This window comes from Mirounga angustirostris, unplaced genomic scaffold (genome assembly GCF_029215605.1).
Source record: "Mirounga angustirostris isolate CCGP_5_RB_7025 unplaced genomic scaffold, mMirAng1.0.hap1 SCAF_5, whole genome shotgun sequence".
Taxonomy (NCBI): Eukaryota; Metazoa; Chordata; class Mammalia; order Carnivora; family Phocidae; genus Mirounga; species Mirounga angustirostris.
The window spans coordinates 123,486,904-123,709,996 of record NW_026991713.1 but is presented as its reverse complement, the minus strand read 5'-3'; the positions used below and the strand labels follow the sequence as shown (position 1 = coordinate 123,709,996).

General features: G+C 40.7%; 1 protein-coding gene across 3 annotated transcripts; it reads right to left on the bottom strand.

Annotated features, from left to right (window-relative positions):
• Nucleotides 1-33,974: 33,974 nt before the first annotated feature.
• Nucleotides 33,975-205,683, bottom strand: ST8SIA6 (ST8 alpha-N-acetyl-neuraminide alpha-2,8-sialyltransferase 6). 3 transcript variants are annotated; one of them, XM_064592006.1, is made up of 9 exons: nucleotides 205,631-205,683; nucleotides 181,105-181,247; nucleotides 110,810-110,925; nucleotides 107,817-107,906; nucleotides 76,967-77,053; nucleotides 45,780-45,924; nucleotides 41,736-41,848; nucleotides 38,418-38,510; nucleotides 33,977-36,747 (listed from the first exon to the last, which is right to left on the bottom strand). In XM_064592006.1, the coding sequence occupies exons 2-9, from the start codon at nucleotides 181,141-181,143 to the stop codon at nucleotides 36,279-36,281; spliced, it is 1,152 nt and encodes a 383-aa protein (XP_064448076.1). In that variant the 5' UTR covers nucleotides 181,144-181,247; nucleotides 205,631-205,683; the 3' UTR covers nucleotides 33,977-36,278. The 3 variants fall into 3 exon arrangements, with proteins under 3 accessions (XP_045726148.1, XP_064448076.1, XP_064448077.1); XM_045870192.3 differs by lacking the exons at nucleotides 110,810-110,925; nucleotides 181,105-181,247; nucleotides 205,631-205,683 and adding exons at nucleotides 170,202-170,300; nucleotides 170,789-171,710 and having other exon boundaries at nucleotides 33,975-36,747; XM_064592007.1 differs by lacking the exon at nucleotides 110,810-110,925.
• Nucleotides 205,684-223,093: the final 17,410 nt, after the last annotated feature.

The following is a 223,093-nucleotide window of genomic DNA, read 5'->3' as shown; positions in this document are numbered from 1 at the left end:
GATTGTTCTCTAGTTTAAGATTATACCCTCTACCTTGCAATGAAGCTGTAAACTCAAGCAGGCATTTTGCACCCTGGTTATTCCAAGTCATCCTTCTTTGCTCTCGCCTTTAAACCTCTTTCTTCTTCGCTTGAAAGATAAATGCGTATGAAAGCATTCAGCCCAGGGCCAGTCTCAAGTGAGACCTGAAGAAATGGGATTCCCTACCCCTCTTCTTTCACTTAACACGCGGAGTAAATGCTGTGACTATGATCTAAGGGTTAAAAAAAGTTCATCTCTGGATTTCATGAATGTGACAGATCTTATACATGTCTTATGTGGTTCCTGGAAATGGATTTTGCCAGAGGGGAATGATTAGTTTGAAAAAAAAAATTCTGCTCAAGATTTTCAGAAAGAATAATAAGATAAAAAAATATTGGTTTTTCTATCTCTGGCAAACTAGCAAACTGTTCTTCATCCGATTTCTTTTCCTTCCTTTCTGCTTTAATTTAGAACCCTAGGAAATATAAGCATCTAATTGTCAAGAGTTCAGCTTCAGAGCATCCAGGCATCAGAAAAGTTCAGTTGGTTTTTTGCATGATGGTTTATGCTGATGGATTCTTCAAGAAACTCTTTAATCAGTTACCTCCATTTTTTGTTTGTTTGTTTGTTTTGCTCTGTGGAAGCTGGGGTATAAGTAAGCTCAGAGCTACTATTTCCTAGAAATTAATGTCAAGATGTTAATTCTGTAAGATGTGCTTTCACAAGTAAAAAAAAAAAAACCAAAACAAAACATCAAGGAGAGTCTCTAATGGATGCATGCTTTGTTGTAAGAACACTCATGGCTAAGTAAACAAATCATCCTTTTGGAAGAAGAGAGCAGTTTGAACGAGCCTCTCTTGACCTGACTTTTGTAGACTGCAGAGTTGATTTCAGAGTGCTCCCTCTAAATCTCTGAAACTTTTCTTAAATTGGTGCTTGCCACGAGGAACTGGAAAGTCTTAGATTAATTGCCACTAGACCATATTTCTTACACATACCATACATGAAAAGCAACAGAAGAGTGTGGGGAACTTGACAACAGTGATGCACGTTTTCAAAAAATGCACAGTTTAACATAGGCAAAGTGTGCTGTATCACAGCTAATGAGAAAGAGATAGATTAGTGGCAGGGGACAGGGTATCTCTTTAATGGGACTATCAAACACAGAAGGGCACAGCATTAGCCAGCTGCATTCCCAGAGGAAATGGTTCATCCCTGCATTGGGAGAAATGGCAGACTCTTGAAGCAGGAGAATAGAGATTAGCCAACTGGTGAGGGACTCGGTCTCTAATGGTCCACCACTGGAGGCTTAACTAGCTTACCACCTGTGGTAGTTAAAAGGTCAGCAAATTGTGCCCTTATCTGTCCCCATCAAGCTAATCTCTCGGGCTTAAAGAATTTAAGATCTTCTGGAGAATCTCTGGTGTGAAGACTTCTAGTTCCCAGACCACACTGGAAGATGAAATAGAACCCTCTTGTATGATATAGCAGTACTCCTTTAGAGCAAATGCTTCTAGAAAGTTGAAGCTTTAGTCTTACAGCTATGGTAATGAACATAGATTATCATTGCTGGCATTTTAAATGGATAGCCATTGTAAATGTAAAAACCCAATATGTGGAATAAAATAACTCTATGAGCCTCAAGGTCAGAAGTCTATACTGGTCTTGGCTCTGCCATTCACCAGCTGTGGGGCTGACGTGGGGGTCACTGAACCTCATTGAGCTCCAGCTTACCCCTCTATAACATGGAGAAGGGCACCCCAGTGGGCTATATGAGGCAGTGATATATGTAAAAACCACTATGAAAACAACAACACTCCACCCACCGAGCAATGTCTCACTTATTATTGATGACCAATAAATTGGAAAGAACAGACTCTGATATATGATCTACTGAAGAGTGAAAACTCAGAGGGAAATTAATGGGGAATAAAGTTTTAAATAATCAAGAATGGAGAGATTTGCCAGTGCAGGCAAACTTTTATATTCCTTTCAAGTTCAATGTGATTGCAATATATAAAGCACACCAGAAATGAGATAAAATCCATTTCGCTGAGGTGGTATGTAGGAAGGGCAATATTTCCTATCAAATGCATATGACAAAACTGAGCAGGCTCATTTCCAATCAGAACACACTGCTGCTCTATTAGCTGGATTAATTAAAAAGAATTCTATATCAAGACACTCCTAATACAAAAAAATGAAGCAAGCATGTTTTATTATGATGGTGCAGGGCTAATGGCATGCGTAAAGAAGAACCAATATGAATTCTCCTTTCCTGAGGAATAAAAGAGTTTCATTTTAACCTGAGAAATAAAAACCATGTTACCATATAATCTATAGTTAGCATATCAAGAACTCCATAAAAACATTCAATGTTTTGAAAAAATCTTTAAAGCATACTGCCTAATAAACATCATTGCCAGAAGATTAAATCCAAATTATAGCATTATTCAGAAACTACCTCAGTCAAAATAGCTATTTCCTGCCTATCCTCCAAACCCTCTAATTGCTCCCTTAACCTTGAGCTCCGTTCGATTTACGATGATTTTTTTTTTGTTTGTAAAAAATGAATTTTGAAGTTTGAATCAGATGATCTTACAATTCCTTGCAACTCTTCATTTTGCAGAAGGAGAAAGCCCAGTATCTTGATAGGATTCAAATTCCCACTCTATTTTGGAATTTTTTTTAAAGATTTTGTTTATTTATTTGAGAGAGAGAGAGAGCATGAGCTGGGGGGGGGTGAAGAGGGGAGGGGCAGAGGGAGTGGGAGAAGCAGATTCCCCATTGAGTGTGGATCCTGAAGCAGGGCTTGATCCCAGGACCCTGAGATCATGACCCGAGCCAAAGACAGATGTTTAACCGAGGTGCCCCAGTTCCCACTCTATTTTGATACCCCAAAAAGAGCTGAGTTGCAGATGATCAAATAGAAACAAAGTAAAATGAGTTAACCTTGTTTACTTAGAAATGTAATCATTTTATAACTTTTTTATTCAAGGAAATGAACATTTTTATCCTGTTCTTTAAAATTTATCCTAAAATTAATCCCATTTGTCTCCAATTTAATGTTGAAACCGTATTTTATTCTTATTTTTGTTGACTTCCTAATCTGAGGTCATACCCACTCATTGATCTAAAAATAAGACACAGCGGGGGCGCCTGGGTTAGCTTAGTCAGTTAGGCATCTGACTCTTGATCTCAGCTCAGGTCTTGATCTCAGGGTCATGAGTTCAAGCCCTGTATTGGGCTCCATGATGGTCATGGAGCCTACTTAAAAAAATAAATAAAAATAAGACACAACCATCCCATTCTTGTTCCTTCTAGCTATCCTGAGCCGCAAATATAAAGATCTCAGGTTGATAGGTGTCTCGGATTTGGAGGTAAATTAGCACTGCATGTGACTGAAATAATTTTGCTTCTGCATGCTCGGCCATGGTACACATCATTTCTCCAACAGAACCCTAAAATACCTATGACTGTAGTAGATCAAAGTTATGCAGTCCATTTACATTCTTGCATTTACTTCAAATCCATTCAAAACAACTTTAAAAATATGAAAGGTTGCCCTATTTCACTTACCAGACAGGATCACAATACTTCTAATATGCTAACCTCATTATAGGTTCCACTTTTATATACTTACTTCCTATTAGAGAAAAATGAGTCATGGGGAAGATTCCTTGGAAGCTTGAAAAAAGTTACTTTCAGGACCTCATTCCTGAAACTTCTATATATGCCCTCAAGGGTGTTACTTACTCTATTTTTATACCAGATTCTTCCTGTGTAAATTAAGGAATATGTTGTAGTTGTTGTTGCTTATTTTTCCCTAACTAAGCAGTAACTACTCAAACCTCATGGGCTCTCCTGTGAAAATAAACACTGGAAATGGTATCTTTGAACTGATAAAGCAAAATGAATACAAATAAGATGAAACATAATAAAGAAAGGGAAGTAAATGAAAGCTTTATTGAGACATCAGATATATAGCGTCTCCTCCCTTCTTGTTTTATTAGCATCTGAAACTTGATATGCATATTAATATGCAGCAAGGAGTTCTCTGTGGTTGCAGGAAAACATTAGAAAATCAGAATATATGACTCAAAATGTTAAAGTTATAGCAAGAAAATCACAAGAAAACAGAATCCATGACTAAAAATAAAAAAATACTTCATCCCCATCATGTGCCTGACAGTATTTTAAGTGCTAGGGACACACAGTGAGCAAGACAAAGACCCTGCCTGCTACGCTTACATAATATTGCTAATATAGGGGCGCCTGGGTGGCTCAGTTGGTTGGGCAACTGCCTTCGGCTCAGGTCATGATCCTGGAGTCCCTGGATCGAGTCCTGCATTGGGCTCCCTGCTCGGCGAGGGGCCCGCTTCTCCCTCTAACCCTCCCCCCCTCATCTACTCTCTCTCTCTCTCTCTCTCATTCTCGCTCTCTCAAATAAATAAATCTTTAAAAAAATATATTGCTAATATAAACTTAAAAAATTATTTTATTCTTACTTTTTCCTTTCTTAGACTATAGGCTTAAGGGAAATTTTGGAAAAATACATTTATGGACGTGGACAGAAAAAAATATTCCAGTTCTCACAAATGAAGTACTAATCTCCTTCCTCTCTGGTATTGAAATCTTTTCTCTATATTAACCACCTGCACCGGCATTACTCACTTTGGTTAAATGCTCATCTGTGAGGCTTCTGTGATTAATTGCAATTAACCAGTTCATCGAGTGCCATACGAAAGATGCCGTCAGATGTTAAAGCAGATGCATTCAACATGAGACAGGACAGAATCCCCAGTTTTTAAGGCACTTGGAATTTACATGTATGAAAAACAAACAAGTCTAGAGCAGATCAAGATATAAACCCCGAGTATCTTTCAGAATCATGTGAAGCAGATGGTCTGCTTTGTGGATGAAGGATATATTTTGACTTAAAGTTTCTGTTTGCCTGGTCCAGTTGAAGGTAAACATGCCACGCTTCATAAAATTATATCTCCAAAACTTCCCTCCCTGGACCCCATCTCTGTCTTCAGCCCCTTCCTGTTTCTGCCTTGAGAAAACTCTGTGACGTTCTACTTTTCAGGCACCCAGAATGCTGTTGTTTTTTTCATTCCCTCCCCACTACCCAAATGGGGAAGGTTTCAACTCAAAGTAGAGACTCAGGCAGAGAGCAATTCATTCTAAGATGTTCGCTCAACCCAATACTGCATTTTTCTTTAATTTTCTCATCTCCTATGTCTCCCCCAGCCCATATCTCCCTTCCATTCTCCCCACCCAAACTTCCAACAAAAAAGATAGAACATTTTAAGGATCTAAGGGACTCCTGAAATCACATCAAGGCCTTTTCAGGGGGTCTCTAGAAAAACCTGATGTCAGCTTTTTGACCAATTCTCAGAAGAAGAGAGAGCCCAACGGGCAACCTCAGGATGTGTCCCCATCAGAGCTGAAGGAGGCTAGCTTGTGTTGCTAAAAGAGAAAGGTGCTGGGTCTCTTCATCACTGACACCTTTAAAACCCTAAAAAAAAAAAAAAAAAAAAAAAAAATTCCCCAAACCCTTAGCACAGCCTTCTCTAGGTAAGCAGTTTTCAAATTTGTCTTTTCAACTGATCCTCATGATGGACATGAGCTGTATCCATAACCCACCTCACTCTCAGGGTTACTTGGGAAACACAAATTCTGCTTGATAGCCATAACCATCTCTTTCCCCAAGAAAGCATGCCAGACCTCTTCCTGGGAATGGTCTTGAATCCACTCCATTTTATTTTTGAGAAAGTAAATCATTTGTGAACTTGGGCAATTTAACTGGTATGAGTTACAACTGAATCAGAATGTACCTCACAGCTAATCTCAATATTTCTATTGAGAGCTGCTACCTCTAATCAAGGGTTCAGCAAACTTCTGTAAAGGGCTAGATTGTAAATACTTTCACCTTTGTGGATCATACAGTTTTGGGGGCAACTATTCAACTCTGCCATTGAAGCATAAAATGCCCATAGATGATACCTAAATGAATGAGCGTGCAGTGTTCGAGTAAGACTTTATTTACAATAACAAGCAGGCTGGACTGGGCCCGGGGGCCAGAGTTTGCTGGCCCTGCCCTATCCAGCCCTGCCCCCAGTATAGGCCCCAACAGGACCCTGCCCCAGAGTCTTGGCCCATCTCTGGTGACCTTAATGTGATACATTATCCTCTCCCCTCCCAACAAGACTTCTCAATACATATTTTATTCTTTCTTGAACAATTGATGTGATTTTACTTACATTTCTTAAACAGCTGTGTTCCTTCCATCTGATATCCTGAAACATATTCCCATGCTTTCTATTTTATTTCTGCCCAGCTAATACATAGTTTTGACAGGGAGGTACATTTCTTTCATTAAATGAAAGTGCATTTCCTCCATTAAAAAAAAAAAGAGCACTACTGCATTTATAAATTTCCCAGTCAGCAATAATTATTGCCAAAGAGAGCAAGGCTTCTAATTAACAAACAAATTCCAAATTCTAAATGGTGTGTCAGATTACTCAATTTTATCTGTTGCCTTTTGATGCCCTCACTGGAAGTCTCAGGCTTGGCTTTATCCCCATCGTCACTTCTTGTCTTTAGCCTAATCTCGGTTGTACTCTAGGTCATGTTAATCATCTCCGATAATTTGTGTGTTTACCTCAGGTAAAGGACCTCATAGCGCATGGAGTTCAGGAAATGTCAGAATTTCTGTGACCCACAGTTCTACTAGTGTTACCTCCCAGGCAACAAACAACACCTGACTATGGTTTCGTTTGTTTTTCTGGTTTCATTCTTTTCCCTCTCCCTCTCTCTCGGCCTGCAATCTCTACATTTATAACCCAGTAGAACACTAAAATTCAAACACAGAAGAATAGTAAGTACCACAGTATTATTAGAGAATGAAGTCCAGACAGAAGGTGAAGGTATTGTGCTAGAGAATAGTAGGTACAAGGTTGAAAAGGTAAGTGATGAGTTTAGCAAGATGGTGCCTTGAGTGCCTTCCTGATGTCCTCACCTCTTGACTCCATCTTCCAGCTGTTTCTGCACAGCCTGGCACTGTTAGCTTTGAGCAGACCTGGAAGACATGTGCAAAGTCTCTGTGCAGGCCAATAAGAGAAAGCTTAAGTAGGACTTTTCTTTTCTGGATGCCAGATCAACTGTATTAGTTTCTTGTTATTGCTGTAACAAATTATCACAAACTTAGTGATTATAGCAGCATAAATGTATTATCTTACAATTCCAGAAGTCAGAAGTCCCAAATGGGTGTCACTGGGCAAAAATCAAGTGGTCAACAGAGCTGAATTCCTTTGGGAGGCTTTAGGGGAGAATGTGTTTCCATGTCTTCTCCAGCTTCTAGAGCCCACCAGCATTCTTTGGCTCGTGGCCCCTTCCTCCATTTTCAGAACATCACAATAGCATCTTTAATCTTTATCTGACTCTGACCTTCTTGCCTCCCTCTTTCACATATGAGAACCTTTGTGATAACACTGGGCCCACTCAGATAATCCCGAATAATCTCCCCATCTCAAGGAAAATTGATTAGTAGCCTTAATTCCATCCACAGTCTAATCCTCCCTTTGTGTAATAGCATAACATATTCATAGGTTTGAGGGATTAAGACATCTTTGACTGTTCAGTGTTCTGCTTGACGCATTAGCGGAGTCTGGAGTTCAACAAATGAGAATTCTGGATGCATCCCTGTGTGTATCCTGTCAAATTTTCTGAATCTAAAACTAAAAATAAATTTTGACAAGATTTCAGACAGAAAATATAGTAATTTACATACACACCCCTATCAGACTGGCATTAAGTTCATCTGTTGAGTGAACATGGGAGATGATGGACATCTGCAGACTTCTGGGGTAAAGAACACCCGTGCAATCCAAGAAACATGTATCAATCTAACATATCATTCACTCCTCCAGGAAGGTAAAGATATTTGTTTATGAATATGCAAGGATTCCAAAAATATATTCCACGAGCCTCACCCAAGGACAATATTATTCAAAGCAAAAACTTTTAGTCAAACAACAAAATACTCACAACAGAGCTCAGAAGATAAAGATGGAAAGAGAAAACAGTGGTCAGTAAGGAGCCCTGAAATTTACAAATCATTAAATCTAAGTGAAGAATGGTCATATCTGAAGATTAGAAATCAGAGGCTTGAGGTGTCTAGGTGGTGTAGTTGATTAAGGATCTGCCTTCGGCTCAGGTCATGATACTGGGGTCCTGGGATTGAACCTCACATCAGTCTCCTTGCTCAGAAGGGAGTCTGCTTGACCCTCTTCCTCTCCCTCTGCCCCTCCCCTGTTTGTTATTTTTCTCTCTCTCAAATAAATAAATAAGTAAAATCTTTAAAAAAAAGAAATTAAAGGCTTAATATATTTGACTGGCCTTAGTGACAAAAATATAATTTACAGTTTTAATTGATGAGAAGCCTTGAGAGAAAAACTAATCTTGATGACATAGGTCTTCAAGGGTTGTGTTGATATTGCTTTTCTTAGCTTGCTAAGAAAATATTTCCATCCTGGTGACTACTACAGTATCCTAAACAAACAAACAAATAAACAAACAGTGCTGGAAACTACCTACAAGGGTCCACAGTATTTGAGATTTGAGATTAAACTAACTCAGACATACTGTCCTTAAATTTACTGATAGTTTTAAGAAAAAGCAAGACTTGTTGAGAAATATAAGTATTTGACAATCAGGCCTGTAAATATAATGGTTTAACCACAAAGCTTGAAAACATTGTTATGGGAAATTGATTTTGTTCACTTCAGCTGTAAATTAACTCATCAGACTTGTGATAAATAACCTACCACTCAGAATGTGAACTTTCTGGTCTTGTGAAAATGAATCCACCACACTGCACACTCTATTTTCTTTTTAACCAGTTCTCTTCCCAACAGCTATTCAATAGAAGAGAACTAATTCAAGCTGCCTCTGGTAGATCTGATCAGGCATTCACAAAAAAATCACACTGTTAGCCTAAAGTATCTGATTAAGCTGGTAACACATGGCCCAAGGCCTCAGGCATGCAAAAATACTCTGATCAGGCAGAATACTCTAAGGGCTGAAAGCTCATGTCCCAGGAGTCAGCAGAGGGCCAATCCTAAAGACAGGTCTTCCCTGGCAATGAGTAGCTTGAGCAGCCAGACCTGCTGAGTTAGCATTTCCTGCACATACACCATCATGATTATAGAAAACAAAATTGAAAAATGTCATGCTAGTTTTAAGAAATTAGAAACAAAATTAAAAAGACAAAACAGCAGAAAAAGGAACTAAAATAGCAAAAAGAAATAGAAAAAAACCCTACAAAAATAGATGGGATGTATCCCAAAGCCAATTTCTTCCAACAGACTAATAAAACAGACAAACTCTCATTAGCACAATCAAGAAAGAGAACATACATTATAACTGATGTCACAAAAATAAAAAGGATCATGGGACTATCATGAACAATTATATGCCAACAAATTGGATAACATCGAAGAAATGGATAAATTCCTAGAAACATACAACCTATACCAAAACTGAATCATGAAGAAATAGAAAACTAACAGACCAATAATCAGTAAGGAGACTGAATCAGTAATAAAAAACAACCTCCCAACAAAGAAAAGACCAGATGGCTTCCTTGGTGAATTCTACTAAAGAAGAATTTCTTCTTCTTTAAATAGAATAAATACCAATACTTCTTAAATTCTTCCCAAAAAATTGAAGAAGAGGGAACATTTCCAAACTCATTTTATGAGGCCAGCATTACTCTGTCACCAAAACCACACAAAGACACTACAAGGAAAGAAAACTACAGGCCAATATTCCTGATGATGAACATAGATGCAAAAATCCTCAAAAAAAAAAAATACTAGCAAAATGAATTCAACAGCACATTAATAGGATCATACACCATGACCAATTGGGATTTATCTCTGAGATGCAAAGATGGTTCAACATATGCAAATCATTTAACAGATTGAAAGATAAAAATCACATGATCATCCACTGAGATATGCAGGAAAAGCATCTGACAAAATTCAACATCCTTTAATGATAAAAACTCTCAATAAACTAGGTGTAGAAAGAATGCACCTCAACACAATAAAGGCCATGTGAACAGCCTAAAGCTATTATCATACTCATCAGAGAAAAACTGAAAGCTTTCCCTCTAAGATCTGGAACAAGTTGAGAATGCCCACTCTTGCTACTTCTATTCAACATACTATTGAAGTCCTAACCACAACAGTTGGGGGGGAAAAAAAGGACTAAAAGGCATTGAAGTTGGAAAGAAGAAGTAAAATTATTTCTGTTTGTAGATGACATGATCATATATAGGGAGAAAATCCTAAAGATTCCACCAAAATATAAATAACTAAAACTTAGAACTAAATATACAAATATAGTAAAGTTTCAGGATACAAAATCAACATACAAAAACACACCAACAACCAACTATCTGAAAAGGAAAATAAGAAAACAATCCCATCTACAACAGCATCAAAAGTAATAAAATACTTAGGAATAAACTTAACAAAGGAGGTGAAAGTTTTAAACCAGAAACTGCAAATCAGTGATGAAAGAAATTAAAGAAGACAAGTAAGTGGAGAGACAGCCTGTGTTTTGGACTAAAGACTTAATATTGTTAAAATGTCCATACCATGCAAAGTGATCTACAGATTCAATGCAATCCCTATTAAAATACCCCTGGCATTTTTTACCAGAAAAAGCAATCCCAAAATTCCTATGCAACCACAAAAGACTCCAACTAGCCAAAGCAATCTTGAGAAAGAACAAAACTGGAGGCATCACACTTCCTGATTTCAAAATATATACTACAAAGCTATAGTAATTAAAGCAGTATGACCAGAAACTAATATAACACTATATGTTAACTATACTGAAATTAAAAGAAAAAATAAAGAAAAAAAAAATAAAAACGGTATGTTACTGGCATAAAAATAGACATAGACACCAATGGAACAGAATTTAGAGCCCAGAAAAAAAAAGCCATGCATATTCAGTCAACTGATCTTTAACAAGGGTGCCAAGAATACACAACAGAGAAGGCCAGTGTTCTCAACCAATGGTGCTGGGATAATTGGAAAGTCACGTGCAAAAGAATGAAATTGGATCCTTATCTTACACTATACACAAATATCAGCACAAAATGGATTAAAGACATAAATGTAAGACCTAAAACTCTAAAATTCCTAGAAGAAAACAGGTGAAAAACTTCATGAATTTGGTCTTCGCAATGATTTCTTGGATATGACACTAAAGCATAAAGCAACAAAAGCAAAACCAGGCATGTGGGACTACATCAAATTAAGACCTCTGCACAGCACAGGAAACAATCACCAGAGTGAAAAGACAACCTATGGAATGGGAAAAAAATATTTGCAAACCTTATATCTGATGAGATTAACATCCAAAATATACGAGGACTTCCTATAAACTCAATAGCAAAAAACTAAATAGCCCACTTAAAAAAAATGGGCAAAGGAACGAATAGACATTTCTCCAAAGGAGACATACATTTGGCCAAAAGGTATCTGAAAAGATGCTCAACATCACTACTCATCAGGGAAATGTAAATCAAAACCGTAATAAGCAATCACCTCACACCTGTTAGGATGGCTATTATTTAAAAAAGATAACAAATGCTGGTGAGAATGAGAGGAAATTGGAACCCCTGTAACATTCTCATTGGGAATATAAAGTGGTATTGCTGCTATGGCAAACAGTATGGTAGTTAAATTAAAAATACAACTATATCAAATCCAGCAATCCCAATTTTGGGGTAGTTATTCAAAAGAATTGAAATCAGTACCTCAAATAGATATTAGCACTCTCATGTTCATTGCAGCACTGATTCACACAAGGGCAAGATATGGAAACAAACTAAATGTCCAGTGATGGATGAATGGATAAAGAAGATGTGGTATATACATACAATGGAATATTATTCAGCCTTCAAAAGAAGGAGATCCTGCCACATGCAACAACATGGATGGACCTGGAGGACATTATGCTAAGGGAAATAGGCCAGTCATGGAAAGGCAAGTGCTACACGATCTAAAACAGTCAAACTCACACAAGCAGAAAGTAGATTGGTGGTTACCAGGGGCTTGGCGGGCGGGGGGATGGGTAGTTGTTCAATTGGTAGAAAGTTTCAGTTATGCAAGATGAATAAGTTCTAGAGATCTGCGGCACAACCTAGTGTCTATAGTTAACAATGTTATATTGTACACTGGAAAGTTTAAGAGAGTAGTTCTCAAGTGGTTTTATCACAAAAAAGATGAGGTGGGGGTAAAAGGAAATTTGTGGATGTGATGAAGATGTTTATTACCTTGACAGTGGTGATGGTTTCAGAGGTGTATGTATATGTTCAAACTCATTAAATGTATACATTAAATATGTGCATTTTTTTGGTAAGTCAATTATACCACCATAAAGCTGTTTTAAAAATCAAATCAAGAGCTTCCAAGAAAAAGAAAGAGAACAAAAATGTACAAAATTAGGACTAAGAAAGAAAATATGAAAAACAGATAACAAAGATGAAGTAATTTTAAGAAAATGCTAGATATAATTCACAGCAATCAAGTTCAAAACCTAAAGAAAATGTGTATGTTTTGAGTCAATGTAAACTGACAACACTGATCCCAGAAGATGTGAATAGCATAGATAAACAAATTTCTATAGAAGAGATTGCAAAGATGATTAAAGATTTAACATAGAAGAGAGAACAGCACCAGATATTGTCCCAACTGAGTTCCAGAAAGAAAAAGTTTAATTTTGGTGTTAAACAATTCTAGACCAGAAGGAAATATTAAAAGCTTCCAAAATCATTTTATGAACCTATCCTAATCATTATTTAAAAACTGATGGTGATATAAAAAGAAAAAGAAATATCTTTCATAAATATAACCAATCTTACATAAATATAAATGCAAAACATTCTACTAGAAAAAATAATCGAGCAAACTTTTCAAAGGAATAATACATTATAATCAAGCCAGATTTGTTTCATAAATTCATGGATGTTTTACTATTATAATATCTGTCAACATAATTCATTATATTAACAAATTAGAGGAGAAAAAGCATCTTTCATGACAATGGATGATGAAAAGTCGGTTGATAAAACTACTTAGTCTAATAAAATTCTAAATAATGTAGGAATAGAAGAGAACTATATAAGTAAGATAAATTCTTTTTACAAAAAGCAAAATGAAACATCATCCTAAATGATGTAGTGCTAAGGCCATTTTCATTAAAATCAGGAATAATGTGAGGATACCCATTATTCATATTAATATGGAATGTTGCTGTAGGAGTCCTGATAAATAGAAAAATACTAGAAAAACAAATTGGTAATGTATCTGAAAACAAGAGAGAAAAGTTTTTGCTGTTGACAACACTGCATACCTAGAAAACCCAAAACCCCTAGTTGAAAAAAAAAATCTGTTGGATTAATAAGGAAATTGGGGAAGGTGTATAGATAGAAGAAAAATATACAAAAATTCCTATAGTACTAATTATGTCTAGATCATAGTAACAGCTAGAAATTGAGATAGGGAAAACTGCATTCACAATCGTATCAAAAATTGAAAATATATAGAATAAATTTATTCTAACAAAGAATCTATAATAAAAACTATGAAGTTTTATTGAAAGATGTAAAGCTAAAACACAAACTGAAGATATCAGAAGACATGAAAATGTCACCTCTCAATTAATTTATAATTACAATTCTCATGAGTATATTTTATATTTAATTTAGATAAATAACCTAAAGTTTATATGAAAGAACAAGTGTTTGAGACTAGTAGAAAGATTATTAAATAGAAGAGATGAAACTCGACGAAGTATTTTAAAGTTGCAATCAAAACGTTATTTGCATCTGATGAGACAGATCCGTGAAACAGATTTCCCAGATAGATATATATCTCATGGGGTAGGATATGTGGGAGTTTACTATAACATTCAATTCACTGGAGGGAAAATATGAGTTAATAAATAGGACTAACATAACTGGCTCTCCATAATTTTGGCCATGTGTCAGTTCTGGGTCGGTTTGGTCTCAGATTCATTCCTTGTCTTTCGGCTACTCTGCTTTGATTAGCAGGGGCTGAGACCTGCAGCCTGCATTTTCCTGTCTCCCTTGACAAATGGTCTGGCTGGGTTCCAGTCTGTGGTAGACTTATCTGGAAATCGGGGGGCATTTGGAAATCAAGATGAAAGGAAAAGACAAGGCATTTCTCTGCCCCCCTGTGGCAACCCCAGGAGCAGCTGTGTCTTTTCCTCTTTGATAGTTTCAGCTCCTGTATGACAGGTCTTCTGGGGAATCCAGCTTCAATCAAGAAAATGTATCAACAGACAACTCCTAGAAGACAATACAAATGACTACCTTTTAGGCCAGGTTCCCTTAGACACAGACTCTGAGACAAAGACTGAAGTACAAATGGCTTATTTGGGAGTGGGAAAGTAAGACAGGGAAGTTAAGGAGCCAAAAAAGGGTACACAATTAAGTAAATCACCATTTTTAGAAGCTGGAGTTTAATGTTGCTGGGGAACTCTGGCGAAACATCGTCGACATGGACTTCAGAGTTATCCTGCTCCAGTTATCTCATCAGTCACTGGTGGAGGATGGCTTCCAGTGAGCATTAATTCCCCAGCTTTTGGGTTTGTCTTGTGTATGGGCTTTGTGGATCCTAGCAGCCCAACAAAGCCCTTTCTCAAAGAAATGCAGTTGTTGGCAGCTGAAGGTCCAGCTGGCGTGCCCAGAGAAGGCAAAGAGTGAGGAGATAGGTCAGGACACGAATATTATCTGCTACAACTATGAAACAAAAATCTGTCCGATTGTCCTGGTAGACAAGAAAATGCAAATTAAAACAATAGATATCATTGGGCCCCATAATATGGGCAACTACAAGGAGGAATAACAGACCCCTACGGCTGGTGGCCCACAGGGGAAAAAGTTTTCTTATGCTTGGTAGTGAGAAATACGAATTGTCACAATCTTTTGAAAAGCAATCTATAGTATCCATTAAAATTCAAAGTGTGTGTGTATAAATTTGTGTGTATACATAATTTATATGTATATAAATAGTTTTGGCATTCCCAATCCTGGACTCCATCTTGGCCGCCTTGTAAAAATAAGTGCCATAGTCTAGAAGAATATATGTTCAGAATTATTATTTAAGACTTTTTAAAAGATTTTATTTATTTATTTGAGAGAGAGCTCGCACGAGAGCATGAGCAGGGGGAGGGGCAGAGGGAGAGGGAGAAGCAGACTCCCCCCTGAGCTGGGAGCCCAACATGGGGCTGGATCCCAAGATACTGAGATACTGAGATCATGACCTGAGCCAAAGCCAGACACTTAACCGACTGAGCCACCCAGGTGCCCCATATGTTCAGAATTATTTTAAAGCAATCAAAGAGGTTTAAAAAAAGTAGTGTCCATCAAAAGGGAAATGGTTAAAGAAATATTGACACCTCCATGCCATCTACCCTTTGCAGCCATTTAAAAATGGTAGCCCGAGGATCAACCCAGAAGGAGTCTCTCAATGTGTTCAGTGTGAAAGGTGAGATCTGGAGAAGCATGTATGATATCATTCTCCATTTAGTAAAAAGCAAATTTAAACATTTGTGTATGTTTATACAAAAGTATGGAGAAAGGTACAGAAGATTATATAGCAGGTTGTTATGATAGTTACCCGTGAGCTGGTAGTGGGGAGAAATGGGAACAACGCCAATATTTGGGAGGGAGGAAAGACAGAGAGAGAGAGAGAAGGAGGTGCCCATGATTTAACATTTAACTTTATTTAAACGTGTGACATTTATGTATTGATCTATAAATGTATGGGTATAAATGGACCTTTGAAAGGAAAGTCTCCGAAATTAAATGGTGTAAGTTGATTTTAAGAGAGGGCTCTCCCTTACATTGTTCAGTATAAATTCTAATTAATGTGTATACATTGTATACATGTTGTATGATTAGAATAAAACAAAAATGTTTTAGAAATAAAGGAAAAACAGATATATACATCTATGTATTTCTATATAGGGCTATGCAGTAAATTTCACCTTCTTCTCTAAGCCAGAATTTCTCAAAAAAGACTAATTCTGTGAGGCATTTATTAGGTGTAGCTGAATTAAGAACTCCCTGATCAAGGACGTTTAGGAAACACCAAAATAAATGAAGTTGAATGTCTTTCTTTGGCACTTTCAAAGCCTTCCACGTGCTAATGCGCATGGTAAGTCCCCAGTGTAGGAGAAGGTGCAAAATGTTTGCTGATCTTGTTTAACCACACAACTCCCTGCCATTTTGGGAGTAAGGAGCACTTTGAGACTTTAGTATTCCCTGGACCTTCTCTAGACAAGGGAAAGCCATGGAAGTTTTTTGAACAAGTGAGTAAATGTTTCAGGAAAATTAATGTAGAGTGATGTGCTAGACATTAATGGTTTCTCTTCTCAAAGACATAAATCCCAGCCTGGTAGCTGAATATTTCACAGGCTGAGATCATTACTGGAACATTTTTTTCTTCACTTTGTCACTTGGCTGCCCCTAGTAATTTATGTAACTTCACAACCTTGTAGTTTCCTTATCTGTGGAATAGGGAGAGGAGGAGGAAAGAGGTTAATATAAACTAGCTGCTAGAATACCTGGAGGGAAGGAGACATCCTGGAATCTCACTGATGAATTTTGCTATAAATGGTGTTGAAATAAATGGAGCATCGCTAGAGCAGTCTTAATGAATGATAGTAGCATTCATTATTATAAACCATTCATACTTTTAAAAAAAAGATTTATTTATTTATTTTAGAGAGAGAGAGCAGGGGAGGGCCGAGGCAGAGAGAGAATCTCAAGTACACTCTGCACTGAGCACGGAGCCTGATGTGGGGTTCGATCTCACTACCCTGAGATCATGACCTGAGCCGAAACAAGAGCTGGACACTTAACCAACTGAGCCGCCCAGGCACCCCATTCATAACTTAATTTTAATTATGCAGAAGACTTTATTATTACTAATCTCTATCTCATAGAGGCCCAATGCAAAAGGTCCTTTATCTCTGTAAGGGATTCCCTAATCCCTACAAATGAATGGACTGATCTCTTTTCTGAAACTTCAAAGTACTTTAGCTTTAGATTATCAGTTCTGGCCCTCCAGGAAAGATAAAATTAGAAATGCAAACGATTTAGAAGGAGAATCACCTGTGAAAGGTAAGGAGGTGGGGCCAGGGGTCGGCAGAGACTTCAGAGGGCCATGTGAGTCTGGTATCTGTAAAAGGATAGGCAGGAGGACTGGATAGAAGAACCTCAGCCTCCAGAGCAGCTCTGTGAAAGTGTCACCAGGCAGGCGAGCCCTAGAACAAAGATGGTCTGTTAGAGTCCTGCAATGGGCAGGACAGGCTTTGCTCTAGGATCCCATCCCTCTGGTGGCACGCTGGCCAGGGAGGGCATGGCCTCAGTGAGAAGTCTGCAGTGGGTCCCGGAAGGCATGGCAGCTGCAGCTGCAGCCCATTAGCTAACTGCATTCCCCTGCCGCAGATTCCTTCCAGAAGGAAGAGCTCTGCAGCACGCAATGGCCAACGCACTCCATATTTCACATGGCATGTCTCACTTCCAGTCTTTGTTCAAGTTATTAACTATGTATCTCACTTCCCTAACTAGCTTGTTAGGTTCTTGAGCATAAGGTCCCCATCTGATTTATTCTTGGAAATGTGCCAAACTATGGCGTGCTTGGAAGGGCCGGGAGACTTGTAACAGGAGACAAATCATCACTAATTTATTTCTGTAGTAGTATCATTTGTCTAATACATAATGCCTCATGGCGTGAAGTCAAGGCTTCCCTATTCAATTGGTTGCCCTTGGCACATTTTGAGTCTAACAGTTTACTATCCTGACAGCACTCTCTTATTTATTCAGGAGTTAAAGTTTTCACCTGTTTCCCAAATACCTTTCCTTCTTTGAGAGCGGCGGGAGGTTAAGCTAGTCCAATAATCTGTAGTAGTGTGGACTTAGTCCACACCACATTTCTAATCCACTCAGCACAGTGCTCCATCTGACGCCATGCTTGTATAACATTCATTTTATATATTTACCAAATTTATCGTGCACCTGGTACGAGTTCAAGTTTGATGTACAGTTGGCACCGACTATAGAAGGCACTCGATAAATATTTCTGCTTTGAATAAACCAAATTCAACTCTTCCTTCTATCATGGCAGGGGCATTATACAAATTGGCAAAAAGAGACTGATAGGCAGGTCCAAATTCTCTTCCTCTTCAACAATGCTTTTGAAAAAAACAACAACAACAAAAAAAATGGGATCAGTACTGCTGGGGTGTGTCGTTGGTTTTTCCCTTTTAAATCAAAATATAAACATTATTCTTTAATGACTGATTAAGAGCCTCCACCTTGAAGACATCATAGAAAAAATGAAAAGGGTAAGAAGTCTTAATTCTTTTTTATATATTACTCACTCTGGTCAAATGGCTCTTTGTAACACTTCTCTTACTGTTTTGCTAGTAACAGACTCAGCTAAAAAGTAACAGGAGGCTTACATACATCCAAACGTACATATAAGCAGACAAAGAAAGATTTCCTTTGAGCTACTATATTTCGGAATGACAGGAGCACCACTGGGATTAACGTCTAGCCTGAGAAAGGACAGAAGAACTACCTGCTTCCTGAGCGCTATTTTATTTAAAAAGAAACACTCTTTCCTTTCCCCCAGTTGCTTGCATCACATTATGAAATTATGAATCAGTAAATATTTTTTAGTTCCCACTAAATCATTTATAACACAGAGGACCCACTTCATAAAGGAGATCCAGGCTCGAATTTTTTAAATTGCCTCCAATAAAGATCCCAGAGCTAAAATTTATGAATACTGGAGGCTTTACAAGCCAAAGCCGGAGCAAGGGAGTCGAAGAATCTCTTCCATTGCACATTTATTTGAGGGTGTAAAATTCCCCCACATCGAGGAGGTGAGAATTTCATTCCCCTACGAAACAAAAAGGAGGATGGAGCCCTGAGCCAACCAATGGATCCCCAGAAAGCTTTGAAAGTTAGAAGCGGCGGATTCCCACTCCCCCCCAAGTCACCATGTAGCCATCGGAGAGCTTGGTTTAATCCTTCATGAGTCCCTTTATGGCGATTTCAGGAGACACGGCACCAATTCTGAGACCGCCCAGAGTTTATGGCTCATGAGAGGCATTCTGGGTGAGAGAAGGGAGGAGAGGCCAGAGCAGAGCTGTCAGCATTTGGCTTTCCACTGGACACCTCTGCATGTGTCCCCACCGTGCCCGCCGCTCTCACCTCTTGGAAACTGCAGGGAAGAGAAGCTCCTCGCAAATTGCCATTGCGGCACCTGCAATTCTACCAATCCTTCATTTCAGGAGAAGAGCAGATCTGATTTAGCCATGGTACAAGTCATTAGGGCAGAGTGGTGATTATAGAAACTTCGGTCCCCTGAGAGTGACCCTCAGCTTAAACAAAACAAAAACAAAAACAAGAAAATATGACTGTGCCTCCTTCCTTCATCCCCCAAGTGTTTGTTCTGCACCTAGTGAATGAAGTCAAATAACATATTAGAGAAAATCTCTTGACGGCAAGATTGAGCTGTAGACCTACGTGGCCTGAGACATTATCATTTCACCTCTCGTTCTGGGGTCTGATTGAAATGAGCTTTGGAGATTGCCGTGCGGTCCCTAGAGGGCCCTACAGGACAGTAAATCTATATCACAAAGCCATTGCATGTATGAGTTCGTGCTGATTTTATGGGCCAGCCTGTTTCCATTTAGACGGGTTCAAGCACCACAGAGCAGAATGACTTCTTTCCTCCTTGTCAGATCACGAGTAGAACCATTTTTGAATACAGTCCTCCACTGGTATACCCCTTATTCCTTTTGTTTTCCCAAAATTATAAAATCTTTGTTTCCTGATGACAGCAAACATTTCACTCTCTATTCACCTTCACTTCTCCTTGCAGCAAAGAAGTGTCTTAGCTAAGTAAGCAGCTGGCTCAAAGCACATTCCTTCATTTTGGTTATAAAGGAGAATTACAAGCCTCCAACAATGAATAACCAGCCTCCAGAGTGTCATCTCATGAGGAACTGTATCATCTACTCAATGGGCCTCACGTTTCTGCCCATCAATGAATTAAACATTTTTTTGTATTTAATTTCTGGGAAATCCAAATGGATTTAATGGGAAAATAAATGAAAAGAAAGGCTTTGAAGTCTTACTTATTTCTTTGGTGTGTGTTAGTGTGGGAGAAATCCTAAAGGAGAAGATCAGTTTGTTGGAAATTTATTAAAATCTCTAATAACAATTATTATGACAACAGTTATGGCAGTAAGGGCCTAACTATTCATTTAGGGCTTATACACACCTGAACCCAGGTAGTGAAAGTAGAAGGCGGTGATTCAAGGAACTGCTAATTGGTACTCTCAACAGTAGGCTGGGCAGCAAAATTCAACGTTATGGGTTTGGGATCCACATAGACCAGAGTCAAAATCCTTCTGGCTTCTCCTCTTATTAAGAGTTTGGCTACATTATTTACCTTCTCAATGTGTCTCCTTATTTTTAGAATGATGGCTGAGGTATATATCTTTTAGGGTGTCTGTTGAGCCCACAGTAGTGCCCTTTCTCTGAGTATTCTCCTCCTCGGATTAGGGTGGAAGTGGGCGTGCTTTGGGTGATCGCCTGGAATGGACGCTTGACCCAAACCAGGATCATCAGATTTCCTCCCTGAAAGTTATCACTGAGATGGAGTAGTAGATGCAGGGTCTCTGCTTGTGGCTGGAACTGGAGAATGTAGAATGGGATGGGTAGCATGCGTAAAGAGAGATGGAGAAAGACAGCAAAGAGAAAGGACTCTAGGAGCCAGATGTGGAAATAAAAGCCAGTGTGGTTTGGAAACATAGAGCAGTGACTGAAGAAGCGGCTGTCTTGGTTCTGAGGGCTTTCCATTCCTCACCTGAGCTCACCTATGAGGCCAAATTGCGCTTACATTTAGTAAATTTCCTTTTTTGTTTTACAGGGTGAATTTCCTGCAAATAGAAATCAAAATAACCAGAGTGCCTGGGTGGCTCTGTGGGTTAAGCCTCAGACTCTTGATCTTAGCTCAGGTCTTGATCTCAGGGTTGTGAGTTCAAGCCCCGCCTTGGGCTCCATGCTGGGCATAGAGCCTACTTGAAAAAAAAAAAAAATCTAATCATGCTGGAGCCCTGGGTGGCTCAGTTGGTTAAGCATCTGATTCTTAGTTTTGGCTCAGTTAGTGATCTCATGGGTGGTGGGATTGAGCCCCACACTGGGCTCCATGCTTAGCAGGGAGTCTGCTTGAAGATTGTCTCCCTCTGCTCCTTCTCCTACTCACAGGCTCACTCTCTCTCTCTCTCACAAGTAAATAAATAAATCTTTAAAAAACCCCAAAATAACCATGCCAACGACAGAAATAATTGTACCTGATGCTAAATATGATAGCAGATGGTAGCTCAGTTACATTCAGTAAATGGGAGCTATTGTTATGAAGTCGCTCTTCCTATGAGTACAATGAGAACACACAATGAAGCCCAATAGTACAGAGAGATTTTAAAGTATGTTAATGGAGAAAAACAGTAAGTTGGTAGAAAATGTAATTGTTATAATTTATGCTAACATACTTCCCCAGTAACCCAGACAGGAAGTTTCTGTCCTCTTTCTCAGTGGCCCTGCTAATGGGCCACAGGGTTCTTCCTTGTGTGTGTGTGTGTGTGTGTGTGTGTTTGCTTGTAAACGTGCACGTACTGGGTATGCACACACATGTGTGTATTTGTAGACAAAGATAATGTATCTTCATCACATATTGAATTCATGATTAGTATTACAGGGGCATTGAATATCAACTAATGACAATTACATTAGACTCCATTACATGCTTATTCTATTTATACAATCATTAAATAAACTGTCAAGCTATATTTATGAGTACTAAAAGTGTCAAGAAACACTAAATTGTAGCATTTAATACTTTTAAATCCTGTTTGGTCAGTGACAGTCTTAGAAGAAACATTTTTTTGGTCTTACCTCTTCTAGCCTAGGGTCCAAAAGGAGGAACTTTTCCACATTTTGAGTCACCAGATTTATGATCTCACTCAACTCCCTTCCATCTCTGTCTCAAACGGGCCCATTCTTGCCTGAGCTCATCTCTTTCTTGTAATACTTTCCTAAATATAAGTGATAACAACTAACATTTCCTAATGGGTTCCCCAAATTCTTGCCTTCAAGCTAGAGTTTCAGTGGTCAGCTTTCCTCTGCCAAATTTTATTACATATATTTGGCAAGAAAAAAACCTCCTAGAAGGCTGAATTAGGGGTCATTAACAAGAGAATTCTTCAACAAGTTGCATCACAGATTAACATAGAAATTCACCTCTTTCCAAGAGAAGGACCTCTCTGCCTGCCCAATGCCAGTAAGATTTCATCACTGCTCTGGAGCAGTGACTCTTCTGTGTGTCTCCTTCTTCTTTTTTCTCTTTCAGAGATTTCAGAGATTCAGAGATTCAGAGATTTCAGAGATTCAGAGATTCAGAGATTCTTCTTTTTTCTCTTTCAGAGATTTCAGAGATTCAGAGATTCAGAGATTCATTACTTTTATTCTGACCCTAAGGATGGGGGGGTGCAGATAACTCGCCTTTTAATTCATAGATCCCCAAAATGCTAAGAGCCACATCTGAGCCTTCGGGAGAAGACTGCTGATCACCCAGAAACTCTGGTCTCTAAGCTCTGTTCGGTGACTGGATGAGATTTTGGATTGTCCTTCTGTGGGGTGAGAATATGTTCTATGTGTGGAGAAAGCATGCAAAAGAGATGTCTTATTTCAAGAGATCTCCTGCTGTTCATCCAAACCTGTTTCCTCTCCTTTCTCTACACACAGATGACATTTCTTACCCTTCTGTGCTGTAGGTATGGCCACAGGACTCTGCCAATGACATGTGAGTACAAGCGTGAGGCACCATATTCAGATCTGGCCCATAGAAAGCACTCAGATCTGTACTCCACCATGTTTGTTCTCTTTCTGTTGGATAGATGTAAATGGACAAATTTTAGAAATCACATGTCAAAGACAGCAGAATACGAAGTACATGTCAGAGCCTCAGAATGACTGCTTGGAGGTTGACTCCCAATCAGAAACTCCTACTGAATTTACAAAACTTAGAAAAAAACATCAACACCATTTGAAACACTACATCTTGAGGTCTGTTGGCTATGCTTGCTAGCCCTACACTAAGCCACGCTTTAATATTTCCAATTCATTGAACATCTTGATAAAACTTCCTGATAAAAGTAAATGTGCTGCCTTTCAGAAATTTCCTGAAATGCAAATGGTGTGAGAGTTAAGTGTATCCTGCCTAGCAACAGCCCATGAAATTCAATATCTGAAGACATTCATTAGATAAACACTCTGTTTTAGAATTTACATTAATGAAAGCACAGAAGCATGTTCAGCATGTTTTTATTATTCTGAAACATAAATACTAAAATATCAATAATAGGTACACTGTCCTAAGGAAATGATCAATAATGAACCAAATGCATTTTTATAGCTCTTCAAGGATTTGAGCACAAAGCATAGTCACTGAAATATCTTAATACTATACTTATACTTTAATGGCAAGCATGAATGCATTAATTTTGCCTTTTTTGAATATTAATATTTTAAGAACCTAGCCATTCTAGTCTATTTTGAAGCCAGCTACTATTAATTTACTTTGAAAAATAAGATTCAAGTATAGATTTCTAAAACTATGGGAAGTTACTATTAAAGAGTCCATTGCACTGTAACAAAAAATGATGTAGAAACACAGGGGACCAACTAAAATCCCTCCTTCAGAAATAAAAAAGACAATCATTTATATGCCCCCCAAAGTATAAGACACTTTACAATGTTGTCTTGATTAACTGCAATATATACAGCAGAGAAAGTCTCTTTAAATATATAATACTGACTTTATTTCATTAGAAGTTACATTTGCTTATCAGTTTCCAGGATTTTCTGACATTGAAAAGATACAAATGGAATTTATATGAGATAATCATCATCCTCATCCTCGTCCTCACCCTCATCATCATAAGAGCAATGGCCCCAAGCACTGAATCCTTACGTACTTACCACTTTACGTGGAGCTTCAATCTTCTGCATAGCCCTATGGGCAGGTACTGTTAATAATGGCTGCACAACGCCAGGGGGCGCCACTCATATATTGGTCTATATAAATGGTGCCTCTCGGAGTCGTGTAGTGCACAGGCTCCAAGGCCATTTGTGGCGGTCTTGGATTTTATTATTCTCACATTAGAGACGAGAAAACTGAGGGTCATAAGGAGAGAGGAGAAAAAAAACGAAAGAAAATGAAATCCATACCAGAGGCTTTCTTTGCTTTAGGAGTAGGATTAAAATTAATTCATTTTGAAAAGACAACACTTGTGCGGCTAATAAGTATTAGAGCAATGAAATTAAGTTTGGCAAGAGTCTATAATCCCTGCCTATTCCTGGGCCTCTGCCCTTAAATGAATGGCAAAACCGTCTAGTAACCAGCAACCAGGCAGAGTTAGGGCCCGTCTTCTGCGTTCCTCTAGCTCTCTGTGGATTTCTCTCTGATCACATCAGTGCATTGTACTGTTACTCTTTAACATACTAGTTCTCTCCCTGGAATCGGGGTTCCTTATGAGTAAACTGTCCCGCGTTTGTATCTCTAGAAACAAGTGCATGATAGACATTCTATTGGTTTTTGGAGAATTAACGAAAGGGACATTAGTTTTCATATACAACTGAATGCTAGATTTTTACAATTGGTTTTCTATCCATCACATCTGAGAATGAAAACCTCAACACATTTCAGCAATCAAGCTGAAAGGAAATGGAGGAAAATGTTATCTGACACTCAAAGGCAGCTTTTTAAAAGAATTTCCTTATTGTGAAATCCCAGGAGTTGAACTATGGATGGTATTTGGCAAAAAAAAATCACGTCTTGTATGAAGACAATTTTTTTAAAGATTTTATTTGAAAGTGAGCAAGAGAGAGAGGGGGCACGAGCAGGGGGAGGGGGAGAGGGAGAGGAAGAGAGAGAAGCAGACTCCCCCCTGAGCATGGAGCCCAACGCGGGGCTTGATCCCAGGACCCTGGGATCATGACCTGAGCCAAAGGCAGATGCTTAACTGACTGAGCCACTCAGGTGCCCTCATATGAAGACAGTTTTAACAGTAAAAAAAATAATATGTTCTCTTCTAGAGTTTCAATTGTTCATTTCCTCAAGTTTGGGCTAATTCGAGCTCTTAGATTATTTAATGTTGAAGAAAAAAAAATATTTATTTACAGTTTAGAGTCACCTACTTCCAAAAGTGTTTCAGGCAACTTGAAGAAATTAGTGTATTTAAAATATTTCAAGTGCTATTTTGCTGCTAGGGTGTCCTTTTTCTGGTTCCTTTGTTCTTATCTTGGACAAAATACTTTCCACTGGTTTGTTGATTTTTTGTAATGAAGTAACGAACTTCAGGGATGAGGACAATACACGCCAAAAACACAACAAAACAAAACAAAACCATGCATCCCTGACACCTCTTCTAAGATACCTGGCAGATGGTGAAACAGAGGGAGTGAGTCATTCTCAGAAATTTGGTGGATCGGATACAGAGAGGAGACTCTGGAAACTTAAAAGAATAGGACAGCTTTAAGCTTTGAGATCTTAGATGAAAAACAAAGCTAGAATATCACTGTCTACTCAGGAATCTATTATATGAAGTGTCTGAGGCAAGACAGCGGCGATGTTTAGTGTCAAAAATGTCATTTCCCACTGCTCATGATTAAACAAAAGTGCAATCTCATGTCTCGGAGATTGACAAGTCGTACCTCCAAATGTCTACTATTATACGCACACTGTTACTGTCTATCTACTGAGGAACATGAATTAAAAGTCAAATTTGTCACTTGTGATGGATAATAATAATGCAGAGAGGTTGGTTTGTTTTTATCTCACCTTGCAAAGGTGCCCGTGGTGAGAGATCACAAAATGCTAGCAGGTGCGTGGCTGAACTCAGGATATTTTATGAAGTCAGGAAGGTCAGAATTCACTGGTTCCAACACATGTTACGAAGAGGAAAGGAAAACTTCCTTAGAATATGTGCTTAGGAGCTTCCAGAGTTCCCTGCTCAAGGAAAATATTTAAGTCTCGACATTGTGTTGGAAGGCCGGGGCGTGAAGATGGGGGAACCATAAAGATTCTGGTCTTTAGTCATAACCCTTAGAACGTTTGCAACAAAACATACAACCTTAAGGTTTTCCTAAGGCATACGGAAATCGGAGACTTTGGAAGACCCAAGGATTCTGTTTTGTTTGAGTCACCGCAGTAACTCATTGAATAAGAGTGTGGAAGAGGAGACCTGCTGACTATCATTTCTTACTCATTTTCCTAATTTCTATCCAGAGGCCATCGAGGCTGTTACAAAGCTGGCTCAAAATGAGTTATAATAATGAGAATTTCGTGAACTGTTTTCAGACAGCATTCACCGACAACTCAAAATAGCACGTGCTGGTTGATTACAAATATGCCAAAGTACAGCTAGAAAACAATATTCTCAGGAACAAAATCAATGCACAGACTCAAGGGTTATATATGTAACTAACAGTCTTGCTCTTCATCTAGATTAGGGAAACAATCTAGCATATCTGTTGAGAAGAAAATTTGCCTCCTGAAATCCCTTACTAATTATATTGTGCTTGTGTAAGAGAATAACCTTGTTCTTAACACAGTACAAGCTGATTTAGGGTAAAGGACCATGATACCTTCATTGTACCCTCGATGGTTGATTCTACATAGTCATAGATCAGGTACTCATTATACTTTTCTTGCTAATTTTCCTTAAGTTTGAAACATTTAAAAATAAAAAAGTTTTAAAAAATGCAATTTCTCCCATCTTTCATTTCTCAGCTGTATAATCTGGTTCAAGTTCCTTGCTGTTTGGAAATTTCAATGTTCTCTACAAAATGAGAATAATACTGGTGATGACCTCAACGAATTCAATGAAATAATCCATAACTCAAAAGAAGCTAGTAATAATTTACTACAAATCTGAAAAAGTATTTTCTACTTATGCTTGATTATGCATTTTGGTTTGGGCCAATTAGAAATAGCTTAGTACCTACAGGATATCCACTATGATAATAAAATATGCTGATATGATCTTTATTAAATGACCATCAGTGCTTAATGATATTCCCATTTTGTAAATGCAAACCTTCTAAAGCAGCCTATTATTAAAGTGCTCTGTTTAATTATAAGACAAGTATATACATCCAAGGAATTTACCTGAAGTTACACTTTCTTTAGAAACAGTGTGGAATTTTGAGCAGTTTCTCAAAAAACAGAAGACAAAAATACAGGAAACAAATGTTTCCTTCAGTTTTTCTAAAGGCAGTCAAAATGTTAATCATTATTTTTTTCATCTAGAGACAATGAAGTCACTTGCTGTTATCAATGTGTCATGGTAGTAGGAGAAATATTTTATCAACGGAGAAAATAAATATCAACACCTCCTCTTGAGTAAGTTGGATACCAGCTTTATAATTAGGACCAATGCTGTTTTTCACACAATGGACTATGTTTCTGATCCTGAGAGCTATAATTACCCTAACAACTCCAATGTCTAAATTTAATTCTACTTAGAAATATTTTGACAAACTGACAATAGTTAAATATGTTACAACAGTGAATATGATAGGTTGCTTTTGCCTTTGTTATGCTGAATGTATTACTCTGTGAAGACATTCTGTGGGCCAGGCACCTCTACCATATTTCTTAGCATAGGAAAAGGAGATTAAATATATTCACAGCCCCAAAAGGAAGCTAGTAATAGAACAGGCTAGGGGAGGACTGGAGCTGACCACACAGCCTTCTAATCTGTGCCCTTTCGAGAGCTACACATTCAGAAAATAAAATCCATTCACTGTGGAGATAGAGGACATTCAAAATCCAAGCCAATCCTCATAATTTATTCTCCAGTGAGACTAGGTACTATTGTTCTCTTGACTCTCAAAAGAGGTGGGAATAGTACATCTCAGGCTAAGAGTGTTTAAAGCCCAAACTTCAAGCTTTTGACTGAGTTGTATGGGACAGCCCCACTGAATCCTGTTTACGAAATTCTAATTTCAAAGAAACTGGAGGATCACACATGTTTGGACTGGATATTTCTGAGAATAAAAGGGGATAAACTAGGACTGTGTGGGTAAAACAGGACATAAATATTTGATAAACTATTGCCTTGCTGATGCAAAATGGAAGGAAGCATTCTCTTCAGAAATGTTTATTACTAGAGGACCAACCATTCCTCTATGACCAGAACTAGCATGGTGCAGCTCATATATAGGGAGTTTTATGATTCTCAGAAGAGCAACTTGGGTAAATACCTAATGAGAAGGGTACCATTCTGGGAAGCCATCAGCACTGGGTACTTAAGACAAAGTTGTTAAAATATCACTGTGTTTATTCAAAGATCAGTAAGCTCAGAAAGTCTACTATAAGGTAAAAGTCTTAATAGCTTATTTCTAAGACTTCACACATGAGTGAACATTTCATTCACATATTTGATGAAAATTAATCAAGGCACTGTCTTACAAGTAAAACAAATAAGAGTATGGGATCCTACATATCACATTTTGATTAATACCAAAGAAGGATCAGTGCCCAAAATGAAAATGTAAAAGGCATCATTTCTATAAGAACTGCTTCTGGGGTTAATGCATTTAATACCTAGTAACTAATTTTATGGGAAAAAAATTAAAGGCCACATAGTATATCTTCTCCATAATCAACAGGACAGCATACTGAAAAGCTTCAGGGTTTTCAAGAAAGACCATGAAATTTGGAGTCAGAACTACTTGGGTTCAAACTCTACTTCAATCACTTAGTAGGTGAGTGACATGGAAAATGACTTGTAGCAGTTATGGTCGGATATCCACCCAAAGTCTCTTCTTCCCTTCCTCCTTCTCAACAGAAACCTAAATTTGTACAGGTACACAATAATTCCCCTTGAAGCCTATTATCCCAGGGGTAGGATTAATTGTAAAAGTCGGCTCCATATTCCCTTTGCCAATGATTGGTTTAGGAATGTTCATGTGACCAATGTGAACCAATGAGAAAGAATGAAAGATTTGATGGAGCTTTGGGGAAAGCTCTTTCTCCTTCTTCTGGGATAGCATCAGAAGTGGCTCTCTCCTCTTCTCTGGATATGTACCGATGCACATTTATGAGGCCTGCATGTGCTGCTTTTGTTCAACAACAAGTCTTAGGATGAAGTCAACACACCGAGTAAAACCTAACTAGGACTCTTGCAGGGAAATGAAGTCAGAACAAAAGTTCTTAGGATGCCCTGTTTGGGACTTCTAGATCTGTGGCCAAGAATTCTACACAATTTAAGCCAGTTTGATGGAGATTTCTGATATTTCAGCTGAAGGTACTCTGACCCTCCTGAGTCATTTTCTCATCTAAGAAAATCAAATTGACCACTACATTGCAATCTTTCAAGAATTCATGATAATATACATAAAGTATTATGCATAGTCCTTGGTGCAAAGGAACTTTCAATAAATGGTATCAGGTTTGCTGGTTGCCTGGCACACTGAGTACTTGCTATTAACTTGGCTCAAAATGATCTTTGGCAAATCTTTAACAGATTTCTGATTGCTCACATTTCCATATCAGATGAGACTGGTGATATTAGTCTCCAAAGAATACTCTGTAATAGCTGAAGCAAGGATTTCGAATCTCTTTGAGGTCTTCAAAAGGCAAGGGATACGATAATGTGTTGGTATTTTATTGAATATCACACACACACACACACACACACACACACAACACCTTAAAACAAATAAAATAGTATCAGGCTAAGAAAAGAAATTAATCTATCCCATTAAATGCTCATTTCAAAAGAACTCAGGAGAATACAACATATTAGAAACTTCCAAAATTAATTAAAATTTAGAGTGAATATAGTAAGATATATAAAAATGTATTGTGCAAGCTTGAATCATCGTTCCTTAATTTAGAAAAGTTAAAATTTGGAACTTACCAAGAGGACTAAGGCAACTAAAGAAATAAAAACCCAAAGTGATGTGGATGTAATTCTAAAATTTAAACATTTTAGATGACATTATTTTCCTACACAAAGCAACACACACAACGATAACACTAAAGAGAGAATAAAATATTGATGAAGCACACCAGCTTTAGGCATACAACCTGAATTTGAAACCTGATTTTGACACTTATATGCTATATAAACTTGGGCAAGTTTTTTAGCCTCTCTTAGCTGGTTTTCTCATATATAAAAATAGAGATAATCAAATTTACCCCTTAGACTCAGGTTTAAATAAGATAAAATAATGTAAGCCAAGTTCTTGTACAGGTGCCAAGTGTATAGCAAACACTTAATAAAATATTTTTACTATGTTCTTATAACAAAATGAGTCCCATGGGATCCCACTGACTTCTGGTAGTCTATCATAGAACCTGGGGTTAAAACAAAACAAAACAAAAAAAACAGGCCAAATTTCAGATGGGCAAAGGAAATTTCTAGAAGATATTTCCAGCAACCCCAAAAAAAGACAGGTGACAAACACTACAAAAATCAAATCATAGGGGAATTTCTCCTTCTGGATAAGGTAGAGTAGCAGGGACTAGGTTTTACCTCCTGCCCCAAACAACTAAAAACTAACAGACAAAATACATGAAACAGTGGTTTGCAGACATTGGACATTAGGCAACTCAAGAAGGTAATCCTTGAGAAAAAGCACCCAGGCTAGTGGAGTCCCACAGTTGCCCTAGCTTACTGCTTAGATGGTTGCTAGGCCACAGCACAGGAGCAGAAGCTCAAGCAGAGTCCTGTGGTCTCTCCGAGTAGACATTATAGAATTAGTCAGGGATGCCCATGTAGATCCAGAGTGGAGAGGGCCATCTAGAGAGAAATCTCCTCTAGCCTTCAGCTGAGTATTGACCAGCACATGTGAGGAAAATGCCTAAATCTGGGAAAAGAATCACCCAGATGAAACAACTCCTCAAAGTTAAAAAGGATAGAAAAATTCACATTCTTCCCAGATAGAAAAGAAAATCTTGGGGCTCTTAGTAGGACACTCATAAGGGTATTGTCTCAGTGTGAGAAAAAATTTACCCTAGAATAAGCACTGCTATGGTTTTAAATAACACAGACTAAAAGTAAGCCTCAAAAACTGTTTACAAGTCACTTAATTTCACCCAGAACAAATCTTCACATATTTTTAGGAACACCAAAATATTCAACAGCCACCAAAGTAAAATTCACAGTATCTGGCATTCAATAAAAAACTCTCAGACTTTCAAAGAAGCAGGAAAATACAACTCATATTGAGGAGAAAAATCTATCAATGGTAACAGATCCAGGAATTACACAGATGATAGAATTAATAAAAAAGGACACTGAAAGGGTAACAAGTCTATTCCATATGTTCAAGAAGGTAGAGGAGTGAACAAGCATGTTAAATGCAGACATGGAAGATATAAAAAGGCACAAATTGAACATCTACAATGTTTGAAATGAAAAACATATTGGATGGGATTGACACCAGATTAGACACTGGAAAAGAAAATATTAGTCAAGTTGAAGATACAGGGATAGGAACTATCCAAAACGAAAGACAAAAAAAAAAAAAAAAAAAGGAAGAATGAACAGATGACAGAGAGTCTGTGAGCTAAAGAACAAATTTCAAGAAGTTTCATGTATATTAACAGGTGTCCCTAAAAAGGGAGAAGGAAAAGGGACAGAAAGAATATGTGAAAATAACATCTTTTCTCCATATGTAAGCAATGTATCTTTATAATATATCACTTGCATCTTTCTTAAAAGAAGAATGCTCTTAGAAGACTGATGACCCAGTAAGAGAAGATGGGCAAAAGAACTATTCCTGTTCATCCATCTTCAGGAAAGGAATTGTGAGTTTCACTATGGAGTCAGCCTTCTGAAGTCATATGCAAATAGGAAACCTTGAAATTACCCAGGAGAGTTAAAAATCAAAAATAAAGTAAGAAATAATCTTATTAGGTCAAGTGCTTCAGATACTTCATGTGACTCTCTGAAATTCCTTCAGTGTTTACTGGCATAACAATATATTTTCATGTCCTGTTACAAAAATAAAATGTTTTGAATGTCATAACTATACTACACATTGCATCTTAACAGTACTTCTAAGGTAGCTATTTAGGATGTGAGCAGATCTGTTATCTCTAAGATTTTCCAATTTTCCCAAAGCTTCCTGAAATTCATGGAATGATTTAGGGTGCATGACATGATGTAGTATTGAACTGGTACATTTTTTTGTAAGAAGAAACCTAGCCTCAAACAAGTCTGATTTATGGCTTAATTCAGTATTCTATACACAGAAAGTCCTCCAAAAAAAAAAAAAAAAAAAAGTCCTTGGCTGATTACCTGGCTGAGAGCCCACATATTTACATGCAAAAGGAAATCTTCTTTCATGAGAATCATGATCTATTTGCCTTTCCTTTTTGTTAGGAGAAAAAAATCAGAGACTTCAAGGACTATTATACTGTGTAATGTTAAACTCTATGTGATTGTTCAAAGACTCCTTTCCAGAGATGACACAGCAGCAAGTACTATGTGCTTACATGAACATTTTTGCCTAACCCTCAGATTTAGATGAAAATTCTTTTAGAATTTTGCTATTTGGTTACATTGCCCAGGGATGCTGAACAACAAGTAAAAAATAGAATCAAGCAAACTAGTATTTCCCCTAGAAACTGGTGATATGTGGTACTATGAGCTGGAGTCCCCATTAAAGTTTCATACTGTCTAGCAGCAGTACTCAGACTTTCTATATTCAATGCCCATGGATGTACTTCAAGTTTAAGAGCAGAAGATCAAATCCAATCCATCAACATTTAAGCAATGCTCATTATGCCCACAGATTATTGAGAGTGTCACAGTCAGACTTGGTGGATAATCTATAAATCTATACAATGGAGTTCATATTTTTCTTTTTGTTTTGATCTTAGTGTGAAACTTGTAATAATTTACCATTATAGAACAAAAAGAACTGTGGCTCATGATTTATAACTCACATAGCTGATATGTTATATTATCAAAATGTACGTTCTGTTGTATTTTAGAAAGTTCAAAAAATTCTCCTTTGGAACAAAACATTATTGACACATCATTAATGGGACATGGGGAAGGTCATCCTCTGCCAAAGAGGAAACGTTAGGATATGAAATGAGGCCTCCCACAGATTTCACAACAGTCATGGATCAACTCGGGAAAGAGACACAAAGAAAGCACATGTTCTTTTCGACCAAAGACTTTTGGTTAACAGGTGACCCTAGCTGGGAATGCTGCAAAATTTCAACATGCTTTTAGGATGGCAGTACAAGTGTTTAGCAGAAAACCAACTTTAGTTATGTCTCTTGTAGAAAGGCCTACCATTTTCTCCATTTTTTTTTTCTACTGAACTTTTAGTGGAACATGGGTATCATTAGGACACTGCTTCTTGATCTCACAGTGTCAGGAGAGGTCATCGAGAGAATATGACAGCCAGTTGATCCATGAGCTGGACCCTAGCAACTGGAGGCTCCTTTTCCCTCCCCCGTCCCTGGCATGTGCATTCTATTTGCCTTCCCTGACCCCAGAAGCTGCCCAAGGACATAGCCTTGAGACAGCAATGTGGTGTTGAGACCATCTGGACAGTATACATATCTGAACCTAGTTAAGGCCTCTCCACAAACTTTAAAGTTTACCAGACAAATGTGGAGATCTACTAGTCTTGCAGCCACCCAAGATGGTCCCATACGCAAGGTCCCCTGCTTATTAAAATTACCATCTACCAAATCTGGAGTGGCCTTCCTCTTTCTTTGGTCTCTCGCTGTGTTCGGTGTATAGGGACTAGTTTTAGATTACACCTGCGAAGCCCCCAAGAAGTTTGTGAACTTCTGAAATTTGTATCGGTGACATTAAAGATTCTATTTTGATATTATAGAGAAAATCTCCCAAGTTAAAAGAGGAAGTTATATGGGAAAAAACTTAAGTTCTGTGTTAATCATATGTAATTTTTATTAAACCATAGTATAAAATCTCCATATTGTATATTTAATGATTGATTTCAATATATTCTATTACTTTTACTCCTTAATCATCTATTTCCAATATCATCAAAAAGAAAAGTTTAAGGTTCTACTCCCCAGAAAACATTTTAAGAGAAGCATTTTGCTAACTATAAAATATTAGAATGTTCTATTTTTAATAATCACCGTTAGTAACATGATAGACATTACTTATACTGCCAGCAGAGTTTTAAAAACAAATTAAATCCATTAGAAGCAATAGAAAAGAACCACTTACTCATTTGCACAGAAAGAAAGATAAATAAATTAGACTTCATGTAACTAAAAGCATGCTCCTTTTGGAAAATATTTATATATGAATTTTTAAGCAATTTATGGAGCTAATAGGTTTCATCTGCTATAGAAGAATAAAATGTGAACAAAGAATGGCATAAAAAAAATGTCAACAACAATGAAAGGAACGAGGTACTTTGCCAAAATAAGTGACTGACAGCAGAATGGTCTTAAAAGGGAACATTTAGTAAAACAATCATCTGGCTAAGATAAGAATTCAGAATTTTATTTGTAATTAATTCAGCATGCTGACAAGTCGGCTCCACCCCAATTTCTGCCCTCCTCATGATGGTACAAAGACAAACAGGCAAAGTAGAAATGTAGTCACTTAGTTAAGTCATCAAAGAACTTATTCAGTAGATGAAGGGATGACCTACATTAACAGGTATCATCATAATGTAGGGAGTGGTGTGAAAATGGTAATAATCAATACAACTTAAGCTTTATTTGATACTGATGTTTAAATTATTTGTCCTATTTCTCATGTAAATATATACCTTTCTTTATGAGAATTAAGTTTTGGTGTATTTTAATCCTTACCGTTTTCCTGTGAAATCTATCAGGTCACAATGACTCCCGTTTCAGAGGTGGGCCCAAGCCACCATCCTCATATGCTACAACCTCTCTTCAAGTGATAGTTCTTGGGGCAAAGACCATGATTTACCTTCAAATATCCTCATTTTGGTGAATCAGAATCAAGGGGACTGCTTTTTCCCCCATCATATTCCCTCTACCTAGAATCTTCTTCATTTATTAAAACCTTACTCACTTTCTAGGTTTTATTCAGCAATTACCTCTTCTCCGAAACAGAGTCCACTGAAATAGACTGAATTACTCCTGCCTCTGTTCCTCATAGTACTTTCTTCATAGCTGTCATAACAACAGTTGGTCATATGCATGTCCGTTTCCTCCTACAGGACTTGGTCACCTTTAGGTCCCTCTCACAGAGCTTGCTACAGGGCCTGGCATGAAATAGCTGTTGGATAATTTGTTTATAAAATAAACTGAATATATGACTCCACAGACACCAGGTAAGAAAAACTGGCTATTGTAACTCTTCATGCTCTTAAAACAGTTCCTGTGAGTGGGAGTGGAAAAGGCTTAAGAGGAAGGCAGGAAATTAATATAAACTATGAAGAGTGATTTAAAAATGTAAATAAAGGAGGAAAACAATTGGCCTAAATCCAGCCGGACACATCATTGCAGCTAATGACCCTAGTGAAGGTAATCAGAAGCAGGCACATTACTACCCAAAGAGGAGGATTTCATTCCTGAATCATCAAGGGTTTGCTGTAATTTCTTAGATGCACTCTTTAGGACAGGAAGGAGGATGAGAAGGATATTATTAATAGAGAGGCCTGCTTGAGAAAGAACCCCAGTGAAAACTGGCAATTCAGCAGTTCTCTCCAGGAAGGGTCTTCAAAACAGCATGCCTTTTATTATCACTCTGCTGAGCGTGGAACCGGTAGTTCTAGAGAGCAACAAGGAAATATTCATGGAGTCCCTACCTCACACCAATCCTTTGCCAAGAGTTTTCATAGATTATTAGATAGAGTTAGATATCATGGTCCCCATTTTACAGGGAGGGAAACTGAAGATCAGGACAACTGCATGAGCTGCTGGGTTGCAAGCTTAGTGGGGAGCTTTGCTCAAACCAAGTTTTGGGGCTCTTCCTATTAGCCCTACACCCAATGCTTTTAGCATTGGGAAACACCATTACTCACCTATGGCACTCTATTAAAACTATTACCATTTAAAGCACTATGCTTAGGCTATTTCACATTTGCTAAATTGTAATTTGAGGATTCCTTTCAAGTGAAGTTGGAGAATTCGTCTATATTCCTTAGGCATCTCATGAAAACCACGTTTAGGTAAGTTATTGTCATAGTAGTGATGGCTGACAGGTGTGTCTTTAACCGTTCTAGAGAAGGGCCAAAATCCATACAGCTTCACGTGCTCACACAGTTCAACTGCCACACTTGTGATCATCAAGCCAGAGGACAGGCGAAACTCCGTCACACCTTCAGTTCTCCAGAAAAGGGCAAGATTTCTCAGGTACTTGGGATGGAAAAATAGAACCTTCTGTCTTGCTTGAGACTCCTTTAGGGTGTCGTACACTTTGAAAGAGGCAATCGTGTTGGCCCTGAAAGAAAATGCTGGCAGAAGAAGGAACGCATCTCCATAGGTTGCAATGTCCTCCAGAAATGTTTCTTTCTTTTTCCTTAAGTTCCCATATCTGACAAATTAAAAAAAAAAACAAAAAACAAAACAAACAAACAAAAAAACCACATCATCATCATTATAATCAAAGTAGCAGTTTGGGTTACATAAGGCTGAATTTACCACTGGCTGGGCCATTGAACTATTTATATCATGGTTGTGTGTAAGAGATAGGCAGTGGACTCAAGAGTTCAAGTACAAGTAAGCCTCCTATAAATATCAAAGGCTAGGTCTTCATCGATCTTTCATGGTGTCCCAAGGCTTTCATTTATATTTTCTTACTGGGCTATATCCTTACTGGACACCTATTTCTTAGATTATTTTATCTTCCAACTCAGTAAACTTTTTCTCTAAGGTAGCTTTTTGATACAGAAATACCTTCCAATTTAATAATGACTGACTTTTTCTCAAACATAGGACACTCTTTATTTTTTTTTAAATTTTATTTATTTATTTGACAGAGAGAGACACAGCGAGAGCAGGAACACAAGCAGGGAGAGTGGGAGAGGGAGAAGCAGACTCCCCGCTGAGCAGGGAGCCCGATGTGGGACTCTATCCCAGAACTCTGGGATCATGACCTGAACCAAAGGCAGCCGCTTAACGACTGAGCCACCCAGGCAACCCCTCAAACATAGGACACTCTTAAAATGTATATACATTAAAAAAATTCACTGAGCTGTACACTGGTGATCTGTGTATCTTTTTGTATATGTGATCATAAAATAAAAGTTTCCTATAAAGAACCTAAAATATCTATATTCACACACACACACACACACACACACACATTTTAAATTTCCCTTATGTATCGTGATAGTTCTGTGTGTTTGATTTAAATAATACCTTAGTAAATATAAGAGTATGCATGATTGTGTCTAGAAAGTAAATTTTTGGGATGCAGGTACAATATTTCACATGATCTTAAGAGATACTAGAACTATATGAGTATATCGTGTATTTTATTAGTAATGATTATTAGTCAATTTTGATGAAAACAATGGAGTAAAGCTATGGATGGGATTTTTATTAACCAGGAACATTTTGTAGTGGCTACACTGTGAAAAATGAAATATGAGAATTATTTTTTGTTAATAAATTATCCATAGTAAAAACTTTTTTTTTCTTTTTTTGGCCAAGTTCTCCTAAGACTCATTCTCTGAAGTTTCTAAATAAACTGTTCTATCAAGAAACTGCTCCCAAGATAAAAGAGTAATGCTAAAATTCTGAAAGAAAATTCTCAAAAGTAACTTCACTATTGTTAAAAAAGATGAAGAAATAAATGAGTTCTCACTTGATTAGTAATGTTCAGCTTACGACATTAGAAGTACAATTGGTTGGTATGCCTGGCTAGCTCAGTGGTAGAGCGTACAACTCTTGATTTCAGAGCTGTAAGTTCGAGCCCCACACTGGGTGTAGAGATTACTTTAAAAAATAAAGAATGAGGTCTTTAAAATAAAATAAAATGGTTTTCTTTAAAAAAAAAAAAAAAAGAGAGGTCATACCTCTTATAACCTACAACCTTGAGAGAAAGTAAAAAATTATGAATATATTCTTCTATCTTTTTCCCAAATGCCTTTCTAGTTGTGTTGCAAGTCATTCCAGCAACAAGGTAGTGTTCAAACTAAGAAACATGTTAAATAATAAAACAAATGTTCTCAAACAGCTATGTAAGTTGGAGGTACTTACTTTAGTTTTATGATACTGGGATTTACAGTCACAACATTGGTTTTACTGCCAACATCTTTACTAACATTTCCTGTGATTGGGGGGAGGTTACACCTGAAATTTGAAGAAAAAAGTATTTTCAAAATGCAACTTATAAAAAAAAGCACATACATGTACACATATAATTACTGTTATTTTATCGAAGAAAATCATGGTTGTTAAGGAGTTCTAAATTGATCTGATTTCCATTTAAAACTTCAATGAGTACTGAGCCCTTAATTGGCACTTCAACATTGCATGAAATATACAAATTTGATAAATGCTTTCAATATTAAGACCCTAAGTATATCAAAATGAGAAATGATAATTACCTTGCCTAGCTTCTGAAGAGTTCATAATCCTTTTATTAAAATTATTATTTCTATTGATTATATTCCCACAGTGGTATGATCATCAATTTACAGATTTAAAAAAAAATGAGGCATTGCAACTAAGGTTATAGAGTCTGCCAGAAGCAAAGACAAAAAAAAAAACAACAACAAAAAAACCACCTGAAATTCCCTGATTCCCATACGGATAGTTTTTCTAGCAAATTATGTTGTTAATAAATAAAACCCTAATGTTCCTATAATGATGTTTTCATATAAATGTTCTCTTCCTCTTTTGAGTACTAATTTGTTTTTAGTACTCAAAACAAATTAAGAATTGTAATTTTGAGTAATTATATTCCTTTCACAAAAAAGGGAAAGTTGGTTATGACTCCCTAAATATTGTTTACAGAATTTCAAGGAGGCCATTGCTTTAAAGCTATACATGCAAAGGGAGCTTCTCTGGGTGTGTCCTAAGGAAAGCTGTTTCACGGTAATGTGTTCTGCAGGGACTGAAGTTGAAACAGCATGCCACACTCTATGAAACATAAAATCAAATGGACCACGTACATCTCTCATTGATAAAAAAGACATGTCAGAAAATAATTAAATACGTCACCTTGCAAAAAATAAATATCAATCACAGACAATACAGAAATGCCTGCATTAATGGACATCCTGTGATAACAAATCTACCTTCTAGTACAGTCCCAAATTCTTTTTAAAATTAAAGGTGAAGGGACAAATGAAGGGGGGGAAATCGGAGTGGGAGACGAACCATGAGAGACTGTGGACGCTGAGAAACAAACCGAGGGTTCTAGAGGGGAGGGGGTGGGGGGATGGGTTAGCCCGGTGATGGGTATTAAAGAGGGCACGTATTGAATGGAGCACTGGGTGTTATACACAAACAATGAATCATGGAATAGTATAAATAAATAAATAAATAAATAAATAAATAATCAAAGTTGATTTCCAATAGAGTATCGTAGGAGACTCCAAGGGGAAATATGGAGTACTGTATACATACAATAGTTGTGGTAGTTGGTAAAACCACTCGTCACCTCTTTTTGTGCCTTACCCACTTAACTAGTAGCTCCCAAACTTTTGAAATGAAAAACAAACAATAATAAGCAGTTTCCAGACTGCTATTATCAAACTCTGAACACGTGTATTCAAAATAAGTACGGGCTTAACATTTAAATAAATTTTAATGACCATGCCCACATCTAAGCCCTCATTTGGCCTTTCAGTCTGGAAGGCTCACTTCACAGAGAACTGTCTCGGAAACATCCCCACATCCCCAGCAGCAAAGGTAGGATCTAGAAATATGCATACTTACTGTAGAGTTCAAAATTAGGTAGTTGCTGAGTTGCTGTTTGTTTTTCTTTTTTAAACTTCAGCTTTTTTTAAAAAAAATATTTTATTTATTTGACAGAGAGAGACACAGCGAGAACAGGAACACAAGCAGGGGGAGTGGGAGAGAGAGAAGCAGGTTCCCCACGGAGCAGGGAGCCTGATGCGGGGCTCCATCCCAGGACCCTGGGATCATGACCTGAGCCGAAGGCAGACGCTTAACCTACTGAGCCACCCAGGCGCCCCTAAACCTCAACTTGTATTTCGTGTGTCTGCCATAAGGTAAAATGGATGGGTAGCCATAACACTCCCCACAGATGTTTTGAGAATTTTAAGTCTATAAGAAGTCTATTATAAGAACAATTATTTAGCTTCATTATGGCTTTTTCACAGCGAGTGCTTTAACTAAATGGCCAAATCATTCAGGTATTGGTCATTTTATCATGAATCATGAGGAGCACATTCAATGACCTGCTGGACTGTCAGGTCTACTGTTCTGTCGTTACCTGTAGCAATAAAAACTTTAAATGAGATTCAAGTAAAGCAGTGGGTGGGGGAGGGGAGCTACTGACTGAAAATCCTGCTTCCTTTTCAGTTGCTATAAAGGGCAGCATTAAATCAATAAGGATCAAAGGCTCTCCTCCGATGTATGAAATCAGTGCCCCTGAAATAGGAAGAAACAGATTTCGAACTTACTTTTTAAAAAGGTGCATTTCAATTGAAATCCATCCTCACAGGGATGAATCACCTTTCCATCATATTCTGAAAGCGCGGGAACTCTGCGGCTTGGCTTATTATTAGCACAGGCCCCCAGAGAAACAAACCACTTTGGCTTCCATGTTTGCCAGCTAGCTGCTACTGAGATATAAACAATTTAAAAGACCAGAATTTAGAAGCTCCACAATTTCTTTTTTTAATTTCAAGCCTGAAAACTAAACAATGATGTTGCATGGCAATACAAGGCTTAGGTCAGCATTTTCTCGAGTAGTATCTGAGAACAAAAGTTCCTTGAAATGCTCTGTTAATATATATATATATATATATTTTTTTTTTTTTAAAGATTTTATTTATTTATTTGAGACAGAGGATGAGAGGAGAGAGCACATGAGAGGGGGGAGGGTCAGAGGGAGAAGCAGACTCCCTGCTGAGCAGGGAGCCCGATGCGGGACTCGATCCTGGGACTCCAGGATCATGACCTGAGCCGAAGGCAGTCGCTCAACCAACTGAGCCACCCAGGCGCCCCAATATATATATATATATTTTTTTTCTTTCTTTTTTCCAGGTGAACCTGAGAAATGTTGTTCTCCAGAGTCCTTCTGAAGGAGCCATGATATCAATATACTGAAGGCTCTGACAAGTCCTGCAGTGAAGACCCTCTTTCACCATGATTTCAAGCGGAGTTTCTGCAATGTGGCCATCACACAGTTTTATCCTTCTGGTATTAACATTCTGAGGAACTCGTGATCCATTTAACACTTCAGGAAAGGCTACCTAGATAATTTGTAGACTTAAGCAACACAGCTCAAAGGTCGAAATTTACATGGAGTATCTTTACAGCATCTCTTTAAAATATCCAACTGACCTTTGGTTTCAAGGAAACCAATCTGACAGGGCTTACCTAAAAACGAAGTCGGATTTGTCTATTTCAGCTCCACAAAGAGACTTATTCAGAATTCCCCCGTTTCCAACCACTGCACACTGATTGTAGGGGTACTCCATGAAAGGCTGAGACTAGCAGGAGGAAGTGAAAAACTATCACAAAATAGCTTTAGTTTCAGAACCACAAACATCACCAGCTTAATTTGAGCAGCTACATTTTTTATACATCCTAAGGAAAGAAAAACGGCAAGGAAAAAAAGCAGAAGTAATGATGCCATAGCGTGTTGATCCATTTATGACTTACAATAAAAAAATCCTGTAATCCTGCCTTTCATTTCTCTTGAGAAGAATATACAGTGTATCACATACCCTATCATGTAATAATCTAAAATATAATGCATTTGTTTATAAAATGTAACTTAATGTATCTTACATCACATAATTAAGTACATAACATTAGACTGGCAAATCCCACATTGGACCCTTCCAACAAACAGGAACGTTTTCAGCAAAATAGAGGAAATAAAGCAATTAGAAAGTATCATGAAATCCTCTATTCTTGGGCATAAAATGAATAGGTAATTTAGTGGAAGCTTCCTGTGCTTCTTAAATAGTTAGACCTGCAGGCTCAGTGATGACACGAGATTTATGCCTGTCATCTCTGCAAATGACCAGCCACAGAGCTGCAGGGATGCCTACTAACTCCGCGCTGACATATTTCAAATGAATTTCCAAGGCCTGAATCTTTTATATTTCCTCCAAGGACCCGACTTGTCTACCCCCAAAAGATTTCCCCCTTTTCCCAAGTCCTTCCCAGTCTGAAACATAACTTCTCAATTCAATGGTGCACTTCTTTGCTGGTCTCTTTCCCTGATGTAATGACAGGAACCTGAGCAGCACCAAGAAGGTCCAGCTCAGACTCCACAGTGACATCGTCCTGAGTCACCTCTTTTGTCTTCAGAATTCAAGTGGAGGTCCTCAAGGGCAGAGAGTGTGTTTATGACTTTTAGCTTCCCCTCATCTTTCACCATAGACCTTGCATGTTGTAATGTACACAGTGGCGTTTCAATAAAGGCTTGCTGGCCCAAAGGCCTGCCCTGGAAAAAACCTCCAGTGTTGAGCTGGGACCCACTTGGACCAGGGTGTGGGAGCCAGCGGGTAAATATTCAGGAATTTTGTGAACTGTCGGGAAGCCACTGGTAAATTTAAATCGGCCACCCCAGGGGTGGCTCAGTTGGTTAAGCGACTGCCTTCGGCTCAGGTCATGATCCTGGAGTCCCGGGATCGAGTCCCGCATTGGGCTCCCTGCTCGGCAGGGAGTCTGCTTCTCCCTCTGACCCTCCTCCCTCTCATGCTCTCTGTCTCTCATTGTCTCTCTCGCAAATAAATAAATAAAATCTTAAAAAAAAAATTTTTTTTAAATCGGCCACCCCAGGGGTACGCACACCACTAAAATTGGCCAACACTACAAATCAGGGCAGCCTACTGCCCAAAGCCAGTTTACCAGTACCAACGGCAATACCGCAGGGCCAGTGTGGTTCTGAGAAGCCCAAAGAACTGCTGAATCCCTATGACTGTTAGGTGCTCCATCTGGGAGATGCCAAACAAGCAGAGAGAACTCTGGTTCAGCACGTCTAGGTTTGTCTCTAACCATTAAGAATCATACTGTGCTTATTATACGAGAGACGCTGTTCCAAGTGCCTGACTTATTAACACATGTGATCCATATGAGCATTTTACAGACGGGAAATAAAAGCATGGGTTTAAGTAATGGCTAGCAAGTGTCAGAGCTGGGATTCAAACCCCTGAAGGAGGCCATGCTCTTATTCACTACAGTTACACAGCTTCTCACATTCAATGAATACAATGTTAATTATGTACCTTTTTCTCTTTGTATCTGCAATGCCTAGCAGAGGACCTGGCTCTGAAGTTAATGGTTCCCAAATACCTCAGGTGATTTCAAGTCTGCTGTACTTCTAGCTCAAGATGTCTTCAACCTGTGTTTACTAGATGGTGCCACGATAAATTCTGAATTTTACAGATTGGGTAGAATGCAAATATACTCTTAATGGTACAGCAGAAAAGATGACTGAAGGAAACTTGTCTCCTATTAAAATAGCACTCAAAATAACGCATGTTTTCTCTAGTTTCTTGGTCAACTGGGAGGAAAAGCCCATATGCTTTGGGATCTCATGTTCAGTAAGAGTAACCTCTGAATTACAAACTCCAATGTTTCTTAAAATAAAGCTCCTAAGAAAGTGGAAAATTTGTGCTATGTTGAGCAAGGCCTGCTCATTACTCACTCTGGTGGAAAACCAACCTTGTTTTCTTTTCAAGTAACTTAGCAAAGTGTTTGGAGGAAATGACTTCACAACATTCATCAAAAATATCTATTGTGATCTGCTTGCTGCTTGCCCCACAGTTTTCTAGCAGAACAGAACAAGGGAATGCAGGAAGCAGGGCGGGAAGGAGGCCAGCTCCCTTAGATGTCTCCTCCAGAGAAACGGGAGTGTTGAAACAACACAGAAAAGTGGCCTAGCTCTGCAACTGTTACTGAAGCCAGAATTACCTCCCCGCCCCCACCCCAATTTTGAAAAATTAGTGCAAATTTGGGAGATGGATGCTGTTGTTAATTGCGTATAAAATTATCAAACCTAGGTTATTCTTTTCAAGGTGCCAATTAGAAGCCTAAAAAATCTCGGCTGCTCCTCTGTTCTGATCAGTCTAAAGCAAGGAAAACACTAGAAAAAATTGCAAGGGTGAGAGTTGTTCATTGTAAAACTCTCCCAGGACTTCTTTGATTGGGAATATAAATATTCTGTACTTATTATCTTTTCGATTATTGGTAATTTCAATGTATCATGAGGGCATTTTTAGAATGCTTTATGAGTCATTTTACGTCTCCCTTTCCTTCCAGAAAATTTGTAATATTTTTTCTCTATCATTTTCTATTCATTTTGCCATCATTCTCAGCCAATTAGTCTTCCTTTGAATTATAACAGTAAAAGAAAAACCGTAACAACTTACATGACCAATAAATTACTTAAAAGAAGTCAAAGGTCCAACAAAAGGGAATTAATTTCAAGAACTGAATAGTCTACAGTTGGTAAACTGCATATATAAGGTCATCCCATTTTTTACCATATTGACTTAGCTTAATTGCTTTTAATCAAATCATGAAAAGATGACTGAGAGTGTATATTTATAAGTGATAGGCTGTTCTTCATGACAAAAATTCTCCCCAAGTTTAGATTTATATTAAAGAAGTTTCTTCTTGTAATGACACTGTATCATTACTCATTAGTTTATTTAATGACTATGTAATGAATGCATATATGCACTGGGGAATGTTCTGGAGCTTGGGATACATCAATAAACACACTGCACAGAAATCCCTGAACGTGAGGTTATGTTCACTGACCACAAATTCTTTTTTTTTTTCTTTTTAAGATTTATGTATTTATTTTAGAGAGACAGAGCACGGGGGTGTGGTAGAGGGAGAGGGAGAGAGAATCTGAAGCAGACTCTGCACTGAGCCCCCGATGTGGGGCTCAATCTCATGACCCTGAGATCATGACCTGAGCTGAAACCAAGAGTCGGATGCTTAACCAACTGCACCACCCAGGCGCCCCCACGAATTCTTAACAAATTTACTTCCCAAAGATTAGCCACATAAACCCACAGCTCTTTGTGAAGGAATTGATTCAGTCACCAAAACTGACAACTGGAAGAATCTTATTCCAGGTGAAAAATGGTCCTCTTCCCAAGCCCCAGTAATTACTATGCAGAAAGCCCAAGTAGCTCATCTCATGCAAGGATGAGTCATGAAGACTCAAGGACTTGGAGAGCTTATCATGTAAGATATAAATACCATTACCTGCAGAGCCACTTGCATTCAAAATTGTCTTTTTAAAAGGGACCACTACCACCATCTTTTACATCAAAACAACTATGGTATTTTAATTCTAAGTTAATTCCTCCATTAGTGTAAGTTACAGTGTAACGTGGGAGAAAAGTCACCTGCAATGGCAACACAAATCAACCACAACAAATCTTTACTCACCACTGGAAACATATTAAAAATGTTCTCTCTAATTAGGATTTCGTTTTTGCTTTCCACCTCATAACTCATGTTGGTCCCAGCCGGAGTGTTATTCTGAGAAACAATGAAGTTTTGAGCAGCATCACAACAGGAAGCAAGTTTTGCTCTGTGAAGGAGAAGAATAAAAGTGAACCACGCAACGAGATTAAGAAACCAGAAATAGAGGATACAGTGGAAAATGCAAGAGGATTTTTGCCATATTGACTTTCAGAAAGAAGAGAAATCGTTCACCAAGATGACATTTTTATCTCTTTCCACCCTAACTGGTCTGGATGATGGAATGACAACCCGGCAGGATCAAAAAGCGAAGAATGTGAAACATACTTACGCTCAGATAGAGACCTGCTCGCCGACAGAAAACACTCATGAACATAATGGTTCACATTTAAAAATGTCCTCCTAATGATAATGTTGTAACATTAAAGAGAAAAATGACAGGATATACTGTAATTATTTTATAATAATTATAAAGTAGAGAAACTAAATTAAGAACAGTGTTACAAACTGTCACCAAAGCAACACGTAGTGATTTACTAGGAGACAAGTCTAATGAAAAGAAGAATCATTCAATACAGGGATTTGTTTCTAGCTTTACTGATCTAATTCACGAACATAAATGATTTATATTTAAGGTGTTCAACTTCATGTTTTGCTAATATTTCTACATTGTGGAATAATCACCACCACAATCAAGCTAATTGACATATCCATTACCTCACATAATCATTGATTTCTTTTCTTTTTGTGTGTGTGTGTGGTGAGAACAGTTGATATTTACCCCTTTAGCAAATTTCAAGTATACAATATGGTATTGCTATCCACAGTCACGGCTGCTGTAAATTAACATGGGGAATTTCTGAGTGAAGTGAATTTAAAGTTGCCATTCCTTATAGAAAGAATATAATTTAGTATCAAGCTGTTTCAAAACTCTTACTGTGGAGTGAAACATTATTAATAGAATGTAGCCCCAGTTAGGTCCTCCCAGGGATCATCAGGGCTTGCCCCCAACCTCTGGCAGGTCAATCTAGATCCACTCAGAATTTATATTTTGTTTATATAATTTTCCAGGGATGCAGAATCCACAGCATCACTTGATAATTATTCCTGAGTTTAATCAACCTTGAGGTCAAGAGATCCTTCCATTTGTACAACTCAACTATCTCAACTTAAATCCATTTCCCTTGTTTGCTTTTCATAGAATCTCTCCATAAAAATACCTCATGTAATTGAAAATGGTAATAAACAAAGGGAACTTGAACCTTTTCAATCTGGAAGCATTTAGAGAAATTCCTCTTCTCTCAGATTTTCCTCCTAGGACCAGTTTTTCATTATTTTAGTCATCTTGTTCCTCTTTAAACCTTTACTTATTTCTCCATATTACTTAAAAATACCTATCAAACAGACTCTTTGCTGCAAGGGACGTGGGTGGGGGGATGGGTTAAATGGGTGATGCGGATTAAGGAGGGCACTTGTGATGAGCACTGGGTGTTGTATCTAAGTGGTAAATCACAAAATTCTACTACTGAAATTAATACTACACTATACATTAACTAACTGGAATTTACATAAAAACTTAGAAAAAAAATATGTACCAAAGCTGGATCCAATCATAGCACAGAGGACAGTGAGTATTCAGTGAACAAGGCTGACATGGTCATTGCTGACATCCTAGATTCATAACTGGTCCTTCCCCATTTATTGGTTTTGGTCCTGAAGGGTATACTTTTGTACAAGTTCCCATTGAATTTTGTCCTTTTGACAAAAATAAAATGCTCTAATCTGTCAGGGTCATTTTGAATTATATTCCAGTCTTTCCAAATTTCAGTAATTCTCAGGGTATGAAAAGGCAATGCTGTGATGTTACTTGTACCCTAAAAATCAATATTTTCAATAATACTTATTAGTTAATTTATATCATTAAAATAGTACCTTCTTCTTAATTGAATTCTATCACCTGCTTATTATCCCTCTTTGGATTTCAGAACCTACCATGTCTTAAAGATAGTTCATGGAGGTTAACAAAAGGAAAAATTGAAAATGAAATGACGTGTATTCAAAAACATGATACTAAGTAGCTTTTTAATTATAAATTTAATCTCATAACAATTCAATGTGGCATATTTCAAATTCAGAAACCCTTGTGTGTTTATCATTTTAAATGTCTCTTTTATGCAACATTTTGAGCAAAGGTAATGGAATAAATTCTCATTTACCGGGGCGCCTGGGTGGCTCAGTTGGTTAAGCGACTGCCTTCGGCTCAGGTCATGATCCTGGAGTCCTGGGATGGAGTCCCGCATCAGGCTCCCTGCTCAGCAGGGAGTCTGCTTCTCCCTCTGACCCTCCCCCCTCTCATGCTCGCTCTATCTCATTCTCTCTCTCAAATAAATAAATAAAATCTTTAAAAAAGAAAATTTTTTTTTAAAAAAATAAAAAATAAATAAAAAAAAAATTCTCATTTACCTTTGACAAGTAGCTCGATTTCTCTAAGGATATTCAGTGTTTAAGAGAATATTGCATCACCAAAAAACACTAACCATTGTGCCCTTTGTGTTTTTTTATATTAATAGTTATTTTCTGAAATTACATTTTTTTTAAAGTTTTATTTATCTGACAGAGAGACAGCGAGAGAGGGAACACAAGCACGGGGAGAGGGAGTGGGAGAAGCAGGCTTCCCGTGGAGCAGGGAGCCCGATGTGGGGCTCGATCCCAGGACCTTGGGATCATGACCTGAGCCTAAGGCAGATGTTTAACGACTGAGCCATCCAGGTGCCCCTGAAATTACATTCTTAACATTGTATTATAACATTCTCAAACCTACAGGAAAATGCGAAGAATTGGACAATGAGTACTTGAATAACTACCAGCTAGATTCTACAATTAAGGTTTTACATTTGCCTTATTATGCATCCATCAATCCTTTTTCATTGTAGTGGTGATTACAAGTCAAAGTCAATACAGAGATCAGTACACTTCAGTCCTAAACACCTCAACATGTATATCATCATTTTGTTTATATTTTTGGGTAAAATTTACATAAAATAAAATCATAAGCACATTTGAGGAGTGTTGAAAAATGTGCACACCCTTGTACCCCAATCTCCTAACGAGAATTCCCTCATATCCCTTCCCAGCCTGTCTCCAGCCCTCCCTACTTTTGTGATTAGTTTTTATCAAAGATCAGTTTTGCCTGTTCTAGAATCCATATAAACAGAATCATATAGTACATATGCTTTTGTGTAAGACAATTTTGTCTCAGCATAAATGCTCTTACGATTCATCTATGTGTATTAGTAGTTTGCTTTTTTTCATTGCTGGAGTAGTATTTCACTGTATGGATGTGTCGGAATCTGTTTAGACATGGCCTTTGCACTTAAAAAAATCACTATCAAAAATCAACGTGAAACACCTAATCACTCATAATAACCTCCCAGAAAAAATATCAGAAAAATTATCCAAAATTTCATTTCTGGAGCTTGTCTTTACTGACCAATGGGACTTTTTAAGGCTTTCTATTAAGTGGCAGAATTATAAATTTATGTTGCCACTTCCCAGCTGATCCATGTGGTAGACACCCCTGTAACAGCCAGTGTCCGTATAAAGCTGAGGTGCGTAATTCAAACAGAACAAAATGTAATTTTTTCTCTGCTATCCCATTTCCCATCATCCTAAACAGTCACTTCTGATCTTTGATGACTCTAAAGTCAACTCGGTATGTTCACAATAATGGGCACACAGCACTTTTCCCCTTCTTGTATAGAAAGAGCAGGAAACGTTAAAATAAAAATGGACACTATTGGTATATGATGGTTAACTTTACATGTCAATTTGGGCCAAGTCAATGCCAAGGTCTGATCAAACACTATTTCTGGGTCTGTGAGGGTGTTTCCAGAAGAGATGAGCATTTGAATTGCTGAACTGAGTAAAGAAGATCGTCCTGCCCAGTGCAGGTGGACATCATACAATCTACTGATGGCCTAAGTACAAGAAAAGGTGGACGAAGGCAAATTGGCTCTCTGTTGGAGCTGGAACATCCAACTTGTCTTGTTGTTAGACACTGGTGATCCTGGTTCTCAGACCTTTAGACTCAGATGAGAACTTACACCCTCACACCCTCTCCCCCAGTTCTTGGGCCTTGAAACTCAGACTGGAACCCACCCCATTGGCTTCTATGGTTCTCAGGCCTTCAGGTTTGGACTGGAACAATACCATCATCTTTTCTGGGTCTCCAGCTTGCAGACAGCAGACAATGGGACTTCTCAGCCTCCATAACTGTGTGAGCCAATCCCTCAAAATAAATCTCTTTCTACATCTCTAGATATATCCTATTGGTTCTGTGTCTCTAGAAAACCCCAGTACAGATACTGGTACCAAGAAGGTGGGGGGCGAAGTACTCCTGTAACAAATACCTTGTATTTTTACAAATAAAAATGTACAAATGGCTTAGGACCTGGATAATGGGAAGTGTTTTAAGCTCATGCTAGAAGAGGCTTAGAGTTCCATGAAGAGAATTTTAAAGGCAACTCTGTTAAGAGCTCAGGAAGAAAAGAGGAGAGCTATAGACAAAGCTTCCATCTTCTTAGAGAATAGCTAAGTAATCACGAGCAGAATACTGGTAGATAATATAGAAGTTACATAAAAGCCATTCTGATGAGCTCTCAGATAGAAAGGAGGGACATGTTACTATGAAAGGACAATGGAGAAAAGGCAATCCTTGTTATAAAGTGGCAAAGAACTTGGCTCTGAATTGTGTTTGAGCTCTAGCGTTTTGTGGAATGTAGGTGCTGAAACTGGGTATTTAACTGAGGAGATTTCTAAGCAAAATATTGAAGGAGCGGCTTAGTTCCTCCTGACTGCTTCTCATAAAATGCAAGAAGAGAGAGATAACTTGAAGACAGAATTATAGTCAAAAGAGAAGCAGGACTTACAGATCTGGAAAATTCTCAGCCTATCCACAATGCAAAAAAAAAAACAAAACGGAGAAAGCATGTTCAGGAGAGAACACTAGGAGTGAGGCCAAGCATCTGTTTGATAAGGAGATTAGTGTGGGTGTGAGCCACAGACTTAATCAGCCACCCAGCAGGAAAACTACGAGTCTGACTGAAGAAGAAGGAGACAGCAAGGAGCAAAGGAAGGCTGTTGGACTGAGATTTTACAGGATGGGACCACAAGTGCTGCAAATATGCACTATTCTTCTAGATAAGGGAAGGATGACCCCAAAGGTGATTCAGGCTAGCAGGGATGTGTCCTTGGTTTCAAAAAGGGAAGACTAATTTCAACCGGCCAAATGGCCTCTGCTCAAAGCTGTGGGGGTCACCTGGGGACACAGTCCCTGCCCACAGAGCCTGGGGGCAGGACCCCACCCCAGTGGGCCTGGCGGGCAGCTCCTTCAGGATTATCTTGAACCTGAGAGCTCATGAAGTTTGTCTTGCTAAGCTTTGTACTTGCTTGGGAACTGTCATTCTCTCCTTTCCTAGTTCTCCCTTTTGGAACGGGAATGTCTATCCTCTGCCTGTCCCACCAGGGTATTCTGGAGGCAATTGACTTGTCTGGTTTCACAGGTTCACAGCTGGAGAGAAATTTTGCTTCAGGATGAAATGTACCTCGAGCTCACCCATATCTGATATAGAGGATATTTAGAGGAGACTTTGGACTTTAGAGTTGACGCTGGAACCAGTAAAGACTTTGGGGGCTGTTGGGACGGAATGGATTCATTTTGCATATGAGGAGGACATGAATTTGGGGGGACAGTGGGCAGAATATCATGGATTGAACATTTGTGTCCTCTCCAAACTCCTGCACAGACATCCTACCCCCCATGTGCTGGTGTTAGGATATGGGGACTTTGGGAGGTGGTTAGGGTTTAAATGAGGTCATGAGGGTGGAGCCCTCGTGATAGATGAGTGCCCTTCCACGGGTCCTCGGAGAGCCTGCTTCTACTCTGCACTCCACCACATGAAGACACAACAAGAAGGCTCTCAGTGTGCAAGCAGGAAGAGGCTCTTCACCAGAACTCAACCTTGCTGGCACCCTGATCTCAGACTTCCAACCTCCAGAACTGGGAGAAATAAATGTCTGGTGTTTATTAGCCACGTGGTCTATGGTACTTTGTTAGAACAGTCAAAACTAGACACTAGAAAGCATGCTCTTACCAGGACACCTACATTGTCTGTAATGGGTCATTCCACATTCCGCAATAGTAAATGTCCCACCAGTTCAGCATGCATAAACCACACACGTGTCAAGTCAGGACACATCCCAGAACATTTTCATACCCGGATGTCCTCTGATTCCCATGACCATCAGACAGCCAGAAAAGATTATTCCCACTTCAGAGATGAGAAAACAAGAGTCGAGAGAAGTGACCTGACCAAGACGCCCAGGTTGTAAGTGACGCCAACCTATGTCTTTTGACATTCAATTCTCTGCGACTGACACTAGAGTAGGTTGTAATTGGAGGGTAGTACTCTCATTTGAGCTTCTTCCTTCAGGATGTTTTCTATGATGGCACCACCACAACACAGTGCTTCCCACAATAATGTTGGTAGCACCCCACTGAAAACCTGCCCATTCACCACTCCAAGGTGGCAAGAAATCTACAGATGCATGCTTCAAACCCTACATATAACTGAGATGTTCAAAGCTCTTGTTTTATGTGACATCCAGGGTCCCCCATGGAATCAAGGTTCAAGTGGTTCAGCCAATGTGCCCCAGTGTCAAAGAGAAAAGAAAGCCAGAGCTTGATGATGATTTCATACTTGCTGTATCATGCCTTCAGCAAGTTCCTCCACACAATCCGGTTTCCAAAAGCAAAGGTGCTCCCCTCCCTGCCCAGGAAAGAACAGGGACCCTTTGCACCACAGAAAGTTCCAGAACTGAAAAGAATTTACACACTTTCAAAAGTGCTTAGCTCTCAAGAAGCAGGTTGGTCCTGAAAGCATCGGGCTTACCACTTTTAGCCTTAACGGTATAAAGACGGTATTGGAAAATGTGCAAATCACCTTTGCATCACAGCTGGTCCAGCAGATATACTTCTGAGAAAGGGATTTTTCTTAAAATTGCAGAAATTCCTTTTTCTTTCACAGTGCAGGTGCTGAGTGTCCCTTGGATTTTTTTTATTATTATTATTGTTTTGTTTTGTTTCTCCTATTCGTTTTAGGTCTCAGGTCAAAATTCTTCTTCAGTTCTAAATGGGACATTTCTTGGATTTCCATGAAATGTTAATGAGTGCTTCAGGCCGACTGCGTGCTAGGCTTTAGAGTCCACTCTGAATACTAATGACCTAACTGCCCTAGCTCAGAGCTCCCGGGCAGCTCTTTTGTTTATCAAACTACCAAAAATTCTTTAATAAGATGTGGGACAGGTAGGGTGAGACAGAGGGTACAGGCCCTTTCTAAGTATTAATAAAGAGTTACCTTCTTCTGAGATCCATTCTCTGAGATTCTAATGAGGGTCTGAGGAAAAGGAGTTTTAAAACCTAAGTGTCTGTACCACTTGCAGGGACTTATTTATTACCATCCTGATCAGTTCTCAAATAGTCACATTTCTTTTCCATCTCCAAAGCCACAAGATGCTTGGGCCAAGCAATATGCCAACTGCCTCTCTCTTGTTGCTATCCCCTTTTTTTTGACCTTTCTTCTGTTCCTACCCTACATCATATAACTCACTGATTGACCACTAATAATAATATCAGACATTTAGTGCATTCTCACTATGTGCTAAGTGTTTCAGATACTATCTCAGCAAGCCCTACAATAACCCTGCAAGATAGGTAGAGTTGATTCATTTTACCGTTGAGGACAATCCAGGCTTATAAAAGGTAAGTAGGTCACATATCACATATTCATTCATATTTACTTAGCACCTAGGTAGTTATTAAGATGCATTGTCTACACACTGGTGAAGAAAACAAACATTGCCTCTGTCTTAATGGTATGTATGATCTAGGAAGGAAGAAAATAAAAAAGGCTTACGAGGATACATTTGAAGGGTAGCAGGTTATGACACCTACCCCCAAATAGGCTGCTTTGGTACATTGTTTTGAGATGCAGGCACTTGATAAACAGCAAATGCAGGAAGTTTTCTTTGAACTCCCCTTATCTGCCCGAAGGAGCTCAATGGTCATAAATCTCCTGCTGGACAGTTCCACCAAGGAGGGAAGATGGATTCTTACCACAGGAGAGGAAGCTAGACCACACTCAGAAAGACTTTGTCCTAAACGATCCCACCTTCCAACCAGTGTTCTACAAGCTCTCAACTTTCCTAAAAATCATTTACTCTCCCCTAAGAGGACTACCTCCCCCTGACCCTTCCCCATGAGGCCCAGCCTCCACACACATCGTCATGCCCTAGTGGCCACACTGGACTCTGTGAGTCTGGGTGTTTGTGTGTGGGCCTGTGCATGCAGCACTGTGGTGTGGTGGCACAGGGAAGGTGAGAGAGAAAGAACAATTTGGTATGAGAGGGTCAGAATAAGTCACCCCTGGTCAGAAGCCTTTGGGGAATGAGTAAGATTTGCAGGTTTTGTTTTTTGGGTTTTTTTTAACTATAAAGATTTATTTATTTATTTTAGAAAGAAAGAGTGTGAGCAGGGAGAGGGGCAGAGGGGGGAGAGAGAGAGAGAGAGAGAAGCAGACTCCCTGCTGAGCACAGAACCCAACAAGGGGCTTGATCCCAGGACTCCAAGATCATGACCTGAGCCGAAATCAAGAGTAAGACACCTAACCGACTCAGTCGCCCAGGCGCCCCTAAGATTTGCAGGTTTTAGACTAACTTGTGAGAACAACAGTGTGTAGCAGCTTACTAAAATTCAAATGTGATGTGAACAACATAATTACAAGAACAGTGGCTAGAAAAAGAGGGGAGAAACGCACTGCACTCGTGATGCTCAAAGCATACTCAGTGTGCTTGGGTCTGTTGCATAATCTTTGCTTTCAAAGGCACACTGAGAAGCCAGGGCCTGGCTGGAGGGAGCAGCTCTGCTGATGGAGGAACTGAAATTCATGACAGGTGAGAAACTAACAATGTCCAGTTAGAGAAGGACAGATGTGGGGGATTTAATAGCTGCCTGCCCATATTCTGTGGACTCAGAAGGAATCAGATTTAATTTGTGCAAGTGTACAATCCAGAATTAGGACCCACACACAGAACAATCCAGTGCATATTCACCAGGTGCTCATCAGGTGACGGTCATGAGGATTACAACGTATAAATCATTAAGTACAAATAGGAATAAAGCATGTATGGGCCCTCCCTCTGGGACCTTACTTACATTAGGAGGGACAGACACAAAACATAACTGGTATTTTGACATCATTTCAATATCATACAGGTTGACATAAGGTGAGGTTATGATAAGTGCACAGAGGGAGGACTGCGGCTAAGCTGGGGGAAAGGGGAAGATGGTGTGAAGGTGTTAGGACAGCACCCAGCGCATGGGCGACCCAGGGAACAGAGCTGTTCAATGAATGAATAAATCTGTGTTTGTGAGGATGGATGGCAGGGCCAGGAGGCCAGAGTGGAAGGCCAACTGGAGGTAACAGGGGTCTATGACTAGAGTTTGCTTAACTAGAGATTAAAAGGACCTCCCCTGAGCAAGTGATTTTAGAGTGCAAAGGGCAGGAGTGGGGTGGGGGAAGATGTGAGATCTACTTACTGGGTGAGAGGACATGGGTGATGGATAGACCAAGGCGGCCAGGAGACAAGACAGTGGTTCCACAAGAAATTGTGCCAAATTCAATGTCATGAAGATTTTTCCCTGTTTTCATCTAAGAATTTTATGGGTTTTGTCCTTAAGTTTAGGTCTTTGATCCATGGTGTGTTAATTTTTGTGTATGACATGAGGAAAGAGGTCTAACCTTTTTTCTATGTACAAGGATATTCAGTTTTTTCTCCATCGTTTTTTGAACACATTGTCCTTCTCCCATTGAATGGTCTTGGCACCCTTGTCTGAAATCAACTGGCCATATATGTGAGGTTTATTTCTGGCTCTCTATTCTGTTTGTCTATATGGCTGCCCTCATGCTAGGAACACAGTAAATGCATTTTATACATTACATGTAATCCTCACAATATTCTTTTGAAGTAGAGATTCTTACTTTCATTTCATAATTGAGGAAACGACCTCAGAAAAATTAATTCCCCGAAGGAATCACAGCTAGTAACTGGGAGACAAAGGATTGAAACCCATCTAATTCCAAACACTGGAAAGAAAATCAGTTCCTAGAAAGACATTTCTCCCTGGGGAATTGAACCCAGACAGTTAAAAAGCACTCAAACAAAATAAACTGACAACTCTGCAGAGTTGGAAATCATTAAATAAAAAGAAAAAAAAGAGTGGCTCCATGACCTGGTGCTCATCTAAGTCTTCCTGAACTCTTGACATTCCCTCATGGAATTCCTTCATCTCCCAAATATTTGCCAAGAACATCCTGTGTTCCTGGCACCATGCTGGACCCTGGGAACATGTCAAGGAATAAAAGAGACTCTGTCCTTTCCCTTGTCTTGTACCCGGGGACGGTACAGTTTAGAAGAGAGGCAGAAAATGGAAGAAGGCTTCCGAGCAAAGCAATAAAAGCGACTAACAGTTTGCCCACTATGTTCCAGAAGCAAAAAAAGCCCACCAAAAAAAGCCCACAAAACCCCAGGAATCTCTTTTGTAGAAAGCATCACTGTACCACGAGGGAAGAAAATCCAGAGAAGGTTGTAGAAGCAAAGAACAAGAGAAATATTGTATTCATAAGCTGCTAAAGTTCTCAAGAAGAGGAAATAAATTAATTCAGAAAATATTTTTCAATTTTCAGTTTGTACATGACGGGTAATGGCAGAGGACAAGAGAAAGTCAAGAGAGAAAGCACAGACCAAAACTGGAGAGAAACCAAGAAAATTAAACGAGACACACAAGGGTGCCCCGGTGGCGCAGTCAGTTAAGCGTCTGACTCTTTAGCTCCGATCATGATCTCAGGGCCGTAGGATCGAGTCCCACATCAGGCTCCACACTGGGCGGCGAGTCTGTTTAAGATTCTCTCTCTCTCCCTGTGCTTCTGCCCCGCCCCCTGCTTGTGCTCCCCGCCCCCCCCCGCCAAATAAAAATAAAAGAGACACATTAAAGTGAAACAAAGAGTTAGAAAACCCTCAAAAAAGCAGAACTAAGAGACAGTCACACAAACGACCAGGACAGAGAGACCCAGACCCATCAATTATCCAGACAGAAATTCAAATATTCACATGATCTCATGGAAACACAGGCTTAGGCAGGCACAACATTTGACAGAAAGGGGCCAGAAAGAGAGCCGTGACAGAGGTCCCTCTAGGGACATTAAAATCAAAACATGTGAGTTTGGGGCTCAGCCATGTTCGAATCCTAACAGTCAACTCCTATGTGGCTCCTACGAGGTCCCAGACATTTTTCCAAGCCCTGTACCAGAGAAACTTAATCCATTCTCATTACAGCCCTATGAGGGCAACACTATTATCATCCCAATTGTTCTCCCCATTTTCCAGATGTGGAAACTGAGACACAGAAAGGCTAAGTTTCTTATCTGAGGTCGCACAACAAGGACTCAGATTTGAGCCCTAGTCAACATCTGTGTGCTCTTTACCACTGCCCTACCCTTCCTCTAAATACTGCTTTACGCAACACAAATCAACCATTAAGAGACATGCAGAGGGAAAGAGTCACTGATCCAGCCCACAGAGCCACTGTTGTAAGACCTGCAGATAAAAGCTCTGACCATCAGGAAAATATCTGCATCTTGAGACGTTTTGTAAATTGTGATTAAATATTCAAACTGTGCTGAATCTTCATGACTATATGCAGAAGAGAGCAAAATAAGGGAGCAAAACAGTATCCAAATCCTTCCCTTGGGGGACCAGACCAAATGGATACAGGTTACAAGGCTGAGGGTGGCAAACTGGTGTTCACAGGATCAAGGCCAAGGCTGAAAATTTTTGTCCTGGCAACCAATTTCCTGGGGCTGGGTATGAAGACAGAGCTCTTAACAAGAAGAAAGGGTCTGACACCGAGGAGAACAAATATGAACAGCCAGCACCAAGAGGGCAGAGGCAGGAATCAAGTTTAGGGATATGGAGCAGTGTTCAGGGTAAACTTATTTATTCATTCAATTATGTGTACATTTACTCAGCAAATCAAGATCATAGTACTGTTCTCAGTACCAGGGATATATTAAAAAAAAAAAAAAAAGTGAATGTCAATGGAAAGCTTGTGGTCTAATGGGAGAGAGCCCATGGCAAAAACTTACATCACGCCCTCAGCCCTATGCACAGGGGCTGGGTGAGGCTGTGCCAGGCCTGCTACATACCACTAATGTGGAAGAACCTGGAAGGGGGACCCAGCAGTCCAAAGGGAACTTCCTTTTGTGACAACGGGGTGGATTTTTGAGACTGACATGTTGCCAGTGTGAGGTATGGAGTCCACCATTTGGGGTCTGGGCTCCTTCCTACCCCGCAACACTCCATAAACCACAGAAAACTTAGGTGCTGCTCTGAGTGGAATAATCCATTTGCTTGAGTCCTTAATCTTGTGTTGACGTTTTGCTGGGTCAGTAATAAAGCAAAGCAAAAGCAAGTTTAACAGAGCCCAACTGCACCTGCACATAAACCCAAGGACCTGGGCCAGCCCTTGAACAGGAGCACATAGGAAGGTATCCGATCCGAAGCTGGGGTGCCAGGGCTCAGGACCCCAGAAGAAGCAGAGCTTAAGCTGAAAGTCAAAAGATGAGCAGAAGTCAGCCAGGCAGGGCAAGAGAAAGAGATGGAGGGGCAAAGAATGTTTGAGAAACAGCAAATAGGGAGTGTGAGAGCCTGCAGGAGAGAAAGAGAGAGCATGGAACATGCAAAATCCTGAACGAAATTCCATCTGGCTTGGGAGACAGGGTACTAGGTGGGGAACACTGCAGAACTATATCATGAGACATCTTATAAAAGAGACAAGGTGAACAATTTGGCCTTCTATGGGAAAGGGCAAATCACGGCAGGCCTTACGTAAGGCAGTGATGCTAGGACAAGCATTTTCAGAGTCCTTGAGGAGGACAGATTGGAGGTCTGGACAAAGGTGATGGGATCAGGCAGGAGGATATGGCAGTGGCCAGTACTGTGGGTAGTCTCCAAGGATGGCCACCGTTGGCTCGGCCTTGTGCTATACGGACATGTTGCTCCTCACATCAGGAAGTGGAACCTAAGCTCCTCCCTTGAATCTGGGCTGGACTTCTGATTACTCTGACCAAGAGAATGCTGCAGATGTGGCGTTCTGGGACTCCTGAAGCTAGGTCCTAAACAGTCTTGTGGCTTCTGCCGGAGTCTCTTGGAACGTCCACTCTCTGAACACTTCCTGAGGGAACCCAGCCATCACGTTGTAAGAAGCTCAAGTCACATGCCGGGGCTCCTTGAAGGTGGTAGAGATAGCGGGCCTCGCTTGAACTCTTATGAAAGCCCGTATCAAGCACCAGCTGTGGGAGTGAGCCAGCTCCGATGACTCCAGCACTAGCCACCTCGAGACAGAGAGCCTATGGCCTTTGACCGAGAGCCCCCCAGCTGAGACCAGACAGCCCGTGAAACTGAAACCAGGAGAGACTATCAAGTCACAGTTTCCAGCCATCCCAAGTTCTGGAGCAGTTGATGATGCAACAACAGATAACCAGAACAGCAGGTAAGAGATAACTGGACAAAGGTTAAAAGATAATTAGAGTAGCTATATCAGTCAGGGCTCTCCAGAGAAACAGAACCACTCATCTGTCTGTCCATCCATGTATCTACCCATGTACGGACATATGTATGTATGTACGTATGTATGTATGTATCTAAAGAAGTTTATTTTAAGGAATTGGCCCACACAGTTGTGGGGGCTGGCAAGTCTATAATCTGTAGGGCAGGACCCAGACTGGTGATTCAGGCAAGAGTGGGGACTGCAGTCTTGAAGGAGAATCTCTTCTTTCCTGGGAAACCTGTTTTTGCTCTTCGGGACCGAGTGAGGCCTGCCTGCATCATCGAGGGTACTCTTTACTTGAAGTCAACGGATCGTAGGTGTTAACCACATCCACGAGCTACCCTCGCAGCAACACCCAGACTAGCATTTGATTAAACAGCTGAACCATGAAGCCTAGCCAAGTGGACACACAAAAGGAACCACTGCGGTAACTCAGATCAGAGTGAGGGTGGGGAACAGAGAAAAGCAGATCGGTTTGACACACGTCGGAGGTGAAACTGTTGAAGTTGGCTGATTGACTAGAAAGGAGCCGGGAAGGACAAGACATCAAGGGTAGCACGCAGGTTGCTGATGCAGGCCGCTGGGAGAAGCATGGCGCTCTCCCCGACACGGGGAGGGCCCCAGCCTTTTCCTAGTGAAGCGGCGACCTTTCATCATGTTCATTCACCGTCAGGCTCATTAAGGGAAGATGGGATCACACTGCAGCCGTAGAACTGGTAGAACGAATCTAGAAGTTAGATCGTGAAAAAGCAGGGTTGTGAAGTCTGTGGAAACAGGAGAGACCTTCGAGCATCCGGCTGGCTGCCCTTCGGGAGGAGGTCTAAGCAGCGACCCAACTGACCTTTCAAGGCCCCTGCTAGGGTGCTAGTGGCATGACTAGTCCCTGCCTTTTATAAATCATCAGGTTTAAAGTCAATTGCGAATTACATAAGCACGGAGAACACAAGTTCTAAAAGTATGAAATCAACTGTTAAGACGAATGTTAAGATTTCTGAATATATTTTACTTTGTAGCCAAAAAAGAATAAAAAAGAAATCCAGGTCACTGCCCTTATGGTTCCGTGCGTGAGGAGAATATAAAGAAGTCTTAATTTAACCCAAACCATTGGTGACAGAATTTATACTTCTCCTTGGTCAGATATGTTGAAGGGGAGAAAAAGGGAGGATAAGAAACCATTTTCTTCTTTCTTTTTTCTGGCAACATAGTTAAGATCCTGAATGAATACTCTGAGCTCTGTGAAAACCGAGTTTTATCATCATAATGGGAATCAGTGTTACGTGTAAGAGCACTAACGTGCTACTATTCTGTGAAGGACTTCCTCAGGAAAGCATTGTCAGTCTGTTCTGTTTATACCACTTTCTTTCCTAAAAGGTCTCATGATTTCATAATCTTTAACTTTTTTTTTTAAAGATTTTTTATTTATTTATTTGAGAGAGAGAGACTGAGAGAGAGAGCACATGAGAGGGGGAGGGTCGGGAGGGTCAGAGGGAGAAGCAGACTCCCCGCCGAGCAGGGAGCCCGATGTGGGACTTGATCCCGGGACTCCAGGATCATGACCTGAGCCGAAGGCAGTCACTTAACCAACTGAGTCCAATAATCTTTAACTTTGAAGCCAAATCCTAATTGTATGATTCAGTGAAAAGCAATGCACATGTGTCCCAAAGGGCTCCTTCTGGGCGCAGGACGGAGATGGAAGGAGAGGTAAGAGGCCTAAGAGGCCGGCTCAGCTCACAGTCCTGTAATGAGCCTGATCCAGATGCACAAATGGGCCCTAAGTGCTCCTGGAGAGCCACTAAAGGTCAACCCACATCTCAGGCGCCCCTCCAGGATAGCACTCAGGGCTCACGGTGGAATCCATCCCCTTCCGCTTTCTGTCTTCAGCCCCCAACTCAGCTTCTGTTTCTGCCCGGCCTCGGGGGAACTGTGCACTCATTTTCTTGCTTTTTTGCGGCTTTTCCCCACGTTCTGACTTTTCATCTCTGCCCTCTGGCTTCACCCAACAGATAAGAATTATGCAGCCCCACCCTGAGCTCATTACCCTTATTCAGTCCCAATCGGGGGGCTAAGTAATCTGGAGGAAGGGCATAATGTGTAACTCTGCTCTATCATCAGGCTGATTAATTCTCAGGCAACTCAGTCATTCCTGGTGAGACATCAGAGGATGTTACCATGTTACCAGAGAGAGGGAGACAAGCCACGGACTGTTCATTCAAAAGTAAGTCCTTTTCTGCTGCAAATAATGCACAGGAAGATTATAACCTAGAAAGTTGAAGCTTAGTATTTTCTGCTCTGTGTGACCTATTTTCCATCATGAAAAAATCAAAGAAAGTTCAAATAGAATAAACTAAATAGGAAATGCTGGTCCTTATCAAATGCATGGGAAATCCACATGAAATGCATCACAAGAGCGAAACTGAGGCTTAGAAATGTTTACATGTCTCCGTAGGCAGAGGATTGGGACTGGGACTGTTCCAGTTTTATTGCCACTCGTGGACTTGTTGTAGGTATTACAAATGGCAAGAGCTTAAGCTATTTTTAGTAGAATATTAATTGCAAGCTAGACAGATATTAAACTGAAAATAATAATAGCTATCACGTACTGAGACTTTAACATACCACAGACTCTGTATTTTGCATGCTGAATATTCATAAAAACTCACAGAGGAAGGTATTTTCTCCATTTTACTGATAGAGAGACTGGCTGGAAGAAGTGGCTTAGCCTAAGAGTGATAGTGCTGATATTACAAATAGCATTCTGCTCTAATAGCCCCTGCCAAAGGCGCCTTTAAGATATTCTAGTGGGGACTCAGCATTCACAGAGGAGACCGGATTTAAACTAAAATGAAAGGCTGTGGGAAACAAACAGGAAAGGTCAGTGATAAGATGCATGGAGCCAGCCTGAAGCGGAGCATGGGCTTCTGAGCTCAGAAACCTGACGATGCTTTCCAACCCCTACTTCCTATACTGAGCCTTGACCCAGTTTTAGAACCATCTAGAAAGCCTCTTGGTTCCTCCTGATGAAAATATTTTCCAAGATGATTACTTTGCACTTTATAAAACACATGGGTGACGGATTAGCCAGGTCTACAAAGTAATCACACACACACACACACACACACACACACACACAAAATGGAAACTCTTACTTGGGATCAAGGCTACGGAGGAGAATGCATTATAGGACGGACAGCAACAATGACCTCATCAGCTTGTTCAGGGAAGGAGCTTCCTGAGGAAGGGATGATTGACGGGGGATCTGAAAGATGAGTACGCATGAACTGGGGGAGGCGGGGGAGGCAGAAGGGATGGCGCTGGAAGGGCTCTGTGGCTGAAGGTACGTGTGAGTTAGTAAAAGGCCAACAAGATGGGTGAGAAGAAATGCGGTGAGCAGAGAGGCTGGAGGAGTGGGTAATGGTCCTACAACACAGGGCCTTGAGGGAGCTCAGTTTTGGTTCTGAAAGTAATAAAAAAAAAATCACCAACAGATTCCAAACTGGGGAGGGGAGTGGTGAGCATGGCAGAAGCAAGATGTGACCATAGACCCTAGTCCCATTCAGAAGACTCCATCTGGCTCTGTGTAGAGAGCGGTCCTCAGGAGGGGCAATGATGAAGCCCCAAGAGCGCACCCAGCCACGGTCAGTGCTGCAATGCCTGCCATGGGCCAGTAGGGGGGGTCCACGTTCTAGAGCGAGATTCCTAAAATACAATGGGGACTTGAGGGTGGATGGGTAAGGGGATGAGGAAGAGGGAGTCGAGAGAACAAAAGGAGTGGCACAGAAGTCAAGTATGAGACTCTTTCAAGGAATGAGGAATGGTCTAGAATGTCAGAAGATTGGTAAGAGGTGAGAGGTCAAGCAAAACGGGAATGGAAAATGCCTTCTGGGTTTGGCAGTGTGGGGTTGCTGCTGACCACAGGTGAAATGGGGTGGTTAAGGAGGTGGGTGGAAGGCAGAGCGAGTACAGCTCACGCTTTCCAGGGTTTGGAGGAGAAAGAGTCTTTGTGTGAGAAGGGAAATGAAAAACAAAATCGAGATGGCCCGCAAAAATACTGAACAGTACATCAAAAACTAATGATGTACTGTATGGTGACTAACATAACATAATAAAAATAAAAGAAAAAGAAAAAAAAACTAATGATGTACTATACAGGAACTAACTGAAGATAATAAAATAAAATAAAGTAAAATACTGTGATTTTAGAATCAATTGGCTCACAATGAATGTCAGTTTTAAACTGAAAGAATAGTTTGTATCATTAAAAATACAATGATCTAAGAATTCCAGTGATTCGCAGGGCTTCCAAAGGCCTTAAAACATTCCATTTCAGGGCTCCTGGGTGGCTCAGTTGGTTAAGTGACTGCCTTCAGCTCAGGTCATGATCCCAGGGTCCTGGGATCGAGTCCCGCATCGGGCTCCCTGCTCTGAGGGGAGCCTGCTTCTCCCTCTCCCACTCCCCCTGCTTGTGTTCCCTCTCTCGCTGTGTCTCTCTCTGTCAAATAAATAAATAAAATCTTAAAAAAAAAAAAATTCCATTTCAGCCCCAGCAGATCAGAAGAATTAAGGGCTTCAAACAGTCCTTCTTTCTAGCAACATGTCTATATGTGAATTAAAATAGAGCTGTCCATGAGATTGAACTCGCTGCCCAGAGCACTAGGAGAAATTCCAGAAGCCCAGAGGGTATCTGCGGTTAGTCAGTGTGGTTATCAGACTGAAAGGTACGTTGAGGGTATTGATAGTTACCCCTGGTTCGGACTGACACTGATCACACAGAGGAGTTTTGTCTTCAAATCCCCAGCTCTCTTATACAATTAAAAAGGTGCAGTGGACTCTACATTTGGAATTAGAAAATCAGACATGGGTGGTCGTCCTTAATGAATCCAGTTAGATACAGAATAGAAGGCAAGGGGTTCAGAAAAGCCCATCCACTAATCATTCACACCTTAGCATGAATTAGTGCATGACATTTCAGTGGCGATCTCGCACAGAGAAACTGGAGTTTTGAGGAAGGACGAGGGAGACAAGATTTGGGGACGTGGAAACTTGATACTGCGGGGTGCATCTGAACCCCGGAGGCTTTGCTCTGAAAAGTAAGAGAGAAGCAAAGAAGCTTTACAGAATATCAGAAAAGGGAGGTAGGGGGAAACCCAGGCCCCTGACGCAGAGGGGAGGTTCAATACATTCTGAAATATATATGAAATGTAAAATGAATGAACGCTTCCCATACTTGGCCATTTTGCTGAAGGTTCATCCTAGCTCTACCTCAGCCCTCTCAAAGTGCTGCTTCATAACCTGGCAGCTGGAGAAAAAGCCAATAGGATATGGGATCCAATGTTCAATATGGGATCAATATGAGTCTCAGGCTAAGGAAGAGAATAAATAAAGACGAAATTCAGTCGGCAACTCAGATGACTGAGTTTTTCTCTTACTAGCTAATGTGTGCACTGATATGTTTAAGCTGATGAAAGACCAGCCCATCTATCTGAGTAGAATATAAGAACCAAATATAAAAGAATAAGATTACCAAAGCCCATGACAGGAAGACAACTGAAACTCGGAAGTAAAGGAGTGCTGTTGGAACACTGGAGAAATATCTATTTACTGGGACATCATACTAGAGTTTAAACAATGTAAAGAACCAACAAAGACAGTGTAAGCAGTGTAATAAGGAACAGAGGGTTTGAAAGGTGGGGCAGCCTAAAAGGATGCTTATCTGACTCGGGTTCAGAAAGCAATACGGTTGATACTGAGTAAAACTTGAAAGGTAAGTTTTGAAGCAAAATTTAGAAGATCGGTGAATCTTATGTGGGTTTGATGACTTTTTACGGCAAGGTTTATATTCTGAAAACTAAGACAGGAACTACGCCCTAAATGTACAAGAGCCAGTTTCTATTGTTAAATACAGCAGGTGTAATGACACGGTGTGGTTTTTGTTGCTTCTCTAAATGCACGGGCATGCTGTATGGCATGACAAATAGAAGATGATATGACAGGATATTAACGGTGAAAAATGTTCCCGATTCAGAGGAAACGAGAAAAAAGAAGCTTTTTCAATCTGACAACTGACCCAAAACACCTATCACAAAGTGCACACATCTTAACTTAAAAAAAAAAAAAAATATGTATTGCTTTGAGCTGTCCTCACAGTCACCCTGTATGAATCAGAAACAGCATGCCTTTGAGGGGCATGAGGAGGAGGGGAACAGTGGCTCAGAAAAATGAACATGGTTTTGTATAATCAAAAGAACCCCCTAATAGAGAAGGCTCCTGGTTCTCTCCACGAAATCTGTGCTACAAAACAAAATGCCTGGGATAGACTAGCATTCAGTAAATGAAGAAAAAAAAAAAGACTACATGGAAAAAAAAAAGTGTAAGCTTGTGACATACAGACCAAAATCAAACCATAACCATTGCTTTTGGAGAAATATTTCAGAAATTAGTTGGAAGCTTTGTTGGTTAAACTAAGTCTGGTTGCTCAGTCCTATGATTTCTCGAAAAACATTGATTAATTTATCCATCTATTCATATGAAGAATTTATATCCTTTCACAAAACTAAATCTTTAAATGGCACTGTTTCAGCCATGTAATTATCATGTAGTAAGAAAATAATATTAACATATGTGATATAAGGTAAGTTGATTTTGTTCATTGCTCTATTTTGTCCAAGGAGCTCTAATAAAAATGAAAGTAACACATTGGCTGATATTTTAGAAAACTCAATAAATCTACTGATACAACATCGGAACCTTTTCTTATATATCCCACACAAGAAAAACAAAGGAGTAACTTTCAAGAAATTTTAATCTAATCAAACCCAGAGGGGATAATTCCAGATTTAAGAATATTGCTACCAGGCGATAATTGTCTGTAACAAAGTAATCAGACACAAAATACCTGTTTTACAAGTAATTTGAAAGGCATCTCATTTGCATGAGTCTTAAAATAAATGTGTGCATTTACATAATAGCACTGTTTTCTGCCACTAAACTTTCAGTAAATATGTGACTGATAATATTCAGTCATTTTGGTTTCAAACTCACATCCACAAAGCCCAGGGACATTTAAAGAAATCAAAGGGCATTAGAGGATCTGAAAGAAACTAAAAACAAAATAATAACAAATAATAGCATGAGTATTTACGGGGTGGGGGAGGGAAGTAAAATGAAAATTCAGCACTGTTGCTTTGTGTACCTATTAGTTTTCCATAATTGATTATACAAATGAATACAGATCTTTTAAGTAAGAAGACAGTTCATGAAAGCTAATGCAGTAATGGCCACACCAGTTCCCAGGGAATCTAGTACTATTTACTGAAGCTCAAAGGTCTTCTGCTGGGATAAAACCTGCCTACCAAAAGTTCCCAGAGCTTCGCAAAGGAGTTTTCAAGGGTGAAGTGGAGGAAGTAAAGAAAGAGAAGTAGGGAGCATTTCATATTATCATGTTTAATTTGGATTTAAGCATGTTGGTATGATTCTCAAATATGTGAGTATCCTGCTGAAGCACAGGATTATCCATCAGTTTCTAAAAATGCCAGGGAGAGAATGTGAAGAGCAGTAATTCCTCAAACTGAAATCCAGGTTTGATTTTCCACAAATTTATTATATGTGTATCAACTCATGCTTGGGGGAAAAAATGTAAGAGGAAGATCAATTGATTTTAAAAGCAGAAGGCAGACAGCTCAACATTCTTAACTCTGTACAGCTCTATGTAAATGAAATTAGATGCCAAGAGAAAGATAGAAGGTAGGACATTTTCAACTCTTGCTTATGAAATCCCTCTTTAGGTTCAACTAGGATCTTGCAGAAATGCAATTCATAACTGAAACTGAGCTTGTCCAGATGACAGGGAGGGATACATCTGCGTTAGGGCCACACCGAAGCTTATGGTCATCACATTTACAGGGAAGATGAAACAAGCAATATAATCCCGAAGCAAACAGAGCCTCAGGTCTGGAAGTGTTCTTAGAAATACTGTAGTCCATTCTGGGGGTCCTAGACTCCTTGAGAAGCAGATGGAAATCAGGGATCTTTTTTCCTGGAAACATGTACAAAATTTCAGATACAGCTTCAAGAACTTCAAGGAACCACTCACATGGACCTCAGATGTTTTTCTAAGGCAGAGAGAAGCCAGGGACTTGAACCCGAGGCTACAAGTTCTTAGACTCATGATGAAGTGCTGAGTGAAAAAAGGCTTAGAAATCGGTAAAAGGAGGACAAACACTGGCAAGTGGGGAAGGGGGGAATGCTGAGAAGATAGGCTTTTCGAGGGCCACATTTTTAATTAAGTTTTTAAATCTACTATAGTTAACATAGTGTTATATTTGTTTCGGGTGTACAACATATTGATTCAATAATTCTATACATTACTCACTGCTCCTCAAAATAAATATACTCCTTAATCCTCATCACCTACTGCCCCCCCTCTTGCCTCCCCTCTGGTAACCATCAGTTTATTCTCTATAGTTAAGAGTCTGTTTTAAGGGTTGTCTTTCTTCCCCTTTCTTTGTTTTGTTTCTTAAATTCCACATATGAGTGAAATCATATGGTACTTGTCCTTCTCTGACTGACTTATTTCACTTAGCATTATACTCTCTAGCTCCATCCATGTTGTTGCAAATGGCAAGATTCCATTTTTCTTTATAGATGAATAATATTCCATTGTATATATATGTATACCACTTCTTTATCAATTCATCAGTTGACGGAGACTTTGGTTGCTTCCATCATTTGGCTATTGTAAAGAATGCTGCAATAAACATAGGGTTGTATATATCCTTTTGAACTAATGTTTTCATATTCTTTGGTGTGATTACTGGATCACAAGGTAGTTCTATTTTTAACTTTTTGAGGAACCTCCTTACTGTATTCCACAGAGGCTGCACCAGTTTGGATTCCCACCAATGATTCATAAGAGTTCCTTTTTCTCCACATCCTCTTGTGTTTTTTATTTTAGCCATTCTGACAGGTGTGAGGTGATATCTCTGTAGTTCTGATTTGCATTTTCCTTGATGGTGTGTGATGCTGAGCATCTTTTCATGTGTCTGTTGGCCATCTGGATGTCTTCTTTGGAGAAAGGCCTATTCATGTCTTCTGCCCATTTTTTAATTGGATTATTCATTTTTTGGGTGTTAAGTTGTATCAGTTCCTTAAATATTTTGGATACCAACCCTTTATTGAATATGTCATTTGCAAATATCTTCTCCCATTCTGTAGGTTGCCTTTTAGTTTTGTTGATTATTTACTTTGATATGCACAAGCTTTTTATTTTGATGAAGTCCCAATAGTTTATTTTTTACTTTGTTTCCTTTGCTTCAGGAGACATTATCTAAAAAGAAGTTGTGAGGTTGTTACCACCACTGTCAAACAGGTTACTGCCTGTGTTCTCCTCTAGGATTTTTATGGTTTCAGGACTCACATTTAGGTCTTTAGTCCATTTTCAGTTTATTTTTGTGTATGGTGTTAAGAAAGTGGTTCAGTTCATTCTTTTGCATGTAGCTGTCCCATTTTCCCAAAACCATCTGTTAAAGAGACCTTTTCCCATTGCGTATTCTTGCCCCTTTTGTCAAAGATTAACTGACCATATAGTTGTGGGTTCATTTCTGGGCTTTCTATCTTGTTCCACTGATGTGTGTGTCTATTTTTATGCCAATACCATACTGTTTTGTTTGCTACAGCTTCGTAGTATACCTTAAAATCTGGGATCATGATACCTCCAGCTTTGTTTTTCTTTTTCAAGACTGTTTTGGCTAGGGGTGCCTGGGTGGCTCAGTCATTAAGCGTCTGCCTTCGGCTCAGGTCATGATCCTGGTGTCCTGGGATTGAGCCCCACATCGGGCTCCCTGCTCAGTGGGAAGCCTGCTTCTCCCTCTCCCACTCCCCCTGCTTGTGTTCCCTCTCTCGCTGTGTCTCTCTCTGTCAAATAAATAAAATCTTAATAAAAAAAAAAAAAGATTGTTTTGGCTATTTAGGGTCTTTTGTGATTCCATATAAATTTTAGAATTATTTGTCCTAGCTTTGGTGCAACTGTAAATGGAACCTTCCTAATTTCTCTTTCTGTTGCTTATTAGTGTATAGAAATGCAATGGATTTCTATACATTGATTTTGTATCCTGTGACCTTACTGAACTTACTAGTTCTAGTAGTTTTTGGTAAAGTCTTTAGCATTTTCCATATGTAGTATCATGTCATCTGCATATAGTGAAAGTTTTACCTCTTCCAAATCAGTAAATCTGGATGCCTTTTATTTCTTTTTGTTGTCTGATTGCTGTGGCTAGGACTTCTAGTACTATGTCAAATGCCAAATAAATTTGGTGAGAGTGGACATCCTTGTCTTGTTCCTGACCTCGGAGGAAAAGCTCTGTTTTTTTACCATTGAGTATGATGTCTGCTGTGGGTTTTTCATACATGGCCTTTATTATGTTGAGGTATGTTCTCTCTAAACCTACATTGTTGAGGTTTTTATCATGAATGGATGTACTTTGTCAAATACTTTTTCTGCATCTATTGAAACGATCATATGGTTTTTATACTTTCTCTTATTGATGTGATATATCATATCACATTAACTGATTTGCAAATATTGAACATCCTTGTAACCCAGGAATAAGTCCCACTTGATCATGATGAACGATTTTTTTTTTTAAATGTATTGTTGGATTCGGTTTTAGTATTTTGTTGAGGTTTTTTGCATCTACGTTCCTCAGGGATATTGGTCTGTAGTTCTCTCTCTCTTTTTTAGTGTTTCTATCTGATTTTGGTATCAGGGTAATGCTGGCCTCATAGAGTCAATTTGGAAGTTTTCCTTCCTCTTCTATTTTTTAGAATACCTTGAGAAGAATAGGTATTAACTCTTCTTTAAATGTTTGGTAGAATTCGCCTGTGAAGCCATCTGGTCTTGGACTTTGTTTATTGGAAGTTTTTTGATTACTGATTCAATTTCATTGCTGGTAATTGGTCTGTTCAAATTTTCTATTTCTTCTGATTCCATTTTGGGAGGTTATATGTTTCTAGAAATTTATCCAATTGTTCTAGGTTGTCTAATTTCTTGGCATATAATTTTTCATAATACTCCCTTACAATTCTTCGTATATCTGTGGTGTGGTAGTTATTTCTCTTCTTTCATTTCTGATTTTGTCTATTTGATTCCTCTTCGTTTGTTTGTTTGTTTTATGAGTCTGGCTAAAAGTTTATCAGTTTTGCTGATCTTTTCAAAGAATCAGCTCCTGGTTTTATTGATCTGTTCTATTGTGTGTGTGTGGTTTTTTGTTTTGTTTTGTTTCTACTTCATTTATTTCTGCTCTATTTTTATTATTTCCTTCCTTCTTCTACTGCTTTTGGGTTTTGTTTGTTGTTCCTTTTCTAGCTCCTTTAGGTGTATGGTTAGATAGTTTGAGATTTCTCTTGCTTCTTAAAGTAGGCCTACAGTGCTCTAAACTTCCCTCTTAGAACAGCTTTTGCTGCATCCCAAAGATTTTGGACTGTTGTGTTTTCATTTTCATTTGTCTCCATGTATTTTTTTATTTCCTTTTTGATTTCTTGGTTGACCCATTCATTGTTTAGTAGCATGTTATTTAGCCTCCATGTACATGTTCTCTTTCCAGATTTATTCTTGTAGTTGATTTCTAGTTTCATAGCAGTGTGCTCAGAAAAGATGCACAGTGTGACTTCAGTCTTTTTTGAATTTGTTGAGACTTGTTTTGTGGCCTAATATGTGATCTCTTCTGGAGAATATTCCATGTGCACTTGAAAAGAATGTGTATTCTACTGTTTTAGGATGGCATGCTCTGAATATATCTGTTAAATCCATCTGGTCCAGTGTGTGATTCAAAGCCACTCTTTCCTTATTCATTTTCTGTTTGGATTATCTGTCCATTGATGTAAGTGGGGTGTTAAAGTTCCCTACTTTTATTTTATTACTATCAATTACTTCCTCTATGTTTGTTACTAACTGCTTTAAGTATTTGTGTTCTCCCATGTTGAGTTCCTACATATTTACAACTGTTACATTTTCTTGTTGGATTGTCTGTCCCCTTAATGATTATATGGTGTCCTTCTTGGTCTCTTGTTATAGTCTTTGTTTTAAAATCATCTTATCTGGGGGCGCCTGGGTGGCTCAGTTGTTAAGTGCCTGCCTTCGGCTCAGGTCATGATCCTAGGGTCCTGGGATCGAGCCCCGCATCGGACTCTCTGCTCCATGGGAAGCCTGCTTCTCCCTCTCCCATTCCCCCTGCTTGTGTTCCCTTTCTCACTGTGTCTCTTTCTCTGTCAAATAAATAAATAAATAGATAGATAGATAGATAGATAGATAGATAGATAGATAGATAGATAGATAAAATCATCTTATCTGATATAAGTATCGGTACCCTGGCTTTCTTTTCAAATCCATTTGCATGATAAATGCTTCCCCATCCCTTCACTTACAATGTGCATGTGTGTCTTTAGGTCTGAAATGAGTCTCTATTTATAGGCAGCATATAGATAGGTCTTGTTTTTCTATTTAGTTACCCTTTGCCTTTTGATTGGAGCATTTAGTCCATTTATATTCAAAGTAATTATTGATAGGTATGTATTATTGCCATTTTGTTACTTGCTTTATGGTTGACTTTCTTTAATGATATACTTGGATCCCTTTCTCTTTATTTTTTTGCATATCTATTACTTGTTTTTGATTTCTGATTACCGTTCGGTTTGCATATAACATGTTCTCTATATAGCATATTAAGTTGATGGTCTCTTATGTTTGAACCCATCATTTACTCCTCTCTCCCCACACTAGGTCTATGATGTCATACTTCACATCCTTTTATTGTGTGAGTCCTTTGACTGATCTTTATGGATATAATTTTTCTTACTGTTTTTATGCTTCTTACTTCCCTTACTCTTGCTTGTGGTCTTTCCTTTCCACTCAAAGGGTCCCCTTTAACATTTCTTGTAGGGCTACTTTAGTGGTTATGAATTCCTTTAACTTTAGTTTGTCTGGGAAACTCTATCTCTCCTTCTATTCTGACTGATAGCTTTGCTGGATAGAATATTCTTGGTTTCAGATTTTTTCCTGTCAGCACTTTGAATACATCATGCCACTCCCTTCCATACAGGGCCATAGTTCTTACAGAAGCCAGCTCTAGGCTACACTCACCTTTTTTTCTTCAGGAAAGTCCAATTTCTCTTAATTATAGTAAGGAAATGTCTTCCACATCTGGCTGTCCCGGTGTCTGCTTGACCGCAGCCTGCTCAACGTGGACTTATCTTCTCAAAAGCTATCTCCCTTTGAAGTCTGTCTGCTTTTCACTAGCACTACTATTATCCCAATCAAACAGACTCAAAATCTCACATTTGTCTTCAATTCTCTTTTTCTTCTTCCATTTGAAACCTAGGAATCAAAAAGCAACCAAGTCCTGCCAATGCTTCTGTCATGTCTACTGCATCCATTTATTGGGTTCCCTCTTTCTGATGGGCACTGGAGATACAAAAATAAGGAAGACACACCATGCTTCCAAAGAGCTCACTGTCAAGTGTCCCTTCCTTGATATTTTTATAGCTACCACTGATGTTCTAGATGTTCATCATTCTACAGTATCTTTCTACAGCCAGCCCCTGACCACTCTGGCTTTCTTCAGTCTATTCACTCCCTCCTAAGACTCCAATTCACATAACATTTTTCTGACCAGACACATTCCCTGAAATGATAAATTCATCATGTAATACCCTTGCGAGGAATATCTCCATGAGGTTCTGGTATCTACAGGAAATCTGTCGTCTCTACTCAGATCATCAGAGCTCTGTGTGTCCTGGGCTCACCCCTATCTACCTGCACGTCTTCCCTTTAACCCAAGTACCCTTCAGTACAGGTCCCTGCTCCAGTGAAGCTGGTCCTGAAACTGACTGATGTGTACTCTGGACCCCATCACCCCTCCCTTTACACTCATCCTCCAAGTCACGGTTCAAGTCCTGTCTCTTTCCACAGAATGTTTCAAGAAATGTTATATCCCACACTGACCATGCATTGATATATTACAGTATTTATATAAATCACTCATTTTGACACTAAATCATAAGTATTCATAGTTTTATTTTTTGTCTTTCCAAACGCTACAATTTCTTTGAGGTTGGTAAGAAAACTTTGTGTTTTTCTTATGTACTTTCAGATGTCCATTCATTTGAAATATATTTACTGAGGTCCTACTTTTGTGCCCTGCACTATACCAGGCTGAGAGGGTCTACTGTGCTTTAATGTAGTAAAGCCCTAAATAGATATTTGTTGATAAACAAAATTCATCCCCTCTGCTAGCAAGTGGCATATTTATTTAAGAAAAATAACTCTTAAAAGCTGTCTTATTTTTAGATCATGTGGCCAAAGAAGTCCCATAATTTCCCACTAGCCCCTCAGTGTCAATTGTTGGTAGTTAAAACAATCAGGCTGGAGGAGGATTTAGAATATACTCACTTGCTCATATTCGTCAGAATTTAATGCACCTTTTGTAATTCCTGTTAAAAGGATATGATCACATTTTTAAGGGTCACATTTTGCTCTTCTTTAACTTGGCATAAGAAGTTCACATAAAGAAAGTGGAGAATTTGCCATCTTTAATAACAGGAGATGTTTCTATACTGCCAGTTTTAAAAATAAGCCAGAAACTCCCCAGATTTAGCCAGCTGTATTAGTAAAAATTTAGGAAAGTAGGCAGTTTATTATTATTTAATTGCACAGACTTCTGTTGAGGGTGTATATAATTTAGTTTACAAATATGACCATAAAAAGAACATTCCAATATAATAAATATTCAAGTCAATAAATAAATGTCACCGTGACTGTTCTCTTCCATGACAACAAACAATAAGTGCTATAGTCCCAGATGTGTACTTAAATTGGCCCTGGAGGGATAGATAGGCCATGGGTAATCATCATGGTTACTGATGTACTTTTTATACCAACATGGTACTAAGGAGAAAATGGCCATTCTGTCTACATATCATCCATGTCTACGGCTTCTAGGCAGCATAATTTGCAGCAGTGACTCTCAAGCAGCTTTGTATTTGAAGAGACTCCTGACTTTTATCACAAAAAAAGAAAGAAAAAAGGGAAAAAAAACTTTAAAGAGAATTATTTTTTTTTTAATTGAACCAGACCCTGTGTAAAAATCTGCAGAGATCATGTAAGGCTGAGAATGAGGTTACCTTCTTCAAGAAAGGATTTGCTTTTGCTTCTATCAGACATCTGGGCTTAGGGTAGATCTGAATCCAATTGAGAATGGAAATGATTCAAATCTGGGCTTCACTCATTGAGAAAATTCATCTTTTCTAGGGATTGCTGGAAGCTCTGCTCAGCCTCTCTGCCTGTCAGCCATGCTTTTGCATTCAGCAAGTTCCTTGTGAGAAAAAGCAGCCTTAAATGCAGGGCTCACCTCCCTTGGCTTCCTTCTTCTTCTGGATTTTAGTCCTGAAAATTCTCCCTGCCTTGGTAGCTTGCCAGTGCCCTCAAACAGTGCACTTCGCTTAGTATACTTTGCTTATTTAGTATACTTTATTTTCCTTGTATTATTTGCAGGAGGTCTGAGCTAAGGTGGTTTCACAGCTGGAAGGAGAAGCTCCTTTGGTGATTGGTATCACCCTACTTTGGTGATTGGTGTCACTACTCATTACACTTTCTAGCTGATTATCTTGGACTAATCTTTAATAGCTCAATACTTCAATATCTCCCTCTTCCTCTTTTGTCTCTTCTGTGCATGTAGAAAAGTCTCTCTAAACCAGACTCTTTGGCCACTTGTTGACCCTGTGATCATTTAAGTTACAACTGCCCATGAACTTTCTACCCAGTCTCCTGGTCACGTGGATCTCTCAAGTCTAGTCTTGAGTAGGACTATGTCTTAGTCCATCTGAGCTGCCATAATAGAACAGTATCAATGGGGATTGTTACAAACAACAATTTATTTTCACAGTTCTGCAGGCTGGGAAGTCCAAGATCAAGGGACCGGCAGATTAGTTGTCTGGTGAGAGGCCACCTTCTGGTTCTTAGATGGCCATCTCTTAATGTGTCCTCACATAGTGGAAGGGGCACAAGGACAATCTGGGATGTCTTACAAGGTCATCAGTCCCATTCATGAGGGCTCAGCCCTCATAACCTACTCACCTCCCAAAGGCTCCATCTCCAAACACCATCCCATTAGGAATTAGGTTTTGAATTTATGACTTTTGAGGGGACACATTCTGTCTATATCAGACTATGTAGCATAAAATATCCTGGAAATTAAATACACAAGGATCTCTAACTGAAAGGTCAGTTAGGAAAGATGCTTAATGGTATCCTACAGGAAGTCAACCCATCCATGAGTCTACCCGACAGAAGAAAAATACTCACTTTGAGCTCTAACCCAGTCAGGAAGTTCCTCTTTCACTCACTGGGAGCTGGCCCGAACCCTTCTCAAACTGGCAGCAGAATTAAAAGGCAGCTGGTCCAGTGACCGGAGCATAAAGTGACTGAAGGTGAGACAAGCAGAGCCATAGCACTGTGTAAATAAGAGCTGCCCTCCCACAGTAAAGAAAGACAAGGAGCAGATACTTCTTAGAGAATCTCCAGGGAAAGCAGGCTCTTTAAGAAGGTCTTCAAAAGTCTTAAGGCTTAAAGTCTGAAAATCTGAACCAGTAAAGATAAAAATATATTTCCGGACTGTAATATCATAAAATAATTTGGCACCGGACAAAACACGTGTTGAATGCCTAGCAAAGAATGAGAATGCAGGCCAAGAGAAGCAGAGCAGTGTGGACCACACAAGCACAGAGACAACTGGCCCGCTGTACGATACGACTGGGAGTAAGAGGTCCCAGAGAAGTTTCCATGCACCCCTGAAGAACAGTGTTGGGACACAATTTCTTTCTGTCCAGGTGGGCTCCACGTTATGCAAGGACAGGACATCTCTATAATCATCAACTGATAACCTGGTCTTGTCAGGTTGACGGCTCCTCCCCAGGTTATTAGCTGTAGCAACTCACACTTCTGAAGGTGGCTGGGGTTTAAGAGCTAACAAGAAACACTGGAAGGGAAAACACAGGAAGGAACACAGTTTTTGTTTGGAAGTGATGGGACCTTGGATGAGATTTTCCCTCTATGTTTTCCAAACATTCCAGAACGCGACCGTATTTTATTTACAAACTAAATAAATAGCAAATATAAATGGTATAAAGAAGCAGCAATGTCCTCTAAAATTTCTTTTTTCAACTCAAGATTTTCTGTAATGAATCCCAATAACAGAATTAAGTTTCTATATAAGAGATGGGGAGGGAGCATCATGTGCCTCAGGAGGGGGTGTGAAGATTAAGTCAATCCGATTGTCAGCTGGCCCCTTCTACTTTCCTTCAAACAACACGTTATTTCCCATACAAAGCAAATACACAAGACATTTTTAAATCTCGTAATATTTATGAAGAAATTCTTTACCTAAAATTCTCATATTCTTCTTCTTGTCGTTTCCATGGACAGCTCTGTATATTTCTGATAATCTGAAGATAGTCACTCTCTAAATACCTAAAAGTCAAATGTCAATAAAATTAGAAAACAGAGATCCCACATATTGCTAAACATACATATTAAGTGTCCTAGAGGGCACTTTGAGAATCTGCTCATTTTAGCTAAGTCTTTTCTGAAATAAGGTAATGTAGGAATAAGTTAATATCATACCCATTTCCAAACCACTAGGAACATAAATTTGGAAAGAATTATTATGTTGATTTAGGAACGTGTAATTTGCATATATCATAAGTCAAGTCTAATATTACAGATAAACCATGACAGCACCTCAATTCACATTCATATCTTATAGCCATTTCATTTTGCTATAACTCACTGACAAACATATTTTATAGATGTTTACCATAAATATATAATTTATCATTTTTTATATTCTAAGTTGACTTATTTACCTTGGAAAATATATATAAAATTTCCCTAAAATAACCATCTTAAATTTTAATTCTGAATGGTACACTAAAAAAAAACAGATTAAGTTAAGAGAGATGCTTATATATTGGCATATAAAAATCTATAGGCTCAGCAGTACAATTTTGTGGGATCCCAGTCCCCAGTAAATCTCCTTCTACCTGAAATTTCATCAGTAAGTATTAATTCCTTTAATCATAGAATAGCCTTTAGTCTTTAAGGGTTATCATTTCAAATGCAAGTACTGGGGCCCCTGGATGGCTTAGTTGGTTAAGCATCTGCCTTCAGCTCAGGTCATGATCCCAGGGTCCTGGGATCGAGCCCCACATCGGGCTCCCTGCTCCACGGGGAGCCTGCTTCTCCCTCTGCCCCACCCAGGTGCCCCCTCCCTCTTCCCCACCCACCCCCCACAGCTTGTGCTTTCTCTCTGTTTCTCTCAAATAAATAAAATCTTTTAAAAAATTAAAAAATAATAAAATAAAATAAAGTGCAAGTACCCCTTTGTGTGAATTAAAAAAAAACCTTAAATTTTCTTTCAATTAATATCTTAGTCATTAGTTGCCTACCACTTGAGATGAAGGCTCTGCACTAAGGAGATGGAGTATGTGCAGTGGGTGGGTGGAGAAGGGAGAGGGCCATGAAAAATCCTGTCAGAAACCACTCCCGCATCTCCATCCAGCAAAATGAAGAGCCTCCAAAGCTTAGCTCTGAAAGAGCTATTTGTTATAAGTAGGATAAGGTCATCAACCAAGTAACTCCTCTCCCTCTGAAGTTTACCTTTTGGGTATCTTTGTCTTCAATATGCCACCACAAATAAATATATATATATATATATATATATATATATATATATATATATATATATATATATATATATATATATATATATATATATTTTTCCCCTTGGCTGCTGTTGGCCCAGCTAAGAAAATTCTGAAAATCTTGAAAGACTGTTATATACTAAAGGAGAAGCAAAGCAAAAAGCTATCACAGGAGAGGTTAAAAATAGTTTTACTTGTATACAGGCTTCCAACCTTAACAGATTTACCTCATTCCCATGGGTACTAAGACTTGTCCAAGTATGCCAAGGAGCCTGAGAAATCTATATCCTCTACCTCCAAAGTGTTGTCTAAACGTGATACTCCCCAGCTGGAGTAAATATTACCTGTCTCCACATGGTAGGGGAAACCCAGAGACTCTGCAAGTATTAAGCTCAAAAAAAAAAAAAAAAAGAAAGAAAAAGAAAGAAGGAAGGGAGGAAGGAAGGAAAGAAAGGAAGGAAGGAAGGAAGGAAGGAAGGAAGGAAGGAAGGAAGGAAGAAAGAAAGAAAGAAAGAAAGAAAGAAAGAAAGAAAGAAAGAAAGAAGAAAGAGAGAAAGAAAGAAAGAGAGAGAGAGAGAAAGCAAGCAAGCAAGCAAGCACATTCAGCAACCTACCCAAGGCTCTCTCAATTTCTGGCTCTTCAGGAGAGACATGACATGGTGCCTATGCTCTCATGTCTGGAGAGTCTTGTCTACCACCATGGCATGGTTTTTAGTCATTTCATCATATTCAAAACAGGACACTATGTGTACCAGGGTTTCTCAGGCAAAGTAACAAAAGAATTGCTATCTCGTAGGAAGGGAAAAATGAAGGGGGGGAAATCAGAGGGGGAGATGAACCATGAGAGACTATGGACTCTGAAAAACAAACTGAGGGTTTTAGAGGGGAGGGGGTGGGGGGATGGGTTAGCCTGGTGATGGGTATTAAAGAGGGCACTTATTGAATGGAACACTGGGTGTTATATGCAAACAATGAATCATGGAACACTACATCAAAAACTAATGATGTAATGTATGGTGATTAACATAACAGTAAAATTAAAAAAAAAACTAAAGATGTAATGTATGACTAACATAACATAATAAAATTAAATTATAAAAAAGAATTGCTATCTCACAAAGCTCATTGAAAGAGAAAATGAAAAGAGAGAAGCCAAATACAAATATCTTCTCTTTAAATCAATGACAATGGCAACTGTATGTGAAGTCATCAAGATAAAGCATAACATAAAAAGTAGAGGAAGTATGAAATTACTATCCTCTCCTAAAAACTAAATGTGTCAGAGTTTGAAGTTTTCTTTAAATGCCATTTGTTGGGTGAAAAAGAAATTAAATTTCTCATGATGTACAGCTAAGACAGACTAGTGAACTTGAAGACAGAGCAGTAGAAACTATTGAAAATGAGACATAAAAGGCAACAAAAGATTGAGTGAAAAAGTTACAATCACACAGCTGTGAGACAACCCTGAATGGCTAATATATGGGAAATTATGACCCAGAAAGACAGAAAAGACAATTTTTTTCAAAAAATTATGGTGGCAAAATTTCCAAATGAGAAGTATAAACCCACAGATCCAAAAAGCTCGACAAACTGAAAATACAAGAGACATTTAAAAAAAACCCCAAAAACTAGAGGTTCCTGGGTGGCTCAATCAGTTAAGCACCCGACTTAGGATTTCTGCTTAGGTCATAATCTCAGGGTCAGGAGATTGAGCCCAGAGTAGAACTCCATGCTCAGTGGGGAGTCTGCTTGAGGATTTCTCTCTCTCTCCCTCTTCCTCTGTCCCCTCACTTGTGCAAGTCTGCTCTCTAAACGCATAAATAAATAAACAAATCTTAAAAAAAAACTACACAAAACACACAATAATAAAATTTCTTTAAACCAGTGATAAAGAGAAAATCTTAAAAGTAGTTAGAGAAAAGACAGGTGCCTGGGTGGCTCAGTCAGTTAAGCAACTGCCTTCGGCTCAGGCCATGATCCCGTGGTCCTGTGATTGAGCCCCATGTAGGGCTCCGTGCTCAGCGGGGAGTCTGCTTCTCCCTCTCCCTCTGCCCTCCCCTCCCCCACCCGCTCAAGTTCACTCTCTCTCTCAAATAAGAAATAATCTTTTTTTAAAAAGTAGAGAAAAGAAACATACATACATAGAAACAAACTAAGATTACAGCAGACTTGTCAGAAACAATGCAAATCAGAAGGCATGGAACAAACCATTAAAATAAAGAACATCATTTAGGGGGACTATCAACCTAGATTTCTACAGTCAGCAAACCATTCAAAAAATGAAGGCAAAACAGGGACTTTCTCAGACATACAAAGGCTGAAAGAATTCATACTGGCAAACCTGCAGGAGAAGGAATGCTAACGGAGTCCTTCAGGCAGAAGAAAAAGGAAACCGGAGTAAATCTGGCTCGATACAAAGTAACGAAGAACACTAGAAATGGTAAATATGTAAATATTTACAAAAGACTTTCTTCTTTTTCTACATCTCTTTAAAAAATAATTGACAGTTTAAAGTAAATATAATAATAATATATTGGGGAGTTTATAACATATGTAGAAATCAATGCCTGATAACTACAGAACAAAGACCAGAAAGGGGGATGATATAAATCACTTTGAAAGCAGACTGTGATGACAAAAAGATGTATGCAGTTGACCTTTAAATAACACAGGGGTTAGTGGTCTTGACCCCCTGTGCAGTCAAAAATCCACATATAACTTTTGACTCTGAAAAAATGTAATTACCAATAGTCTACTATTGACCAGGAGCCTTACCAATAACATAAACAGCCAATTAACACATATTTTGTGTGTTAATTTGTATGTATTATATACTATATTCTTACAATAAGGTAAGCTACAGAAAAGACAAAGTTATTCAGAAAGTCATAAGGAAGAGAAAATACATTTATAGTACGATACTATAAAAACTCCACATGTAAGTGGACCCATGCAGTTCAAACCTATTTTGTTTAAGGGAAAACTATACTGTTCACTAAAAGCAATGAGTAAAAACAAAGCCATAAAGAGTGAGGATGTAATCATAAAATACTCAACCAAAAGAAGGCAGGAAAAGGAAAAGGAAAAGGAACAAAGAGCAGGCAAATAGAAAACAAACAACATGATGGTAGATTTAAACCCAACCATATGAATAATCCCAGTAAGTGTAAATAATATAAACATACCAATTAAAAGGCAGAGAATGTCATCTTGGATTTTAAATAAGCAAGAACCAATCACATGTTACTTACAAAATAAGCATTTCATATAAGTAAAGAGGTTAAAATTAAAAAGGTGAGAAAAGATATACCATAGTAGAACTAATTAAAACAAAGCTAGAGTGGCTATACTCATATCAGACAAAGTAGTTTTCTGAGCAAGAAATATTACCATGAAAAAAATAAGAGCAGAACTTGGTAAGAGAAAGAAATGAATGAAATCAAAAGCTGTTTTGTTTTGAAAATAAAGTCGATAAACTTATGGTCACATTGCTCAGGTGAAGAACAGACACAAATGACCGAGATGAGACCCATGTTGGAGACTGCAGCACTAACAGTCCTACAGACATAAAAGTATAATAACTTTATGCCAAAAATTTGACAACTTGGACACAATGGACATATTTGTTGAAAGACACAAACTACAAAAGCTCTCTCAAGAAGAAAGAGAGGTCAGAATCAGAGGGAGATGTAACCACAGAAAAGTGTTCAGAGAGATGCAACATTGCTAGCTTTGAAGGTGGAGTTCAAACAGAGAACAGTTCTGGTTCAAGATGGTGACACAGAAAGATCCTGAACTCACCTCACGCACAGAGTCTACAGCTACATATGCAACAATTTCCTCTTAAAACAAAAAAATACAAAACTAAAGCCTGGCTGAGTAACAACTACACATTGTGGGGCACCTGGGTGACTCAGTTGCTTGGGTGTCTGCCTTCAGCTAGGGTCATGATTCCAGGGGATCGAGCCCCGCATCAGGCTCCCTGCTCAGTGGGAAGCCCGCTTCTCCCTCTGCCCCTCCCCCTGCTCGTGCTTTCTCTCTCTCTCTCTCTCTCAAAGAGATGGATGGAATCTTTAAAACAACAACAACTACACATTGAAGGAAACCATGTCAAAGCAGGGAGAAAAGGCTGGGATGCAATCTCACCATAAACCCCATCCCCAAAGCAGTGACCCACAACTAGCAACTAGCTAGCAGGGAACTCAAAACCCAGAGATTCTCCCTGAGGAGCAAAGGGTTTGAATCCCATGTTGTGCATTTCAACTTTCAAGACATCCCCTTGACAGATGAGCCCTCAAAACACCTAACTTTAAAAACCAGTGGGGCTCACGTCCCAAGACCCAAAAAATGGGAGCAATCTGAGAAACTGCTCTTCAAGTGCTTATGTGCTTCGACTCACCCACCCCAGGATCCAGCTCAATGACAGCTGATTGCCCCAGACTTAAAGTGAAGGAGGCTCACCTACTTATATAAAAGCACTGGACTAAGGAGGCAGGCATCTAATTTAACACACGCATCTAGGAGCCTACAGGACCATTCTCCAGGGATGGAGATTGATGCATGCCATCTTCATGCTCCTTCTGCTGTGCTCCAGAGCAGCAGTATATTCCAGACGGAGCTTTCATACATCTGGTGCCCTGATTTCTGCCGCCGCCACCTTGACTGCCCAGCTCTAGAAGCCAGGGGAGCTTACAGTCCTGGTTCCATGGGACTGTAATAACAAGTGTCAGCCAGAAAGGAGCTCATATCCCTGCCTGGCACCCCAATGTTTGTGACTGCTGTTAGGGGATACCTCTACATGACCTGGCTCTGGTGACCAGTAGGGTCACTCATGGATCCCACAGGACTGTAACCAACAGAAAAAGAACTCGTAAGCAGTGACTATCCTCAGGACACAGCAAGAGGCAACAGGCCCAGGAACTTGGACTTTAGTAAAGGAGACCTATTAGCTAATCATCATAACTGTGGCCTTAGAGGCAGGCTTCTAACTGAACATGCAGCTGGGGGCTGACTATAATCCTTTCCAGAGTCCTTGAGGGGAGGTACTGTCTTCACACTCATACTTTGCTGTGCTCCAGAGTGCCAGCATCTTTTGGAGGGGAACTTTCCATGTCTGGTACCCTGGTTAATATGGCTGGTACCCCCGGTATTTGTGGCTGCCACTCAGGTGACACCTCTTAATCACCTGGCTCTGGTGCCTGTAGGGGCTTGCCTTTCTGGGTCTCATGGGATTGTGGCAATAGTCAGACACTTCTTGGCAGGTTACCACCAGCAGGACATTGCACAGACAGTGAACTGAAGCACACCACCCAGTCCTTCTGTGAAGGAGGCCTCTATGCTTGTCCTGGGACTATGGTCTGAGGGGCAGGTTTTGGACTTGGCACACATTTATGGCCTATGGAGATGCTTTCAAAGAATGCAGGCTGTGGACGTCATCTTGGCTTGCTCTCTCTCTGCTTTGATCTAGCTTGCCAGTGTCATCCAGAAAAGAGGTTTACATTCATCTGAGGCTTTGATTTTTGCTACCGCCATCCATGGGTCACCTCCAGATCATCTGATTCTGGTGGCTGGCAGGGATTAGGCTTAAAGTCCCAAGGACCATATATATTGGTATACTTTAAAGAGATGATGCCTGAGGTTCTGGCCTCCAGTGAGAATCTAGGTGTTGAGATCCTCCCCTTTGGGATACTGACAAGTACTGGCACATACTTAACTACTGGAGGTGATGAAAACTATAATAGTCTGCTTGGACAAGCACAATGGTTTGAGATACAATGAAGAGCTGGGGCAGGGTTGAGTCACAAGGTTCATATCCTACATGAGGCCACTCCTTAAAACTGGGCGAGGTGGTTGTTTCATCTACTTTACAGAAACCAACATGGAGTCAAACAAAACTAAGAAACAGAGGAATGGGTTCCACATGAAAGAACAAAACCTCAGAAAAAAATCTTAATGAAATGGAGCTAAGTAATTTACATGATAAAGAGTTGAAAGTAATGGGTCATAAAGATGCTCAAAGAACTGGGGAGATGAATGGACAGGCATAGCAAGAACTTCAAAAAAGAGAGAAAATATAAGAAAGTACTAAGTGGAGGTCACAGAGCTGTAGAATACAATAACTGGATGAACAATATACTAGATGGGTTCAACAATAGACTAGATGAAGCAGAAGAAAGGATCATTCAACTCAGAGACAGGCAGTGGAACTCACCCAATCAGAGCAGCAAAAAGAATACAGGATAAAAAAAAAGAAAAGTGAACACCAGCTTAAGGGAATGATGCAACAACATCAAATGGACTACCGTTCATATCATTTGGCTCCCAGAAGGAAAAGAGAGAAAGGGTCAGAAAAAAATATTGGCTAAAAACTTATTATTCAAAAAAATAATGACTATAAACTTCCCTAACCCAGGGAACAACACAAATATACAGATCCAGGATGCCTGTAGACTTCCAAAAAAGAGGAACCTAATGAAATCCATATTGAGACATATTATAATTAAAGTGTCAAAAGTTAAAGACAAGGAAAGAATATTAAAAGTAGCAAGAAAGGAACAATTTTTATGTACAAGGGAACCCACGTAAGACTATAAGCAGAATTTTTAGCATAAACTTTGCAGACCAGAAGAAGGTGGCGTGATACCAAGTGCTGAAAGACAAAGAACTTCCAACCAAGAATATGCTACCCAGAAAAGTTATCATTCAAACTTGAAAAAAAAGAGTTTTACAGAAAAGCAAAAGCTAAAGAAGTTCACCACCATTAAATCAGTGTCAAAAGAAATGTTAGAGGGACTAAACATTGAAAAAAGGAGCATGAATTAGTAATAAGAACAAATAATAATAATAAACCTCACTGGAAAGGTAAATATATAGTAAAGGTAGTAGATTAATCACATATGAAGCTGGTATGAAAGTTAAAAGAGAAAAAAACTATGATTACAATAATTAAAGTATATATAATATAAAAGATAAAAAGACATAAAATGTACATAAGAAACATAAAATATGGATGGGGAGAAAAACAATATTGAGCTTTATAATAGGATAAAACTTAAGTTGTTATCAATTTAAAATAGACTTACAGATATAAGTTTTTATATATAAGCCTCATGGTAACCATAAAGCAAAAATCTACAGTAAATATACAAAAGAGAAAGAACTAAAGCATACCACTAAAGAAAGCCATCAAACCACAAAGGAAGAGAGCAAAAGAAACAGAGAGAAGCTATTAAAAACAACCAGAAAATAATGAACAAAATGGCAATAAGTACATACCTGCAAATAAATACTTTAAATGTAAATGGAATAAATTCTCTATTTAAAAGACATAGAGTGGCTGAATGTTTAAAAAAACAAGAGGTAGCTATATGCTGTCTACAAAAGACTCACTTTAGAGGTAAGGAACCACACAGACTGAAAGTGAAAGGATGGAAAAAGGTATTCCATGCAAATGTAAACCAAAAGAAAGGTGGAATAGCTATGCTTATATCAGACAAAGTGGACTTTAAAACAAAGACTGTAGTAAGAGACAAACAAGAGCACTGAATAACAATAAAGGGGTGAATCCAAAAGAAGATAAAACATTTCTAAATATTTATACATCCAACATAGAAGCACCTAAATATATAAAGCAAATATTAACATACCTAATGGGAGAAATAAACAGCAATACAATAATAGTAGGGGACTTTAATAATGGATAGATCAATGGATAGATCATCCAGATAGAAAATCATTAAGGAAACATAAGCGTTAAATGACACATTAGACCAGATGGTCTTAACAGAAATTTACAGAACATTCCATCCCAAAGCAGCAGATTATACATTCTTCTCAAGTACATTTTGAACATTTTCCAAGATACATAATGTTAGGCTGAAAAACAAGTCTGAATAAATTTGATTTCTTCTTTGACCCATTGGTTGTTCAAGTAGCATACTGATTAATATTCACATATCTGTGAATTTTCCAGGTTTCTTCATGCAATCAATGTCAAGTTTTATACTATCATGGTCAGAAAAGATGCTTAATATGATCAAATTTTTTAATTTGTTAAACCAGTGGTAGCTTGAAATTGGCCAAGGTTGGAGTATTTACACCACAGGCATTGGCAAATGTGACAAATCAGGGCTTCCTCTCCCCTGAGCAAGTTGTTGAAGTTGTATACTTCACCACAATTAGACAACCTATTGGCCTGGCTCAAAACTTTTCACTCCCTCACCACCCCAGTTTGAAGTTTACTGAGGCCTGTCGAGAAGGCCAAATGAGACTGTGCTTCCACACCTGACTCTTTAAGCAAGACTGATCCACAATGGTCCCAAGCTTCAGGGAAATAAAACTATCACATTCGATCAAATAGCAACTGCTTCCTTGGAAATTAAAGTTGATTTTATCCCCACCAAGATTTTGAGCAAATTCTTATGAAAGAAAAAATACATTATACTTTTACTTTGACTTCCTTGAAAAACAGAGTTTGTGTCATTTTGAAATCATTCTTGCCTTTCTATCAAGCTTAAGTTAGAACACTAAAATTACCATCCATTGCCAATTAGGATAAAGGTGCATTATAAAATAGATAGTAGAGTGCCTTTAAAACATTTTTGTTTTAGTGACATACATCCCCCAACAAATTGTAGCTGGCTCCAATTTAACTTAGTATTGAAAGATGTCAATCATAATGTATCTAATTTTACTAGGAAGTTAGCTGCATAGAAAGGCTTCTGACTTTATAGTCATTGATATTTAAAACTAAGTAAACACATTATAGCAGACCTCCTTATTACAAAGGAAATGTTCCTGGCCATTTTATAATCAGAAGACAGTACTCAAGCTATTTACTTCCTGAGGCTGCTGTGTTTAGGGAATCTTTTGCATATTGACTCTAGAAATGAAGCATCATCGTCTAACATTACAAAGGGAAGACTAAAGAATAAGGAATATCAAAAGAAGCATTTTTTTCTACATACTTGCCCTTTCTTACTGAAAAATAAATCACCAACCAGATTTTTTAGAAAATTAAAATTACTATTACAATTTATAAAATGGGAGCCGGGTTGGAGCAGACAACCATCTGAGAAGGTAAATTCACACGTATGCCACAAATGTGGGCTAATTTATGGGAGAAATGCATCTCTGTAAACCTTGTTAAGTAAAATGCTCTAAATCACATCATACTTTCTGCAAATTTACATTTATACTTGGTTTTCAGTTACAAAGGACAGCCCCCACCCCACAAAGACACCCCACCCTTGAAAGATAGCTGTCCCTATGATATTACTCCATTTTAATGGATGGCACAACTAAAAATTCTGAGAAGATGAACAGCTTGCTCAATATTGTATTGTAAGTGGATGAGCTAAGAATTAAACACATGACTTTTGATTCACAGTCTGGCTCTCTTTCCAATGTATCACACTGCATCTCATTTATTTTCATAATGAAGTTGAAATTAATCCCATCAGAAACATTAGCTGGTCCCAGGACATATAATAAATCATACTAAATAATGCAGCAAGTTATTTTCAAAAGAATAAATAATGTCTATTTAAATCATTATCAATAATACTCAAAATACAAATTATAAATAACATTTGAAATGACACTGAGTAAATATATTAAAATTGAAAATATTCTTCTAGAAACTTCTCTTTGGAGATAAAGACCCACATGCTATGATTAGTTTTATCTCAATTAAGATATAAATAGAGCTGGGGTGCCTGGGTGGCTCAGTCGTTAAGCATCTGCCTTCGGCTCAGGTCATGATCCCAGGGTCCTGGGATTGAGCCCCACATCGGGCTCCCTGCTCCGCGGGAAGCCTGCTTCTCCCTCTCCCACTCCCCCTGCTTGTGTTCCCTCTCTCGCTGTGTCTCTCTCTGTCGAATAAATAAAATAAAAATCTTTAAAAAAAAAGATATAAATAAGGCTTCTTAAAAGCCCTATATAACTTCCAGTTAATTGTAATCATTAAATACTTATTGGGTACTTATTAGACACCTAGAAGTTATCTTGAAGATATTCATCTATTAATCCCATTTAAGCTGCTGAGATACTGATTTAGTTTCCTATAACATCACTTCATTGTGAAAGCCAACCTTTTTGTCTGTGGAAATGCGTGGGGAAACCCCAATAATATTAAGTCAGTAGGTTTCTTTCTTTTTTTTTTTTTAAAGATTTTATTTAGTTATTTTAGAGATAGAGAAAGAGAGTGCACACGCAAGTAGGGATAGGGACAGAGGGAGAGAGAGAATCTCAAGCAGACTCCCCACTGTGCAGGGAGCCCAACGCATGAAACATCCCTGATTTCATGACCCTGAAATCATGACCTGAGTTGAAATCAAGAGTCAGTCACTTAACCAACTGGCCACCCAGGCACCCTTAAGTCAGTAGGTTTCTAAGTGGTGTTCCGTACAGATCAGTTTTTTGTAGCTAGTTTCTACCAAACCCTTGAAGAGCTCAGGTCTACAAGAAACCAAATGCTGCAAATAAGTATAATGCTATAAGATTTTCAGTTAATACAGCTAATCATTTTTACAGGGCAAAGCTTTTTAAAGAAATGGATGATGAATGTATGACAGATAACAAAAAAAAAAGTATACAGAATGTAGACTGAGTTGAGCTATGAGTAATACAGATATATTATAATGACATTTCATCCACTAAAGGTAGAAGAATTCAATTTACATTGTTTTCAACTCTATGTGATAGTAGCTTCAATTTAGAATGCTGTGGCTATTGTCAATTGGCATAGGAGAAAGGGATCTTAAACTTTTATTTTCTACACTCCATACACAGACAAGTTAAATATTCTAAAAAGCCTCCAGAATTAATTCCTAAAAATGCCAATGTTCTTCTTCATGGCCCCAGTGAAATCTCCAAACTGCCATATGTGAAAAAGTCAGATATTAATTTTTTAGAAAAGGATACTTTCTCTGCCCTAGGCAATTAACTTTTGGAGCTTCGATATTAATTACATGTGTAAGACACATGTTAGGAAAGTCTTCAACAGTGACTGACGTTAGACAACCAAGAGGGAATGGGGTGTCTATTTACAAAAGGGTGGGGCGTGGCATAGGAAAAGGGACTCAGATTGGTGAAGCCCACTCTAAGGCCAGCAACAGGGATGGAGTAGGAAAGCTGTCACCACCCAAAGTCTATAGGCTACCCGGAAAGAGCTGTAGCTGGAGGTACAGAAGAGGGCCACTGGACAAGAGTGATGGCCTTTGACAGAGGATGTGTCATCTCTAAACCAAGCCCACAGAGAGCATCTGGGAGAATAAATACTCCAAATTTTCTCTCCTCCCACTTTCCACTCTCCTGCCAGTGATTTGCAGAGACTAACCCTAACCAGAAGCCAAAGGTTATGAGAGTCCAACTAATGCAGCCTGAGGAAGTCAGCCTTGTGGAGCATGCAGCAAGAATAAAAGAGTAGAGAGTAGATCTGGAAGGTTAAAAAGGAATTTTATAGCACAAACGAAAATTCATTCATGATGCTATTTTCAGAATTATTTTGGGGTAAGTGAATTTACTTTGCTGCTCTAGTTTGATATAATGCCCAAATCAAGCAGTACCTCATAGAAAAACAAAAACCATAATTTTCAGTACCTCCTTTATGAACATCAGCAGCATGCAAACACAGCACCAGGACAGAAAGAATGAATAAACAAAGAAGGAAACTGCTCTTTAAGATTTTCCTATTTCCTCTCAAAACAAAATCACAAGACTTTTGAAGATGAAAAAATGATGATCTACTTTCCAAATTCATAGAAAGAAATCTCCAGACACATATGCGAATTGCCAAAGATGAAAATAACAGTTCAGTGATTTTATACTACCAATTTTTAGAACTAGGATTCCATATATTGCAAGGGATCTAAGAGAACCAATAAATTCAGTGTCTCCATCTCATAAGAGTTCCATTCTATAGTTAGAGTGAGTTACAACAGTGAAGGAGCTAACATGGGTAGTATACCTGGTAAGATTTTTAAGCATATATGAATGACTATTAACATTTTGCCTTTAAATTCTTCCGACTCACATAAGCAACCACCTTGTATCTAGTATATATCTCTACAGCACTTCTTTTATTTTCATATATTTACTCAGTAAATACCTATTGGGAATCTTCTATCCCTGAGGTACTGTTCTGGGGACCAATAATACAATAGTGAACAAAATAAGATAGTTTTTAAAAAAATCTATGTTCTCAGGAAATTTATATTGTAATAGGAGATGACAGACAATAAACCAAATGTATGAGCTGAATTATGTTCCCCATTATCCATATGTTGAAACCCTAACACCCAGTACCTTAGAATTGGATTGTATCTGGAGATAAAGCCTTTACATGGGGGATTAAATTAAAACGAGGCTATTAGGGTGGCTCTAATCCAATCTGACTGGTGTTCTTACCACAAAAGGAAAGTTGTATATACAGAGAGACACCAGGAGTGGGGCATGCATAGCAAAAAGACCACATGAGGACACAGCAAGAAGGTAATTGCCTGCTAGCCAGGAAGAGAGGCCTCAGGAAAAAACCAAACCTGCTGACACCTTGATCTTGGACTTCCAGCCTCCAGAACTGTGCAAAAATTCATTTCTGTTGTAAATTGAAGCCCCAGTCTATGACAACTTGTTATGGCAGCCCTAGCAAACTAACACACCAAATAATATGTAAATTAATAGCATGTCGAAGAACTATGTACTCAGTACCATGAGGAAAAATACTGTAGGAAAGGAGGGAAAGTGTGTGAAACAGGGTTGCAATTTAGGTAGGGTGGTCAGGGAAGACCTCACTAGAAGATAAGAGTTGGGCAAAGACTTCAAGAAGTGATAAGGGAAGCCATGCACATACATGGGTTGGAAATAGGAAGAACATTCTAGGCAAAGGGAACGACAAGTGCAAAGGCCAGAGGGAGAGGCAGGCATGGTATGTTTGAGGAACAAGATGTACAGGGTGGCTGGAAATCATCCATGAGTCATGCAGGAATCCACTCATGGGTGGCAAGAGATGAGGTCAGAAAGGTAACAAGAAATCTGCTCGTAGAGGCCTTACTATTCAAAGTATGGACCTCAGACTAGCAGTACTGGCATTACATGGTTAAGACTGTTAGAAATGTAGAATCTGAGGCCCTATCCCAGACCTACAGAATCAGAATATGTATTAAAATAAAATTCACAAGAGATCTGTAGGCACATTAAAATTTTTAACAGCTTTATGAGGTACACAGTTGACCCCTGAACAACACAGGTTTGAACTGTGCAGATCCACCTATATGTGGACTTTTTTTCAATACAGAACAATACTGTAGGTGTATTTTCTCTTTCTTATGGTTTCTTAACATTTTCTTTTGTCTAGCTTATTGTATTGTAAGAATACAGTATATTATATATATAACATAATATAAGTGTTAACCAACTGTTTATGGTATCAGTAAGGCTTCTGGTCAATGGTAGCCTATTAGTAGCTAAGTTTTTGGGGAATCAAAAGTTATCCATGGATTTTCAACTACACAGGGAGGGGGATCAGTGCTCCTAATCCCATGTTGTTCAAGGGTCAACTGTAATTCATATACCATATAATTCACCCACTTCAAGGGTACAAACCATTGGTTTTTAAAGAGTATTCACAGACACATACAACCATCACTACAGTCAATTTTAGAACATATTATCACCTCAGAATGAAATTTGGTACACTCTGGTTATCACCCCCAGCAACTCATAAATTTTTATTTACTGTGTCTTTATTTTCATTCATCTTGAAATATTTTCTGATTTTGCTTTATATTACCTTGTGGACCCACTGCATAGTTAGGAGAATTATCTAATTACCACATATTTATGAGTTTCTCTCACATTTTTCCTGAATATTGATTTCAAATTTCATTACAATGTAGTCGGAAAACATACTTTGTATTAATTCTACCCTTTTAAATTTATTTGAGGTTTGTTTTATAGCCTACCATATGATTTATCCTGGAGAATATTTTATGTTGAGAAGAATGTACATTCTGTTGTTGTTGGGTGGTGTATTCAACAGAAGTTTGTTAGGTCTCGTTTGGTGTATAGTGTCATTCAAGTCTTCCATTTCCTTGTTGATATTCTGTCTGGTTGTTCTACTGACTATTAGAAATAGGGAAAATAGGGTACTGAAGTCACCAATTATTACTGAATTGTTTATTTCTCCCTTTATTTCTGTCAGTTTTTGCTCTGTGTATTTTGGTGCTCTGTTATTAAGTTTATAATTATTAAATCTTCTTGCCGAATTGCTCTTTTTAGGATTATAGAGTCTTCTTTATTTCTATTAATATTTTTTCTTTTAAAAGTCTATTTTGTCAGTTTAGCCACTCCAGCTTTCTTGTGGCTGCTCTTTGCATGCTATATATTTCTCCAACCTTTTACTTTCAGTCTATTTGTAAATTTGAATCCAACGTGTATCTTCTGTAGATAGTACATGGTTGAATCCTATTTTTTAATCTAGTCTGATAATCTCTGCCTTTTGATTACATGATTTAACCCATTTATACTTAATGTTATTGTTGATATAGTTAGACATACCGCTGTTATTTAACTCTTTGTTTTTATGTTTCATGTATTTTTTGTTCCTCTACTTCTTCTTTATAGCATTCTTCTGCCTTAAGTGAATATTTTATAAAATGTTTTAATAAGTTTTAATTTTATCTTTTAGTGGTTGCTCTAGGGCTTACCATACACATCTTACCTTGTCAGAATCAGCTTCTAATTTATACTTACCTTAACTGAACTGATATATAAAATATCACTTATAGTTTATAGCTCTATTCCCTTTCCCCACCTTTTGTGGAAATTTTGTTATACAATATTACATCTATTCACATTATAAACCCACCTGCACATTGTTATAATTATTACTTTACCATCTGTAATCATTTCCTTGGCCCAATAACAGCTTTGCTCTCCCTGACCTCCTTTGTGCTGTTACTGGCAAATATAATACATGTCTGTGTGAGAAGTGCTTTTAAGGGCCTTGAAGGCTACTGTAATAGTTTTGCCTTTAATTCTGAGTGAAGTGGGAAGACACTGGGATAGAGAAGTGACTTGATTGGACTTATATTTTAAAAAGGTTTCTTCTGTATACTTTGTTGAGAAAAGCCTCTTAGAGAGTGAGCAGGAGACCAATTAAGAGATGCTTGCCACAATCCAGGAGTGGAATAAAGATGGCTTGGACCAGGGTGGAATTGGCAGAATTAGTAAGAAATGATCAGCTTCTACAAATGATTTGAAGGTAGCCAATGATATTTAATGACAGATAATGAGAGGACTCGAGAATAACTCTGAGCATTTAGGTCTGAGCACTGGAAGAATAGACCTGGCATTAACTGAAGTTGAGAAAAGTGCTGGAGTACAAAGTATTTCCCTTTGGGAGAAAGTCCAGGAGATCCTGCAAGATGTCTAAGGTTTGAAATACCTTATAGACATCTCAGGGAAGTGTTGACTGGGCAAAGGAACATTCAAATCTGGGAAGAGGTTCAGACAGGAAATAGAAACTTGCAAATCATCAGTATGTACACGGCATTTAAATCCAAGAGACTAAACATGGTCTTTGAGGATTGAGCATGAAGAGAAATGAGCCTAAGGACTGAGTTCTGGGGCACTCCAGTGTCAAAAGTGAGAGGAGATGAGGAATCTGCAAAGAAGAATGAGAAGCCAGTGTATTCTGACTTTCTTAATATGTCGGACTTTCTTAATATACTGTGAGCTGCTATTATCATCATGTTTCTTGTGCAAGAGTTCTCAACCACACATCCTTTGAAAATGTTCACCTCTAGGTTGAGAAAAACTATCACTGTGCCTGTCCAGTGCTGAGCACAAAGAAGCTGTTGTGTGTGTGTGTGTGTTTTTTAATTTTTTATTATTATGTTAATCACCATACATTACATCATTAGTTTTTGATGTAGTGTTCCATGATTCATTGTTTGTGCATAACACCCAGTGCTCCATGCAGAGCGTGCCCTCTTTAATACCCATCACCAGGCTAACGCATCCTCCCACCTCCCCTCCCCTCTAGAACCATCAGTTTTTTTTTCAGAGTCCATCGTCTCTCATGGTTCATCTCCCCCACCGATTCCCCCCCTAAAGAAGCTGTCGTTTGTTTCTGAAACTGAAATTTAATATGTGATTAGAACACAGAAACACCCAAAGGTTTCAGATATTCATTCTGAACTATGCCAATAATTAACCATCAGCCATGCTCTCACCAAGAGAAGCCAGACTGCTTCCAAACTTGCAATTAGGGTACCTGCTGTGCAAGATAATGCCACATTAACACTATTTACATTTCAGAAGCTTAAGTAAAATAAGTATCAAAAAGTGAAGAAAGTGTATAGTATTTTCGAGATGGATTGCTTTTGAGGAGCTGCTCATTATAAAGTCAAATGTTTTATATTATAAAATCTTATATTTGTGACTGTCAATCCTGCTCTCATTAAGAGTAGTACCATAGAGTACTGAAAACAAAGTAGTCAAAATTTCATCCAAATCCTAGTTCTGCCATTTGTAACTGTCTGATGTGCTGTAAGCCCTTTAAACCCTCTGGGCTCATTTCTTTCACTTGTGTAATTAGAATAATGAAACCTACTCTGAAAAAAATACTGCAAGGACTGTGGATGCATTTAAGTTACCTTGCATATAGAAGGCTCACAAAAGTCGTGGTTGTTAAATTATCACTATTTAATAACTTTGGCAATAACAATAGTCATTATCATAAAATATAATCATGCAAAGGATTACGAATTGAATAGTACATTAGTTATCTGTGGACATATAATAAGTTACTCCTAAACTTACTGACTTAAAAAAATAATCAACATTTATTATTAAACAGTTTCTGAAGGTCAGGAATTCATCAGAAGCTTAGCTGAGTGGTTTTGGCCCAGCAGTCCTCATTAAGCTGCAAAGTCAAGAGGCTGGTCAGGGCTGAAGGATCTACTTCTAAAAAAGCTCACCTCACATGACTGACAAGCTGGGGCTAGCTGTGGGCAGACCTTAGTTCCTTGACACGTGGACTTCTCCATATCCTCATGACACAGTAGCTGGCTTCCCCCAGAGCAAACAATCTTAGATGGTAAGGCAGAACTATCAAAATTTTTTATGACCTGTCCTTGAAAGTCAGACTCTGTTACTTCTGCTGTACTGTTACACTGTTAACTGGTTACACAGGGCAGCCCCCTTCAGTGAGGTAGGGGAAAGTGTGTGCACCGCTGGGTACCATCTTGGGAGTTTGGCTACTGTAAATAGTAAATAAACTATACTTTTAACATTACCTGCTATATTTTTGAAAATGTTGGACAAAAGTAATAGATTTGCTTTCTTTCTCTGACCACTTCTAAAATTAGAAATAATTTCAATTAGTTCTTAATAACCTTAAAAAAGTTTGATTATTTTTATTGTCATTGTCTATTAAAGGTTCCTTTCAAATGACTAGTTATTTGAGCAAGTATAATGAAGCCTTCTGATGTGAATACGTAATCAACATTGTAGCATAACTAGAAAGTCAGCATTTTAATTTCCCTCTGAGGGCAAATTCAGCTTTGTTTCCACTGATAAATACTTACAATAAAACAACACACTATTTCAATCTTCAGCATGGCAAAAAAGATTTACTAAGCAACTCTTACCAAGTATTAATTAAGGAATTCAGATTAGCATTATGCTAATTATTTTCCAGCATCAACACCCCCCACCCCCACACACAATCTTTTATTTTCCCGCCCTTTCATTAACTGGTTGCCTAACATTAAACAAGTCATTGTCCCACTGTTTAATCTTTAAACCGAGACAATAGATTTTGTAGAGAAATAAAAGTCATACATGTTTTTGGTAAGAACAGAAAAAAGTATACGGATTTGAAGAATTTGAGACTATTCCCTCAATTTCTTAAACTGTATGATTGTTACTTCTTACATACTCTCTGAGGTACAGAATGATGGTTAAATCACCTTCTAATAGACCTGGCATAATTGTTTGGCATAAATGTAAAAAAAGTTTCACAGACTTCTTTCAAAGCCTCGATATTAGCTCATCTGCCCCAACTTAAAATCTTATATCAACAAACACAGCACTGCTTTAGTTACCAAGAGAAATTTCCTAAGATATTAAGAATGTACCATGTTGGTACAAATGGCTGTTTTGTGTTAACTTCTTTCTGATCTTCATACCAACGAAAGAAAACAGTGCTAGATTTTGGAGCCCTTAAATCTGATCTAAAAAGGCAAGTTAAAGGGTCAGAGGTGAAAAGACAAAAGTGTGGGTATCATTTTAAGAAGCAATGAAAGCACCACAGATTTAAAGCTGAGTAGAAACCAGTCATACATCATCCCATGCCAAGAAAATCTTGCACATGACCAAAAATAATTTTTCCTGATAGACAACATGAAACTTAGGAATACTTGCTTTGTTAGCAAGCTGTCAGTGATATGCTCACATTAGGGTTTTTTGAGGTTTGATCTACCATAATTTTCACCTCTTCTTTTCAAACTGCAATTCAGGTCATGTTGTACTCTCCAAGGTAATAAATAGTGAAGAACATTCTGGGCCAGTCTTCAACTCACTTTGCCATTCACCCTGCAAAACGGTGCTTTCTAACTAGCATCTTTACAGTGCCCCATTCAGATGATACCTTTCAGAAAACTCTCTTGTCAGTTATTTTAAATGGTACTGCACGATATAGCTCATCAAACATACACACTCACCAAGTAGTGAAGTGTTTAAGCCATGCTTAGCCTATGCAAGTAAGTGTTGTTCCAAATCTTAATTCTGAGAGTTTGAATCTTACCCCCAAAAAAGCTCTGAATGCAAGTGAATATTTCATGCCTATGATGGCACAGGAAGTTGCAAGGCAATGGCTTACCTTCAGTTCCTGAAAAGATCTCTAAATCTCTCCTTTAAACAGAGACCTTATATAAACTACTCAAGTTCAAGAGATATAAGAGACTGCTGTCGTTTTTAAAAAAATGTTTTCTTCCAACTTTAAGAAACACCTTAGAGGCCAAGAGTCAAGAGAATGATGAGAATAATAGAACCATTTAATATATATGTGGCAGAAACATCTGACCGTGGTTGACCACCACGGATTGGTATTTCCCTTCTACAGCATATAATTGGTGCTGCAAGTAGGTTCCCAGCCAGGTAGTACAGATCTGATGCCTACCATGTGCCAACACCACTCACGGGTCAAAACTAGTTGCATGACCTCAAACACGGAGGTGGGCCCAGTTCCAGCCGATAAGATGTTACTAGAAGTGACGTCTGTCCCCTCCAAATCATGGGTACTTTCTCCATAGCATCTTCTTCAACAGCAAGCCTGGGATCATCTATTGAAGATGGCTACATCATAAGATGGAAGGAGCCAGAATCCCTGAGTCAATACTCAAAGGAAAAGTTGCCTGATCAAGAAGGAGTACCTACATTGAACACTGTATAAAAAAGAATAAAATTTTGTGTTACAGTGTTGCGTTTTGGGAGGTTCTGTTAGAACAGTTCATCTACCCTAACTGAAAAACCCAGAGAAATATTCAAGGGAAAAGGATGAGGTAAGGAAAAATGGAGAAACATAGAGATTCAAATTAAGAGAAAGAAAAATAACTATTGGTTTCAAAAGGAGTTGAAGTTATGGATCTATAGCTAATTTTTTCAGAACTAGAAATTAGAGGTGGTAGACAAAATATATTTCTTTGAAGACCTAAGAAATATATTCATTCATTCATTCATTCATTTATTCACCAAATATTCACTGAGCAACTACTATGTGCTGAGGCCTGTGATAGGCACTAGAGACAAAACTGTGAACAAGCTCTCTGGAGCGGTCTTTTTTTAATTGAGGTATAAATTACATTCAATATTATGTCAGTTTCAGGTGTACAACATAGTGATTCAACACTTGGATACGCTGGGAAATGATCACTACAATAAGTCTAGATATCATCTATCACCAAAATTAATATAATATTATTTACTGTATTCCACATACCATACACTATACCCTGTGTCTTATTTATTTTATAACTGAAACTTTGTACTTCTTGACCCCTTCACCCATTTCAACCACTTCCCTAACCCCCCTGCCCTCTGACAACCGCCAATCTGTTCTCTATATCTATGTCTCTGGGTTTTCTTCTGTTTTGCTTTTCATACACAAGTGAAATCATGTGGCATTTGTCTTTTTCTGACTTATTTTAGAGCATAATACCCTCAAGGCCCATCCATGTTGTTGCAAATGGCAATGTTTCATTCCTTTTTACGTCTGTGTAGTATCCAGTGTGAGGGTGTATGTGTGCACACACGTGTGTGTGTGTGTAGCACACTTTATCCATTCACCCACTGATGGACACTTAGGTTGTTTCCATGTCTTGCCTACTAGAAATAATGCTGTGAAGTACATAGGTGTGCATGTATCTTTTAGAATCAGTGTTTTCATTTTCTTCAGATACATACCCAATAGTGTAACTGCTCAATCATATGGTCGTTCTCTTTTTCATTTTTTGAGCAATCTCCATACTGTTTTCCAGAGCTGCTGGATCAATATACGTTCCCACCAATTGTGCACAAGGGTTCCCTTTTCTACATATGTGGCCAATGCTTCTTTCTTGTCTTTTTGATAATAGCCATTCTGACAGGTGTAAGGTAATATCTCACTGTGGCTTTGATTTGCATTTTTCTGATTAGTGATGTTGAGCATCTTTTCCTGTACCTATTAGCCATCCAGATGTCTTTTTTGGAAAAATGTCTATTCAGATCCTGACCATTTTTAAATTGGATTTTCTTTTTGTTATTGAGCAGTATGAGTTCTTTATTTACTTTGGATATTAATCCTTCTTGGATATATGATTTGCAAATATCTTCTCCTGTTCAATAGGTTACCTTTTTATTTTGATGAGGACTTCCTCTGCTACACAGAAGCTTAATGTAGCCCCATTTGTTCATTGTTGCTTTTGTTTTTGTTGCTTTTATAGAGTCAGATTAAAAAAAACATTGCAAAGACTAATTTCAAAGAGCTTACCGCTTGTTTTCCTGTAGCAGTTTTGTGGTTTCGGGTCTTATATTCAAAACTTCAATCCATTTGAGTTCATTTTTGTGTGTGATGTAACATAGTATCCGGCTTCATTCTTGTATGTAAGCTGTCCAGTCTTCTCAACACCATTTGTTGAAGAGACAGTCCTTTCCCCATTGTATATTCTGGCCTTCTTTGTGGAAATTGATTGACTACATATACACGGATTTATTTCTGGGCTCTCTATTTTATTCCATCGATCTACATGTCTGTTTTTATGCCAAAACCATAATATTTTAATTACTAAAGCTCTGTAGTATAGTTTGAAATCAGGGAGCATGATACCTCTGGCTTTATTCTTTCCCTAGATTGTTTTGGCTATTTGTGGTCTTTTGTACTTCCATAGAAATTCTAGAATTATTTGTTCTAGTTCTGTGAAAAATGCCATTGGAACTTTGATAAAGATTATGATGAATCTATACATTAGTTTGAGTAGTATGGACATTTTAAATATTAACTTCCAATTCAGGGACACAAAATATCTTCCCACTTATTTTTGTCTTCAATTTCTTTCATCAATGTCTTATAGTTTTCAGAATATAGGTCATTCACCTCCGTAGTTAAATTTATTTATATGTATTTCACTCTTTTTGATGCAGTTGTAAATGGGATTGTTTTCTTGGTATCTCTTTCTGATTGTTCATTATTAGTGTATAGAAACACAACAAATTTTTGTGTATTAATCTTGTATCCTGCAACTTTACTGGATTTATTTATTAGTTCTAATAGCTTTTTGGTGAAGTCCTTAGGGTTTTCTACATATAGTATCATGTCATCTGCAAACAGTGACTGTTTTAATTACCTCTTCCTTCCAATTTAGATGTCTTCTATTTCTTTTTCTTGCCTAATTGCTGTGGCTAAAACTCCCAAGACTATGCTGAATAGAAGTGGGGAGAGTGGGCATCCTTGTCTTATTACTGATCTTAGAGGAAAAGCTTTCAGGTTTTCACTCTTGAGTATGATAATAGCTGTGGGCTTGTCATATATGGCCTTGTTATATTGAGGTACATTTTCTCTATATCCTCTCTGAGTTTTTAACATAAATGGATGTTGAATTTTGTTAAAAGCTTTTCTCATATTTATTGAGATATCATGTGATTTTCATTGTTCATTTTGTTAATGTAGTGTATCACATTGGTTGATTTGCAGATATTGAACAATTCTTGCATCCCTGGAATAAATCCCACTTGATCATGGTGTATAATCCTCTTAATGTATTTCTGAATTTGGTTTGCTAACATTTTGTTGAGGATTTTTGCATCCAAGTTCATCAGGAATATTGCCTGTAATTTTCTTTCTTCTGTTTTGGGGTTGTCCTTGCCTGGTCTGGTATTAAGGTCTCAAAAAATGAGTGTGGAAGTGTTCCCTCCTCTTTAATTTTTGGGAAGAATCCAAAAAGAATAGGTATTAAATCTTCTTCAAATGTTTGGTAGAATTCACCCAGTGAAGCTGTCTGGCCCTGGACTTTGCTGCAAGGTTTTTGTTTACCAATTCCATCTCCTTACTAGTGATTAGTGTATGCAGATTTTCTATTTTTCTCATGATGCACTCTTGGAAGACTGTAAGCTTCTAGGAATTTAGCCATTTCTTCTAGATTGTCCTGTTTGTTGGCATATAATCTTTCACAGTAGTCTCTTAAAATCCTGTGTATTTCTATGGTATCAGTTGTAACTTCTCTTTAATTTCTGATCTTATTAGAGCCTTCTCTCTTTGTTCTTGATGAGACTAGCTAAAGGCTTGTCTTTTTTTATCTTTTCAAAGAACCAGCTCTTGGTTTCATTGATCTTTTCTGTCTTTTTAGTCTCTATTTCATTTGTTTCCAGTTTGATCTTTAATCATTTCCATCCTTCTATTAAATTTGGGCTTCATTTGTTCTTCTTTTTCTAGCTCCTTTACATGTAAAATTCGTTTGAAATTTCTCTTGTTTCTTGAGGTAGGCCTATTTTGCTTATGAACGTCCCTCTTAGAACCACTTTTACTGCATCCCATAGGATTTTGTATGTCATAATTCTGTTTTTATTTGATTCCAGGTATTTTTAAAATCTCTTCTTTGATTTCTTCTATGACCCAACAGTTGTTTAGTAACATGATTATCTCCATGTATTTGTAGTTTTTGCAGTTTTCTTCTTGTTAATTGATTCCTAGTTTCATACCACTGTGGTCAAAAAAGATGCTTGATATTATTTCAGTCTTCTTGAGTTTATTGAGACTTGTCTTGTGTCCTAATATGTAATCCATCCTGAAGAATGTTCCCGGTGCATCTGAGAAGAATGTGTTTATTGCTGGTTTTGGATGGGATGTTCCGTATATATCTATTAAGTTCATTTAGTGTAATGTGTCATTTAAGGCCACTGTTTTCTTATCGATTTTCTGTCTGGATGATCTATCCATTGATGTACATGGGGTGCTAACATCCCATATTATTATTGTATTACTGTCAATTTCTCCATTTAGGTTTGTTAATATTTGCTTTATATATTTTGGTGCTCCTATGTTGGGTGTATATATATATTTATATATGTTATATCTTGCTGGATTGACCCCTTTAGCATTATGTAGTGCCTATGTTTTTTAATACAGCCTTTGTTGTAAAGTCTACTTTGTCTGATATGAATATAGTTATACCAGACTTCTTTTCATTTCTATTTGCATGAAATACCTTTTCCATCCCTTCATTTTAAGTTTATGTGCATCCTTGCTTCTAAAGTGAGTCTCTTGTAGGCACTATATACATGTGTCTTTTTCTTTTTTTATCCCTTCGGCCAGGGGCACCTGGGTGGCTCATTAAGCCTCATTAAGACTCATTAAGTGTCTGCCTTCAGCTCAGGTCATGATCCCAGGGTCCTGGGATCGAGTTCCGCATCAGGCTCCCTGCTCCGTGGGAAGCCTGCTTCTCCCTCCCCCACTCTCCCTGCTTGTGTTCCCTCTCTCGCTGTCTCTCTCTCTGTCAAATAAATAAATAAAATCTTTATCCCTTCGGCCACTCTGTGTCTTTTGATTGGTGATTTTAAACCATTTACATTTAAAGTAAATATTGGTAGGTTGTACTTATTGTCATTTTGTTCATTGTTTTCTGGTTGTTTTTGTGGTTCCTCTCTGTTCCTTTCTCCTTCTCTTTCTCTCTTCCCCTGTGGTTTGATGACTTTCTTTAGTGTTACCTTTAAATTCCTTTCTCATTTTCTTTTATATATTTACTATAATTTTTGCTTTGTGATCACCATTAGGTTCATATATATCTCATATATATCATCTTATGTATATAACATCTTATGTAGGTATCATCTTATGTATTTGTTTTAAAGTTAACAGCAGCTTAAATTTGAACACATTCTAAAACTCGATATATTTACTCCATCACCACCATGTTTTATGTTTTTGATGTCACATTTTACTTTTTTATTTTATGTATCCCTTAACTAATTATTGTAGTTTGAATTTTTACTACGTTTGTCTTTTAACCTTCATAGTGGTTTTTTAAGTGATTAACCCACTACCTTCACTGTATATCTACTTTTTCCAGTGAGATTTTTACTTTCATGTATTCTTGTTATTAATTAGTGCCATTTCTTTTCAGCTTAAAAAAGTCCCTTTAATGGGGAGCCTGGTGGCTCAGTTGGTTAAGTGACTGCCTTCGGCTCAGGTCATGATCCTGGAGTCCCAGGATCAAGTCCCACATTGGGCTCCCTGCTCAGCAGGGAGTCCGCTTCTCCCTCTGACCCTCCCCCTTCTCATGCTCTTTCACTCATTCTCTCTCTCAAATAAATAAATAAAATCTTAAAAAAAAAAAAAAGTCCCTTTAACATTTCTTACAAGGCTGCTTTAATAGTAGTAGGCCTTTAGCTTCTGTGTTCTAGAAAACTCTACCTCTCCTTCAATTCTGAATGATAACCTTGTTAGGTAGACTATTCTTGGTTGGAAGATTTTTTTCCTTTCAGCACTTTGAATATGTCCTGCCACTTTCTTCTGGCCCAGCATAATTTCTGCTGAGAAATCTGTTGATAGCCTTATGGGGTTTCCCTTGTATGTAACAATGGGAAATTGCTTTTCTCTTGCTTCCTTTAAGATTTTCTCTTTAACTTTTGACATTTTAATTATAATGTGTCTTGGTGTGGATCTCTTTGGACTCATCTTATTTTGGAATTTCTGGGTTCTTAAACCTGGATGTCTGTTTCCTTCACCAGGTTAGGAAAATTATCGGCCATTATTTCTTCAAATAAGTCTTCTGCCCCTTTCTCTCTCTCTTCTCCTTCTGGTACCCATATAATGTAAATGCTATTCCACTGGATGTTGTCCCATTGGTCTCTTAAGTTTTCTTCATTTCTTTCTGCTGCTCTGTCGGGGTGAACTCCATTGCTGATCCATTCTTCCGCTTCATTCCTCTACTGTTGAACCCCTCTAGTGTATTTTTCAGTTCAGTTATTGTATTTTTCAGCTCCATGACTACTGTTTGGTACTTTCTCATATTTTCAGACTCTTTGTTAGACTTCACACTGTGTTCGTCCCAAGTTCAGTGAGAAACTTTATGACCATGACTTTGAGTTCTGTACCAGGTAAATTACTTATCTGCATATCACTAAGGCCTTTTCTGAGGTTTTGTCTTGTTCATTCATTAGGAACATACTTCTTTGTTTCCTCAGTTTGTTTGACTGTCTGTGTTTGTTTCTGTGTATTAGGTGAAGCAACTACCTCTCTGTCTTAAGAAGTGGCCTTGTGTAGGTGATGAACATTCTTGTTTGACCTTTTCCTAGCTCTTGATTGTCTCTTGAGCCTTTGTGATTGTCTAACCCACACACTTTATTCTTGATATGTCCCTGTCTTTAAAAGTGTACCAAGAACTGTGAATATTCCAAGGGGAGGAATCTCATTTAGCACTACTTTCAGGCTGATTGAAAAACAGGCCCTCAGGCAGCAGCTTCTAAAGTATGCAAATATATACACCCCTGTGTGGCCACAATCATAATCCCTGCTGGCCTCCAGAACAGGGGCTCCAGAGGTGTCCTGTGGACAAGACTGCAAAAACTGGGGCTCCAGACAAGTATATAACCTCTTCTCTGGGAGGTGTCATCAAACTGTAGTGAGGTCAGGGTGGTGCTCAAGGATAGTGTCTCCCTGCTTACATTCCCTGGGAGTACCTCTTCAGCCTCCAGAAGTGTGGGAAATCGAAAGCCTGTCCCTCAGGCTGAAGCCCCAGGCTAAGTATATAGGCCTGTTTCAGAGGAAGACAGGTTGTGTTTCAGTCTGCTGTCTGTGAACTGCCCTAGGTGTAGCGGCCTGTCAATAACTGTTCTTTGAACTGTTGCCTTTCCAGGACGTTTAGGAACTCCAGCCCCCATGGCTACCTTGACCAGGCAATTAAAGGGTGTTCCCTATGTGGACTGCACATGCCCACTGGACAGCTAGTGCAGGGGGTGGGCATACTCACTGACTTCAGAAAGGCAGCAGGAGAATGTTTTGACAATGTGTGCCCACAAGTTTCAGAAATAGTGGGACAGTGCCTTGTCTGTGAGTGCATGCTGGCTTTTGGCTGGGTGCAAGAGAATATGGTGACCACTCATGCTCACCTGCTCCAGCCAGGGAACAGGAGAGTGCTGCAACCACCCACACTCTCTGGCTTCAGCAAGGCAATGGGATAGGGCCACGTCCATGGAGCTCATAGTCTTAGACAATAAATTGTGATCCCAGAACCCTATCCTGCTGTCCTCCAAATGGCAATGGTTTAATTTTCTTTTATTTAAAAATGTACTAAAGACCAATGGAGAAAAAGAGCAGTTCCCTCCACTATAACTGTGTCTTCCTAGATACTATTTTAGCAAACCGAAAGGGACAAATTGGCTGAAGAAAGAGAAAATTCGAAGTCTTTATCAGACCATGACAAAAACAGAGCTAAATAATTATTTCTAAGAAAATGAAATTACTTTTTATCACCACGTACTGAATGGCTTTCCCGACGGTCCCCTGTAAGTCTATAATAGCACTGAGTCACAGAACACACAACTCCTGACAATAGACTATACAACTGAAAAAATTAATCTCCTGTCAAAATAACACTTTCATAACAATGGACAATTCATGCTTGCTCTCTCCAGACCTTTGCCAAACAGAATACCAGCGCAGGTTAATTATGTGAGCTAGTTGAAAATCGTGTGCATAATGGAAATGCATCCCCCTAAAGAACAGCTAAGAAGAGGTCTCAGCATCAAATCCAAAACAACAGAAAAGAAGTGCGAGAGTAAACATGAGGGCGTAGACACAGACATTCTCATTAGCACATGGCAGCTAACCATTTTTGTTGATGCCTGTAATAAAGTTGTTAAATTCTGTTCTTGGGAAAAAAAAACCAAAAACCACTTTCCACGATTAAAGAATTCTCCCCCATGCTGACTCAAGGGCTTTGCTCCAAAGTATAGCTATGGATCATCCTTACATTGAAGATCTTTGTCACTTCGGGGAGCAAAAATAGTTCATGTCAGGGAGAACGCTGAAGGTTGTTTTCACGTGCGGAGTCTCACATCAGGCAAGGAGTCCCACCAGCTTGTCACAGGGTATGTGGAAGAAGGATCAATTTTGCCAAGTTTTATTTTTCACAGGTCATTGTGCCATGTCTGATACAGGGAACCTGCAGTAGGTTTGGGATTCGAGATCCCTGGGAAAAGTTTCTGAGAAAGACCCGTAGCCCCCACACCCAACAAACAAAACAACAGCTACCCCATGATCAAAGTAGATGTGTTGCACCATCTGTAACGTGTGAACTACTTTAAGTCCACCCCAAAGTTCAGTGAACTTATCATGCAAGGACAGACGCATTTGCAAGAGTTTCTTCTAGCCAATCTATGGTAAGCGGGGGTCCTGGCAGGAACGATATCTCACTCAATTGTGTCTTTTAAGAAGAGCTTCACAAAGGGACTTTTTCAAAAGGCCTGGGCTGGATGTAGTGGAATCCAAGTTCAACGTCAGGGGACTGTTAACAGCTTATTCCTGAGCTGAAGGGTCCAAGGAGAGAATGAAGGCAGAGGGAAGGAGAGAAAGAGATGCCGAACAAAAGTCATGACCTTCATTTAAGATGCAGCACTTTCCTTTGGTCAAGGAGGTAGTTAACCTACAGCACCACCACAAAGAAAGATCCTTTGCCTTCCCCCTCTTTCTGTTCTCCTGGTGTTCCCCTCTGGCTCAAATCCAAACAAAACTAGATGACAAAAGAGCAAGGAGGGTACTGATGAAGTCCTCGTGGGTCCACATTCCAGGGCAAGGCAAGGCACAGACTAAACTGTAGTGAAGGGAGAGAAGTAGATCAGGTGTGGCAGACGGAAGGCACACAGCACAGTGGATTTCTCTGAGAAGCATAAGCGTCCTTCATTTGGAATTTAAGGAAAAGAAAACCAAAATTTTATTAGGGCTATCCTTTTGTAATAAACTGGGCTAACATACAGGATTGGATGGTCAAAGCAGATGAACTCAAATCAGAGATCGTATGCAGTATCAGGCTTCCTTAATAATTTCAAGGAGCCAGGCAGTCAAGAGGCTCAGACAAAGCAGAGGTGCCCAGGACGTCAGGGGTGGTCACCCTGGTACTGTCTTCCTGCACTGGACATGCTTCTCTGGCCCAGAATAGCAGCTGAGGTCTCCAAGTGAGAGCCGTAGGGCTCCTTACACAGTAGGAACATTTACACTGTAAGACATTTCCCTTTTACGCCCCAAAAGTTGGATAATCTATGTGCTCCTCTCTCGGGAGACCTGCCTCACAGATCCTGGGTTACAGGTCTGAGTAGAATTCATACTAAATGCAACTCAGCTTAGTTCCTTTGAGGAAGATGACAAGTGTAAGCACAGCCCCGCCCCACAGGCACACCCTTCATCCAGCACTGTCAGACTCCGCTCTCCCAGGTAAGTCAAGGCAGTACCACTCCCATCAGACTCTTAGGCCACCAGGGGCTCTTCCATGTGTGAAGCCTGGAGCTTTTAGATCTCCCTTCCTAGTATGAAGAAGATGGTACAGGGATCTCTCTAAAATACAGGATTGGAAGTTGGTGGGGGCGGGGGAGGGGAGTGGAAGGTGAGCCACAGCTAGAACTAGGAGTAAATCTGCTACCCTTCCAGAATTATAAGCAATTCAGTACAAGTGTACATTTTTCTAGGATAGCATCAAGAATGCCTCCAGGCTCCTCAAAAAGACCAAAGGCCTATAAACGTCTAGCCAGTAAAACTACACAGAGTTTTCAGTGAATGGGGATCCGAGGACAGATAAATTGAGTCCCTACTACCAAGGTCTGACCCTGGTCTGCACTGTCCACCCCTCGTCCACCCTCCTCACCAGAGAAAGCTTCTCAGAGCCCAAGGTGAAACCTGAGCATGAACACAGTCTCATTTTCCAAAAGGTTTCAAAGTAAAATATTTCAAATGCAAAACACTTCTTTTAAAAATTAAATTAAATGTAAAAAGTAGCACTTACCTTTTTAGTTTGCTAGATAAAGTCTGAAAGCCGTCTTGCAGTCTTTTGCATGTTTCTGTCAGCTGGAGCGACTTCTCAAACAGGTATGTGCTGTTCCATGAAAGAGATTTTTAAAAAGATTGATTTAAAATGAGAGGTATAAGATAACATTAACAACATTCAGATTTAATTGATAAAGCGTGCCCAAATGAAGTCTGATTTTCATTCCATTATTGGATTTCTCCATGGACAAGGAAATTGATATTTTCACCTCTGACAGGTCTAAATTTAAAAAAAAAAAAAGTTTGCACTGTAAAGTCAAACAGGAAAGAACTCTCGAAGGAAGACTTCATATTTTCAGGTTTTCATATTTTGTTAGTATTTACAATGAACACATCACTGAACAGCTGTAATCATTCCATACGTAAGCGCTTCATTTTTAAGAGATGCTGTCTCTGGCAGGAAGCATGCAGACACAAGAGATCAATATGTCTCTCCAAAAAGAAAGCAAGGTAAGTCTGGCCCTTGATTATTATAACAGCTATGATATAAGAGCTTGTTGCTGTTGTTTCATGAACTTGGAAAACTGGAGTTGGAAAGAAACCAAATTAAAAAGCAAGTTAAGGAAATGGATCATGGAGTCGGGCAGCCTCCTAAGCCTCGAAGACACACATGGGCTTCTTCATCTCACTCCAGACATCAGCTTCCACATCTCCAGTGTGACCTCATACTGTATTGTCGTGATATATACATGATAGAGAAAACAATGTGAAGCACCTGGCCCCTTGGCTGACCCCATAAATACTCAAAACAATATCCACTGTCACTTTCCTTAGACTCCAAAAATATGCACATAATCTTGACTTAACGCTAAATGCATTTATTTAATCATCCTGAAGGTATTTGCTGAGAACCTAGTATGGGCTGGGGGTCAGGCCCAGGATGCTTAGGTAGATAAAACAGACATGGGGTCCTTTCCCTGGTGAAGCGTGCAGTCTGGTGGGGGAGAAAGCTATTCCTCAAACAAAGAACCACGCAAATGAATACAGAATGATGAACTGTGATTGGGATCATTGAAACAGCAGTGGGCGCCACAGTGGAGTGTGTAACAGGGAGACCTCTGCATCCTGAGGGGGCCTCTGAGCCAGTGCTGAGCAGGTCGGAGACCGCAAGGATAATCTGGGGGAGCTAGGTGAACTCTGGGAATTGGGGGAAGGTCCCAGGCAGAGGAAAAAGCAGGTGCAAAGGCCCCAGAAGGGGAGCAGCCCAGAGTGTCTGAGGAACTGAAAGAAGGAGTAGCAAGTAGGGGCCTGAGCACACAGGCCTGCTAAAGCATGTCGAGAATCCATCCTAATAACAAGGGGAAGCAGGAGAGTCATGTGACTTTTATGTACATTTTAAGAGCTTTGCTTTGCTGAGAAATGAAATGAAGGGAGGCAGGGCTGCTGAAAAGGTGGGCCGGTTCGGAGAGAGAGGAAGGCTGTGTGTTTTCCTAACCAGGTGATAATGGAACATGATGTGACGACACCACCCCGTCGGCAGGTGCTTTACAGAACAGGGTCTGCACCCTCTTCGGGAGACGCCCCCTGCACAGCTGGCTGGCTTTCCTGGGCAGCTGTGCTCCCTGCAATTTAGGGATCCAGACAGCTTCGGTCTCATGGCACCTTCATTCCGACAACCTGCTTCCGTACCTGCCTGGTAGGAGAAGGAAGCGCGGGAAAGCGCGACCCTCTATCTGCATGTGTCAGCCCGGCCAGAACCAGGCACAGGCCCAACCCGATTGCAAAGTGGGAGTCAGAAGCTGACAGACAGTGAGATGTGTTCTGCAGGTAAGACTCACAGGACTTCATAATAAATTGGGTACAGGAAGCGAGGGAGCAAGAGGTGTGAAGGTAAAGATAGACACAAGACAGCTTCGTAATTAGTTCTCCGATATTTCTCAGAAACGCTTTCTGAAAACACTGTCCACGGAGCACCTACAGGCTCACAAAAATCCCTCTTTATCCTGATCGGATTGTTCTCCTCCCTCCCCACCATCTCCTTCCTCCTTCTCCCTCCTCTGCCTTCAGGCCTGACCTTCTGTGTATTCTGAATATATTATTGCACCTTCCAAGGATTTGTTTATTTCTAATTTGCTGTGTATTTTATTCAGGCAGCACCGTTAATAAAGTGAATTACCAAGCCAACAGTGCTTTGAATTATGATGGCTTTGCAATACTGAATTGTGCAACTGGGGCAAGCAGGCACCAATAGGATTTAGTACCCCACAACTTTCCTGAAATTGAAGAGTATCTTTGTTAATAAAAAGTCAGAACCATTTTGCCCAACTGAAATCACAGAAGAGACACAGAAAGCAAACGAGAGTATCTGGTGTAAAGTGAAGATGAGAGCCTGAAGTCATGGGGAAAAACAGGGTCTGAGGTTTCAGCAGGGCCAACCTTTAGAGTTTCCTTTTTAAAAATCTTTACTTGATAAAGTAGTTATAGGGATGCTATAGATTGAATGTTTATGCACCCATAGAAGTCGTATGTTGAAATTCTGACCTCCAAGGTGATGGCATGAGAAGGTGGGATGCTTGGGAGGTAATGAAGACATGACCAGGGGGAGGGGGGGAGGGAGGTTCATGAATGAAATTAGTGCCTTATAAAATCGGCCTGAGAGTCCCCATCCCCTTCTGCTGTGTGAGGTTACAGCAAGAGAGGGCCTTCTCTGAGGAAGTGGGCCCATACCAGATCTGAAGGTACCATGATCTTGGACTCCCAGCCTCCAGAACAGAGAAATGCACTTTTGGTTGTTTATAAACCACTTGATCTATGGTATTCTGTTCCAGCAGGCTGAACGGACTAAGACAAGGGGATACACAGGATGTGTACAAAAACACTTAGCACACAGAAGTCACCAAACCCATGTTAGGTTTTTATTCTCCTGATGCGTCATAGTATTCCTTCCTCAAACCAGTCATGGTCATTAACACAGGGGTCAAAAACTTGTCCCACCCCTAGAAGCTACTTCACCGTGAAAGGGACAGAAAGAGAAGCCCCTTGGCTTCTCTTTGCTTTCTGTTTCTCTCCCGTCTCCTTTCATTCCGAGTCTTCATACTTTTCTTCCTTTTTTCTAATGTCCTTAAAACCTGCCAAGGAAAATAGTAAGATACTCACACGCAGAATCCGTAAACTTCAGACGTTTTTCTACATTAGGCATCTGATCAATATAGACCCTTTCACTGCCCTCCAGAGAAGTCTCTCCATTCATGCTGTTTTCAACTATGCTTGTTATTCAAAGTGACAAAAGTACATCTTAACAATGTAATTGCTATGTTTTTTTAATAAGTCTTTTTCTTTTTACATTATTTATTTATTTGTGAGAGAGAGAGAGAGCACAAGCAGGGGGAGTGGCAGACAGAGGCAGAGGGAGAAGCAGGCTCCCCACTGAGCAGGGAGCCCGATGCAGGACTTGATCCACCCTGGGATCATGACCTGAGCCGAAGGCAGACGCTTAACTGACTGAGCCACCCAGGCGCCCCTGTAACAGGCATGTTTTATTTTTTTTTTTTTTAAGATTTTATTTATTTATTTGAGAGAGAGAGACTGAGAGAGAGAGCACATGAGAGGAGGGAGGGTCAGGAGGGTCAGAGGGAGAAGCAGACTCCCTGCCAAGCAGGGAGCCCGATGCGGGACTCGATCCAGGGACTCCAGGATCATGACCTGAGCCGAAGGCAGTCGCTTAACCAACTGAGCCACCCAGGCGCCCCAACAGCCATGTTTTAAAATGCTTGAATACCTGAGACTCTGAGAGACACCAGGAGTCCTGGGAGACACAGAGAGCATTAGGCCTTGGGGGGAGAAGGTGAGATGGCTTGGTTAGGTTAGCTTGTCAGACCTCTCTGCTGTGCAAGTAAGTGAGAATTAGATGTTGCTTGGATCGGAGCGCTCTTAGAGGACCACGAAGGAGTTACTTGCTCTTGGAAGAGAAAAAGAAGAAACCCTGTCAGTTCTGATTTGAGAGAAGACATGATCCATGGACAGATCCTATTTGAGAATCTGGCACCCACCGCCAATGAAGATGTTCGAGTCCTCCCTAACTTCTGATTTGGGGACATCTCCCAGACAGGTCAAAAGAGAGAAAGTAGGAAATAATGAAGGTGCAAGTAGGAATTCTAAAGACCCAGAGTTAGAGGCAAGCTGGTGGAACAAGAGATTGCCACCAGGCAAGCGTGGGCTGATTTGTAACCCAGAAAGGATTCTTGGGGATCGGTTGCAATGGCTCATCAGAAAGGACCAGGGGGCAGGGAGAACTTGAAATGGTAAAAGCAGCTACAGAGGTGTCTCACGGTCAGATGGAAGTCCACGATATCAATGGGGACCCCCCTAAAACTAACTCAAGTTGGTGGTCTGAACAGTTGGGTCTATGGAGAGAAAAAGCACAGGACTCAGAAGGGCTGCCAGATATGCTCTAATAACCAAATATTGCAGGACCAGACTTTCTTGGGCTTAAAATAAGAATTCTGTTTCTGTCAACTGAGACTTTTTTTTTTTTTAATGTTTTATTTATTTATTCATGAGAGTCAGAGAGAGAGAGGCAGAGGCAGAGGGAGAAGCAGGCTCCCCGCCGAGCAGGGAGCCCGATGCGGGACTCGATCCCAGGACCCTAGGATCATGACCTGAGCCGAAGGCAGACGCTTAACCCATCTGAGCCACCCAGGCGCCCCAACTGAGACTTTCTTTTTAATTTTCATTTCAATTTTCTAGTGAAGGCCCTTCTGAAATACTTTTACCAGAATTAGGTAAAGAAAAGGATCGGGTGACATACGATCAACCAAGCTACACAACTGAGGATGCCCTCAAGACGAGTCATGGAAGAGACAGTGGCCATCCTCTTGGAGATGCACAAGACCTTGGACCAACATAGAACTTGAAGCGTCCCAGACCAGAATGCAGAGATGGCTCTAACTACCCAGCGGATGCCTCTTTAATCACCCCATTATAAGAGCACGACCTCTGCTCATGGGTCGCTGTTTAAGACTGCCCACCTGCTCATGTGTGACGTTCATGGCATCTTCAGAGTGCTCCCAATTCCCTGCTCCCTTTGCAAAGCTGCAGTAATGGAGAAAGACAGCTCCCGGCACCATACATTGCTATACCTGACCCCTGGGGACCACACAGGCAGGTGGTTGGTGCCTGGATACATTCATGGTGCCCAATTTGCTTGGTCTTTGGTCCACCTTGATGATTCCATTACATGTCGCCAGCTAACCTCCCCCTCCTGTTTTCCTCAGTGACTACCTACCCATTCACCGGTATCTGCCCTCCAAACTTCTCACGTAATCATGTGTCCTATCTCAGAGGAAAACAACGCTGCCAGGTGTGAACTGATCTTTCGGGATCAGCCATCCTTACTTTCCATCTCAGAGGAAAAAAGTCTCTCTGCCCAACGAAAGGATAATGTACCTGCCATCCTATCCATGCCCATCTCTTTTGAGATCTGGGCCCATCCCTTCATTTTGTTCCCTTGCCCTCCCACCGTCCCCTCCTCCTCCTCATGCTCAATTCTCTCCCAACTCAAAGTCAAAACCAAACAAAGCTCATTCTGCTATTCTCCTTTACCTACTGCCTTGTCTCTCAGATGGCACCCTGCTACTGTCACTTCTCTTTTTCTACAAATCCACTCAACCATTCTTGGAAAGCGTCACCAAAGCTGGGGGGTGCTTTAGTCCTCCTACTTTACCTCCCAGTAGCTGAACTGCAGACCCCCCACTCTGCACCTGGTCCCCACGACAGTCCTCTCTCCCTGGTCTTCTATCCTGCTCCCCAGGGGTCTTCTTGTTTTGCCTGTTAATTTTATGCACCTGGCTGGTGTTCGGCGACAGCGTTCCCCAGGACTTCCTCCAGATCTCTTGTCTTCTCAGCCTGCCTGTTTTCTCAAAACATCTCCACCAACCTCCCTTCCTTTCCGCTCCATGCTCACTGCCCCCTGGGGGGTGGGTGCACATGTACATTTGATCCTGTCATTTCCCTGTGCAAAGCCCTTCCATGACCCCCACCACGCTCAGGACACGCTCCCCCCTCCTTGGCTGGACATACAGAGCCCTATAGGACCCGGCCCCTAAGATTCCACTCTCATCTTTCACTGACAGTTTGCTAACTGCTCAGTGGTACAAATTCCTCTTTCTCCATTCCTTGCAAATCTTGTATTATGGATTCTGACTGCTTTTATTATTTAATTATAGAATTTATTTGTTTGGTGCTGGCAAGCAAGGCTTCAGGCACATTTTCATCACTTCACTGTGTCGGGGGAAAAAATCTTTAATAAGATTTGGGGGAAAACATACACAAAAACAAGCATTTCTGCTATCATTATCTGTGTGGCTGATCTGCTTTTTAGAAATGCTGTCTTTTTAAGTCAGTCTTGAGTTGAAAGCGATCACTTTACAAAGCCACCTGGCAAAATTTTGCAGAACAGCTAGAAGCTTGAGGACTACACAGCTCCTGCAAAAGGATAAAAATTAAGCCTCTGATGGTGCAAAGAATATCTCTTTAAAAAAAAAACAAGTGATTCAATCCCTACAAGAGAATGTCACCAGTACTTAGTGGGCATCCACAAGGGCCTCTAAAACAGACTTTACGTCACCTTCTAAGCTTGACTTGTAATTCATGCCATCACGCAATCGGTCCCCTGGAGAAAAGTAATCTGACTACAGGTGACTGAGGACTTTCTAGAACATCCAAATTCTATTTACGGTGGCCATAAAGGGGACAAAACTGCAGTGTGAATCTAAATGAAAAGCTTAAAACCTAATCAATTGTAGTCTCCCTGAAGAAACAATGTTTTAACAGATGGAGAATGCAGCCTAATAATGGAAAACCCAAGACTAAGGTTTCTTCCATTGACTTTTTATGCTTCTTCCCCACTCCTGGAAAGAGGAGCCGAATGAGTCAACAGGACCTCCTGACCACCTGCAGAAACCCCCCTGCAGAGAGGGGTTAAGAGGTGATAGTGACCACCTGGGCTCTGACTTGTTGAAGTCATCAAGCAAAATTCTCCTTACAATGTACCCCCCTCCCCCCGACCCCACAGTTTCCCTGAAGGACAAAGGCAAGTACCCAACCCACTGTAGAGTTTGATTGTTCTCTGAGTTTGGTTAACCCAAGTCTGCCTTTGAAACACCAATCATACACAGGAACTGACAAAACCAGGTCTTGGTGCCTACAGAGATGAGGGGCAGGCCCTGGCCTGCCTGTCCATTCAGTCGTTTGCCATGGGATCAATGGAGCCCAAAGCTTGTGCCACTGAGGATGGTGGCTACTGGAGAAAGGACAGTGAACAGGACAGTGTCCCTGCCGCCTTTGAGCAAGGAATCCCATGAGGACAGACAGGTTAAGCGCACGCTTGCCAGACCAACTTTGCAGAACAAATGCTGGCTATTTTCTATAATCATATTAATTTCAAGGAACCGTCAATCTGTGTTTTGGTGGATGTCATTTAATTCAAAGTAACAACAAGTGCTTTTCAAACGACCACACAGACCTTCACTCTTTTATCCATGAACACGGCATCCAACTGAGATTGCAGAAATTTCTGCAAACAAACCCTGCTGACTTGCTTTTACCGTAATGCTTGCCTGTCTTTGGTTACCCTTGGCAAAGATTAATTAGGTAGCTCTCTACACTACTAAATCAGGAACCATAATGTATTCTGGCCCCCTACCCAGCTGAAAGATAGTTTGCAAAAACATGCAATCATAAATCTCATACAGATAGAACATGAACACGTGTTAAAGATTTTATTCATAATGAGAAAATCAGTTCAAAGAAGAATCCACAGTACAGACACATTTATAGATCAGGAATACTGAGATGAATGCACTACTGGGGGCCAAACAGGTGGAGAGGGGCGGGGAAGTCAATTGGACCTCTATCAGGTAGGACATAACTTGCGTATTTATAGACAAGACTGATTTTGTATTGCTGAGTTAACTACAACTTACAGAGTTGTAAAATTGCTCCCAAGGGATCGGAATCAGATAACTCGGAGGTGTGTGATCTGAACAAGGCAAACTTATCCAATGAAGCACAAAATTTTCCCTAGAGCATTAACAGTATCGCTGCCCATCACTATAATGTTGAAGGAAAGATCCATAGGAATGAACCTAATAGACTCCTGCTTCTGCTAAATTTTCAGCCCTTCTACTCCCACCGCTTGCTCCAAGGGGAAGAGGTGGGCCAGGCTCAGGTGTGAGGCCTTTGGGACAGACAGGGAAACATGGACTCACCTGCAAAGGTTGAAGTGATTTAGCAAAAGGACAAGTGTGATATGCAGATTAATTAAAACTTCAAATCCAAAAAAAAAAAAAAAAACTTCAAATCCAGATGAACAACAGGAGGGAACAAAACAGAGATGAGAGAAAATAGCACAATGGGAACAAATGGGCAAAGACAAGTGACAAGCGCTGGAGCATCCATGTCTCATCTCGCTGTCCTCTAGTGGGCGATCCTTGGGGATTTGAGAGAAACTCAAACATGCAGGGTTGGGGTGGACTTTGTCCACAGTGAAGTGTTTCTAAGTATTTTTTTAACCCACGTCCAACAATATTTTCTTGCTCAATATGGCCAAAATTGTTTTGACTTTTCTTGAATGTGCTTTGAGTTTGAAATTCTTGGAGAAACCCAGTATACTTTTAATACTAATATCCATATTCCTTGAGGCAAAAATTCTGAACTGTCCTCCTGGTTAAGCATGAAGATCGTAAAAGCAGCATCTACTGCATGGTCACTAGGTGCCAGGTGCTATTTGAAACACTTTATACATGTGTCACCTCATTTATCCCTTGCAATGAATATACAAAGTAGGCCCTGTGTCCATTTTACAGATGAGGAAAACAGAGCCCAGGAAGATTGAAGAATAGACCTAAAATCTTTCTGCTAGTTAGAACTGGAGTGGGTTCGCTATGGTTTGAGTCCAGATGCTATGGTTCTGTGTTCTTAACCACTATACTATTCTACCTCCACTAATAGGAGGGAAAATCTGTCCTTCAATGGAAAGCTACTCACTGTCTATGGCAACAGCTGTCCCGACCTCCAGGTGACCTGATTCTGAATCTACGGGGGCTGACAAAGACCCTCTCCTTGACCAAACTCTAGTCAGGCTCCTCTGAGCTTTTTCAACTAGACCCCATCCTTGGGCATGTCCTTAGGAATTCAATTTTAGCAAGAATTCTGCTAGGTCAGTTCAGCAAGAAACCTTCATCCTCCACATGTGATCATCCTGAATATCTGACCAAATTCCTCATCCCTCACTGTCCTGCAGGTGGTATCTGACCACCCTGGCCTGCCTTCAGTGAGAATCCTGCCAGGCCGGTTCAGCCAGAATGCCCCCTTACCCTGATGCCTCCTCTTAGTAATTTTCCATCCACTAACCCCCTGCCCTCTCATGCTCCTTGGCTATAAATTCCCCCATTTCCTTGTGGTCCTCAGAGTTGAGCCCAATCTCTCTCCCCTACTTAAACACTCCACTGCAGTGGTCCCCATACCTATCTCAATTGAACTGAATACAATCTGTCTTCCCATAAGTTTTTCTCTAACAGAGCTATTTTGCAATTCTATAAATCGTAGCTAGCTGACAGCAACGCAAAATAATTCTTGTCGATAGGCGTACAAATGAATTATGTCCAATGGAGAGACAACTCTCCCCCACAGTGGGAAAATTAGGTTTGCCTCCATTTGCACATTCATCTCAATATTCCTGATCTAGAAGTGTGTTTGTTCCTTTGAACTGGTTGTTAACACCTTACCATTTTCTTTACGGGTGAGATAAACAAAATATTTCAAAAATGTTCATTTTCATATCTGTATGAGAGGCATGCTTTTACCTTTTTAATAAAACTATCTTATTTTTTTTTTAAACTATCTTTCAGCACTCTGAATGAGAGTGCTGAAAACATTTCCGAACTGAATAAACAGATTACCCTGATCAAGAAGATAAACACTATTGGCAAGCTAACCATAGTTCGGATCTGCTGCACACTAGATGCTTAGTTCCAAGAAAGTTATTTAACGCCTCTGTGCTTTCAGCTTTGTGTGCAAAATGGGGTTAATACTACCTCTTTGACAGATTTGATGCCGTTTGTAAGAGATAATGCATGGACACACTCAGCACAGTGGCTGGAACAGAAAGCTCACTTAAGAAGGGCTCAGCATGGGCGCCTGGGTGGCTCAGTTGGTTAAGCGACTGCCTTCGGCTCAGGTCATGGTCCCGGAGTCCTGGGATCGAGTCCCACATCAGGCTCCCGGCTCAGTGGGGAGCCTGCTTCTCCCTCTGACCCTCTCCCCTCTCATGCTGTTTCTCTCTCTCTCTCTCTCTCTCAAATAAATAAATAAATAAAATCTTTTTTTTTAAAAAAAGAAGGGCTCAGCAGGAGTCCTCAAGGTGCTGGTCACTATGGAGGGTGCCTCTCGAAGCAATGCTTCTCAAATTACAATGTGCTTCTGAATCACCTATGAGATTTATTAAGATGCAGATTCTGGGTCAGGAGGTCTGGGATCGGGCCTAATAGTCTGCATTTCCAACAAGCTCCCAGGTGATGCCAATCCTACCGGACTGAGCATCACGCTTTGAGTGAAGTCTTAAAAGAACTTGATCACTGGTCAACCTGATCATCAATCATCTACCCTGATAGCTTTTCATAATAGCCTAGAGTAAGACTTTCAAGAAATGTAGGACTGTCTTACAGCCAGAAGCATTAGTGGGAAAAACAGTGAAACAATTAGAAAAATTACCAGAGTAAAATGAGTTAAGTGACCATGTCATTATCAAGAGTTTGTTGCTGTTTTTAGATTTTCAGATGAAAAGCTCAACACAGGAAATAATATAAGAGGAGACTTATGGTATTGAGAACATTTAACATAATTGCTTTCCTGAGTCAAGATGTAGGGCTCATCTTCCCGGGAGCTCTGCTATAGAGAACACACAACTAGCCTCCAGGGTCACTAAAACCTCTACTCAGCCTCACCAGCCTATCAAACACAACCCTCCAATGGGGATTGTTCCAGCAAACTGGATGGTAATTGAAGGATATGGCCTTTTCTCAGAAAGGACATGAGTTGGAAATGTCTCTAAAATGTCAGTTAAAATCCATGTTTAAGTGTCCCTATTAGCTATGCAATCCCTATCAAAGTTCTTCATCCCAACTCCCCCAAAAAGAAGAAAAAAAAAAGAAATTTCTCTGTCAGTTAAGTATTTCCTCAATAAAACATAGAGAAGTGAATTCTGAGATAAAAATTTAAATGAGAAAATAACTTTTATCTGTATTCCATGCTGAGCCTATAGTGGAGTCTGAGGTAGCCCTATAGCCACTGGATAACATTTAAGAATTTTTCGAGACAGAGAGACAGTGCTCCCTTGCAAGCAGAGGTGGAGGGTGGGGTATAAGGGGAGGGGCAAGGGGGAGAGAGAGAATCTTAAGCAGGCTCCATGCCCAGCAGCAGAGCCCAACTCAGGGCTCCATCCCACGACCCTGAGATGATGAGCTGAGCCAAAATCAAGAGTCTTAACGTTTAACTGACTGAGCCACCCAGGTACCCCGGGATAACACTTAAGAATTTAAAACTATGTAAATATTTGAACCATAGCTACAATTTTAAAATAAGCTTAGTCATCAAAGAGTGAAAATAAAAATAGTCTTATAACCTGGAAGTCCACAGTGCATTTTTATATAATCATATTTCATACTCATTTTCAGGAAAACATTAGGGTCAAACACTGGGAAGACGATTTCATGCAATCTTCTTTCAAAAACAAAACGAACAAAGTTAAACAGGGTGGTGCAATAATTTCTGATCATCAGAGCAAGGAAAAGTCAAAGCAATGCAAACTGCTGCCAAGACTGGGAGCCAGTGTGGAAAAGCTGCCTAATCAATGTGGAAGCTCCAGGGAAATTATATGCTATTAAAACATAAACAATCCAGGAGCTAGGCATTGAACACATTTGAGCAGTGAGCAAAATCCTAATTTACTGGCTTACCATTCCTAATTAGTGGATGGTGATCTATCCTGTAAAGGCTACTTGCGTTTACTTGTGGAATTAAAGGTTAGCGTCTCCAGAACAAAAATCAGGGCAAAAAATCGTTCACGAATCATGTCTGAACATTTGGGGGGCACCTTAAGTATGAAATAAAATGATATGTCATAATAAAGTAAAAGTAGCCAGTGGAACATTTCCTCTCACTGTGGCAATTTTATAAATGTGAAATGAGGCAAGCTCTTCACAGAATGATGATGATTTTCAAAATTTTGAGACTACTTCATTCAATTTAATAGGAAGTATCCCAGAAGCTCCCTATCTGTGAAGCTTTTTTTTCTATGACTCATGTTTTGTAAGACAGTGATGAAAAACAATTTGTTCAAAAAGCAACTTCTAGAATTTGCCCTTGTTTCGCTGTTAAACATTTCTACACCTGCCTTGACATGACTGTGTCTTCCTCATCTCTTAGGGGCCCCTTTAATAAATCTGAACAAGTGAGCAAATGGATAAATGATAACCAAACCTAAGCTACTGCAAGACTGTAACTCACTGAGCAGGGGGAAAAAAAGATTTTGGAGTCATTCAGCCTGAAAAGTCAGAGAAAATGCTAGGAAAAAAAATTAACAGGAAGAATTAGAACAAAAAGGGTATTCTGATTAACCCACAGCTGATTATAAGATTTAATTACCCAGGGGATGCCTGGGTGGCTCAGTCAGTTGGGCCTCTGCCTTCGGGTCAGGTCATGATCCCAGGGTCCTGGGATGGAGTCCCACTTTGGGCTCCTTGGTCAGCGGGGAGTCTGCTTCTCCCTCTCCCTCTGCCCGCAGTTCCCCCTGCTTGTGCTCTCTCTCTCTCTCTCACGAAAAATAATAAAACCTCCTTGTGTTCCTGCTCTCGCTATGTCTCTCTCTGTCAAAAAAATAAATAAAATCTTTAAAAAAAAAAAAGATTTAATTACCCAGAAGAACCCACTCCCTGTTCATTTTATTTGATATTTTACTGTACTTAAAATGATGTTGTCCAAACATCCTTATTCATATTGAATGAAAGTGTAAGAGAATTGGCTAACTGAATTGACTGAACTTAGGTAAACCGTAATTAGGAAGCATGAGGAGAGTATCCTCAGAGACCTATCCATCTCAAAATGGAGCGATATAATTACAGATGAAATTCAACAAGGAAACCGCACAACATAATAATCCTTGAAAAGATGAAACACAATTACTAGAATGTGGTGTTGGGTTCTGAGCAGCACAATCACATCTCATTTCAAGCCAACTCCAGAGCAATAACCCTACTCAACACAACTCAACTCCCGATTACATTAAAGGCTATTAATCTCCCAACTGCCAGTCACAATTTCCTATCTGATCAAATGTCCTGCTGTTATTTCACTTAAAATTTGGAATAATCTGACTCTAGTTCAATCAGAGCTCCTGTGTCTGGTTATGGATTTTATTTTTTTTTGGTTTGGATGTTTGCTTTTCACTTTGCTCCGTCGTGTTGGAACTTGGCAAAACCCCACATGATCTGTCTCCTTTTGGGACAAGACCTCTTTTCCTTGATGGCTCAGGTTCTCCTTGTAAGTGCCTTTCCTCTGGAGGATATCCCTTCTTGCTCTTTAGCTAATTCCTAGTCTCATTTCCTGCTCATCTGAGAAACTAGTCTCTGGGAGTGGGATCATACACAGTAATGAGTTCTAATGAGTTTTTAATGTATTGCACTTCACAGGAACATATTTGCATTAAAAAATAGGCTTTTAAGGATGTTTTTCTGTCCTCCTGTATAGCCCCATTTGCAAAGAAAGCTCCCCTCTGGTCTAGGCTGAGTACTGCAATCACTTTGAGCCTCCGAGGGTGCTCCTGCCCTCAGGCCTTCGCAGCGCCTGCCTACCTCTACCCAAGTCTCAACTTCCTGCCCTGCTCCCATTGGATAGATTTGCCTTTTCCGGTTTTCACCTTGGGGATCTCTCTCCGCCATGGGCAGCAATCACTGTGACCACCCTCACATCACTGACATCTGGCTCCCGCTGCCCTGGACAACACCTGCCCTCACCCTACCCCCAGCTCTGGCCTCCCAGAGCCTCACCCCAACCCACCAACCCAACACTGACTGGCCAAACCAGCCTCAGCTCCTCTTGACTGAGGCTCAGAGAAATTAGTAATCCAATCAAAGGCCCTAAAGTAGGGATTCAGACTCCGAAACAGCCCCAAACGATGGACAAATGTTGGGCAGAGAGGAGCTCAAGCCATACCATGGGAGCCCCCATACCTACATTAAGTGTCAAGCAACAGGCCTGACAGGGTCATGACCCTGAGCGGAGACCAATTTGCTATGAATCCCTCCCGTGAGCCTAGGGGATCGATCCATCCACAGCTCCATCAAATGGCTGCATCAGTCTGAAAATGCATGTTCCTGAGACACAGGCCTTTTAGGTACTTTGTCTACAAGAACTTTACAGGAATGGGTCTGTAATCAATGTAAGTGCATATTAATATAAGAGAATCAAGGAGAAGTTGAGATAAAGGTACACATAGTGCTAGCATTTCGTTATCTAACACGCCTCTTTTTTCAGTTCTACCAAAAATGGAATCTATCTATTCTATTCATTGAATGCATTTTTTAAATTCAGAAATACAATATTCAGAATGATTTCTTTTATTATAGCTGTGGGTTTTTCCTTAGGCAATGAATGATTCCATCTAATTTAACTGCTTATTATCTTTCTTTTCTCAACCCTTATATTTCTTTCCCAGTAATAACATATATTTTCTCAACTTTTAAAATCTCTTTATTAGACACAATTGAATGTAATTTGGGATTTACAAGTCTTATCACACTCTGATCCTGCCTGAGCAATTCTGAACACAAAAAGTACAGACTGCATATAATTTCTTCAGAGTTCCTGTAACATTCTGCTTGAGATTCGTGAAATAAAAATTATGGTTCTTTGACATCTTTTCCATCTAGTCATTGCTGGAATCTGGAAAACACCAGAAGCCTTACTTGTCCAATGTCCCACTCTGAAACTTCTCACTTACGGGGTTGTTTGGAACGGAAGTAATGACCATTTTCCCAAGGGGGTTGGCCAAACAGCTAAAACTAAGCAAAACCAGTCCTTTTTGATGCAATTATCCAGCCATTCATAAATCTATTTTATGTGCTATCATCTACATATTACGATTTTGTTCCTGGGTGTGACAGCTATGGTAGAATGCCTTAAGGAAATCAAAAGATATTATATCTTACTGCATTACTTTAGTTTACTGGGCTGATACTCAACTTAAAGTTTACCAAGTATCTCTATTTGATACTCGGAATAATCCTGTGAAGTGAGTCCTTCTATCACCAGTCTCATATACCAAATATAATTTCTTACTGCTAATTTAGACGTTCTACGTGTCCAGTTCACTGAAGCTAGTATTCTCCCTGCAGTAATTCCTCAATTGTACGGAGACTTCCCTCCAATACACACACCTGCCTTCATTTCTTTCCGTTCCCAACGCATGCCCCCCAAAATATGAATCCCCTTGCCTGGAAAATTCAGAGCTCTGAAAATACCCAACCCCTGGCCATCCAGGCCTACCCCCAACCGGCCAAATACTGCTGGAGAAAAAGCGCGCACTTCTGCTGAATGACTGCGCTTTAAATTCGGCTCTACAAACTTCAAATGGGCATTTAATGATACCTGGCAATCCTCCCGTTTCCCGCAGAAAGTTTAATCTCCAAATCATTCCTTCATTTCTTCTCTTCTCTGCTCCCACCTCCTCCACCTCTACCCTCCCTTCAGTGGATGGCCTTACCTCGTACTCTACTGAGCGAACAGAAGCCCACAGAGGGCAACGCGTTCGTACGCCTTCTGCTACATCTAAAACCTCTGGGTCTCCTGTGCCTCTCTTGGTCGCTTGGCCTGCCAGCACAGAATACCACATCCTGGGTGGCTTAACCCAGGCATTTTGTTTTCTCCCAGTTCCAGAAGCTGAAAATCCAAAATCAAAGTGTCGTCAGGGTTGGTTTCTTCTATACAACAAGTGTCCCTCTCTTCCCCGGGTTATTCTTGCAAGCATTCAAAGGTGCTCCTCCCTCACTCCACAATCCTCCTCCGCCTCCCTTCAAAACAGTTCTCTAAAGCACTACGTCACTGCCTCCCCCTTAACAATTTTTTTCATTCATCAGATCACTCAAATCTGCTTGCCTCCAAAGCTCCTCAACATCCCAACATGCTCCAAATTCAATGGGTGCTTCTTCTAATTTTACTCAATTTTTCTGCAACATTTGATCCAGTGCACCACTCTCTTCCCTGAAAATTCTCCTGTTACTGGAGCCATGATGGCATATTCTCCTGGGTCTTTCTGCTTGCTTCTACTCCTCTTTCAAACCTCTAGATCTTGGAATGCCCTAGAACTTGCTCCTGTATCTTCTGGAATCATTTTCTCTTCTCTGGCTGTTTCCAATGCTAAGTGATCTCACCCTATTTCCTGGCTTTGCCTGTCCCTCTGGCGGTGACACCCAAATTAATATGTGCAGCTCTGACCTCCCCCCTGATCTCCAGACTCATTTATACAGTCCAAGCGCCTGACAGCTCCTCTTGGATGTCTAATAGTCTTGTCAAATGTAGTGTATCCAAAACATAACCCTTGACTTCCTCTCCCTCTTCCAGACTTTCCCATCTCAGTGGATGGCAGTGAACTGCTCAAACCAAAACTTTCATCATCCTTGACTTCCCCCCTTCTCTTATCTCCTACACCCAGTCCTTTAGCAAGTCTGCGTCAAATGCATCTTCATCTCTACTTCTAGCTCTCCAGGCCAAGGCACCTCATCTCTCCCCTGGACTGCTACCATGGCGTCCTCAACCAGTCTTTCTGCTTTCATTGTTGCCCCACTGCCATCCATTCTCTATGTAGCTACTGGAAGAATCTTTTAAAAACTTAAATCACATATTTTGTCTTTGCCTTACACAAAACCCCTCCGTGATTTCACCTATCATTAGAACGAGACTCAGAATCATCTCCAAGGCTTGCATCCTGTATTATCTGACTGACCAGACCTCTCTTCCTACTCTGGCCCCTGCCCCCCCTCAGCCCCCCACTCTCTATGCTTCATTCTTTCTGTTTCTCAGACAGGCCAAGTGCAGGGTCTATGTACCCACTGCTCCCTCTGCCTTGAAAATTCTTTCTCCTCATTCAGGTCTTCACTCAAATGTCAGCCCCTCACTTTTCCTACTCCCTGTGTAAAGCAGACCCTCACCGGTCCTCAGCACTGACTTTCTATTTTCTTCACATTGCTTATCATGGTGAACTCCTAGAGGGCTGAGCTTTGGTCTGCCATGCTCTGCTCCCTGCTCTCTCTCCAGAAGCGAGGACACACCTGGCACACAATGAAAACTCAATGAGAGAATAAAATTGGTCACACACTCTCCCTCCTCCAGGATGCCAAAGGAAGCCCACAATTGCCTACCCCAGTCCTCCATTTGTCCCCATACCATCTATCTAAGGAGAGCTGTCTCAGCCAGACTGGTCCTGGGCTCTTCGTATATCAGAGTCAGAGAGTTGACAGAGAATTAATAGGAGAAGATAGAACCTGAAAAGCTTAGGAAGGGAAAGACTTGGAGAAATCAGCTGTCAGTCAAAAATAATAAAGAACAGAGGTCTGAGTGAGGAGGCCAGGGCAGGGGGCAGGGAGTGCAGGGGGAGAGCACCGGGAAGGGGAAAAAAAAAAAAATCCATGTGATCTAGACGTAAGCGTGAGAGTTCTTTCCGCACTTGTCCAATCTGAGTCTCTGGAGGGGGGGTGGGAGAGAAAAAACAGAGAAGAGAGCTGAGGATTCTGAATTGAATCCCTTTTTATGTATTTCAAGAGAAAGGAAAATAAGAACGTAATTTTTTTTTCCCATGTTGAGTTGTGCTTCCTCAAACACCAGCCTGGAGTTGAACCACAAGGGCCCATGATTTCCATGAACTGCACGACTGATCATGTGACATGACCACAGCCATTCAGTTAACAGGGGTGAAGTGAGGAAGCCAGGGCTTCTGCCTCCGGGGCCGGGGTTCCTGTGCCTGGGTCAACTCGATCTTTCCCAAATCCCAAGAGACGCGGTTAACTGCCTACGTCTTGCTCCTCATCCACAACGTGGCCTCCTTTTGTTACCATTTTCCCTTCTCAATGCTCCCCATAATTCGTCATGCTCTCCAATTCATGGTTTCTATGACATCTTTATCCCCCTTCCAAATATTGAAATAGCATTTGTTCCTTTTTTCTCTCTCTCTCTATCACCTCTCCTCTTCTCTGTGATTCCTGGACCATTACCAGTAGCAGGTACCCAATTCCACGTTTTACGAACACTCAGTTCCTGGTAGATAAGCTGTCTACATCCGGAGAGGGGGATTATTTAAAGCAACAAGGTGATCTCAGACCAGCTCTTCACCTGACCTGGGCTCCTGCTCGTCTTTTCCGTGAGATATTTCTTATTGGAAGATCATTGCTCTTGAAAGAAGTGGGAAATAACAGTGGAATAAGGAAGTTCTTATTTCCCAAACTTCAGGGAATAGTATGCAGTCGGCCCCAAGCACGGAGTATATCCCTTCCTCATTTTTGCTGGGAATATGGCTGTGGAAACACATCAGAGGTCATTAGACGTCACCGTCCTCCAGCCTTCTCACAACCTTGCCCCGGCGCATCCTTGCGGGATGAATGCCCTGACTTCATCCTCCCACCCAGCCTTCCCGTAACTGATGCCATGCACACCTCCCAATTCTGTCGTTTGCATTTACATCTTCAGAATGTTATTTTTTTAGTAGCTTTCCCACATGGCAATCCTAGACACAGGCATGAGGTGGTAACATGATAACTATGATATAATTTTTAAAAATTACTATGCCAAAGACCGAGAACCCTGAAAGGCTTTGTAAAAGAGAGAGCATACTTTTCTATGATGGTGAATTCATGGGAATGTCGATGCCACTGGTGATAATCCCCAGAACCCTCTCTGAGGGTCACCCCAAGAACACGTGTACTCTGATGAATGCCTCTCTGAGCCATTAAGTGCTTCCACAGTCAAGTGCCATGAAATTAGTGCTCAGGCAGGTAGAGGATGCTATGGATGACACACAATCCTTCCTTTGGGATGGCAACATTCATCTCTCCAGCTGGTGGGACTGGTGTCTGGTGGATCCTTCCCCAGGAGCCACACTCAGGGAAAGAAGCTGCTCCTGTAAGGTCACATGCCCTGGAAGGCAGATGTCTCCTAGGACTGATCAATGCCCTGCTCTGAACCTCAATGCAGAGGGGCCAGCTTGTGGCCAAGGCTTCCGTGGCAACTGCATTAGAATCCAACTCCTCCCACAGCTCCATTCTGCTTCCCTCAGGCCCTCACCAGCGGGGTTCCTGAGAGCCCTTCCTAATAAACTCCCTGCACACAAATCTCCATCCCAGAGTCTACTTTTTGGGGAACCCAATGTCCAACAATCCTGAATACAATAGAAATCATGGAGTATGTACTTTAATTCACATGTGCTTCTAATTGGTATGCAAAAAAAATCATATATATAAACTCTCCAATTAACTCTATGAGCAAGATCCAAGAATTAAAAAGATGCATAACAAAGTTAAACAAGTCTTTTTTTTTTTTTTAAAGATTTCATTTATTTATTTGAGAGAGAGAGAGCACTAGAGTGGGGGAGGGACAGAGGCAGAGGGAGATGGACAAGTAGACTCCCCACTGAGCGCAGAGCCCAATGTGGGGCTCAATCCCAGGACCCTGAGACCATGACCTGAGCCGAAGGCAGACAATTTACTGACTGAATCATCCAGGTGCCCAAAGTTAGAACAAGTCTTAAACTGAATTGTATTTCCCTTCTGGGATATTTTCCATAGGTATAACTGCCAGAAAGTAAAAAAAAACAAAAACCACTTTGGAAGAAAGCTTACATTTATAATGGTCAACTATTCTAGGGGCGCCTGAGTGGCTCAGTCAGCTAAGCGTCTGACTCTTGATTTCAGCTTAGGTCATGATCTCAGGGTTGTGAGATCGAGCCCCATGTCAGGCTCCACACTCAGCACAGTCTGCTTGAGATTCTCTCTCTCCCTCTCCTTCAGCCCGTTCCCCGACTCATGCTCACACACGTTCTCTCTCTCAAATAAATAAATAAATCTTAAAAAAAAAAAAAAAAAAAAGAAATGGTCCACTATTGTAAAACTTTTGCGAATTATCCTTTTTAACCTCCAGTCTGTGCTCTGGGTTATCATTTTGCCCTATAAGTAGTGACTAAGAGTTTTTTACGGGCCAGAATTTAGACAGGAGCAATTACCTAGATTCGGAAAGACAAAATTTAGATATCACTTTTTGTCTTCCTACAACACTGGTCTCTTCTTTACCAAATGGTAGCCAACAGCGACTTTCACCATTAACTGCAGAGACTGTACCACTCCATGGCAAACACAGCCTTCCGTAATTCTGTTCCTCCCTTGCCGCCATCCCCAGGCTCAAGTGAAAAATGCATTGATGTCGTTATGGCTCTCGACACATTGATTAATCAGGTAATACACATTCTAAACACTTAGTGAAATGGACTGTAAAAAAACTATTTTACTGACTCTCGGGGGCAACGATTTATCTTCTCTCACTTTAATGACAGTGCTGTATCTATGTCTTTGCAGTCTGGTGGTACTTAAAAATCATCTGAAAATGCCTGGGCTTTGTGGATTCAGCATCATTTAAAGCTTGGCTAAAATTTTCAAAACAATTAAACAAACAATATGGAGCGTGCTAAGACACAGAGACAGGAATGATAGGAAATATTAGAAGCTGCTTCAGGCTATGGACCAGCCAGGGCAATGGACGGCGTTAATTTCCCTTTGAACAGAGCCAACTGGAAAAATGATGAAAATCCCTTTCAACACAACAGGAAATAAACACGCATGGAAGCAATTCTTAATAGTATACTGTTGCCATTCATTTGGCAGTACCAGAGCCAGCAAGACACTCGGAGAGCGTCTGGTAACAAAAAAATATGTGCCTGATATATTATGCAGCCAAATTAGCAAGTAATTAGATAGAAATATTGAAACTACCCCAGAAGCAGCAGCGACCCCACAAATTCCGACTGTATGAAACAAGTAAGCAGAAGCTTGTGAACTGTACTGAATTTACAATGGTTCGTTCCTGTTTTCCAACTCCTAATAATAATCTCCCCGGGGAAACCTTTTCAAATCTTACAGAAAGCGTCCCCTCTTTATATGTTTGCACAGCACCCTATTTCTTTTTTCTTCATAAAACTTGATATTGTCGGGTTTTGTGATTAATGTTTCCCTCCCCCCCAACTACAGTGGCAGCTCTGTGAGGGCCAGAGACCCCAGGACTGGTTCCCTGAGTGCCTAATGCTGTGTATGATCCATGACAGGGACACCAAGTATCCTTTTTGAATGAATAAATGAGATTGTTGACACATCCGTGATTTTCTCCATTCTCCAGTCTCCTTTTGGTTGTTACATGCATTTCTCTAGACGCTGTGACTTCCTCTTCTGTTACCATTCTAATGAGAATACAAGAGCAGACAACATCCCTAGGACAATGGGACATTTACAGGAGAAGGACACATCCCTCCTACCCCTTTGTTCTAGGCACACTAGAACAGATCACTTGTTCAAGTGCATTTAGGTACCCACGATGGGTCCCGAAATGTAGGAGCAATAGTCTCAAGGGAAATTTTACATCTTGGTCTGAAGACATCTTCAGAACAATACTCCGTATCTTCTACTAAGTCCTTTATAAGATAAGCAGAAATCACAGGTATTGAGTATTATATTATAATCTCAGGTACTAATTAACTCACGCCATGTACCAGTTATTTAAAAATTATGCAACATCAAGAACATCAAGAACCACCTAGCACAGGATTTTGTCCAGCTGTGGTTATTCCCACACTTTTCAGCTTCGGGCTTTGCAGCAACATTCCCTCCAACTGCCCCACCTTGAACAACTTTGACAGCATTATTCCCAAGCTCTGCTTTTGCCGACTCGTCACTGTGACAGACACCACATTTCAACCCTGCCTGCACTCCCCAAATAGTGTGTACGTGTGAAGCCTATCATCTTTTAATGTATTTAAGATTTTGACCTTATTGTCAATTATAGAAGCAGAAAAATTGCATTTTGGTTAGATATGTCACTAGACATTTCAACAGGTCTTAAGAGACTTCCTCTCATTCCACTTATTCATAGTTATTTCAGTATCTCCAGTTTTTAACTACGGGTTTGTATTCATCGAACACTGATCAAAATTTTTTCTGCTTTTCTTTTAGAAAGAAATAATATCTAAACATCACCAGGGTGGGGATCTAAAGAACTCCCTCTCCTTGCCACCAGTTATTTGAGATTCCAAACGAGGGTGACCACCTGGAAATGAAAACAGAATGACTCTCAGAAATTACATGAGTTACAGATCTGCGCGGAAATGCACCGGTGGCGGCCTGGCCTGTGTGACTAGCAAATGTGCTTGGTTGGTGGTCTTAGCTCAGGTTCCCCCGGAAGCAGACCGTGAGACAAGGATTCAGATGTGAAAAGCCTGCTGGAAAGAGGGCCTCGGGCAAGATGGGAGGGGAGTGAGATACTGTGGCGTAAGGCCCACGATTAAGGCCTCATGTTATGCGGGCCTTGATATCTGGGGGAAACCAGGAACGCCTTGAATGGCCAAAGCTTAAGTTCCCCTCCCCGCTCCGCTCCCACAGATCAGGCCCCCCCTGACCAAAGAGTCCTCCTGGTTCCAGGACCAGACGCAGTCCCTGTCTATCCCTCAGTAGTGGGCTTCAATCCTCCACCAGCCCACAGAATTATGCAAACAAACAAATCACATCCTCCTGCAAGAAACAACGGGCACCTCACCCTCTTGAATCTACAAAGTGTGCCACCCACAGCCCTGCACTTCTTTTCCCAGGTGTGATCTCGGCATGGCTCCGTGAGGCAGGCAGTGTCCCACTCCAATGTCCTGAGTCTATGTACCTAATGAACTGCTGTTGGTCTTGATTATCCATGTCGGCGTCACGTGTCTGGGCATCTCCAGAACCCTGTGGCAGAAATCCCTCTCTCACCGGTGGGGCAAAGAGGAGAAAATTTAAAAAGATACAGAAGGAAATGTATCTAATAAAACGTGCGTTATCAAGCAGGTTACTACTACAACTCCTGGGTAACTGAGCTAAGATCCTCTGGAGAGTTCTCTGGGCCAGTGTGGAAATACTGTTCCCATATGGTAAAAGAGCTGATGGTCGTCAGGCATCAGCTGGGGGGTGCGTCTGGGAGCATTCATTCTCCCACACGTCAAACATGCTGTAAGTGGGCAATGAGGCTCAGCCAGCCAGAGAGAGCCCTCAGCCAGAAATGCAGAAGCAAGCAGATGGGGCTGGTCTGCAAGCAGTACAGCTGTGAGGCCTGAGGGCACATGGGCAGAGCCCCCCTGCCACCATAGGAAAGAGCAATGGTCCATCTTGCCAAAATCCTGCTAGTTCCCAAGTTTCCCCCCAAAATTCACCAATCCGCTCATGAAAAGACTCCATCTTCCAGTACCGATAAAGCTCTATGGATGAAGAGGATTGTCTGCTTGTTTTTAAAGATTATTTACTTATTTGAGAGAGAGCATGCACGTGCACACACACATGAGCAAGGACGGGCAGAGGGACAGAATATCCAGCAGACTCCATGCTGAGCACAGAGCCTGACGCGGGACTTGATATCATGACTCTAAGATCATGACCTGAGCCAAAATCAAGAGTCGGATGCCTCATTGACTGAGCCACCCAGATGCTCCTGAAAAGAGGACTGTTAACGGGAAAAAAAGAAAAATGTTGATGGTTTGATAAAGTAGAGTTGCTAATTCATTTCTCTACCCTCTAGCATTTAGGAATGAGCTATTATTCTTGGTTGGTGGGTTCTCAGACTTCAGCACATATCAAGATCACATGGGAAGGCTTGGGTCTCAACTCCAGAGTCTCTCATAATTAGTGATACAGACTCGAGAGAGTCAAAATGGCAGAGTGCCGAGCTCCTCAGCAGAGGGATGGACCAGCAAAGCATAAGGTTAAATAAAAGAAGAAAAATCAGTAGCTTTGTCTTTGCAGTACTGTAATTTGAGCAGACAAGATTTCCTTGATAGAGATCAAGGTTAAGGAGACAGTCCAAGTAAGAGCAAGTAAGAATGGGAGCCACACCTGCATTCATCCCAGGTGCTGGTGCACATGGACCTTTTCTCCATGACACGGTGACAGGGGGTTCCCAGAGGAGAGGGCATTGAGATCTGGAGTCAGGATCATTCTTCCCTGGGCAACAAGTGGGAAATTACCTGTTGATAAGGGAACGTCTTGCCTATGCTTTTATCCCTTTATCCCTTTAGTCCAACAAGAGTCTGGTTTTGCCCTTGGAAACAGTCCAGTGTCTTGATCTCATGGAAATCCACTTGCTCGTGAAAAGAGAACCACCCTGACTAGCCCTTTACCTTCTGCCTCTGAATTCAAGTGTTCCTGATGCTATGACCAGAGCAATTATTACTTGGAAAGAAAGAGGAGGAAAACCCCGACATCACACCGTCAGGTGACTTAGGAAAGCCCATCACAGAGTTCTCACCGAGATGTGAGAGAGCATACTGATACAAGGCAGAAGGAAGTCTTTCCTCCCCGAAGTCCCTACTGAAATGCAGCATCCACCCCCAAAAGAAGTTCCCCTCAGCATTCCCCAGCCATTATCACAAGGGCCAGGCTCATCAACCAATACAATTTTCATTTTCACATGTTTATTGAGTGCCTTCTGTGTGATACGTTAACGTGCATTCTACAAGAGCATCTTCATAACGCAGTCTGACAGGTGTAAGAGGCTCTCACGAAGGCCTAGGTATCCAAGTAGATCCATCCCACGTTTGAAATCCCACAATATCAGATCCTTTCCTTCCTAGTGAGGCACAGGGTCTAGAAGAGACTTCCGAAGACCTATAATACACCTGGTGAGTACCCCACTACTGACCTAGAATCCTACAGAAGCATGTCAGTGGAAACTAACACAGGATCCTGCTGGCCAAATGATGGACGGCTCCTCATGGAACCAAATGGGTATGACGTGGAAAAGGAAATCTGGTGGTGAGGAGCATGGGGTATAAAATATGAGAAGCAGAGATGAATCAGCATGAGGGGAGGTGCTTCCCTGCAGAACCTGAAAAGCCAGTGGGAAACAGTAAAACCGAGAGGTGGTGGGCGACCCACAGAGCCCTGGGTGCTCGAGGCAAGAAAGGAAGGCTCTGGACAGTCTATTTCACAATTCTGCTTATAAATCTAGGGTGAGGCTGCATGCCCACGTGTGCATCTTCCTGCTGCCCATCCCTTTGGAGGCACAGCCAGACATCTTCTAGGAGGTCAGTCTAAAGGAAAGACAGACCCAAAGAGGAAAGGAATGAACAGGAAGGGTTTTCTCTATACCTTTTACGAGGAGAAGAAACAAGGTCATTTTGTTTATTGTCAGTGTTTCGAGGCATTGTTTTGACTTGATTTTCAGCTCTATTAACTTTTAGGATTATCCCTACAAGTTTTTCTCACTTCCTCACTGAGTGACTAAACCTCTCTGAATGCCCATTTCTTTAAATACTCTAACACCAACACTCCAGCAGGTATTCCAGAGAAGGTTGTGTTGACAGAGCAAACAGTACCCATTAACTGTCGAGCCGGGCCCGTCTCCCTGTGGCTGAGTGTGAGCTGCCATCATCCCTGTCCTTCCCCTCCCACGCTGTCCCCCTCATTAGCAGTCATGATAACTGTTTTCTCTCTGGAGTCCAGAGAGCATTATAAATCCTAATACTTCCATTCATTCATTCCACAAATATTTGTTTTTATTTGTGATACGACACTCGGTAAATGCCGCAGATACAAAAATGACAGGCAGTGCCTGCTCACGCAGAGCTCTCTGTCTCCCCAGGGGATGGCAAATAAAGAGTCAATTTGCCAGCGTGCGATAATGAGCTATTCCAGAAACACGCAGAGGCAGGGAGTTAGAATCAGGAGGCGAGGCGGTTGGGAGCAGCCCCAGGGGAGAGGCAGCTGAGCTAGATCTCCAGGGAAGAGCTAAGGCATCAGACAGGTAGACAAGGGAGCGAAAGAAACAGCAAATGTGAGGGGCTGGAGAGGCAACAGTGAATGACAGGAGCAGAAGGACAGCCTAAACACTGGCATCATGGGAGTCAAGGGAGACAACCACTCAGAGAAGAACGGAGTAGTTCGATCTGAGGAAGCAAGGAATATGGGGACCAAGTGTTCATTGGCTATGTTGCAGATAATCTCAGCATGAAGAGTGGGAGAGCCACAGGGGCAGAAGTCAGTCCGCGATAACTTGGGGAGGGACACGGAGTTGAACGTAAACACACCACAGGGCTTTTGTGGCCAGAGCTGCAAACACCTCCCCCCACCACCTGCTTGCTGTGGTGGGGGCATCATGGTTCCACCAAAGTAGCAAGCAGAGGGGTGTGTCCCTACTGGCTTAGAGCCAGTGTCTGCAAACAATAAAAGTCTCTCTCCATCCATATTTCATATTCTGAAGTACATCTATTGCCCCTCTGGTTTAGGACCCCTCACACATTTATACAGCCGGTCTTTTTCCTTGAGAGATCTTTACATCATTACCACCGCTGACCCCACTACCGATACCTCCATATACTCCTGCGTGCTCACTCCACTATAATCTGGACCTCACATTTTATGGTGTGGGGCTTCATTTAGCATCTTGTACTTGATTCTGGTACATCCGCCCCTCCTCTTCCAGGGATCCATATTCTTTATAACAGGGTTACACAGAACACTTGCTCAATGTGACTGAGGGCTCCCCCTTGTGGCAGAGAGTGGACCGACAGCCCCAAAGCCATTGGCAAAGCCCCTTTTCATTCCTCTAGTACTCAGGTGGGAAAGCTAGAACGGTTTATCTTTCTAGACTTCCTTGCAACCAGGCTGGGCATGCGACAGTTATGGCCCAAAAGATTTAGGCAGAAATGTCTGGGTAGGGATTTTCTTTCCAAGTGTACAGGCAACGCCTCATTAGGAAAAAGCTCTTTGCCCTCGACCCTTCCCTCTTCCTCCCGATGGCCATTTGCAGACAGGAGGATGAGAACCACACATACTGGGAATGATGGAGAGGACAGATTAAGGAACCTGGGATTCTGATGACATTGGGGAACTGCTACACCAGTCTGGTCTGCTACCTAAAGACTCTTGGTAAGCAAGAAGCATAAACCTCTGTTGCTTATTGCTAAAGATGATTTACTTCTAGGTGAGTCACTAGTGGAAGCATCCGAAGCAGGCACTTGGTTGGTGGCCACTGTTCTGTGTGGCTCCTTGAAACTGGAGAGCCCTCCCACCTCCATGCTACTCTGGAATGATCCATTGTTTGGCAGCTCCATGTATAAACAAATGAAACTTCTCCTCCTCGCTTGCTGCCTCTAGTACACCCACAGCTTCTGCCTGGAAGACCTCCTATTGGATACCCTGAAGTCTGATTTGGAGGGTTTCTGGATATTCTTGAACTCTGGACCAAAAAAAAAAAAAAAAAAAAGAAGGACCCAGAAACTTGCCTGGGTAAGAAAGTATAAAGAAGCATGGATCACACCTACAAAAGTGGGCATAAGCCCCCAGCCCAGTAATATAACATTAGTGAAGGAGGGGACAAGTGGGGCAGCAGGAAGGGACAAGGAAAAGAAGGTCTAACAGTGGACAGTGAAGAGCAGGCGGGGTCCTGAGGCCTGATCACAGGGGAGCAGCCTGAGAGTGCATGAGGGCGGTGTATATTAAGACCAGGACATACAAGGGTGGATGAGATGCCACAAGGTTCCTTTAGAAATGCATATTCTGGGCGCCTGGGTGGCTCAGTTGGTTAAGCGACTGCCTTCGGCTCAGGTCATGATCCTGGAGTCCCTGGATCGAGTCCCGCATCGGGCTCCCTGCTCGTCAGGGAGTCTGCTTCTCCCTCTGGCCCTTCCCCCTCTCATGTGCTCTCTCTCATTCTCTCTCTCTCAAATAAATAAATAAAATCTTTAAAAAAAAAAAAAAAAAAAAGAAATGCATATCCTGCGACCCAGCCTCAAGGAATCTGATGCCACAGGTCCGAAGTGGGACCCAGGAATTCTCATTTTCAATGAGCACCTCAAGTGGTAATCATGCATGTGGTTCTCAATTTTGAAACTCTGCTAAAGGCTCTAAAACCATGAGCCAGGGAAGGGAAGCCTGGACTAAGAGTTAGAGAAACTTGTTGAGTAAGTAGCTTCTCTGGGCCTCAGCTGTAAAATGACTAAACAAATGGTTCTCAAACTCTTGCCATGGAACCCCCCCTTTTTATTACTACCGAGATTTAATACGAAAGCTGAATATATCAAATTCATGAAACAGATGCATCTCTGACTGAAGCACAGCGGGAAACCCCCCTCACCCTGTCACGTTCCTCTGAGGAAGCCTGAGGCTCTCGGCATCACTGGGCCAAGATGGCCTCCTGAGTTCACTCCAGTGAAGACATGTGACTTAATAGAATGTCACATAAATCAGGGGAACTCTTTGTGGTCCTTGTTTTGAAGGTCAAGTAGATTCCATCCTGAGATGGAGGATAAAGAAAAGAAAGTCAAAAAAAAAAAAAAAAAAAAAAAAAAAGAAAAGAAAGTCAGGAGCAACTATCTTAAACCACATTTATAACCTTTACATAAAAGGATTTCTTCCCAGTGCTGTTTTAAAGGTATTTTAAGCACATCACTTCAAGATGTGACCAGAATAACGACACACTCATTTGAAAGTGGTCCTTTTAGGAAAGCAATGAAAGTTTAAAGGCCGGAGGGCACTGGTAATTGTGATTTGTTTCGATTTTTGAAAAAGATAGGCTATCCAGGGTGCGGTGAAGAAAGCATAACAGAAACCACAAGAACAGCAGAGCCCACGGTAAAAACAGAGGAGGAATTCAGAAAGCCAGCACTGAGACCCTTTCTGCCATAAAATCATCCCCGGAGGAAGGAGTCCTGGCTCAAGTCCCAAGTCTTAACACCTGCTACCTGTGTGTCAGGCAAATCATTTCAATTCTTTGTGCCACATTTTCTTCATTTATAAAACAGGAATGAACTTGTTTACTCTGTTTCCACTCTGTAGGAGGTATTGTTCCAGCCATAAGGGCAACAGGCAAAGATCCCTACCCACGTGAAGCTGACTTCCGAGCAAGGCGGCGTGGGCCGGGCAAGAATGGTGGGTGTGAAACAGACGTTGGGTTATAAGGAGAATAGTGGTACAGAAAACAATTGGGCAGGGAGAAGGTAACCAGATAGGATAGAAAGTGGGGTGAAGAGGGACACCTCAGTGACCTGACAACTTGGAAAAAGGCCTCCATGAAAGAAGGAACAGGTGGATATTTGGGGGCAAGGGCTGGGGATCAGTGGTCTGAGAAAGGCACCAGAGCATAGCATGTTCCAGAAACACGTAGACCCTGTGGGCAGCTGGAGAACAGGGAGCAAGGAGGAGACTTGAATGGGATGAAGTCATCCAGAGTTTATAATGACTCATAGGCCATTGAAAGGACTCTGGTTTTTGCTCCCAGCGAGACAGGAAGTTGCTAGAGACAGTGATGTGATGGGGTTTACGTTTAGAAGGACCATTCAGCCTCATTTTGAGGCTCCCCTCTAGAAGGACACCAGTTTGGAGGCCATTATAAGAGTCCAGGCGGGCGGGTGGATACGTGCCTTTTCTGCCCCACCGACAAGCCACGATGTCATGTGTATAAAGATAAGCTTCAAAACACTGCATGCATTTAAGGCTTATGATTTTTGTCATTTTACGACCTTTACGCTAAAAAACATGCTAGAGGGAAAAAATACAGCCAACAAATACAGTTTTGTATGATGAGCTTGCAGGCGATGATGAAGATGCACTTTTCAGCTTGTCAAGGAATCACCACCAGATTGGTGTCCTATTTAGAGCCTGTGTAATGGCCCAAAGAAGCAGATGTGTGAGACTGCGGACGGAACACATCCCAACCTGTCTGGCTTCACAGGACTCAAGAAACTAACAAACATTCAACATCTGGAAACAAATAAAATCCTCTAACTTTCCTCAGTGGGACAACAACACATTCCACATCAATTTGTCAAACACATGTGCACACACACCCTTGTTTTACTACTAATTGCTAAACACCAAAGCAAAAATATCATCAGGCATCATTAACTCATGTGTGGGTTAGATGAAGTTCTAAGATACAGCTGTAATACTCAACTACTAATAATCAAAGAGATTCTAATTAAAGAGATGCCATTTTCACCCATCAGATACATGTCATTATACATTGGTCCAAACCTACAGAGTATACAACACCAAGAGGAAACCCTAATGTAAACTATGGACTTTGCGGGATGATAATGTGTCCATGTAGGTTCATCAAATGATTCAAATGTCCTGCTCTGATGGGGGATGTTGACAATGGAGAGGCTGTGCCTTCCTCTCAATTTTGCTATGAATCTAAAACTGCTCTTAAAAAAAAAGGAAATATTCAAGAAAAAAAAAAACACAAGGAGAACAAAAAGGAGATATAATCACAATCCAGGATAAAGCTCAGCTGTGAGCAACATTTACAAACTGTTGATAATGTGAACTTAATATAGAATTAATTTAAAAATTAATAGAACTATATTAGGAAAGTGGGGGGAATGAGGTGTGAAGAAGTGTGTCTGTCTTTTGGGGTGGGGGATAGAGAATAAGGGAACTAATTCTATTTCTGTCATAAACAGACTTCAATATAAAATTAAATTTAAAAATTCAATTATAAAACTAAATTAAATAAACTTTATAAATTAATTAAATTTTATAAATCAAGAAGCAGAAGCACATTATTAAGAAATATGGAGGTAAATAGAAAAATAGCTAATGGGGTTGGAAGTTATCACTGCATGGGTGGGGGACAAAAAGGCAGGAATTGCTAATTTTCATTATGTCTTTTAGTCCTAATTAATGACATTTACAGAGCTACCAGGTTCTAACATGGATCTAAGCCACAAAGATAACTTTTCTAGAAGAAAATATTTAATAAAACTCTTTGGCTTTTTAACTATTTAATACACTACTTAGAAAACAACAAAAATTGACTTAAAAATAGGGCACAGTGACTCTCAAATGATGTAGTTTAATTACAGGACTTACGTGCTTCTAAATTATAAAGTTCAATGCTTATTGAGTTTACACCATTCGTGATCTGCTACACCACAGACAGACAGACAGCATGGCACGAGGCAAGCATTTGCTTTGGGAGTTCTACGGTGATGGGAGATTACTGTGGGCCTCACAGATTGGTATCTCCTCCCTGCCAAGCTCTGACCAAACACAGAAGAATAAATGCATGAACGAGTGCATTACAATATCTCACGTCACACTCCCACCACTTGGAGAGGCAGACATCGACAGCCAGCGAGAAAGTGCACAAAGGTCCCAAGGGCACAGTTAGGATGGTGCTATGGACTGAATGTCTGTGTCCCCCCAAAACTCATATGCTGAAGCCCTAACCCCCAATGTGATGGTCTTTGGAGACCGGCCTTTGGGAGATAATTCGGTTTAGATGAGGTCATGCCAGTGGGGCCCTGATCTGATGGGATTAGTGCCCTTATAAAAGACACCAGAGAGCTCTCTGTCTCTGTACCTCTATCTCTAGTTCTGTCTCTGTCTCTAGCTCTATCTCTGTCTGTCTCTGTCTGTACCTCCCTCTCTTTCTCTCTCTGCCGTGAGAGCACATGGCAAGAAGGCAGCCATCTACAAGCCAGGAAGACAGCCTTGACCAGAACCCAACCATGCTGGCACCCTGATCTTGGACTTCCAGTCTCCAGAACGTTAAGAAATAAATATTCATTGTGTAAACCACCCAGTCTGTGGTATTTTGTTATGGCAACCTAACCACAGACCAATGGACTGAGCCATGATGAGAATTTAGGTTCATCTGACCCCACCCTACCTCATAAGCCGCTTCATCTCCTTGTTCAAAATAATCCTTCTCACACACACACACACACACACACACACACACACATCATTCAGAGCTCCAACCTCTAGGCAGTGACCACTCCAACACTCCAGAAATACCCTACGGAAACCCACTGACACTTAGCTAGTCTCTCTCAGACATCAGCTACGAGAAGCCAAAGGAACTGCACCCACCTTGAGAAAATGTGAATCTCCAGAACTCTGTTAAGATCTGCCGCCTCAACCTAGTTGGTGGGATTTCTTCCCGTGAAAGTTGCCCTGCCACCTTACAAATAACACATCAATTCAGGCAAATCTCATTAGATGATTCCTCAGAATGATCAGCTTTAACTGGCTCACCGATTTTGTTGATGTCTCCATGTTATGGGCAGAACTGTGTCCCCACCCTTCACCCCCCAAAATTCCCATGCTGAAGTCCTAACCCCCAGTACCTCAGAATGTTGCCTGACTTGGGGATAAAGCCTTTAAAGAGATCATTAAGTTAAAATGAGGGAACGGGGTCACAGATATGCACACAGGGAGAAGGCAGCTATCTACAAGCCCAGGAGACAGGCCTCAAACAGACCCTTCCCTCCCAGCCTCAGAAGGAACCAACCCTGCCCACACCTTAGTTCAGATGTCTTGCCTCCAGAACTAAATTCAATAAAAATAAACGAGGAAATAAATTTCTGCTGTTTAAGCTCGCCAACCTGGGGTACTTTGTTACAACAGGTACAGCAGACGAATACAGTCCGTTGGTGCACACACCCGTGACCTCGCTCAGGCTCTTTCCACCCCCCCAATTCCACTCAATCACAAAGACTCGAGGATTCAGACTCCTCATGTTCCTCCTTACACTCCCATCCACTCCCATCACGTGGGTTTTAACTCAGGCCCAGCCTAGTTTCTGGCCGTAATGACCTCCTAACTGGTTTCACAGCTCTTTCCCTTTCTTTCTTTTTTAAAGATTTATTTATCTATTTTGAGAGAGAGACAGAGACAGCACAAGCAGGAGGGACAGAAGGAGAGGGAGAGAAAATCTCAAGCAGACTCCCCATTGAGCACAGAGCCCGACATGGAGCTTGATCCCAGGACCCTGACATCATGACCTGAGCTAAAACCAAGAGTCGGGTGCTTAACTGACTGAGCCACCCAGGTGCACCCTTTCCCCTTTCAATCCATCATCTGCACAGGGCGGATGTTCACAACAGACCCCATCCGCACAGAAACAGACACCGGGCACATGGCACCAAGCAAGGTACCCATCATGCAGGCCCCTGCTCAACCAGGTCACCGCCTCTGGTGTCCCTAGGAGGAGGGGCAGGGGCCAAGGCAGCCACTCTCCCACTACTGTCCTAGCGGGTATGGCCATCCAGGCTGAACCTCAGTCCTGCCCTACATCCACTCCAGAATCGGCTTTCCAAATTACAAAGCTTAGCACATCGCTCCTCCTGAAAGCCCTTCAGTGGGTCCCCCCCTACCGTGTTACCTGGTGAGGAGCATACCTTCGCTCAGCAGTCACCTGTCCAGCATCCTCCACTCCCCCCACCCCGCCAATCCCCCGGGGCTCCGGCCACTCTGAACAGAGTCTGGGCTTCACTAGGTCATCTTGTTCATACGTTTCTAAGCCTTTGTACACGTCAAGAATGTCTGCCTCCTTCTCCCTATCTCGGAATTTCTACTTCTGCACCATCCCCTGTCCGGCCTCCCCTGGGCTGCCCACCCCTGTCCTGGACACGTTTCCATGACAACACTTGCACTGGACGGTCACCATAGGCGTCTGGTGCTCCCTCTCTAGGCTGGGGACTCCTCGGGAGCAGTGACAGATGCTTATTCCGGGCTGTCACCGATCCAGGACCTCTGGCTGACAACAGTGGGGCCTCAGAAAATGCCTGGAGACTACAGATTGATGTGCTTGGCCGCAAACACTGAGCTGGACTTCGCAACTGCCTCCCTAAGGAAAGAAGGCTGTTTTTACCCAAATCAAATTAGGCTCCACCTGCATATCCACCCTCCTGGCGCCCAGCTCGAAGGTAAGAGCACAGGTTTCCCGCAGCATAAATATCCACTGAATGGATGAATGAAGCCATTAATAACCTTTGACTATGTACCGGGATCGGTACTGCCGGGAAGAATATTTGCAAAAGAAAAGAAAATCGCCTTTTTGAGTGAATCGTTTAGATACAGATATATTTCTTTCTTGGGGGACTTGCTCTCAGTGACATTCTTGGTGAGTGTGGTGGATGTGTGTTTGTGTTTCTTGGGCCTTCCCCAACACACAGTACGATTTCCCCAAACCTGGGGTGCTTGGGTGGCTCAGATGGTTAAGCGACTGCCTTCGGCTCAGGTCATGATCCCAGCGTCCTGGGATCGAGTCCCGCATCGGGCTCCCTCTCTCTCTCTGTCTCTCATGAATAAATAAATAAAATCTTTAAAAAAAAAAAAAAAAAAAAGAGTCAATCACAATTTCCCCAAACCTGGCCCGCGGAGTGGGAATGAAGAGAGAACGCAGGGCTCGGGGGGCGGGGGGCCGGCACACGCATGCGCACACACGCGCGCGTTCAATAAGCGGTGCGCGCTGGTGAGTTCCAGCTCGGGTAAAGGAAATAATGGGGTCTCGGTGCACTTCCTCGGGCACGGTCTGTGGTTTGCCTGTAACCTGAGAGGGCTATTTCTGGAGGTGGGCATCAGACCACCGGCCCACATAGACTGGGGCAGCTCTACTCCAGCCCCACCGCAAGCTCGGCGGGGGCGGGGGGGGGGTGCTGGGGAGCCACCTGAGGCCTCCCTCTCCAGGCGTGTTCTCCTCTGCATCCTCCTTGCTGCTGCACACCTGACGTCACCTAGTCTCACTCTGTAGTCTGAAGCAATTCAGAGCTCTCCCCTGGGCTGGTCCCCTGCCTTCCGGGGCTAAGTAGGCTTCGGGGCTCTCACCCCCACGTGTCCATCCTACCAGCAAGTCTCAGTCATTCGTAACCGCTCCCTGCCATTCTCTCCCACTGACCCCGAAATGACCGGAAAGATCACCTGCATTAACAGGGCCACAGTGTGACTTACCCCTGTTTCTCCATCTGGAGGACAGCCTTGGAAGTGAGTCAGCTGCCCCTTTCAGCTGTGCGGCCTGGGACACCTGACTAAACCCTCAGGGTCTTGGTTTCTCCTTTTGTACAATGGGAATAGTAATAGTCCTGCAGAACAGTGTTGCTGGGAGAAGTAAGTGAAGTCAGACTCAAAGCTGCTAAGTCTGGCGCATGGTAACAGCCCCGTAACTGCTAAAGCTCCTGGATTTTGTCCAGCTGACACTGCGCCCTATGCATCATAGGCACCCACATCTGGGGGATTATTCTCTATCTTAAATAAACAGCATTTCAAACCTGACTTGAACTGTGTAGAAAACAGGAAAAAAAATGTAGGAAATCTGCGTGTTAAGGGGGAACCTGACACATTTTGTCTATTCCTCCCCTCACAATATTGTCCCCTCAAAATATTTTAGGAGACTACCTAAAAAGACTTTTTAAATTTGGTGTTTTTCAGAAATACTTAAATCCTCTGCATATCCCAGTAACACAGCATTTACACAGTTTGGCCTTGTATATTTAACCCCCCCCCCATATGCACACACATGACATAAAGCTTACACAGTTCACAGAGGCCACACACATATTTCCTCACAAAATTTCCTGCACATAAAAAATTCAAGTGCACAATTCAATGATATTTAGTGACTTTATAGAGTTATCCAACCACCAGTTGCATCACAACCAAATTTTAGAGTATTTTCTATCACCCAGAAGAGATCCTCCCTCCTAATTTCTACCCCACCCCACTCCCTCAGGCAACCACTCATCTGTGGTTTACCTCTGTCTCCTACAGTATTTTGTGTCTGGCTTCTCTCACTCAGCATAATGTTTTCTTTGGTGTTGCAGGGTGTTCCTATTTCATGCTTTTTTGATACTAAATAGCACTTCATGTCTAGATACACCACATTTTGTTTATCCACTCACTAGCTGATGAATGTCTGGATTGTTTCCATTGTCTGGATATTACAAAGAATGTTGCTATAAACATTCACATACAAGTCATTTGCATGGACACATGTTTTTATTTATCTTGGGGTAGATATCTAGAAAATGCCTCTGGGTCGTATGACAAGTTTCCGTTCCACTCTAAGAAAACTTCAAACACTTTTTCCAAAGTGCTTACACTTGAACTTCCGTTGATGATTGATTGAGTGCCAGCAACCTCTCAGACTCTCACCTGTGTCTTGCACAATCCTAACAGCTTCCTCCCACACCACCTTCACTCCAGTGTGTCCACGGAGGTGCCAAGTGAATAGTGAAGTGGAGCTATCTCCATGTGAGCTGAAGCTCGCCTCCTGAGGGAGGATGGTTAATTAGAACACAGAGAGCACCAAATATCTCAGCAGCTCCTCCTGCCCTTGCGTTGCTATAAAGATCCTGGTCTTTAGGGTTACAGAGGGACTCACACTTGGCGCCCGGAAGCTAAAGCCCAAATGCTCACCAGCCCTAAATGCTTTATCTCCTCACCTCCTAAGGATCACGAGGATACTAATGAGCTCTTGAGCCAATATAAAGGTCATCAGCAAAGATTACAAATCCTCCTTAGTTCTCCAGCATTTTAACAAATGCCCAAGAGCGACAAATCCCAGCAAGTGAGACTGAGACTCCTTAGGCATGAAAGCTTATAAATATCATCAAGGGGATGATACATTTCCAGAGGTAGACCCTTGGAGTGACTGATCGAGTTAATATATTTGATTCTGTCCCCGTTTCTCCAGCATCACAGCCACCTTTGCATTCACCTTTGAGGTGTCCCAACGTCCCTTCACTAAATTACCTACGGGGTAGGCCGCCTCCTCACCATTTATGCAGACAGCATCTTCACAGGCTTGCTCTGTTCTGAAGCACCCAGGTCTGGCCTTACACTGACAACATCCTACTGAGGGGAGAGACTCATGAAGCTATTGCACAAGACATATGAAATGTGGTCCACACTCAGACTCACTGCATCCCCAAAGATGCAAGATTCCACTACCTCAGTTAGATTTAGGGGCATCATTTGGCCCCCAGAAGACCACTCCATACCAGATCCAGTCAATAACCCTATCCCAGCACTCTCAAACAAGCCCAACATCCACTTGCCTACTTAGCTTCTAGAAGCAATAGCTTCCCCACCTACACTTTTCATTAAAACCTATTAAGGTGATCACAAGAAAATCAGCTGAATTTGAATGGCGGCCACCCCAACAACTGGCCCTGGAAGCCACCCCAAATGCCATCCAACTAAGAACGCCACTAGCCGCATCTGGTGGTTCCTTTCCTGTGGAAGCCCTAGCCTCTAATTCTCATGTTTTCTGGAATCTCCTTGCCCAGGTCCATGCATCCAAGAAAGATCGCCCCTTTCCTCATCTTCTTGGCCATTTGCAGGGTCTTGAGTCCAGGAGAAAGAGAATCCATTTATTTTATGGACCACAGCACCACCATCGCGTGTGATGGAACCCACTGGAGACCTGCTTCTTTCCATCCCATTGCCAAGACACAGCTGATAAAGGATGGGACCCAATCGTTGGGCCACTTTGGCACTAGAGGATTCCCTCAATAAAGGTGTGTTCATTATCCATATTTTTACAGACTCTTGGGTAGTAGCTAATGGCCCCACTGTTTGGTCTCATCAACAGGCACAAAGTAGATTTCACAATCAGGATTGTTCCCTATGGGGCCTTCTGCATTGGGAACATACTTCTCCTCACACCTCACATGTTACAGTTAAAGTCTCCCACATCTCAGCTAATACTAAAGGTCCCATGGAGAAGGCTCCTTATAATGCTATAGCTGACCAGCTAGCTCACATTTTTTCCAGAAATTCATATAGCACCCCCCTTACCTTGGCCTAAAGTCCCAGTCAGTGTGGCTTTTCAACTCTTTTTTTTTTTTTTTTTTAAGATTTTATTTATTTACTTGACAAAGAGAGAGAGTTAGTGAGAGCAGGAACACAAGCGGGGGAGTGGGAGAGGGAGAAGCAGGCTTCCCGCCGAGCAGGGAGCCCAATGCGGGGCTTGATCCCAGGACCCTGGGGTCATGACCTGAGCCGAAGGCAGACGCTTAATTACTGAGCCACCCAGGCGCCCCTGCAAATAGCTTTTTATATGGACCTGTCCTCTAGATGGCTTGGAAGTACACTGTATCAGATTAAGGAAGAAATGGGGAATTCTTTTTTAAAATCTTTTACCTATTCAGCTAAGTGACCTCAGCATAGTTTCTTGTCCATCAAAGGACTTTTTTTTTTTTTTTAAGATTTTATTTATTTATTTGACAGAGAGAGAACACAAGCAGGGGGAGTGGGAGAGGGAGAAGGAGGCTTCCCGCCGAGCAGGGAGCCCGATGCGGGGCTCGATGTGGGGCTCGATCCCAGGACCCTGGGATCATGACCTGAGCCGAAGGCAGACACTTAACGACTGAGCCACCCAGGCGCCCCGGCTTTTCAACTCTTAAACATGAGGTTGAATGCCATGGCATTTCCATGTCACTAGGTTGGTTTAGCTGAACCCCTAGCCTCCCAATGTGCTTTTTGTGCCCTGTTCTGTCCTGGCATCGTGGCCGATGAGGATTATACCAAGAACCAAATGCCCCTCCGCTCATTAGCAAATTGATTTTATTGGGCTTTTGCCCCAATCTGCAGGCATAAATCACTATGCCCTCACAGTGACCAACAGTTATGTGGGCTTACGTTGGGCTTATTCTTTCTAGCATGCCACTGCTGACACCACTGTTGTAAGTCTCACCCAAACCCTGTTAGTTCCCTTTGGGTCCCCACATAGGGTCCAATCTGATTGGGATACACACAATTCATTCAATGTAGGCATGGGTCTTAGAACAAGGCATTATTGGGAATTTCCTTTTTCCTACTGCCCACAGGCAAGAGCCCCAATAAAAGTCCTAATAAGGAGACAAAATAGCCTACTCAAAGATACTCTGAAAATTACAAAATGGACAGCGTTTCCAAATGGATCTCTCTTTTGCCCTCTGCCTTAGTTACCTTCAACTCCTGACTTTTAGGTCTTAAGACATGCTACCAGACTGCAAGTAGGGTCCCTCTACTCCTCATTCTAGCCACAAAAGGGACCACTTCCCACCTACAGATCTACAATACCCAAATAGAATTCCCCTTCCCAGTGAACAACTCCCCATTCTGCCATCCATTCTCAAACCTGGTGCCCACACTAGGACTGATGATACAATGGGATCCACTGAAAATGCAGGCCCTAATGCTCAAACAGGCTACCTATATGCCAAATTGTGTTGCCCCCACAATGACAGTTTTAAAGGTCTTGACTAACTAGAGGACCATCTCTGGAGTAAACAGAAGTCCTGGCACCCTCTTTTCAACTCTAACTGTGGGTCTCATCACAATCTTTGGTATAACAGACACATATTTAGTTATTTTCAATTGTGTAACACAGACTCACTATCCCCTACAACTATGTGGACCTCTCAATGAAGAAAGAAAAACCTTAAATTAGTTCTCAGTGTTAACATTCTTAAGTAGGTTGCCCACTGTGGCTCCACCCCATTATGGCAGTCAGAATGAGGGCTTACCACAAGATTCAGGATTGCAATGCCCATGGCTTTCATAGTAAGAGAAAATAAGAAATGACTCCACAACTCCCAGAGCCAAAAAGATACTACATTTCAGTCATTCTTGTCATAATTTCTTAAATATAAAACTTCGCCTCATGGTCTTAGGGTTCCCCACAGACTCATAAGGCGTCTACAAAACTCCTGTGTCCTCACCACTCATACTCTTTGTTCCAGACCTTTTCCCGGAGAGCCATTCTCCCCTCCTCCAACTTGGGACTACCCTGCTTCTGTGATTAATAAATGTTTCTTTGGTCATACCAAATGACTGCCATCATAAGCTTCAATGGCAGAACCTAACCCTGGGAGGGAAGGGAGCTGTACCCCATGCTGTGGGGGCATTGTTACAAAAGCCATTATAGAAGGTGTGGATGGTTATCTCATTCGGATTTTCCCTAATGACTAATGATGTCAAACATTTTTTTTTTCAAATGCTTATTAGCCATCTCTGTATCTTGTTTGATAAAATGTCTATTCTAATCTTCTGCCCATTTTTAAGTTGGGTTGTTTGTCTTCTTGTTATTGAGTATATATTCTGAATACAACTCTTTTACCAAATAGATAATTCACAAATATTCTCTCCCAGTCTGTGACTCATCTTTTCCTATCTCAATGGTGTATGTGGAAGCAAAAAAGTTTTTAATTTTGATAAAGTATAATTTACCAATTTTTCCTCTTGATTACACATTTCGTGTTGTAACATGTAATCACATTTTTGCTGATCCAAGGCCATGAAAATTTTCTGTTTCCTTCTAGAAGGCTTATAGTTTTACCTATTAGGTCTATGACCCATGGTGAGATAATTTTTTTTGTATGGTGTGAGGCAAGACTCTAAACTTATCTTTTTACATGTAGAGATCTAATTACACATAGAAACTATCCTCACTTTACCATCTGGAAGCCCCACCTCCAAATCTGTAAATTAAGTAAGTTTCATTTTACATAATTTGTCATGCTGAATAGAACTACATTTATTTAAAAACAAACTTACCTGAAAGTTCCACACTTGCAACTATCCCCAAACAGCAGCTCTATTCTGATTTTTATTCTTTTTAGAGAAAAGGTGATATAAAACAATCTTTTAAATGTGATACATGTCTTATTGTCAACCGCTCTTATGGAAAATGGAGGAAATTTTACCCTGTTCAAAATTTTGTAAAATCCAGATTTTTTTTGATTGCTAGAACTTTTTCTAAGAAACCAGCCCACAGTTTACATTCATTTGTAATTAACATATAATCAAATTTCTTATGTGGAAACTTCCTAGTTTAGAATCTTGGCTTAAAAGGATCTTCCAGCAGAAGCCCAGTATAAACCTGAGTAATGCTGAATTTTTGATTTGAACATGCATTTTTTTAAATCATTATGTATTGAAATGTACATTTCTATAAAAAGTTTCCAGTGCTCTGTGGCTTTACAAAAGTTTTCAAAACCCCACAAAAGCAGGGGTTCTAAGATAGACTATAGAAATATGTGGTTATTGATGTCTAAATTTCTATTAGAAAAATTCTTCTAAGTATAAATATCATAAGGCAATGTCTGTTTATTAAAATTCTGTTAATATAAGTTTTCCCTTTAAGAAATGTTTATAGATCTGAGTTTTCAATCCTCCAGGCTCAATCCATCCTTCTCTAATCACAAAATTTTATTTTATCTACTTACACACAAGGACACAACTATAAAATTAGGTTTTATCACTGATATTTTACCATGTAAAACTCACTATGCATCTCACAATGCAGTATGATAAAGTATACGCCCCAAAACCTAGTGCTGTTATTTAGACAGGGCAAGAAGACTCAAACCCCAATATGCTGGGCTTCCAGATTATGGTGGGGATACCATGGTGAAAGAAACAGACAAGACACAGACCTCAATGAATTTCAATCCATTGTGTGAGTAATATTCCCAGACAAGAAAACGAGTACTTTGGTAACCCCAAAATGAATGGGGAGTGTCGGATGGATTGCCAAATCAAAAACACAAAAATCTGTCCACAAACTTAATGCACAAATAGTAAAACTATGCTGACAAATATAGACATATAAAATATGGGTGGTTTCCCTGAAATAATAAAGTAGCAAATATATTATAAAATACATACCAAAGCATTAAAAGATACATTCCAAACACAAAGCATTAGGATCACACATTATATCCTACAGAGTAAGGAAATGATGAGATATAATCTCTTAAAGAAACGCTGACCCTTGAACTAAACAAAGGTTAGGGCCACCAACCCGTGTACTCAAAAATCCATGTATAACTTTTGACTCTCCAAAAACATAACTACTCATAGCCCAGTGTTGACCAGAAGTCTTACGGATAACAGTCGAGTAACAGATATAATTTGTACTGTGCAAAAATTAACAAAGGGAAACCACATTAGAATGGAGATGGGAGGTGGGCAGTGGGAGCTCTCATGCCCAACAACTCCCGGTCAATTGCGGCCGCACAGGAAGAGATGGACCTTGCACTTGGATACCACTTCACCAGCGCTCCGGGAAAAGAAAGGCTTAACTCCTCCCACTGGCAATGAGAGACCATCACAATTTAGCCAATGAAAAGCCACTATACTTCCAGCTCCCAGTTTACTCCTAGGGGCTACCCTCTCCTCTACAAAAGCACATTCTTCTCCTTTGTTCAGTGCACTCACCTAAGCTTTGCCATGGCTTGCTTGTCCTTGACTGCAATTTTCTGCTATTCCTGAATAAACCCATTTTTGCTGATAAAATAACTGACAGTTTTATTTTTAAGGTTACCAACTGTATTCTTACAGTACAGCAAGCTAGAGAGAAGAAAATGTTAAGAAAATAATAAGGAAGAGAAAATATACTTACAGTACTATACTGTATTTATCGGGGAAAAAATCTGCATATAAGGGGACCCAGACAGTTCAAATCCATGCTATTCAAGGATCAACTGACTGTATATGGCACATTGAATATATCCTCCAAAGGCAGTGTGTAAAGGTACCACTTCGTTCCAACTGACATTCCCATGAGAGAATTTAACCATTTTCAAAATGAATTGTCTTTGCAACGTACAACTCCAATTTTCTGGAATACTAGTTTAAAAATTATATGTTCGAGAATCCTAGTGCTTTTACAATAACTTATAACAATAACAAGATAATGGAAATGATTTTACAATAATTTCAAAAGCACAGGTTATGCCCTATAAAATTGCCTTTAGAAATAATTATGCCCACGGATATGAATGTTCTCAACAATTACTGGCTGATTATCTTTAGCATGCACAAATCATTCTTCATACTTTGTGACACAAAGTTTTTCAAATCTGTGAATGGGAGCAAATTTTGCCACTCCAAGATATGCTTCTTTCGCATATTGATTATTTTAAGCTGGTTATTTTTAAGAAATGGCAGACTCAGGGGAAGCTCTGAAAACTGAATACAAGTTACCTGTTTGCAAAAGACATTTACATTTATAAGGGAAATCTCCCTTTTTAAGGGTGTCTCCCTCCCTGTAGCAGGAAAAGAGGGATAACTCAATCCCTAGAAACTCTTACCAATGAAGAAGGCAGCAACTTAAATCTCCACAACCATACCCTTGTTTAAGGTGCATCTCCTGGTACCCTCCCATAACCGACTCCTCACCCCCAACATCTTTTGTCTTTAGTTGAAGACGGTATTTGAAAGTATTGGTATTTAAAGTGGCTCTGGCCACTTTGGAGGGTTACTCAGTCTTTCTGGGCCTCTGCCATATACATGCTACCAAACTTTTGCTTTTATCCTATTAACCTGTTGTATATCGACTTAATTATATGACCAACCAAAAAACCTAGAAGGGAAGAAAGGAGAACTTTTCCACTACTCCCTTTGAGAATACAGACAAGATAGATCTAAGTGTCCTTACAGAGAGCAAGATGGAGTCACTCCTGTTGAGCAGTGACGTAAGCTGCCAAGGGCATTACAGCTAAGACCAGATATCACGAAACCAACACAGGTTGACAACACCCAGAACTGATAACCAGCAGAACCAGAAGAGGCCTGCAAAGGCCCAAGATTGATTAAACTCCTTTAAAAGGGGAGGACTTTTGCAGCCCACCGTCAGGCTCTCCAGACACTGACCCTTTCAAGTCTGACCACATTGAAAAGGCAACTGCCACCGAGAGCTCAATCCATTGATCTCTGAACATAACAGAGATCGTCCACTGCTTGAACACAATAAGCAGGAAGCTCCGAGAGCTGACCCGGACCACACCAAGTCCTATCCAACTGCACGCTCATGGACTGACTCCGTGTCTGGTTTGTGAAATTCTTACCCCTTGTTGTACCTTCTTTGTTGTGTGCCGCAGAACTGTGCTTTGCTTTGTGTGACGTGGATGAAGCCAAGTTACATGCATAGTTAAATGGAATCCTGAACCTGTTTTACGATTATGTTAGCCTTGCTTTATGGCTGAATAAAGCTGACACTGTGGAAAGACACAACTCATGCAGGGCCTTCATAGCCTACAACTAGTGTCAGACCTGGACTAGCTAACTTCCAAAGTGTGTACAGCTAAATCTAACAGAGCAATAATCGCCTTCTTAATGGTAAAAGCAGCTGTAAATCCGGACATCACTGGGACGCAAGAACACTTTTCTCAAGTTTACTCATGGCATTCATTAGCTCTTTCAAGGGGTTCTTTTTCTGCCCCCCAAAGAGAGGCTGCAGAACCTTTGCACCCTGAAACTACAGAGCAGCTAATATTAGTGACTCTAAAAAGAATCCGTGCACCTGGCCAAGGAGGAGATATATTTATTTCCTTTTCTTCTCTTTATGTCCTTTCTGCTGTGTGCAGGCCTCTCCTCCCTCTATTCCTCTGTTAGCGCCTCATCTCTCAAAATGTTTGGGCTTCTCTGTAACTCCTGAAAAAAAGCTTCATTCCTACGACCAGGCAGTCAGAGGACTTCTGTTTCACTTTCACCCCGATGCCTGTCGGCTCAAGAAAACTGTCTATTAAGGGCACACCGAATTAGTACACAAGGCCAGGCAGTGCTCAGGCAGCCCTGCCTGGTGTCGCAACGGAACCACCTCCGCTGTGACACCCACGCGAGAACAGTCCTGTCTGCGGCATGTCACTTTTCCAGCCATGAGAAGGAGCGCCCAGCCTCCTTGGGGAGAGAGGCCTGCAAAGGAAGTCGTGGAGTCATAGGAGCCTCTAATAGAACATAAAAGTCCACCCCCGACCACCTCTAAGGCGACAGGTGGACAGTGAGACACCATTTCTTCCCGAACGCCGGATCTCCTCATCCACCTACTCCACAAAGCCGGGGAATGGGCAGGACATTTCTGCGTGTCCCTCAGGCCCGGCCTGGCTTGCCCGCCTACGTGTCCGTGAGCCCACGGAACCCCAGCAGCGCCTGCAGCCCCGGTCTGGGCCCGCTCCACCCTCCCCCCACCCCCGGCCCGGACAAGGGTGTCCTGCAGCTCACCCAGACCACAGGAAAACCAGGACCCAGGTGATCCCCATCACAGTGGATGCGGAGAACTCCCTGCAAGCCTGAAAAAAGGAAGGCTCCAATGAAGACACAGGATGGGAAGCGGAAAAAAAGAGGCAGAATGCAAGATTTAAAGCCTCTTTTCAAATTATTTCAGAAACCAGTGCTCAAAGCAACTTGAAAGCATACTGAATGTTGAAAATCAAGGCACGTATGGTATTCTTACTCCTAAAAAGCAAAGGAGTAAAGATACCAAATGAAATATATTGCTCTCAAAAATACAGTTTGATGGCCTTCATGTATTTGGAGGGTGGAGTGGAGAGGAAAGGGGTCAAAGAGTGTGAAAAACAGCTGTGGCAGAGTTATGCTTAGCTATGTGGCCCTTTTACAAGCTCTAGTTCACACTCGTCTTGAAATTCCGAAGCTCACAATTATGATCCCAGTGTGAATATAGACAACAAGAAAATGTCAAATGAAACATGATTACAACTTTCAGTGTAACAGCGCCTGGTTCTCTCCCTTCCAGACTATCCATATTCTTACAAAAGTACACAGGTCTAACGCAAGATGACAACCACACATTAGGATGGCAACAGATGAGTGCTTCAGAAATGTGTCAGATGCAGGGAAGAAATGCTGTTACCAAGAGGGCATATGGAACCCCGCGGAGAAATCACCCGCAGCTGATGAAGCAGCAGGTCCAGGGAGAAAAAAATTAGGGGGGCTTTGACCGTCCTCCCACTGTCTGCCTTTCTTTTTTTTTTTATTTTATTATGTTATGTTAATCACCATATAGTACATCATTAACTTCTGATGTAGTGTTCCATGATTCATTGTTTGCATATAACACCCAGTGCTCCATGCAGAACGTGACCTCCTTAATACCCATCACCAGGCTGACCCATCCTCCCACCCCCTCCCCTCTAGAACCCTCCGTTTGTTTCTCAGAGTCCATAGTCTCTCATGGTTCGTCTCCCCCTCCGATTTCCCCCCTTTCATTCTTCCCTTCCTGCTATCATCTTCTTCTTCTTTTTTAACATATAATTTATTATTTGTTTCAGAGGTACAGGTCTGTGATTCAACAGTCTTACACAATTCACAGCACTCACCATAGCACATACCCTCCCCAATGTCTATCGCCCAGCCACCCCATCCCTCCCACCCCCCACCACTCCAGCAACCCCCAGTTTGTTTCCTGAGATTAAGAATTCCTCATATCAGTGAGATCATATGATACATATCTTTCTCTGATTGACTTATTTCTCTCAGCATAATACCTGTCTGCCTTTCTTTACCTGAGCAGAGAGAACCTGCCCCAACCAGAAGGTCAGGTGGCTATTCCCACACAGGAGGGACCGGCACCCCAAGGCAGTTGCTGTGCCAGGTCCTCATTTATGGCTCCCTTTCTGCACTCTCCTGAGTCTCTGTCTATGCAGAGTGTATTATATTATATTACATTATATCATAAAACAAGACTGAAGGAACGGAAGGGGACGGGACAGGGCTTCGGCCTTCCCGCCCTGGGATGTAAAGGGGGTGGCAGCTATGCGGAGAGCCCCAGGGCCCCAGCCCCGGGGTTTCAGGTGACATTTGTCATGCACCACTGCTGGCAGCAACCGAAGTCTAGGCCGATTAGGACAACCGAGCGATACGTGTCCAGTCTGGCACTCCTGAGATCAACATGTGGGAGCAAGAGACAGATTTGAGGTCTGGTCTTTAAAAACGTAAATTAGTAAATTTTATGTTACCTGTAATTCACCACAATTTTGTTTTAAATTCGGATTTTAAAAATTCAAGTATTTGTTGATGGGCTCTATGGCTCAGTGTGTCCCCCCTCCCCCGTACCACCCGGTGTGTGCTCTGAGAAGGGGAACATTTTGGCCCCTGCTGGGAGCCACAAGGAATGTCTGAGGTGCACAAGGCTAGAGAGAGGCCTCCTCCTGTAGAGGTGTCTACATTTAAAAGAAGCTAAAAACAAAACCCCACATAAAACGTGTTAAAAGATTCTCTAACTGGATCCCTCTGTGTTACAGGATCTTTGTCCCCTTAGTGCCCCACAGTTCTGGGTCACGCTGCTTCGAAGAATGAAAAGGTAGACCAGACGAAGAGTGGTGAGCAGCAAGGCAAAGTTGACTGAGCAAGAGTACAAAGCTCCTGGAGAGGGAGGGGGGCCCGAGAAGGTTGCCTTTAGGGTGTCTAAGTTTAGAAGATTTTATGAGCTCTTTCACGGAACTATCTTAAGCAATCAGGGTGTGCTGAGTGCTAATCAGGGCTTTGGTCATGTGTCTGTCTACCTATTAGGTTAATATCTCTGTGCTGATGGTCTTTTTTTGCTAACATCTGGGGGCTTTTGTCTTAACTGCCCCTGCCTGTGATATTGACAAATGTTTTGTGGTTCATTGTCTTATTTGAGGATGTTTTACAGAAGTCATTTCTGCAAGGGCTGCAAAGCAGAATGCTAGTGCGGTCCTGTCTATGCTCCAGAACAGGATGTCAGTGCTGTTTTATTTTAGCTGTCCTGACTCCGTATTTTCTTGTTGGGGACCCTGGCCCTACTATCTAAATGTCCAACTCACTCCTAACATCTGGAAGATGGGGGCAGAGTACAAAGACCCTAGGCTCGCCTTGTCCCATGAACACAACCAGATAACTATCAAGGCATTCTGAACACCCTAGAAATCGGCTTGAAGTCTGACAGAACAAAGTCCACCACTAAAGGGAGAGAAGAGGCCACATGAAGAAGGTAGGAAGTGTGGAGACATGGTTTAGGAGAGAAACGGATAGTGAGTTCTGCAGAGGGGAGGGAGCCATTGTGGAGAAGGGAAAGAGAGAGAGAGAGACGCACAAAGGGGAACTCACAAGGAGAATGTTTCCCCAAAGCCGCAAGTGGGGGAGAAAATGAGAAGGACTGAATTTCATGAGTTCCTGCAACCAGTGCGGCTTAAAGCCTGGGGTTGTAAAAGGTCAGCGGGCTAGGCTGGGATAGAGCCTGGAGGACACTGCACTGCTCCTGGGGAGAAGACAGGCAAACAAGGCTGGAGGGGTGGGGGGGTGGGCAGATGGCATGGAAACAGTGATCTGAAAGAACACAGTGGGAAGCTTATACACTAGTCTCAGAGAGTGTCCCTGGGAGGCAACAACGGAGCTAGCTGGCACCATTTCCCTCCCCTGCCCCTCAGCAGAAACACAGAGCCACCTGCAGGAAACAGCACAGCACCAACACAGGCTGCCTAACTTGCTTAATCCGAATCCCACACCCTCGCACTTTGGCGGGACTGCCCTTCTCAGTCAAGCTTGCCTCAGTCCCAGTGTGGCAGGCCCCTTCTCCAGAAAAGCAGCAGAAACCCCTGCCCACACCACGTCTCCCAACCAGAGAGGTCTGCAGGGCCTCAGCTCTAGTGGAAGTAGCATCAGGTCTCATTTCACAAGCAGACCAGAGCACGCCTCATCAAAACTCACCACACTCAGGCCTAGGACCCAACACTGCCCACGGCCGGCCAGGAGAGCCTCTGCAGACCACTGGCCTGAAGGATAGAGCAGCCAGAACACAACAGCAGAGCACGGAGAACACACCAGAGACACTCCCTGAAGTGTCAGGCCCTGTGTACTTTATGACCCCTTCTTCATAAAGTTACTTTCAGGAACAGAAAACATAACTGGCTTTTCTAACACAGAGAAGAAGGCAGAGACTTAGACAAAACGCCAAGACAGAGGAATTCATCTCAAATGAAAGAACAAGATAAGGCCACAGTCAGAGATCTAAGTGAAACAGATAGAAGTAACACGCCTGATGGAGAACTTAAAGCAGCAATCATAAGGATACTCACTGGGCTTGAGAAAACAATAGAAAACATCAGGAAGACCCTTCCCACAGATATAAAAGAGTTAAAAAAGAATCAATCAGAAATGAAGTATGCAATAAATGAGACTGGAAACAGAGCTGATGCAATGAATAGCAGATGGAAGAAGCAGAGTGATGAATTTGTGACCTAGAAAACAAAATGATGGAAAATAATGAAGCTGAATAAAAGAGAGAAAGATGATGGAACATGAGAAAAGACTTAGGGAACTCAGTGACTCCATCAAGCATAATAACATTCATATCATAGGAGGACCAGAAGAAGATGAAGAGAGAGAAAAGGGGACAGAAAATTTACTTGAGGAAATGATAGCTGAAAACTTCCCTAATCTGGGGAAGAAAACAGACATCCAGATCCAGGAGACACAGAGAACACTCAAAAGTGAGCCAATGCCAAGACATATTATAATTAAATTTGCAAAATATCGTGATAAAGAAAAAATCTTAAAAGCAGCAAGACAGGGGCACCTGGGTGGTGCAGTCAGTTAAGCAGCCAACTCTTGATTTCTGCTCACGTCATGATCTCAGGGTCCTGGGACTGAGTCCTATGTCAGGCTCCCTGCTCAGCAGGGAATCTGCTTCAGGATATTGTCTCTATCTGACCCTCCCCCTGCTTGTGCATACTCTCTCTCTCTCTCAAATAAATAAATAAATCTTAAAAAAAAAAAGCAGCAGGACAAAAGAAGTCCTTAACTTACAAGGGAAAATCCATAAGGCTAGCTGGAGATTTCTCAGCACAAACTTGGCAAGCATGATATAATCAAAGTGCTGAATGGGAAAAATCTGCAGCCAAGAATACTCTATCCAGCAAGGCTATGATTCAGAATAGGAGAGATAAAGAGTTTCCCAGACAAAAACTAAAGGAGTTCATGACAACTAAATCAGCCCCATAAGAAATATTAAATAGGACTCTGAGTGGAATGGAAAGACCAAAAGTGACAAAGACAAGAAAGGATCAGGGAAAATCTCCAGAAACAACAACAAAACAAGAAATAAAATGGCAAGAAATACATCTGTCAATAATTACTCTGAATGTAAGTTGACAAAATACTCCAATCAAAAGACACAGGGTATCAGAATGCATAAAAAACAAGACCCATCTACATGCTACCTGCAAGAGATTCGTTTTAGACCTAAAGATACCTGCAGATTGAAAGTGAAGGGATGGAGAAACATTTATCATGCAAATGGATTTGAAAAGAAAGCCAGGGTAGCAAGACTTATATCAGACAAAAATGGACTTTAAAACAAAGACTGTAACAAGAAACAAAGAAGGACACTATCTTATAATACAGGAAACAATCCAACAAGATCTAACAGTTGTAATAATTTATGTACCCAACATAGGAGCACATGAATATATAAAATAACAATAAACATAAAGAAACTAATTGATTATAATACAACAATGGTAGGGGACTTTAACATCCCACTTACATCAACAGATACACCATCTAAACAGAAAATGATGTACTATACAGTGGCCCACTGAACATAATAAAAAAAATATAAATAAATAAACAGAAAATCAACAAGGAAACACTGGCTTTGAATGATACACTGGACCAGATGGACTTAACAGATATATTCAGAACATTCCATCCTAAAACAGCAGACTACACATTCTTTTCAAGTGCACATGGGACATTTTCCAGAACAGATCACATATTAGGTCACGATCAAGCCTCAACAAATACAAAAAGACTGAGATCATACCATGCATCTTTTCTGATCACAAAGCTATGAAACCTGAAGTCAACCAGAAGAAAAAATTTGGAAAGACCACAAATACATGGAGGTTAAATAACACGCCACTAAAGAATGAATGGGTCAAGCAAGAAATCAAAGAAGAAATTAAAAAATACATGGAGGGGCGCCTGGGTGGCTCAGTAGGTTAAGCATCTGACTCTTGATTTCAGCTCAGGTCATGAGCTCAGGTCATGAGATTGAGCCCCATGTTGGGCTCACTCTGGGTATGGAGCCTGCATAAGAGTTTCTCTCTCTCCCTCTCCTTCCCCCAGCCCTGCTGCCTCGAATGCACTCTCTCTCTTAAAAGAATAATAAAAAAAAATTTTTAAATACATGACAACAAAAGAAAAAATAAAACAGTTCAAAACCTTTGGGATGCAGCAAAAGTGGTCCTAAGAAAGAATATATAGCAATACAGGCCTACCTCAAGAAGCAAGAAAAATCTCAAACAACCTAACTTTACACCTAAAGGAACTAAAAAAACAAAAACCAAAACAAAAAAAGCAAGCAAAGCCTAAAGCCAGAAGAAGGAAATAATAAAGATCAGAGCAGAAATAAATGATATAGAAACTAAAAAAACAATAGAACAGATCAATGAAATCAGGAGCTGGTTCTTTGAAAAAATTAATAAAATTGATAAATCCCTAACTAGACTTATCAAAAAGAAAAGAGATCACAGCAACTGGGTGGCTCAGTTGGTTAAGCATCTGACTCTTAGTTTCAGCTCAAGTCATGATCACAGGGCAGTGATTGAGCCCCACATCAGGCTCCACACTGGGCAGGAAGCCTGCTTAAGATTCTCTCTCTCCCTCTCTTCTCTCCCTTGCTCTCTGCCCCTCTCCCACTCACATTCTCTCTCTCAAAAAAAAAAAAAAAAAAAAGAAAGAAAGAAAGAAAGAAAAGAAAAGAAAAAAGAGCCCAAATAAATAAAATCACAAATGAGAGAGGAGAAATAATACCAACAGCACAGAAATACAAACAATTATCAGAGATTGTGAAAAACTATATGCCAACAAATTGGACAAACTGGAAGAAATGGATAAATTCCCAGAAACATACAAACTACCAAAACTGAAATAAGAAGAAATAGAACAGACTGATAACCAGCAAAGAAACTGAATCAGTAATAAAAAAAATCTCCCAAGAAACAAAAGTCCAGGGTCTGATGTCTTCACAGGAAAATTCTACCAAATATTTAAAGAAGAGTTAATACTTATTCTTCTCAAGCTATTCCAAAAAATGGAAAAGGGAGGAAAACGTCCAAATTCATTCTATGAGGTCAGCATTACCCTGATACCAAAACCAAACAAAGACTCCACTAAAAAAAGAAAACTACAAGCCAATATCCCTGATAAAAATGGATGTAAAAATTCTCAATAAAATACTAGCAAACCGAATCCAGTAAAACATTAAAAGAATCATTCAGGGGCATCTGGGTGGCTCAATCACTGAGCATCTACCTTCAGCTTGGGTCGTGGTCCCAGGGTCCTGGGATTGAGCCCCTCATTGGGCTCCCTGCTCGGCGGGAGGCCTGCTTCTCTTTCTCCCACTCCCCCTGCTTGTGTTCACTCGCTCACTGTGTCTCTCTTTGTCAAATAAACAAATAAAATCTTAAAAAAAAAAAAAAAGAAGAATTACTCACCACAGTCAAGAGGGATTTATTCCTGGGTTGCAAGTATGATTCAATAGTCACAAATTAATCAACATGATACACCACATTAAAAAAAGAAAGGATAAGAACCACAGGATCCTCTCAATAAATGCAGAAAAAGCATCTGACAAAGTGCAACATTCACTCATGATAAGAAACCTCAACCAAGTCAGTTTAGACGGAACATACCTCAATATAATCAATATAAGAAAAACCCACAGCTAATATCATCCTCAATGGGAAAAAACTGAGAGCTTTTCCTCTATGGTCAGAAACAAGACAGGAATGTCCACTCTCACCCATTATTCAAGTCCTAGCCACACAATCAGACAACAAAAAAAAAGGAATAAAAGGCATCCAAATTGGCAAGGAAGAAGTAAAATTTTTACTATTTGCAGGTAACATACTGTGTAGAAAACCTGAAAGACTCCACCAAAAATTTGCTGGAACGGATACATAAATTCAGTAAAGTTGCAGGATACAAGATCAATGTACAGAAATCTATTTCACTTCTGTACACCAATTATGAAGCAGCGGAAAGATAAATTAAGGAATTGATCCCATTTACAACTGCACCAAAAACCACAAGATACCTAGCAATAAACCTAACCAAAGAGGTAAAAGACCTGTACTCTGAAAACCATAAAACACTGATGAAAGAAACTGAAGAGAATGCAAAGAAATGGAAAGACATTCCATGCTAATGGATCAGAACAAATATTGTTAAAATACTATACTACCCAAAGCAATCTACACATTTAATGCACTCCCTATCAAAATGCTAACAGCATTTTTCACAGAGCTAGAACAAAATTTGTATGTACAAAAACCCTGAATAGCCAAAGCAACCTTGAAAAAGAAAAGCGACATTGGAGACATCACAATTCCAGACATCAAGTTATATTACAAAGCTGTAGTGATCAAAACAGTATGTATTGGCATAAAAAATAGACACACAGATCAACAGAATAGAAAGCCCAGAAATGACAGTCAATTAATCTTTGACAAAGCAGAAAAGAATACTCAATGGGAAAAAGACAGTCTCTTCAACAAATGGTGTTGAGAAAACTGGACAGCAACATGCAAAAGAATGAAACTGGACTACTTTCTTACACCATACACAAAAATAAACTCAAAATAAAGACATAAATGTGAGACATGAAACCATTAAAATCCTAAAGGAGAACACAGGCAGTAACCTCTCTAATATTGGCTGTAGCAAATTCTTACTTGATACATCTCCCGAGGCAAGGGAAGCAAAATCAAAAATAAACTATTAGAACTACATCAAAATAAAAAGCTTCTACACAATGAAGGAAATAATCACCAAAACTAAAAGGCAACCCATGGAATGAGAGAAATATTTGCAAATGACATAATTGATCAAGGGTTAATATCCAAAATATATAAAGAACTTATAAAACTAAACACTCTGGGCCCCTGGGTGGCTCAGTCGGCTAAGCAACTGCCTTGGGCTCAGGTCATGATCCCAGCATCCCGGGATCAAGCCCCACACAGGCTCTCTGCTCAGCGGGAAGCCTGCTTCTCCCTTTCTCTCTGCCTGCCACCCTCCCCTGCTTGTGTGCTTGCTCTCTCTCTCTGTCAAATAAATAAATAAAATCTTTAAAAACAACTCAATACCCCCAAAACCAATAAAAAATGGACAGAAGCCATGAATAGACATTTTTTCAAAGAAGACATACAGATGGCCAGCAGGCACATGAAAAGATGCTCAACATCATTGGTCATCAGGTGATGTATGGAAGTGCTGAATCACTAAATTGTACACCTTAAGCTAATATTACACTGTATGTTACCTAACTGGAATTTAAATAAAAATTAAAAAAAAAAAAGATTCTCTAACTTGGGAGAACACTGTTCTCAAGGTGTAAGGAAAAATTATACTTTTGAACAATATTTATTATAAGAAACAAAAGAAATCTTTTTTTTAAAGATTTTATTTATTTATTTGAGAGAGAGAGAGCATGAGAGGGGGGAGGGTCAGAGAGAGAGAGAGCATGAGAGGGGGGAGGGTCAGAGGGGGGAGGGTCAGCAGGGAGCCTGCTACGGGACTCCATCCTAGGACTCCAGGATCATGACCTGAGCCAAAGGCAGTCACTTAATCAACTGAGCCACCCAGGTGCCCAGAAACAGGAGAAATCTTTTGAAAGAATTTGGTTTGCGTTCTCAATAAAATACAAGAAAACCTGAAGTAAGAAATGAAGGGTGAGGTGTTAAAATTAGATGCTTCCTAAGATGTAAACTGACGTGATAAGGTACAGGCTGAGACAAGAAAAAAATTGTAAGGAATAAAAATGGAATAGATGTACTATTTTAGACAGGGCAAAACAGAGAACTGACACTACAGAAAAACCATTCAGAAATGTAGAGGACAGATCTGAGAGGCTATCCAGAGGGCAGAGGGAAAAGACAAAGAGAAAACTGAAGTCAGAAAAAGAAATAAAATTGTTTTCATGGAAAGGCAATGGTGGGGAAGAGGTTCAGCACTGGAAGACAGAAAATGAAGAATCACTTCACAGAATAGAACCAGAATGTGCAGAACACATCACATAATCCATGATAGGATACCAAGTAGAATAAATAGAAACAAAATAGAGTAACTGGGCCAGTGGATTTAAAAGGCTTACAGACAAAGTTAACCAAAAGAGGTCACTGAAAAGACATACTGCTGTAAATTCAACAGCAAGAAAGAAAGGAGAGAACATTCCTCTCAGGATCAATAACACAAAAAACCAAACAGGTTATTTTTGAAAAAATAAAAGTTAAGATTACTCTTATTTGTTTTTCAGGGCCCTAAAAGGCAGAAAATAGAAGAACAGAAATCTTACAAAAATTTTAAGACCAAAAAAAAGTGGAGTCATGAGGCAGTAATTCAGCACTCAAACGTGAAAAATAAGAATTGCACCCTTAAATATGTGAAGTTTCAGAAACACCTTCATCCACGTTCCAAGGCTAAAATGTTCCAAGATTTATGCCAGCTGACCAAGAAAGCAATGGAAACAAAGACCTGAAGAAGTGGGGAGGGGCTCATTTACAATGGCATTGAGCATTGAATGTTTACAATGGCATTGAGCACTGAACAACAGAAAAGAGAATCTAAACAGTATTTCGAGATTTGTTGGGGTTTTTTTAAGATTTTATTTATTTATTTGAGAGACAGAGGGTGAACGTGAGAGAGAGAGCAGGAGGCGGGGGGACAGGCAGAGGAAGAGGGAGAAGCCTACTCCCCGCTGAACTGAGCAGGGAGCCAGACAGGGGCTCAATCCCAGGACCCCGAGACCATGACCTGAGCCAAAAGCAGATGCTTAACTGACTGAGCCACCCAGATGCCCTAGTATTTCTAGATTTGTAAGCAAGAGCTTAATTCAAATTAAAAAAAAAAAGAATTCTTAAAGGCAAAATAACTGATAGAATAATAAGTTAAAAGTCCACCCTTTTTGCCCCATGCTAAAAGAAGTTCTAGAAGGGGTAAAGGTTTAAAAATGCACTTAAAATGTACACTTATCTCAGCATAGCAAATACATCAATAAATGAACTGTACGTTTATCAATTCAGAAGCAGAATGGGGAAAGAAAAGTAGATATAAATGATAGAATAAAGAAAGGTTGAAAACTTGCACAGATTAAATAACCACAGACATAAATAAACGTTAACTAAATTAGAAAATCTATTTAAATGCATGGTAAAGAAAAGTTTTACACTTTTGATATTTGTAAACCTCTTGTAAATCTGTAAGAAAATAGAGTATTTTTTTTTAAGATTTTATTTATTTATTTTAGAGGGAGAGAGAAATAGCACATGCACATGGGCAAGCAGGGGGAGGGGCACAGGGAGAGAATCTCAAGCAGAGATTCTCTCTGCTCCTAGCAGGGCATTTGGAGCCTGAAGTAGGACTCAATCTCAGGACCCTGAGATGACAACCTGAGCAGAAACCAAGAGTCGGACACTTAACCGACTGAGCCACCCAGATGCCCCAGAAAACAGAGTATCTTGAGAGAAAAATAAGAGTATGAAGAGCCAACTTAGAAAGTAAAATTTAAAAATATCTTAAAAATTAAACACACCAGTGAACAAACAAATACAAATTAAGACATCAATAAAATATTATCTCTTGAGAATGAAACTAAAAAAATGAAAAGAAATTCTAATACACAGAACTGTCAGGAGTTTGAGTCAATGATCACTCTCATACTAACAGGAGTATAAAATGAAACAACTATTGTTGTTGGACAAGTCACAGCAACATTTTAAAATTTCCTATATTCTTTGATCTAGCCCCTCCACTTCTATGAATTTATCTGAATAATCAAGAATATGTGCAAGGGTGGGGCACCCGGGTGGCTCAGTCATTAAGCGGCTGCCTTAGGCTCAGGTCGTGGTCCCAGGGTCCTGGGATCGAGCCCCGCATCAGGCTCCCTGCTCCGCGGAGAGCCTGCTTCTCCCTCTCCCTCTCTCTGCTGCTCTGCCTACTTGTGCTCTCTCTCTCTGTGTTAAACAAATAAATAAAAATCTTAAAAAAAAAAAAAAAAGAATATGTGCAAGGGTATAAAGTTGTTCATATTAAAGTATAAACCAAAATAAAAAATAATAAATAACAGAAGTGTAAAAAAGGCAAGAATAAATTATGGTATGTGCACACATTTAAACACCATGTTCTAAAAATTATGTTGGGGCACCTGGGTGGCTCAGATCGTTAAGTGTCTGCCTTCGGCTCAGGTCATGATCTCAGGGTCCTGGGATCGAGTCCCACATCCAGCTCCTTACTTAGCAAGGAGCCTGCTTCTCCCTCTGCCTGCCACTCCCCCTGCTTGTACTCTCCCTCTCTCTCTCTCTCTCCGGCAAATAAATAAATAAAATCTTTAAAAATTATGTTGCAGAAAGAAGACTAATGACATGAAGAAAAGTTCAGATGCTGTTAAAAAAGTTTTACTAACCCATACCAAAATATGCATAGCAAAATTGCCAGATATGTGCACACAAAGTTATTGAAAATACGAATAGTACCCATCTTTTCGACACTGAAATGACAGGCAGTTTTCTTTCTCTTTGTGTTCATCTAAAAAACACACGGTAAAGTCTCCGCAGTAGCACTCACTACTATAATGAGTTGGGATGTAACACAACTGACTCTTGATGTCTGCCCTCCGTGGAAGCCCAGGTCTCAAACAGAGAAAAGTCAAACTTGTACTGCAGGGAGAAAGGGTCACAGGGAGCAGAAAGACAGCCCACTCCGGAAAACAGCAGGTAAACCTCTCTAGGGAAGAAGAGAAGAGGAAGTACGGTCCCCACATCTCTGGAAAACTCAGTCCAGTCATCCCAGATGGAGCAATGAAATGGGCAACCACTACGAGGACATTCAAAGCACAGCTGCTGCTAGCTGGGAAATCCCAGCCGGCCACAGATCCTGAATCATCACCATAGATGTTAAAGCCAGAATGGACGCTGCCACTAATAGGTGCCAAGCCACAACCAGGACCTGGACGCTTCCATGGAAGGACCCTGGAATTCCAAGCCAGTTAGTTACACAGACTTGCTCCGGCCACATGATTAACATCACTGATAGCCCAATCTCTCATTTCTAATGATTGAATATTTGAGAACTAACTTATGACATTATAGCAGATTTTACTGATTTCTTTTATAATCAAAAATGAAATTAATAGAAAGAATATTCAATTAGTTTTTTTTTTTTAATTCCAACCACCTGGAAATTTAAAAGTACTCTCCTAAATCACTATGGAGATAAAAATTATTTAAAATTTTAATGTAATTATAAGGGCACCTGGCTGGCTCAGTCAGTGGAGCATGCAACTCTTGATCTCAGGGTTGTGAGTTTGAGTCCCACATTGGGTGTACTTAAAAAAAAAATCTTTTAAAAATTAATGTAATTATAAACAGTTTAGAATATATTTTTAAAAATCAGAACACTATGTATCCAAACTTAAGGAATAGATTCAAAGCTGCATTCAAAGGAAAATTCATAGTAGTAAACATTCTCTTACAAAGAAAAACAGAAAAATAAAGCATTCACTTCAAGGAATTAAGTTGGAGAAAAGGAATGATTTTTAAAAGATAAAGGTAACACAAAGGAAATAATGTGAAAAACATATCAGAATTGAGAAATATCTCCAAGAGCTGGTTTATGAAAAACAAACCCATGACAGACTTTGACAAAGCTTATTAGAAAGAGAAAGCATCCATTGTAATGGGGTTATATTTTGAAAATTATTGAATTTTTCTCTTTTGTCTTTCTGACCTTGACATGAATTTTCCTGCTGTCATTTTAAAGCATCCTTTGGGGGATCCTGGAGAGAGAAAGACTTGTTACTGAAAAAATGCAAAGAGAAAGGATAAGGTGATACTCAGCTTTAGCCAAGCAAAACAAGATATGCTACGGCCCCAAGAAGAGATTTCCAAATTCTTCTCATTCTCCCTCTTTAGCACATTAACCACCTTACTTGGGAGACACAGCTCCTGGAGCTTTCTCAATCTTTTCACTCCTGGTCCCCACGAATTACCATTAAAGCTTAGGTTTGAATTAGGCCTGGAGGTTTGAGTCAGGACAGAAGAAAATATGAGGGACAGGGGTAGCCTGCCCATTCCCAGCTGGGAGCAGAGGTGGAAAGAAGACAGAGAAAGGAAGAGGAGAACTCTGGCTTGGGGACAGGAAGGTAAGGGTAACCACAAGAGTAGAGGGACGTTGGCCTCCTCCCTCAGCTAGGACTCTGAAAAGAGATCACCTCTTGGACAGTCTCCCATCCTGAAATTACCTTAGAGCAGGGTCACATGTACTTCATGGGCAAGTAGAGGGAGGCCCTATATTTAATTTCCTGAACCAGCCTCAGTTCTCATATGTTTAGATGGGTCCCAGAAATAGCTGGGAGACTGGCTGTGGAGCTAGCTAGCCAGAGCTGGGCGAGACAGCATCAGAGCAAATGTTGCAGAGTGACAACACAGGAGATGACTAAAAGAAAATCTTCACCAGATCCCAGACAGGTAGCACCAGGTGGGAGCTCAGTGAGGAAGATAGGGTGGGGGCACCAATAAGGTAGAATACCCGAGGAAAAAGAATGAGCAACAAACTGCAATTTCCTAACTGGCTATCAGCAGGGTAGTACCCAGCCATCAGGTGGAAAATGGACAACATCCCTCTGGAGATTAGAGGAGTCAAAGGATACCATGATCATGAACCCCAACTCTTAACTCTACCAACACATCATCTAAGCTCACCTCCCCCTTGTATCTGGGTGTCATCTTTAAGTAAGAAGAAATGGTGAAAACAATATGAAAGATGGAGCATTTGCTCCCGGAAAGAATAAATATTACCAGAAGGAGTTGCTTAAATTGTCCCATCTGACTAAGCTTTAACCTCACACACACACACACACACACACACACACACACACACACCCCATCTTGCCCAGCACCTAAGAAAGGCTACACAGCAGGGACATTAAGAGTGTGGGATTCTGGATCCACATGGCCTGGGTCTGACTCCGGGATCCACAATTTGCCAACCCTGTGACTCTGGACAATTTACTTCATCTCTCTGTGCCTCAGTTTCCTCAACTATGAAATGAAGATAATCATAGTTTCTCTTAGTAGTTTTTAAGGATTAAGTGAACTAGTAAATGTAAAGTGCCTAGATCAATGTCTGGCCCATAAAAACATTCACTAAGTGTTGTCTATCTTTATTACTATTAGCATCATTATTACTTTTACCTATTACCTACAGTATGGGGCTCATGAAGGAAAGATCAGATCAGCTACAGAAAAATTAAGAAATTATAATTTCTTGGGGTGCCTGGGGGGTGGTACAGTCACTTAAGTGTCCAACTCCTGGTTTTGGCTCAGGTCCTGATCTCAGGGTCATGGGATCGAGCCCCACTTAGAGCTCTGAGCTCAGTGGGGAGTTCTGCTTGAGAATCTTTCTCCCTCTCCCTCTGCCACTCATGCCTCTCTCTCTCTCTCAAATAAATAAATCTTTAAAAGAAATTATAATCTCTCCCCATAATCAAGTAGTATAGATTAAAATTTGTACCCTGTTACATAAATAATTAAAATCATAAATGATAAAGGGGATATAAAATAAATCAGACAGGTTTTAAAAAACATACCAGAATGGTATAAAAAAATATTTAAATCAGATTCAGAAAAACACATGAATTACCTATATTAGCTCAAGAAGTATGCAAAGTAGAAAAGAAGTATGCCAAAAGAAACTGAAAAATTCATCAAAGAATTACCTCAAAAAGGCCTAGGACCAGGTAATTCAATTAGTGCATTCTTTCAAAATTTCCCCAAGTGGCAATGCCAAAATGAATAACAAACAGTACCAAGGCCAGGAAAAAAATGGAATGCTCCCCAGGTCACTGGAAAGCTATGCTATCTATAGTATACAAACCTGCATCACATAAAACTAGAGGCCACTATTTTTCTCAAAAGCTTTGTTACTCTAGGATTTCTTAGTGCCTCTAACAGGCTGTAAAATCCTAATAGGAGGACTGTGGGAGATTATTCCTACACTTCAAGATTTCTTCCAGGCTCCCCCAGACCTTTCTTAGGACTATGCCATACAGAAGCCTGGGATCGTGCAATCGGTAGATTAAGAAGGTCCAAGAGCCAAGAGGATACAGAAGGAAGCATAGAAAAAAGGATTCGCAAGAGATGAGCAGAGGAAAAGAGACAGTACACAAAATTGCAGTAATAATAGCATTGCTGAGGCATGAAACGGTACATTCTTCTGGTGAAAATGTAAATTCAATCAACTCTTCCAGGATGTAATTGGCCCTATGTGTTTGGAACCTATAATGTATATACTCTTCAACCTAATAATACGACTTCTATCACTCCATCCTGGAGAATTCATTTAATAGGAAGATAAGGATTTACATACAAGGATGCACTTAATAGAATTATTAACAGGGGCACCTGGGGGGCTCAGTTGGTTAAGTGTCTGCCTTCGGCTCAGGTCATGATCCCAGGGTCCTGGGATCGAGCCCCGGGTCGGGCTCCCTGCTCTGCGGGAAGCCTGCTTCTCCCTCTCCCACTCCCCCTGTTTGTGTTCCCTTCTCTCACTGTGTCTCACTCTGTCAAATAAATAAAATCTTAAAAAAAAAAAAAAGAATTATTAACAGCAAATAAAACAAAAACCAAACAGGAAACAGTCTAAATGTCTAGGGCTACAGTTAAATAGATGGCACATTCATATGATGAATTATCCAACAATTAAAAACAATGTTTGGGAGAGGGGTTAATGACATGTGTTTGTCTAATTTTTTAGGAAAAAAAAGGGTAGACCACAAACTACAAAGTATAATCTTAAAATATATGTAGGTAGGAAAAACTATTGGAAGAATATAGACCAAAGCCTTAATATGATCTGTGGGTGGTAGAGCTCTGAGTGAATATTTTTTAATACATTATCTAACTTTCTGCAACAAGCACGTATTACTTTTATAATTCGCAAGAAAGATAAAAACCAAGTAATTATTGCACATGGATAAATACTCCTATGAGTGAAAAAGAACAGTTTTTAAGTCTCCATTCACTAAGGACAAAAAGAGTCTCAACGTTGTGCACAGAATTCTGCCAAACGTGAATCTTACACGGGTGCACTGTAAAGCATAAAGACAAAAAGCAAACCAACCGAATCCCTCTGCAGACAGGCTGAGCTGCCTCTCTCAAGGGTTTTCAACACACGGTTACCGAGAAGGGGCCTCGGCACCCATTTTTTTTGCAAAGTGCAGCTGTTTGAGTATCTCCCTTGGCTCGAAGAACCTCTACGTGGAGGTACGGGCTTTACAAAGGAGGTTGAGGCAGTGTGAGGAGTTGCACACACACACACAGTGTTACACACACACACACACACACACACTTCAGACACCCAAGCGCACTCAACCGTGCGGTCCCAGCCAGACAGCTCAAGCGAGCCCTGCGGAGCCACCCGCGCCGCAGCCGCGCCCCATCCGCGCCCGGCAGCCGCCGAGCCCCCTCCCGCCGGCCGCCCGGCGCCGCAGGTACCTGTTCGTGGGGCGCGGTAGCTGGGTCGCGGGGCTCCGGAGCGTCCTCAGCGCGGCGGGAGTGCCGCGCGCTGTGTCCCTGCTCTCCTCCACCAGGAGCCTGCGCCGCCAGGAAGAAAACTAAGTTGTTAGACCTGGCTGGCAGGCTCGGCAGTCGCAGCGCGCTCGCACCTGGCCGGGGCGTCCGCGCGCGCCCCGGCGCCCCCGGCAGCTCCCAAACCCCGGAGTCTGAAGCCGCTTAGGGCGGGAAGGAAGGGAAAGCACGGGCCAGAACGGCGAGCCCGGGAGACCGCCGGGGGCCCGACGGCGGGTCCCGCTCCGCAGCCACGCCCGCCGGAGCCCTCACAACCCCTCTCCGCCGCAGCCGCTGCCCACCCGGTCCCAGCGTCGCCCCTCGGTCACCCCCGCCCCGGCCAGTCCTGCCTCCTGGACGCCCCCTTCCCGGCCCGCCTCGCGCGACCGCCGCCCGTCGGCTTCCCTTCGCCGCGGCCCCAAAGTCGGCGCCCGGAGTGGGGCGGCCGGGCGGCGGGGGCGCCCCGGGGCGCGCGCGGAAGGCGGGGGGCGGCCCGGGCGCGGCGGGTGGGTTACCTGGAGCGGGCGGGCGCGTCGGTGGAGCACCAGAGCAGGCGCAGCAGCAGCAGCAGCAGCAGGCTGGCGAGCAGAGCGAGCAGCGCGCCCCCCGGCCGCATCCTGAGCCCCACGCACGGCCGCCGCCGCCCCGGCGAAGCGCAGCCCGGCGGCCCGACTCGCCGCTCCCGCCGCCGCCGCAGCCACGCACACCTCCAGTGTTCAAAGGCGGCGGGGAGGGGCGACGACGGTGCGCGGCGCGGGCCCGCACTCCCGGGCGCCCCGGGCCAGCCTTGCACGGTGTGCGGCGGCCAAAGGGAGAAGGCGTGGGCCGGCTCTCGCCTTCTCGCGCCCGGCCCCGGACCGCTGAGCTCGGCGCTCGGGTCGGCCGTGACGATTCGCCGAGCTCGCCTCTTCTCCTCCCGGAGGCGCTCCGAGCTGCTGCGGGCTCTGGTCGCCGCCGCCGCCGCCGCCGCCGCCGCGCGGGGTCACCTGAAGGTTGGGACTCGCGAGCTGGACTCGGTGCTGATTGGGCTCCAACTTTTGTGCGCCCTCGCCTTCCCCGGAGTGCCCGCGGGCTCTTCCCCGAGCCCACGCAGCTCACCCACGCACACCACAACTCCTTCCGCGTCCCTGCCGTGGAGAGCAAGGACTCAGACGGGTGGAAGAGGAGAGAAGAAAGGGCCCACTTCAAAACTTTTTTAAAACTGTGTAGTCGCTCGGCTGGATCGCTCCACGCAAAGGCTGCTAGGGACTCGGTTTTGTTGGATAGATCCTGGTCCCCAAGAGAAGGAGTAACCGTCCGTTACTTGAGCGCAGATGCAGAGGCACAGAGAATGGATTTCCAGGAGCCAGGGAGTCTTTAGGGGGTGGCATACCGCGTGAAGGCCGAATTCGGCCCCAGCCTGGTTTTGTAAATAGTGTCTGGAACACCTACATGCCCGTTCCTTTGTATTATCAATGGCTGTATGTAGCTGTGTCACCTGGGGCTGCTTTTGCGTTACGAGGGCAGGGTTGGGTGGTGGTGACAAAGATCATATGGCCCACAAAGCCCAAAGTATTTGTCTATCCCTTTCCAGAAAAACTTAGCGGCTCCCTGGTCTTAATCATGTTGGTCTAGATCATATTGGTTAGATACCGGAAAATGATCCTATGACAGTGTGATAACGGTCTGGCTCTCCTCTTTCAGCCCCAAGCTATTCTGCCCTCGTACCTCCGTGCACGTCTCCTGCCGTGCAACGTCAGTTTTGCTCCTGACTCAACCCTTGAGGAACCTCAGTAAACCATAAACCCCATAACTGTTATATGGGGCTCATTTGACCATTCACTCTACTTTTGTACAGATTTCAGATTTTTCCAAAAGCAACACCTGGAGTCTACCATCTCACAAATACCTTGATAAGGTACTTTGGAAAGGCTTAAACTTTGAAAAGGCTTTGATGGGTTAGGTTTCCCAAGTGACAAAAATATTTGTATTTCAGTTGGAGTCTCCTAGAGGCATAAGGTCTTAACCTGAAAGACCCACGCCAGAGCCTTTGGGGGAGCAAGTTGGCCAAACAACAATAAAGCTGTTGCCAGGGATTTTGTCACTGAAAAAATAACATATTAAGAAGAGAAATATGGGCTGCCTACTTCCTTTCTGCTAACCCTGCATTTACTCTAATTAAAACTAGTTGAAAACAAACCAGAACTTTGCACATAGTAGTCGATCAATTAATGTTTGATCGATGAATAAAACACCGAGGAACTAATACTTTTCTTAAAGAGAAAAAGGAGAGGGGCGCCTGGGTGGCTCAGTTGGTTAAGCGACTGCCTTCCACTCAGGTCATGATCCTGGAGTCCCGGGATCAAGTCCCACATTGGGCTCCCTGCTCAGCAGGGAGTCTGCTTCTCCCTCTGACCCTCCCCCCTCTCATGCTCTCTCTCTCTCATTCTCTCTCTCAAATAAATAAATAAAATCTTTTAAAAAAAAGGGAGAGAGAAAGGAGGAAAAAAACTGAAAATAGGTGTGACTGGAAATATGATTTCCTTCCATAGCTCACTCCTGCTGTTAAAATATGTACTAATCAATAAAGAGAAAGTTGCTCCTTTTACATAAGGCCAACATTTTTAGGAATACGGCTGCTTATCTGAGTAGGGCATAAAAAAGTAATACTATATTCAGGTGGTGCTAAAATAAAGCAACCCAGTTCTACATGTTTGAAAGTTAAGCATTCTGTTAGACAAGTAGGATGTGGCACAATTATCTTGAAAATGAAAAGTTGTCTGGATTTGGGAGATAGTCTGAATTTTATTTCTCTTAGAGCAGAATTGTGCAGACAACTCATACTGGCGATGGTTTGCAGAAAAAGAAAAGGGCATTATTGTATCAGCCAGGAAGCTGCAATTTTACCTAATTTACTAAGGTTTAATATTTCAGCACAGCTGGGCTCAAGGCAACAGCAGAAGAGTCAGCCTTGCACTGGGCTCCCTAAACACCCTTGCTGTAAATTAAGTTACTTTTTATCAAGCCAATGGCTATCAGCAGGGGACTCACAAAAGCCCATTTTAATTGGAAAACCAAGTGTAAATTTGCAACGGGAATTCTGAACCCAGTGTTAAAATTTGACAGTAGAGAACTTTACCACCAGTTTTGTAAATGAAGACTTGGGTTGGTAAAATATGAATTATCCTACTTATCCTTGAGAGATTAAAAAAAAAAAACACCTAACAAAAACATGAGTCCTTATATATTATCAGCCACAGAACCCAAACTGGACTACTGTGTATTTGGTAATTTAAGATTAGCAGGTTTGACCAACAACCTCAAAGATCCATTTTGGTCATTCAAGTAATCAACAGAGGCCCAGAATCTAAACAGAAACTCGGGGTGCTGTGCAGAAGTCTGAGCTGGTGTGTGAACCTATCTCACTCACCCAGTCTGTCCAGCATTTGCCGCTCATTTGCCTTTTATTATTCTTTAGTTATCACCATGAATGCCCTTACCTTCAGAGGATCAGCATTAAAACCTGGTTGGGAAGTACTGATGCATAAAAAATGTCCAAATAATTGAAAATCTTCCTGGAAGTTGGGGTTTCTCATTTTTGGTGTAAGGTTTTAAACATTTCCATGTGCATGGATTTGGGGAGTCATAAAGAAGAATCCCAAATATCAAGTGGCTATTGTATCCATTTGTATACATGAGTACAAACTCTCAATATAGAGAAATGCAGAAAATTAATACACCCAAGAATCTTTTCCTTCATTTGGGTGACATTTTTATCTCCCTGATAGAAAGGGTGGTTCCTGATGTCTTCAGGCTGCTTGATTGGTTTTAGTAATATTAGAGATTTGTGAAGACTATAGAACAATAGCACATCCAGGGGCGCCTGGGTGGCTCAGTCGTTAAGTGTCTGCCTTTGGCTCAAGTCATGATCCCAGGGTCCTGGGATTGAGCCCCGCATCGGGCTCCCTGCTCCATGGGAAGCCTGCTTCTCCCTCTCCCATTCCCCCTGCTTGTATTCCCTCTCTCGCTGTGTTTCTCTCTGTCAAATAAATAAATAAAATCTTAAAAAAAAAAAAAAAAAGAACAATAGCACATTCATAAATATTAAACTATTCCTTGGGGGAGAAAATTCATGAGGATAGTATAACCAAGGCCACATATTTTCAATAAATCATAAGGTATAAATAAAAGTAGAAATAACTTCCAGAAATCAACAACCTTGTATGAGATGGTGCTATGTTTCCAAATACGTTTTATTACAGATTTCTCCCACTGCTAACTGAATATTTAAAAAATTGATGCAATTCCCTGCATAACATAGTTTTAACTTTAAAGATAGAACACCTAAGATGATACATAAATTTCACATAGGTCTTACGTTTGTAAGAAATCCAATTTGTGGTATAACTAAAATTACAGAACAAAAAAAAATAAGAGTTATTATTCACAGTGCAAAATAGATTTTTAATGTATGAAACATTCAAACTTCAAAAATTCCTCTCTCTGAAATCCACTTAAAAGTCCATCAAGGACCAAAAAGAGAAATGGAAATTATTTATCCTGAAACTATAAAATGGCCACAATCCCATTCCACAAATTCCCAAGAATATCTGCAAAAGGTGAACCCATTGGACAAGAATACCAAGTTCAAGACTCATTGCCCCTATTTATGAACTTAAATTTGTAGGGTGGGGGGAATGGAAAAGTTTCTGAAGGTCCTACTAATGCACAATTTGGAAGAACAAAGTCTGGGAGTAGGTCACATCAAAAATGAGCAGTGACTACTATAAATGGCCAGGGTTACAGAGTTAAAAGAGAGATGGTGACCAATAGTTCTGTTTCCAGTGAATTCAGCTTTCTAGCCAGAGGAATGATGACCTAGACATAATGCTATTCTTAAAAGAGAGATGCTACCAAAAAATTGTGTAGCTACTGATTAAAATCAATTTACCAAAGAAAAATTAGTACCTAGTCTATGTATTCAATAAACAAAAGGCCCTCACGCCATTGGTTTTTATACTGAATTGGCTTCTCCCAGACTATCCTTGCTGATTCCAGAGTCTGCAAGATCAGGCAGAACTCCAGCTGTTTCAACAGATTGGGGGTGGGGGTTGCATATGCAAAGATAATGTACCCAAACCTGCCATGTTCTCTTCTCAACTTCTCTTCCTCACCACTTCATTGTGTACAACCTACACTATAAGCAGATAAATAACTAAATAAAAAAAAATCCAATAGCAAGCCCTTAATGCAAAACTAAGTTTCAACAAGTAGGAAGATGAAAAGGAAGCACTGCCAAAAATTTTCCATTCACAGTATTTCTGGCAAGTAACAGGAAAAATAAAAACAGGCATGATTTATTTCAGAGATGAGTAAGCAAAAGAAAAAAAAGATGGAAAAGTTCTGCAAAATATAAAAGGAAAGGAATGTAACCAATAAAAAGGAAAATGAAGACTATAGGTTGGAACAAGATTTCCCCCAGGAAACAGCAGAAAATGTAAGCAACAGTCACTTCATACTGCCCAGGAAATGAAACACAAACACTGTGATAGAAAAACCCAAAGAAGAAATAAGAACTGAAAGAAGAGATAGCAAAGCAATAGTATGAAAAGTGAGCTGATGACAATAGAAAAACACACAAGCAGAAACCATTACAGAACTTAAACCTTAGAAGTCTGAGCAGAATTTAGGTGGCAAAAATCTGAATCAGTGTTATGGAGATTAGGCTAATGAAAATTACAGAAAACACAAAGGAAAGGGACAAGGAAAATACAATCATTAGAAAAACAATTATATATATCAAAGACAGATATTACATATCTACCATGTAAGTATTAGGGGTTCGTTTTTAAAAGCAAAGGAATGAAATATTAAAAATAATTAAGGATATAGTAGAAGAAAACTTTACTGAAAAAATATGTAAATCTGCAAATATTTTATGTTCTCATTGTCTGAACCCATTATGTGCACTTATGATGTTCTAGAGAAATTTATAGAGAACAACTAACGTCGTGATTTATTCTCCTCCAGAGACTATTCAAAAACAAAGAATCCTAAGAGCCCAAAAGACAGAAGAAAGAGGTAGAAATTAATCTTGTTTCTGACTTCGCCTCAGCAACCGACTCAAAAGGAACAAAACTAGGAGCGCCTGGGTGGCTCAGTTGGTTGAGCAGCTGACTCTTGATTTTGGCTCAGGTCATGATCTCAGGGTCCTGGAATTGAGCCCTGCACTGGGCTCCATGCTCACCTGGGAGTCTGTCTGAGAATTCTCCTTCCCTCTCCCCTGGCCCCCTCCCCTGCTTATACACACACACACTCTCTCTCTCTCTCTTTCTCAAATAAATAAATGAATCTTTAAAAAAAGAAACAAAACTATATTTATAGGGTTTTGAACAGAAAAGGTGTAACCCCGAAATTCTATATCCAGCTAAGATAGTTTTTATAAATAAAAGCAAATATTTTTACATACAATGTTTTCAAATATTTGAGAAAATAGAATATGTATTACTTAAGTACGTATCCTGGAATAAAATCAACTAGATTTATAATCCAACCATAAAACATGAATCAAAATAAAGAATTCACAATGAAGAAGTGTTGATCATAAGGAACTCGGTTGAGCCATACATCATTTTAAAAACAGAACTGAATCTAAATAATAGAATCTCACAATCGAAGTGTTACATTTTCTGTAAAAACCACTACATAAATATAAAATTAAAAGCTGATGTAATAAATCTGGGAAGGAAAATCTCTAGCTCACAGTAAATAGTGGGAAATATGAAATAAGAATACTAATGAAGGATGGAGTGCAAGCGCATTATTTTCCTTATCTTTCAGGGCAAATATATATAATCAAATCATCAAAAGGCAGCTATTTTTTAAAAAGTAATAATTGTTTTATTACAAAAAAAGGATAAAAAATATATACGTATTTTCTAAAGAATGGGGGAGGAAGAAAGAAATTCAGACTCTTTAAACTAAAGATAGAAAGAATACCTATTGGAGCAATATATGGATCTGCTACAAACACTTAGAAATGTTTTATAAAATATAACAATAAAAAAAGAATGCATCACTGACCTCTCATTAAAGAAAGGAAAAGCCCCAAGTACCAGAAATGAGGAAAGAACTGAAAAAAAGAAAGAGCAGTAAGTGTGCAATGTGACCAGCAGCTTACCTGATCATCCTGGTAACCTGGAGATTTACTTTTAACATCTATTCAGGGGATGAAAGAGGAGGACTGGGTTGTCCAGTGAGAAAGAGTTAGAATTGAAATTCCTGTGTAAAGCTTTTTTTCTTGTTAAAAACAAAATATGTGAACTAGGAAAACAAAGATCCACATACCTTCCAATGACATCTGTTTGTCTCCATCTAAGCTCTGGGTGAAAGAATTTTATTTTATTCTAAAACTTTTGCTTCATTTGAGTTTGAGGCCTAATTTTATCAAACCCAAGTTTGTTCTGAAGTTAACATAAAGATTCGCCCCTGCCTAATGATGTTCTGAGGTATATGGTAGGAAAGTGCTAACTACTCTGGTTCCATAAAAAATCTCAAAGAAAAGGAATCTCACTAAAACTAAGCTCAAAAGATAAAAATATTTTTTAATATTACTATTACAAAACACTTAAGGAATTCACCCATGAATATGTCTCAGCAGGGGGGACGTCTGGGTGGCTCAGTCAGTTAAGCATCCAACTCTGGATCTTGGCTCAGGTCACGATTGCGGGGAATCATGGGATCAAGCCCTGCATCAGATGTGCACTCAGTGGGGAGTCTGCTTGTGATTTTCTCTGTCCCTTTCCCCCTGCCTTCCCCTCCCCTCTAAAATAAATAAATAAACCTTTTAAAAAGTATGTCTCTGCAGATATCACTAATGAAAGGATCATCAACCGGTAATCAGAAAACAATGAAGTTTAAAACCATTAAGAACATGGAAAGGTGAATCAACACACTGGGGAAAGAAGAATAATAAAAGATATTTCCTAAAGAACCAACAGAACTGTGAGAAACAAATATATAGTCATTGATACCAAAATAGTCGATGATGACTCAAGACAGAATCAGTGATCTAGAATACCAATCTGAGAAAATTATCCAGTGAGAGATAAAGAGATGGAAAAATGAAAACATGACTAAACCTGTAGAAAAGTAGATCTATCCTATTATCAGCTGCTGCATAACAAAGTACCCCAACACCCACTGGTTTAAAACAATAACATTTTATTATACCTAAAGATTTTGTAGGTCAGGAATTCAGAAAGTACCCAGCTGGGTGATACTGATACATCACACAGTGTCGAATGTGATCTGGAGGGTTTGATATGGTTTCACTTATGTCTTGCCCTTTGAGGGATGGTTGAAAGGATAAGTTTAGCTGAGACTATCTGCTGGAGTGCACAAACATGAACTCTCCACCATAGTCATCTCAGGGAACCCAGACTTCTTACACAGAGGCTCAGGGTTCCCAGCATAACGGTTCTGACAGGCCTGGACAGAAACTGCACAATTTTTATGAGCTAGTGTTAGAAATTCCAGGACATTACTTCTGCTCTATCCTATTGGTCAAACAAGTCCCCAAGTCTAGCATATATTCAAGAGGAGAGGAATTAGACTCCATCTCTAAGAGAAATAACAAATAATGTGTGGCTATCTTAATTGACCACAATCTAATATTTGTGTAATAGGAATTCCAGAAGGAGAGAATAGAAAGAATGGGGAAGAGGTAATATTTGAAGAGCTAATGTCTGTAAAGTTTCCAGAGAAATGATTTGAAATCTCATTTAAAAATAACAATAAGTCCTGACCAGGATGAATAAAAATACATCCAAATCTAGATACACTGCACTAAAACTATAGAACCCCAAAGAGGAAAGAAAGGTAACTTCCAAAGAAATGGTAATTAGATTACAGCATTATTTCTCATCAGCAAAAGTAGAGCCCTAAAGTTAATTAAATCTTCCAAGAGCCAGGGGAAATAATTATCATTCTGAGATTTTATACCTAGCTAAATGTGAGGGTAAACTAAAAAGTGTTTACATAGACTGAAAACGTTTACCACCCACCCACAGACCCTTGTTGAAAAGAAAGTCTATAAGTGGTACATTCCAGGAGAAAACAAGTTGATCTCAGCAGAAAGGAGTGAGATGCAAGAAAAAAGGAGAAGAAGGAAAATGGCAAACTAGCAATGCCTAGATAACACAAAATAATGACTGATCTATGAAGGGAACTGCAAAGCAAGATTGAACTAAAATAATAGTAATAACAAGAAAGAGAATAGTAGCTATCAGAGTGAAAGCACACAAAGATCGCTGTTCTATATCAGGAAGTCAGTAGCAATAGTAATTACCTTTATACATTGTTAAGTCAAATATGCACTTTTTAAAATATTAAGACATCCACTATAATATGTGAGGTGATGAGTATGCCAACGAACTCAGTTGTGGGAATTGTTTCACAATACATATGTTTATCAAATCATCACACTATACACTTCAATTATCTTATAATTTTCTTTGTCAATTATACCTTAAGAAAGTCAGGGGAAGAAAGGAGACATCCACCATAACACAAAAACATGGTAACTCCTGGGGATACCTGGGTGGCTCAGTCAGTTGAGTGACTGACTCTTGATTTGGGCTCAGGTCATGATCTCAGGGTCCTGGGATCAAACCCCATCTTGGGCGCTGCACTCAGCAAGGAGTCTGCTTGTGGATTCTCCCTCTCCTTCTCCCTCTGCCCCTCCCCCTGCTTATGCTCCCTCTCTCTCTGTAAAATAAATGAATGGTAAATCTTAAAAAAAAGAAAGAAATATTCTTCTCAAGCAAACCTGAAACACCTCTGAAAACTGGCCGTATTCTACTCCACACAGCCAGTTGCAACAAATCCTACAAAACATTATAGAGCTCATATTCTCTGATCACAAAACAGGAAATTAGAAACAAATAACAGAAAGATTAATAAAACCATTCCCATACTTAAACACACTTTCGAATAATTCATAGGTCAGAGGCCATCTTATTTAAATTTAGAAAATATTTAAGACAAAACCAATAATGAAAAGACAACATATCAAATTGTGGGCTGTAGTAAGAGCAGGAAAATGTATATATTATGTATATATTAAAAATGTAAATATTGCAAATCAATGAGTTATGCATCCGACTCAAGATGCTGGGGAAATAAAGCCAAGTAAAGCAAAAGACTCTGAAATACACAAAAATTATAAGATAAGGAAAATGGGATCAGTCCAAGGAACTTACCCAAATAGCCCCAGTCTTCCTGCTCAATCTCAGAAAGCAAAGTTGAACTGGGGCTTTTGTGCAGGTAGTTTATTTAAAAATAAATCCCCCAGAGCAAGAATGTGAAACTGAAGAAAGTAAAGCAGAGATGAGAAAGCGTGTAAATGCACATCACTGAACTGGATGTTCCTGTGGATGCTGAGTTTCATCACCCCCGGGAATCTCGGACGAACCTCACAGAATGTGCGTGGGTCCCATCTGCCTGAAGGAAGACTGGAGTTTCTCCATCTCCGCTATTGCACTGTGCATTTTTCAGGTTGCACAAGAATGAGTGGCAGGTGTCCTAGCAGCGGTCTTCCTGGTAAGCAATTCAGTTCCAGAACTGTATCCTGAGGCTCTGCTTTCTAGGGCTACTTACGGTACCAACTCTTGACCTGCCCACCACTCACCCATCCCCAAGCAAAGCTGAGGCAAAAGCTTGCAGGTAGAAAGCTTATTTGAGAAGTGATCCCCAGAAGTAGGACTGAGGGAGGTGGGAAAGAGAAATCATTCCATTGGAATCAGGCGCCCAATCCCAGTAGGTGCCCCCTAAGGAACCATGTGGAATGTACCTCAGCATTTTTCATCTGATGGCCAGTCGGGAGGAGCATTTATCCACCAGCTTGTATCCCCATCTGTCGAGGGTTGTCTTCTGAGCTGCGAACTCCCTCACGCTTTCAGGTTGCCCATGAGTGAGCAAGGAGCAGGTGGGTTCCTGCAGAAATAGGACCATCACATTGTGATATCAGAAAAGCCCCAGGAAGAAAGCAGGAGATACACCTAGCAACTGAAGGTTATACCTGCACAACTAGAGAAATCTCAGCAGTGGATACCAGATTAAAAAACAGGTCATGCATGAAGGATCAGGAATCAAACTGTCGTGAGAGGTGGGATAATCTAATGGTTGAAAAGGAATTCACAAAGCACTCGGCTTGGATTCATACGCAGGCCTTCCCACTGACCTGCTACAGAATTTGGGGTAAGGGAGGTAGGCTGTCTGTGCCTCAATTTCCTCTTATTTATTTATTTATTTATTTATTTAGAGTGTGAGTGGGGAGAGGAGGAACAGAGGGAGAGGGTGAGAGAGAATCTTAAGGCCACACCCAGTATGAAGCCCAACTCAGGGCTCAATCTCACGATCCTGAGATCATTGACCCATGCTGAAATCAAAAGTTGGGCACTTAACCCGCTGAGCCACCCAGGTGCCCCTCCTCGTATTTAAAATGAGGATACTAATAATAGTATCTACCTCCTAACGCTTTTACCCTTATTAAATGAGCTATTTTATATAAAGAGGTTAGGACAATGTCAACATATAAACACCATATAGACGTCTACTGCCACATTCTCAACAACAACAATGGAAGCTGGAAGGCAATGGAGCAGCAGCTTCAAAATTCCGAGGCAAAATTATTTCCAGTCTAGAATTTTATACCAAGGAACAAAGTAGGAACTACCTAATTGCCCTTCAGTAGGAGAATGATCAATATTTTGTCACTTACTCATTCAGCAATTAAAATGAATGAACAAGGCTACATGCCATAAATCTCAAAAACTACATTAAAAGAACCATTAGCACTTTATGATTCCAACTATATGACATTCTGGAAAAAGAAAAACTATGGAGACATAAAAAAAGATCACTGATTGCCAGGGGTTGGGGGATGGGGAGGAAGGCAGAGCACAAGGGATTTTTAGGGCAATGAAACTGCTTTGTATGATATTGTTATGGCGGATCTGTGTCACATTTGTCCAAACCCATAGAATGTACAAAACCAAGAGGGAAACCTAATGTAAACCAAGGACTCTGGGTGATAATGAAATGTCAACGTAGGTTCCTCAATTGTAACAAATGTCTCACCCTGTTGGGAGATGTTGGTAGTCCGAGAGGTTCTGCACATGTTGGGGGAGGGGGGGGTCTATGGGAATTCTGTATTTTTTGGTCAGTTTTGCTGTGAACCTAAAACTGCTCTAAAAAATAAAGTTTTTTAAATATAAAGTCTTTTTTTTAAAAAAAGAACCACTAGCATTTATTCTCATGATGCAAAGATAGTTCAACATGAGAACATCTAATTTTATTTATCTTATTACTTGATTTATTGCAGGAAATCCACAATCATCCTAGGAAAAGAAAAAGGGGCATTTAATCAAATTTAGCAATATTTCCTGGATTTAAAATATCTTTAATAAAACAGGATTTGATAGCAGTTTCTTTTAAAAAAGTGATAGAAAGATAATAAACATCTCAAATCAAAAGGCTTCTCATGTTTAATTAAAAAATTTCTTTCTATCAGGAATGAGACCAGTTCTCAATAAATATTTGTTACATGAAGTGTAACCATGGTCTTGAGCAGGTTCTTGACATGGCATGTGACTGCTTAACACACTAAAAATAAGTTCCAAATTTTTTTTTTTTTTTTTTTTTTTTGAGAGAGAGGAAGGGGGAGGAGCAGAGGGAGAGGGACAAGCTGAATGCAGAGCCCCATGCAGGGCTCCATCTCAGGACTCTGAAATCATGACCTAAGCTGAAACTGAGAGTCGAACGCTTAACCGACCAAGCCACCCAGGCGCCCCAAGTTTCAAAACTTTAAACTCAAATGGAACCATGTAAAAATACTCACTGCTTTCATCCATAGCTTAAGAACCAGTATAATTGCAAGTTGTCAATTGTCCTATTTCTAGATCTAAGACTCAACATTAGGTGATTTTATAGCTATCTCTAAAACTGGAGAAGAGAAAATTAGAAAAGATGTCTGATTTTACAGTCGGTAACAATTACCCCGACTGTTATTCCTCACCACTCGTTTGTGGGACCGATTTGATCCCCACCTGAAAGCACACAGATTTTAGACCTAGTAGAAAGTTTCTAGCTCTGTTAGCACAAGTAATCCAACTTCTGTTGTCACTGGCCATTCAGAATCCCTAAAGGCATCTTTCTTCCAGACATGTCTCCAGAACACGATCTCATAATTCAAAAGCGAAGAAAAATATTTTAGAAATATTTTGGAATCAGGGATAAATTTGAGATCATTTTCTTCTTGCCTCCTTTCTCACTCTTTTGTCCTATGCTATGAGGAAGGGAATATACAACACATGTGTGAAACATGAGGTCAAACTATTTTGTCACAGTGCTTTGCACTTGCAGTTCTGTTCTCTCTGCCAGAAAAACTCTTGCTCCAGATATGTCCAGGGTTTATTCCCTCTTCTTCAGTATGATCAAATATTACCTTAATAAAATAAGAACTGCCCCTCAACTCTGGGTTCCCAGCATTTCTCACCTCCTTACCTTGCTGTATGTTTTCCATAGCACTTATCAGCACCAAATACATTATATATTTATTTGTACATTTCAGTCTCTCCCAGTTACAATAGAAACTTTCTGAAGGCACAGACTTTGCCTATTTTGCTCTATTCCTGCATTCCCAATGCCTAGAACACCCAGAATTTACAAAATAAATATTTGTTAAGTAAATAATGCATGTAAATTCTACAATATGTGGGATATACAACTACTATTTTTCCATAGCTAACCTAAATACTACTTTTCCTCTGAAAATTCTAATGGCCTTTAGACATGCTGGGCACAGTAACAGTAATAATAAAATGCAAATATAAGAAGTGTTAGTCACTAAACAATGCAGAAGAAAGTATAATGAAAGACCAAGAAATTGTACTAACCACAAACTAGAAAATTCCAGCAAGCTGTTTCCCTATGAAAATATTTTTCCCATTAAAAATGCCAACTTTTCTTTGGAAAAGATGACATGTGTAAATAGAGAACTAAGATTTGAATAGATTACTCCCCGATGTTCCTATTCTGATACTCAGAGCATTTTGTTGTAAGAGAAAGAGCAAGAGGTTTTCATTCAAACAGATCTGCTGTGTATCCTGGTTCTGCCACTCACGGTGGGGCGGGGGGGTGGGTCACTGGAAGCATGATATTTAACCTCCGAGTTTTTCATCTGCAACACAGGGGTAAAATGAACCTAATCAGGACTCTATTTCTCCTCCTGCGTTCTCTAAGGAGAGAACATCAGCAGTCAGCAAGTTGCCCAGGCCAGAAAAATTAGTGCTATCCTTCACGCTTTCTCTTCCCCTCATCTACCTGATCAATAAACCATCTCAGTTCTACATCATTAAGGCATCTTGAATCCACTCATTGCTCTCTATCACCCCTCTTTATGTGAATTATTGCAACAACTTCTTAGTTGATTTGATAGCAAGCAGTTTCCCCTCTACCATGACCATGTCCCCCCAGTGCCCCAGACAACAGAAGGAATGATCACTCTAGAACATGAACATGAGAATAAGAAGCAGACATTTGCCTCTTTTGCTGGCAGTCTAATATTCTAATCCCTCTTTCCATTGTGTCATGGGAGAATTCCACATTCTATGAGTTTGGGTAGGAAGAAAGCCAACCTTCCACTATCAAAGTCAATAGGAGTCAGACATTCTATCTCCTAACCCTCTGGCAGCTAAGTTATGGGCCTGTGATCCAGGCGTGGCTACACACACTCACCTCCAAAACTCTATTGAGGAAGTGATACCAAATGGCAGGGACAGTTAGGAAACCACCCATCATGGCAGCAGCGGCATCCACGAGGATTGTGTGGCTCTGTGGTGGTGTTCATCCATGGAGCGGCGTAGATGACAGAGCCCTGACAGGCTTGTCCCTGTTGCCTAGCCTCCTTTCATCCAAATCCATTTTCCAAGCTCTCTTCTCTAGGCCTCCTGATATTTCCAGAACTAGCCAATAACTACCCTTCCCCTAAATTCCACTCCTGCCCATGTCAATTACCTATGCTGGCACCCAAGAGCAACACCTGGCACATCATGAAACATCCACCCGCTCCAACTCCTACCACTTCCAGTGGCCTCGTATGAACACCCACCATCCTTAGAATGGCTTCTGGGCTCAAGTACCGCTCACCTCTCATACTTCCTCTTATCATTTTACACCCCGGCCACACATCCCTTCCTACAGTTGAGCTAGCCTGGCATGTTCTCTCTTGCTTCTGGACATGCTTTCTTTTCTCTGCCTAAAAGCCTCCCCATTTGCATGTAAGCTTCCTTCTCTCCTTTTGCTAGAGGACTCTTCAACTAGCAGGGAACACAGCGAGAGGCAGAACTGCGTTTACACTAGCTGCAGTTAGAAAAATCCCAAAGCAGGGCCTGGGTTGGGTCATGAGCTTACCTTTCTCATCATATGGATAAGGAGTTGGGGCAGTCTAAGGAACGTTCCGCATGTGCCCACCTGCGTGGCCCGGAGGCTGTCTTTGACTGTCCTCCCTCTGCCCCCTAGTGGCGTACTTTCCCCAAATAGATTGCCTGGTATCTAGCCATTTTATTTAGAAAAGAATTTCTGATTTCTGATTGAGGGAGAGGTATAAAGCAGAGAGAATGCATTAGGCATTTCTGGAGAACACAACAAGGATAGAGCTTTATAATAAGAACAAAGCTAAAGTGGAGTGTTGTCAGTTGTCTGAAGGCAACAGAAGCTCAGGGCTGAGAGGAAATTCCAGGAGTAGGGAGAAGAACGCATGAAGAGAGAGGAGAGGACAGAATTTGCAGGTGTTTTATAAATTTGCCCAGGTTTGGTGGCAGTCACCACCATTTATAGATGGAAAATCACCCCCATGCTTTAAGTGACGAGAAGAAGTACAATGAACTTGAGATTTAAAGTCAGGCAGACATGAATTCTCAGTTCCGGCAATTGCAAGGTCAGTCAGCTTAACCTCTTCGAGACTCCATTTCCTCATTTGTAAAATAAGGATCAAATACCATTCTCAATATTAAATGTCCAAAGCAAGGTGCAGAGCTATGTGTATAGTATGGCCCCACCTGTCTTTTTTAGAAAGGGTGGTATATTCATCAAATATCAGTATGTATGGGGCGCCTGGGTGGCTCAGTTGGTTAAGCGACTGCCTTCGGCTCAGGTCATGATCCTGGAGTCCCTGGATCGAGTCCCGCATCGGGCTCCCTGCTCGGCAGGGAGTCTGCTTCTCCCTCTGACCCTCCCCCCTCTCATGTACTCGCTCTCTCTCATTCTCTCTCTCTCAAATAAATAAATAAAATCTTAAAAAAAAAATATCAGTATGTATGCATGAAGTGGAAACAGTGGTTACTTCTGGGAGAGGAAGTGGAGTGAGAGATTCCATTATAGTATATTCTTTTGTCTTTCTTGAGCTGAATACTAGGTATGCAATTTAACTATTCTCAACAATTAAATAATTGCATAAAAATATCTATTTCCCAGGGTGCCTGGGTGGCTCAGTGGGTTAAACATTCAACTCTTGATTTTGGGTCAGGCCATGATCTCGGGGTCATGAGATCGAGCCCCATATGCAGCTCCTCGCTGGGCATGGAGCCTGCTTAGAATTTTCTCTCTTCCTCTCCCTTTGCCCCTCCCCTGGCTGGCGCTCTCTCTCTCTCTCTCTTTCTCTCTCTCTCAAAAAAAAATCTATTTCACAAAGTTGCTGCCAAGAAAACCCACCATATATGGGTTTCTAGTCAATACTCGGGTTCTCTTCCTCTTTGCGAGAGTTCATAAATCACTCATCTGGATTAACATATGAAAGCTGGAGACCTTCTAGTGTAAACCCCACTGGTCCATGTGAGGGAGCTCACACATGTGCCTTAGTATGAGTGCATGTGTGTGTGTGTGTGTGTGTGTGTTAAATCTTGCATGTAGACAGTAAATGGGAATCGGACAACTTGAACCCATATCCCGTCAAGTTGAGACTGATGTCTTGTCAAGTTGAGACTGATGTCTCACCAAGTTATCTTCAAAAAAAAAATTACGAAGTTTGAAGATTCTTAGTTCACATCTCAATCCATAACAGTTTAATTTTTAATAGGTACAAAAATAAACATGAAACATTGAACAGGCAACTTTGACACTTTCCATTTCTGAACATTGATGTACAAGGGGAAGGTGGTCCAGTCTGAGCGAATAATTCTGAAAACTGGAGGAAATGTTTTAGTACTTCTAGAATAACCCTCATTTCTACACCTCAGGAAACAGCTATCTGGGACAGCTTCTCTAACTCATTAACCGTCACCTGCTAAGGTCTGCCCACTCTTCTGCACACGTTGCTCCCACGAGCCATTCATTTCACCAACCCAACCTCTAAATCAATAGCATATTTGTCCACCTGTCCATTTCACACTACCAAAGTATGAACAGAAAAATGGAACACATGGTGGAAAGCCAGGGTCTTTTGAAAAGAAAAATCTATTAACCCAGAATAACTAGTAAAATGCAGAAGCCACTGTGACTTACAAACCACTCTGGGTTGGATATTCATTAGAAGTAAATATATGAAATACATGTGGATCTAAATATATAACTCATACTGCATAAAGGTATTCCAAAGTAACAGAGGCCCAGGTACCTATCAAGTATTTACGTGGTTCTTCTAAATACATGTTTTATTTACCATAAAATATATAAAATATTTACTTTTTTTTTTCCAAAAAGATCCTGTGAATTATTCAAAGTCCAAAGAAAATCATTTCACCATTTCTTTCCACAGGTAAAATAGGTTTCTTGGATCACTAGCTATTTAAAAAACACACAAACAAACAACCTGAGATCCCAGGAAAGCGCAATGTGGTAAAATCAAACACCCACACAGGAGGCTTAATTGTTCCAAAAGCTAAGATGAAAAATTGGATGCCTATGGAAAAATCAAAGGTAGTCATTGAGGATTAACAAATGGCACTATCATGATGAGAGACTAGCACAGAAATTAAATATCATTCTTCTGTATCCTGCTAAAGTAGGAAATGAAAAATTAAGGTTTGGAGGAATTTGTTTTTTTATCCAGAGTCACATGAACAGCAATGGAATTTCTATTTAAGTCAAAACCATTCTGATAATGAAGCAAATCTTTGATGAATACAATACTTCATTTCAGCCCCCTTATCTTTTTGTCATTATTTTTTTTCCATTTTGTTATATACAGACATGTAAATAGCATTTCCCCAGAAGAACAATCATTAAGGAGACACCTGCTTAGTATTTTACCTTGGAGTCAGCGTTCTTCAAGAGAACATTTTCTTATGCTCTTAAATTCATTGAATTACTCAGCCTGGCTTCATCCCAAACACATGGATCCCTTCACTGTTTCAACTCACATATGTTATAAGTTACAATTCTTATTCTCTTAGAGTCTACATGATGTGTCAATGGTGATTTTGCTTTTAAGTTAGGAGATAACTAGATGTTTACCCATCTTAATTAATTTTCCCTTGGAAAATGTTCCTTTAATTATGTTTTGCATATTTGAGTGCATCCCATTTTCCACCTGTGTTCAAAGGCACCTGAGTCTAATGGATTGATTCTCTAGGTTAGAGAAAGGATACTTTGATAATGGACCTTACATGTCTGACGTTTTGTAACCTGTTTTATCACCTCATTACTCCATTAAGACTTTTCAATGATATTGAACATCTTATGGAGACATAGCTAAAATAGAAATCTAACCAAATTTATATGATAACTAAATTATAGAGCCAAGACAACTCGCCTTTTCTTGGTGGTTCCTTTGAGCGGCTTTCGTTAACAATGTGGATCCTCTCTCAGCCCGTGATCTTCACCGTTTTTCTTCCGCGGGCACTTTTGTTTCTCTTTAAGTTTTCCTTTGACTCTCACTCTGGCCAGCTAACTTTCCAACATGCACATGAAATAAAATAAAAGTCTGAAGGAGTTATTCCGATCATCTGAGCCAATACCATATTTCGTGTCTGGATCACTGGAGGTTAAGACCCACAGAGCCAGAATTTTCTTTCCTGCCTTATCCAAACAACAGCCTAATTACCCTTCCTATTCCAGCTGTGAAAGCCCAGCCAGTGAGAAGGGAAAGGATTTTTCCCTCATCTCAAAGCAAGTGATTAGCAGCTGAGGACCCAGGAATCTCTCCTCTCTCCACGGGTGCCCATCAAATATTACCCCATGTGCTACTGAGTTGGAAGAAGAGATTTTTCCACACTCCTTCCTGGGCACAGCTGCATGTTAATGCAGTTACTGATTATGTCCCACCTTAGAATGACTGTGTCCTAATGATTTTAAATCTGTTCCAGAAAATAGTTTAAATATGTACAATAAGGTGAGTGCTAATATTGGGGTTTTCATTTTTTACTCAGTTTTTTTTAGGTTGATATGAATTATAGGAATTTGTCAGTGATAGAGAGATAGCCATGCAGGACTAGGCCAGGGCCTCTAAGAAATGTTTAGGTATTTAATTAAGAGTAAGGACAGCTAGAGAATTAACATTTAATACAAGAGATTGCAAAAACCTAAAATGGCAGATGAAGGCTGAGTTGCCATTTTAAGAACACACCCTTTTATAGAGTTGGTCGTTACGTTTAGGCAGAACTGAACAGACAGATATCATTCAACACAGGTAGGAAAGATTGCTCTTCTGTGAAACAGCATGGCACAACACACACCCAAGGGAAGGAAAATTCCTCATACTTCTTTCTCAGCTATTTTTTAGTAAAGCACATTTTCAGAATTTATAATGCTTCAGTGCGGATATTGGAATGACACAACTTACTTTGAGCTCCACACATAAGTAACTGGTCATTCTCTCATACATTTTCCCCCCTAGGAATGACCAAATAACTTTATACATCTGGTTTTGTTTTTTTTTATGTTTCCAGGTATTTAAGAAATTTGAATTTTTCCCATTTTGCTGATTTCTTTTTTTAATAGTCCCTTTTATTTAAGGAAATATATAAAACTCAGAGTTTTTCTGTTTGTAAGTCCAAGCTCCCTGAGGAAGGGGGTGCTGCCTACCTCGTTCACCCTCTGAACGACATTCTTTCTTGGGGAGGTGTTAGCAAGAGTTTGCAGAGTAAATGGAAAAAAATCGCAGAAGGAGCGGAAATATCACTTGCAAAATATGCATTATTATGATGTCTTACAAATATAAATAAACGTCATACTATCTTGAGCTCTTAAAAAATATAGGTAGACTCTTGAATTTGAAAATGACAGATCTGTGGGATTCACTACAGCGGCAAACAGAGCAAAAGACTTTCTTCTGAGACCACTGAAAAGAGACCGGTTCTCTTATCAGAACCGGCGACACCGAACACCAGCCATGTTCTGCTCTTTCCGGGACAGGAAATCCAGAAAGGACAAAATAAAAACTCTCGGATGAAGAGCCACAGCTATAAGGAGTGGACCCGCCTTGGAATCCACCGGCACCCACCCCTTAGGACTGAGTGGGAGAAGGCAGGAACCAGAGGTTCTCATGATCGCCACAGGTTGCATTCATGGTGGCACTGGTTATGCCACCTCATCCTCAAACCAAAGCGAATCACATCATAATCAGCTCAAGGCTCCATTAGTGCCAATGAGTATGTGGCTCCCATTGCCACGGGTCTCCCCTGTGACAGCATCAGAACTGGTCCCTTCGCTTCACTTACTTCCTCTTCTCATCCATGCTACACGTCGGTACCGAAGTAATTCTCCTTAAACTTGTCACACTGCTGTTTGAAAATCTAATACTTAGTGTCCTTCAATTGCCTCTCAGTTGAGATGAAATTCTGTGATCGACACCTGAGCTATTCTCCCCGTTATTACAACCCTGCCCACACAGCAGGGTTCAATATCCTGGGTTTGTTACTCACTGTCTGTGTGATCTCAGACTACAGATCACCATGCCTCAGTTTCTCCACCTGAAAAATCTCCTCTTAGGTTGTGTAAAGATTAAACGAGGTAATATACATTGAGCACTTAGAACAGTGCTGAGCACTTAGTGTGTATTTTATTGGTGTTTCTGGTTATGACTGATCTTACGTGGAACCTCTCACCATTTCCCCAACATATCTTCACTTTTATCATTCCTGGATTTTGTTCACCTTGTTCCCTCTGCCTTAAGTGACCTTTGTTCCAGCTGAAATCCACCCACTTTTCAAAATCTACTTCAAATACCAAGTGTTCCCTTGAAACTTTCACTCAAAGAGGGCTTTTTTTCTGAATTTGAAATAATAGATCTACCCTATCTTTATTCACAATAAATGAAATAATATATTTTAGTATTTTTAAATCTCTATAAGATGCTATCTTCTATAGAGTCATTATGTTCTTAAATTGACCTTCTTACTGCAGCCATACTCCAAATATTTTTATTATGTTATTTTATTCCATTTGTTTGTAAGTGACTTTGAATTTGAAATCATTTTCAATAGCGAAACCAGAAACAAAAACACAGCTTTGGAAAGAAATTAGAGCTTTCTAAAAACAACATTTTAGGCTTCAGGAAGATTTTAAGAGAAAAGATTTAAAATACTTCTTTTTTTTTATTATTATGTTATGTTAATCACCATACATTACATCATTAGTTTTTGATGTAGTGTTCCATGACTCATTGTTTGCATATAACACCCAGTGCTCCATGCAGAACGTGCCCTCTTTAATACCCATCACCAGGCTAACCCATCCCCTCACTCCCCCTCCCCTCTAGAACCTTCAGTTTGAATAAGTGTAAATACAAAGCATTTCTGAGGAATCTGAGGAAAAAGACATAGCATTATGTTGGTATCATACTGTTTACTAGCATTTCGCAGATGATTTTCAAATTTAGATGACTCTTTTTTCCCCTCAACTGCACTTTTTCTGCTGTATTTGATGCATTGTGAGATTTTAAAGGTTGGCCACTTGTGGAGACAGATCACACCTGGGGAAATTAGCCCAGGTGCAGCCAATTAATTGTGGAGTCAGACACTCCCCAGGGTAATGACTGTGCGTTCCCACCATGGTCTCTACTTTAGGCTTTTTCTCACATGATGGATCTTTGCTTTTAATGAGAGAAAAGTGCCCCCAGTGAGATTCGGACTTGGCCTCGGGTTTGTTTGTTTTTTTTTTAATCTAAAGATTACACACTTCCCTACGGAAAATCTGACACCATGCTCTCCCTGGCTTCCTGCTCTCTCCCTTTTGGGATCCTTCTAGTTGCAGATCCCTCTTGGGTGGTCCCTTTGCTCACTCACCTACCTCAAATCAATGGCCATACACCATCTTCCACGGGTCCTCACTGGAATGTTCCTTCAGGGCAGGATCCCTTGATGGACCAATCCACCCCAATGTCTTCATGAGGGAACCAAAAGAACGGCTTCAGGAGTGGTCTGTGCTGGGCCCCGCCCTCCTTTCATCTCTTGATTCCCTTGGTTTCTCTCTCCCACTCTCATCTCTCCAACCCCCGACCCACCCCCGGCTTTTTAATATCTGTGATGAATATTCTCTGATCTGTGTTTATTCTAATAAAATGTGTATTTTAGATACAAATGTTTGGTTTTGTGTGCATTTCTTAAAGCCTCACATGAATGGTATTGGGCTACCTATATCATTCTTTCTTCAGTTACTCGGCATTGTGTCTTTAAGACATCCACGTTGCTGTGTGTCCCCTCCACACATTGCTTCCCACTGCCTACATTCCATATAATGTTCCCCTTAGAATATCACACTTCTCTTCTTCCTCAGGGATAGACAAGCAGATGGCCTCCAGCTCCCACAAACTGTGCTATGGTGAACACCCATGATCCCCTGTGGGCCTGGGCATGAGTTCCTTTGAGAAATACCAAGGAAGAGAATTCCTGGAATCTAGGGTATATGCATACTTGACTTCATCACTTCTTGCCTGAATAGAGTGCCAACTCTCTGGATGGCTCCGCCAATCTATATTCCCACCAGCCATGCAGGAGGGTACCTCATACCCTCTTGTGGTAACTCTACATCCCTGTCAGTTGGCCAGGCTGACATGTGCAAAAGAATACCTCATTGTAATTTTATTTATTTATTTTTGAAAGAGAGAGCGAGCGAGCACAAGCAAGGGGAGGGGTAGTGGGAGAAGCAGACTCCCCACTGAGCAGAGAGTCTGACATGGAGCTCGATCCCAGGACCCCAAGATCATGACCTGAGCCGAGGGCAGACGCTTTAACGACTGAGCCACCCAGGCGCCCCTCATTGTAATTTTAACTTACATTTCTGAATAATGTATTTGAGGAACTCTTTGGCGCTTGTTAACCTTTGGGGTTGTCCCTTCTGTACATTGGCTCTTCATATTCTTAGCCCATTTTTTAGGTTGGGGTCTTGCCTTCTTCCAGTTAATTTGCGGACAGTCCCCATTCCTTACGTGTTAGGTTCTAGTCCTTTGTCAGTTTTAGGTACCATCAAATAATTTCCGATATCTGTCACTTCTAACCTTGTCCATGGCATCTTACATTGAATGAAATCCTTAGTTTTGCTTTATGGTATGTTCTTTGAAGGTGTAGAGGTCCTTTTGATCCCCATATAAGAAGATACTTTCCTACATTGTCTTCTATGAAATTTTAATGCATACTTTTCAGATTCGGGTCTTTAATTCATCTGGAGCCCACCTTTGCAGTAATACTGGAAATTATTTTCATTTTTCTTTATGTGGGGAATCCATTTTCCCAACATCATCTACTAGCATGCAGCCTTCCCCATTAACTTGTAGTGCCATCTTTATCATAGATTAAGTCACTGAATTATCTATTCTATTCCAGTCTGTATTTGTTCTTATGCCAATATCATCCTTTTAAAATTACTGTGGCTTTGTAGTGTATCTTAATATCTTATAGGGCAAGAACCCTCTCTTTTCCTTTTCCTCAAGACTGATTTAGCCATTTGTGGATATTGATTCTTTCATATAAATTTTATAGTACATCCAACCAGGAATTTAAAATTTCCTTTGAATATATAGATTAAATTGCGAAAAACTGACATCTTTATATTAACATTCATCCAGAGATATTGAAAACTTATTTATTTGGATTCATTTCTGCATCCTTTATTCAGCTTAGAATTTTTCTCAAAAAGTTTTATGTATTCTTTATTAATTCCTAAATACCTTTAACTTTTATTGGAATGATGAATCCTATCTCATATCTTGCTGTATTTCTAAACAATTAATATAATTATTTTTTTTAATTATTGATTTTTATAAGTTGACATATCTAGCAATCTTCCTAAACTCCCTTGATTGTTCTAGTAGCTTGTATATTGATTCTGTTGGGGGTTTTTTTAGGTAAATTATACCATCTACAATAATGACATCTCTTTCTTAACCAAGCATTGTACATCTTTTTTTTTTCTTACAGCATTCACTAGAATTATATGAACCAGTAATAATGCTAGTAGACACTCTTGTCTTCTCCCTATCTTAAGGGGATTTTTTTTTTTTAAGTGTGGAGTATATAATGGTGGCAAACATATTCTCCTTTCCCCATGTTTTCTGTTTTGTTACAGAACCTCTGAATTTTTGGCTAGACTTATATCCATCCAGAATCAAGACTACCTCCCCTGGCCTCTCTTGCAGCTAGATATGGCCTCGTGGCTAAGTTCTGGTCAATAGGATGTGAGTAAAAGTGATACATTCATCTTTTGGTTGTAACTTTACAAAAGGAAGTGGTATGACTTCTCCCTCCTCATTCCTGCTGGCTGAAATATGTATATAGTGGTGATAGTTAGAGTAGCCACCACGGATCATAGAGATGATGATACCAGCCCCCTAGGGATGTCACACCAACATGACAGAGGCAGCCTGGGCCTCCAAAAAAATAACCTTGCCCTGTCAGTCCTGAATCGTTATTACACAAACAACGCAGCTGGAACAAGAACTTCAACTTTTTTTTTTTTTTAAGATTTTATTTATTTATTTGAGAGAGAGTGAATGAGAGAGAGCACATGAGAGGGGGGAGGGTCAGAGGGAGAAGCAGACTCCCTGCTAAGCAGGGAGCCCGATGCGGGACTCGATCCAGGGACTCCAGGATCATGACCTGAGCTGAAGGCAGTCGCTTAACCAACTGAGCCACCCAGGCGCCCTCAACTTTTATTTATACCCTCATGATGAAATGCTGATAGGGCTGGATGTAAGTCTTAGCTCAAAGTTCATTTCTTTTCAAAACTTTAAAAATATTAAGCCATTAATTCCTTGTATCCAGTGTTGCTTTTGAAAGTTTGATTTTCGTTTCTTTGTGAGCGATCTGCAGTCTATCTCTGGAAATTTCTATAATTCCCTCTTTGTCTTTGATGTTCTTAAATTTTACTCTGACATCTCGGTGTGTGGGTTTTTGTTGCTTGCTTTTTAATAGCACTGTCATACTCAGCACTTGGTGTGGCACCTGCTCTGGTCAGAGATTCATCATGAAACCCCTCAAGAGAATAGGCATTGTGAGTAGGTGGTTCCACCCTGTTGCAATCTACTAGCCCTGGAGGTTTAGAGACACAGAAGTGAACACATTGCCAGAGTGTGGCTGGTCATTCCTCACCTATTTTTATAAACTCCTTACTCCTGTAAGTCCTTTGCTCTGCCTTGTTATTACCCCAAAGTCCCTGGCACCAGAGACCTGGGCTGTAACAACTGATTTCTGTAGTAAAGGATCCATCGACTATTGACTCAAGGCCATGTACGGAAGAAGCAAGAATGGAACATAGACCCTTGTCTACAACATTTTGTCTCACTGGTACTGTCGCCCTCAAGCTACTCCTCTTCCCTCCAATCTGCCCTCCACTTGACCCCCACCCATACACAGGAGTTCACCATCCTGTCATTCCCCCAAGGAGGTTCATGCCATTTTTGTTAATTTCACAGATCCATGCTTTCCTCTCACTTCTAGTTTCTCTAAGTTTGATTTGAAGAGAGGAAACTGGCAAGCTTTCCTAGTTTACCGTCCTTATGGGAAAAGCCAAAACCAGATACAGGAATTTTTAAATGGCATCTTGGAGATATTGGCATGTTAATAGTAAAACTTTTATACCTGCAAGGAAGAAAAGATACTTTCACTAGAGCCCGGAGAGGAATATAAACTAAGCCAAATGGGACCTTGCTGGACCCCTGTTCACACTCTGCATGTGGCTACAAATTACTCCAACCATCAGTCGGGCCATCCCTGGGGAAAGGCATGACCTAGAGTAGAAAAACATTTGGATTTCCCTAGAAAGTCCCCTAATGAGGCATTCCCTTAACTGGTTCCAATGGTGAACAGGATTCAGGTAAAAAGAGTGAGCCAATAAAGCTTTCTTTCTCATTACTGATCAGTATACTTTAGAAGCACATTGCAAATTCAACACAACTGAAATAAGACTGCGCTGGGTGTCCTCAGTTTTTTCTTTGCATGGGTTGTTCATTATCTAACTAGAGACTTTAGGGAGGTCATCATTTTAACATGTAACAAAGGACTCTTAATGCCTGCATATTCAGTGCTGCTGAGTCAACAGGACTTTGCTTAAGCCCAAGGACTGTTGAGAAATCACAGCCTCAGAGCATTGTCTTAGCCCAGTGCCGGAAAGAAACTCTGGGGCTGTGATTAAACTGATGGGTGTCAGGAAAGAGAGTAAAGTTCTAAAGTCTTGCATGAGAATTTTGATGGGTAGGAGTTTGTTCTCCTACCTTTTCTAGAGAAAAAGTAGAGAAGTCTAGTCTTTTAAAGTAAGCCTTCGAAAATCCCAAATGCAAACCCCAGAAGGGCCGTTTTAGAGCAAAATAGGGAAAATATCAACAGAAGATACTACTGTTGGCAATCAAATTGGATTAATCGTGAAATAAAACTTGCACCCACTACCTTTATTATCTGCTTCTCAGACTTCATTCTATCACATCATCTACGCCTAGAGACAGCTGTACCCATTAGTATTAATTAAATGTGATTGTTAACATGGAGAAAGATTTATAACTTCCTTGGCCTAACAGGTATGCTGTAGCTGAAATGCATCAAGAAGGAGGAATGACCCAAGTCTACCAAATGTGAATTACGATCCACTTCTCCAAATTGGCCAGAGCATTTTAAAAGTATTTTGGGGAACTTCCCAAGTAAGCCCTTTCAATCCCTTCTCCTCACCCCCATTCTACCCATTGCCACCATCATAAAAGGACTGCATCTACAGGAAGCAGCATATAAAATTGGGGCCCAGGTTTAAAAAGGGAAAAACGAGTAGAAAGACCTAGTAATCGAGTGCCAACTTACACAGTTGCAAAGTAAACAGTGTGGCCTAGAATCTCCCCTACTTGAACCACGGCCAATGTGGACAAACAGAACAATATGTTTCATGTAATCTACCTGTATAGATTTAAGTCAGGTCAGAAACAAAATTCTCATCTTATTTTAGACTATGGGGCTAGACACCAGAAAGAATGGATGTCAAAACAGCTCTGAAATTTCTCGACAAGAAATAGAGAAAACAAATGTGAAACTGGCAGTCATGGCTCATCATGACACTTCATGATGTTTTCAAATCGAACTTTTCAAAACTTAACAGATTTACCCAAATTGTGATTTGTGGGAAATCGCATGAAGATTTTAAACCCTGATTTTAAGTATTCAATTTATGAACATGATCAGAGGGTCTATGTGAATATGACTTGACTGTCCCTTTTTCTTTATAGCTTTAGAGCATAACATTACAATTCTAGGACACTCTTCCTTGGGAATGACTTGATTGATCACTACAGGAAATTCCCAAGAGATCCACTCAGACTTCCCCAGAAAGCATCAACACTTGGTTTATACTTCCCTTCCCTCTTTAAATCTCTTGCCTCAAAGTTTTCGTTTGGCTGTTTCCACCAGTCCTAAACTGTTATATCACGATCTTATCCAGTCCTGGTCAAGCCTGTGCTTTGAAAGTCCCACTTTCAACAAAGCCTCAAATTCTTCATAAAATCCAACTTCCTTTTCTCCCTTGAGACCCTGTAAAAACTGTTGAGGTGATGTGCCCCCTAGGAAGCGGTAAATTTTGTCTTATGGACAGATTGTCTTGGTAACGTTTGGGAAGCGTTTGACAGTAGATAACGTACTACAGCTGCATACCAATTAAATGCACTCAGAACTTACAGAGAAAAGAATAATACAAGTGACAAATTATTTTTCACTTTAGGAAGGATTCATCTGGAAGGGAAGCTGATGAGGAGAACTTTAAATTGTTATAAATAGTAAATAGGTGGGTCTTGTTCTATATATAGTTATGCATCCCCTATATAAAGTAGCAAGTTTCTCCTGCTCCACACCCAGTATTTCCCATATCCTGCTGCCTTTCTTCTATGGGGGGAGGAACAGGGCGTGGGGATCAGCACTCATCTGACATACTAAACACACATATACACATCTGCTTATTTGTTTGTTGTCTGTCTTCTCACAGAATTCTAACTCAAATGTAAGCTTCATGAAGACAGGGACATGATGTATTCTCAGTGCTTAGAACAGTGCCAGACTTACCATAAGTATTGGTAGAAGGAAGGAAGGAAGAAATGAAGGGGGTAGGGAGGAGAAAGAAGGAAAGAAAACAAAATAAGCTAAATAAAATGAGACTACTTAACCCAGTGGCAAGCACCCAGATTTGGGAGTTAGAACTGAATTTGAATTCTTTCATCAACTTACTATTTTTATGACCTTGAACAAAATACTTCAATGTTTTGAGCCCCTAGTTTCTGGTCTATAACATGGAGATGATAATATCTATTTTGCATAGTTGTGAGACTAGCAAATGTCTAAAAATCACTGAAATGTGTCTAATATAGTGTCTCCCAAGCAGTAAGCCATTAATAAATAGAAGATGGGCACGTAAAGAGAGAAGAAACTCAGGAGTTTCTTTAGGAAAGAATGATGGCTAAGCATTGCATTCTAAGAGAGGGGGAACATTTGCCCATTTATTTTAGTGGCAAATGGAATTTGGGTTAGAAAAACTGAGCCCCTTTGGTTTCAAAATTAGGGCGCTCTTTGGCCAGTCAAGGAGAGGAGAGATTAGTGCCAGTTCTGGGAGTGGAAACCGTGCTTTCTGGTGTGAACTCAGGAGAGAGGAGGTCAGGGTCCTGGGGGGGAGCCGAGGGAGAGAAAAGAGGAGTGTCCTCTAGAGCAAGGAGGTGGAGGTGGGCCTTGCAGAGAGGGGCAGTCAGGGCCTGTGCTCTGGTGCTATCCCACTGTCTGTTCAAGTGGGCGTGTGCATGTGTCTTGGGTTCCCGGCACCCTGGGGAATTGAGGTAGGAGCCGTGAAAGGAAGCTCTGCTTTCTTGGATCATCCAGTTTTAGATGCTAGCGTGGCCGTGGTCATATATTAAAGGGAGGGCAACCGCCTCCTGAATACTGACTCAGGAGCAGGTGTAAGCTAACCCCACTCCCCCACCTCCACCCCCGGGGAAGGCAGCGGGCGAGAACCTGCTGCTTGGCAGATCCTGTTATCTGGAAAGCAGGTGCGAGAGAAGAGAGCTTCAAGTGACCCCAGCAGGGCCTGAGTAGGGTAAGGCAAGGGAGACACAGCTCAGTCGTAACATGTCAGGGCTCTCCAGAATGCTCAGTAGTCTAGAAAAATGATGTTTTCATGCAATAGGTCAATAAGCCAAAATAATGCAAAAATATCCCTGAGGCACGAATATCAAAATTTTAAATAAAGACACAATCCTTAAGGCTGATCTTTCCTTTGGCCTCAGCCACCAGATGGCTCAGCATGGTCTTGTTAATGAGTCTGACCTTATCTAAAATTCTGATATTTTGGTCTTCATGGATGTTTTTACATTGCTTTTGATGTTTTAAAATATTGTGTTAAAATAGTGTATTCACATTTTCCAGAGAAACAGACTAACAGAATACATATATAGCATATAAATGTACACATAAGATTATATATAATCTATAAAACAATACGATATATATAATAGAGATCTTTTATAAGGTACCAGCTCATGCGATTATGAAGCCTGGGATGTCCCACCATCTGCCGTCTGCATACTGAAGGCCCAGCAGAGCTGGTGGTGTGGTTCTAGGCCTGAGAGCAGAAGAGCCAACGGTGCAGATTCTAGTCCAAGTCTGAAGGCCTGAGAGCCAGGAGCACCCAGGTGAGAAGACTGACATCCCAGCTCAACAGTCAGGCAGAGAGCAAATCCAACACCCCTGCACCTTTTTGTTCAACATAGGTCCTCCGTGGATGGGATGATGCCTGCCCACCACTGGACTGGGTTATCTTCACTCAGTCCTAAGAGATACACAGGAATTGCCTAGATGAAAGAGGAGGTAGAGAGCAGATGAGTGTTCCAAGCAGAAAGAATAGTACAGAGAGAAGCCTGGAAGCAAGGAAGCTTGTCTGGCACAGGCAGCAAAAGAAGGTTAGCCCCTGAAAATAGAATTCGGCTAGTTATAAAATAACTAAGTCCCAGAGATGTAATATACACCATGGTGACTCTAGTCAACAATACTGTGTTGTACGTTTGAAAGTTGCTAAGACAGTACATCTTAAAAGTTCTCATCACAAGAAAAAAAAATGTGTAGTATACTGTGCTGATGGATATCCACGAGACTCAGTGCAGGGATCGTTTTACAATATCTACAAATATCAAATCATTATGTCGTACGTCTGAAACTAATGTAATGCTCTTTGTCAGTCCTATCTCAAATATAGAGAGGGGAGATTCTGAAAGCCACCTTAAGTGTTCGGAATTTTATCTATGGAGCAATGAAAAGACTTGAAAGCGTTTTAAAGTGGAGAAGGGACAGGATAAGATTTGTGCTTTGAGAAATCGACATTTGGAGACGGTACCAGATGCAGGAACCGCGTACATCGCCAGGGCGCAGGCAAGAGGGAAGGCGGTCAGGACCGAGGTGGTGGCAGCAGGGTCACAGAGAAGTAGAAAAATGTGAGGCATTCATAGACAAAATAATCTGACTTTGATGACTCTTTTATAGGAGTAATGAGGTAGAAAAAGGAATCGAATGTGATCCCTGGGTTTCTAGCTCGGGCACCTGAGTGAAGGACAGAGTCGTTTCCTGGAGAGCAGGTACCGTTCATTAATGTAGCCCTCGCTGAAGACACGATAGACATTGAGAACAGAAATGATTTTGCATGCTACCGACTGCGCTTATTTACTCCCCAAAGAAGAATCAGATCCTTCTGGACAAAGGAAGTTTGTTTAAAAATAGAAGTCAGTTACATAAGTTGATTGTTAGGCCATGTGATAAGAAATTACAAGTTGTCGTTAATCATTTTGAAAAGAAAATAAGTGACCTAAGATTTGGCAGTCACGCATGATACAGTAACAGAGTAACAATAGAGGGATGTTGAAAGTGTGGAAGTTCATTTCCTTTTAATTCATCCAGTTGGTGTTGCTGGGCTGATTAGTCATACATTCTGTAAGCTTGGGTTTCTAAGAGGCTTACGGTAGAAAAAAGGTCATAATTCTCCGTATTTATTTTGAAGGGGATTGGAATGATTCACTCCATAATATTACAAACGGAGACAAAACGGCCTTCTCGCCTGAGACCCTTGATATTTTCCAAATCTCGCTCAAGGATTTTCACTGTGGGTCCTAACAGTATCAGGTTTATTATCTCGTATGTTTAAGGGGAGAGAAAGGACAAAGCCATTCCGAAGAAAAACAAATAAAATCTCACCTTGGGTTTCATATATTTACAAATGTCTACAGCAGTCCATTTGCTCCCAAATTACCCGGAGGCAGAAAGATTTAAATCGGCCACCCCAGGGGTGGCTCAGTTGGTTGAGCGACTGCCTTCGGCTCAGGTCATGATCCCGGAGTCCCAGGATCGAGTCCCGCATCGGGCTCCCTGCTGGGCAGGGAGTCTGCTTCTCCCTCTGACCCTCCCGACCCTCCCCCTCTCATGTGCTCTCTCTCTCAGTCTCTCTCTCTCAAATAAATAAATAAAATCTTTAAAAAAAAAAAAAAAGAACACAGGTTTTCAATCTTCCCAAATCACCCCCGCAAAAGCAGACTGAACAATTGAGACGCAAAGCAAAAACCCATGGGCAACGTCTACAACAGACGTGACAGAGAACCTATTCCCACAAGCAGGAGGGGTCCAAGCACTAGCCGCCTCAAGACGTGCAGTGACAAGTGACAAGAGGAAGCAGGAAGACAAGGGACTTTCAGCGAACAGCTCAGAAATGGAATTACCCACAGCTTGCCACTCCCAAAGGGAAGGTCCACTCTGAGCATGGAGGGCTCTTCAGGCCAATCAGACAAGAGCAACCAAGCCAAGGAGGGGTTTGCCAGCTCCAGATGCCCTGCAAACTCTCTGCTTGCTGAGACCACAATGCATTTAAAAGGATAAAGAAGTCTTTGTAACTCGAAAAGCTAACCTTCACCATGAAGTTATGACAGGTGTTAATATTTCTGCACTCAGTACTCAATATCACTTTCATAAAGGGGGGACTACAAGAAATCCCCAGACTGGGGCGCCTTGGTGGCTCAGTCGGTGAAGCATCTGCCTTCGGCTCAGGTCATGATCCCGGGGTCCTGGGATCGAGTCCTGCATCGGGTTCCCTGCTCAGCAGGGAGCCTGTTTCCCCCTCTCTCTCTCCTCCTGCTTGTGTGTTCGCGCTCTCTCGTTCTCGCTCTCAAATAAACAAATAAACTCTTAAAAAAAAAAAAGAAAGAAAGAAATCCCCAGACTGAAAAGAAACTGGGATGCACTGGATGCAAACGGAACAGACCAGGGACACTAAAGGCAGAGGGGAGAGAGAGGGAGAGAGAGAAAGAGAGAGAGAGAGAGAAAGAGAAGAGGCAGACCACGGTGGGAGGGGGAGTGAAGGCAACACATCTCAGAAAGGGTTAAGTCCGGAGAGCCGCACCACAATAACAATAGAAAATGGAGCCCTAGGGCATTGAAGTGAGGAAGGATATTCGTGGCACCCTCCCCTCTAAGAGCACAGAAAAGCCATGAGCAATCGCAGTGATTGTGCTTGCATCCATATGATGTTGTTTTAAAGAAAAAAAAGAGACAATTGACAGAGAACACTATTCCTATAGACAGTGAAATCCAACAATAAAGATATGACCATAAAACAGTAAAAACCTTAAGGGTTCCAAACGAGCTAAGAGAATTTGAGGAAATCTTAGAAGCTATGGAAGAATGCCATAAGACAGGGAGAGAACGTGGGATGATTGGACGAAAGAAAAGCTTGAAAAGTGAGCTGAGAGAGTTTGAGAATTAGAAGCAGTAATAATAATAAATAATTTTAGAAAGGAACAAAAGTGAGAACACGGTTCAAATCAGCATCATAAGAAAAGACAGAAAAGAGAATGTGGATAGAAAATAAAAAACAGAAACAAAATAAAAAGATTAAAGGAGGGGCGTCTGGGTGGCTCAGTCGTTAAGCGTCTGCCTTTGGCTCAGGTCATGATCCCAGGGTCCTGGGATCGAGCCCCACATCGGGCTCCCTGCTCTGCGGGAAGCCTGCTTCTCCCTCTCCCACTCCCCCTGCTTGTGTTCCTGCTCTTGCTATCTCTCTCTCTGTCAAATAAATAAATAAAATCTTTTTTTAAAAAAGAAAAAGATTAAAAGTATTAGACAGAATGTACTAGATTATTCAAGAAAATGTTGCCAATATAAAGAAGATCTGAATCTATATACTTAAGGGCACAGGGGACCCTGGAAAATCAGCTCAGAGTGGCCAAAATGAGACATATTTTAGTAAATCTATTGAACTCAAATAAAATGGAAAGAAAAAAAAAACAAGAAACAAGAAACAAGAAACCTGAACACCCTTTAGACAACAAAGTAAAACTGACCAAGCCCCTCATTAGAGAAAGAATATAGACTGGCATTAGACTTCCCAATAGCAACATTTTATGCCATAGGACAATGGAGTAACATTTATATTACAAGAGGTAAAAAAATGTGGGCAACGATTTTGTACCCAGGGAAGGAGACATTCAACTTGAAAGCCATATAAAAACTAATGAATATGTAAGAACTCAGGGAGTGTTGTTCTCATGTGCCCTTTCTGAAGAATCCACTAGAAATGACCCAGACAACCATTTGGTTGAAGAACTGGCATAATGTCTGGTTAAGAACACTGGATATGTATTTATGCATAAAATTAAGTGAGGGGCGTGAGGAAGCCAGTATACAATGTAATTGTTATATGATACAGTGCAACCATAAATAATTATAATTCAAAATTTTCTTTAAAAAACAACCCCTATAAATCAAAGCAAAATGAAATAAAGAAACCTAACCATTCATCCATTTGGTGGAATAAGTACAGGAAAAAGGAAATTCTTCAAGTGACTTTAAAATAGGCCAATGTGTTGGGCGCCTGGTTGGTTCAGTTGGTTAACGACTGCCTTCGGCTCAGGTCATGATTCTGGAGTCCCTGGATCGAGTCCTGCATCGGGCTCCCTGCTCGGCAGGGAGTCTGCTTCTCCTTCTCCCGCTCCCCCCTCTTGTGCTCTCTCTCTCTCTCACTCTCTCTCTCAAATAAATAAATAAAATCTTAAAAAATAAATAAATAAATAAATAAATAAATAAATAAAATAGGCCAATGTGGTAACACATCCCTAGTGATCTGGACCCTGAGAACAAACAAAACAAAATTTTGAACTATTTTTAGTAATAATATTGGCATTGCTATTTGTAACTATGATATATTCTATAGGAAAAGTCAAATAATTCTGTGAATGCTCTTGGGAATGAACCAAGATTTCCAGCATGAGGGGGAAAAAAAAGATAAAATTGAAGAATTCTTAAAACTCTATAATCTAAAATTTCAATTGGAAATGGAAATATGAACTAATAGTATAATTTAAAAATATATAAAAATATGGGGTGTCTGGATGGCTCAATTGGTTAAGCCTCTGACTCTTGATCTTAGTGCAGGTCTTGATCTCAGGGTTGTGAGTTCAAGCTTCGCGTTGAGCTCCATGCTAGATGTGGAGCCTACTTTAAAAAAAAAACAAAAACAGTAAAACCCAGCCAAACAAAAATATATACGTATGCACATATATGTCAGTAAAACCAAGGCATCTTGGATAAATGGCTGACTCCAGGTCTCAGGCAAGAAGCATTTGAGATGAGCCTAAAATGTCTTATTTTGCCAAAATATGCCTAAAACACCACATCAAAATAACTTAAGAGCCAAACTGAAGAGTCTCTAACTGGCCAACAACAGGACAATTTGAGCATCCGATATTAACTGCAATGAATTGAAATGTCAACTGTGTTTAAGTCCATTAGGCACTAATGATACTAAAAAAATCTCATCGGTCACATTTGGAAGATGGCAGGGAATCAATTTGTTATTTTGAAAACTGATGAGGGTGAAATAAAGTCAAGCAGTTATCTTACCTTACGTGCTTAGACTGTACCTCAGGACAATAACTGATGAGGGAAACTTGGACAGCATTTTATCTAACAAATGAAGAAAGAGTGATAAAATTAGAACATCACCACATCAGCAAACCTTAATGAGATAATGCATGTTGATCTAGGCAATGATCATTAATGATTGTTGATAACACAGACAGCCAATCAGATAACAGGTGCCACCTGATGGAAATAAACATACTTATGAAATATTACCATCAAAAGCACGAATTTGAATAATCAAGCCTCTAGATTGCACGATCCAGTTTGCAGGAAGTGCAAGAAAGAGAAACACGTTAAGCCATATACTACAGGAATGCAATTAGAAAATTTCAGAATATGGGAAGCTTAACAGACAAGCATTCGGGTTTCTTTAAATGAATTATAATGAAAAATGAAAGGTGGGGGGAAGGAGGAATCTATGGGTAAAATGAAACTTAAAAGATAAATCAACAACAACAACAAAAAGATAAATCAGATTGCAATGTTTAGATCTTATTTCATACAAACCAATTGTAAAAAAAATTGCAAATCAGACAAATTTGAACACTAATTGAATAGCTGATAATATCAGGAAATTATTGTTAATGTTTTTAGGTTTAATAGTGATGTTCTGGTTGTATTTTAAAAGAGTCCTTATGCTTTAGGGTTGCATAATAACATATTTTTGGATCAAAGAATAAGAAGAGTATCATAACATTTGTTTGAATAAAACATGAACTTGCCTCAAAATAATCTAGTAAAGGAGAAGGGTATTAATAGGCCAATATTGGCCTTGAGTGCATAATTCTTCAAACTGAGTGATAAAACCTGGGGTTTCATGAGAGACTATGGACTCTGAGAAACAAGCTGAGGGTTCTAGAGGGGAGGGGGGTGGAGGGGTGGGATAGATGGGTGATGGGTATTAAGGAGGGCACGTATTGAATGGAGCACTGGGTGTTATATGCAAACAATGAATCATGGAACACTACATCAAAAACTAATGATGTAATATATGGTGACTAACATAACATAATAAAATAAAATTAAAAAAAAAACCCTGGGGTTTCTTATACTATTCTCTATACTTCTGTATATGTCTGAAAGTTTCCATCATGGAGAGTTTCAAAACACTCATGGTCATTTTTGGTTTTGTTACTTTCCAAATCAATCTCAACCAGTCCATCAACAACAAGCATATTAGATTAACTTTCCAGGTTACCAAGCCATTGGAAAATGGACTGTAAGTTGAAAGACTAAACCATACTACAAGTGAGATACACTTCCCCTGATGTTGGTGTATATCATTTGTCAATGAATTTTAATAAACACTAGGTGGCATAGTGATTGCTTTATACTAAGCAGGCAAAAGAGAAAATGGATTACCCACGCTGACATGCAAAATGCCATCTATCAATGCTAGGGCATGGTGACATCACTTTTGAAATTACCCCACCTCTTAATAGATGAAAATATATTTTTTCATTTTAAAATTACAACTCTGCCTCAGCATTACAAGTTCACCTAAACGTAATTTATTAAAACTTCTATTTACCTAGTCATTTTCATTCTTGTATTTTTTTTTTCAACTTTCAGCTTATTTTAACACGCCTGAGACCTGCTGGGAAGAAGATGGAACTGAAGTTTGCATAGTTAAATAGGAGGAAGAGTGTTATATTCTTCAAACTGGATTGACACCAAGTGTTCCATATGCTGCAAAAATTAATATGAAATAGCCTTGAGCCTCTTCTCTAATATCTGCATATTGCTTCTAGCTTCTCATTCTCCTGTCATTAATTGGTCCCAGATCTTGTTTTAGCGATCTCGATGTTGCTGTCAGCTGATTTTTTTTCCTTAACCAAAATAATGTATCATTCTATTTTTACAGTGCATGACTAATTTAGGGAATCACTAAGGTTTTAATTAATGGATTATGATTAAAGTATTCAGCTTCAAAATCCATTATTTTGGACAGGAAATGAACTTAACACCCAGTGGGATAGTAGAAGGAACAATGGATTTAAGTGTCTGGAGATCCGCTGTGCCACATGGCATTGATCCACTCACCTCATTTCCCTGCATATCCGTTTCCTCCATTCAATCTTTTATTGAATGACTAATTATGCACCTACTAAGTGGCTGGCTTTGTGCTAAAGCTAGGAATACAGCAGTAAATGCATGGTAGTGTTTGGATTGAGGCTGGAAGTGAGTTGGAGTGAAGAGTGGGGGACAGGAGTGTTTGAGCAAAGGAACAAATTCAGTGGTGCTGAAGGAAGGAACTGGTATAAAAGGGACAGACATGATTTAGAATGAAGGGGGAAGATAAGAAAAGAGAGAGACACACCTGCAAAATGGAAGGATTGAACAAAACCACCCATTGGATCCTTCCAGTTCTTAGTATTTTATAATGGGGTTAGCAGTTGAATCAGAGAATCTTGGCTTTACCATTTATTACCACCATGATTACGTGCAAATTCTTAGTGTCTCTAAACCTAAGTGTCCTAATCTATAGAACAGTGAGTATCCTTACCTCAAGATTGTTCTGGGGCTTAAACAAGGTCAGACATTTAAAGCCTGTGTTGGTATACACAAAGCATTCTGTATAGAAATGGTCAGGAATATTAGCTTATACTGTGCCCTTCTCAAAGAGACACTTACATCTTATATCTGATTTTATTCCAACAAAAAACCTGGGAGAGACTTATGAGATTTCTGGCAGAATATTACTTCTGCTTTACAAATGAGAAAACATGAAGTCAAAGAAAAAGCATCAGAAATGACTGGAAGAACCTGGTCTCCTGGCTTCCTGTTCAGCCCGCTCCTTTTATCCCCCGTCACACAATACCCTTCAGACTATTTTAGCTTCCTTTTGAACAAATGAGGAATCTTAGCACAGACTGAGGACTTGTACAAATTTGCTCCTCTTAGAGCTTCAGATTTCAGGTTTTCCTTTTTTTCTTCTTCTTCTTCTTCCTATTATTGCAACAGATCGATCTTACACAGAAGCGATTTCTCTCATGCTAAGCCTTCTTTTTGGAGTATTAAGGTTATGAATGTCCTGTCACTCAATGACCTGTTAGAGTGATGATCAGCAAGTGTTTTTAATCATTTTTACGTGCACCAGAGTCTCTTCTCTGTCATTCTTCCATTACTTTGGATTTGTGAGGGAAAGCTTTCTTTATAAGCTATTTCTCACGAAATCAGGGAAGCTTCCACTAGAAATTGCCTCAATCGGATGACATACCTCAAATAAAAAGTCACAGTATCTTGCACTGTGAGCTCATCTTCCTTTGACAGTTCAGTAGAAGTAGGATCATTCTTAGACTAGTTTTTACTCAAATTGCAGATAATCGGGGAAAAACCGAAAAGCTACCATGAGGGTATGTTCTGGGGAGTGAAGGAAAGGAGAAAGATGGGCACTAAGGGACATATTACAACAGTGTTTTCAACTTTTCAACGCTTGTGGAGCTGACCTCGCTACTATTTAAAAATGATTAAATGGAAGTTCCAGTTGGATGTGTGGGTATGACTCCAACTTAGTTCTCTTCCAGGCAAAGCTCTTAGTTGATCCAGGAAGAGGTTCAAGACATTTTCTTCCTGAAAGCGACTCGGAGGGACTGTTCAACTGATTGATTTCCATAACTCTATTGATAAAATGTTTTTCTCCCGTCCACCTGAAATTTGCTTAGATATTAAATTTGCAGTACAGCTAAAGATGTCTCCTAAATATTAGGTGCCCATTTTGAGTGTGTCAACAAGTATGACAAGTTAATTTTACCAACATTGTTGCTCCTGTTTCTATCTTTCAAATTTCTCCTCACCTTTATAAAACTGTCCCGGTTCTCCCCACCCCAATCACATGGAAACTTGCCTAGACTCATGCCTCCACCCAGCCCATAGCGCTCTCTACCTCCCTTGAGTTGTGGTTCTTTGCATTCTGGTCACAGCTCTTTCTAGACTATATGCTTCCTGAATTAAGCCTTTGTTATCTTCACTTCCCTACAGTACATACTGTGGCTCCCTGCACCTAGTAGGTAGGAATCTGGGAGATGCATGTAGAACCGAATTCTCCTACCTCAAACCAAAAGTACTTTATGTGCCAGAAAGCTGATGCTTAAAGGGAAAAATGCATTCCTTTGAAGCCTTTGGGAAAAAAAGATATTAACAATGATACAGTATACTTCAAATTATGGATCTTAGAACTCCTAAGCTTTTAATACAAGCCATAAATTTAGGCATCAAATTGTTCTTGCTACAAAATGAATGAAGGTTTTGGTTGTATGCTGATGATTAGGGTTGCTTTTATGATGGGAGAAATCTATCAAGAAACTCAGAGTGCTGTTTGCTACATAATCATTACCACTCAGTACAGGGCTGTCAAAGGTCTTATTTTAAGCGTGTTTCCCTGAAAATTATCCCTGGCCATTTGCCTTGAGTAGCTATATTTCAAAAATAAAATCTTTACTGAAAAAAGTAAAGACAAAGGGAGAAGAAATGGATCCTGATGAAAGATATCTCACAGGCAAAGATTCATAGGATGGGCACAGTGACACAGCTGTGTCTTGTTGGAATCCTGTCTTGCCATGGACGTTGGAATGATTTCTACTATGAAGTCAAATTTGCAGATAGCATACCATCATCAGTAGGGTTCTGTGCTACAAGTCAACCGAGAAACCAGAATGCCATTAATTTCTTAGACATAATTAAATATGCACATGATAAAAGAGTTACAAACTCATATGAAATGCCTACTACAATGCTTAAAAGCTGATGATTCACAGAAAATGTATCTAATCTTTCTGGGAGGCAGATGAGAATGACACCACTCCTTGTCTCTCTTGACCTCTCACTGTACCCTGAAAAGCACCGGCCATGACAGGCAGATCCACTCTCTATTTCCTTACTTTGTACTTCATTTGCCTCATCATCCTTCTGCTGTTTGAATCACAGTGCTGCCTCACTATTCTCATTGGAGAATTTGTCATCAAAATCTACACAAGTGTGCTCCTTCTAGTACTAAAACCAGAATCAGATGACTAATTTCATTTGACTTCTAGGTGATAACTACCTTCAAATCCATGTGACCAGCAGTTGCACTGTTTCTCCTTAGGAAATGACATGGGTGATATGGATCATGTCCCAGGGATGATATGAATTTTAGAGCATTTTGAGTGTCCTTTTCATTTTGGCTTCTCGGATGCTCAGAGTCAAATCTGTAACCCCATTTAGTAAACTCAGAGGGCCTTGTTCTTTGCACTGCTCCATAATATTTTCCAGCTTGTCTTATCTTGACAGTATGTCTGTATTTTCTCTGGCCTTGATTTTTTTTTTAACTCTTACATTTTATATTGCTTTTAAACCACATCAAAATCTTTATATGGTAAACAAGCATACAGACACATAAATAATTACTTCAGTTACAGAATGCAGTTCAGAGAGTCAGAGTCTCTTTTTGGTGGGGGGAGGGGATGACAAAGACAAAAGATTAATGTCTCTTTAGAAAATTGTATCTGAAGGACCTCGTTGTGCAATGGTACAATGTCTGACTCCAGAAAATTATATCTGAAATAAAATAACATCATGCCTAATAATTATCCTCTAATTGTTTGCCTCTGTTCTAACAACATTCTAATCCATCTATCATCTTGAAATTAATTATCTCTCTTAAGCATAGATTAGATCATATTACTTTCCTGTTCAGATACCCTAGATGGCACTATCTACAGAGTGAAGTTCAAGTTCTTCACAAGATACTACCATCTTACGGGACACCTGGGTGGCTCAGTCGGTTAAGCCTCTGCCTTTGGCTCAGGTCATGATCCCAGGGTCCTGGGCTCGAGTCCCACATGGGGCTCCTTGCTCAGCAAGGAGCCTGCTTCTACCTCTGCCTGCCTCTGTCTCTCTCTCGCTCTCTGATAAATAAAATCTTTAAAAAAAGATACTACCATCTTACCTGTCTAGCCTTTTCTCCCTGCCCACCTCCAATGTAGCCTGTGCTCAAGCAAATTTGTACAATGTATTTCTTTTTGAGAATTTTATTTTATTAAAAAACTGGCTTTGGTATTTTCTTATTAACATCAAAAATTCTCATTTCACCACCTCTTCCCGAGTTCAGCTCAAGAACTGTATCTTTTAGCTCAAAATTAGCTCCTGTGATTGCTGTTTGCCCTCTAGCATATTTGGAGGCAGTGCACCTTAATGATAGAGAGGTTTGGCTTTGGAGTCAACTGACTTTGGGTTCAGCCACTTAACCTTATCTGTAGAATGAGACAATAATGTTCACTGGTGTTTTAAAATACATTCCCCAGTGTTTTGACAACTCTCCAATGAAGAGGCAGAGTCTTCATATTCTCCTGTTAAAACCAGATGCATTCACTACTTGTTTGTAATCGATACGGTACAGGAGAAATGATACTGGGTCATTTCCAAGACCAAGTCAATAGGAGTTGTGCACTTTCTGCCTTATTCATGGAGATATTCACCGTTGGAGCTTCGAGCGATCATGTAAGAAGTCCAACTACCCTGAGCCACCATGCTGTGGGGGAAGCCCAGGCCACATGAAGAGGCCATATGTCAGGTGTTGCAGTAGGGAGCCCCGGCTGAGGTCCCAGCCAGTGGCCAGCTCCAATTACTTGACATGCAAGTGAAGACCCTCCAGATGACTCCAGCCCTCAACTGTCAAATCACTGCCTGCCCATTGATTCTTCCCAATGGAGGACCCAGCCATCATGGAGCAGAGGCAAGCCATTTCTGTTGACTCTATCCAACTTCCTGAGCCATAGGATACATGAGCATGATAAAATGGTTGTTTTAAGCTGCTCTTTTTGGAAGCAATTTACAACACAGCAATAACAATAAGGACAGATATTTGATACTTGTTGATAAGGATTTGAAGAAAAGCAAAGAACATGTTATAAGAAGCTAGAGGAAAGTGAATCTTATTACCTAGTGGTGCAAAGTTTGGACAAACTATCATATGTTGTAATGTGAAGAATTGGAAATATACCTAAGGAATTTGATGATCTAGCTAAGCAGATTTCCCTGCAGAATATTTAAAAAGATATCTGGCTGCTTCTTGCTACCTATGGAAAAAATGCATGTAAGATGAGCTAAAAGGCAAACTGTTTAGTTTTCAAGCAAAATTTTGAGGAAACACACAGAAGCCAGACATTGCTGAGCTCAAAAGTAAAACTGTTTCCCATTCCTGGCATCTTCAAATGGCAAACAATTTCCAAATTAAAAAGTATTTCTAGGGCAAAGATAACATCTAAAGGGGAAGCTGTAAGATCATTTGCTGAGGCCCTAGGAAGATCTCAAAGATTCTAATAGACATTTTCAGACATACAAAAAGACCTCTAGGGGCGCCTGGGTGGCTCAGATGGTTAAGCGTCTGCCTTTGGCTCAGGTCATGATCCCAGGGTCCTGGGATCGAGCCCCACATTGGGCTCCTGGCTCAGCGGGGAGCCTGCTTTTCCCTCTGCCTCTGCCTCTTCCCCTGCTCATGCTCTCTCTCTCTATCTCTGTGTCTCAAATGAATAAATAAAATCTTAAAAAAAAAAAAAGACCTCTAATGATACCAAAGGCATATCTCATAGACCCTCCTTTTTAAAGGGCTTCCAGTAATTTTCAAGGGCCTCGTCACTCAGCAACCTCTCAGGGACCTCAGGATAAAGAAGATAGCTTAAAGATATCTGTGCTTGTGGTTTTTGTATGATGGAGTGGATCTTAATAAGAGCCAGAGAAAACCCACAAAGTTTTAAGAAACTTGTACTGATGGAAATATGTTGGTTTGTACTAAGAGGGACAGAGATAGTACATGAAGGGAGGCCTTCTCCCATACTACTATGGGCAGGAAGCAGGTTGAGACGTTTACTCAATTGCAAACATGGACCAATTCCTATGGGAAAGAAAAGGTGATTCAAAGGGTTGAGCCAAGAGTTCAGATGGTACAGTCCAAAACCAGAGACAAACTCCTAAGAAATAGAACTGAACTCTAATCAAGGATCTGGCAGCCATGTCTGACTGGATTTCAGAATTGCTATGGACCACTGACTCTCATGTGCCTCCCATTCTCTACCCTTGAAATAGGATATATAAACAGTTATCCCAACCCATCTCTGAGTGGTGCTAAGTTGGGTGTGTGTAAGGTACATACTTTGTTTCTTGGATCCTCAGGTTCTTGGATGAAGAGGAACCATAACTTGAAGAGCCATACCTGAGAAATTGTCCCCAAGAAGTCTCATCCACACATGGATTGATTTTGATGATGAGATGCTAGACCTCAAGCCTAAGTCTGATGACATGTCACTTTTAGGGGATCTTGGGAGGAAGCAAATGTGTTTTACATGAGGACAGATTGTGGCTGTTTTAAAATATGTCTGCAAATTCTTTGACAATCTTTCTTCAAGAGGTGGGGATCTATGTACCCTCTCTGTGAATTCAGGGCAGACTTGAAATTCTGTTGTAACCAATAGAGTGCACTGGAAATAATGTTAAATGACATCCAAGGCTATTCATTAAAGCCAATGCAGTTTTCCTCCCTGTTAGCTGGAACAATCACTTTGGGAAGTCCTGAGGACATTATGCTATGAGGAAGCCCTGGCCACATGGAGAGGTCAAGCGTAGGTGCCCCTGTCAGCAGCCCCAGTCAATAGCTAATTTCATCCACACCAGGTATGTAAGTACATTTCTAGATGGTTCTAGATGGTTCTGCTCTCAAATTGTCACTGATGAGACCTGAAACTTCATGAATCTGTGCTTTAAATTTTTGACCCAGAATCTGTGGAGCATAATAAAATAGTCATTGTAAGCTGCCAAGTCTTGGGGTTATTTGTTGTACAGTGATAATAACTAGTTCAATCCCCCCAAAGAATTATGAGGATTAAATGAGACTTATACATAAAGTAACAAGCTTGGTGTTCGGCAAAATAAACACTCAGTAACGGGACTTATCAAGGGCTAACTCTTCTGTTTATTTGGTTCTGCTCAAAATAGTTAGTATGGGGTATACAAGAGGTGCCTAATATATCACTGTTGACTTGAAGTGATTACAGACTTGAGGACAGAAAAGATGGGATTGTAGTGAAAACACAACCTCATTTTCCTGACCTGGGAGGAATTTTTTTTTCTGATGTTACGAAAAGAAACTGGATTCTTTCAGTAGCAGTCTATCAAATTCTAAACTTTATCTTGGTGAGAAATCAGATTGTGCAATTCATTTAATCCTGCCTTCTCACCTAAGTCTAAGGTGACAAAATTGTAAGTACTTGGATTCAGTGAGCAATAGTTAATTTGGGAAATGAGGGATCCTGGCTAGCAAATGTGGGACATGGCTAATGCAGCAGCCCACATCTGCCCCAATCTTCCCTGCAGCTGTGAGGTGAGGTTTCCTCCCCCTCATCTACCTTCCCATACCCTCAAACCCTCTCCACATGCAGCCCTGTCACTGTCACCCTCTGTCCACTATAACTTACTAGGTCTCATCATGGACAGTCAAACACTGGAAGGAATTTTTGTACCTAAAGCGTTCAAAAACTTTTTTTCCTTGGGGACAAAACCCCACCTTAAGGGGTGGGGTTTCCCCACCCATTTGGGGATATTTGCATCACAAATAAAAAATATTTTCAGAAAATCACCCTGGATTAAAACAGTCCCTAATTTCTCACCTACTTTGTCACAGTTGGTGGAAGAGATGATACAAAGTGGTAAGGCCTGCCTGGTTCCTAACCTGTGGAGCCTGAATATCCCACAGATGAAAGCAAGCAACCACCGCAGCCACCTCACTTGGAAGGCATCTGCAGAGCTCTAGCTCAGCCCACAGCAACATTCTGGGGTCTGTGTTCCACGTCTGACAGATGGTCTTTGCCTCATCTCCCAGTTGGAAACCTGCTAGAATCTTTGCTCTTCTTGGACTAAGGTCCTGCCTTGCTGTTATTAATCAATTGCTTAGGAAATTCTAATTTTCTTCTTAAGCCCCCTGAGTAGTGGCTAGAAGCCTTGCTGGCAACAATAGTCTTCTCTAACACTAAGGGTTCACAACCAGGACTCCAAAAATGATCTGTGCCAGTCTTCTCCCTCACCAAGCTGGGCTAGCCTTTTGGAGCATTGTAACACCTTTGCCAGACTCCTTCATCTCACCCCACACCTCCCAGAACTAATAGCTGGCCTCCTGGTTGGCCGATATGCCCTCTGAATAGTGTATTCTGCCTCTCCATGGAATTTTCCTGGATCTGCCCCAACCAGTGAATGAGACTAGTTTTATTCTTGTTAAGCCAGTCATGTGGAATAACATGATAGTAATGTGAAGATGAAGACCTTCTTAGGCTTTTAGATGGCTTGATTTTACAATTATAATATGACAGATTAAATATGCAAATACCTTTACCTCTCGAACTGCTCTTTAGAGAAGCAGAAGAGAGGTTTCAAAATATCTGTAAAATGAGGTGAAAGGATGTAGCTTTCAGTCATTCGAGTAATTATTTTCCTGCTGAGAAAAGGGCAAACAGTAAATAATTTCATTTTACTGAATACTACAGATACAGAAGATGCCTCTTTTTAATTAATTTTTAAAACACCATCCTCTTGGCCCTAGGACAAACCTTTTACTAGAACCAAAAAATAACAAAAAAGGAAGATAAGACAAGGAAGAAATACTTTTCACCTAAAAACTGGTCTCATGCTTTTTTTTAACTCAAGGGGCACTCTCCGAGGGAAGGGGGTGGGAAGAACAGCAAACTGCTAAGGTCCACAGTCTTTTCCATCACGAGGAACTCTGGGAGATAATGAGACGGAAATGCTTGACAGGTCTCCCCAGGGACAAGGCCAACAAGCTGCTTCAGGTGGCAGCTCCGAAAGTACAACTCTAAATTTCTCAGGTTTCTCACCCATTAAAATTCTAGGAAAAGGAGGCTAATTCTGCAAGTAGCCAACTCTAACTTCTTGTTATACGTGCCTCTTATATTTAGACGCCAGCCACCAGGTAAAGAAACTCAGCTAGACTATCAATATGATGAGAAACCAGATGGAGGAAGAAAGACCCAGCAAGCCCCAGCCATTCCAGTCACCAGCTGAGGTCCCAGATGTGTGAAAGAAACCTCCTGAATGTTCTTGCCCAGCAGAGCTCCCAGCTGAATGCAACCACATGAGGGATCCCTGAGAGGAGCAGAAGAACATCCCAGCCAAGGCCAGAGAATCCACAGAATCATGAGAACTAAGTGGTTGTTGTTTCAAGATAGTTTTGAGTAATGGATAACTGAGACAGATCCTCTGTCCCCCATGACAATGAAGAGGTTGTTTGGCAACATATATGCCTTGAATGGAGAGTTGACTAGATGTGTGGACAACTTCTGTGTAAGCCAGTGAACTTCTGGAAGGTGGGCAGTAAACCATGAAAAAGTATGGCCAATTCTGAAAGGATGAAGAGAGGGCAGATAAACCAGGATGGAGCAGGAAGATTTTCCTAGAAGCTTTCAGAGTCAGGTCAGCGGCAGATCCCAGAAAGCCGAGGGAGACAATTTAGCAACCATCACTTCCCGAGTTCTCTCATGCTAGCCTGGGAGGGGAAAAAAAGGGAACAAAAGGCAAGCAGCTATAGGATGTCTTACTTTAGGTTTCCACGGAAGGAGAGACCCTGAGCCATGGATTTGGGAATTTGCACAGACTGCTGAGGGGGAAGTTTGACACAGGGACGGGAAGGCAGCCAAGGTTAGGGAGCCAGGTACCAGAGCCAGAGTCTGAGAATCCCTGAGAAATGGCACAACAAACACACTTTAGAACAATCCAGGCCAGGCTGCAAGAAAGCCAGAATGAACATACTCATGGCTTCATGTATATGTATGAATATGTGCTGGAAACGGGGTGGAAAATTCTTCCCAATATATTCCAGGAAACTGATTTTCTGGACGAAGGTAAAATAGCCAATGCACTGATTAAGGCTTACAGTTGAATCCGCAGACATTCCTAGTGTAAAGGAACTCAGAGGCCACACTCCCAGCCAAGTTAGAAACCAGACAAGCAGCAACCTTGCCTCAGAATTGAAGGGAATTCCCCGACAGAAAGGAGACCTACAAACTCAATGGATCTAGAAGCTTGGCAGTCAGGGAGTCATGTCTTCTCACTTCTGCTTGTCACATCACTATAGGCAGGCAAATGACAGACTACTTAATGCACCCAAGTCCCCAAGGCACTCCTAAGATAATAAAAATTGTGTTTCATGGGGACATAAATTTTAGTCAGTAATGAGACCAAATAAAACTGAGAAGCCTGCTATATCAAAACATCAGACAAATCAATGATTATTTTCATGACAGAAGTCTTCAAAGTCACGAGAGAGAAACTGTGTATTCAGCAACTATAGTAAAATACTCTGTATTAAATGAAAGAAAAAAATCACATTGACACTTTTACCTTCTAATTGTTCTCCCTAGACCAGCTTCCTGATACACCAACTTCATTGTTTATGCACTTGATATTTATTAAAGGGCAGATGTTTAAATATTAGCTTATTAAATTGCTCATGATTTTCAGATATTTCCACTGCTAGACAACTCAAAGTGTATGTTTAATTTCTAATATTTCTTTAAAGGTTTTCGTAATTTTACCTTCCCTTCTATTTTCGTGCACTGGTGAATGAATTCATTAGGTAGAAATGCTCCTTTTTAGAAGATATTCAAGTATGTATTATAATTGGATGAGAATAAACTAAGTAATGACTAGTTTGTTTGTTCTTAATTCTTTGATTTTTTATTCTTACTCTTTTGAGCGTATGACGATTCTGATAAGAATATCCTATTCTAAGGAATCAAAATATAGCAAACACATCACTTTGTGACATTGACATTTGATTTTAAGAAAACTCAACAGTTTTTGCACATTAAATAATAGCTTATGTTTGGCAATCTATAGTCAGAGACTGTAATTGAAAAACACCAAAAATATTTTTACACAAAGAAAAAGATTGAAGAAAAGAATTTCCTTCTCTTAGCACAACTAATTTACAAAATTCTAATAAACACCAGCCCTTTACCCTTCACAGAGTGATGTAATTTATTAAGACCTTATGGTCATTACTCAATCCATACTGCAACCTTTATTTTACAGATGGCAGAAAAGAGACTAAGAAACCAGCCCATGTTCTCACAACCACTAAGGAACGTGGTACTCCAAAGCTTTTCCTCACAGTATTAACCCAAAATGAGAATTTTGGTGGCCTTTGGAACATCAGCTATTTCCTCTTTTCAATTCCAGAGCATCAGGTCGACATTGTTGCAAAAGATTTAGGATCAAGATCTCACTTCCACTCCAAGTTTAAAATAATGTATGGAAACCGGAGTTATGTCAGTCAAATTTCTTAAGCTTATCATTATACCATTTCAGCAATTCTTGAACTGGGAAAACAGATACACTTAATAGTGCAAATTCTTTATTAAATAGTTTTAATTCGCAATAAACCCTCATCGTATAATACTCAAAAACAAGGAGAAAATGAGAAAGAAAATGATTGACCAAGAAACATAGTATGAAACTTCAACATCTGAAAAGTCGTACAGCTATTTTGGAAAGAACCTAAGAGATAATCTGGTCTGGTTCCTACCTAAGTAGCAAAGGCATTTTTTTTTTTTTAATCCAGTGAAATTATGTAACTTCCCTAGATCACATAGCCACTAAGTGGTGGAGAGAGAACAAGAACCTCACTCTCTTCCTTCTCCATGTCTCTCTCTACAATGTGACGCCATCCTCTGTAGCATCTTACAGACTATTCAAAAATAGATAGCTTTCATCACACGCATTAGAATAAATTTGAAAAACAAGAACGTCCCTTTGGAGGACAAGCTTCAGGTTGATTAGACCCACAGTCCATTAGATGGATGACTATGCATTATTTCAGCCTACCTCTCCTGATTGTTACAGCCTCTGCTAAGACTCACTGTCGCTTTGGAAGGCACCTATTATGGTTTGAATTTCTGCATGTTTCTGGAAGTCATGGGGGAGAATTTGAATTATTTGGGGAATTATCAGTACCACTGCTAGGTCTAGAAAATGCTCTGTGGCATTTCAAAACAGGGGCTAATGCAAACTTACTTGTAAAACAAGTCTTGAATATGTTTTAAATCCTAGATTGGATTCCTCCTTCATTCCTCAATCCTGGCACTGCTTCCAAGTCTTCAGACACTCATAAAATTAAAATTAGTTATAATATCCATCTCAAGAATATTTTAGCATGACTATCTCGCCACCTTCAGACACAAATAAAGTTATAACTCCATATTTTTCGAATTAAGTACTCCTATACCCACTTGCCCAGAACTACCTAAGAATCCTGGAAGTTCCTTCCATCTAAAGTGGCCAGTCTGGCTTCCAAATAGCAGGTAGAGAGAAAACTATAGATCTGATCAGTCTCTACCTCATTGCCATTGCTGGTGTTGCTACCAGAGAGTTTTTGGAAGGCCGTGTACCATTGTTCACTGTTTTAATGATGTCACTGGCAATCCTGATCCTGTTCAGACCATACATTTTCTTAAAACCAGAGATCCTTCCCTCTCTTGAAGGCATTTCGTGACAGGGCACTTAGAGCTAAGTTCTTTCATTCGTATTCACCTGCTCAGTCATTGTGCCCCAAGCCCACCCAAGCTAAGAGAGGCAGGAGAGATGTGCAGCCTCGTCCAAAGGTTGCACTGGAACCAACCTCCCCATCCAAGGGGCAGGGTCTTGCAGGGGGATCCATGGCTGTGTGCCCAGACATCCCCTTCTTGATGTGATCTCCATCTTGGGAGTCTCTGATATCCTTGCAAGCCATCCAGACATCTATCAGCAACCCCTCAGTCCTCAAAGGGGTTCTGATATATTGACCTTCAATCAGAGAAATAATAAGCATTTTGTTCATTTAATCTTCATACAGACCCTATGAAGTAAATGTTAATTTTTGCCCCATTTTTTCTGGTGAAGGAACAGAGACACAGAGAAGTAAGGTAACATGCCTGGTAACTGACAGGGGGTATTTGAATGCAGGAAGCCTGGTTCCAGAGTCTGCGCTTTTACCCATATCTCCCTTAAGGTCATGAGGAAAGAGACTGAAGTCTCTGCTTCCTGGAAGTTCCTTGAGCCCTATGTAAGGTTGTCTTTTCCTCTCCACCATCCCAGCCTTGATACCTAAACAATTATAGAGCAAAGACTCTGTCAAACATCAAAAGACCCCGGCTGATCCATTCTTATGAGCAAGCTGCCTCACCTCACTCTGCCTCAGTTCTCCCATATGCAAGAGGGGAGCAATCATCCTCCTTCATGGGGTTACTAAGTGTGAACTCAAAGTGTTAATACACGTGAAGTGCCCAGAACAATGCCTGGCACATAGTAAGTACTCTGTAAGAGTACTCCAACTATAATCCCACTACCTCTATGACTATCCCACTACCTCCTATGACTATCAATACTATTATTGATAGTTTTCCTCATCATCAAGATGATACACAGGGGTAGGAAGAACAGATAATGCTTTTCAAGGTAAAATACCGTCTACTCGAGTTAGTCACCATTTAGGATGATGTGTGTCATGGCTCCTGTCTATTAGGAGGCTGTATGAGTCAGTGCTCTCCAGAAAAACAGAAGCAATAGGCCGTGTGTGTGTGTGTGTGTGTGTGTAGAGATTTATTTTAAGGAATTAGCTCATATGATTGTAGGGGCTGACAAGGCCAAATTCTACAGCTTAGGCCAGTAGGTTGGAAACCCATCGAAGAGTTAATGTTGAGTCTAAAGGTAGTCTGAAGGCAGAATTCCCTCTTCCCCAGAGGACCTCAGTCTTTTTTTCCTAAGGCCTTCAACTGATTGGATGAGGCTCACCCACATTATGGAGGGTTATGTTTCACTCAAAGCCTACTGATTTAGATGTTCATCACATCAAAAAATACCTTCATAGCAAGAACTAACTGGTGTCTGACCAAATATCTGAGTTCTGTGGCCTAGCCCCGTTGGTACATAAAATTAGTCATCCCAGGCATAATCACAATCTATCATATTGGCTTTGGAATACAGCCACACAGAAATGCTACATTTTGCTCCTCTGCATCAGAATCCATCTCCACCCAGAATTAGCTGCAGAGGAGAAGAGAGCCATCCACTACTCAGGTCATGAGTCCTGGTATATGTATGTGTGGCCACAGGCAGGACGCAAAAATGCCCAAGAGCCCTGCTTCAACAGCCAAGTCAGGGTCACGGAAGGTTTTGAGCTTTGAATCCCAAACTGCTGGGATTCTCTTTTCTCTGCTGGAATTGACCAGGAACAGGAATTAGCAGTGTAACCATAAACCACGGAGCTGTGACGGGGCTGCTGCCTTTGCGAAACACCACATCTATTCTAACAGAATTTAATGGGAAGCAAGACCGTCTCTAAGCCCAGGATGGAATCTTCCTCCCTTATTCATAAATGCATTTCTCCTGATGAACCCCATCTTCCGGGGTAACTGACAGCTCTGTCACAGAATGCGCACTTGGGGTGGGAGACTTTCAGTAGCCCAGGGATTTCCCAATTATGAAGAACTGTCAGCCTCTTCTTCTACTGGGCTGTGGGGACCTAGGCTACGGTCCAATCTCCAGAGCCAAACAGTGAGGTTGAAATAATGGTAGTGGCAGCAAATTATTTTTAATTTTTTGCACGTTAACTCAGGTGGCAGCCCCAGAGAGGTGCCTCTCAGATTTTCTCAAGAGCTGCTGTGGGGAGCCACTAGCTGCCACCCCCTGGGGACCCGGCGTGGTGCTCACATTGAGGCCCAAACTTCCAACGTGTAGTCCCACAGGAAGGGTGCCCGACCAGCCCACTCCTGCCCAGTGTGGGACTTCTCCTCTGCTTTTACAGGGTTGAGAGGGTAACAATTGCTGTAACTCAGAGAGTCTCACCTCCTGTTTTGCCCACTGCAATCCCACCTTCTACTGGTTGTCAGGCACCATTATTAATAACTCACTGAATATTCTCAAAGACGCTCATGTTGGATAATAAATCATACTGATTACCCCAGCGGCAGCTTATATTTAAAGCTTTGTCCAGTAAAATGTTTCTCAAAGTATGTTTTGTGGAACACAACTCTTAGAAGATGCTCCAGGGAAAAGAGGTCACTACACAAACAAACTTGGGAAATAGTCCTGTAGGTGGACAATGCACATTAGCATGCTCACATCTTAGAGAGGTCCTGGAGTAGAAAACCTTGTTTAACTTTGTTTTACTCAACATTCCCCAAGCTCACTGGACCATACATTTTAATCTTGAATATATGATGCCACTGACAGAAACACAGCCAAGACTGAATTCTCTCTTCTCGAAGCTACCCTTCAAAACAGCTCAAAATGTGAGGAGGTTCTGAGTATGACAGCTGGTTCACTTAGCGGTTCTGGCTTGATGCAGAAAACAACTGTCCCAGTCTGTTCTGGCTCCTGACTCACCTCTGAGTGCTGTTCACATTAGCCACTGTGATCCACAAA

Bases quoted from the DNA above. Each gene is read 5' to 3' on its own strand.
- ST8SIA6 (XM_045870192.3), bottom strand. From the start codon at position 170,889: ATGCGGCCGGGGGGCGCGCTGCTCGCTCTGCTCGCCAGCCTGCTGCTG. The intron at 77,054-107,816 runs GTAAGTGCTACT...TTTGACTTTTAG, and splicing joins TTATCTAGCAAACTAAAAAG to GTATTTAGAGAGTGACTATC. The intron at 36,748-38,417 runs GTAAGTACCTCC...TTAATTTGTCAG, and splicing joins CCCAGTATCATAAAACTAAA to ATATGGGAACTTAAGGAAAA.